The sequence below is a fragment of the Schistocerca americana genome, chromosome X (genome assembly GCF_021461395.2).
Source record: "Schistocerca americana isolate TAMUIC-IGC-003095 chromosome X, iqSchAmer2.1, whole genome shotgun sequence".
Lineage (NCBI taxonomy): Eukaryota > Metazoa > Arthropoda > Insecta > Orthoptera > Acrididae > Schistocerca > Schistocerca americana.
Window position 1 is genome coordinate 392,379,781 of NC_060130.1, and position 288,358 is coordinate 392,668,138.

Consider the following 288,358-nt stretch of genomic DNA (forward strand, 5'->3'; position numbering starts at 1 on the left):
TATATATATATATATATATATATATATATAACAATGTATATTAAAAGTGACGGAATATGTAAGGGTCTATGAAACCATCTGTGTGTATGGATGTAGAGTTTCCAGGAACATGCAGTGTCAGGTTAAATGTGGATATATTCAGTTTGAGGGTTTGTTGTGACTCATATCAAGAGTAGGTCCAATTAGTTACTTTCAGTCTGCCTATATGCAGTTAACACGTATTCTTCTGCAGTTAGAAGCCTGATCATGTTTGTTTTAAGTGAATGAAGTACTTGGCCTTAAATGTCAACTGTTATTAGATGTTGACATCTAGCATTGGGGTACATGCTTTAGTTTGGCGAATACGTGCATATGTGGAAATTATCTCACACTTTCTTTTACAGTGCAGGCATATTTTTGCATTATAGTGACATCATATTAATTTATTTATGTCCCACAGAGCTTTTTCGTGTATTAACCTCAACTTGCAATGTAGACATCGCACTTTTCCCGCTGCCGACGTATTTTGCATATATTTTCGAGTTATTTCAACATCTTAGATGTGGAAGATAATTAATTACGACTCTGTTGTGTTTTTTCAGTGCTGTAGGTGACATTAAGGAATAATGGTACGAAGATCAAACATCCCTCGATTTTACTGACAGTGCAGTCATCTGTGGGTATCCGTATGGATTTGCTTTAATTCGCGTTTCAATGTTTTGTGGGATAGTATTGAAGGTAAAGCTCATTTTGAATTAATGCGAATTCATCGTTTGTTATTTACATTTCATAAGCAAATGTTGACTTTTAATTATTCGTAGAGAAATGTGCTATCAACTCATTCGAGTATTCCATGGGGAATGATATGTCACTTCAAATGAAATTTATCAAAGTGACTGGTGAGCCAGTCGTTACACGAGTTTTTTGAGGTCAGTAATGCAAACATAGTTGACAAAATTTTCAGCAATTCAGAAACTTCATCATATTTGGCTGCAGAGTAGGGGTACTTGGGTTGGGTGTGCTTAACGCAAATTGCAGTGGCATGGGGGCCATCCCCTCTTCCCCCATCTTCTTCCCTCCTTGGCCTTAGCATGCAGTTCCCGGAGATATGGAGATGCTGATGCTGATGTCAGCGAGACGTAAAATGGACGATTGTCGCAGCTGTTATACGACATGGGAAAAACTGTTGACAGATGGTGTATCAGCGGTTTTGACCAGAATGCCCCCCAGCCATTCTACTTACAGAGGCATAGAAGCAGTATTTTCCCTCGCTCTCTTTGTGAATGCAAGAGGAAAGGAAATGACTGGTAGTGGTAGAAGCTACCTGCTCAGCAATACACCATACAGTGGCTTGCAGAGTATGTATGTAGATGTAGGTGAATGGAGTCTTTGTTTTCAGTTATAGTTGATGATTCCTCAGTACTGTTATGTGACTTCTCTGGAGTGAAAACATCCATCAGGGAACATATTTTATTGAAATGTGGCCATGTTCTTGTTGCTTGTCTTTCTTAATCACTTTTCTCTTTGTAGCATCCTTTAAACCAAGTCCTTACAGAGCCCCTCAGACTTTTCCTTGCGGTTTTGACTTCCTCAAAGTTGGAGATCATAAAAGATTAATTTACAAATCAATTTCATTTATTGTAACTTAATATTGTTTTCAGTGTCTCAGATTTTATTTATTTTGATTTAAATTAGACTGTTCATATAACAGCAATACCTAATTATTATTTTACAGGCATTTTCAAACAGGTTTGCCTTTCAAGTCGTTAGGTTACACATTTCACTGGTTTTATGTAGCAGGCCATAGAATCGTTTACAAAATGAGGTTGTGTGATATAGGAACAACTGGTCAATAATAACATGCCTTTTCCATTAGCAGTAAGTATAGGCTGAATTACTTCCAAATATTAGAAGAAATGGAAACTTCTGAACTGTGCTGCTGTTTCAGTGGAAAACAGACTGCTCTGTGAAAAATCAAGAACTATGTATTTGTAATATATAAGTGAGCACAAAAGGTTTCCATCTGAGGGCGTTGCAACAGCGTGTACGCAATGTAGCGCGACCCTGATGTGAATAAAATATAAGCTCCAACTTCTTGGTAAGGGATTATCGTGACATTCATGTCTTTCCAACGTGCGGTAAATGCATGTTTGTCGAAAAGCAACGTTGTGGACTGGTACGACAAGGGATGCTGCTACTTCATGATACTGCATGGTCCCATATCACAAATGTCGTTACTCAGAAGTTAACTCCAATTCAAGTGGAAGACACAAGAGCACCCGCCCTATAGTTGTGATCTCTCTCTATGTCATTTTCGTGCCTTCAGTCCCCTAAAAACGGCCTTGAAGGGTCGACGATTTACGTCGGACGAGGATGTACATCAAGCAGTTATGGATTTCTTCAAGCAGCAGGAAATGGTGTTTTACCAAATGGGTGTGTTCAACACGGTGCGTCGGTGGGATGACCGCCTCAATTCCCATAGCGATTTTGCCTGTTTGGCATACCCATTCAGGACTGCATGGCCTTTGAACAGAAACTTTTTGATTGCTGCTCATAAAAATATTTTCGACTGTGGGAATCAATTACAGCTTGATATGCAACACTGTTAGAGCGTATGACAAACAAAATGACAGCGGCCTTTTGAAAAATTACAGCTATTCAGAAATCTAGAGATTAACAAATTAGGAGACGTTTTTGAGTGCTGATATTACTGTGACTCACATTTTAGTAGGAGATGAAATATTCCCCAGGAAAAACTGCTTGGAACCGTCTAAGCTCCACACAGAGGCCAATGTTGGCCCATTGGTACTCACCAACCACCGTTTCATGCTCTGCCAACGGTGTCATAGGATGCAATGTGGGGTTGTGGGGTCAGCACACAGCTCTCTGGGCCGTTCTTAGATTTTGTGATCTGGAGCTGATACGAATCAGTCAAATAGCTCCTCAGGTGACACTAAGGAATTTCATATATAAATGCCTAATATCATGTAGGGCCCCCATGAGGACGCAGAAGTGCCGCAACACGACGTGGCACAGACTCGATTAATGTCTGAAGTCGTGCTGGAGGGAACTGACACTATGAATCCCGCAGGGCTGTCCATAAATCCGTGAGAGTGCGAGGGGGTTGAGAACTCTTCTGAGTAGCACGTTGCAAGCCATCCCAGATATGCTCAATAATGTCCATGTCTGGGGAGTTTGGTGGCGAGTGGAAGTGTTTAAACACAGAAGAGTGTTCTTGGAGCCAATCTATAGGAATTCTGGACGTGTGGGGTGTCGCATTGTCCTGCTGGAATTGCCCAAGTCCTTCGGAATGGACAAAGAACATGAATGGGTGCAGGTGATCAAATAGGATGCACACGCCCCACACCATTACAGAGCCTCCACTACATAGAACAGTCCCATGCTGACAAGCAGGTTCCATGGATTAATGAGGCTGTCTCCATACTCGTACACATCAATCCGCTCGATACAGTTTGAAACGAGACTCGTTCGACCAGACAACGTGTTTCCAGTCATCAACATTCCAATGTCGGTGTTTAGGGGCCCAGGCGAGGTGTAATGCTTTGCGTCATGCAGTCATCAAGGGTACACGAGGGGGCCTTCGGCTCCGATAGCCCATATCGACGATGTTTTGTTGAATGGTTCGCACATTGACACTTGTTGATGGACCAGCACTGAAATCTGCAGCGATTTGCGGAACAGTTGCACTTCTGTCACGTTGAACGACTGTCTGCAGTCGTCGTTGGCCCCGTTCTTGCAGGATCTTCTTCCGGCCAGAGCTATGTGAGAGGTTTGATGTTTTAGCGGATTCCTGATGTTCACGGTACACTCTTGAAGTGTTCGTACATGAATATCCCCACTTCATCGCTACCTCAGAGATGTGTCCCATCGCTCATGCTCCGACTATAACACCACGTTCAAACTCAATTAAATCTTGATAACCTGCTATTGTAACAGCAGTAACCAATTTAACAACTGCGTCAGACACTTGTCTTATATAGGCGTTGTCAATCGCAGTGTCATATTCTGCCTGTTTACATGTCTCTAAATTTGAATATACATGCCTATACCAGTTTATTTGGCGCTCGTCCTACCTAAACGTTTCACCGCCAATATCTCTGGAATCACAATAAATATTGAGAAACGGCGTTCACTGGTATGAACGTACGGCAGGGGTTCACGAAAGAAAATTCTATGAGACATTATAAACCATGTGATCTGGAGCTGATACGACTCAGTCAAGTAGCTCCTTAGGTGACCATAAAGAATTTGGCTAAAACACAAACTCATGTTTATTTTATGGATACCTCATATTATTCCGTACGCTATCAATACCATAAGAAATCACAATAATCATGGCGTTGGTTGCATCACAATACGCCAACTACATCCCGAGAAATTTTAACGCGAAATTGATGCGTGAAATCAACGAAACGCGCCGCTATTGCACTTCCCGCGATGCAAACTTGACCGACACGTTGCCCGTAATCGCGATGTGATTGACGTACTACGGTGCGACAAACGCTGTACTTACGTATTGTTATGTACACTGTTAGTGCCTTGTCTGGGAAACATATGGTGTTCAGTTGCCCACAATGAAAATAAGGACATGGTTTCCTCATACGTGCTTTATTGAATTTTTTGACAGTAGTACAATGGACATAACAGTAACGAAATACCGGTCAGAGTAAACAAAATTAATGGCTGTCAAGGGTTGTACATAGTTGTATATCAATTACACAACGCTAGATTCCACATACATAACATGTCACTGAACATTTTTAATGACTGCGACGCAATTGAACTGTTGCAGGTGGTGCAACGCACACGTAAATGTACAGTAGTACTAACAAAACAAACATACGTCTTCTCTGTAATACACAAAATGTACGCTGGTATGCAATCATATGTATCACAGCCAAAAAGTGAGCCGTCCGAAGTGGCCGTGCGGTTAAAGGCGCTGCAGTCTGGAACCGCAAGACCGCTACGGTCGCAGGTTCGAATCCTGCCTCGGGCATGGATGTTTGTGATGTCCTTAGGTTAGTTAGGTTTAACTAGTTCTAAGTTCTAGGGGACTAATGACCTCAGCAGTTGAGTCCCATAGTGCTCAGAGCCATTTACAGCCAAAAAGCTACAACATATGTTCATAGAGAAGACCATTTGCTTGGCAACACTGCTGTGCACTCTCCATCAGAAATCCATTCACGGCTGTCAGTGTTTCTGATGTAATTACAGTACATGCAGTGATAATAAGAGTTTTCTTGTTGGCTATTGTTGTTGGGACCTGCTGATACACATCTTTCACATGCCCCAAAGAAAAAAGTCCATGTGGGTGAGGTCCGGCAACCGTGCTGGAAATCTCTGAAAGGGACCGCTCCGTTCAATCCATCGATTTGGTAATTGTTGGTTTAGCGCCTGTCATGCCACCATGGCATTATGTACAGGGTATTCATCATGTTGATACCACATTATTTGACGCAGATGAAGCGGCAGGTTTTTCAACAGTCCAGGTAAGATACACCTCAGGAACCGTTCGTACTGTCACCTGCTAAGAATGCCATCAATGAAATGCAGGCCAATGATATGGTGTCCTACAATAGCATTCCATACATTGACACTCCACGGACGTTGAAGTTCGACCCGGCGAACCCAGTAAGGGTTTTCTAGTGGATATTAGTGCATATTGCGTAAGGTGACGTTTCCATGGTTTGTAAATGTGGCCTCATCTGTAAACAGTATCCTATGCATAAAGTCATGGCCTTACCACAGAACCCACTGACCGCTGACAGTATTCCAGGCGATTGTGAACATCGTTGCCATGGAGGCCTTGATGTAGCACCAAGTGATAATGGGTAGTACCTATACCTGTGCAGAATATGCATCAGGCTTGTTCAAGGGATTCCCATCTGTCTCTACATTTCACAATTACTTGCATGAGGGTTCATTGCAATGGCCGCCAGAACAAGTACTTCTGCTGCTTCATGTCTTACACCTCTGCTCTAGATTCGCATTGATGGAGACAACTGCCCTGTCGTGCGAAGCCTTCTAACAGTATTCATGAAGGTAGGCAGGATGGATGACGTCTGTTAGGGTACCGTTGGGCATACACCTGTACTGCACGTGTTTGGTGACGTTCTCCCTGCAGTAATATCATGTCAGTCATGTCCTCATGTGTAAACACTATGTCGAAAGCCTAGAACGGATGGACAGGTAAATTAATATCACGATTACAATAATGATACTAATTACAGTGTAAAGTACATTGGTGCCATGTACCTGTACATACTTCCACACAGAATAGCGTGCTTCATAATGAACCATTCCCACACACAACGCCGATTGCAGCCTGTTCATGTCCACAACTGCAGAGGTGAAGGGTTAACCTGGGCAACGTAATGGAGCGGCATACACTGGCCACTGTTGTTCTGTAGTCTATACGTTGATAAATACAATGGGCAGGAGGGACACCGTTACGTACATATCAATGTTTGTAGAAGGAATCCCTATTACTACTTTCAGCCCTCGTGATAACAGTGAAAGTAAGCATACGTACGTCAATCACATCGCAGTTATGAGCAACGTGTGGGTCATGTTTGCATCGCTGGAAGCGCAATAGCGGCGCTTTTTGGTCTTTTCTAACGTCGACTTCGTGTTTCAGTTCCTTGGGATGTAACTGATTTATTGTGACTGCTCATGGTATTGATTGCGTATGGAATAAAGTGGGCTGTCCATTTAACAAAAACATAAGTTTGTGTTAGTATTGGAGTAAATCCTATTCTGGCACACTCTGCACTGTTACCAGATGTACCCAAGATGGTGGCGATTACGTCATCCAACATGGCGGCATGTAGACTTGATAACAGCGCATGACATCATCCAAGACGGCGGCCATGACATCAGCTGATGATGCAAGTACCATTATCCAAGATGGCCACTTTTGGTGGGAAAGTGCCACGCCCCCCTCCCTTCCCCCAGTAAAATGGAGGGAAGTTCAAATTCAAACAGGATAATGCATCACAACTAATAAAATCAAGAGAATATAGGTCAATTGGGCTACCTCCACTAACCTAAGTCATCCGAGCGCCACTTCTTCCCAGGAACCAGCGCCAAGTTTGAGTTTTGGCGCTAAAGGAAGGTCAATTCGCGTATCTCTACTAAGCTAAGAAAATGGCGCGAAAGAAAGGTTACCTTCACTAATCTCAGTCACCCAACCGCTTCCTCCTAAGGATTTGTGGGAAAAGGACCAGTGCTGGACATAAGTCTTTATTTAAAGAATTCGAATGTGTATCTGCCACACGTTATATCTGGAGCAATGTAGAGATGTGGATCCACAATATGCCACACATGGGATAGGCTTTGAAGGTGGATCCACTATGCACAATGTATGAAGTGGTGTTATGGGTGCAGATCCACAATATACCACATCCGAATTAGTGTTCGAGTGTGGATCTGCCGTGGACTATATATGCGGACCAATGTTCGCAGGCAGATCCACCACACGTCACATCTGCGATAGGGTTCGCTGATAGACCAACTATGCGTTACGCCAGACACGTATTCTGTGCTTGAAGTTTGGTCCAACAGTGGAGGGAACTGGGTCCCAGGTGCCATCCGCGAGGTATGCATATACACAGACATACAGAAAACAGAGCAAATGCTCTCCGAATTTGGGGGTGACTGGATACAGTCGAGCACAGTGCTATATTACACGTTCTGATCAGTGCATTTGGGCTAGGTGTTGGCAGCTGTGCTATAATTTTAGAACACAGAACGAGAGGTTATGTCAGGATTGCATGGATAGATCTGACATAAAATCGATAGAATTCCGAGAAATGGTGAGAGAATAGGTATAAATTGACCGCGTATGCAGGGAAATTGAGGAAGTACTTGTGTCTCTTCTGGTTCGTTCCGAACAATTTGTACATGGGAACAAGTATGTGGCAACAAGATGAATCCGAGAAAATGTCGACATCGAAACGAAGAGAATCAGGGAGGCAGTCAATTTTCTTCCGTCGAGGCACCATTATACTGTACGTCTATTGAGGTACGAGTGATACGCACGAGTTGACTACTGTATTTGATGCTTTTCAGGTGGACAGAGAACCATTCACCTCTATACTTACTTGCATCTGGGCTAAAGGATAACAGAGAGTGGATCGATTGAGATGGAGCTGTAACGAGGTACGATTTAATGATTGACTGATGCATTCTAGAGAAGGAGAAGTTATTGCAGGTAAATTTTTCCAGTGTTTTGTACGGATGCATCAGTTGCGTGACATACCCTGTATTCTACTCGTATACAGCCACATGTTCTGTATGTGGTTAAGCACTGTCTACTTGCGATCATTAACGGTAAACCTGTCGGTCATCAGAGGACTTCCATCTCATGTGTGATGAAACTTGACACATTCCTATAAATGAACTTTGACTTATGCAATGTACTCCATCCCCCTGTTGCATCTTGAGTGTAAAATGGAGACTTCAGCGTCATAATTAAGTTAGCGATAGGTGCTTGTGAGGTGCTGTAATCCCCATGTACACATTTTCCTGGTGGATGTGCTGTTTACAGAGAGAGTGACGGAATGACTTGTAATTTTCACATGTCGGACACTGCTGCTATGCATTTATCTGTTTCCTTGTAGGAGGTATCCCCCGCTACTAATGATCATGTTATATAGGCCTGATGCAGGCATCGTCTAATTTCTGAACCGTGATCGGATGTGAACAGTGGGCACTATATGTCTCCAGAAAGCTATATTGTGCTTGTATCACGCAGAGCAAGTGTTTTACGGAAGTAGTTTTTTTTCGTTTTACGGTTCGATAACATAGTTTATCGTAGAGAAACCCGGAAGAAGGATGTATGTCATACACTTGAAATATATTTCTCACAATGAAATATTAACAAAGCTACATTGCATATGGCTGATAGATCGGAAACACAGGCGATCTAACATGATAGCCCGTTTTAAGCGCAGAACGTTGTAGCCTTGGGAGTGCGTGTGTTTATGTTCTCTCTTACCAGTATCTTCCAGGTACCGATCCTAGACTCTAGAACAATACGTTAGAGATGATAGCTTGGCTGATTTACGTCAAAATGCGTCGAACTCCATCCATCTGGAGCTCCATCGCGCATAAAAATCATTCGTTTCTTGTTCTTCTTAACTGTCTGCTATTACATCACGGCACTTTGAAATCTGTTACTATACATCGATAAGGAGTGCTAAGCTCCTCGACATAGGCGCGTCTCGAGATGGGTGAGGACTCGGAAAGTTCCATTCATTCACGAGACGTGGAGTGTAGCGGTCTTCTTCTGGTTGGTTGCAGATTAATTCGCTAACGGTGCTGCAGGGTGGGTTGGTCAATGACAGTGTGAGGAGGGTCTTTCACTCTCTAATTTTACCCTAAGACAGCGAGAATGCTCTGTGACTCCCATACTCAGAGAGATAGATCGTAAATTAAACACCATGCTGGAGTTGATAGAAATATGTGCAGCGCTGTCTGGTATACTTTGATGATTTATGTGTTCGAGAATTAACACTAAATGTATGTACTGCACAGTTATCTATCCATGTTTGCGATGATACCCGCAAAGTGGAGGAGGGGTGGTTTAGCCATTGTACTGAAATTGGGGAAACATGCTATCACATCACTGGCCTGTGTTCAACTTACTGTAAAGTTGCTAAAATTGTTCGCGCTATCAAATGTGATGCTTATTATTAGAGTACATCGATGGTGCCTTTCCATCCCATCCGTGCACTGGCACGCTGTTGGTTACCACATAATGATTGACTGATATCGCTTGTTTGAGTTGAGAAAAGAGTTTTGTCGGATGGACATCACCTTCTAGGGTGGATAGCACCGAAACACTGATCGCGTACATCAGTGCAATATGAGGAATCAGTCGAACAGGAATGCAGTGCCATCAGCTATTCCCAAAGTGTGAGAGACAAGTCTAAATGTAGAGCTCGTGAATCACCTTCGGACTGTACTTGGAAACCTACGCCAACGCTGTAACTCTTTCGGTTTCCTTATGTTGAAACTGTCTTTTATTTAACATCAGCCGATGTGTAGTGTGTTGTGTTATCTGCCGTAAGAACATGATATACACCGTGAAACATTTAGTTCCCTGCGAAATGCCGTGGATCAGAACTGCTTAATTTCAGTTTAGAACCTGGCACAGGCCTCGAAGTCGTGACAGAAAAACGAAATGTTTGGCATTACACAAAAGCGTGTTAGAAAATAGTGTTTCAAACAACTAAGCAGGACCATAGAGAGCGTCTCATGGGATTTTGTATAGTCTGTGGGATACGATCATTCTTAAAACTTTAAAATGGCCTCTACAGTGCCTGTATATTTAATAGGATCGTACCACATAGGCGGTAGTAGCAGCAACAGTTTGAGGTATAAATTTGGTGAGGGTCGGGGTATACCATTAGGAATGCTTGGAGGGCTGCTCGCTGTGCTAGTTTGGGGAGCATTGCGTAATCTCTTTCTCCGCACTGGACCGCACCGGAGCTATGCGTCATTGCGCCAGCATCGGTGCCTAGGTGACTTCTATATCGGATGAAGTTAGTGGGGCTTTTATAGTTCGTAATTTTTCACTATTGGGGGGTAGAGAATAACGATGACAGTATGTTGGGCGGATATATTTGAATGGACTTGGATCTTCTTCAGACTGTAGTACCTGTATCTGGTTTGGATATGTGCCACATTGCGCGCATTTCCGCCGAATGCCAAAAACACAATCCTGTTGCACTAACTCAGGTCATTCTGCTTCTACGCGGGTTGCAGAGGATGGGGGTTATGTCTTTCTCCGACTTCTGCTCAGTTCCAACTTAAATTGGAACGATCACATGCGGAAAGCTATAGAAATGGGATCAGTTGCAGGATGCGTAGGGACTGACTAAAACCAGGTTGTAATTCTACTGTAGCAGGTAGCTTCGAGGAAGGTGACTCATTGTGAGATATGAGAGTGTCAGAAATATGACTGAGTAGTGGGTGTGATACGATGCAGGTATGTGCTTGAATGGAAAGACCTGTTCCCAAATCATGGACATCATTTCTAGCTAATAGCGTAACACTAGAGATCTGAGAAGCTAGTGTACATTTTCTTATGACTTAATTCGGCACATCATCTATTGCTACTGTTTGTGTTCCTTCTCAGTCAGTCATTGCCTATAACTCAGTGGATATACTGCAGAACCTCTGATATGGTATTGAGACAGAACGAGCTACAAATACTATAGAATTATCTAGCTGGGGCGGTGTGAGGGAGTCGCAAATAGAGCTTACATACCACGTTCCTTAGCCGAATCACTTTCAAAATGCGGTAATTTTATCACGAGGTTGCATCGTGGGCAACGTGTTGGTCTGATAGTACACATTCCTACAATCACCGTCACGGTATTTGTCCAGAAAAAATCATCTCATTCAGAGGTAATGTCGTAAGTCGATTCGTAAAGCGGGTATAGCTTTTAACATGGATACTTGTGTGCATCTGTAGAACCAAGATAGCTTGTGACAGTAACATGCAGTAGTTGTTGCGATCGGGTTTTTTTAACATCTGGCCGACTACATCTCTCTTTCTAAGGCAAAGTGGTAGTACTCGCAAGAAAAACCTAAGAGACGTGCCCACCCATCGTTGATTTTCGGTTAGTATTATTTTGCATCGTGTGGAATCATTTATTGATCAATTATTATACTTAGTAGTAGTGGGGGGTGCTTGATGTGTTTGCATTTGAGCATTAGGCTTATAATGTATGTGTCTGTGTTCCGACATGTGTAAAGGAAATGACTATGTCCAGTCATAACAGATATTTCCATTTCCAGAGCTACAGCCTTCAGCAGGGTGTATTTCCGATACTTCGCTCATTGTCGAATGCCTTCAATTGAGACAGCGATCGTAACATTTAATTGTAACTATAATGATAAAACATATACGTGACTGATTTTCTGGAATGATTCCGTGTATGCATGGCCTGTGATGGTAATGATTCACGGCGGCAGCAGTCCGAATGCAGAGGCCTGTTTGAGTATAGGAATGTATCTGAGTTAACTTTGAGGTCGTCTAGACTACTGAAAAGCGAACTAATAAAAACTCACTGTGTGTTGGGTGGCTTTCGTGATTATGTGGAAATCTGAGAAGATTGTGTATGGAGGGGCGTTTGCACTGGAGCGTTGTTGCCTCCCATGTAAATTGTTCGGTTGACTGCTTCTGCACATTTCGCGCCTTTATTTAGTTTAGAGAAGATCGATTGTGGTGTGTGCATCTAGCATGTGGAAGACATGTTTACCTGTTCTCTAGACATGTGAAAGACCTTAGTTGGCTTGTAAATTATAGGGATGATTTGGAATTTGTTACACCACCGACATCGGTATTCGAGAGTGGAAATATCAGTTTCCTCTACTTGTTTCTAAGGTTTAGTTGACGGTGCAATATGGTGATCAGTGTAAAATAGTTTATTGCCGCTGATATCACATCTGTAGAAAGAAAAAAAAGGCTGATGGTGCTTCCCTAGGGCTGAGGAGCATTGTGACATATAGCCGGTGTGAGTGTGGGCATACCATAATTTTTTGGGTGCTGTGCAGATATAAAAGATAACTGCACTGTTTGTGTAAAATGTGTATATATTGTATTGCAAATTTTGTGTGGCTTACGTTGTAGCATGACTAGAGAAGATGAGTGTGTGTCCTATTGTGAGGGACGTATAGATTCAGCACATAGATAACCGTGAGGTTATGAGAGAGACTTTTTTCATGGAAAATTATGCGCGCTATAGATATGAATATTCGTTCTTGAACCACAACCATCAAGAGCAGAAATTACGTGTACGTTGCTCAGTGTCAGACTGTTGCGGCATTCATAATAATATTTAATTGTAGTTAGACTGGTAAATATGTTCCTGGCTTCCGATATTCTTGTGAATATAGTGTGTATGTATTTGGTGATCAGTGGACAAATTTTGTAGGTTTAACTGTGAGTGAAATTTAGCGATCTGTGGAAAATAATTTTAGCGCTGAAAGTCTCCTCTGCAGAAAACAATGGTGAACAGTTCCCACTGGAGCCGTACTGCAGCTATAGCATGACCGTGCCAGCAACATTAAAAACCACACGAGCACATGGTCTGGACCAGGCCTGAGCGCACTCTGAAAAAATAGGTCTTCACTCTCATGCGGTCGCGTCAGCAACTGTGCCCAAGTGAAGACGTATTTTGAGAGGAATTTCTGAGGTATAGTGTATGAATGGGTCGTCGCTGCCTCATGATTGCGGGCAGCTTTGCGTGACTTGGCAGCTGAGGGTCGCATCACTTCGCTGGTAGCCTCCAGTGCGGTGCAGTGGACAGGGGGCTGCAGGCAGTTCTTGCGTGTGTCTGTTGGATTATTTTGTGAGCTGGACTGTAGGCCATGCTATGCATTACTTGGACAGTTTACGAGTTTATTTCATGTCTGCACCGCAGTGTATTGAATTATTTAGAAGCGGTGGAACAATTTTTGTATAGCACGATTTGGGAAGTCTGTATGCAGCTCACACACACAAACATCATGAGTTGTGGAACAGCACAATCTGTAACGTCAGTATGGGCGTCACACACACCTCACAAGTGGTTGAAAAACACGATCTGTGACGTTGGTATCCGCGTGTCAGAGGTGTCCTGCTACAATGGCGATAGAGAGAAAGCAGATGAACAGATGAGAGGGATGATAGCTCACACTAGTGATGGTGCTGTGCACTAGGTCAATTGGGTTCTGGACCTCGTGCCGAACACACCAGATGGCGTGGCTCACATTGTTGCATAATTTCGACAGTTGTCGATTAGAGTCTTTTAGTGTTTTGCATGTCTGTAGCCTGTGTGATGTGACCCCAAAAATGTCAGAGTGTGTGTTTTTTATAAGTTTAATAAAAATACTCCACCCCTAAATAAATTGTTTCAAAACAAATAAAGTACACTCCTTCGTCTCTCCACTAGACCAGTGCTGGTTGAGTCCCTCTCCCACGAATCCCTAGGAGGATGTGGCGGTCAGGTGACTTAGGTTAGTGGAGGTAGACCAAGTGTCCTTTCTTTTGTGTCATTTTCTGAAGGTTTCAGAGGTAGCCCAATTGACCTATCTTCCCGCCAAAATTCAAACTTGGCGCCAGTTCCTAGGATGAGGTGGTGGTCAGATGACTTAGTTTAGTGGAGATAGTCCAAGTGTCCTTTCTGTCGCATCATTTCCTTAAGGTTGCAGAGGTAGCCCAATTGACCTATCTTCCTGCCAAAATTCAAACTTAGTACCAGTTCGTAGGATTAGGTGGCGGTCAGATGACTTAGTTTATTGGAGGTAGTCCAAGTGTCCTTTCTTTCACACCATTTTCTTAGCTTAATAGTGATACGCAAATTGACCATTCTTTACTACCAAATTTCAAACTTCCCACCAGGGGGGTGTGGCACTTGTGTCATCAACTGACGTCACGGCCGCCATCTCGGATGATGTCATACACTGTGCACATTATTGCATGTTAGTACACATTAGCCCACCAACATGTGTTGTAATGGGATGTGGTGGTCTGTTGAGGATCATGGTGGAAACGTTAAGTATTTTCTTCCAAGTCCAGGTGCGCGTGGCACTCGCGAAAATCTGACAATATTAGAATTTCCCACCTGGGTACGGGGCGTGGCACTTTTTGAATTTCCCGCCGCCGCCATCTTAGATTTGGGGTGGGAACCCTATCAGTGTGTCTGTGACATCACATATCTAATGGTACTTGTGTCATCACCTGATGTCATGGCCGCCATCTTGGTTGACAGTGCTATCTGGTCGTGGCCCTGCGTACTAGGTCAGTTCGAGTCTGGACCTCATGGCGAACACACTCCTTCCCGCCATCTTGCATTACATCACCGATGAGCATGCCCTCTGCTGGTGGTACTGTGTACTAAGTCAACTCGAGTCTGGACCTGATCGTGAACACACTGGATGGCTGTACTGCATGAAATTGTTTAAATAAAGACTTATGTCCAGCATTGGTCGAGTCCTTTTCCCACAAATCCTTAGGAAGAGGTGGCGGTCGGGCGACTGAGGTTAGTGAAGGTAACCTTTCTTTCGCGCCATTTTCTTAGCTTAGTATAGATACATGAATAGACCTTTCTTTAGCGCCAAAACTCAAACTTGGCGCCGGTTCCTAGGAAGAAGTGGTAGTCAGATGACTTAGATTAGTGGAGGTAACCCAACTGACCTATCTTCCCGTCACTTTCTTAGGTGTAATGCATTATCCTGTTGGAATTTGAACTTCCCGCCATTTTTCTGGGGAGGGAAGGGGAGGGTGGTGTGGCACTTTCTCGCCAAAAGCCGTACTCTTGGATAACGGTACTTGTGTCATCAGCTGACATCATGACCGCCATCTTGGATGACGTCATGCACTGTTGCCAAGTCTACACGCCGCCATGTTGTATGACGTCATCACCGACATCTTGGACACATCTGGAAACAATGCAGAGTGTGCCAGAAAAGGCTTTGCTCCAATACTTGTGTTGAAACCAATATTTCCACATGGCTTACAATGTCTCATAGTACTTAATTTCGTGAGACCTTGTCCTACATTCATACCTGTGAAAGCCATTTATCTATATCTATTGTGGTTCAAGAGATATTGGTGGTGAAAAGTCTAGATGGTACACCCTGTGTGTATACATACATTTTAGTTCTGGTCTTGAGTGAATCATCTGATATCTTTGACTGTGAATCACTCTTTATGTCGTTCAACATAAGCACTTATAAAGAGAGTGATATGAGGAAAATAATTAAAGCATTCTTTGTTAATAATAGCATGATAGAAACTTAGTGACTACGAATATTTGTTATTTAATTTATATTTAACATATAGAGAATCACTGTCTGACAAAAAAGTCAAGCTCCACAAGGGAATGAAGTAACAAAATGAAACTTCACGGGTTCAGAAGCTATATGATTTTACTGCAGCTATTAATAACTGAGTCAAATTTACAAATAACTTGACAGTGCGAACCTTCTTATCAGTAAGACATTGCACACCCTCTGGCCTGGATACTTGGTGCTGATTTGGTTGGATAGGGTGTCATAAAGCTGTTGTATCATATCCTGAGACAAAATGGACCACAACTGCTGCAAATGGTCCTTGATATCCTGGATACTGGCATTGGGATGCAGCTAAGATTCGAACTAGTCCCACACATGATTTGCTGGGGCCAGATCTGGCGATCATGCTGGTCGCAGGAATACCTCAGCATCACAAAGGCAGCACATAGACACATGTGGTATGTATGAACAAGCATTGTGCTCTTGAAAAATGACGCCACGATACCGGTACTACCAGTGATCAATGGGAAATGAAGAGGATAAGTTTGCTCACGAAGCTACCAGGAATATTCCATGTCAACATCTTGGCAGCCTGCATTGATAATGTGACAGTATCATATGCATTGCTTATGTCAGAAAAACAGTGATGAGATATCCATTGCAATGGGGACTTATCTGGCTATAGGTTATTAATTTTAACAGAGTGTCGTTCATGCCATGTGCTCTCTGAAAACCAAAATCTCTTGTTGGAAACAAGATGTGGTGCTCAAACCACCACTCAAGTTATCCTTCCCAGCACTTTTTGTACTCAGCTCAGGAGCGTTATTGTCATATATAAGGTTGTTTCATTAAGTGGTTTATGGTGTTTTGCCATCGGCACTATTCGTGATGTCTTGCATTCAGGGATATCAATTCTTTTGTTTTAAATATTATTAACTATACTATAAAGATGTTTCGTCCCTTTCTGAGATAAGTGAGAGAGTGAGAACATGTGCTAATGTATAAGGGGTTTCAAATAAAAATGGGATGGATGGAAAAAAGTAAATAAACTGTTTATTATTTCAGAAGTATTCGTCATAACTATTAATACAGTTATCCCACAGTGAGACAAGAGGGCGAATACATTGATGGAAAAAAGTTTGCGATTGCCTACAGGATCGTTATCGTGTCTTTATGTGCTTGCTGCTTGTTGTAAAGCTCCCTCAGGATCATCTGGCACATGTGGACGTTTGTCAGCCTCGTTGAGCAGCTGTGAGTCCTCCGAAGGTTGCTATTTCATAGATGCATTGATGGGAAGCATCTCTTGGTTGTCGGCCAAGGTGACTTCACTGATGAATTCGTCCATATGGCCTTTGTCAGCGTCCAGGAGCTGAAGAGCATATAAATGGTGTTGGAATCCTCGCGTGGTGCTACTGATAGGTGATTACTATTGTTTGGCTGTTCCCCCCTTCACCATACTACCCACTGTCCATTCCACACCCGTGACAAGATGCACACGCGAAAAAGAGCTAACACTCTGTTAAGTTTGTCACCAGAAAACCGAAATAATATCTCAAAATCGGATAAATCCTGAAGGGCGAATTTTGAGCGTGAATCATCCCATATCATCTGTGATACAAAATACCAGAGTATAGTATCGAAAGTAAGGCACTAATAACGAGAATGTTTATTAAAGGCCAAAGCAAACTTCATAATGGATGAACTCTATCAGTTTTATATGGTAAACTGCTGAAGTGAAACATTTCAAAATATTGACATTTGGTTGCTAGCAAAAATGTATACATACAGACCCATCAAACAATATTTGTAAGAGAATAAATAGAGCCTGTTTACCTGATCCATTTTTTACTTATGTAACTAAAAACGTTACAAAGAACTGTATTTTTCCCATTCATTAGAGCTGAACAGAGAGTATAAATAAAAACATACACCATTGAAGCCATTTCCATTAAGTAACCTTTTACTAATTGAAACATCAGCTCTACTGCGGGAGAAAAATACAGTTGTTTATGACTTTATTAGCTATGTAGGGAAAAAACCTAAAGGATAAGATAAATAAGCTCAATGTATTCCCTTTTAAACATTATTTCATGTGTTTGTATGAACATATTTTCCCTATCACATGAATGTTGATATTTTGGAATGTTTGACTTCTACAGTTTACCATAGAAAATTGATAAAGATGATTAATAATGCAGTTTTCTTTGGCCATTAATAAACATTCTCAGTGTTAGTTCCTTACTTTCCATAGTATGCTCATTTTGTATTGCAGATGATACGGGCTGATTCACAGTAGACAATGGAACATAACAGACAGTTCTATGCCATCATCATCAAATGATGTGGGGTTCACACTAGACAGAACATCAACATGATGTCAATTGTCTTAGTCCAGCACGGAATAGTAAATGTGAGCTATTGAGATACCATCTGTGATACAAAATGTAGAAGTATAATATTGAAATTGAGGAACTAACAATGGTAAAGTTAATTAAGAGCCAAAACATGCACATTACAGGTACTCTTGATCAGTTCTGTATGGCAGATTGCTAGGAACTGAAACAACATTTCAACAAATCGACATTTATTTGATAGCGAAAATAGGTACACACAAACACATCGATTAATATTTATAAGAGAATACATAGAGCCTATTTACCCTAAGCATTAAGGCAAATTCACACTGTCCATCACATCAAAGAACCCCAGAACATTTCACAATGTATTTCAGAATTGTGGTATACACCCTGCACCTCACATCACATCACATCATGGCAACAACAAGGTTTATAAGGAACGTAGTTTGATGGCGTATGGCATCGCCCATTGTTGATCATGTGACCCATAAGGCCATTTACTTCCAATAAATAGCCCTCATCCTCCCATACTTTTGTCCATCAGGCTTTCGTTATGTCATGGTTTTTGTGATTGATGTCAGTTGTTACTCTACATATTTGTTATTCATTCTATATTATACGTTCTTTGTTATTTTTTCTTATTTGCTAGACTGAAAATGTTGAGTACAGGCATGAAAGTTGAGATCAGATGATTTGGATTGATTTGATGTGACGTGATGTGACACTGTGAATACATCCTGACATGATGGTGCTGTAACATGATGGTACAGTGATGGTCATTGTGAAGTGACCTCTATGGTTCTTTCCCTATGACTCATGTAACACCATAAACAACTGTATTTTTATCCTTCAATATATCTGATTTTTCACTTTTACTTTATCATTGTTTGTTCTTATTTATTCACAGTGTAGGCGCCACCTCTGTTCTGTTATTGTAAAGCCTAAATCATTTTTCTATTTCAAATATCTAGACTCACTTGTGGAAGAACGCTCAACTGCAAAAATATCCAAGTCATTGTGGAACATTTGCAATTTGTCATGAAAACAAAGCAAAATAATAAAATAAAGCCATGCTCTCATCCTTCATACTTCATGCCAGTGCCTTTTCATTAGGTGTTGTTTTCGTGGAAGATATTAGTTGTTGCTGTACATCTTTGTTATTTATTCATTATTATTCGTTCTTTGTCATGGTTTGTTGTTTGTTAGATTGTAAACAGATGAGATCACATGACTTGAATTAACTTGATGTTGTACGACAGACATGTGTATTGGCCTTAAGAACCTTTTTTCTATCTAGCAAAGACTGCCATAAGCAACTGTATTTTTATCCTTTAATAGAGTTGATTTTTCACGTAATAAAAGGTTATTTAATGAAACTTACTTCATCAGATTATGTTCTTATTTATGCACAGTGTGGGAGCCATCTCTGTACTGTAATTGTAAGATGATGATGATGAGGTCCCATACTCCAAGGAGCATCGGGGGATGATGCGGAAGACCCGCACCGTTGACGAGGCAAGGTCCTAGTGGAGGTGGTTTGCCATTGCCTTCCTCGACCGTAATGGGGATAAATGATGATGATGAAGACGACACAACAACACCCAGTCATTTCGAGGCAGGGAAAATTCCTGACCCTGACGGGACCCCATGTGTGGGAAGTGAGACACTAACGCAAGATCACGAGCTGCGGACTGTAATTGTAAAACCTATATCATTTTACACTTTCAGATATCTGGCCTTGATTAAGGAAGAACACTCAACAGAAAATATATCCAAATTCGTCATGGAAAATTTGCAGTTTTCATGAAAACAAAGCAAAATAATAAAATAAAAGTTAAGGAAAAATAATAGCATGAAATCAACCCTGTTAGCAGACGATGACACAGAATCACCCCCCTAAAAACCATCAACTTCAAAATTTTCTTCTATAGAAACCTTGACCACCCCCCCCCCCCCCAAAAAAACCATCAACTTCAAAACTTTCTTCCAGAGAAAGCTTGACAGTGATGTATGTAGCGTTCCATCCAACTGACAGTCTGTGTGAATGCTGCTGTTCAAAATGAATTATGGAATGTTTTGAGCCGGCCGGAGTGGCCATGCGGTTCTAGGCGCTACAGTCTGGAACCGAGCGACCGCTATGGTCGCAGGTTCGAATCCTGCCTCAGGCATGGATGTGTGTGATGTCCTTAGGTTAGTTAGGTTTAATTAGTTCTAAGTTCTAGGCGACTGATGACCTCAGAAGTTAAGTCACATAGTGCTTAGAGCCATTGGAATCATTTGGAATGTTTTGAGGTGATGTGACATGATGTTCTGTTCCATCGATTGTGAATCTACCTGATCTCATAACATCACTTTCACCGTTCAGTAATGGGATACGGATGGTGACATTGCCTAATGGTCCATTCAGTTGACGTTTAGTGCGTGACTCAGCCTCTAGCTATTTCACTTATACCTAATATTTCTAGTTTGTTTAGTAATATTTTTGGTGAATAATGCCAAAAGCCTTGGTAAGGTCTGCAAATATGTCTGCAGCATACTTTATGACGAGCTTTAAGTACAACTTCTTTAAACACTGTTATGAATTATACGATATTTCTGCTGCCTCGGAAGCCAAACTGAACCATGTTATTAATATTTTTATTTATTTGCTTATTTCAACTTCTATAGATCCGTATGTGAGCTGTTCACAAGATACAGAAGGAGTGAATTTATCAAAGTGTTGTTTAGTACATAATTGCATTGAATTTATTATATGAAAGACATAAATAATATATGAGTAACAGGTACTTATGAGAAGTTGAGCATATGGCTAACATACATTTTTCACTAAAAATGCAGATATTCATAAATCTGAGTTAGAAGTACGCTGTACATAACTAGGAATCATATTATGCATTATGACTAAGAAATTCATCTATACGACAAGGTGTACAACGTTGCTTCCGCCGTTTTTTCCCCAACATTTGAGGCCTTAATGAAACAAATTGATTACACATGTATCATTCAAAGTATTTTCCAGCGCTGGCCACTACTTTCTCCCATCTTTCGGGCAGTGTACGAATTCGGCGTCGAAAAAATTGTTCATCTTTTGAAGTGATCCACGAATCGATCCAATTTGTGACTTCTTCATGAGATCAGAAGTGTTGGTCAGCCAGGTCATTCGCCTTCGATCTAAATAGGTGATAGTCAAAGGGAGCAAAGTGTGGAGAATACGGCGGGTGGGATAGGACTTCCCATTTTAACGTTTCCAAGTACGTTTTGACCTCTTTTGCAGCGTGGGGTCGAGCATTGTCGTGCTGCAAAATCATTTTATCGTGCCTCTCGCTGTATTGCAGCCTCTTGTCATTTAATCCTCTGCTCAAACGCATTAATTGCGTTCGATAACGAGCTCGTGTGATTGTTTCACTTGTTTTTAACACCTCATAGTACACGACGCCAAGCTGATCCCACCAAATGCAGAGCATGATCTTGGAGCCGTAAATATTCGGTTTGGCCGTCGACGTGGAAACATGGCCGGAGTATCCCCATGTTTTTTTGCGTTTAGGGTTGTCATAATAAACCCATTTTTCGTCCCCGGTCACAATGCGATGCAGGAATCCCTTCCGTTTTTGCCGCTGAAGCAACTGTTCACAAACACGCAAACGCCGTTCACCGTCTCTTGGTTTCAGCTCACATGGGACCCAAGTTCTTTCTTTCTGAATCATGCCTGTAGCCTTGAGACGTTTTGAAATGGCTTCCTGTGTCACTCCCACTAATCGTGCCCATTCTTCTTGAGTTTGACGCCAGTCTTCACTCAGCAATGTGTCCAATTCTGCATCTTCGAAAACACTCTCTCTGCCACCACTATGCCGGTCTACGACGTTAAAATCACCGTTCTTGAAGTGTTGAAACAACTCACGACACGTTCTTTCACTAATAGCGTCCTTACCATACGTACTTGAGAGTATTCTGTGAGACTCAGCCGCTGTCTTCTTCATATTGAAACAAAACAGTAACACTTTCCGCAAATGACGAGAATGAGGCTCGTACACTGACACTGTCAATCAAGAACAACTTTATGATGTATACCCAAATCAATTAATGTTTGAATGAGATATTACTGAGGTCCAAGCTAACTGTCTGACGTCTGCGATCTGTTTCTTTCGACCGCTACGTACCGTTGTCGCCACCTATCGGCAAACGGTGGAAGCAAAGTTGTACACCTTGTATAATAACATCCATCTAGAAGTAACTGCCTTAGTTTTTCTTCAAATTTGCGTAGGCTTCCAACAATATCTTTAATTTTTGATGGTAGGAGATTAAAAATATTGGTTCCACTGTACATAACCCCTTACCCACCTTTCTGTTTTTTATGTAGATCATAGTGGATATCAAATTTCCTCCAGGTGTTATAGTTATGGAATGAACTATTGGTTTTGAGTGAGTTACTGTTTTTAATAACAAATCTTACCAGGGAAAAAATATATTGCGTGGTTGTTGTAAAATTTTGGAGATTTCTAAACAGGTCTCTGCGTGGGTGCCAAGGAAGGACTCCACACACAATTTTTGTAGCTCGCCTCTGTGCATAGAGCATTTTTTTGCTAGTAGTTGATACCCCAGAATATTATACAATAGGCCATAAATGGATGAAAATAACTGAAGTATGCTGTTTTTATTGTGCGCATTCCCATACTGCCAGAGATAATTCTAAATGAAATTGTTGCTGTGCTTAATCTTTTGCGCTGGTCTTGAGTATGTAAGTGCCACTTGAGTTTTATGTACATATGCAGATCAAAAAGCCTAGAGGACTCAACCTTTGGGATCCCGTGATCATCCATTTTTAGATTTCTTTCATCTGCAACATTAGTATTAGAGGAGAGATGAACGCAGTTTGTCTTTTTTAGGTTGACTGAAAGACCGTTAATTTCAAACCAGTTTACCATATCTGCAAATGCCTTATTTACTACCTCACTTAAGGGTATACAGAATGAGTTTTTCGATGAAAAAGCGATTTTTGGGTAAATGCATTTTCGAAAATTTTAGACTCTCCCGTTTCATACCATGTATAAAATATTTGGATGACGTGAATAGAACTATTTTAAATAATTTTTTAAAATAATTTCGACACACGATGTTCCGCACCTTGTATATGAGACGCAAAATATACCTGATATAGACAGCCTTGCCAGAGATATAATTGAGCACAAGAGAGTTAGCTTTTCTGTTGGCTACACTGCTAGACAGTTGACAATAGATTCTGCTCCATTCGTATTGTTTCCTTTGTGAGTACTAGTGATGGGCTAAACTGAGATTTTCCGTTGTTGGTTGTTTTTGGGGAAGGAGACCAGACAGCGTGGTCATCGGTCTCATCGGATTAGGGAAGGATGGGGAAGGAAGTCAGCCGTGCCCTTTCAGAGGAACCATCCCAGCATTTGCCTGGAGTGATTTAGGGAAATCACGGAAAACCTAAATCAGGATGGCCGGACGCGGGATTGAACCGTCGTCCTCCCGAATGCGAGTCCAGTGTCTAACCACTGCGCCACCTCGCTCGGTACGATTTTCCGATATCAGTGATTTCTGTGAATGCTACTTTTCAGTATCTGTTATGCTTAACTGTGATTTGTCGCAGTTAAGAGTCGCAGTTAAGGAACATAGGTCGTGTATCCCTCCGCCACTGCTATTTCTGCGATTTCTGCTACTTCCGCGATTTCTGCTACTTCTGCGATTTCTGTGACTTCTGCTACTTCTGCGATTTCTGTGACTCCTGCGATTTCTGCGACTTATCACCGTATGAAAAAGTTACATCTGTCCACACAGAAAATTGCATCTCAACAAACCTGTCATTGGCAAGTATTTTTTACGTTTTTTCTTCCGTTGGCTTTAATTTTGTATTAAAGAAACAACTGTGAAAACATTTATAGTGTAATTAATATGTAAGTAGCCGTACAGTACCGTAATAGTTCGTGTTTAGAAAATGAATTCTAACATATTGTTATGTTCACAGGTACCTGAACTACATTTCAGTCAATCAGTAAAGTGATAACTCAAAATATCATTGTCAACAGATCTGAAGAAATTGCCGCTGCGTCTTTAGACCGTTTTCGTCAGATGAGAGGTTAGTTTCTAAGCGTTTCGATGGACTTAATTACTTCAGTGAGATCGTTCTTGCAAATGTGATATTCACTATAGCAAATATTAGCAATCTACTCTGTCAATTATATTGCTAGTAATTAGTGACAGCAAAAATTGTTTAATAATCCTTGTGTTTTTGCAGACACAGTTCTGACTCTGATTACTGGTTGCTGTACGTATCTATTCACATCAAGGCAGTTGAGAGAGAGACTCGTGAAGATTCAAGACAGCTCTTAGAGGATTTGCAGTTTAAACGCTAAATAGTTGTGAAATAAGTGTGTGAATGATTAAACTGTGTTTTATTGAAGTTGTTGGGCAATTTTAAAGGAATAATAAATGTTAAATACAGTGAGTGAATAATAAAAATCTCATTTTCCACATGTTAAGCCGTCCAATACCCATGATTTTCCCCCACTTGCTTATTGGTAAATATGCATTTTGAGGCTGTTGATATGAAAGTGGGAAGTACAGATCTTCCAGTTAAATCAGGAATAGCTTAAGTGCATTACTTGAAAGTAACACAGGAAAAGCGTACTTATGTAGGTGGTAGTAGTGTCGGCAAAAAGTTCTTGTGTGTAAAGTTGCCATGTAGAATACCAGGTGTAAAACTTTTCTCCCTTGTCTTGAACTGTGTTGGAACAAAAGTGAGGCATTCATATGACTGTTTTCATTTCACTACACTTATACAGATGTCTGAGTTCTGCTGTGTTAACATTGCAAAGTCCTGTAGGCATGTGGAGTATTAACCAAAACTGTCATATTGGAAGCAGAATCAAACACATTTGTTACGTTACTTGATATTTTCAGGAGAAAAAGGCAATGTTGCTTCTTATTAATATAATACATTCAGAGTCACAGCAGTATTTGACCAATCATAACTGATGCTGAATGTGCATGTCGTCATATAATATGAAGGGCTTATTTCAATAGTGGTACAAATCCATTACCTCCACTTTCCTGTCTATAATGCTTCTGAAATTAATGATCCAAACAAACATAAATAAAGGTTCATCTCTGGCAAGAAGCCATATGTTTGAATATTTCTGGTATCTCAACTGCAGATTTTTCAGCGTTCATTTAACTTTACGACTCTGTATCTCAAAACGAACAAAAATGGACTTGTACCAATATTGAAATAAGCCCTTCATATGCACACATAGCACATTGATCTCGTGAGGCACAAGGCTCTCATAACGAAGTACGTACGTCGGTCAACAGATGGCACTAGGAAAAGTATGTTAACTGCGCTTTTTAGTTGCTACTTGCGACTCTTAGTTGCGACTTGTCACGGAAATCGCAGTTTGACTCGATAGCGTGTCGCAGAGATGAGCGTAGTACGAACTTTGGCCAACAGATGGCACTGTTAACAGCGCTTTTTAGTTGCTACTTGCGACTTCTAGCCGCGACTTGTCACTGAAATCACAGAAAGGAGTATGGAATTCGGCCCACAGATGGCTCACGGCGTTGAATGTGAAATGCTACTTCCGACTGCTAACTGTGACTGAAATCGCAGTTAGATTTTGTAAAGTTGTTATTGTGATATCTGTGACTTCGCAATCACTGTGATTTCTAACAGATACGCGATTTCCTGCCCACCACTAGTGACTACATCCATGTCATTGTTGTGAAAGTCGTATGTGGAGAAGTCATTGAGTTTTCTTTCCTTCAACATGCCAAGACCTAGTCTGAACGTATTTAGAAAGCGTGCACATTGGCGCAAGAAAGTAAAGTGTACTAAAAATTCGTCTGATTCATCTTCATCAGTATCTGATGTTCCAGTAGCGACTAACCTCAACACTGGTAGTGATACATTGAGTGATGCTGCTGCCACTACACCGGAAAGTGCTTCAAGAAGAAACCTAGCTGGAATTGAATAAGAATACAAGAAACTAAATGCTGGGACTACAAAATATGAGGTACTTAACGTCTCTTTATTACCAGACGTTTTGGAGAACAATGTGTGCTGCAAACAATGTGGGAAATGTGGTGTTCCATTGAAAACAAACTTACATGTAGGACTTGCTTGTGAATTAGAGTTGATGAGCAGTTATTGCAAACACAGTGTTACTTTCTTCAATTCCTCACACGTTACTGCAGATACAGGTAAACTATACGATATAAACATTAGACTGGTTTATGGATTACAGTGTATAGGAAAGGGCAGGGCTGCAGGTGCCATGTTGTGTGGTGTGATGAACCTCCCTCCTCCACCTTCAAAATTTAACAAACACATAATTGCAATAGGCTCGGCTGTAGAAGATGTGGCACGGGAAAACATGAAAGATGCTGTTGAGGAAGCAGTTGTTGAAAATAATAATAGCAGAGACTTGTCCATAGCTTTTGATGGAAGCTGGCAGAAGAGAGGCCACACATCTCTGAATGGTGTAGTAACAGCTACAAGTGTGGACACTGGTAAGGTAGTTGATGTGGCAATACTTTCCAAGCATTGTAGATGCAAGGAGAAAATGAAAAATAAACATGAAGAGGAGTGAATGGCAAATTATTATGGGTCAAGTGGTGGTATGGAAGTTGCTGGTGTAAGAAGTATTTATCAGCGCTCAGTAAAATGGTACAATGTTAGATACATAAATTGTCTTGGAGATGGTGACTCAAAGGCTTTCAAAGAAATTGAGGAACTGAGACTCTATGTGATGTGAAAATTTCCAAACTGGAGTGTGTTGGCCATGTTCAGAAAAGGATGGGATCAAGACTTCGACGGCTCAAGGCTAGCATGAAAGGCAAGAAATTGAGCAATGGAAAAACTTTAGATCGGAAAAATAGACTGACGAATGCTACAATAGATCATATTAAGAAGTGCTATGGTCCAGCAATAAGACAGAATACAGCAGATGCAGAATTAATGAGAAGAGCAGTCTGGGCTCTGTTTTTTCATACAGCTTCAAACAATGAGAATCCCCAACATGGGCTATGTCCAAAAGGAGACGATAGTTGGTGCAAGTACAACAGAGGCAAAGTAACTAAGAAACAATACAATCACCCTCATCACCTGCCACCTGCCATAATGGATGAAATAAAACCAATATTCCGAGACCTTGCAGATATTAGTCTACTAAAGAAATGTCTTCATGGCCGGACTCAAAATCCAAATGAGTGTGTGAACTATGTGATATGGAATAGACTACCTAAAACTGTGTTTGTGGGTGTAAACACACTTCACTTTGGCGTTTATGATGCTGTTTCATCATTCAATCAGGGCAATATAACAAAGTGCAAAGTTCTGCAGAAGTTGGGGCTCTGTGTAGGACTACAAACTGCCGCAGCTATGCTTTGTTTGGACAAGGAATGGCTCAGGTCTTCAGATAATGCCATAAAAGTATATTCAAAGATGGCTAGATAGCATAGCAGAACCATCAAGAGGAAGCTGTTGGACAATTCTGATGATACAAGCTATGGAGCAGGCTTGTACTGAAGTAAAAACTTTGAAGCTAATTTCCCATAACTTTAGTTTTTTTGTGTATAAGGTACATTTTCTCAGGGCCTATTTATAGTAGAAAGATGAAATTTTCTGTAGTTGTTCCTTAAGACCTTCTATATATCTGAATTAAAAGATATGTGAAATTATTTTGTATTAGTGGATGTAAATTTTACAATACTTGTTAAAACATATAACTTTTTTCAACATTTACAATAAATAAAATATCTGAAAAACTATACATTATTTTTTCAAAATTAATAATTCAGCATAAAAGCAGAACATATCTCTGCGTTCTGTGAAAAAATCAAGAGTATCGTCCAAATAACAAATGAGAAAATGTTCCTAACTTTTAGCTCAATTTAACATTGTAAGCATAGGGCGTTCTGTACACCCATAATATACTTCCTGAAGAATTACTAGGTGAGTAAATATTTTGACCTTTCCACGTCCTGAACATAGTGCCAAGTCATTTATAAACATAAAAAACGCAGTGGATATAATACTGAACCTTGGGGCTCTCCAATGCCAGTGGAGCCCCAATCTGAAGATACATTGCCACGGTGCATTCCTTAAATGATTACCTTCTGCCTTCTACCACTCACGTAATATTCGAGCCACTTGTCTACTATTCCACTCATTCCTAAAGTTTTGGCTTTATTCAGGAGGTTATTGTGGCAAACACTGTCAAAAGCTATTGACATGTCACAAACTATTTTTAACTGTCATCATGTTGCCATTTATGTATTCTACAACATTCTCAACAAATGCACATGTAGCATCCTCTGTTGATAACCGTTACTGAAAACCAAACTGGCAATTTCTGAGGATGTTGTATTTGCTAATATGTTCAACCATACTGCTGTGCATCAATTTTTCCAGTACCTTAGGAAAAACCGAGAGTAATGAAATTGGTCGACAGTTTCTAGCATCTTTTTTTTCTCCCTTTTTATAAATTGGCAGTATAAATCCATATTTTAATCTGCAGGGGACTATTCCTTCCTCAAGTGACATATTAAAAATATGGCAGAAGATTTGCTTATTTCTCTAAGCATTATTTCAATAACTTACTGAAAGTATTATCAACTCCAGCAGAATTTTTACGTTTTAAAGACAGAGCTATTTTTCTTATTTCCTTCACTGCTATTGTCATCTAATTTGTTAGTTTAAACTAATCATTTCTTTTGTTGTTGAACTATTCTCAGTCTCATTTTTCACATATTTCCATATGGTCTTCATTTTGTTACTAGATTTCTCAGTTTCCTCTTTTAAGGACATATTTTTCGATTTTTGTATCACCTTCCTTAATATCTTATAGTACACTTTGTTTTGTCTCATCATTTCGAAATTTTCAGACATTCTGTCTGATGCATACATCTCCCTGTTTATTTTACTTGAGAGTTTTAGCTGGGTAATCCATGGCTTAAATGTAGTGTTGCGCTGGTTTTCTGCCATTCTTTTTTTAAACACTTCCTCAGGAAGACTTGTAGATGATTAATAAATTCATTTAATTTTTTAATCTGCTGCATTGTATACTTCCGACCAGTCACCTAGCCGTACTGTAGTTTCTATCTGTATGTCTCCATTGTTTATTTATTACTCTCAATGTTTTCCAGACAGGTTTTGGCTATACCTTAAGACTGAAATGAGGGATAGTAACAAATATAGCATTGTGGGCTGACAGCTGATTTAAAACTTTTACTGACTGCCAAACTGCTGTAGACGTATCAACAAAAACATTATCAACTGAATTACTCGAGTGGTCAGTTACCCTAATTGTAAAATCTATTAGTTGCACTAAATCGTAAGGGCTTATCAATTGCTCCAGTTCTACTGTGTTACTACTTTCAGCCAACAAATTTTCTTTAAGATCTCCCAGCAATAGGATTCAGATGGATTTTTTGTACAATTTTGACAAGAATACTTCACACTATTTCAGAAAGTTTCTGAGCTTCTACAGGTGACCTGTAAATTGATAATACGACAACTTATGTACTGTCTGCTGACAGTTCAATGCCACACACTTCAAAGTGTTGCTGAACACAAAAATTTCTAAGTCTAGCACTCAAAATACTACATTATTTGTAGCATAAATCACTACCCTGTCTTTGTCAATGGTTAATCTACAAAAATGACATGCTTAGCAGGCTCTGTCAATGCACAACATGTCAATTCCATTAGTGATGTGATGTTTGGTGAAACATCATATCTCAGGTTGCTTTTCATATTCAGTATCATTTAAATTCATTACTAACTGGTCTATTTTATTTGTAAGTCCTTTTATGCTTTGGTAGAAAATTGTTAGAAATTTAAACTTGTTTAAATTTGCACTGTTTTTAGAATTATCAAATGTCAGGGTAATTCCACTGTGCACACATATTTATGGTTTGAACTTACGATCCTCTGCTGTACCCTCTTCCTCTGCAGTGAAGAACAACAAAAATCATCCTGGAATGTGGGAGTCTTCTTATTTCTTAGTTTTGTTACACTGTTCACCTTAGAATTCCTATGCAGCCCATGTCTTGTAAAGTGTTCTCTAAGTGAACTGCCAGTTTCAATAAATTTAACATGCTTGAAAATGTTACGTACTTCACTTAGTTTTTAATTCACTACATTTATTCCCTGGTTTACACATTAGCTTTCTACAGAGCCGTACCTTTGAGGAATGCTCACTATAAAATCATTTCACGTGAGGAATTATTCATAACACTTCCCTTAGCGTTATTGATTCTAGGTGGTTCTCATTTCTATAAACAGGGTTCCCTCCCCCAATTATCACACAGCTACAATTATTCTCTAATACATTTTGGCAGTTTTTCAGTACCTCAGAGAGACGTGCTCCAGGTTTAATAATGCCAGTTATTTATTATTCTGCATGCATGTTAGACATAAATCCAACAAGGCCTTTTCAGTGGCTGTCAGATAATACACATACATCATACATCTTCTTGCCTCTGTTTATGTTATCATTAGGTTTTTTTTTACATTATGAAGTTTTTCATAGATTACAATTTGTGGCTTTTCAGTGTTCACATGTTGTTGGCTTTGTCATGGAACTGAACACGAAGTTTGGCATCATTGATGTAATACTGGTTGTACCGTATATCTCCTGTTTCTAAGTTTTGCAGGGCAGTTCATACTGGCTGTCGTGTCATGGCAAAACATTCCACAATGCATTTCAAATGGGATCATTCACACTAGCTGTCATGTCATGACGCATCACGTCAGGGGGATCCATGAGAAGCCTTACATCACAGCACCACCAAGGTTTCTCCGAGACGAAGTTTTGATGGCTGGTATCATCATCCATTGTTGATTACTACCCTCTTGGTAGTGACATGTGGTAGTCTGCACCACAGTCTTCTTGCGACCATACATTTTCGTGACCACCACTGTCAGCAATCATATACAATGGCTACTTTCCTGCCAAGTCTTTCTCCAGTATTGCTGAAGTAACATCCAGCTTCTCAAAGCCCTATTACCTAGCCCCATTCAAACTCAGTGAGGTGTTGATAATGGTGTCTTCGTCGCTTTAAAGACATTCTTGACTAACATCAACTCACCATGTCCAATCTCAAAGGTAACAAACGCTCTCATTTTTTTTCCTTTGTTATCATATCATCTTCCTCGCCCCATGTGGGTGGGGTGGGAGGGGTTGGCAGCGGACAACCAAACCTGCTCTTCAGCCTGTGGACGTTATTTTCTGACTTAGTCGCTAAACACAGAACAAGGAGACATAGTTACCATGAATTGAAGGGCTTATTTCAATAGTGGTACAAGTCCATTTTTGTTCATTCTGAGATACAGAGTCCTAAAGTTAAAAGAGCGCTGCAGATTTTTCAGTGCTCTTTTAACTTTAGGACTCTTTATCTCAGAATGAACAAAAATGGACTTGTACCACTATTGAAATAAGCCCTTCAGTTTAAAGTTAATTCCAAAGGCGATGTTAATGGGAGAATGTGAGAAATAGTAATGTTCCTATGAACAGTTGAAAAACAGCGATAAAAATGTGGACATGCAGGACAGTTAAAAACACTTAAAGAACACTACATCTACATGGATACTCTGCAAAACACATGTAAGTGCCTGGCAGATGGTTCATCGAACTACCTTCACAATTCTCTATTATTCCCATATCGTATAGTGCGAGGAAAGAACGAACACCTATATCTTTCTGTACGAGCTCCGATTTTCGTTATTTTATCGTGGTAGGTCAGTGTCAAAAAAAACTTTCGCATTCGGAGCAGAAAGTTAGTGATTGGAATTTCGTGAGAAGGTGGGGTGTGGGTTGAAGGTTTAGAGAGGGTAGGATATGGCTCTGGGCTGGTCTCTCCAGTGGGCTGCAATCAGTGCAGCTGCTGTTTGATAGTGTTGTGGCGTCTGGTGTAGCAGTGGTGGTGCAGTGAGATATAACTTGTGCAGGTGTTGCAGGGGCAATGGCGAGTGCAGGAAAGGGTGAAGTGGAGGATAGGCAAATGAAAATGGCGGAAGGTGGTAGAGGAGGTGTCGCAGGGAGGGGTGGGTATGCAGCTGATGTGGCTATGGATGAGGAAGATACTGTGGGGAGCGGGGGTAGGCATACGGTGGTCGGCTGGACAAAGCACTCCATGTAGTGATGGTGGGAGTAGGGAAGGTGGTGGTGTTAATGGATGTGGTTGGGGTGTTTATAGTGGGTTGAGGAGTTGGGTATAAGGTTGATGCATCCCAGCGACAGAATGCCTCTGAGATGGTATAGGCTGGGCTCAACGATGTCTGAGATGATGTCATGATGGTAGATGAGGAGTGGCAGTGATGGAGACAAAGACGAGTAGATGGAGGCGGCGGTGAGGCTGTGGCTGTGACGACAAAGTCTAGGAGGAAACGCATGCGAGAAGATGGTGACGGTGCTGCTGGCAGCGACAACGGTTGGCAGCTACGACAGCGACGGCAGTTGTGCAGCAAGACTAAGGTGACGACAGGAAAACAACGATACGCGAGGAGATGATGAAGAACACATACACAGAAGACTGTCTGGACGACACAAGCAAAACTATACAGATGCATAGCATAGGGGAGTGGCTGCTACTGGTCTACGTAAAACCAAACAGTAGCAATAAACGAACTAGTGCTAGTCAGTTGATGCAGCTCCGCTCACGGCTGTTAAAGCGTGTATTTAAAGCAAACTTGATTTGCATCCTCATAGTGGTGCTACCATGCGACTGGCGCGAAATTTGAATAAACTTTGTCTTTCAAGTGTAGAAAAACGCCAACCAACCTTCGTTTTTGTCGCACAGCTCCTTGTTTGTGTTGCGATTTTTTTTCCATCAGTGTATTTATGTATTCGGGTAACTCGTTAGCCTGTCTTTCATCATTTATTACATATTTTTGACACTGATGAGGGTAGGGAAACTGACCGGTAGTTCTAAATATTTTCCTAATTATTGTTTTTTACAGAGGACACAAGTACGTGCCGTAATGCTCTGGGAAAATATCTGTACTTAAACACCCGTTTATTAAGCCTGTGACTGGAGTTTGTAGGCCGTCAGTGCACGCTATCGGAACAGAGAACTACTACCAAAACATATAATGCAATATGTAAATTTCCATGTATTCTTTTTAATCGACACGCCACTATCGAAACATGAACTATCGTGAATCCACCTGTTTCGACTGTCACGCTCGAATCTGAATACACTTTGTGGCATAGCGATAGGGACAACCGCAATATCCTGTTTGTTTTGTTGTTTGTGCGTGTGGGGTGTGCAAGTTTTGTAATATATGGGCAAAACCAATGGCACTGAGTGGTTTCGTGGAATTCTTCCAGAAAGGAAGGGTATGGTGATATTTGCATAAAATTATCGACAGAGTGCTGTATCATCTCGTATATTTTTAGAAAATTAGACTCGCTCCAGCGGGTCGGCATCGGTTATTTACGTTTAGTTTTTTGCTGTTCGGCACATAATTTCAGCTGTTTCGGTGACTTTCTGTTTTTAACTTTATATGGTCATCTGCACTGATGTAACAAGGACAAGAAATGTCACGAGAGAAGTGTAGATGTGTATGATTGCATTTTTCTCCACAATGAAGCTAGTTCTATTAACTAAGCGGATTAAGTGATTTTAATTAATGTCCGAAGAGCCAAAGATTTGGCCAAGGTGTGTCTCAAATTCTGTTGTTTTACTGTATAGATTTGGATAAAATGGAAATAGACACCCGGAATCTAATTTGCCATGGTACACACGTTATACTGGCCGTACACAGTAAATCATAGATTCATACAGCAATTTAGATAGATTGTCTTGTACAGCAGTATCACTGTATCGGTTCCCGTAACAACAATGCAGTTTACTTTTCATTTATTGTTGTTGCAATTGTCCACAAAGGAGGCAGGCTGTCACCGGATAGAAACCCCAGTTCATCCAAAGGTTCCATAAACTGTATTGAAAAGATGGTCAAAAGATACAAAAGATGATTTTGTAAGAAAACTTGAGTGAACGATATTTATGACTTTTACGTAAAAACAAGTGACAATAAACAAGGGTTTTGTAAAATACACATAGATGGAAAATGTTGATGGTTTTTAAAACTCGTTTTTATGATTTTATTTTATAGTTAATATATTGTCACTTATGAATGCGAATTATGTCATGATGTAATGGTGATACTAGATGATACATGAAGAATTGTCATGATGGTGCAATGATGGGAATGACTATGGGGCACTGTAGAACCACAGGTAGCAACCAGAAGTCAGCTGGAATTTTAACCAATTTTCACTCCCCCAACTATGAAACCCGTCTCAAGATGTACCCCTCTTCCGAGCCCTAATCACACTGCTCCACCTCACACCATCCTTCCATTTTCTCCTTCATCCATCTTGTTGACGTCTAGTTGCCACCTGTGGTTCTAGATGGAGAGATGGAAATCTGGAAGACAGAAACACCAAGTGGTGCGAACAAAGATGGTGGGTTTGCTTTTCTCTAGATTTACTTGAAGTTTCCTGTATTACACCATTTGACTAGGAGATTCAGGTGGCATTGGAGGGAGGCATGGGAGAGATGAAGGGTGTGGTGAGTGGCTTGGTAGGTGGTGGTGTCAGCATATTGCAGGAGGTGTGTTGGGGTGATGGTTTGGGATTGTCTGCAGTGTACAGGATGTAACGGAAGGTTGAAAGGACAGAACCTTGAGGCACACCTGCAGTGGCGTGAAAGATACGGGAGCAGGAGTGATTGATTGTGACGTCTAGTATGGTGTTGAAGCAAGGATGCAGACATAGTTAACTGAGAGTGCATAGGTTTGTAGCTTGAAGAGCAGTTCAGAATGCCAAATCTGTCAAAGGCTTTTTGGATATCAAGGGAGACAGATATGGCAGACTTACATTTATGCAGTTGATGGGAGATTAGGTAGGTAAGGTAAAGAAGGTGGTTGTCAATGGAATCGGTGGGACAATAGCAAACTGGGTATCGGGAATGGGTAGGTCGGTTGCAATTTGGTGATGGAGTCATTGAGAAATAATGATTTAGAAGATCTTACTGAAGACTGCTGTGAGGCTGATAAGTTGACGAGGGTGGTTTATACAATGCAATTGTGTACTTTTGCATATATGTGTTATAGATATTCTGGGTTCCATCTCACGATATAGTGTTTCTCACCTCTTCTTGATGCAGTTGGTAAGGTAATGTTGGTAAGAATGTGAAATAGACCAGCTGTTGTCCCATGACAGCTTGTATGTGCTCTATGGGGGACAGTTCTGGTGACGGAGCTGGTCAGAACAGGTGACAATCAACTTCAAGAGCAGAAACATTAATGTGAGAAGTGTTTGCACTGTTCAATGCCCAGCAAGTACAGCAAGTGTAAGGTTATTGTAAGCTCTTACCTAAAATGGTCTTGTATGTGATTTCAGTTGTGGCTGTTCTCATCAGTCCCACACTTGCGAAAATCCATTGCTTACGGCATGGCACAGTCTACTGTTGTCACCAAAGACAACTTTGCACCATCTGCCTCTCTAGTTGCCTTTTGCTGCAGAGATGGATTCCATGGTGATAAGGTGTAGATGACACCTAATGAGTGGCACTCGTCATCTTAGTCTTAAGCAAACTTTTCCAGTTGGTTAGAGATGATGCACTGATTGCAAAATTGTTTTTCATTTACCCTACAGTCATTACACTTTTAGCATTGGCTTTTCATCTGATACAGTGGTCCAGCCATTAATCTCTGTGCTGCTGCCATCCAAAACTGGTACAAGAAGCATACGCACCTTCCTCAGGCCACTGGCATCAACATTGATACGAATGTGATGCCTCATTGGCAAAATTATTTATTTATTATTTATCATATTCAGTGTGACCATGTGAGCCAAAGCCATTTGTTCATAGAATGAGCCAGTACATAGATCACATTACACTGATTAGAAACCTTATGAACAAAAGAATTAATAAAACATTATGACCATGTGAACAAATTATGAGAAAAATTCTGAACTACTGTAAGGTTCTCCTATACAGAATAGTAGTAGTGTGCCTCAGAGAAATATTTCAACTTAGATTGGGATACTTGGGATGTGTCATTGTTTCAGCTCTACTGGGATCTTATTGAAAATGAAACCTGCTGAATAATGCACATCTGCTCGTACTTAAGGTGGTGTAATGGGTCTCTTGAACCACCCATACTGGATGTCATCTTTGTGAGGAAGAGAATAGCATGCAGACTACATTTTTTGTGTCTATATTATTGTTTGGACTGTAGCCTGTGGTAACAGACTGATCTGTAGTGTAGCCCAAGGTCTGTCAGGTTGAAAAGTGACAATTTGGTTGAGTGTTGATGAAGCTAACAAGTGTAAACACAAAATCATAGTCATGGTGACATAATGATCTGTAGCACAGTCATAGCTCTAAGTCAGGTGGTAACATTACAGTTTGGTTGTGTGTCGGCAAAGCCAAAGTTAAGGTTTCAGTTAAATTACTATGTGTCTCAGAGGATCATAGAGTTTATCAAATTGCATCTCACTACCAGCAGCTAACCCATAATTTGGCTTTTGTACTTTACATGACACTACAGTACTTTCAGTACATGTGTGGAAGGATCCATTGTTTAATAGTATAGAGAAAACTGGTGTGGGTATTTCACCAGAAGCTTTCATAATATCCGCTGCACTTAATTCAGGAAGTTACAGGAAAGGGATAGAATGACCATATCGTAGTGGTTGTCGCCAGTGATATGCAACACTCTTCAAAGTTGGTGTTGATGACTTTACTAGAAATCATTGCTGGTATCTTGCATTGTGGTATCATTCTGCTTTCTATCTATGATGGTACGTCCGGACATAGGATTACTACATTGTTGCCCAGGAGCATGCAGCCACTTACTTACCTCATATTTTAGATCTCCATGAACAGATCATGCATAGCTATTTAATGTTGTATAGCAGTTTGTCTTAATATATGCAGCAACAGTTTAAAAATTATATTACTCCCTAATTCTCGGAAATAGGGAAGCGTCCGATCCCACCCGTCTGCTTTGACCCATGACGTCACAGATATGGTGGAAATGACCATAAAGCACGATTCCAATATGGCACATATAAAGTTGTTATGTACACATTATGAGGACGAAAATAGGGCCTACATCGAAAAACAAACACACACACTTTCCACAAAAAGCCTAATGACACTAACTGTACAAGTGTGGGAAATGGGGTGTTTTTGGGTGGGGGCAAACAAAATATAAACAAATTTAGACGTCACCTCCATACAAAACCTCACAAAATGACCAAAAAAACAGACATCACAAAACTCCCCAAATACCACTAAACACAATATCATCTGGAATTGGACACTTCCCTTGACCTATATAGCTCAGTAGCAGCTCCGATCCCATAAATTAGGATCAAACACTTCCCTTGGCCTATATAGCTCAAAAACATCTCCCAATATCAATACCAACATACACAGCCACTTATTGGGATCGAACACTTCCCTTGACCTGCACACTGTTAATTTTATCCATCATATCCATTCCTGAACAAAAACAACAACCGATTAATTTTACTAAAATTACCACACGATGTACAGCGAACAACACTAAATTAACCTTAACGCAAAATCGTTAACTCACTGAAACGAATTCCACTACAAACACAGCCGACACTCGAACAATTCTGGAAAATGAGCAAAACCAAACTGAGCCCATTACACCACACAAACGAAAACCCTGAACATACCACCAGAGAGCACAACAAACCACAACACGACGACATCTACAAACACACCACACACACAAACCAAACTCCGCGCCGTCATGGCGTCACACACGACAACACCCTTATGTCACGGGTCAAAGCCGACATGTGGGATCGGACGCTTCTGTTGATCCCTAATTCTCCACTGGAGTTTACAATTTTCAGAAATGTCACATTCACAGAATTGTCTGTGTGTATGAATCAAACATTATGCTTGACCAGAATGGGCAAGGAAAGTGCCATGGTAGTGTCGATGGTGGAACGACTGAAAGTCTGGGACGACAGGGAACAGATGTAATAAACTGGACCAGTTTGAGGTGCACTTCAGTCTTTTACATGTCACAGGAAGATACTTAGTCCATAAATTTTATATATTCATGCATACATCCATGGATTCTCTGACAATGATATAGCATTTGTCATCATAATACATTGAACATAAATTGCTCAAATATACACATACAGAGTACACAAGGGCGTTTTTATGAAGATAGGATAGGACAGGTGCTTGGCTGTGGCCTTGCTGGAGGAACCAGCCCGGCATTTTCCTGAAATGATTTAGGAAAACCTAATTAAGGTGACCAGACAGAGGAAAACTCTGTTGTGCTGAATATGAGGTCATTGTTTTAACAACTGCACTACTTCAGTTGTTTGGTCCTTATTGTACCATGTTGTTTTGACTACACATAATTTGCACAACATAATTTATAGTACCAAAATAGTTTTGCACTGTTTGTGCACATCTCATTATACTGTCACTGCGCACACTGTGGACATAGTTATGACTCAAGGCACAAAACATGCTGCTATATTCTTTGCATTCCCTTCAGTCTGTCCAGAAAAGTGACTGCTGGCCCATAAACATGCAGCTATGCCCCATGACCTCTCTTTAGTCTGTATGGAAAACAGTCAGCATGCTCCCCATCATGAGGGTGGTATGAAGCTCAGTACAGTAACACGACATTAGTACCAGACACTACAGATACTGATCTGCAATTTTCTTGAAAAAACATTGCGTTGAGAAATAACTCATTTTGTACAACTATATTCGCAAACAGTAATACCTGTTGCTCATCCTGGATCATATAGTAGATATCTTTTACAAGAGCTGGGCTTTGAAGCTATATATTGTCTCATAGTGGATAAATGCTGTATTGGAATATTTCAATGGCAGTTATAGGTCACAGGGTAGTGATGCACAGAATTATAATTCTAGGGGAAAAAAAAGAGATGTTAATTACTTGTATGTTAAGTTCTATTTGGTTCAAAATGAAATCAATAATGATGCGACTAAATTTTCGGGCTAAACCAAAAATTTTGGTACCACCTGTCAGCTTTGACCTGTGATGTCATCAAAGTGGTGGGCACAACTATTTCAACGTTGTGCAATATGGTGACTATGACGTTGGTTATTAAACCTGTGAATAAACATACATAACACTCAAAACATTTAACTCCAGCAATAACATGAAACTGATTGAACACCTGCTTGATTAGGTGTTTTGGGCAGGAACAGACTAAATACACAACAAGGATAATGTTACCATTCCAAAACAAGTATTATACCACAAATCAAGGACACAAAATTCTCAACTTTCAAGGCAATCATGCAAAAATGAAATACTATTGGTATTGTAAACTGCTCTTGACCTGCATAGCTCATATGAAGACCATGATACCAAGAATCCCACATGTTGTTGTTGTTGTTCTGGTCTTCAGTCCTGAGACTGGTTTGATGCAGCTCTCCATGCTACTCTATCCTGTGCAAGCTTCTTCATCTCCCAGTACTTACTGCACCCTACATCCTTCTGAATCTGCTTAGTGTATTCATCTCTTGGTCTCCCTCTACGGTTTTTACCCTCCATGCTGCCCTCCAGTGCTAAATTTGTGATCCCTTGATGCCTGAGAATATGCCCTACCAACCGATCCCTTCTTCTTGTCAAGTTGTGCCACAAACTTCTCTTCTCCTCAATCCTATTCAATGCTTCCTCATTAGTTGTGTGTTCTACCCATCTAATTTCAGCATTCTTCTGTAGCACCACATTTCGAAAGCTTCTATTCTCTTCTTGTCCAAACTATTTATTGTCCATGTTTCACTTCCATACATGGCTACACTCCATACAAATACTTTCAGAAACAACTTCCTGACACTTAAATCTATACTCGATGTTAACAAATTTCTCTTTTTCAGAAACGCTTTCCTTGCCATTGCGTCTCCATTTTATATCCCCTCTACTTCGACCATCATCAGTTATTTTGCTCCCCAAATAGCAAAACTCCTTTACTACTTTAAGTGTCTCATTTTCTAATCTAATTCCCTCAGCATCACCCAATTTATTCGACTACATTCCATTATCCTCGTTTTGCTTTTGTTGATGTTCATCTTATATCCTCCTTTCAAGACACAGTCCATTCCATTTAACTGCTCTTCAAAGTCCTTTGCTGTCTCTGACAGAATTACAATGTCATCGGCGAACCTCAAAGTTTTTAATATTTCTCCATGGATTTTAATACCTACTCCAGATTTTTCTTTTGTTTCCTTTACTGCTTGCTCAATATACAGATTGAATAACATTGGGGAGAGGCTACAACCCTGTCTCACTCCCATCCCTGCCACCGCTTCCCTTTCGTGCCCCTCGACTGTTATAACTGCCATCTGGTTTCTGTACAAATTGTAAACAGCCTTTCACTCCCTGTACAACTCAAATTTCACTAGACCTCTACTGCTCAAACAAAACTCTCAATACAAGAACTCACACACACCACCTCAGCTGACACGAATGGTTTGGTGGTTGTATTTAGTGTTGAATACCTAATCCAAAAAGACTGATCAAAAACATTCTGCTGACTGCCTGGTGGAAGTACGGTGAGCAGATGTGTCATGTTGCATTTGGTAAACTGAAGATGCTCATTACTGATTGAAATTAATAACCTGATTACAAGTAAACATTGTGATTCAACATTAGAATCATAATAAAGCAAATATGGCAAACTAACAGAAGTGGGGTATATGCATGATTAATATAACACTTTTGGCACTGTGTATCTGTTGACAGCACAGTGTTTGTACTAGTTTGTGAAATGAGCCTTTTTTTATTTCTTTCTTTCTTTTGTTTCCCTGTGTCATTAGTAGCTTTTTGGAGACTGAAAGTAGGCTCTAAGAACAAGTACGAACAGTGAAAAACCATTGTTATCCATGAGTTGCAAGGTTCCAAATCCTATCTTTCACCAGCACTGTCACTATTACTAACATGCTTGTACTGTGTGATAGTTCTTTATTTTTTACACTGTCTGTCATTGGGTTGGTTATTTTGTAGATACGAGAGTGTGATACTTGCCTGTGTTATGGAATGTCAACAAATAACAACTTGCTACAGGGTGAACATTTGTATTAATAACTTGAATTTATATTTACATTGCTCTTGATTTAGGTGATGTGAATAGTGATTGTATTAAGATTTCGAGAAATGTACTTCATTATTAATTTATCTGCTTGCAGACTTTCCGTCCCAAAAAGAGCTTTGAACCAGGAACCTTAAGGTATTCCCTTCATAAACAAGCCCAAGCGTCATTGAGCTCTGGAATTAATTTACGAGCTGTTGTACAGCTGCCAAATGGTGAAGATACAAATGACTGGATTGCAGTTCACGGTAAGAATATTTACTGTCATGAATTCAGATATGATTGCCATTTTGTGTCTGGTTTTTATACTATACATTGGATGTTACTGTTTTTTAATTTGTTTATATAAACATAATATTTTGTCTAGATATCATTGTATTAATTATTTTGGGGGAGTTGTGGTGGTAACCCATTGCTTCACAGAAAGTGAAGAATATTTTAAAAATTATTTCATTTTCAGTTAATCTCCCATGCTTTCTCCAATATTGTATTAGTATCACTGCACTATTCCTGAGTTCTGTGTATTTGAATCCCTAATATAATCCATGTGTTGTTGCTTCTATACCCTCATATAATGGTAAAAGTTTGTATCCTCAGGTAATTTCTCTTGTCACTCTCATGGTGATTTTTTTGAAGCAAACAAAAATTAAAACAGGCAACATGTAGTAATTTTGGCTGATGGGGCAGGAACGTAAATTTCAGTTTATTTTCTTTAAATGTAAGGATTGTGGTTCTTGGAGTTCATTTATCAGATAAATTCAGAAATTATCTCCATCATCAAGCAGATTTTGGGCATTGAGACAGCAAACATTATTGTTTTTATGGTTTCCTTTCTTTCCCACATTAGATACCTTACTTTTTAAGTACATTTTTGTTTAGTTAGGGAAAATATTATTTCAAAGTGGTGGTGATTTACAAAATCTTAATATTTTTCAAAAGAACGTGAACTGGAACAAGAGCTGAACAACAGACCATCCCCAGGCATCTATATGTACAAAAAATGAACGGTGTGCTCAGTGATCACCAATCAAGAGTAATTGGCACACATGGCCTATAATTTGTGTCATTCATTCATTTAGTTAATATATTTTGTGGTTATATGAGGATCACGTTTGGTTTGAAATTGTTGACCCCATTGTTTCTAATTATAGGCTGTTTCATTACCTGTAGAAATATTAGGATGGTTTGTTTGATCAAAACTCTACTATTCCAGTAAGAAAGAGACATACAGTTATGTCAAATTATGATTTTTAAAAAGAATGGAAATGCATTTGGGGTTTCTGCTTTGACCAAAACAAAGTTCTTTTTTATCTGTTAATTTCTATTAACTGGTGTCACCAAATTTAATCCATCCAAAAATAGTGAATCTCCCCGAAACACTTACCCTTTAGTGCCACCATGTAGCTAAGGACTGCCACTGCAGTGTTCAGCATTTAGGTTCATTCAGGGGCACATGTAGCTTGTGAAGTAATATGGATTTTGTAGCGCCCCTCTAGTTTCAGGGTCCCAGATTAAACTCTCTGTCGCCACTTTGAAATTTTCTGTGTTAAAAAGGCCCAGATTCCCATGCTCTGATGTAAACTTAGAAACTGTATGAATAAAAAAGCAGTGGTGTTTATACAAAAGCTGCCAAATTGACATAAAGTCAAAATGTTTATTCCCAAGGTGAAAGAGACAAAATTTTTCTCATCATTCCATTCTCTTATCTTAAAACAGACATACCTACATGTCATAATGTATCATAAACAATCAACCAAGTTTGTTAGGTATTAAAGGAATACAGTACTGCTATAAAAATATGTTTAAAGATGCTGCTTCGTGCATAGCACAGTTTCTGTTTGTTCACTATTTCTTGTCTAGATATCAAATTTTTAAGCAACAGACCTGGATTACTAACCACATATTCATTTTTAATTGGCAGAAGGGCAGCTCTGAAAACTTATCCACATTGTATAATTGGAAAGGCTTAAAAAAAAAAATTGCTGAATTCCCAAGCCTGTCATATTCTTTCCAAAACAAAAATTTATGGTGGACACATTAACATCCCATCAAACATCTGCTATGCTGAACTAAAAGCATCGTGAAAGCACTCTGTAGGAACAGAACTGCGTAGTTCACTTGTTTTTAGCAATACTTTTATAGCATGCAGTGACAAAATGCCAAAGGTTACGGAGTTGAAAAATATAAATACAAGAATTGGTGTTGAACTGTGGAAGTCTTCAACATTTAATCTTACCTACAGTTCACCCAGTTCGCCCAATAATACGAGGCGTGTTTTTAAGTAAGTAGCATTTCGAAATTAAAAAAAAAGATGTGCTAAGATATCTCAATTATTTTATTTTTACATGAAAGCCTGTAACTTAATCTACTTTTCTACGTAATTTCCATCAATATTCAGGCACTTGTCATAACGTTGTACCAGTTTTTGAATACCCTCCTCATAGAAGTCTGCCGCCTGACTCCTTAACCACTGCATCACCACTGTTTTGACTTCATCATTGTCTTGAAGACACTGACCGCTCAGGTGTTTCTTCAACATTAGGAAAGTCATTCCGCAAGGAGGAAATCATAAAGTGTCAGTTTTCTCTCACCTTATTGTCCACTTCCTGCACCAAACTGTCATTAACGACCGAAGGACACACACTCTGTTGTTCATCATGCATATTTGTGCGGCCATCTGTAAATGCTCTCACCCACTTTCTTACCATTCCATCACTCATAATGTTTTCTCTGTAAACTGCACAGATCTCATGATGAATATCGATTGCTTTTAGGCCTTTAGCACTAAGAAATCTTATAACAGCCCGTACTTTACAGTCAGCGGGACTCACGATTATCGGAGGCATCTTAAACACTCAATGTACACAACATAAACAAGGAAGAATCAGTCTGTAATGGCGTCAGTGTGTACTCAACAGATGTAGGTACCCAGTGCGCATGCGCAGAACGCCGACAGCAGTGCTGTGGCCGCGGTGTGGCAAAATGTTACTTACTTAAAAAACATGCTTCGTATTAAGGCTACCTTCATCTCTGCCAGGTCATATTATACACCCTAACTACAGTGTGATGGTTCAGTTAATATAAATTTGACCACGTTAACTTATGATTCAATCGGTGAGTGCAACATGTAGAAAAATTTCGTTCTGATCAGCACAATTTAGAAACTGAATGTTTGGGGTGACTAGTGGGTGAAAATTGTGTGAACATTCATGGACTTTGGAGCTCTATAGATATCCCCATCATCACAGTAAAAAATCTAATACAAGGGTTGGAGGTAATTAGGCATTAGAGGTGGGTCATTTGCGGCGTAACTGATTCGATGGAATGGTTCGTTAAACTGAACGGTAGGACCAAGGAATGACTTCTAAGGAGGAGTCATTCACCATTCCTTTCATGTCAGTTTCATACATGCCTGCCTCTCTCCTTCAGTACAGTTGAAGAGAGAAAATCGCCGACAGTTGAAATTGGCTTGGCACAGGTGCTTTGCACGTCTACCATAACCAGTCGTGTAATAGGATATTGCATAAAACAGGTTTATAGATGACTGTTTTCACTTGCAGCCATTTGCTCTTAGTAGACAAAAGCTGGCTACTGTGCTGCCAGCTGTCAGAGACACTACTGTAGTTCCAATTACACCATTCCTATTTTCTACTGCAGACTCATTCTTAAGCTATGCTCAGTAGTGTGAAAGTACTCCAATCATACAGTATTAGTTGGAGGTGACTTTAACCTACAGGGTATAGACTGAGGCGTATGTGAATTTATTACAGGTGGTGTAGGCACATGCAATGGAAATATTGTTGACATTGTCGTTACAGGGAGGCGTAACCTTGCTGACAGTGTCAGATGTCATCATAGCGATAATGGGTACTTAGGGAACTAAACCAGTCAAAGAGGATAGGAGAGCTTTTATGCTTGAAAGAGCAGAGAGACATTTGTTGGCATCCTTCTTTGACAGTGAATGGATATTCTATTTAATTTCAATATGGTGAAAAGAGAGGAATTATGCGCCATGTTGAAACTGATTATAAAATGCACTTTAGAGAAGTAATGTGCTGAATAAGTGGATTAAGGATGGAAAAGACCCACCATAGTTTAATAATAAAATTCAGAAAATGCATTGGAAACAAATTCTTGCACACTCTGTTCAAAAAAATGTAGAAATGTTGACTGGCAAATGTTAGTAGAAATTTGTGCATCTATGTAAAGATCTGTGCATGAAGCATACAACAACTTACACTGTCAGATGACAGTGGAACTTGTTGTATGCTTCATGCTCAGATCTTTACATAGATGCTCATGACAGTGAAAGCTGTTGCCAACAACCTGTATTAAGTCACTTGACAACCAGTCTGTTGTGGCAATAGAAGACAGAAAAAGAAAATTGTCAATTTTAAATGTTGTGTTTAAAATAACATACATGCAGGAAGTGTGTGTAGATATACCATCATTTGACCGTCTTGTCGACTCTATACAGGACATAGGGATAGGCATCTCTGCCATTGAGAAGCAACTGAAAGAGTTGAAAGCAAAAAAGGTGCCAGGTTCGAATGGAATAACAATTTGGTTGTGCAGAGAGTATACATTGGCATTAGCCTGTTACTTAACTAGCACTTAGTGCAAATCTCAAGTGCAAAGTCCCAAGTGACTAGAAAACAGCACATGTGACTCCAATGTATAAGAAGGGTAGAACAACACACTCAATATTACATACCAATATCCTTAACATCAGTATGCTGCAGGAGTCTTGAGCATACTACCACTTTGAATATAATAAATTTTCGTGCGACAGAAAAGCTTTTATCCATGTGTCGGTACAAATTTAGGAAAAAATCGCTTGTGTGAAACTCCGCTTGCCATTTTCTTGCATGATATCCTGCAAACTGTTGGTGAAGGGTAACAGGCCATTTCTGTGTTCCTAATTCCTAGATTTATGGAAAGCAGTTTGACACAGTTATAAATGAAGGTGTGAGCACACAGAATAGATTCTCAGATCTGCAGGTGGCTCGAAGACTTCTTAAGTAATTGACTCTGGTATGTTGTCCTGCACGGCGATTGTTCATTGGAGACAAGGGTACCGTCAAGAGTGCTCAAGAGAAGTGTGATAGACCCACTCTTGTTCTCTATATACATAAACACTCTGACAGATAGTGTGAATAGCAATGTGTGACTGTTTGCTGATGATGTAGTGTATGGGGAAAGTGTTGTCATTGGGTTACTGTGGCAGGATACAGAATTTATATTTGATGTTGATGAATGGCAGCATGCTCTAAATGTAGAAAAATGTAAGTTAATGCATGTAAATAGAAAATACAATCATATAGTGTTCAAATGTGCCATTAGTGGTGTGCTGCGTGACTCGGTCACATTAATTAAATAACCAGACATAATGTTGCAGAGTGATACGAAATGGAACAGTCATGTAAGTGCGGTGATAAGGAAAGCGAATGGAAGGTGTCAGTGTATCAGGAGGATTTTAGGGAAGCGTAGCTCATCTGTAAGAGACTGCTTCAGAACACTTCTGTGACCCATTCTTGTTGTACTGGTCCAAGTATTCGGGACCCTCACCAGGTTGGGCTATAGGTAGGGATTGAAACAATTCAGTTGCATGCTACTAGATTTGTCACTGGTAGGTTCAGCCAACACAAAACTGGTACAGATGCTATGTGAGCTGAAATGGGAATGAATCCCTGGTGAAAAGTCAACATTCTTTTCGCGAAACTCTATTAAGAAAGTAGAAAACTGGCATTTGTGGCTGACTGCAGAATGATTCTAATGTTGCCACTAATTTGTGCTCCATGTAATAACTGTAAACTCAAGGTAAGGGATGGCTTTTACAGGGGCATACAGACCGTAATTTTTCCCTCGCATATCTTGCCAATCGAAGATGAGAACTAAACTTTGGCACTTCCTCTTCCTCACCCCCCCCACCACCCCCCCCCCCCCTTTCCCCGAAAATCACAACAATGATGATAGGTTCAGAATAAATAGTACATTTTACGAAGTAAAGCAGGTACTAAAAAAAAAAACAATGTAACACCTTTTATAGTTTCATGTTTGTTTCAGGGTTTTGGAATTGGATGAAATGCCACTTGCTGCATCACAGGTCTTAGGTAGTCTGTAGTTAAATTTGTCCCCTTTTCGACATGTGAACCACGTTCTTAATTTATTAAGCTAATAATTCTTGTAGCTCTAACAAATACTAATTTATCACAATGTTTTAGATAAAACAATGTCAATCCTATTGAGATCCATTTTACTATGCATGTTGTTACATTGGTGTTCAGTGTTGGATAGGCACTAAGGGCTCACCTCTTGCCAGTGGCACTAGCCCCAGGGGCATCCAGCTGGAGCCACTTCCATACTGTCCCCCTCCCCACTCCCACAGTATTTTTCTTTTTTTAGCTCCTCCCCCTAAAAATTGCCATGTTAGAAAGTACCAAAGGTTCCTCTCTTTAAACTGCCTCATTTAAATAATACAACAGAGTTTAGCCACAAGTACAGGGTCAGAGACTGTGAAACAGACCATTACGTTTTCTGATTTCAATTACAATTTTTACTGCATTTGTTTGAAAAGGAGGAACTGTAATGACACTGTTTAGTCCTACTGAAATAGCAAACATCATCACTGCTTATGAGACCTTGTGTGGTATTAATCGTGACTGGATACATAAAATCGTACATGCTGGACTAGATTTTGTTTTCACTTACTGGAATTTTAAAAGAACATTGTTATTGTAATGAATGACAGTATTGTGCTTTACAATATTTCTTCATTGTTATTAAAACTAAAGTGCCATAAAAATTCACTATACGTGGTGTAGAGTTACAATCTTTCCATAGTCATCCAATTTTCTTGGAACTCGGTAATAAATAGAGGAAGGTTCCAGCAGACTGAACGATTCAGAAAGTAAAAGATGCACTATAGTATCTGTCGATTTGAGGAAAGATTTTGTTCTTTTATCTATTGCATCACCTTGCCAAAGAGAGAAAAGGTCTAAGAAATGGAGTGGCAGATGGTGTTTGTATTCTGGACTGCCTGGTGCGAATTCATATTCTCCTACATGATGTTATCCAACATCACAAGGCTGCAATGAAAAATGTCACGTGGCTGGGAAAATGAGTGACTGGGAGTACAGACAATACACTAATGTTAGTAAACCCAACAACCAGTAGCCTCAGTGAAAATAGTCGTGTTAATCAGTGTTTATCCAAAACACAATGAAATATTGTTGTCTGTTCTGGTTGTTTCAAATTCAGTAGTGTTTGTGTTATAGTGTGCCATTTTTATTAATGCAAAAAAAGTGATCAGTATCTTATATACAGGCATCAGTGGGCAGAAGTAAAGCCTCACATCGTGCACATACGGCATCAACATGAAATGCAGCGTTAATATCTGGATCTGGTGTGGAGTATTTGTCATCTCAACACTGTATGTCATTTGAACAACTTCTTTTCTTCAAAACATATTAATTATTGATACTTTGTTCCATGACAAGCTAGATCACCAGACCATACTCTATTTTTTATGAGGCAATGTTGAAATGTATAATATATGTGGAAGAGATTTCTAGCATGAAAGGAAATAAAAAATGCCAGTGGTATTACACAAAGGGGGCACAGACACGATGGATTATGTTCACTAATCCTTTCTTTGAAGTGTCAAAGTTGACCCCCCTCCCCCCCTCACACACACACACACACACACACACACACACACACACACACACACACACACACACAGTTAGACAGTACTTCGCTGCGGGTCCGGGAGTCAGAATAGGCCCGAGGTACTCCTGCCTGTTGTAAGAGGCAACTAAAAGGAGTCCCACAAGTTTCGGCCTTTGTGATGGTCCCCTGTAGGGTTTGATCTCCATTTTTCAAAATTTTCCCGAAGAGCGAGCCAATTGGGGAAGGGCACCTTACATGGTGCATCGTGTCCATCATGCGCTGAGACCTATCACATAATTTGTTGACGTGGATCTGCACTTCTGCTCATTCTTCAACTGTTGGGCAAGGTCACCCTCCCGGGTGCGTATTTTTCCATCAATTGTGCACTATCGTTTTATGCGCTGACGATGACAATCAACTTGTTTGCTTGGGTGCACCTGATACTCAGCACGGTAGCCAGTCCGTTGTAGTGGGGCTGCCATGTACCCTGTTGGTTGTAGCCACCTGACCACACAGAGATCACTCTGCTGATGCCTGTACTGTTAACTCCCCACGTATGCCAAGGAGTAGATGCCTGTCTCCCTTGGGCATCAAGACTCCTGGCAATGGCCATCGTGCCAGGTGGCCCTTTCTGAGGCTGGGTGGCACCTGTGAGGAGGGCGCCTGGTCGGAGTGGGTGGCATCAGGGTGGATGACACGCGATGAAGCATAGTACATAATCTCTTGCTGGTGGTCAAACACCAGCAGTCTCTAAGCGTTCATGGGCTCAATTCAATGCACAGAAGTACGACCCCAAATCGCTCCCCTCTTTGCTACACCATGGGAGGAACATCAGGCTAAGGATGGCAGCAGCTTTTATTCGCCCCGGTACCTTGTATGTTAGAGAGCTGATGGGGCATCTTTCAAGACGATGAAGCCTCAGTTTTTTGTTGAGCATTTAGAGGACAAGTTTGAATAGGTGGAGGGCTTGTGCAAAATAAGATATGGGTCAGTCTTGATCAAAACAGCATCCTCTGCCAAGTCACAGGCTTTACTCCCTTGTGACAAGCTGAGGGATATTTCTGTAACCATCATGCCCCAGAAGAGCTTAAATAAGGTCCAGGGTATCATATTTCACAGGGACCTTCATTTGCAGTTCAACAATGAGGTGTGCGCCAATTTAGAATGACGAGGTGTACATTTCGTTCGGCATGTCCACCAGGGTTGGAGGGATAATCACATTTCCACAGGTGCCTTCATCTTGGCCTTTGAGGGTGATACATTACCCGAGAAGGTCAAGGTGATGGTCTACCGCTGTGATGTAAAACCCTATATCTCTCCTCCAATGTGGTGCTTTAAATGTTGGAAGTTTGGTCATATGTCTTCCCACATGTCGAGATTGCGGACGCCCATCACATCCCAATACTCCATGTGCCCAGCCTCCCATCTGTGTCAACTGTGGAGAGCACCATTCTCCTTTCTTGCCAGACTGCAGGATTCTCCAGAAAGAAAGGAAAATCATGGAGTACAATACCCTGGACCAACTGACCTACACTGACGCTAAGAGGAAATTTGAACGCCTACATCCTGTATGCATGACATCGTCTTATGCCGCCTCTACAACTGTTCTAGCCCCATCAGCCCCGCCAACCCCAGTCACCTCCCAGAGCCAGAAGACTACACCTGCCCCCTTGATGGTTGGGGACACTTCCCACCCTGTTGCTCCTGCACCACCTGCTTCAGGAGCAACACCCTCCCAACCATCGGGGACATCCGTCCCCCATTCTAAGCCGGAGAAGCGTACAACTTCTTCGGCTGCTCTTGCTGGGAAGGGGTCCCTTGGGTCACTCCCTTCCCAGATTTCTACTAATGGGAAAGATGACACCTGCCAGTGGCTGAAGAGCCCAAAAGCAGCTGGTTGCAGGGCTTCACGCTCATCCTCAGTCCTGGAGACAGAATCAGTGAATTCCTCCCAGCCAGGGAAACCCAAGGAACAGTGAGAGAAATCCAAAAAGAAGGTCCCTAACACCAAGGGAATTGCGGTGGCACCCACACCACCGCTACCTCCAAGCTCTGTGTCTGTGGATGAGGTGGAGATTCTGGTGTCCGCTGAGGCCCTAGATCTCGCCGGACCCTCAGACAAAATGGATATAGACTGCTCAGTCAAAAAGTCGGTGCCAGCAGGTGACCCAGAGGCGTAAACTGCCTCATTGAATGTTCCATGCCTTCCCAGTCTCACGATGACATCATCCTCCAGTGGAATAGCGGCGGTGTTTTCCAGCACCTGGCTGAGCTACAGCAACTGTTACGCTTTACACCTGCTGTCTGCATTGCCCTCCAGGAAACCTGGTTCCCAGCAATGCGTACCCCTGCCCGGCTATAAGGGATATTACAGGAACCGTAGCGACTATAATTGAGTGTCAGGTGGCATTTGCGTTTATGTCCTAAATTCAGTCTGTAGTGAAAATTTGCCCCTTCAAACCCCACTTGAAGCTGTGGCTGTCGGAATAAGGACGGCACAGGAAATAACTGTCTGCAGTGTAAATCTTTCTCCATATGGTGTAGTATCCCTGAATGTATTAGCTGCACTGATTGATCAGCTCCCTAAACTTTTCCTACTTTTGGTAGATTTTAACACCCATAACCCCTTGTGGGGTAGCACTGTGCTTACTGGCCGAGGCAGAGATGTCGAAACTTTACTGTCTCAGTTCAACCTCTGCCTCTTAAATACTGGGGCTGCCACACATTTCAGTGTGGCTCATGATAGTTACTCGGCCAGTGATTTATCAATATGCACCCCAGGACTTCTCCCATCTGTACACTGGAGAGCACATGACGATCTGTGTTGTCATAACCACTTCCCCATCTTCCTGTCACTGCCCTGGCATCAATTCCACGGACGCCTGCCCACATGGGCTTTAAACAAGGTGGACTGGGAAACTTTCACCTCTGCTTGTCACCATTGAATCTCACCGACATGGGAACACATATGTGATGGTTGAGCAGCTGAAAACAACAATCTTTTCTGTGGCAGAAAACGCGATCCCTCGTTCTTTAGGGTGGCCCCGGTGAAAGACAGTCCCTTGGTTGTCACCGGAAGGTACTGAAGCAATTAAGGAGCACCAGCGAGCTCTACAGTGGCATAGGTGGCACCCTTGCCTGGAGCACATCATAGCCTTTAAACAGCTCCGTGCTCGCGTTCAGCAACTTATCAAACGACGGAAGTAGGAGTGTTGGGAGAGATATGTCTCAACCACTGGGTGCCATATGTCACCTTCCCAAGTCTAGGCAGAGATGAAACATGTTTTCGGGTGCCAGACCCCAACAGGTGTTCCTGGTGTTAACATAAATGGCGTGTTATCTACCAATGCAAACGTGATTGCTGAGCACTATTCTCGAGTCTGTGCGTCAGAGAATTATCCCCAGCCTTTCGCACTCTCAAACGGCAGCTGGAAGGGAAATTCCTCTCATTTACTACATGCCAAAGTGAATCCTATAATGCCCCATTTACAGAGTGCGAGCTCCTGAGTGCCCTTGCACATTGCCCCAACTCAGCTCCTGAACCAGATCGAATCCACAATCAGATGATTAAACATGTCTCATCTGACTACAAGGGACATCTCTTCATCTTCAACTGGATTTGGTGCGATGGCATTTTTCCATAGCAATGGCGGGAGAGCACCATCATTCCGGTGCTCGAACCCTGTAAAAGCCAAGCTATCAGCCCATCAACTTCACCAACATTCTTTGTATGCTGCTGGAATGTGTGGTGTGTCGGCGGTTGGGTTGGGTCCTAGAGTCACGTGGCCTATTGGCTCCATGTCAGGGCGGCTTCCGCCAGGGTTGCTCTACCACTGGTAATCTTGTCCCCCTCAAGTCTGCCATTCAGTCATCCTTTTCCAGACGCCAATACCTGTTGCCGTCTTTTTTGACTTACGTAAAGCATGTGACATGACATGCTGACATCAAATCCTTTTCACATTATACAAATGGGGCCTCAGAGGCTCACTCCCGATTTTCATCTAGAATTTCCTGTCGCTTCACACTTCCCATGTCCAAGTTGGTGTCCCCCATAGTACATCCATCCCCCATAGCACATCCGTACATGCCCCGAGGAATCGTTTGTTGTGTGTACTGATTCCTTGAGCAGCCTACAAGCTATTGACCAGTGCTACCCTTGCCATCCTTTGGTGGCGTCCATCCAGGAGTGCGTCTATGCCCTGGACCAGTCGCGTCATTCAGTGGTGTTTGTATAGACCCCAGGACACGTCGGCATCCCAGGCAACGAACTTGCTGCCAGTCTGGCCAAACAGGCTACGTGGAAACCGCTTTTGGAGATGGGCATCTCTGAACCTGACCTGCGTTTTGACATTCGCTGCAGGGTTTTTCGCCTTTGGGAGACGGAATGGCATAACAATATGCACAACAAAGTGTGTGTCATTAAGGAGTCTATGAATGTGTGGAAGTCTTATATGTGGGCCTCTCGCAGGGAATCAGTTATCCTCTGCTGGCTCTGCATTGGCCATGCTTGGGTGACCCACGGTTACCTCTTGCGCCATGAAGACCCGCCTCAGTGTCGGTGTGGTGCCCGGTTGACAGTGGCCCATATTCTGGTGCACTTTCTCACTTTGACTGCCCAGTGACGAAATCTTGGGTTACCGGACTCATTGCCGCTAATTTTATCTGACAGCGCCTCATTGGCTGATTTAGTTTTACGTTTTATTCATGAGGGTGGGTTTTATCATTTGACCTAAGTTTTAGCGCATGTCCTTTGTCCCTTTGTGTCCTCCACCCTAGTTCTTTTAGGGTGGAGGTTTTAATGTATTGCAGAGTGGCTGGCTTTTCCTTTTTATTCTTGTGGTCAGCCAGCCACTGTAGTCTGCTTTCTTGTTTTACTCTCTTCCGTTTCTAGCATCTCTGTTTTCTTGTCCTCTTTTGTTCCTTTTGGGGTTCCTTGCCTTTCCTTCGTTCTTGTGGTTTTTCCTTTCTTTCTGTTTTTTTATATGTCTCATCTGTTTTATTGTAACACTTGTGGCATTGTTTTATTAGGAACAAGGGACCGACAACCTCGCAGTTTGGTCCCTTCCCCCCTCTCTTTTAAGCCAGCCAACCAACCAACCAATCAGACAGTACTTATGAAATGTATATACAACAAAAGGTTTTGTGTTTCTGTGTAATTTCAGTGCTCACACTTTCATATTACATCTATTTTGTGTAACTGAGACATAAATCAGTTTCCACATTTTGGTTTGTGATTCTTTTTACCAGTTTATTTGAACACATTGACTGCCATGGTATAGTTGGGTTACCGACCCCTTGGGCCATTTACTTTTTTTCAATATCGTGTTTTAGTTTGCTCCAAGTAAACTTGTTAAGTGCAAATGAAGTGAAAATATGGCATTTTAGTAACTTTTTAAAATTTTTGTGAGAGTTGCATATGATTCACATGGCCCCAGTGTAAAGGTACCAGGTGTGTCATTTGCTATGTCGCTAATAATTTTAGGTTTGTACTCCTGTCAGTTTTTCATTCCACAGCATTATTTGTATACAGTTTCTTTATTGTTGCTACAGTCTTTATTCAGTGTTGTTTGCTCCATAACAATGTGATACTGTGGCAGAAGAAAATTTCTCATAGAAGTTATGAAGATGAACAAAGGCATGTACAGCAGCTTTTAGATGAAGTTATGGACATAAGTGATGAAGATCTGTGTCTTTATTTGGTGATAGCTCAGACAAATTTTTACCAGAGGAGACCGGAAGCGAAACCGGAAGGTCTGATGATGGACTCACATCAGTGAAGATAGGAAGAAGAGTTTTAAGTCCACATTCAGTCAAAGAACCAGACTTCACAGCTGTAAAAGCCAGGCAACAAAGCACATCTAACCATGTTGGTGCCATAACTACTGCAGTTGATTCAGGGTCAATTGAAGTAAGTGTAATATCAGAAAGTGATGAAGATGAAGATGACACACTTAGAACAAATTCTAATGAGGTTATCTGGGGGCGACTTATGGGTAAAAATATGAATAACTTTACATTTATTAATTCCAGTTCTGGTGTAAATGCTTCTGTTGCACTAACTCTCAAAGGCAAGACGCCATACGATTTCTTCAAATATTTTGTAACTGATGTAATTTTAGAATATGTGACTCAACAAACTAGTTTGTACGCAAAACAAGTCTTAGAAAGCCATTCAGTAACTGTTAATTCATGACTGAAAGCGTGGACTGATGTCAGCAAAACTGAAATTGAGCAATTTTTAGGATTTTTGTTAAGGATGTCACTAAATGTAAAGCTAAGGATTCCAAATTATTGGTCAAGAAATATGCTCTATCATAACAACGTAAAAAATGTTATGACACAAAATTGTTTTGAACTGCTTTTACGTATATGGCATTTTCCCGATAACAACCAGTGCCAATTGGGAAACCCTTTATTCAAAGTTCAACCTCTTATTGATAAATTACTGCAGAGATTTCAAAGTGTAGTTGTGCCAGAGAAAGACGTTTACATTGATGAAACACTTCCGCCATTTCGAGGAAGACTGAGTTTCATTCAGTATATAAAGAATAAGCACCATAAATTCAGAATTAAATTGTTTAAACTTTATCTAAAGGGTGGCTACACCTGGAATATGAAAGTTTACTGTGGGAAGCATGCAAATCCTGGTGTTTCTCTTGCACTTCTGTTGTTATGAGCCGTATGAGAGGATTACTAATGGGAGGAGAATCTTATATAAAGACCATTTTTACACAAGTGTTCATCTAGCACACCAGCTTCTTGAACAATCAACACATTTAGTTGGTACTGTAAGATCAAACAGAAAACTTAATCCTCAAGATGTTGTGCAGGCAGAACTGAAGAAGGGGGAACACAAAGCAGAGGGAAGTACCACAGATGTAGTAGTACTGAAATGGAAAGATAATAGGGATGTTCTGATGCTGAGCACTGTTCATGGAGGAGGAGGAGAAGAAGAAGAAGAAGTTCAAACCAGGAAGGGGAAAAATAAGAAGCTAACAATGATAATTGACTATAGTCCATCAAAGTCTTTTATAGATCTTTCTGACCAAATGTAGTCGTACTCACATTGTCTAAGGTGGGGTGTGAAATGATACAGGAAGCTTGCAATTGAATTGCTGACAGGGTCAGCACTAGTAAATGCTCATGTGATTTACCGATACATCATCATCAACAACAACACCACCTCTCACCAAAGCCACAGTGTTACCTGCAGATTGTGCACTTGTGAACAGGGGAGCAGCCAGATGTAGCTGTACAGTGTGCTACGAAAAAATGAAAAATGGATTTGCATGAAAGCAAGCTGTCAAGAAATGCAAACAAACTGCATGGAAATGTAAGAATTGTGACTCATATTTTTGCAAAGTGTTTTTTCATAAAGTACAGTGCATAAAGGTGTTAGAGAAACAAAGTGGAATGACCCAAATTTTTCAGTTTTATTGTTGCCGCAATTAGAGTTGAAGAATGTAAATAAAATTGTATGTAATTTGCAATCTGCTGTGTAAGTAATATGTCAAACTAAATAACGAATAAATAATAAAAAGAAGAAAAGTCCAGTACGACTTAGCCACGTGAGTTATATACGACTCACAAATTCAAATGTCAATAACTACTCTTGAGCTCTAGAAAACCGTAGGCCATGAACTTGATTTGTTACTGGGGCCATAACCTACTATAACACCAAGTCACAGCATGCTCCTGTGAGTTCCAACTGCACCACGGAGCTTTAAATGGAAAAATGTCCGCGAGTTGTATTTACTTCACGTGGCCCAAAGAGAACACTTCCTGTGAGTTATATTTAATTCACGTGGCAGTCAATGTGTTAAAAAAAAAAAAAAAAACTAAAAAGTATACAAATCAACACATTTATTTCTTAATTTTCTTTTAGCTTGCTATCTCGCCATGATGAATGATACAAATACTGAAAGAGGGGGTTGAGAGGTAAAAGCTGTTACTGATCACATTTGGTTGTATAGGCTATCCCATAATGTCATCTCCCTTGCAAGAGAATCTGTGGCATAGAGAACAACAACATGCTCCAGTTATTATGCCATTTTGTTGTTATTTCTTCCTTGGTTCTAAAGGTGTGCTAAAACACTGAGAATCTGATGCCACTTTTCTCCAATATATGAAGTTCAGTTGTTGCACTCTCTTGGCCTAGTAATTTTTTTTTTTTTTTGGGGGGGGGGGGGGGGGGGAGAGAGAAACAGTTTTGCATTTGTAGTTCAATATGTGACAATGTGCATGATTTTTGCTCGTCCTCCTTATATTGTTGGAGTCATTCGAGACTGTCTGGAATGCTTCTGTTTATAAGGTTTAGAGATTTGACATTGTGAAATGATGGAAGAAATTGCTTGATGATTTGTGTGGAGGAAAAGGCTACAGCCTTTTTTTAAATTTTTTTCCCAGTTTTGTCCTTGCTTCAGACCTGGTAGTTGACAAAACTGAGATGAGAAATTAAAATACCAAATTAGGATTACCCAGTGCAACAAAAGGGTAGGACGACGAACAAATTTTAGTCATGAAAAAGTCTTTGCGCCAAGTTCAAAGGATGGACAGAATACACAAATGATAAGTATGATACTGAGATTATGACCTTTACATATAAGGAGAGCAGAGAGATATCTGGCACAGTGTGTGGCAGAAACCAATAAAAATAGAAAACAGAACAGATATTGATTTTTCTATTCAGAAGTTACTATGTGAAGAAAAAGCAATGTGACTGAACTTCATATAATGAATAAAGTGAAGTGAGATTTTGAGTTGCTATTTGTTTCTTTCCATTTTTCTAAATCAAGACTATTAAAGAAAACACTGCATAAGAATATAAATGTGTATATAGAGGAGAAAAGTATTACATACAGCTTTGATCAAGGATACAAACGTTGCTAATGTATTTAGATATTTTTCAAGAGTTCCAGTGCTTCCGGCAACAGAATTTTTCAGTATAGGTACGTATGTTATGGTTAAGGATGCCCAAGCTTTGTGCTATTTAATATCCTGAAATGTCCTCAGCCATTAGGTTTGCGGAATAGATGAAATGTGTGTCCCATTTCTGCCATGTTGTGGCAACTAACACACAACTTACTTGTAGGGAAATGTTGGTTAAAACAAACAACTGGCTACATACAGGACAAGAAATTCCAATGTAAGCCACTGATCCACCTAAAGATAAGAGTGTAAGCCCTCTGTGGTGTCCTGCCCACTCGTCTCTTATAGGGTGCCTAAAGGATGCTGCTTTCTTGGTTAGCTATACAATAATTCGAGCAAATCACATTAATGGTTTTTGTTATAATAAGGTAGATTGACAAAACTTAACTTTGGGTCACAAGCAATTGGCAACATGCACGTAATCAATGTCCTTCGCTGTATACAATGTCCATACAAGTAATTCGCACAAGTTCATAGGGATCACAAGTTACGGCTGTTCTAGTGCCTCTTTTACTAATGCATGGTTCCTAGTCCAGGTCTGCTAGTGCCTGTCTTCTACTGTCTGGTAGATGCTGGCAGGAGCAGCACTTATATTCTAGTCAGATAGAGGCCGCTGCTGTCGTGGTGTGTTCCTAGTCAGTATACTACTGGCTGACACCATCTCTCGGCCTTCTCTGCTCTTGCATTCTTCATCTTCGTGCCGGCGCTTGTCATTACACTGGAACATCCTCAAAATGTGCTACAAAAGAAAATAAGTAGCTAACACAAATAACTTTTTTAATTTGTCTTTTATTCCGTAAACAATCATTGTTTCCAAATCACAGTCTAATGTAGACAATATAAAGGGAATGTTTTCTGTCATGGTTAGAAGGCATCAAACGTTGTAGCAGTTGATATAATCTCTATTTTAGCTGAAGAGGTGAATCTGGTATGTATTTTAAGATTTTGTGCTGCCTGACCGTCCAAAATTGTTAGCTAGGGTACTTGAATGTGACTAATAGATTTATTTTGAAAGGGATCAGTTAGCCACATTTTTGTGGCGTATTGTCCATCTTAGTAATGACACTAATAACTACTCTGTTGAATGCCATTGACTCCCACTCACAACCAGCACCACCATCACATCTGTTGTCAGGGACATGTACCATTAGGCACTCAGGAGGAGGAAATGCAGTGGAACCACACTGTGACTTCAGAGTAATACTTGCTAGTTACAGGTTATGGAACTTTTACTGATGTGTGTCATGAGAGTTCCTTTATGTGCCTCAATAGTGTTTACCATTATATAATGATTTGTTATGCTTCTACGAAGTGTGTTCAAAAAGTATCAAACCTTCGATTGTCAGAAATACATTTATTGACTTGGTACAGAATTGTAATCACCTTCAAAGTATTCTCCTGGGTAATGCGCAGAGTTCTCCCAGTGCTCTTGCCATTGTTTGAAGTACTTATGGATCTTGCCTTAAGGAATGTTGGTCAGCTGGGTCATCACATTCTGCATGTTGACGTAAATTGCTTTCCTTTCAGGCAAATTTTCTGCTTGAGAAATAGTGAAAAGTCTTATAGGGACATGTTGGAAGTGTAGAAAGCCCGACTAACTACTGAAATGTTGTGTTTGCTGAGAAAAGTCTGAATGAGATGTGCTCAGTGTATGGGTCCTTTACCATGACAGAGCTGCTGAGTCATTCATGCTGCATGGCATCACAAAAGTGAGGAAGGACCTCCTGGTAGTGTTGGCCTTTTGATTCATAATTGTGATGCACCATCCCATAAAAATTGAAGAAAACAATCAATGTGACTGGACCTGGCATGCTTGTTTTGGCCTTGATTATGTTATATGTTGTCACTGTGATGACTTCATTTTGGTTTCTGAGTCGTATCCATAAACCTATGTCTCATCCATGCAGTCTTATTGTTCAGAAAGTTGGGGATACTGTGTATATTTTCCAGAATGTCCTGTGCAAGTTCCAAATGGTGTTCCTTCTGCCCCATTGGCAGCAATTTTTGGTACAAATTTCACTGACACACTTCTCGTGCACAAATCTCCAGTCAAAATTGAAAGTTCTTATCCAATGCTTACCCCTATCTTGCTCAAAAGCTTTTATACTGTGATACTATTGTCTTCCATGACTAAAGTCAGCCCTTGCTAAATGACATTGTCATTTTGGCTTGTTGAAGGTCTTCCTGAATGTGGTTTGCTGTTCACTGATGTGTCACCATATTTGAAGTGGTGATTGTACCACTCCTTTATCTGTGAGTTGCTCATAGTGTCATCCTCGAAAGCCTTTTGAATATTGTGAATATTTTCCGCTTGAGTGTTGTCCAAGCTTTTGGGAAAACTTGATGCAGTATCACTGCTTAGTTTTTCTCTGTCAACGTACTGGGATCAAAGGACTGCTCACTGTATGTTCTCATTCTCAGTTGGACTGGTAGCAATTGACACTTTCTCCTGGAGGGGAAAAAATTCACAACTGTACATGAATGTTCCCACACCATATCTCCATTGGATAAAGTTTTCAGGGCTTCATAGTTTTACACGGGAAAGGTAGTGGTTTAATACTTTTGGAGCACACATTGTATTTTGGAGAGAACATTATTATACATATATTGGTGTGTGTGTGTGTGTGTGTGTGTGTGTGTGTGTGTGTGTGTGTGTGTGTGTGTGTGTGTGTGTGTGTGCGTGTGCGCGCGCGCGCTCTGTCTCAATTATTCTGTTTGTTTCAGTTGTTGATTTTTTCAATCGTATCAACTTAATTTATGGTACGGTGTCTGAGTATTGCACTCCAGAAAGCTGTCCAACTATGTCAGGAGGACCAAAATTTGAATATTTATGGGCAGATGGTGTAAAGTACAAGAAACCAACTCCTCTTCCTGCACCACAATATGTTAGCCTCCTTATGGACTGGGTAGAGTCACAGATAAACAATGAAACTTTATTTCCTGTTTCAACAGGTAATTATTGACATTCTCTAAATAACCTCAAATTAAAACAAAGTTGCTGTATTTGTAGGGAAATTAGTCATAGTGACTGAAGTGTAAATATGAATTATTGATTAACAGTTGCACTAAGTACTTAGATTGTCAGAGTATTTAAATGTGTTACAAATTATAAAAGACAACATGCCACTGAATTGGGAATGGACTAGATAAATTACCTATGCGGTTAAGTTAAATATTTGTATATGTCCATGTATTGTATTGTGTTGTGTTGTAAAGAATTACAGAACAGAATAAGTGCAGATGTATATTTTTTATTTCAGATGTACCTTTTCCAAAGACATTTATCCCCTTGTGCCGAAAAATTCTGACCCGTCTTTTCAGAGTCTTTGTACATGTTTATATTCACCATTTTGATAGAATTGTGGCTATTGGAGCGGTAGGTATATTTCATATTTATATGTAAATTCTGATCTGAACAAAATGTTTAACTTAAGTCTGATAAATTCTGAATTTTATTTTCCAGGAACCTCATGTCAATACCTGCTACAAGCATTTTTACTATTTTGTGAAAGAATTTGATCTTGTCAGTAGCAAAGAGCTTGAACCTCTGAAAGAAATGACTGCTCATATTTGCCGGGATCATGTGGAATCTCAGACTACCTCTAGCTGACCAGTTAGTTTCTTCAAATGTTATTTCTTCTTTTACTATGAGTGTAGCAAGTTTTTGTTTTTATTATCTTTAACATGGCTGTGTACAATACATGTTCGGTGTATTAAGAGGATGTCAGAAATATGTTGGCAAAAGGGGTAAGTGTACAATTAAGACATGGATTAGGTATTGGATCTTCTTTGGATGAAAATATGTTGTAAAACCTTTTTTTTTTTTTAATGACTCACTTATTTCTAAAAAATTATATTTGAAATATGAGAGAGAAGTGAAAAGTAAATATAATGTTCTTGCTAAATGCTGCACATGTTTAGGATGAATATCTTCTTTCACTTGTCTTTATAGTTCCTGTGTACTGATTTTTCTTCTGTGTGTGAATCCCAGATGAAAAGAAAATCCTAAGACTGAACATGTAGCCAGAACATGTAGCCAGTTAATCAACATCTGTTTTATAATTGATTATGTCAAACTTATCCATCATCATCATTTGTATCTTGAGTGCAGCAAAGCATGATACTCAAGGTTAGAGGTGTAGAAATGGAGGAGACCACTGTTCCAGCCACTGTGAAACTGGCCATGATCTAGGTTTAGCTACACTCCAAAATAGAGGTGAATATGTCATTTTGATATGAACATAGGATAAGATTGGTCCTGAAGTAAATCCAAATACAGTTTCCTACTGATAATTAGTGCACTGAGCATGCAATAACAAAGCATATGAAATTTAGTAGTTTGTGAACCAAAATGAGTTTTCCATAACTTTGTGGTTTTAACGAGGAAGAATGTTTCCATCTGATATTGAGGCCCTAGTCTGTAAACAACAGTGGAAGCAGATTTATCATATTTAAATCAGTAATAAAGTTATTCATCTCTTTTATTGTTGTAGCATAATATAAATTTAACGTAAAACAAATGTTGCCTTGACCAAAGCCATAATTTACATTGCAGTTTGTTTTCTAATCAGTCATCAGATGCTTTATGATAGACTAAAGCTGGAATAAAATAACTTTGTGACTGACGGATTGCAGTGGCGGGGATGGGGGGGGGGGGGGGGGGGTCAGTAACATATTGCAGTATGCAGCCAGCCACACTTGACATGGTGCTGCATGTACCTACAAGACACACAACACATCAAGCCTTGTGGCACTCGTGAAAGACCTAAAACTATCTTGTGGCTGAGTTCTACAACTTGTCTCACCGAAACAAGCCACCATTATTTTAATTGAAGTAAAAAATTGGCTGTTGATGTAAGACCCAAACTTAAGTTTTTCTCATGAGCATTTCTCTTCTATCTAAGTAGCATATCATACTGAAACAAAGCTTCAGCCAGCAAGTACCTTGTTTCCATCTCAAGCCACAAGCTGATGTAGAATGAAAGATTAATTTTGGAATTCCATCAGTCATTATAGCTAAATTTGTGCAAAAAATCACCTAGATTGTTTGGTGTTGTGAAATTACTTTGTCTTTCTCTTGTGCGCTGATTTTAAGATTTAGTGTTGTCGAGTTTGACATGCTCTGTAACTTCCAATTATCTCTCAATCGGTAAGGAGAGTGAACTCATGCTTTTGCTATCCATCACTGTATGATGCATAATGCTATAAGATTTAAGGATTTAGAAAAGAAATTATTTCCTTTCCCCAATTTTGAAACTGATAAACTTCAAGTGTGAGACAGCTTTTCTGTAAACTTTGGATGAAACTGACTGAGATATTACTGAGCAATCCCCTACACAGCAGACTACCATTTATCGGTTTAGGTGGACTCCCAATGAATGTGTTGAAATTTTGTGAATATGTTGCCTAAACTGGGAGCACTTAGAGTTCTCATATCCATTATTGGAATTTGTATATGCTGTTTCTGGCATCCTCCGAAAATGTGCTGTAAAACCCAAATTGTGTGTGTGTGTGTGTGTGTGTGTGTGTGTGTGTGTGTGTGTGTGTGTGTGTGTGTGTGTTTTGGGCATTAAATGTGACATGTGATGTAGAAAAATTTAAAAAGAAAGCTGTGAAACTGTATAAGCAGGAGCCAAATCACGAGTCGTATTAATCAAATACCTCATTCTATAGATATATTGCAGATATTCAGATGGTGAGGTGAGATTCACATTAATTCAGGGGTCCATTAGAAATACAAACTTTATCACTAAAAAAACTCTTTTGTTCCTGTGACCAGGGTTACCTGCCCAATGAGTCAAAATAGAATGTAATGTTTGCTGTTAATGGTGGGGTGTCACATGTTAGACTCCTGAATGGTCTCTCACCCTCCAGTTAGTAGATCTGGCAAGATAAACTTGGAATTTTGTTGTGTGTTATGCATTTAATTTTTGTGTATCTACTAACATAAGTAGTGTGACTATTTTTCAAACAGGGCATATGTTCTAAGGTGATGACATTGAGAATCTTGTGTTTAGAAATGTAAAATACAGCTGAATTTTGTACAGAACACTTACTCCTTTTCTCCACTTTAGTATGTCATTCTGTAACAAATTTTAGATTATTGAATTTTGCAGTGATAATAATGTTCAAATATTCCCTATAAAGCTCTTCTTTCTTATTCATTGTATCATTTTTTAAGTCCATGTTGGCACATACTTGCTCACAATCTGCAACGAAAATAATGTACTATACTGTTTGGTCCTCCATAGGAGAAGCTACTGACAAACCAAAGAATAGTGCATGAGAGAAAACTTATAAAACTTGTGTTGGTGAACATTGGAAAGTACTTTCCTACTGAATCCATTTGTTGTAACAGTCAAACCTAATTATTTTCAAGTTCTTTGAATATTTCTTTAATCTTGTGGGCATTTAAACTGGAAATGCTTCTTTAATCAAAATTCAATTTTGTGAGCATTTCATAAAATCAAATACATAAACAAAGTTATGTGCTATATATTTTACATTTGCTTCTGAGACCCACAGAATCTCTCTCTTTAGCAATAGGGCAACGTAGTGTTGTGTTACGCAGTGTAAATGGGGAGGGGGAAAATGAAAGCTATGGCAAAGTTTGTAAAGGATTCCAAAATCCCCTTTGAATAAGAGTCAAAATTTTTAATCCATACTTTACATGTCTCATCTGGAGCTCTCGTAAGTCATTTCCTGGGAGTCTCTCTCTCTCTCTCTCTCTCTCTCTCTCTCTCTCTCTCTCTCTCTCTCTCTCTGTGTGTGTGTGTGTGTGTGTGTGTGTGTGTGTGTGTGTGTGTGTGCAGACTATTCTGCATTTTGATAAAGATCCTGAAAGGAGAGGTTAGAAAATGTCATAGTACTTTTGTGAGCTGTGGGGTATCACCTCCACAAAATATATTGGGAAAGGTTAGAGTTTCACCATTATTTACTCCAGTATTGTGCAGCCTATTTATTGTTCTTATTACATGATTTGTGACATGATTCTCAGTTATTTAGAATTTCTTCCCAGTATTCTTCCTTTCCTTCAGTATTTGCCTCACCTGTAGCAGGTTCTGCTACTGGTTGGCAATTAACCATTCAGAATTTGGCAATAATCTTTGTCTTAAGTCAGTAATGAGATTGACTTTATCACTGCACACATTACGTGCACAAAAGGAGGGAAATCGCGTGTGGCATCTGTCTGTGACTTGTGTAAAATTTTACTATATGTATTCATATTTCATCTGTTGGCATGTTGTGTTTCTGGGATTTATATGGGGGAATGTCTCTTGCATTTGTCGAGATAAATCGGGAAAGACTACCTAAAAATCACAGTCAGACAGACCTGGTATATCAGACAAACTGACTTTAACCGAGCACACACACTAATTCCATGTTTGGCTCACTTTCTAGTCTCGCAAGTTAGGATGCTGTTCATTAATCTTTATCAGCAAGTCATTGCTTACCAAATGTGTGTTTCCATTTTTCTTTTTACTAAGTGTATATGGCAGTTGTCAGTTTGTGTTGATCTGTGCTTATACATTTTTGTTGTTGTTGACAACTTAGCTCATTGCAGTATCTTATTTAACATACCCCTCTCTTTTATTATGGTTTGCTGTTAGAGGTGCAGTTCTACATCTACATATATACTCTGCTAGCCACCAAGTGGTGTGTGGGGAGGGCACAATTCACACCAAAGTCATATCCCCCCCCCATTCCACTCGTGGATTGAGTGAGGGAAAAAGTACTGTCTGAATGCCTCAGTACAAGCTCTAATTTCTCTTATTTTTTGAATGATGATCATTACACGATTTGAAAATTGGTGGTAATAACACATACTCTACATCCTCGGTGAAGATCGTATTTCGGAATTTAGTGAGCAGCCCCTTTCGTTTCACGTGCCGTCCATCTGCAGTCACTTGAAAGTACAACAAGCAGTTGTGGAATATTTAGCTAGTCATGCTCAACTGTGTAACTTAAGATACATTTTGTCATGTAGAGAGTGGCTCAAGGAAACACAAAAAAATGGAAGTAGTTTTTGAAAATAAGGTCCATATGATATGGCCAATCAGATGTATGCATTCCTGGAAGGAGATTTTGCATTGCACTTTGAAACACCAGAGATTTTTTCACTAATCCCTGTCTTCAGCTCTGTGTTAGTCGTATAGCATGTGGTGTATACTTTGCGTTTGAGGCAGCTACTGACAAATCTGATGTTCTTGGGGACCAGTGAATGTTGTCAGTCTGTTAAATTATGAGGTTACCAAAGCGCTGCCAACCAGCTGGCATTGACACTCTGGCAGTATGGGACGTGACTATATCTTGCTGAAACCAAGAACCAAGTATTATGAAAATAGGGTAAGTTTGGAGAGTATTCTGCTACAAATGTGTCAAGCATATACACCAATTGTTCAGATGTTACTGTTGTTGCATTCCGTGTGTCATCCCCAAAGCAGTAAGGCCCCATCAACACCTCACATTGATATGACAAAAAAACTTTCCTGGGAGTGTCTCTCTCTCTCTCTCTCTCTCTCTCTCTCTCTCTCTCTCTCTCTCTCTCTCTGTGTGTGTGTGTGTGTGTGTGTGTGTGTGTGTGTTTCTGGTTTTTATTGACAATGGTTTTCTGGAGCTTAGTAGCTGAACCTCTGCTTGTTTACTTCTGCTGATACAGACCTAAGCCTCACCAAATATGGAAAGATTGTCGAGAAAATTGGAGTTATCATTAATCAATCCCATCATTTTTCACAGAATATGTGCTCTGATTGTGTCAGTTCCTGAAAACTTGAATTTTGTAAGAGTGAAACTTCAAATCACTGTGGAGTATTGGATGGATGGTAGTTGGACATAGGTTTAATGCTACCATATGTTTACATACCGATGCTTCTGACGTGGCACTCAGGGTGCTTAAATGTTTTATGGAGCATGTTGAATATGTTGACCTCTGGGTAGATTCTGTTTTATAACTGAACCAGTCTCCTCGAAATTCTCAACCTATGCCTTGATAGTGTGGCAAGATGTAACATGGCCACAGTGTCCTAACTTTTAGTATCTGAATTTTTGTTGAGCAGAAGTTAGACTGTCACCATTCTTATAAAATGCCTTCACAGCAAATGCACATTGTGTACTGACCCACTGCTCCTTGTTTACTAAATGCCAAGAAATTGTGCACAGAGAGATTGTACTTGCCACTATTACTTTCCTGAATCCTTCAGACACCCTGTACAGTGCTCGTGTAGTTTTCTGATTATGTGATGAAATCTCTATGAGTGGAAGTGAGAAGGAAGTTTTATTTGTAAGAATCAAACCTCATGCTTCTTTGCTCTACTTTCTTTAAACATTTAGCTGTTTGCTGTGATTTTTCATGACTTTTCTTTAACAGTTAGTCATTTTTTTCCAAACAGTATCACTCGTGTGTTTGATTTCTGAATGTGTTATGCTTTTCCTACATGTATCTCACACAGTTCCCACAATAATCTAACTTGTGAAAGTATGCATGTATGCAAAAATGTAGGTACTCAGTTTTGCTGCATTTGATCAGTAGATACTATGAATGAGAGTAAATGGCTATGCAACAGCCATGTTACACTGCATCATATGGCGAGCTTTCAGACTGTGATTGAAAACCTGTATGTCAAGGTTTAGTTAGTTAGATTTTTCTAATATCAGTGCTGTTTTGCACCAAATGCCATTTGCTGTTGTATTAAAAGTGGTGATACCATACATTTTACATGTGGATTTTGATAAGCATACTCTGAACATCAAGTAAAAAGGGCAAATGTTGCCAGAGCGATGTGCAAATAGTGATTTGCATGTTTCCTGGTCCAAAAGTATACAGCAGCATTGTGCGTAATGTACTATTGGGCGACCATAAGAATTTATATATTAAAATACTAAAATCTGATACCTATAAAAACAGGAAAGGGCAAGAATTTGGCATTGCAAGGAGTTCTCTTGCTCATGTGCCATAGCTCTCTTGCCTGGCTGCACACTTCTCCCACCACCACACTGTGCTGTCAGAGCATGAGGAACGAAAAGAGGGGAAAACTGCGAAAGCTCCGCATGTAAACAGCAATACAGCCATATTGCATGTAACACGATTTGATGTTTCTCAACATCATAGATCGCAAACAAAACAAATTTTCAGCATGATTTAATTTTTTTTTGCCTTAGTGAATACATAATTTTCCATCTGGTACAAAATGTCAACATACAGTCAGATGCAGACTATGTCACAGATTTTTGCACTCAGGTTGCCATGTAGTGGTGACTTATGTAGTTCTATAATTGAAAAAGTCTTTAACACTTTATTATGTTTCCAACCTCATAATGGAGATGTGGAACTTCTTCAGAGGAAAACTATGTAGGCCCTCTGGACAGTTTAAACAAAAAATAATTTATTTTTAAAATGGGAATTACATTGTAATTAGCACATGCACAGGGCCACTTCTATCTGAAATGGCAAACTGTCTCGGGAAAAAGCCTAAGCTTGGCAGTGTCCCCAAAATGTTTAGAAAACTGTCCTTTTAATTCTTTCAAGTCCCCAATGTACCGTATTTACTCGAATCTAAGCCGCACTCGAATCTAAGCCGCACCTGAAAAATGAGATTCGAAATAAAGGAAAAAAAATTTCCCGACTCTAAGCCGCATCTGAAATTTGAGACTCGAAATTCAAGGAGAGAGAAAAGTTTTAGGCCGCACATCCAGATCAAAACAAAGTTGGTCCATTGTAATATGAGACACAATTTAGGTCGAATGAATGACGATACAGCTACAGTAGTTTGGTTCGAGTCGTAAGCTTAGCAGTTAAGTTTTACCAGGTAGCCATTGCTATGCGTCAGGCGCTCCGTCCATATTTATACGGGTACCCTTCCTTTTTCACGTGCTTCGTCTGGTTTGAATCGATTGCTTATTTTGCTTTGATCTGATAAGTGCAGTTTTCTTTGTTATAGATTTTTACGTCACTCTAAGCTGAAAATGCATTACTGTACTGTCATGCATTGTTTGTCGCATTCTGAAAGTGCGTGTTTACGGTCTCTCGCGGCATGCCTTGCTTTTGTGCGCGCTACCAATTAAAAAAAGAAATAGGAATCGTCTTATTAGCGAAACAATGGCAAGAGACTGCTATTTGTTGTTACTTACACTGCTGCTTTCTTTGATAATGATCAACAAGAACCAAATAATAGACTGCAAATGATAGAACATGTTCTGAACGAGAGTTAGGCGAAAATTTTTCTCCGTTTAAAATCTTTGCAGACGCCTCTTTAGTACATTACATTCTGCACAGAAATGAGAGTCATCTTAGAGTTAAAAATCTAGTCAGTTGTCGTGCTTCATTTCTGACTGTATCACTATTCGGCATAAGAATACTATGAATATAAACATGGCATGATATGTATATTCTTCCGCGTTTGCTGTTGTCTCACTCTATTTTCGTAGTTTATTAGGCAGTCAGGATTTAAATGAGATAGCAGCAAACACGAAAGAATACATGGCAAAATGTTTATATTCGTATTATTCTTATGGTGAAGAGAATACTCCATGTGATTCACATTTCATCAGGTTCCTATTAGCAACAATCTCTTCTCACAGGCAGAAAAAATTCAGAACGTAGAGTTGGCCATGTTGACAAACATCCCAAACAGTCTTGCCAGTCGGATTTTCGTAGTATATTGAAATTCTGCTACATTCGAAGATGAACAATACGGGATTTGTATTTACTTCGTTGGATAATGTATGAAAATGCAGTGGTCGAAACTCGGGGCGGAGAAAAAAAGCTCGTCTTCCATCTTTTTTTAAAAATTTATTTACTGACGCAGAGGTTTCGGCGCCATTATTTAACTTTGTGCCTACAAAGCATGCCTGAGTAGCGCTACATATATTCGACGGCAGAAGTTAGTTGTGGCGTCACCTACCAACATTTTTCAGAACTTCCGCTTGCTTTGCACTCTATTCTAAGCCGCAGGCTGTTTTTTGGATTACAAATACCGGAAAAAAAGTGCGGCTTAGATTCGAGTAAATACGGTATTCTTCAAACCTTGCATTTTCTTTAACATGAGTTGGTTTAGGGAAATGGATGGCGTTTCTTTTTCGTCTCAAATTATTCCTTGCGCAGTGCGAGATCTGCAGTCCATACCAGATGTTCTAATTTTCGTTTCTGCTCTTCCTTTTTCCTTCATAAATTCAACAACAATGTTGGGTTTTAAACTGATAAATAATTGCAGGCATACCCCTTGACTTAACCAATGTACTTTGCAGTAATATGTAGTGTCTCCATACTTTCCGTTTATTTCCATTGAAAACTGTTACAGTTCACAGTGGAATAATGTGTGAGGCTTCAGAAAACTTGCTATTCACACACCAGTTTGATCACATGTTCCATGCCTACAAATTTAGCACAAAGTGCCGCTTGATGAATCCCATGTGTCAATAATAATTTTTTGCTCTTTTTGTCAGCTAAATCTTTAAATTCTTTCTGATGGTGTTGCAGTGTTGTTCCATAGCAGATTTGTGGTACGCTTTGACTATATGATGGGTGTTGTTCCCATTCATTTTTAAAAGCTTGTGACGGTAGATAACTAGATTGCCTCATTTTGTGCAGTAGATAGTGCAAACAGTCACTGAACCTGTCAAGTTTTTTTTTTATACCATGAACGAATAACAAAGATTAAACATTGCCGACACAACAATTCCACTAAACTGAAGAAAGTAGTGCTCACTGAAGAAGGCTGCACCTCATTGTTAAATAAAATGTTGCACTGTGCTGAATACTTCTGGGAAGTACCAAGCAATGTTGAGACAGACCGAGCCTTGGCCTGCACATTGTACTCACATGCTTTTTGCCACATAGTGGCGTACCATGTATAAAAGCAACCAGAAAATAGATTTGTAATCATCATCATCATCATCATCATCATCATCATCATCCATCATCAGAATATCAGGTTCCTATTGCTAGGGATCAAAGGATTCTTAGAAGCTGTTTCATAAATCTTGTGCTAGGATGAGCAGTAGTATTAGAAACATAAAAGCATATACAGGAAAAATACAGTAAAATCTCCTTTTCACATTTTTCAGTGGACCGATCCAAAAAAGTGTAGAATGCAGCAAAGTTAAAATAAAGGAATGCATAGGAAATAAAACAAACAAAAATCAATACATTACTCTGTCATTCTCTTTAAATTGTTCAAAATATGAAATTAAAATAATTTAAATTTTGCCTATTTAAAAAAATCTGAAATAATTGATTGTTTTTGTTTCTTTCTAACAGCACTTTGCTCTACGTGTCTCTGCACAGTATATACAGCATCAAACGCATTACCACCACCTGATGCACTACCAATGTACTGCCTAAAAATTTTTAATAGCTTCCATAGCATCTGTACTGCTTGGTACAAGTGGTTCTTGGTCATCATCTTCGTTGACCTCTTCACCAGTTACCTCTATCTTCCCTTCTTCAAAAAGTTTGGTAATTTGATGCTGTGAAGTTGGTGATTCCCATTTTTGCAGCAGACTGCAATGCCTTTTCCCCCAGTATGTTGCTGTTAAGTGGAATTTCTGATGCTCTCGTGCTAACAAACCACTCTCCAACAAGTTTATCCAAACAGTCATATGCTGGTGGCCAAGTGTATTTACACTTTCTTTCCATGGAACCATACTGTCTTACATTGGCTTCGATGTTGGGCTGATTTCTCACAGTAACGTTCAAGGTGGAAGAGGAAAATCCTAGTCCCTTCACTAACTGAGCTTGCGATCCAACATGTGAATCTACACATTGTAGAATTGTCGTAAGTGATGATCACAAAGTAAGTGGCTGAGAACTGACACACAATTGCGCGTGCGGGTTTCTCTCTTCATTCTGATCAAAAGTCTCTTGTGAAACCATGTTAAGAAGATGTTCATGTTCTTATGTGAGACTTATTGTTGATAATCATTACAAAATTATGGTGAATTTTCAAACAGAGAGCAATAGGCTCAAAATCTTCAGCTTGTTGACAGCTAGGAAGTAAATTGGTTCAGGGATATACTGGGTGAGAAAGAGGGCAGAAATTGTCATAATGTTATGGAGCATCTTGAGTAGTAATGTTTGTCGGACATCAGGTTGTTCCAATCTAAGACTGCGTGCTTAGTGTGGATTAGTGTACTTGACGCGGAAGTAACAATGATTCATGAAAGCCCATTATGGAGACAGGTGTCTTCAAACGTGGAGTTTGTTTGTTTGTGAAATTAAATTAAAGCTGTTGTAACACAGTGCAATGAGCAGAAGGAAGGTTGCTACTAGCCACTACCATCAGATCGTGATTATCATTAAGGCAGTGGTTCAGCATACTTTCCCAACCTTTCAAACACTGTGAACGTATCATACAGGTGGCTGGGACCCAACACACTGACAGTGGAAATCTTTCTTACTGCTTTAATGCTATGTTACATGATCAATAACGGTGCATATAGTCTGCATATTCTGCTTTGTTCCAAGGCTGACTGAGCAGGAATATGATGCACTTTTTGATGATAACATCAAAGAAAACTTAAAATGCAGGAAATGTTGTAGCATTGGATTGTTCGTGATGGGAAAGCATTATCAAGAGAATAGGACTAACAAAAACGAACGTAAAAAGCAGGAAATCATAAAATGCAGAAACTTTGAAATGGGGTTTTACTGTAGATGCTTGAATCCTGTGAATATACATCTTCCACCATAAAATAATTATTTCTCAAAAAACACAAATTTAGGTTTAGTAATGTAACTGCTTCTTGCCTTTTTTATAAAATTATATTATGGTTGAAAGCGGTCTTCTTACAAGAAAAGAAATATTTCTTCCAATAAGGAAATGGAACAAAGTACATGTTGCCATGTAATTAGGTTGTGGTTGTTGTGGTCAAAGGAGCAGTTTGCATCTTCAGTATATTTAAGGCAAATGATGATTGCTTAACAAGAACAAAAATTTATATTATATAACACAGCAGAAGATAAAGATTGAAAGTTTTAGATATCATCATGTGAATTGTAACATTTTGTGTCTGCTTTGAGTTAAACAGTTGGAACTGCAGTTCACATTTGTGGAATAAATTAATCTATTGGAATATGAATGTTGTGAGGTAGGTAGGTTAGAGTGTAATTCTTCAGTGACATTGAGATAGTTACGCATAAAGCTGTAGTTCAGTGGAAAAATGAAAGAAGGCATCAACAGTGGTTTTGTTCTGACAGTACCATCCTGGTATTTGACTAAAATGATTTATGTGAAGTCCCAAAAGTTAGTCAAGATGACTGGATGAAGAATGGACCCTTCCTTCTCCTGAATATGATTCCAGTGTCTTAACCATTTTGCTAGAGTCCCCTCTTGGTCAGCAATTTTCAGTAACATTCAGTTGGTTGTTGATGTATTAATTCTTGTCCCCCACCTCCAAAGGCTATCTCTCTCTCTCCCCCCCCCCCCCCCCCCCCCCCCCTCTCTCTCTCTCTCTCTCTCTCTCTCTCTCTCTCTCTCTCTCTCTCTCTCTCTCTCTCACACACACACACACGCACACACACACACACACACACACAAACAAGGGGAATGATAATGATGAAATGAAAAAGTTTGAACATTTTTATCACATTGTTTATGATTTAATCTCCATAGAGATTGGTGTTACTGTTTACATGATTGTGATGAATGTCTAAAATTTTCTAGAAGCACAGCATTTATGTATGAATAAGACTTTAATGCATTGTATGTGGTTTTTGATACAGCAACAGAAGTTTAACTTTTTTGATTTTCCTAGTAACTTGAAGAAAAAAGTTACCCAACTATCATGTGTTTGTCCCCCTTATCCCCCAGACTTTTATTAATAGAGACTGAATCAAGTGTTTCATTATTGTCATTGTTAACACTGTGATAACAATAAGATCTTAGTTTAATCCTCAGGGTATATTTGTGGGTAAATGTAAACATCACTCACTTATGTAGCTGTTTGTTGATAGTTATTCCTGAGACAGTTTCTACTATGGGCATACTTTGTCAATATCTTGCAGTATTTTAGATGAAATTGTATGTGTTATGAATTTTTAGTTCACTGCAATTTTAAAGAAATAAGTGTCATGTTTCAAGTATTGCATTATTTACACATATATTTGTGAACCGTGTGGATGTAAACCTAGTCATTGTAATTGGAATTATCATGTTTTAAAAATGCATTTATCTGTTCTGGTATCTGTTTTAAAGTTCACTGTTACAAATTTGGAGAAAGAAATAACTGGTTCCATAGTCAGCATGATCAGTATTTTTTTCTTTTACTGACAGTTGAGTGGTGTAACAGGTGAAGAGTATACTGTGGATCATGTACAGAATACAAAGAAATACATTTTTAAAGGCCCTGGAACATTTCTCCCCCAGTTTCATTTACTTGTGTGTCTCAGAAAAAAGTGGTGTGCTAAACATCCAGAACTTTGTTCAATTTAATTTTTGTGTACAAATTTTTAAATGGTGGCTAAGATGAACATTTGTCACTTTTTGTTTTAAATTAGCATTAATTTGTAGTTAAACTTTATGAAAAGGAAACTTTTCAAGATCTGAAGTTTTGTGCCATTGGTTGTACTATTTTAATTATTAAATTATTGGATTGCTGTGCATAATTTGCTTTGCAGTAATGCTATTGTTCTTGTGTGATGTACTCACTAGTCAGAAATGTCAAGAATTCTAATGCCTCCTAGTAATGTGAAAATAAATTAATGTGGATGCATTTGTAAACATATTATATTCTTTTGTAAGCCACCTTCACCATGTTTTATTTCATAATAGTCAAGACATACTTGGTATGAAGGAGACAGAAAGCAAATCAGTACTTGCAAGTCTTAAAAGTGCTCTGTGGCATTCGTGTAAGTTGAAAAACAAAGAAGAAAAATTGAAGTGGGCTTTCTTCATTACATTAAAAATTTTGATATGTAACACACACTTCAGGTGGGTATCATTTGTGCCAATATAACGTTAAACCTAGCCATGCGTACACTGTCCGACGGAACATGTGAAAAGCGAAGCACCCATAAGGGGAGATGGAAATGAAAGTTCACCATTTGAAAGAGTATGTGATGTTATCTCATTGATTACAAAATCAGGTAAAATTTTCAAAGAACAGGGCAGTATTAGTCTAACACACACACACACACACACACACACACACACACACACACACACACCTGGATGCAGGGATTGACTGGGTCAGGAAGGGTGTCATAAAGCCATTATATCTTCTCCTGAGGCAAGCTGTCCCATAACTGTTGTAACTGGTTCTTGATATCCTGGATACTGGCACTGCATCAGAGCTGATAGTACACATGTTCTGTTGAGGACATACCTGGGGATCTTCCTAGCCACAGGAGTACCTCAATATCACAAACAGTTCATAGAAATGTGTCAAGTATGGATGAGTAGTGTTGAAAAATTGCACCATGATAGTGTCACATGAAAGGTAACACATGGAAATGCAGGATGTTCATGGCAATTTGTTGTGCTGCCAGAGTTCTCTCAATCACTACCAGCCATGATCTGAAGTCATACATGATGGCTCCCATACCATGATGTCAGGAGTAACAACTCTGTGCCTCTCCCAAACATTAGAAGAATGGGACCTCTTCCCAGGTCATTGACGATGGTCATCGGGGGTTAATGCAGAACTAAGGTTCATTGCTGAACACAATGTGGTGCCATTCATCAGCAGTCCATGCCTCAGTCATGACATCATCCAAGCACAGCTGTTTGTGCTGTTATTAACGGCAACCTAAGCATTGACAGTAATTGCGTAGTCTGGCTGCTGCTAGTCTCTGAGCAATGGTGTGGGATGACACAGAATTTTGTCAGGAGTCCATTAATCGTTCTCGAATGGCATGTGGAGATGTGAAGGTGTTACAAGGTGCTTGGTGCACAATGCGGCTATCCTCCCATGTGGTGGTCAGACATGGTCAACTGGGACCTCGATAATAAATATACCTGCCCCACATTCCCATGCAGTCCAATATTGGGCCTCTGTCACTAGTAAATGCCCCACAAATCTGGATATTGCATAATATAACCAGCGGAACAAGGGGACCCCCACAATGAGGTCACTTCCAAGTAATGTGAGGTGCTGATAACAATGCTAAAACATGAGGAACACCATTTTAATTGGTGGCCATTCTATGTGCTGGAGAGAATTGCAACTCTGGTCATTTACACAGTCACAGATGGTGTGTACATCTACAAAGTTAAATTGACATCTGATTGTTTCTTCGGAATGCTTCACTGTGTCAGTCAATGTACTATCAGTATAACCTTTTCCATTATAACAGTACAAAACAATATCACATGTTATGAACGTGAGGGGTCAAAGGACTTTTGCAAATATGTGGTCACTTACAGGTTAACTGGATTTCAGCAGCATTATAATGATATCCAAGATGTTGCTCCTCCTGCTGGAAGTCCAACTATCCTTAATAGTCTAGTTTATTTCCGTGTACACAACTGTTGTGTTGGTTATATATTGGAGGAGATTCCATTTGAATATGCTCAACATTATTGTCACAGTCTACTTACTCTACTACACAATGGCACATGCTCTTGGACAACACTTATTCTGCAAAGTCAGTTCAATGATTTTGCAGAAGTCACCAATATTTGGTGTTTCACATTCTAATATTCACGGATGGCTTCTACATGCTTGTTCATTTAAATCTCTTCATTTATAATTTGTTTGACATAACCTCATTTACCCATTTACTTGCCAAAGTTCACACAAAAGCTTCGCAAAGAACTGCTGTCACCATGAATCAATTTTGCAAGCAGTATACACTTACTGTCGCAGAATAAACCTATGTACTTTCTTGTCATACCATGGGCACACACATGCTGAATATGTACACTAATATACACAAACAACAAACATATGTGTCCTCAGCTTACTGGTGAAAACAAATGTTGCCAGTAGAGACAATTCAGCTGGAAGTAATATGGCTGGCTGGAAACCAATTCGTAACCACTGTTCTTCAGGTATAACATTACCAATATTTTATTGCTTGTAGAATGTATATGTTATTTTTAATCATTGTTCTTGTTATTACATAAGTTTATTTATCCACATTGCTCAAAGTACACAATGCTTACTAGTAACATAAATTAAATTAAATCTTCCGATCATTTGTATAGAAAAAACTTTTACAGGGCCAGTCCATTTTTGTTCACATTAATTAAACACAACTGTCATGTATGTAAAGTTACAAATATGGAAAATTGTAATGTCAAACCAACATAAAATACATACAAACTCAAAGTAAACATACCTTGTAGGGACAACAATCCATAGTACTGTCTCTTGTCATACTGTAAGAAAATAGCTGTGCGAATAGTGCACTGTAGTTACAAATAAAATACATAAGACATGTATAAGCTGTTTTCATGTTGTGTCCTTGACATGTCATAGGAAACTGTTATGAGGCAAACAATGGAATATATTACGTTTAGAGGTGCTGCCAAATGGCAGCAGTTTTTTACAACATAAGATAATATCTTCGAAATACAGTGTAAAGAATATATCCATAGAAGTAAAAGGATTATATACCTGGTTTTCCAAATATATATATCAAAAAATTCTGTATTAGTGTTATGATCATTATTACCAGGCACATAAAGCGATAAACTATTAATGTTACAATAATAAATTTATGCGATATAGAGATTAAAAGTATGAAAACGGTGTTCTGTGACTTCACTACATAAGAGTGTAGAGCCTCGTATAATAATGTCTTCAATGATGAGCTGATGTGTGCTGAGTAGCTCGAGGTGTAGATTATGGTTCAATGTATTAAGTCTTATCTGTGTCATGGTCTATGTTACGATAAGTGTTACGTATTGACACATTAAACAAAAGTTTCAGAGCAGACGGCATCTTTAAGCATAAAAAAAGACAGAAAACAGCTGCAAGGTGGAACCATAAAAACAACAGACGTGGCGTGTAGTTATTATCTATAAAACAAGCTGGTGAGCTCTATTTTAATCTATTGCAGCACCTTCTAGCATAATACCATGTATAATTATATAACAGATGGAAATCTATAGGTTTGTTTGATGACTCAGTTAAGCGGCAGGTAACTGACTTAAAAATGAGGGATATGATTTCTGGTACGTCCAAGGATTTCTTCTGGCATTTAGTACAACTGTTCCCTCATATTGACTTATTAAATAAATTCACGAAACTTCACCGTAGATGGTAAGTTCCATCATAACTGATAAGGTGAGCTAGTGGAAAGGCTGCAGAGACTCAATAGTTTACCACCTCCAACAGAGATGTGCTGCTGAAATTGCAATTGCAATTGCACTTGCACTGAAATTGCTGTTGTGCTGAAATCATCTTGCAGGTTAATACTGATTTCTTTTCTTTGTGAAATGTTTGACTCTACTACAAGTGGGACACAGCACTTGCTGCCTGGTATATGCTGTAAATCTGTCACAACCTTTCAGCCTACAAGTCATTAAACCAAAATGAATGTGAATGGATGAAAACATTTTTTTTGTGCATGATAGTTTCACAGGCACAAAAATGTGTGGTTAAAAGCAATTAGTCATTCAGTAACACAAGAACAGTGGATCTGGTGGGATCCTGTTGATAACAAAACTGTCTTGTCTACTCACTGAAGCTTGTGGAAGCAACAGGGAATCCTCTGTGACTGTGAATAGATTCAATTTGTTCCAATTTTCAGAACAGATTGCTGCACAAATGAGACGTAAACTACAGACCTGTAATGTTGTTACTGGTTTGTTGTAGACTCATAGAACATGAGTTGATGCACAATAACATTTTTGCAGACCAAAATTCACATCTATTGATCCAGCACAGATTCCACCACCTGAAACTGATACTCAGCAGTCCCCCTCCCCATTTCCCACTCTTTCATAGATTCAGAAGGTAATGACCACATGTGTTTTGACTGTTTTCCAAACTGTCACTTTGTGAACAGAATTTGTACATCTGAATTTTAGGTCAGATGTCTTACTGGACAAAATATTAGAAACTGTCAGGTGCAATTAAAGAAAATTTGATAGCACTGTCAATAACGATATTTTAAAAAGACTTACAAAGTGTATCTATGGTTCTGAAACTGTCGATGGGCAATATTATATACTTGAAGATGACACTAATAGAACATTGTTGAAAAAGACAAGACTTGTGGATGATCAGTGCTTGGTGCAAAGATTCACAGAATACCCTCAGTGTTTGTAAGAGCCATAAACAGCAAAAAATATCTTAGAGTATGCCATATGTAAAGTTGATCTAGAGATGTATGGGCATTCATTCTTGGTTGTACTGTGCAGGAAAATAATAGTAATATGGAGAAACTGTGCAACCACTGCAATGTATACTCTCTACCATACACAATTAAAGGAGCAGAAGATCTGGGATCAAAGATGACCAGTTAAGCCATGGAAGGATGCTGATATTGTGATGAAAGCCGTAGATGAAAATTTGTGAATAATCAGGAGAGGGGCATTTTGTCCATTTTAGTAATAATGAATAAACAAGTATGCTGTGAATATACTGTGGATGCAGCTAGTAATTGCACAGACACATTCCTACTCAGTCTCTTCCAACATACGGCTTCTGTAATTCTTGCTGAGAGAAACTTTAAATTTATGTCCACATTTTTGTAAAGCGATTGGTGGTGCGAATAAAAAAAACCATAACTCAATTTCTGACATCCAACTCTTCATTGAATGGGCCTGCACTATTGTGTATTTGAGCATCTACAGCAGCTCAAGCAGTAGACTAATTGTATTGTTTCAATTAAGAATTGCTCTTCAAGTAATGAAAAGATGTCTGTATGGGAACCCAAAGACTCACATATCCTGACAGTTGTAACAGTGGAGTTAGTATACCTGCAATGAGCTGCCAGAACAGGTTTTTATAACGTAGTGCAGAGCACAATGTGATGTTACGTTGTGAGTTACGACCTACTGGTGGAGCAGCATTGTCCAGTTACATTTTTCTGGTTAAAATACTATGCGGTATTGTGGCTGATGGAGTTAGCCTTTAGTGTGCTTAAAAAGAAGAGTCCATTTTTTTTGGGGGGGGGGGGGGGGGGGAGGAGGAGAGAGGAGGACAACAACAGTCCAGTTGTCCATAAGGATATTTGATGCTAAAGTCCCTTGAAACGTAGACCATCAGATATTTGTTTGAAAGAGCTTTCAGCCCCCCATTTCTCTTGCGCATATTCAATCAAGTATCACAGTTTTGCATTTTCCTTATACAAACAACAGTAGGGCTACATCGCCGACATCACTTGAACTCGTTTAACACTTTCGCTGTGGCATTGCTGCAGGCGCGCAACTCTCCAGTGCGGCCCGGCAACGTGCGAGTGTGGGCCGGTAACACTCGAATGCGGGCCGGTAACACTCCGAAACAGCAGGTACTCCTCGTAGCCGATGCTCCTAAGCACACCTGAGCTACAGGCTGACGTCAAGACCTCGTAAGATCTGTAGGATCATGTTCTGTACTGACTTAATGATGACACCTTAGATGCATTACTTCAAATAAGCTTTGACTGTATCGTGGTCATGTTTTAAATTCTGTTTGCTGTCTGACACCTATAGGGGTCACAGGCGTCATTCAAATGTTCGTGATTTGTTGATAATGTAACAAAAAATACAATTCAAACAAACAACAAATCCCCTGCCTTCAGGAAAAATTTGGATTCCATATATACCTTAATGCCATATTTATTACATTTGCTTTTTATGTATTGTCTAAATGACAATCTTCCCCTCCAAAGAATCATTGATTCATCTATTGATAAACCTCTTCCTGGGTAATACATTTGAGACATTCTCGTGTTAAAATAATCCAATACAGGTCGTATCTTATATAGACGGTCGTCTGGTTTTGGGTTTCCTGGAAGTGGATTTTTTACAAAATGCAGAGATCGTAATATTAAATACCGGTCTCTGCTTATACTCACTGCTATTCCTCTATTCTCAAACAGCGGTTCTTTCTTCAAGTAGTCTTGTAATCACGGATATTTAACGTTACCCATATGTAACGAAACACCCAGGAAAACTAGTAATTCGCCTATACTTAGAGGTTTCCATTTACAGATCCTAGATCCCTCTTTTGTATTTTAGATCAGCAGTATGTCGACTGCTTTATCGTTCATTTCGTCAACTACGAGTTGCAACACTTCGTCTGTTAACCAATAATCTGAAGAAATCCATAGAAGATTTGCCAGCAGGATGAATTTGCAAAACTTCTTCCTTCGTAAATGAGCGATACTGCATATTATGTGGTTCTTTATGTCAGGACTCGCCTGGATTATCTCTGTGTGACAGGTCGGGCTCTTTTTCTTCTTCGACTTCCACACAATCATCGTGATCCGTATCGTCAAATTCGGAACTGTCACGAAACAGATTTGAAAGCCGTGCTTCCACGCTATCATCCCTCTGCAATTCTTCTGCAGGCTCTAAATGACAATCTCCATGGTATGCCTCGTCCTCACTACACAGAAAAATCACTGTCGTCTAGTACACTAAGTAACTGTTCCTCTGTCAATTTAACACTTTTCCTGCTCCTTTTCACATTGGAAGGTCCAGGTGTCGGTTCATTAGCTGCCATTACGAACTATATACATTCAATAACTGACCACACAAAACAAAAGTTTACACGCTATGATGCTAGCTTAGACACTGCAACTACACTGAGTAATCCGATAGTGAGCGCGGACGCTTATAAGCGTCAGCCGCACTGGCTCATGGCTTGTTGTGAGGCTTATAAGCGCCAGCCGCAGCGAAAGTGTTAATGTTCGAATAATATGACCTGCCTGGTGACAAAAAAATCTCTGTAGGAATCAACAAGATTTCTGCAAATAATGATCTTGAGAAATCCAGCTTGTTCTCTTCATAAGACACACAATGCAATAGATGCCAGCAACAATGTTGATACCATTTTTCTTGACTTCTGGAAGTAGTTTGATACCATTCTCTACTGCCAAATATGAGCACGCACAATGTCAGACCAACTTCGTGATTTGATAGAAGACCTCCAAACAAATAGAACACAGCATGTCAATCTTAGTGGGGAAAAATCTGCAGACATGAAATTAGCTTCAGACATATTCCAAGGGGGCCTTATAGGGCTACTTCTGTTTGTAATTTATATTAATGATGTAGTAGATAATGCTGGAAGTCCACAAGATTGTTCACAGGTAACACTGTTACATTTAGAGAAGTCACAGTGTTAGAATATTGTATTGAATATAAGAAAGATAGAAGACAGGACCTGCAAAATTACAGACCAATATCCTTAACATCAGTATGCTGCAGAATCCTTGAGCATATTCCAAGTTTGAATATAATAAATTTCCTTGAGACAGAAATCCACAAATCAGCATAGATATGGAAAGCATTGCTCATTTGAAACTTATCTTGACCTTTTTTCACATGATATCCTGCAAACTGCAGATGGAGGGTGTAACAGGCAGATTCCATATTTCTAAAATTCCATTAAGTGTTTGACATGGTGCCACACTACAGACTATTAACAAAGGTCTGAGCGTACAGAAGTGGTTCCCAGATATGTGAGTGGTTTGAAGACTTCTTAAGTAATGGACTTGAATGGGCCTGCACTATTGGGTATTTGAGCATCAGCAGCAGCTCAGTGCATTGCCCTGAATGGTGAGTGTTCATTTGAGTCAGGAGAGCTGCTGGGAAGAGTGATAGGACCACTCTTGTTCTCTATATACATAAATGATCTGACATACAGGGTGAGAAGAAATCTGTGACAATTTGCTGATGACACTTTAGTGTACTAGAAAGTATCGTCACTGAGTGACCATAGGAGGGTACAGGATGACTTAAAGACAGAATTTCAATTTGGTGTGATGAATGGCAGCATGCTCTAAATGTAGAAATGTTTGAATACATTACTAATGGTGTGCTGTTTGACACAGTCAGGTCATTTAAATAGCTAGGTGTAATGTTGCAAAGCAATATGAAATGGAATGAGAATGTAAAGGTGGTACTAGGAAAGTCAAATGGTCAACTTTGGTTTATTGGGAGAATTTTCTGAAGTACAGCTCATCTATAAAGGACATCTCATACAGAACACTTGTATCACCCATACTTGAGCACTGGTCAAGTGTTTTCGATCCCCCTCAAGTTGGATTGAATGAAGACACCAAGGCAATTCAGAGGCGTATTGTTAGATGTGTTACCGAGGAAACATGAAACGTAGGAAGGGGAAGGAAAGGGAAAGGAGGGGTGACAAATTGTGATTGCTAACCATTTGGGGCATTGTGGTAATGCAGTGGCAATAGCTCAACAACTTGTACTGGACTGGAACTAGAATCCAGATTTACCATTTTACGTGCATGGTTACTTTAGTTGTCTTAACCACTTCGGCCATAACGACACAGTTTCTGACTGACTCAAATTTCCAACTTATTGCACACTGCAATGCAGCATCTGTCATCCATTATACTCACTACATGCAAATTCTGATTCCCGTAGGAGTTCAGACAATATTTGAGAGTTCATACTGAAACAAACATTGAGGAGCAGTTACCCTCTTTATCAGAAATGTATGTGTCCGAGTGGTGTCTGTTCTGTTGACCATGCCCAACAGAACAGGCATCACTCAGATACCCTGATGAGCTAGGAGTAGGTTTGATCAACACGTGAGTATTATGGAGATGCTTCATCAACTCAAACCGAAATCCCTGGAGGGAAGAAGACATTCTTTTCACAAAACACTATTGAGAAAAATTGGAGACCAGCATTTGCATCCGACGGCAGAACAGTTCTAGTGCTGCCAATGTATATTTTGCGTAAAGGCAGTGAGGACAGAGTAAAAGAAATTAGGGTTTGTACGGAGACGTATTGACAGTTATGTTCCCCTTGCCCAATTTGGAACAGGAATGGGAACAACTAGTAATGGTACAAGGTACCCTCCACCATGACCAATATGGTGGCTTTAGGAATTTGTATGTAGATGTAGAATATCTACAGAGGACTGACACTTGACGCAAAAATTGACGGTTGACTCTCAACGTAAATAAATTTAACTTGTTCCACATAAATAACTGGAAAGACCTTTTACTTTCTAACTAGCTGAGTACCCCATGTTGCCCAGGTATTTATTTATTCCAAGATTCTATTAATCTATTTCCTTCTTCCTTCACCTCTGTCCATCCCCCCTGCAGGTCAGGGGGTAAGGATAGGCCCGAGGTATTCCTGCCTGTTATGAGAGGCGACTAAAGGAGTCTTACATGTTTCGGCCTTTACATGTTGGTCCCCTGTGGTGCTTGACCTCCCTTCTTCAAAATTTTTCTGAATAGCGAGCCAGTTGGGGAAGGGTGCCTTACATGGTGCATTGTGCATTGAGATCTTTATAGCCATTTTCTTGTCATTGCATTGCAGTTCCGCTCATTCTCCATCTTTTGGGCGAGGACACCTTCTTGGGTGCGTTTTCCACCATGCACTAAACAGTGTCGCTTTCTGTGCCGATGATGACCATGGACTTCTTTGCACCTGATATCCAGTATGGTAGCATGGTACCTCGTCTGTACAGGTTGATGGGAAATCATTCGTGTCAACGAAGCATCAGTTTTTTGTGGAGCATTTAGAGGACAAGTTTGGGGAGGTGGAGGGCTTGTCCAAAATGCGCTCTGGATCAGTTTTAAGAAAACAGAATCCTCTGCAGAGTCATGTGCATTACTTGCCTGTGACAAGCTGGGGGATGTTTCTGTTTCCATCACCCCCCATAAGAGCTTAAATATGGTGCAGGGTATTATATTACATAGGGACCTTCTTTTACAGTCTGATGACGAGCTGTGCACCAATTTAGAGCAGCGAGGTGTTCACTTCGTCTGGTGCATCCATCGGGGTCTGAGGGACAATCAGGTTGCCACCGGTGCCTTCATCTTGCCATTCGAGGTTGACACATTACCCGAGAAGGTCAAGGTGATGGTCTACCACTGTGATGTCGAGCCATATATCCCTCCCCCAATGCGGTGCTTTATGTGCTGGAAGTTCAGTCATATGTTTTCCTGCTATACTTCCAGCCCCACCTGTCGAGATTGTGGACGTCCTTCGCACCCCAATACTACATGTGCCCCACTTCCCATCTGTGTCAACTGTGGAGAGCACCATTCCCCCTGCTCGCCAGACTGTAGGATTCTACAGAAAGACCAGAAAATAATGGAATACAAGACCCTGGACCCCCTGACCTACACTGAGGCTCCATCCTGTACCTATGACATTAACATTAACCTGCACCGCCGCTACGACAACAGTTCTACCATCTCCAGTTTCGCCATGTACAGTTAGCTCTCAGAGCCATCAACACACACACCCCGCCCCTCCCCCAACCATCAGGGACTTCTCATCCAGAGAAGCGTAAGTCCTCTTTGGCTCCTCTCTCCAGGAAGGGGTCCCTTGGGTCGTTCCCTTTCCAGGTTCCGACCAGTGGATAAGCAGATACCCGCCAGTGGCTGAAGCAACCACAGGTAGCTGGTTGTAGGACTCCATTGTCCTTCTCAGTCCCTGGGACTGACCCAGTCAAGCCCTCCGAGCCAGAAACACCGAAGGAACCAAAAAAACAGAAGGCACTCAAGAATCGAGACCTTGCGGTGGCACCCATACCACCGCACCCTACAAGCTCTGAATCTGAGGATGTGGTGGAGATTCTGGCGTCCACTGAGGACCTAGATCTCACTGGACTCTCAGACACAATGGATGTCGATCGCACAGGCACTGAATCGGTGGCACCAGGTGACCCTGAGGTGTAACTTGCCTCCTTGAGCTCTTCATCCCTTCCCAGCCTAACAATGATGTCATCCTCCAGTGGAATTGCGGTGGTTTTTTCCACCACCTGGCTGAGTTACGGGAATTGTTAGGCTTTACACCTCCTTTCTGCATTGCCCCCCAGGAAACCTGGTTCTGGCAATGTGAACCTGTGCCCTCCGTGGCTATAGGGGATATTACAAGGACCATAGCGAATGTAATAGCGTGTCACATGGTATTTGCGTCAGTGTCCTGAACTCGGTATGTAGTGAAGTGAACCTGTACCCCTTAAAACTCCTCTTGATGCTGTGGCTGTCAGGATAAGGACGACATAGGAAATAACTGTCTGCGGTGTAAATCTTCCTCCAGATGGTGTGGTACCCCTGCCCTGATTGATCAACTCCCTAAACCTTTCCTACTTATGGGAGATTTTAACGCCCATAACCCCTTGTGGGGAGTACCATGCTTACTGGCCGAGGCAGAGGAGTCGAAAATTTACTGTCCCAACTCGACCTCTGCCTCTTAAATACTGGGGCCGCTACACATTTCAGTGAGGCTCTTGGTAGTTACTTGGCCATCGATTTATCAATTTGCAGCCCAGGACTCCTCCCATCTACCCACTGGAGAGCACATGACGGCCTGTAGGGTAGTGACCACTTCCCCATTTTCCTGTCACTCCCCTGGCATCATGCCCATGGACGCCTACACAGGTGGGCTGTAGACAAGGCAGACTGGGAAGCCTTCACCTCTGCTGTCACTGTTGAATCTCCCCCACATGGTGCCATCCATGTGGTTGACCAGGTCACCACAACGGTCGATTCTGTGGCGGAAAATGCGATCCCTCTTTCTCTAGGGTGCCCCTGGCAAAAGACAGTCCTGTGGTGGTCGCCGGAAGTCGCTGAAGCCATTTAAGAGTGTCGACGAGCTCTAGAACGACATAAGCAGCACCCTTCCCTTGAGCACCTCGTATCCTTTAAACGGCTCCGTGCTCGCGTTCGCCATCTTATACAAAGACTGAAACAGGAGTGTTGGGAGAGGTATGTGTCGACAACTGGGTGCCATATGTCACCTTCCCAAGTCTGGACCAAGATCAAATGTCTTTTCAGGTAGCAGACCCCTACGGGTGTCTCTGGTGTTCACATCAATGGCGTTGTTGTCTACATACCACTCTGAACCCTATAATGCCCCGTTTATGGAGTGTCGAGCTCCTCAGTGCCCTTGCATGTTGCCCCGACACAGCTCCTGGGCCAGATCGGATCCACAGTTAATGATTAAACATATCTCGCCTGACTACAAGTGGCATCTCTTCATAGTCTTCAACCGAATCTGGTGCGATGGTGTCTTTCCATTGCAATGGCATGAAAGCACTGTCATTCCAGTGCTCAGACCCAGTAAGAACCCGCTTGACGTGGGTAGCTATTGGCCCATTAGCCTCACCAACATTCTTTGTAAGCTGCTAGAACGTATGGTGTGTCGACAGTAGGGTTGGGTGCTGGAGTCATGTGCCCTACTGGCTCCATGTCAGGGTGGCTTCCGCCAGGGTTGCTCTACCACTGGTTATCTTGTCCCCCCTTGAGTCTGCCATCCGAACAGCCTTTTCCAGACGCAAACACCTGGTTGCCATCTTTTTTTGACTTATGTAAGGCATATGACATGATGTAAGGCATACGACGTCATATCTTTGCCACATTTGTATGATGGGGTCTCCGGGGCTCGCTCCCAATTTTTATCCAAAACTTCCTGTCGCTGTGTACTTTCCGTGTCCAAGTTAGTGCCTCCCATAGTTACCCCCATATCCAGGAGAATGGCATCCCGCAGGGCTCTGTATTGAGTGTCTATCTCTTTTTAGTGGCCATTAATGGTCTAGCAGCATCTGTTGGGCCTTCAATTCCACAATCTTTGTATGCAGACGATTCCTTCATTTTGTACTGCTGCTCCAGTACTGGTGTTGCTCAGCAGTGCCTACATGGAGCCATCCACAAGGCGGTCATGGGATCTAGCCCACGGCTTCCAGTTTTCAGCCGCAAAGTCATGTGTCATGCACTTCTGTCGGCGTCGTACCGTTCATCCGGACCCAGGACTTTATCTTAATGATGATCCACTCACTGTAGTGGAAACATATCGATTCTTAGGACTGGTTTTCGATGTTCCATTGACTTGGCTTCCTCATCTTCGTCAGCTTAAGCGGAAGTGCTGGTAGCACCTCACTGTCCTCCGTTGCCTGAGTAACACCAGTTGGGGTGCAGATCGCTTTATGCTGCCGCAGCTCTACAGAACTGTAGTCCAATCCCGAATGGACTATGGGAGTGAGGTTTATGGTTTGTCAGTGCCCTCAGCATTGCATGTACTCGACCCTGTGCACCAGTTTGTGTGGGGTTCGACTTAGTGACACAAGCTTTTAGGACGAGTCCGGTGACCAGTGTACTGGTGGAGGCTGGGGTCCGTCCACTGCAGATCAGACGTGCACAACTGCTCGCCAGTTACACTGCACACATTCGTCGTTCTCTGGAGCATCCGAATTACTGTCTACTTTTCTCACTTGTGGCAGTCCATCTCCTGCATCGGGGGCCCACGTTGGGGCTAATGATTGTGGTTCACGTGTGGTCCCTTCTATCTGAACTAGAGTCCTATCCTTTACCACCTCTACTTGCGGTCCTTTCACGTATGCCTCCATGGTGTATGCCTCAGCCGCAGTATCGTCTGGATCTTTTGCATGGCCCTAAGGACTCCATTAACCCTGCCCCTCTCCCCTGTCACTTCCTCTTGCTTCTTGACGTATTCCAGGGCTCTGACGTGGTTTGCACTGACGGCTCAATGGCTGATGGTCATGTAGGCTTTGTGTATGTTCATGGAGGACATATTGAACAGCACTCCTTGCCAGGTGGCTGCAGTGTTTTCACTGCAGAGCTGGCGGCCATATCTCGTGCTCTTGAGCACATCTGCTCTTGCCCTGGCATGTCCTTTCTCCTGACTCATTGAGCAGCCTACAAGCTACCGACCACCATCCTCTGGTAGTGTCTATCCAGGAGTCCACCTATGCCCTGGAATGGTCCTGTCGTCCAGTGCTGTTTGTATGAACCCCAGGACATGTCAGAATCCCAGGCAATGAACTTGCCGACAGGCTGGCCAGACAGGCGACGCGGAAAACCCTTCTGGAGATGAGCATCTTCGAAGCTGACCTGCGTTGTGTCCCAAGCCGCAGGGTTTTCTGGCTTTGGGAGATGGAATGGCGTAACAGTATGCACAACAAATTGCGTGTCATTAAGGAGACTACGAATGAGTGGAAGTCTTCCATTCAGTCCTCTCGCAGGAAATCACTTGTACTCTGCCGGCTCTGCATTGGCCATACATGGCTAATGCATGGTTACCTACTCTGTCACGAGGACCCACCTCTGCGTCTACCAAATGACAGTCGTCCACCTCTTGCTGGACTGCCCACTTTTAGCCGCTATCCGTGAGAGTGGGATTTATACTTCTATGTAGGTTTTAGCACATGTCCTTTGTCCCTCTGTGTTTTCCACCCTAGTGCTTTTAGGGTGGAGGCTTTAATGTGTTGCAGAATGGCTGGCTTTTTCCTTTTTATTCTCGTGGTTGGCCAGCCACTGTAATCTGCTTTCTTGTTTTACTGTCTTCTGTTTCTAGTGTCTCTCTGTTGTTTTCTTGTCCTTTTTTCTTCCTTTTTGTGTTTGTTGCCTTTCCTTCATTCTTGTGGTTTTTCCTTCCTTTCCATTTTGTGTTATATGTCTCGTCCGTTTTATTCTCACACTTGTGGCATTGTTTTATTAGGAACGAGGGACCGATGACCTTGTAGTTTGGTCCCTTCCCCCCCCCCCTCTTTTAAACTAACTAATCTCCGTCCATCTCTTCACACCCCCCCCCCCTCTCCGCGCCCCCTTCCATCTGCTATTTCCCCTGTCATCTCCTCCTCCCCGTTTCTCTCTTCAGTTGTCACCCCAACCCCAATTGGAGGCTTGATGTTTCTTACCCCCACAGTATTTCTTTCTAGATCGTAATTATTAAAGTGTGTACTAAATTTGCTTGAAATCGTTCCATGGGTTTAGGATGAACTTTTTACCCATGGACTTGCCACGTACTCACAACTCAAATGTATTTCACCCATATTTCACCTGTATCTTCCGCAGATCCCGAGTTTTGTCCTGCAGTCCCATTTTCATGCAGCTCATTGTTTGTGATGATGTATATCCTGAACTATGTCGTACAGTGATATAATTTTGCTGGTATGTTACCCATGAATTCCACGTACTCACAAGTCAAATGTGTTTCACACATATTTCACCTGTATCTTCTGCAGATCCTGAATTTTGCCGTGCAGTTCCATTTTTGTACAGCTCATTGTTTGTGATTATGTGTATCCTGAACTATGTCATACAGTGGTATAATTTTGTTGGTATGATCAGTGGTAATGTGAATATTGCCTGCAAAATATGTCATGAATACAGTTAGTAGTAAAGAAGTAATAAATTAAAATTTCATGCATGATGTGGCAGTTTTAATATTTTCCTTTTATCATTTCGTAAGTGACAAAAAGTTCCATAAAGGTTTGAAATCAAACATTTTTTTTGCACATCACTAAGTGCTCTCATTCTCAAATACTGAATGAATAAAGTATGGGTATTCACACACCTTGGGCTACACTGTATTTTCACACCCACCCCCTTGATAGGATGGTGGTTCATATCCACACAGAAGTCGTTTGCAGACAGTAAGTGATGTGTGTACCAAACATGGTCGAAATCAAGTCCAATGGTTGAGGAGGTGATGTGGTACATACATATATACAACTGTTTTTATTATGTATACAGATTATTCAATTTCTAAATAATTACATTCATTAAGAATCTGGTAGGTGGGTATGGAGTGAGCTAAATTGGAACAACCACATAAAACTAATTGTAGGAATGGCAGATGCCAGACTGAAATTTATTGTATGAATTCACGGCAAGTGTAGTCAACCCAAAAAGGAGTAACTTACAAAAACCCCTACTCTACCGATATTTGAGGGTTTGCTGCTCAGTTTGGGACCCTAACCAACTATTACTGACACAAGAAATAGAGAAAATCCAAAAAAGAGGAGCACATTTTGTGACAGATTCATTTAGTGAGTGCAAAAGCATAAGGGAGATACTTATCCAGCTACATTGACTGGTGCTACAAGAGAGGCACGCATCACATTGTGCTTTGTTGTTAAAATTCCGAGAGCATGTGTTCCTATAAGAGTCAGCCAACATATTGCTTCCTCCTATTTGTATCTTGTAAAAAGACCCTAAGGTAAAATTAGAGAGATTTGATCTAGTATGGAGAACTGTAAATTAAAACTGAAGAAACTGCAGAAAGGTGAGAATTTAAGGAGATGGGACCTGGATAAACTGACTAAAGCAGAGATTGTACAGAGTTACAGGGAGAGCATAAGGGAACAACTGACAGGAATGGGGGAAAGAAATACAGTAGAAGAAGAATGGGTAGCTCTGAGGGATGAAGTAGTGAAGGCAGCAGAGGATCAAGTAGGTAAAAAGACGAGGGCTAGTAGAAATCCTTGGGTAACAGAAGAACTATTGAATTTAATTGATGAAAGGAGAAAATATAAAAATGCAGTAAATGAAACAGATAAAAATGAATACAAACGTCTCAAAAATGAGATTGACAGGAAGTGCAAAATGGCAAAGCAGGTATGGCTAGAGGACAAATGTAAGGATGTAGAGGCATATAGAGGGTAAGATAGATACTGCCTACAGGAAAATTAGAGACTTTTGGAGAAAAGAGAACCACTTGTATGAATATCAAGAGCTCAGATGGAAACCCAGCTCTAAGCCAAGAGGAGGCAGCAGAAAGTTGGAAGGAGTATATAGAGGATCTGTACAAGCGTGATGTACTTGAAGACAATATTATGGAAATGGAAGAGGATGTAGATGAAATGGGAGATATGATACTGTGTGAAGAGTTTGACAGAGCACTGAAAGACCTAAGCCGAAACAAGGCCCCGGGAGTAGACAACATTCCATTAGAACTACTGACGGCCTTGGGAGAGTCAGTCCTGACAAAACTCTACCATCTGGCGAGCAAGATGTATGAGACAGGCGAAATACCCTCAGATTTCAAGAAGAATATAATAATTCCAATCCCGAAGAAAGCAGGTGTTGACAGATGTGAGAATTACCGAACTGTCAGTTTAAAAGTCACGGCTGCAAAATACTAACGCGAATTCTTTACAGACGAATGGAAAAATTGGTAGAAGCCGACCTGGGGAAGATCAGTTTAGATTCTGTAGAAATATTGGAACACGTGAGGCAATACTGACCTTATGACTTATCTTAGAAGAAAGATTAAGGAAAGGCAAACCTACGTTTCTAGCATTTGTAGACTTAGAGAAAGCTTTTGACAATGTTGACTGGAATACTCTCAAATTCTAAAGGTGGCTGGGGTAAAATACAGGGAGCAAAAGGCTATTTACAATTTTTACATAAACCAGATGGCAGTTATAAGAGTAGAGGGACATGAAAGGGAAGCAGTGGTTGGGAAGGGAGTGAGACAGGGTTGTAGCCTCTCCCTGGTGTTATTCAATCTGTATATTGAGCAAGCAGTAAAGGAAACAAAAGAAAAATGTTGGAGTAGGAATTAAAATCCATGGAGAAGAAATAAAAACTTTGAGGTTCACCGATGACATTGTAATTCTGTCAGGGACAGCAAAGGACTTGGAAGAGCAGTTGAATGGAATGGACAGTGTCTTGAAAGGAGGATATAAGATGAACATCAACAAAAGCAAAACTAGGATAATGGAATGTAGTCGAATTAAGTCGGGTGATGCTGAGGGAATTAGGTTAGGAAATGAGACACTTAAAGTAGTAAAGGAGTTTTGCTATTTGGGGAGCAAGATAACTGATGATGGTCGAAGTAGAGACGATATAAAATGAAGACGGGAAAAGGCAAGGAAAGGGTTTCTGAAGAAGAGAAATTTGTTAACACCAAATATAGATTTAAGTGTCAGGAAGTCGTTTCTGAAAGTATTTGTATGGAGTGTAGCCATGTATGGAAGTGAAACATGGATGATAAATTGTTTGGACAAGAAGAGAATAGAAGCTTTCGAAATGTGGTGCTACAGAAGAATGCTGAAGATTAGATGGGTAGATCACATAACTAATGAGGAGGTATTGAATAGAATTGGGGAGAAGAGGAGTTTGTGGCACAACTTGACAAGAAGAAGGGACCGGTTGGTAGGACATGTTCTGAGGCATCAAGGGATCACAAATTTAGCATTGGAGGGCAGCGTGGAGGGTAAAAATCGTAGAGGGAGACCAAGAGATGAATACACTAAGCAGATTCAGAAGGATGTAGGTTGCAGTAAGTACTGGGAGATGAAGAAGGTTGCACAGGATAGAGTAGCATGGAGAGCTGCATCAAACCAGTCTCAGGACTGCGGACCACAACATGGAGATCTGAAACAGTTGTAACTCTAGTGCACTGTTTGCGACTGGAGAAGGAAAAGGGGTTAAGTTACAGTGGGAAACAGAGTATCCTATGAAATGAAATGCACCATACGGCAGGGGGGAAGAGGAATTAATCCCGAAGTTATCTTGAAGCTGAAAGGGTATAGTTTCTTACTTGGGATTTAATTGTTTTTGATAAGCTCTATAGAAATTGGTAATATGTGATGTAAATATTCCATCTTGTCTATAAATGTATTTGTATGTACATTCAACCCAGTACCCAACAATGTTTTTGTTTTTCACTGTAAATTACACTAAAGGATGTAGATCTGTTCCACTCAGTGTGTTTACTTTATATACATAATTATTACATTTAACTTCTTGATTTCCCCGCATGTTGACCAGCCCATTAAATTTTGGGCATGTGGTCCAAGAAACTCCATTTTGTTTACTAATATTTAGGTCATATATCATCCACCTATCTTCCATGCAAGATGGCTGGCTGAAGCTACAGCACATGTCTGTGCTCATATAAACCACAGGGCTGTGCCATTGCACACATAGATGCAAATACAAATTTCTTCAGAGATGTTTATTTGCTGAGCATCAAAGATATTCCTATGAACTTACTGTAACACGTTAAGGAATGGAAACTGTGGTCAGACCTTCAAAACATGCTGAAATACTCATGGAAATGCCACTGTGGTGACATCTGTGAGACCACTGTATGTCGAGGTTGAAACCATTATTATAATTGATTAAACCCATCACCAACCAAATTTTTACTGCTTCTTTCATAAGAGAGTCCTGAAAGGATGAAGTAGACATTAGAATTTTAACACTGTTATACACAGACCATAGTAAATGCTGTGTGTGCCACAGTAGATTTATCTGGCTGTAAAACGCCACATGTATCACTGATGTTCTGTGCATCTCCTAAGAATGAAAATTAGTCCTTCTTTATGAAACACATGGTAAACTGAATATTTATAAGGGTGGCAAGTGTGGCCTTTCATACATCAAGCAGACAAAGTCAATAATACAAGAGAGATACGAGGGTGGTTTGAAAAGTTCTCAGAACAGAATAGAAAAAAAGTACTTCAATAACTGAAACTTTTTAAATTTTTCTCATAAGTGTCCTTGTAGATTAATGCACTTGGTCCAACGATGTTCCAGTGCCTTGATCCCATCCCGAAAATGAGTTTCCTCCAGGCGTGCAAAATAGTTGTCAACTCCAGCTATAAATTCTTTGTTTGAAGTGAATCTTCGTTCACCAAGAAAAATTTTCAGTTTTGGGAAGAGATGGAAGTTTGATGGAGCCATATCAGTTGAATAAGGTGGGTGTGGTAACAATTCATACCATAGTTCATGTAATTTTGCCATGGTGACGGCACATGTGCGGGTGTGTTTTTGATCCTGCCTCAAGAGTCGCGGCACTCATCTTGCAGATAATTTTTTCATTTCTAATTATTCATTTAAAATGTGATATACCCTTTCAGATGACATCTAACAAGCGTGAGAAATTTCACGCACTTTCAATCGGCAATCACCCATGACCATTTTGTGCACTTTTGCAGTGATTTTTGGAGTGGTGCCACATCTCTGCTGACCACTGTGCGGATCATCATCTAAGTTCTCCTGATTAAATTTAAATTCATTTTTCCACTTGGCAACAGTTGAATATAAATGAGCAGAGTTCCCCAGTGTATTCTGGAAATCAGCATGAATGTCCTTTGCTTTCATACCTTTCTTTACGAAGTCAATCACTGCTCGAGTCTTGATTTTTTCCATCTTCGCAAATCCCTATGTGGGAACAACAACAGAGCCATGTCACCGCCACAGCTCTCTTCCAAGAGCACTGACGTGGTGTGTGTTTACAGGCAACAGTCCAATGAATATTACGTGAACAACTCGTTGCGCTAGTGCTGACTTCTTGTTGTGATTCCGAGAACTTTTCAAACCACCCTTGTACAAGGAACATTTATGATATGAATAACTCTTGAAGCCCAATAAATCATGAACATCTTCCCTGACGATTAATACCATAGTGTTAACATTGATTACTATACAGGTGGGGCCATAAGCAAGAAAAAATATATGCATAGGATCACATATTGAATTAAAAACAGAATATTATTTTTCCCAGCATTCCATGTCGAGGAATGGAAATAAAAATGGATCTCGTGAAACAGAACAATGTGAAGGAGATCTTTTCGTTTATTCTGTGCATAAGCAGAAGCAAGGGCAGCAAAGAATGCACAACAGGTACACTAATTGTTGTCTATACTGCATAATTGTACAAGAAATGTGGAACAGACATTTCTTCCTAACTTTCTCCATTTTCCTTCAAATGTTATTATGTGCCAGGACTATTTCTATGCAGAGAGGAACCTGAGAACTAACTGTATTTAGCAATAATTAACTGTATTTAGCAAAATACATTTTATTCTATATCTTCATTCTGTAAACCACTGTGAAGTGCATGTCAAAGGGTACTTCCATTGTATATGTTAGGGTCTCATCTACTTCCAATTGCGTATGGAATACGGGAAGAATGACTGCTTAAATGCTTCTATGCATGCTGTACTTAGTTTAATCTTGTCTTTGTGTTCGTACAGCTGTTCGTGTTGTATTCCATATCAACCAGTATTCTGGATGTCATCAATGTTTGGAGTTATCGATTGGGTCCAAATACAACCACTGTAGTATTTGCTTCAACTGATTGTTCACTCATGGCTTCAACATCGTTATCTGAAGGGTTCTGAGGGGCTCTGCAACTGCTTGGCATTTGAACTGTCACTGAGTTCTCACTGTACCTTGATTGTAAAGAAGCATCCCACATACCACCTGACATCAGAATTTTGGATGGATGTATCACTGGAATTGTAGATTAGCACATTTAAAGTGATCCATTCTGTTCTAAATAGGTGATTGTGGTGGCCATTTGCAATGGTAAGTATCCATCTCTCTTAGCTGACAGCTCACAAATGGGAATTTATCACTCGAAGAGAGGTTTTACATTGAATAGATGAAGGGCAGGGAAGGAAACTAAGACACTAGTGGTTAAGTAATGACACAATACCAGGGCAGAAATGTGTCCAGTGCTCCGTACTTAGGAAGTAAAATTCATTTGACAAGATGAGATTTTTCATTATTTGATCAATGAGGAGGGTAAGTTTGTGTTTTTGTTTTAGGGCGCAGAAACAACTAGTGTCATATGCGCCCAAGAGAGTAAGTTATCAAAGTCAATCAAACCTGCTTATAGTCCAATTAGCATTGTGGTTATACTTCCTGTGAAGAGCTTCTGTGTTGAAAACAGGTGTATTGTGGGGAGTCTAAAATTTGTGAAGGGTAAGAACAAAACTTTATGCTAAAACTTTCAGATTCACTTTCATTTGCATTTAAGTTTCATGTGGATACTTTAACCAAATAGGTGAGGTTACTCCCTTTCATTTTCTTTCCACTGAAGTCTTTGAAAAGTATGGAAATAAACTTCGTGGCTAACACTTTCTCTTCTGACAAATCTCAACTATTACAAAAATCATCCACATAGATGGTGGAGATTTGAGATGGGGTGACCCACAGAGCCATCAAGTAAGCTTTCTTTTTTAAATTTTGTCTGCATATTTTCCCATCAGAGTAGTTACAGCTTGAGGCATGAAGACCACAGGATAGTACAAACAAGCAGTTGCAATGTGTCATACAATGTTTTCTCTGGTTCCCAGACAAAGTTTTGGCAACTTGGTGGAATGAGTATTTAAGATTTAATTTAAATGTCCCAATAGACATGGTAGCGACTATGAACATTTTCTCTGTGATGTATGAATTGCTGTACTGCATTTCCTGAAGTTTTGAAGATCTTGAATTAGACTGTAAAATGACTCATTGCATGTGTAACATACAACAGACTTCAGTGCATAAAAATGTTGTTTTTCATTAATTACTTTTCTCAGTACAGTACTTTAAGGTATTCAAGCAACAGACTCACTTCATGTGTGCTATTCCCTCTCTGTATTATATTTTTTGCTTCATTTGGGCCATATAGTTGCTCTCTTTCTAATATTTCTTGAGAATTCTCACCAGTTTTGACACTCTTTCAGACATTGGTTCAAATGGCTCTGAGCACTATCGGACTTAACATCTGAGGTCATCAGTCCCCTAGAACTTAGAACTACTTAAACCTAACTAACCTAAGGACATCACACACATCCATGCCCGAGACAGGATTCGAACCTGCAACCAGAGCGGCCACGTGGTTCCAGACTGAAGTGCCTAGAACCACACGGCCACTAGTTTCAGACATTCATAAAGTTTTTAAATGTTGGAAGTTTTCAGATTTGATAGTACGACAAAAACTTTTATTAGAAGGATACAGCCTCTTAAAATGCTTGACTGCTTTAAATGCCGAAGTTCTTTCTGTAAGTGTGATATTGTTGCTTTTCCTTTCTTTACTCCTGCGACCAAATTATGTCACTGTGTGCCATTTTACTAACATTTATTTTTAACAATATTTGTGGTATGTTGCAGGTAACTCACATCCCATACTCTAGTTTGTGAGTTTTGTCACAGCCCACTCAACTCTGCAACTGTGGGTGCTTTGTTTCATCACAAACTATGAATACCTCAGTCACCTATGAACTCAGCTCCTGTTTTAATGTGGAAGAAACTGTTACAAAATATATTAAAGTTCTACTAATGTCTCAGTTATTCATAACACACACACTTTAGGAAATATTTTTCTGTCTCTTCACATTTGCATGCTAGAACTCTTGACACACAATATTTTTTACAATTGTTATATGGATGCCATTGAGATAATTCTATGTCTATGAGGTATGGAGGGCATAAGCACTATTTTCACAGCTAATATGTATTTGCCATTCTCACATGTTGTTTCATTTATGGTGGAAGGTCAGTAGGCCTGCTCAGCTGATTATGTTGTGTCAAAGGGGTGCACATCCATGCCATGGAATTTCATTCCTTCCCACAAATTAAGTAGTGCCTAGAAGTTACAAATGTGATCCTAGGCAGAAATTGCAGACTTTGGACTTGTGCCTCTTTACTTCTTTGGTATACAATTATAAGTAATAGATCTGTTTTAAAACAAAACTGAGATCACTTTGACAGTTCAACTGTGAAGTGTACAGAGAAATATTTTCATCTTAACAATTTCTCTTCATACTGCAAAGAAATAGATGCTGCACTACTAGAGTGTGTAAGTATAATGGAGTTAGTCAACATCATGATGTTGTTGCCTTTAGTCTAAAGATTGGTCTGATGCAACTAGTCTATTCTATATAAATATCAGTGGCATAGCTACTGCAACTTCCACTGAAGCCTGATTATTGTAACAGAGCCTTGATGTCCTATTTTTAACAACCTCCCCTCCCCAATTACCAAATCAACATTTCCTTGATGCCTCAGAATGTGTCCTATCAAGCAATACATTCATTTAATCAATTTACAGCATAAATTTTTCTCCCAATTTGATTCAGTACCTATTCATTTGTTATCCAATAATTTTTAGCACACCACTGCAGTATCACATTTCAGAAATTTCTATTCTCTTCTTGTCTGAGCTGTTTGTAGTCCACAAGTACTTCTGTACAAGGTTATACTCCAGACTAATATCTTCAATAAAGACTTCTAACATTTGAATTGTATTCAATGTTAACAAATTTTCTCTTACTCAGCAATGCTTTCCTTGCTATTGCTAGTCTGCATTTTATATCATCTGTACTTTGGTTATCATCAATAATTTTTTGCATAAACACCAGAACTCATCAACCATGTTTGGTGTCTCCTTTCATAATCTAATTCCCTCAAAATCATCTGCTTTAATTGGACTTCATTCCATTACCTTTGTTTTACTTTTATTGATATTCATTGTATAACCTCTTTTCAGGATACTATGCACTCTGCTCAGCTGCTCTCACAATTACAATGTCACTGGCAAAGCAGTTACATTCAATATCTTCTGTGTTATTCAAGGATTTTCACTGGGCCTTGTCTTTTTGTCTTTTGATCCTCTACTGTCTTCACTATTTCATCTGTCAAAGCTATCCTTTCATCTTCTGTTGTACTGCTTTCATTTGTTTCAGTCAATCGCCTAATACTGCATTCAAAACTCTCAATAACCGATGATTCTTTCTATTTATCCAGTTCCTATCTCCTTAATTTCCTACTGCAATTTCTTCAGTTCACAATTACTAAATTATGGCCATAGTCCACATTTGGGCCTGCAAATGTTTTGGAGTTTCAAACCTAGTTTTAAAATTTCTGTCTTCAATCACATAATCTATCTGAAACAGTTCACTGTCTCCAGGCCTCTTTCATGTACACAACCTTCTTTCAGGAATCCTTGATTCTTAAGCCAAGAGTGAGAATTTCAGACTGCACACAACTAACAATTGCTATCAGGCTGCTTCCCCTATCTGTTTTCCCAGTCCATTTTTGCCAACTATTTTTTTCTTCTCTCCTTTTTTCCTACTACTCAGTTCCAGTCTCTATCACAATTAAATTTTTGTATACTTTCATGGACTGAATAATTTCTTTTATTTCATCATCCATTCTTTCAAGCCCTTCATCTGTGGTGTTAGTAGGAATATGCACTGATACTACTGGGGTGGATGTTGGCTATGTGTTTATCATAGCTACAATAACGCCTTTACTAAACTGTTCAGAATAGCTCGCATGCATTCCTCTTTTGTTATTCATTATTAGACCTAATCCTGCGTTACCCCTATTTGACATTGAGTTGATAATCCTGTACTCAACTGAACAGAAGTTTGTTTTTCCAACCACCACACTCCAATAATTTCCTTGAATGATACAATACAATTATCACATGGGTATTTGTTTTCTAACTTAGCCTTCCCTGAATGCAACAAGTGTAATAAGGCAGCTACCTTCCATTCAACAAAATCATCATGAAAAATTTAAATAGAAATACACAAATCAGGTATTGGAAATAGTAAAAAACCTTTTGAATCTTATTACAATAATCACAAATAATGAGCTTTCACTAAGCATGCAGAAAAAAGTACAGAGGAATAACCATATCATTGTTAAACAATACAAGAATACATTCCTTAATTAATATTTAAGTAGCTGAAAAATAATGAACACCTTCGGATGAAATATTTATTTCACAGACTATTTAGTCCACTGCTAGTAGCTGTTCAGCTAAAATGTGATCAGAACACATTTACATTTACTGCAGATGAAAGCTTATTACATATAGCATACATCCTTGCAGAGTCTCAAAAAACACTATTATTATTATTATTATTTAGTTTCTAGGAAAATATAATGGAGTGACAGTATTTTATCATGATATATGATACAGCTAAAGTAAGTGTGATATTTAAAGAAAAATACCAAGGCTATATTGTTACAATAAAAATTTAAGTGCAGTTACATTACATACTATCTCATTTATGAATACAAATTAAAAATATAGCTTACTATTTGTCTCCTCAAATTATTACTGACTTAGTGCACCTTCAGACAAAACAATCATTTTGCATGTCTGTGTTTTATTTATCTATTTGTTTCTCTAACACAAAACTACTCAATTCAGTAATCAGCAATACATTGAGGAGAACAAATTCTGTACAATTCTTGGAGCTATACATACAAAAATATTTGTTCTTCAGTCCAATACACAATCTGACATTTTCTAATCTGAATACACGAAACAAAATTTCAATCATGTTTCTAGATTCATACATCAACTGTTTACAGTCCATACATTATCAAAACTCCCACAACAGTCTCCAAAGATAAAATAATAATGCCCATTATTTTCTGACAGGAAAATTTATGTTAATCTTTTGTATACATAAAATATTGAAATATCAACACTGAATTATAATAATTCAGAATGTCCAAATATTTTTAGAATATGTAACCATCTTTCCAAAAACTGCACAAACTATACAGCTAAATGAAAACATTAAAACAACCTATCCTTGGAAAGCAGTCTCTTTAAAAGTGCCACAACATAGTATGTCATAAGTTAAAATGCAAATCAATCTGATTCTACATAAAATATGAGCAGAGGGGAAAAAAAAAAAAAAAAAAAACACCAACCCAGTTCTTCAAATGAATGTAAGCTTTGGACAGTTTTCAATGACATACTTTAGGCAAAAATAACATAGTGTTTAACTTCTTAGTGCTGTCAATTATTGAGACTATGCTGCAAAATCTTCTATACATATTTTATGAGGTAACCTCACAATTCTGAGGCAGTATGGCAGTGTCCATGTTAAATAATACAGACAGGCAGAATAACACAAGAAAACATCAACAGATACAGTACTACCACACATACAATTAAAAGCTAAAATTGCACATGAACACAACTTTTCCACTCGCACCTGCAATATTCACAACCCACTGTTATTTATTCACCAAAGAATTAATTTACAAAAAGAAACTGTATATGAATGATTAAGCAAAATTTAGCTGTGAGAGAGATTTGTTCCTCACATTTATGAATTTCTTTTCTTCTGAGTTTGTGATTTCAAATTGAGATTTGTCACTTAAAGATGTACACAGTCATTTCCTTTTACACACTTACTTGTAATCCATATGAACATGTGAAACAGATTAATCCATCCAATTCATTTTGAGTGGAGCATACTCGACAAAAACTACAATCATGTAGAGTTTACATGATTTTATTTTGCCTCTGCATACAAACTAAGAACCAATCTACAGATTCAAGAATCAATCACTTATTTGTATGCTACCTGGGCACTATCATTAATGAAATGACATGAATCTCAGAATCACCTGATCATTAAATTTTTTATCTGATGTAATGGATTCAAGACAATAAAGCACAGAATTTAGTGCAACATCCTAACTGTTGTATGAATTTTATTATAGAAACATAAGGTAAACTCCCATTTCACAATGGACAAACAGAGAAAGAACTGCATTGCTCCATTTATCTTTTTGTAGATAAAATATGATTGGAAGATGTGTAGTGTTTTATATAAAATTTTCTTACTTTAAGGCCTACAAAATGGTTTCAAAAACATTTTAGAATTCAGTTTTATTTCCTCCATTTTTCTTGAGTTTTTGTAGGAGTAATTACACCTTCACAAATACAACAACAACAAGGTGAAATGTTAGTGAAGTGTTTTTTAATTGGAACACAGAAGGTAGTGGGATCTCAGTTGATATGAAAATTTATCCAAAACATGTTAGTGAGATTTTGACAGTAAAAACTGATTGAACTGGTGTTAACTTGCAGCACCATTAAATAACCTTTTAAACACACACACACACACACACACACACACACACACACACACACACAGAGAGAGAGAGAGAGAGAGAGAGAGAGAGAGAGAGAGAGAGAGAGAGAGAGAGAGGGCGGGGAGGTAGGGGGGAGGAGGGGGGGGGGTTTACATGCGTGAACAGATTTTACATAATATTATGATCTAACCCATTCATAACAAATTAGAAACAACCTTTAAAGATGAGAAACAAGACTGATCAGTAAGGTGATGTGTGATAAATATGAGCCTGCCAATGTGTGTCAACAAATCAAATCATTCAATTGACTTAACCATTTCATAAACTATTTCTGATGAACCTACATCATCATGGCACGTCAGCATGATATTTATCAAAGGTAACATTTGATTAATAATAGAAAATAGTTTCTAAAAATATATTAATGATATGGAAGAAACTGCGCATTCATGACGGATAAAGTATATCTTAATGTACCTTCAAAGAATTTTGCACTTGCATTCAACGTTCTTCGTAAAATATACAAATGTGTCCCAAATGAAATGGAAAAATGATCAGTTTCTGAAATATATAAAGCTAACATAGAAGGGATATATTAAGAATGGACCCATGTTGAGCATTTTGAAACTCAGCGAATAATTATTTAATGATACAGACATAGCCACCAGTTTTAAAAATAAAAAAAATGAACTGAATTACTCCAGATGAATGAGTGAGAAGGATCAATTAAAGAATTAATCAACTAAGGAAATGAATCTCTTCTATAGTCTGATATGATTTTCCTTTAAAAGCACAAATATTTTATATCTTTATAATTGAATAAGAGACTTGCATTCTTCTCATTGCAGCTATATTTTGTTACCTTCATGAAAACATCCAGTGTAAACATTTTTTTTCTTTTTCCCTCCTCTCAAGTTACCCAAGTTGGGGAGATATAAACATAAACACGTTCAGAGCACACAGGGACAGGTACAAAGGCGTGCGCGTTAACACGTCCAGAGCAGTTAAAGGGTTAAATAATGCTGCATACTTTTAAAAATCTTTCATATTTGTATGGAAAAATAGCGTATTTTAAATATTCCATGAGAAAAAAGTAAAAGGATATGAGTATTTAAACTGATTTGTTTTCTTTGAAATAAATGCTAACTTCTTTACAAAGAAATTCATCAGATTTTGAAATAAATCCATTGTGATTTAATGTCTATATTTCCTATCTAGTCAATAGGGAATTCCCCAGTGTGTGGCTGATGTAGTGCAGGATTACAGGTTTAAATTCTGGATAATTCAATAGCTCAAAAATATGCAAATCATAAAGTCAATGATATTTTAAAATCAATATGAAAATGGTGTAAACAAATAATGTTAACACATACTATGGCAAATGCCCAACAACTTAAGTGTGTGTGTGTGTGTGTGTGTGTGTGTGTGTGTGAGAGAGAGAGAGAGAGAGAGAGAGAGAGAGAGAGAGAGAGAGAGAGAGAGCGAGCGAGCGAGCGAGCATATGAAATCCCGAATTGGATCCTTCATCAAAACAAGCGAGACAGAACACTGCTGCAATACTGGCCAGGTTGGAAATACAACTGGTTATCACAATGATTTCCTTATTCTTTTACTTCTTTGTGCTCCTAAAAATTATAACTGGATAATAAATGGAACATAAAAGTTTCATTACTTGCGATATTGCAGAGCATGTTATTAGTTTTGACATCAACTTAATGATCTTTAGCTATTTAACATGGATAGCTACTACCATTGAGTGCTTACAAAAGCTTCTTCAACCAATATATAGAAATGACTTTTCCCTCCAAAACTACAGCAATTACTTCGTACAAAAACTTTGGCGTTTGTTCTGTGGTGACATGTTTTATCCAAAACACAATTGCTACCATATGAATGATTATTAAACAACTTCATTTTGTACCATTTTAGCACTAATTACAATACATTGTTGATATTGCATATTTGAAGTTTAACTACATCACACAATGTGATACTGTTTTTCACACACAATCCCTACATTTAATTTCTTTGGAAAGAGAGGCCCTCATATAAAGAAATAAGATAATTGATAAGGATCGAATATAGTAACAGCGAAACTCCTTCAATTTGGAAGTAGTATGAGAACAGCATTATAATTTCTGACATAAAACACAGTGATCTGTGGTCCCATTGAGGAAGCAATCAAGCTGATTAATATCTTTACAGTTTGGTAGTGACAAGGACAAGGGGGTGGGGGTGGGGGGTAGGATAGGTGTGGAAATTTGAATTTTAAATTGTAGCATCATTTGACTAGTGTGATCATAATAAGCTTTTATTTAATACCTTTAGTAACACTTGAAATGTAATGAGTACCATATTAGGAATTAATGTAACTGTCCAGATTTTATTGACAACTCAAAACATTGTCTTTTCTGGCACTATAAGCAGAAATTCACTCTTCATAATGTTGCTCAGTGAAACCTTTTCACTTACATAACACATTTATGCATACACAGATGCCAAATGTCTCATTGATTAAACATTCATTAATAATATGAATTTAAAATTTATTGCTGAATCACTGAAATGATATAAGAGTACAAACATAACAATCACAAGCCAAGGTGCACCACCAGTTTGATTACTGAACAAAATAAATTTAGAATAGTAAAATTTCATTCTGCAATATTCATATAGACAGTGACTTCACTAAATGGGGTATACATAATACTGTTGAAGTTTGCTGAAACACTTCTGCTTACTGTTTCTACAAGTACAATTCTTATTTGCAGACAACTTAATTTCATTATATCTCGAAAAGGCTGAAAAATGATTCTATCAAACCTGGTTCTACGTTTACACAGACAAAAATATAAAGCAATTTCCTTTGGTTACTGAACATGTTCACATGTGCTTTTGGGAAATGACGGAAGCTAAAAAGTTTGTTTATGTTCTACTAAACTATAATATCTGACAAAATTTTTATTGGGCACATCTTCACTGGTTTTAAAGAAAGTAAGTCCAAACATACCACAGAAAGGTAGTGTTAACTCGCAGACATGTTTCCAGTGCTATATTGAAATTAGGGATCATTGTACACACCTCGGAGCATGCTCTGATAACAGGACAAAAGAAATGATGTTGGCGTGTTTTTACATTTCACTGTGTCCACTGACAAACCAAAAAACTATCTGACATGTTAATATTAAGTGCTGGTCATTACAACAGCATTACGTAATTATAGTCAACAATCATCTCAATAAATTGACAACCTGAACATGTGGAGAAATAACTGGACCATTGGCTGCTGTCTGCATTTCATTGTACTTAGGCCTATTTTATTTTCTCCTGTGTCTGGACTTCATGTTAAACAACTTACATGTACAGTATTAGGAGGAGGAGGAGATTAGTGTTTAACGTCCCGTCGACAACGAGGTCATTAGAGACGGAGCGCAAGCTCGGGTGAGGGAAGGATGGGGAAGGAAATCGGCCGTGCCCTTTCAAAGGAACCATCCCGGCATTTGCCTGAAGCGATTTAGGGAAATCACGGAAAACCTAAATCAGGATGGCCGGAGACGGGATTGAACCGTCGTCCTCCCGAATGTGAGTCCAGTGTGCTAACCACTGCGCCACCTCGCTCGGTGCGTACAGTATTAAAGTGATGGGATATGGAAATATCCATTACACAAAATATTGCTTTATGAGTCAACATTTAAAACCACACTGAACTACGTTGTTAGAACAAGTACAAAAATCAATATTTATGACCTCATCTCTCTAGCTGTCATGACCTTAAAGTCCAAAATAAAAATTTATCATTCACATGTTCCACATGTACAGTGTATGCTGATGGATTATCAGAATATGATAACTGAGATGCCTGGATTGTTTTAATATGCAAATACGTACTTGTAGTGTAGCTCTGTGTTCCACAATAATTCTCTAGGTCAGTGGTCATCAAACTTTGTTTGCTTAAGTGCCAATACTGACATTGTAGGGCAATACCTCAGGCTGCATCAGAAATGTGTGTGTGATTTAAACATTTTGTATTATAAGGTATCACATCAAATATTTTAAGTGGAAAAGTAAATGTACTGGAACTGCATGCAGTTTCCTGAAGGCTTAAACAATGACCAATTTTTTGTACCTAAGCAGGTACTTTGGCCAGTGCAATCGCAACAGGATCCCATGTTTGTCTTTCTGATTTCTGGGCACATTTTCTAGGCATCTTCTTCACACCCTAATATCTGCAAGAATACCTGGCACCTGTAGCACACCATTTTGAATCGGGCTTTTGTATTAGGTCAAATATAATAGAATGGAGACGGTTTTAAGAAATATAACTTCATTCATTCAAAATTGTCACAAAGGGACAAACTGGCAGATGATAGTTTTACATATATTAAATGATGGAAAATCAGTATGATCTGTAATATTTTGCTTGATATACCAAAGTAACAAAATCTTCGATAAGGATAGAAGCCGAAGCAATGAATTAACATGTGTGCCACAGCTGGGACTTGAAGCTGGGTCTACTGCTAACTGAGCAGATGTACTAGCCATTTTTTTTTAAATTTATTTATTTCGGGCCTTTCCTCACCCCTTATAGCCTGTCCTTGCACTCTTCATAATTCGCCTTCTTCAGCAACCTTCAAAGCTATAGCCAAATGAAATGCTCCTCTGCAGATAAAGAAATCTGAACTAGTCTTCATAATGGAAAGCAAATTAGCAATTATATCATAAACTGAGGGATTATTTGTTCAAACATAGTTCATAACACTGTGCAAGTCTCCGTTCACACAAATTCCAAACACCACTTCATCCTGTGCCTTCCTTTTAAAATACTATTTCTAACTTATTTCCAAAGTTCTTCTTGTGGTTCTTTTTTGTTAGCTGCTTGTAATATTCCTTCATGATATAGCATTTGTAGTCCTCAATGCTGTTGGAGTTCTGCTTTGTGGATGATGGTGTGAACAAAATTGCTGTGTAGCCACATTATGGTGTTAGTTTTTTGTCATGGAAAGTACATCCGATCTGGAGCAGCTAGTTCATTTACAGTGATGAATCTACCATCATTTCTCCTGAGGAATGCCACCCGCTCCTTTATTTGGGTCCATATGGCATTATACCCTGAGCAAGTAAACCTGTGAACTGTCATGTCAACAAATCCACATCAGTGACACAAATGGCAGTCAGTGAGTTCTACAGTATGTAGTCTCTTGTTTGCTGCTAAAATGTCATTAACCACCTGGTACCATGTTGATCATACTGCCATAGTTAAAACTTTGTTACTAATGTTCTGCCACATGGTATTCCAATCTTTAATAGGATATTTTTTCTCTATTTTATTCCTGTCTGTACTCCTCTGTTACACTACCATAGCGTTGTGGCTACCACATCTGAACGGACTACCTAAGTCCAATGCCCTCCCTAATACAAACACCATTTCAAACCTTCAGCCCCATTTTCCCCTTCTCACATCATCACTATTGCCAAGGCTCTCCAACATTGGAACAACACCCTAGCTTTATATGTAATAGGGAAATCATGGCTGTACCTCAGGCATATGTGAACCATTGACCTGATGGTTGGTTGGTTGGTTGGTTTTGGGGAAGGAGACCAGACAGCGTGGTCATCGGTCTCATCGGATTAGGGAAGGATGGGGAAGGAAGTCGGCCGTGCCCTTTCAGAGGAACCATCCCGGCATTTGCCTGGAGTGATTTAGGGAAATCACGGAAAACCTAAATCAGGATGGCCGGACGTGGGATTGAACCGTCATCCTCCCGAATGCGAGTCCAGTGTCGAACCACTGCGCCAGCACGCTCGGTGACCTGATGGAATTACATTTTTCTGGAGACATATGAGGGACGCGTTTGACATAGGTAGTCTGTGCAGCTGTGGTAGCCACAACACTATGGTGGTCTAGTGGCTAGCACGTCTGCCTAATAAGCAAGAGACCTAGGTTCAAGTCCCGGCAGTGACACAAATGTTAATTCATTGCTTCAGCTTCTATCCTTATCAAAGATAAAGTTGAGACTCATTGTGTATCCAGAAAAATGTAATTCCATTAACTAACTCTTATTGGGATGGACACCTTGGGCACTTTTCCTGATTGGATACCATGTCGGCATTAGTGATTCAAAGAAGAAACTTCCAGACTGAAATAAATAAAAGTGAACTACATTTGTAGGTCAAAAGATGTTTAAATCTTGATATTACACAAATTATTATTCTTCACACAAGTAAGGTCACAAGAATAATATAAATGACTTATTTTATGTCAGAAAAAAAAAAAAGGTTTACATAAATAATTGCAGGTGGAGGAGGACAGGTGGGGGGAGAAATGAAAGGAAAGCGAAGGGATTACTGATGTCAGCTGCAATCGGACATTATGTGGAATCAGTAGCGATGAGTGAAAATGTGTACGGGACCGGGATTAGGAACTGGAATCTTCAGCTTACTAGGTAGGTGCGTTAACTACTTTGCCATCCAGGACATAGTGTTATCACAACTGGTAGAACCACCTTGGCACAACTTACGGCCAACTCACAATCCCACTGAGTGCCACCTATTCCGAGTCCAGTTCCTCCATGCTCACTACTCTGAGATTCCTGCAGCTGCACAGAAGAAGGTGGATCCATTGCCTATCTAGGCGATTCAGTTATATGAATGTATGGTGTCTGTTCTTTCGGACATGGTATACAAAAAAGATTTTACTACACACATGTATCATATCTGTATAATGCACTTTCATGAGCACGTGTACTTCTGTTTAGCATTTATACCATAGCAGCTGATTGGATCTATTTGTGCACACTCATGAGTTGTCAGCATTGGAAGGCAAACAATAAAATATTCCCTCATTTCTATTAACATGCAGCGAGCATGCTACTTCCCCTATGCCCCTGAGGTAAGCGGCCGAATTCACCAACGTCGATTAAAATAAAGCAATCTTAAAATATTACTCTATCTGTACATATTTTTGTTTGTTACTGAACAAGAAAAATACACTCTTAAGAAGCCCTTAATGTTGGTTGACTTTTTAGATTCTGCTTTTAGGTGCCAGAAGCACGTTATAAAATATGGCTGAGAATGACAGGCCACATGAACTCTTGATTCCGACCACATGAGGCCCGCAGGCTGTAGTCTGATGACCATGGCTGTAGATGATGCCAACAACTGCCTCGGGTCCCATTCTAACACTGAATGGATATTTTTAAAGTACTATCAATCTATACTCACTGAAGGCAATGTCAATTTATTAACTGTGAAACATATTTTAGTTTCACTCAGTTATCAAAAATGTCTCTGAAGGGATCTGATCTGACGAATGAAAATGTGTCCAAGCTAAACTTAAACCCATTATATGTTTAGATACTGCACTGAATCTTTCAATAATTAGTAGTAAACTGTTTAATGGTTTCATTCATTTTAATGGTGTTCCTCAGGGTCCACAGCTGAAATAATTCAGGAAGACACTGAATGATCCTTCCATAGCCACAGTCCATATTTAATATTTTTAATGTCCTAGCTGTGGTTCTAGTAATATCATCTATAATTTTTCTGAAAACTCTTTGTTAGACTGGGATTGGAATGCAATTTTTTTCCTTTTCAGATGCAATGATGTACTGACTAAGCCATCTGAGCATGTCTTATGGCCCAGTTCATAATTTCAATGTGCCACTGGCACATATTTTCAAATAATTTGAAGCTCTAATCATTGTTGACCACAACTAAGAGTTCAAGTTGAAAATTTATTTTGCAATGTACAGCTTTTGATGAACCTGCTCATACAGTGTAATCCATTAGCTTGTGAAACAGGAATATGACTTAAGACACGGATCGAATCAATGTGGTGGATTAATGACCATGGCTGGTGCACCAGCCAGCCCGAGTGTTGTTTTTAGGCAGTTTCCCATGCTCATTTAGGCAAATATAGGCTGGTCCTCAATTTCTGCCACAGAAAATGTGACACATTAACAGTTGAAATACGATCACACACATAACAAAGTTCACACAATTCACAGACAGGCGGCACACACAAACTCCCTCCCTTAAGCGACTAATGACTGTGACGACAGTCTGGGCAACCAGCTACGAAGTTAAATAAAAAAAATAAATATGCCTAATTTTGAGTACAGCAGATCACATACTAGTTGGGTAAATGCAAAGAAGTAGAAGTAGAAGAAGAAGATACAGCTTTTAAATGCTTATGGATATTGAATTTAACATGTTATGTTGTTGAATAAAGCACATCGATACATTCTTGCAATTGTCCTACATTTATCACAACTTCCTAAAGAAGGTGTTTCGTCAAATTAATATCATTTTAGATTGGAAAACTACACTTATCAGCCTGGAGCTCCATTAAGCATTAAGCATTTTCTGAAGTGTTCCACAATGCATATATCGAGATGGTGCACGGAGCCTAAAGACACAACGCTTGGCTTATGACTGAAAGGTTGCACAAATCATCATCTAATCACACACTTTCTAAATTAAAATACAGCCAATATTTATTTAAATTATAGATTTACAAAAATAAATAATTGTAGAAACTTGTTTCTACATACACATTTAAAAATATGTATAAATTGCATTTTCAATACTATGTGGGCTGCTGATACAAAAAGCCTTGTAGACATATGTATCAAAACTGTTTATGAAATTACAATCTGCTAAATATTTAGTGGTGTTAATATGATATATATGCCACACTTTAATAGAAAAATCTGCAACCCCCTCCCTCCCCACACATTAAAGATACTGAACTACATGCTGTATGATTTTGGTACAAAGGGTAGTTATTAAAATAATAATAACTTTAATATGAGCTTCAATAAAATTAGTTAATTAAAATTTGTACTTACCTTAGCCAAATAAATTGATGAGTTGCAGTTCTTTATTGTACTTTTACATGTTAAAAATTTTGAAAGACGGAACTCACATTTTTCCTGAAGGAAGTCTATAAAAGAATCCTATGTGGAGTCACTATAGGTTAACACAGTTCATTAATTAATACGTGGATCACGTTGAATGCATTCGTCGGTAAGATTCCAGGAGTTCATTAGTTGCAACTGTTCCTGGAGTACAGAGGTAGGCTGCAGCAGATGAGGACACTTGAATCATTGCAGCACTCGCAGCATTGCTCTGCGAAGCGGCTCCACTTACTGGTGTGTTGACATGATGTAAAATGTTTGGAGCCAACAATGCTGAATTGTTGATAGTTGTAAGTGGGGCAGCATTGTGAGATAAGGCAACAGTGTGTGGTTCACCAACACTACTTTCTAACTGCACAGGAGTCTGCTGCTGAGAAACATTATGAAGTGTCGGATTTGCACTGACTGGTGGTGTCTTGTTTCGATGACGCAACTTGTGTGCTAGTAAATTTTGTTTTGTTCCAAAACTTTTAGAACACATATCACACTTGTACATTAGTGAGTTTTCAGTGTTAACTGCATTTTGTTCCTCACCTGAGACAGCTGAAGAACAAGACGAATGACTACCTTTATGTAATAAATAATAATGTTTCACCACAAACGATTTGCCACAAGTTTCACAGATGTAAGGGCCTGATATTCCGTGTGTTTTCCTATGTTTATGAAGGTTATCTTTCCTGCTAAAGGATTTACCACACATATCACAAGAATGCATTTTTTGTCCAGTATGTGATACTGCGTGCCGCACCAAATGTTCTTTACGACTAAATGCCTTTCCACACACACTACAGATATACGGGCGTTCACCGGTATGCAATTTACGATGCTGAAATAAATGTTCTTTTCTTTTAAATGGTTTTCCACATACTTCACATGAATAATTGCAACCAGGTCCTCCATTTTTGTCACTTGCATCACTATTTTCTTGACAAGGAGAATGAGTTTGCAGCTCTTCAATCGATGAGAAGATTTTTCCACAGCGGTTGCAGGGTCTACTAACATTTCCAGCGATCTCAACCAATGAGGACTGTGCAGTGCCATCCACAATATTTGCTGTTTTCATGCGAAGAAATTCTCCTATCTGTGCAATTGAAGATCTGGAAAAAAACATATTGTTCAATCATATACTACTATAAAATAGTAGTTTTTAACTGTAACATGGAGTTTATCAACTATCTGCACATCTAGACACCAATATTGTGTGGCAAATTGTGAGAGTTGCCTTTTAAAGATTTTACAAATGACCATTGGATGGGACAATTGAGATATGAAATTACTCTTGCTTTAAAATTAGTCTTTCCTGATTTTTAAAACAAAGGTAGCTCAGAAAATGACGCTCGATTACACAGAGTATTGACATAAACAGTATTATTAAAAAAACATAAATTTCACATTAAAGTTTTCAATGGAGGAATTTTTCCAATTTTTAATGAAGGCCTCGAATAACACTGTTCAGCTTTTGTTAACAAATCGCCTTCTGAAAAGTCTGTTTATATATTGGTTTGCAGAGTTTTGTTATGGTCACACGTAAAGTATAAATGAATTTCTGAAGGTCTGGCAAGATCGACTGTTGTGCCCAAAAATACTGATGCTGAATGCAGCATAACTGAACAGGAACAGTATGTGATTAACTGTGAGGTAGGGTCTTCCTAAGCCATATCCAAAACTGCAGTAATTTAGCTGTGAATAAAACTGTTGTTAACGTAGTCTTTACAATTTGACTGAAGCTTAAAAACAGATTTGTGTCAACCGGTGCAAGGAAATGCTAAAAAGTTTGACTGTGGAAATGCAAAATCTGGTACAACATTGTATCAGGAGACAAAATTTGAACACACACTTACAGGCCAGAAATGAAGCAGCAGTCAAATGTTTGGGAGTTCCTAATGGAATGGAAGCATAAAAAGTTTATGATGGAGTTTTGAGGAAATTATCGTTTGTTTCTTTGGTTACCCTGGACATGTTGCAATCACTGGTACAGAGGATTAAAGAACAGTTACTGAAGAATCGTATACAACATTTTGTTTGTCAGAAATCACTGATTAAATTTCCCTACAACCAAATCACACATAATGCTTCATTGTAACAAAACCAACTGTCACACAGTACATCCAATGATTGTTTATTTGACACAAAAAAATCTACAATGCATCCCAAGTTTGAAATGTGGCTCAAAGGCCTAGAACCTTCCTCTGTAATGGTGCCAAAGCATGGCCCCCTGTGACATCACCCTCAGGCTCAGCGACACTTCAAACATGAAGGTGTTGGAGGGGGGGGGGGGGGGGGGAGGTGGGGGGAGGGGAAGGAGAGAAAAAAAAGGGGCCACAGCATGACAGTTCCTGTGAATGTGGGTTAATGATGTGACATTGGCACCAAATTTCACCACAATTGTGCCCAACATCACTGCAAATGTTTTAAACGATGGGAAGGTTGTCACACCCCCTTTTACCCACATGGCTGAATCAGTGACGAAGTTTATGACAGATACATTTTCAACATGCCCAACAAAGAGGAATGGTTCTCACCTATGGTGTTGCTGAACTGGGGGCTTAGAGGGACCCTTTGTCATTTTATTCATACACATGTTAATGTAGTACCCCCACCGCACCTCCCCTCAACAGGTGGTCATGAAACACAAGTGCTGAAAAAGCATTAAACCTTTTTGCAGCTTCAGATCACATTCAAATTTCGTTGAATGGTTTTGAACCATCCATAGTGGGCCTACCCTGTATACCAGAGCAAAAAATTGTGGTCGCACCACTCTCCAAAGTGTTCAGTGGGGTTGCAGCTTCATGATGTGCTTAGAGTAGGATTGAAATGCTCAGGGAGCGGAAGCAGTGTGGAAGGATTTTATGAACACTGTCGTGTTGCTCATCGCACTGCTAACTGTCATTTTTAACAGTGAAATGTGTGGGAATCAATGTCCCGACGGAAGGGGTGGTTTCACTGACGCCCTTTATGCCACACCCTAAGGACTTTTCATGTAGATTCTGAGAAGTGGCGTGTCTGAAATGTTTCCCTTGGCCACTCGTAAGAAAACCACACAATTTCAGTTGGGTGTCACAGCTCCGACTTTCATCACACACGAGGAAAAAGAAGGGGTAAAATGTAGGTAGTAAGGGACATGTTGACCTTTCTATTGCGTGACACATCCATGGTGGAATTGGGCAGTATTGTGGTGAAATTTGGTGCCGATGTGACATCGTTAACCCACCTCAATGCTCACAAGAACTTCTGAGCTGTGGCCTTTTTTTTCCGCATTTGTTGACACCTTGCTGTTTGAAGCATCACTGAGCCTGGGGGTGACATCACATGGCACCATGCTTCCACTCCATTACAGAAGAAGATTGTAGGCACCTTAGAGCCAAATTTCGAACTTATTCATCAGAGTGGGAGATTATTACAGGGTTTCGAAAAAGTGAGCCTTTAATTTTACTGCAGAGTGTAGTTAATATCTCACTGTCTGTATTCATCTGATTTATCATGTAAAGACCTCTTTTGTTCCTTTATGCCATACTAAAAGTGTTCATGGGTCATAAAAATGTTTTCAGAACTGGTATTAACACATGAAAATTACAAGTATAAAGGCAAATGTTTTGAGAAACAATAAAATGATTTATATGAGAAAAGCTTATCTTTAATTGTTTCTGTAGAAACTTAAAAGATGGCTATCATGTTTGCCAATCTACATGCTGAAAGATGCACGAGTAAAAATTTTAAAATGCCTTCTATACAAGGTGTTAGAAATCCATTAAAGTCTTTGACAGAACAAATACATATACCACAAGTCACAACTGATAGGGGGTACAAAAGTGTAGAAAATACAACCTGTACTATGTAACAGTACAAAAACTCAAATTAATATAACATTTAGCTATGGATTTAAACTTATTAACTCTGTGTGTGAGCACACAGCCACTGTGAACATATGTAGTAATCATGTAGTATAAAAGACAGGTGAAAATTTAATGTAACAGTGCACAGAATTTAACCAAATTACAGTCCAAAGTGTTCGGTTTACCCAAACCGTGTAATGGGTAGTTTATTAATTTTGTTTCCTGGATGGGGCATACTGTCCCTAGAGCTTGTCAAAATAGCAATAGTATGTTAGCTAATATAATAGATGAAATCAATAAGAAGAGAGCTCTTCAAAGCTGCAAAAAGAAACTAGGGAATTTATTATTAATAATATTTGTAAAAGGTCATAATAAAAATTGAAACATGTGCTCATTTGATTCTTATCAGCCAAGAATATAAACATTTGAGTTGGTTTTTGTAGTATAGATATGTATGGATGACTGTAACTCTTTCAGAGCATGAAGCTACTGCAGAAGTATCAGTGGCATTCTCTCATAAGCTTTCTAGCTACTGGTAAAAATATATATTACTAATAATACGTCATAATTATAAGTTTTTGACATTATATTAATCCTACAGCGAAGTTTTCAGAATTAAATTACTGAATAAACTGATACGATTGAGATGCAGGACAACTGAAACCATTTACAGAGTAAATGTTGGAAATGATGTTGTTGGTAAAGAAAGTTTTATAGTTTTTGTTGGTCTTACTGCAAGTGTTGCAGCTATACACAGGGTGCGGCAGAACAGACTAAGCAGTTTCTATCGATTACTGCTGGGGCTGTAGGTGGGGGCGGGGTTAGGCAGATGCACGTGGTCTGCCTTTGTTCAGTCGTTTTGACCGCATTTCAGCAGGCAATATGGTCTGGACCGGTGCACATCGTCGTTTTGCTGTTCGCGCTTATTATGAAAACAACAGATCTGCGATCGCTACACAAGGAGATTTTCGGTGACAGTTCAACATTCCACGCAAAAATGTCACTACTGGGCTGACAATAACCCCTGAATTATTCACGAAAGACCACAACATTCTCCTAAAGGGACAGTGTGGTGTGCCATATCACAGTTTGGTGTGGTAGGCCCTTACTTTTTTGAGGAGGAAGGAGTGACCGTGACAGTGAATTCCACACTTTATGTTTCAATGTTGCAAAATTTTATGCAACCCAGAATGGACGAGATTGTTGAAGAACATGGACTGGGGGACTTGTAGTTCCAACAGGATGGAGCTACTGCTCACACACCTAAAATTTCACTTGATGTTTTGAGACAAATGTTTCCGGGATGCCTCGTATCTTTGAGGGGTGACGTCGGATGGCCTGCGTGGTCACCAATTTGAGCATGTGTGACTGCTTTCTTTGGGGATATCTGAAGGAAAAGGTTTTCAGAAGCCAGAAGCTGCCCTCACACCCTACTAGAGTTAAAAGAGCAGATTATTGATGAAGTGAATGCCATACCTCGCTATATGTTTGCAAGAGCTGCTGAAACTTCAGGGCACTACGACAATGTATTGATGCCAACGGCCGCCATCTTGATGACATTATTTTCAAAGCTAAATGAATGTAAAATGGTATATTGAACTAATTTAGAAAATAAAATCATTTTTTTCTCTATACATCCAGGTTTACTTTTTATTGCTCCTTAAAACTGCTTAGGCGGTTCTGCTGCACCCTGTACCTGTTATGGCTAAGCATTTCAGGCAAATAACAGAGCAAAAATATGTAAGAATGTTGATATCACTCTAAGAACTAATAAATCTGCTAAAAAGTAACTCACTGATTTACGAGATAGTTAAATAAACCTTCAAGGTGTTACAATAACGTTACTGTCAAGTGCTATTTGTGTAACTTTTAAAACAACTAAAATAGCATTAATAACTTGTATTACATTCAGAGCACTTTCAGTAATGCCATCTAATGAGAAAAACGCAATACTTGAGCACACATAACTCTGTTTACAACAACCAAATTTCCCCTATACAAATTATCTGAGACAGACTAGTTACGAATTTGCATCACAGATTCCATACTCAAATGATGTAGTGGTTTTCAAACTACAAGAAAGTAGTGCCATCAACAGAAAAACAATGATTTCAAAATGCCATACTACAATAAAAAATCTGGCTAAGTGTGAGTAGGATTCTTGCATTAAAGGTTCTGTGCAGGAACTATTGTAGAAATCTTGATACAGTTTTTGAATTCCCAGGACTATTACCATGCCAGCAACTATATTGATAACAGCATGCAAAAAGCATTGAGATACTCGATTCCCACGATGGATGAGCTACAAAGCTGGGAATTGAGAATTTCGGGGTTTTTTGCCCACTGTTATCAATATTGATACTGGCATGATATTGGTCCCTGGAATTCAAAATCCCTACCAAAATTTCTACAGTAGTTTCTCAGACTAGCCCGGACATACAAAAAGAAGTGAGTAAGAAATTTCCATTTATAATGTAGTGAGAGAAGATTTCATAAAACATTTTATTTACTTACTAAAACATGACTACTACTTACATTTTATATTTGCATGCAATAATGATTACAATTTAACAAGTTTCAGATTTTTTGCTTTGCTTGTACTGTGAAACCTTGAAGTATCCTATAGGTTTTGATGAGTGATTTTGGGAGTATCAAAATATGTGGTATAAATGATCGAATGTTTTGATTGCATTGACTTAGAAGCTTAAATTTTTTCCACTGCCAACAGACCATAAACTCTAGCACATGACATAAATTTGAACTGGATACGCCAACCTGTTCCAGAGAAAAAGGGGTCCATACCTCTTCTGTTCGTCTGTCTGAAAGACAGGTTTGATGAATGTGTTTTCAGTATCAGAATATGCAATATCAATGGGAAATTCTTTTGATTGAAGTGACTTGGAAGCTTAAAATTTTTACATATCCAAAGAACTATAGACCTCAATATGTAGAATAAATTTGAACTCGATACATCAAGCCGTTCCTGAGAAAAACGGTTCTCAACAGTCAGACAGACACAGACAGACAGATGACAAAGTGATCCTATAAGGGTTCCGTTTTTACAGACTGGGGCACAGAACCCTATAAATTCAGCCAACTTTACCGAAACTCATAAACTTTCTAAAATGCCCAGTTCAACAAATGTACTGTTGATGTACAATTTCATACAACCATTAGATCTCCAACACTGAGACAACAAATATAGGCTATAAATAGGAATGTTTAATAGAATACATTAGAAAGATCAGAAGCAGTAGTTCTTGTAGCCCACTGAAGCACCTGAATTTTATATAATATTTATTACAGCAAGTCAGAGGTTTGCATATGTTTGGTTCTTCAATCACCTTTGCAGATGGCACCAACTGAATGTGATATGCAAAAATGAAAGCAACACGGTGATTGGTCAAAATACTCTTTATTCCAAAATAGCTATCAAGATTCTCTCCATGAGATATGGATTCACGAAATGAAGTTCAGTTCTGTACAAGTGCTTCTGGAAACAATATTTTGGGTGAAACTGTAAATAACTAATATAATATATATGCAGGAAATGACAAAAAGCAGTCTAAAATTTCTTTTGCCTTCTGGTTTCACAATCTGCAATAGGAACATGTAAAAATCATGATTATGCTGAAAATTTTTTGTATATTTAGAACAGCAATTAACTGGGTAAGAGTTATCAGAATAGTATATAATATTTTATTTGAATTATGAATTTTTTTACACACAAGGTTCTTAGAAATTATATACACTGTGAGCTTTTTTCTTAAAGATCTATACAGTCAATAATTTACCTGAATTTATGATTTATATGACTTAATTATTGAAGCCATGCAAGAGGTAAAATTTTATCCTTCTCGCCATTTCCTCATTAACCATAGTTAATGGTTTAATACCAGAGGGTTGTAATGTTTTACAATTATTTCCTTGCTATAATCATGTCTTCCTGTTTTGCATATTTCGTTCATTTTGGAATTTTATGAAGGGTTAATATGCATCCTGCTTAAGTGTCCAGCATCACAACACACACATTCCACCTAATACTGGCTTTTTAAGGGCAGTGATGACTAATATGTATGCACAAGTGCTGGAAGGAATATCACAACACACATTCCACCTAATGTCGGCTTGTTAAGGCCAGTGATGACTAATAGATATGCACAAGTGCTTGAAGGAATATCACAACACATGGCTTAGATCCTTGAGGAATCCATAGTTTCACAGATAAAAAGAAAAGGAAGTAGTCGTATATTAGCATATATGCAGCATCACTGACAGAGATCAGTATGGAACTGATGGTGAGTGGTCTTGTGGTATCTCTCCTGCAACACAGACAAAGCACTACATGCTGCAACATTGCACAACTATTGAAAAGTTGTAGGATGACATTTTTGTTTGTCATGTGACACAATTCACTTATTAATAAAGAGAGAAAATTGTGTCCAAGATGAACATTCCTGACTATTACCACTTTGTACTCGACTGAGAATTGAATATGGATCAGCAGTTTCAAATCCAAGTCTGGTACAAAATCTTATTGTTGTTTCAATGTACACTATACTGTGATTTTCACCTGGGATAGCCAAATATAACACATGGACAAATTAAAAGCTTGAATCTTCCGACAACTCCCCCCTATATTTTCAAGCTTTCTTACATTTCTAGCTGGATCTTTGGCAGAAAGGATATGGTGAAGAAAGTGTTAGCCGCATTCAAAGAGTTGGTTGCATTCTACAGCAGGCCACACATCAAATCGAATCTTTGTGATAGATTAAAACTGTTTTATAATGGAATTCAAACCCACATACATCTCTGTCATAGGCAACTCTCCTGTTTAAGCTCTCCAAGCATGACCCATGTATCACCTCAAAGTTCATTCTGCCAGAACCTTTCTCTTCCTACTAAACTGGAAATTTGAGATGGTCCATGAAGCTGATCAGACAGCAGAGTGCTACCTGCGATTTGCAAACAAGTGCAAGTCTGGTAAAAAATTTTAATGTTGGTTTAATGTATAATCTTTATGACTAAAGTTTCTTTCCTTTGTCTATCTACATGTACGACACAGAGTCATGAGTACTTGGAGACGCATAATATTGGAAGAATCGAGTGACTCCTCCACTCCTAAACTATGCTCATCCCATCAATCATCTGTGGAATGCTCTTGATTGAGGAACGGCATTATGCCCCTTTGTTAAACCTATGACAGTTAAAAAGCACTGATGAATTCTTCTTGGGTTATCAGCCGAGTGGTGGCATCATCTTGTCGCAACGTTTCAATGAGTTTCGTACCCATCATCTTCTGGTAAAGTCACTTTTTTCAGGGAAATTTAATCAAATACCAAAACTAACTGATGCAGAATTTGATGCTCTACAATCTTAGCTTTTTCAATTAAACAATTAGTTTCAGAGGAATTAAAAAATTCTGAGATTTTGGTGGATTTCTTCTCATTATGGCTGAAGCTCCACTCAGTAATCAGGGAAAGCTCAAATTATTCATACCCGACACCCACTTGAGTGATTAAAACAGTTTCCAGAAATCCACAAATTTTTGGAAAGCAGAACGCTTAATTTTCTTGGCCTGTTTACTTTGAGAGTATCATATAACCATTCAATTCATAATGTTGATCTGGAATCAATACTAATAAATCATTAACTTCAGTTCAACACAGAAAGTTCAAGGCACACTTGTATCTAGTTAAAATGGCTCAAATCCTGTATTTTGTTGAAGGTATTTTAAATAGAGTAGCCCAGAGAGCAGACAACCACAGCCATTGATCATTAGAGTGTACTACTTCCGTCATCCAATGAAAAGATATGTAACTTTGTAGCAGATCTGGTAACTCTATGTTAACACTCCGCCTGTAGCATAGCGCTGTGCGGTAAGCTAGGAAGAGTTATATTCGATGCCAATATGCATGGATGGTATGCGGATGATATCAACTGTGTGCATCTTATCAATCGTGTGTTTTTTTTATCAAGATATGTAAAAGTGTGGAGTGCCTTTTGTGCTTTGTCTTCTTGTAATGTAACATGGCACTTCTATAACAAATTCCATAAGGTAAGTGCAATTTTGTATTTTAGGAGGGCAGGTCAAATATAAACAGGATTTTATTTTTTATTTAAATTCATTTATTGAAAAAATCAAGTCAATTATAATTTATATTTCCACAGTCTCCTGATTTGGCAATGCATTTGTCCCAGCTTATGGGCAGCTTTTTGATGCCTTCATCGTAAAAAAAAAAAAAACTGGGTCGTGTCACCACCAGTCAGTTGCGCATGAAGTCTTCCACACTCTTGTCATCTTCAAATCGTCGTCCTCCTAGAGCTTCTTTAAGCGGTGTGAATAAATGGAAATCACAGGGCGATAAGTCTGGGCTATAAGGAGGATGACCAAGTGTAGTCTAGTGCTGCTTGGAGAAAGTTAGAGCAGCAGTATGGGTTCATGCATTGTCATGGAGGAGGATGACCTGTCGAATTGATTGGTCTTGTCTTTTGCAGTGATATGCAATTCTCGCCTTGTTCAACAGTTTGCAGTAGTAAGCAGCATTGATTGTGCATCGCTCATGCAAAAAATAAATCAGCAAAATACCTTGCTGATGGGGGAAGGGGGGGGGGGAGGGGGGGGGGCAGAGTCTTGGCTTTCACTGGTGCTGTCTCCCCTTTCCTCTGCCACTCTTTAATGGCTTGTTTGGATTCTGGAGTGTGTGGTGAATCCATGTTTCGTTGTAGGTGACTATCTCACTCAAAAATACATAACTGTCTTCCACAAACCTTGCTGTAAGCCTCCGACAGACTTCCTAACGTCTCAACTTCAGATTTTCAGTCAAAAGTTTATGGACCCACCTGGAACACACTTTACAGAACTGTAGGCCGTTTGTGATGTTTGCTTGACAGTTCCCATAACGGATTCCAACTTTTCGTGCAATTTCTGATACTCTTGCCCATCGAACATCATCAATAATGTCTTTAACCACACAAATGTTTTTGTCTGTAATGCTGGTCCGAGGATGGCATTCATATTTCTGATTTGCCACGTGTTCTTGTCCTTTTATGCCAGGAAAACACATGCGCCCTCGATAATGTTTCAACCCCGAACTGTGCAGTTAATCTCTGGCAAAGTTCCACCACTGTAACTCCTTCACGACCAAGAAATTTGATAACTATGCGCTGCGCAATGGAGAGGTGTACCTGTTGCTCAGATGTCGTGAGCATTACTGACAAAATGGTGGAAATATCTGACAGCACACTCTCCTCACTTCTAACGGTCCTGCCTAAGCATAGCAGAAGCGTGGGGCTAGTCCTACCAACTATTGATGTTCAGGAACAAAAATACCGTTTATATTTGATCCCCCCTTGTATATAATATGTGAAATGAATAGCAGTCCTCCCCCCCCCCTCCCTCCCGTTTCCTTTTATCTTCCATGTTTTTCCCTTAAATCAAATGGTGGCAGCATAAGACTGTTGACAGTGGCGATACTGGAACAACTAAAGTTTCTATATTGCGATTGTGGTGTATGAAGCGTGCGATTCATTTTCTAGAGATTAGAGATGATTATACTAAGTTTTAAAATTAACTGTGATGTCTCTTGTTGCCGTAGCTTGTGGAATATCTTTCAATACTCTAGGGCTATCGATCTTGCGAGGTGGATGACATAAGCTATTTACTGCTTGAAACTGTTTGTGTCCAACAATGGCTTTGAATTGCCACTACAAGTGAATGAAATTTATGATAATTGTTTTTCATTATCACTGTGTATGTGTAATGTGTAATCATAATTACATGCCCCTTGTGACGTTAAAACAACAGCCTTCAAAATTAAAAAAAAACATTCATGGTACTTGTTTCCAGCTCTATTGCCTTGGCCAATTATGGTCGTAATTAGTCTCCTGTATCAAAAATAAAGATTATCAATGCACTGAATTATGAGGTGGAACAATCGGACAAATGTAATGAAAGAATTCAAGTATGAATCGAATAAATCCCAGAAATTATCAACAATGGGATTGAACAGTTTGTATTGAGCAAAAAATGAGGTTTTTTTTGTTCCTTACGGCAGAACTTTTGTAGTGACATAGAGATGAAAATTTTACAATATTCTATAACCAGTTATGAAACTGTCAGTGCTAAATGTTTGCTATAGAGAGGGGTGTCAAGATAAAAAAAATAAGGCAGTACATGCTTCAGGTTGTACTTAATTTTCGTCTTAAGCTGTCTGGGCATAAAATGAGACTTTATCAAGGAATAAGAACTTTCAAAAGAAAATGTTATTTCTCATCGTATTTGCCTGACAAATGTTGTACATGGTAGCTTTACAGACTGTATTTTTAAAAATAATAAGCAATAGTACTAATTAAAAGTTGAAAGTAAAAAGTTATAAGCTAATCACCTACATGTGAACTAATTTTTTAAAATAAATAAGATTCTTGTGCATTTTTTCCTATTGTAGAAGTTGAGGAGCACACTTTTCCCTTTCCTGTTAAGTCCAAATTATATACAACACATGTTTATGTGTAATGGAACCAAACTGGGGATAGTAGAATGAGAACTACTTCTTCTTCTGAATTTACTTTTGGGTCATTGGTGCCATTCACTTACTTCACTCTTTTGCACAACTGCTTTATGGTATATAATAGATTTTCCGCTACCCCAATAGGTATGACACTGAACTGTATGCAGGGTATAACAATATAATGACTTCACTTACAAACTCAGACATCTCCTAATATTACACAAAAAATTAAAATTTATTGCCATCCTGTCATCTCTAGCAATATGGCATTTACAATAGTTGAAGGATACAAGAGCAAATAAGAGGTTTTCTTATCAAATGAAAAATGTCCCACTGACATAGAGTTCATGAGAGATGGAGCACAAGCTTGGAATGTTTCATGGATGGGGAACGAAATTGGCCATGTCCTTTCAAAGGAGCGATTTAGTGAAATCCCAGAAAGCTGAAATCGCGATAGCTGCAGGTGGATTTGAACTAACATCCTCCCGAATTAGAGTTCAGTGTGCTAATTGCCATGCCCCTTCACTCAGTCCCCTTGATGAGGAGACATACAGAATATGTACAGTGAGCTCTTCAGGAAAATCATGCCACTGCAACTGACACCCCAAATCCTTCATATGAGAAGCTGACAGATGTTTCCTCACCATACGATCCTAAACATATTCAACAGGTAACAGGACAAAAGAATCAGCAGCCAAAGCAGCAAACAGACATTTCAAATTTCTGCAGACTTACTGGATGTACATTCCATGAATGTCAATTATAAGAGATTGAAAATCATGGTTAATAGAAGTTCCAAAATACTGTGCCATCTTTCTGGCAATGTGAGGTTTCGCACCAAATCTTTGTTTCTGTGTTGCCTTGGATACATGGTTCAATGGTCATGATGTCCAGACAACACCCCAGTTCTGTTGCTAATTATTACGTGATGTAGCTTCGTTGGTACCAGATGTGCTCGCAAACCTGTTCGTGTAATAAAATTAATGGGAGGTGTCGGAGAGAACATCTAGAAGGTATATTTAGTTCAATACTATTAGCTGAAATTTTATTGCTCATGTAGCTGTCTGAAATGCACCTGAATGACTTATTCTCATTAAAACCAATATTCCATATGTCATTGACAAATGATGAGCAATAGAGTGCAAGGCTAGAAAAAAATTATATCTTCCAGAATCTGTCTGGCATTTACACAGTGCACAGCATTCCCACCGTTCTCAGTCACATTAGACAGTACAGGTAGAACAGTCCACATAAAAACCAAGCCTATCTAGCTGGTGATGAAGCCCCTTTCTTACTTTTCTAAATGTCCAAAATATATACACGTGCTTTAATGAGCGCTCCATAGCACTTTGACATTCATCTGCGAGTAGTCAGGACAGTAGTGATCTACCTTCATCTTTCTTCACATCTTTAGTTTCTGAAGTAGTTTTAGTTATTTCTTTCTTGTAGTTTCTCTGGTCACCTGATGCACTTCTTCCCATATTTTACCTTAGATGTAAGCTTCAGAGCATCAAAACAAACCTCACACCAATCATATTTTATATTCCAGTAATACACATTTTCTTGATTTGGCCTTCTATATTTCATCTTGTACTACTGTTATTGTAGTATATACATGCAAATGAAAACTCAATTTACTAAAAAAATGTTGGCCAACAGTGTATTTTGAGAAGTATGTTTGACTATTTCATGTTCTGATTTTTAAAACAATAAGCATGTTTCAGTTATATGAGATTTCATTGAGTTTTAGAATGCTGTTTCTTCTTTCATTACTTTTTCTTCCTAGTCCAGACTCCATATTACCTTTTACTTCTTACTCTCTAGTACTGTCCTAATATAGTTTCCCAGAACTATTGTAATTTAACTTTCATTTAGATAGATGAAATTATTTCTCTGCTTATTTATATTTCTTTCCTGTGCCCACAGCTTCTGGTTTTTAAACAGATGAATAAGCCCATAATGGATAATTGACATGTTTCTTCGAGCTCTGATGACACTGCACTGCTCAGAGTAGAATTTTAAACCACATTTTTTCACGTCTACTGTTCTGACCCCAATGTCTGTTTCCCAAACAGGTTATTACCATTCTTTGGATTTTTTTGTCAACACACTGTTGATTTCATTAACTTTCTACTTTTGTAATTTACATTAACAACATGAAACCCCAATGTTTCCTCCTCCAGCAACATGTTTTGCCTGTTTCCAGAATGAGATTTTCACTCTCCAGCAGAGTGTGCGCTGATATGAAACTTCCTGGCAGATTAAAACTGTGTGCCAGACCGAGACTCGAACTCGGGACCTTTGCCTTTTGTGGGCAAGTGCTCTACCAACCGAGCTACCCAAGCACAAGTCACGCCCCGTCTTCACAACTTTACTTCTGCCCGCGAAAGGCAAAGGTCCTGAGTTCGAGTCTCGGCGCGGCACACAGTTTTAATCTGCCAGGAAGTTTCATGTTTTCCCTGTGTCCCTCAAACAAGTGAAGTTCACATATTTACCTGCTTCTTAATGTCACAAAATATCTGTTGTATGTGTTGTCCGTTCCATATTTTTTCTGATCAATTCCTAAATGGACAGCCAGCAGAGTGGGAGCTTATGTACAGCTTTATTTAAAAAGCAAGGCTCAACCAAAAACTTAAAAGACCTTTCACCAGGCTATGTGCAGCTGGAGTGCTCCTGGCACTCTGATATAAAAAGTGTTCATTACTACTGATGCAAGTACTTTTGGGACCACTTCTCTACCCTCTGTTTCTTCTTATCTTTATTGCCTGTAGAAATAACTTTTAATAGTTCTGTTACAGTTTCTGGTTCTTCCAAGTGCAGTTTTCATTTATCACAAAGATGACCATGAATAGTACAACAAGTTAAAGTATATCTTTGTTTCAAATTAACTGATGAACTGAACATATGAATATTGATTTAAATGCAACTGTCTGAAGAAGCACTTGCCTGGTCTCTTTGCAAGCTTACAATAAAGGACATGGATATGTTAGACTCAACAATGCTCAGAGGACTGAAAGCAAACTGAAGGTAATAAATGTTTAAAAGAAGAAGAAATAATGTTTAGCACAAAGTGACCACATCCTGTAACCAACAGACAAGCATGCAATTGTGAAAGAAGTGCACATGCAGCATTACAGCCCAGTTGAACAGTATGACAAACTCCCTGCAGATGAAGCTGTAGAAGCACGACAAGCTTTTTATCTAGCTTCGGTACAGACATCCTAGCGCTGGAGGATCTATTTACATGCATGTGGGAGCCTTTAGTACAAATATTATACCTCTGCAAGGCAGCTTGATCTTCTGATCTCAGAAACCCATCTCGTTCTTTATTGAAATTGAAGTGTAGAAGCATTTCCTGGCCAGGACCAGCAGTTGCAAATGCTACAGTTGCTGCCTGCTGATGCTGATGGGCTGTCACTTCACCCTCATCACTGTTTTCTGGTGACTGAAACAAAGTGAAGAAAGTTAATAAACAGGGAACAATCTGAGTGTCAATCTCCAGGAATGTAGCAATGGTGCTACAACGAGGCCCTCTTGAGAACTCTGTTTTGTGCATGCAGACTGCTGCTAAGCGACATTTTGCTGATGGTTTGTAGGTGACGGATTGTATATTTTTCAATTACTGTTTAACGTACACTTTCCACTTGTCTACATTGTTTTAACTGCTTGTTCATGAAAAATTTTTAGATTTCATATAATCTGGGCTTATAAAGATTCAGTTTTTACACAACAATACTTTTGTTACAATCACTTTTCCAACAAAATGCCATAAAAATATAAATAAAATTAACTCTTTCTTAACATCTTAACAACTCTAGCATTGCAAGTTACAGGAATTTTAGTGCATGATTCACGATTTCTAATTCTAAGTTTACTGACAACCCCACAATGTAATATGTTTGTGGCATACGATAATCTTGAACTCCAATAGATGATGCCCTCAATTCCCAAGAAGAGTTCAACATTTTGTAGAAGTTTGTGCAGCACAATGAATTTTATATGAGGCTCTTGCTCCCAACCCAATCAAATAAGTTGGAGATGCCAGATGAGAAAACAAAAAACAGATTCTCATTATCTACAGATATTGTATGATCTTTGCAAAGAGGTTTGGCATCCTCTGTCACATAACAACAATGTGCTAAATTCATTCCACAATTAACTGCAGTAGTTCTGTGTATTGAATTTGGAGGAACAAGTTATTATATGGCTGGTCATAAAGTTTTTGCTAATGATTATTTTCACTGGTCCTCCGGTATGCCCAGTAATTTTTGAAGTGTAAATATTCAAAGTGTTATATTTTTTGTGGCATTACAAAACCTAACATGATATCTCACAATCAGTATTTTTAAAATATGCCTCCTAATAAAAAAAAAATAATAATAATAATTGGCCAGGTGTGAGTAGGACTTGCACTTCGATGGTTCCATACAAAACTTAACTATGTATATAGACAGTTCAGTCATTCCAGAAATTGAGAATCTCAACAATTTTTGCCTGTTAACATTGATAATGACAAGATATCAATCCCAGGGATCTCAAGGCTTTTGAGAATGTTTTAATTTAAAGTTGGATACCAAATGACAAAAGAAAATTTTTTTCATGTGATATAATTAAACATTAACAATTTCCTAATTCTTGTCTTTGCTTTTACTGTGAATACTGGCTTCCTGCAAAGTTTCATGATTCTAGACCAACCGGAAGTACTCTATAGGTTTTAATGAATGAATTTGTGAGTACCAAAGTATATGACATAAATGGCCAAATCTCTCGATTAGATCAACTTAGAAGCTAATATTTACTACACTGCTAAGAGACCATAGACCTTAAGGTACGACAAATTTCGACTTGTTATATTTACTTGTTCCTGAGAAAAAGGGTTTTCAACAGTCTGACAGACAGATGGATAACAAAGTGAGCCTATAAGGGCTCCACTTTTACTGATTAAGGTAACAGAACCCTAAAAATGAAATGGTATATAAAGCAATATAACAGTATGTAAGTAATATAAATGAGTATAAGAAGTATATGATGGAATACCACATGAAAACTGGAAATGAAGTCCCATGCTTCTTGTCAGAGCGTAGGGTAAGATGTGGGAGACCCGCTCCGCCGTACTAGGCAAGGTCCGAATGGAGGTGGTTTGCCGTTGCCTTCCTCCAACCGTAATGAGGATGAATGATGATGATGATGAAGACACAACAACACTCAGTCATCTCGGGGCAGGTGAAACACCTTGACCCCGCCGGGAATCGAACCCAAGACCCCGTGCTCGGGAAGCGAGAACGCTACTGCGAGACCACGAGCAGCGGACACATGCAAACTAGTGAAAAGTAATTCATGAAATAAAGGAATAACTATGCCTGGTTTCATACATATTGTCATTGGGAAAAGATGTTAGCAGATAGTATACATGGTTACATTCTTACTCTACCCCTCAGCTGGAAACAACTCTTGGGGCTTCTGATATGAACTCGCTTCCATAACTCATTCAAGCATTTCTGTATCATGTACCGGTGTGTCCAAGAATAGTTTATTCTTTTGATTCCTTGTGTTAACATTGACTACTACAGGTCACATAATGACCTGGGACAACTGGGAATAACCAGGGAATTTTTTAGCACTCTGGAAATTATTTATTGTTTTAGTTTTCAGTTACATTTTTAAAATTTTGCCTGGTAAGAACTGATACAGTAACAAAGAATTCCACTTTAGTCAGCTACTGCAGAAAAATACAGCAGCAATAACAAATGAGAGGATAACATGAAAATAAAACTTTAGTTGCAAAGAAAATGTGCCATTTACAACAACAAAACACAGTGCACACACAACTGTCTGCCGACAGCAAAATTTAGAATGAAGATTATGTAATACTTCGTAACAACAAACTGCTTTCAATGAGTGTCATGTCACAACTACTTACATTTCTAACAGGTTGTAGGAATATATTGGGAATGGTGGTTTGGGAAGCATTACTCCACACAAAATTTCCTTTTACGCAAGACAAATTATGTTTCGTGTGAGACTGTCTGATGACTTTCTTAAATCACGGAGCATTTGACTCTCTTTCAAAACTTAACACTCTGAAGACTAGCTACTTAGAAAAATTTTGGGACTGGAAAACCAGCCAGCCATTTATGCCATTATTTAAATTTTTACTGGCACATTTGTGTTTGATATATCTTGAAGGGTAACACAAGCTAAACGAGACCAAGCTTCATGGCTACTTTTCCATATTTATTTTCGTTCTTTGACAGATTATAGACTATACAAGAACGACGGCAAAAATTATAATTATACTTCAAAAAAAGTTCGAAGTGATTTCTTGAGTAATTTAACACTTAACTGGGTTTTCTATGGAGAAAACTGAAGTGGTTGATGTTACTTGTTTTCTGCCAGGTAACAAACAAAATGTTCAGTGCATAACAGTGAAAATTATTAACATACTTGTTAGTAATATTCAGCTGCTGCAATTTAAGATGTGCTCTAAGGATCTTGACTAACCACACCCTTGAAGAGAGAGGGGTAGAGGTCTGTGCGGATGCGGATATCCGCGGATATATCCACGGTATTTGTTACTTGGCGGATAAAATCGTGACCGGTGTGGATATCCGCGGGCCATCTGCAGATAATGAGCAAGGCATCTGCCCAGTACGTATGTTGCAATGTTAGTTGAAAACTTCAAGTCTGTTGACATTCTTGGAATCTTACAGGACCCGGGTAGAGCGGATGTCTGTTGTCCTCAGCCCCTGGCTACGACCGACGTAGCTGTACCCAAGAGACCTGCACCTAATCCGTTTCCATGACCGTGTCTTTTGTGTGCCCTGGGAAGTGCTCTCTGGGTGGCAAACCTGCCCACTGTCTACCAGACAGGTGCCCATTGCTATTTTCCGCTGCCTTCAGTTAGCACTTGGTAGTGATCGAGTGACAACATGCATCGTAGCAAATATCAGTGAGAGTTCTTTCTTCAAATGAACACCATATCGATGGATAAAATTTCGTGTAAGGTGAAAAAAGGTGATTTTACATTAGTGAAGGAAAACAAATTGAAATTGCCTATTTGGAAAAAATTCGGATACGTATTTGATGGTAACGAAAAGATAAAAGATATAGTGCCTTGTTTTGCATGTAAAAATGTATATTCCTACACTGGACACAAAAATGGAACATCAAATTTGCTAAAACATTCGTGTGAGGCTAGACAAGGTAGCATAATTACTTATTTAAATACCAAGAGAGACGTGAAAGTTCCTGAAGTTCCGCCAAATTTGAAGACAGCCGCAACAGAAAAACTTATCAATCTTGTCAGCAAAGACATTTTACCATTCGAAGCTGCGTGTGGATCTGGATTTCTCGAGACGGCACAGTTTCTTATTGATGTGGGGGCCAAGTACGGTGCAGTGAGTGCTAAGGAACAGTTACCTCCTCCAACCACCTTCACTTCTGTCTCCGCAGAAGTGAAGAATATATTCAGAGCAGAGATATAGTGGGAGCACTAACTGTCGATTTATGGACTGATTCGTACCGTAAAATAAACTATATGGGAGTGACTGCATATCATGTTAATTATGAAGAAGTGAAACTTGAGGATCGAGTGTTGTGCACCAGAAATTTTGAGAGTGAGATTAAAAAAACAGAAGAAAACATTAAACTTGAATTAATTAAGATACTACGGTCGTTCGATTTATTCAGTGCTGTGAATAACATCGTGTTCATTACGGATAGAGGTCCAAATATTGTGGCAGCACTTCGCCAATACAAGAGGCTCTCGTGCTCAGCACACATTCTTAATACTGTGCTGGAGCACACGACTCGAGGAGACGCGAATGATGAGAAGAGACGTGCAGCGACTAATAAATTCCTGTCGAGCTATCACAACTTTCTTTAAAAGATCTGGTCTTCAGAATCGCCTTCAGAAGTCATTGAAAGGAGATATAGACACACGATGGAACAGTAAATTGGATATGTTTGAGTCTATTAATTCACAATGGTTTGCAGTTCTGTCAATTTTGTCAGAGAAAAATCAAGATAATTTGATTGATTCTATAGACAAGAGGATGTTGGAAGATATAATAACCTTTCTGACACCATTTAAAATAGCTTCTTGTGATCTCGAAACCTCCAAAACCCCTACGCTTTATTTATTCCTTGAAAAAAATGATGGAGACAGCCAATTTCTGATAGATTTAAAGAGTACAGCCAAATCTATTTTAATCAGCAAATGGGACATAACAGTAACCCATAAACTTGCAACGTTTTTGAATCCAAAATATAAAAACCTAAAATTTCTTAGCAGTGCCGAAAAAGATGAAGTTGTAAAGGAAGCGAAAAACTATGTTGCGAGAAATTGTCTACAGTTAAAAGATAAGGAGGAAACAACATCTGGAATTCCTGCAAAGAAACAGAAGTCTGACGTACTTTTTAATCAATTTGAAGATTCCTCAGAAGATCTTGACTTTGCGTCATACGAATGATAAAGTCCATTTTTCGCAAGGCATCGACCCGATAGCTTGGTGGCATGGACGTGAAAACGTCTATCCGCGTCTTTCCAAACTTGCATACTTTGTGCACTGCATTCCAGCATCCCGTGCGCCATCTGAGAGAAGCTTCTCTACTGCGGGACAAATAATGCAGGACCGACGCACATCTTTGAAGCCACAGACGATTGATGACATCATGTTCCTGAATAGTAATCTTCCAAATTAAAAAGGTACTTGTACAGCTTCTCTTACTTCACTGTATTTTTTGGGTTTATCTGAATTAGTTACATTTTTTTTCATCTGATTCTTTCTTTTACAGAATTTGAATCAGAAGCAAGCAGAAGATGAAAATATTTAATCTGAAGCCTGTGAGTTTTTATTGTAATATTTATAGTAAAGAATTTCCTCGACATATTGTTAGTATTTTTACTATTCCCAACAAGAACATTTAAGTAGCATTAGGTAAAAGAAGGAAATATTTAACAAGCAATTTGTTTTGTTGTAATTTTCATATTAAAGAGCTCAATTTTAAGTTTTTACTCTTTGCAACAAGAACATTCAACAGCTAACACGTCAATATAAATAAACTAGGCAATGATGATCTCATAAGTGCCTACCTAAATTTTAGCGTGCACTACAGTAACATTTGCAGCCACCGAGCATTGTCGCTCTTTGTGAACAGTGAAACAGCCCAGCCGGAGCGGTGGCATGGCGGGCCTTGTAATTAATTACAAGTGGGACTTCAAACTACGGCTCACAACCACCAACAAGCTGTGACTGCGATAGCCCATGAAAGATTACTCTGATCACATTGAAAACTTACAAAATATTCAAATCATCCAAAATAATAATGGGTCTTTTAATTTACCAGCCAATTAGTAAAGATAAGGGCCGAAATTCGTAACAAAATTGAACATTTTAACTGTAACAGGGAACAGTGCCTAACATTTGAAGTTATGGGACAGTGGTTTTTATATAGACATCTTGAAATCGTTTGCAGTTCCATTAAACTCTGAAAAAAAATTATTTTTTAACATTGAAAGTATTAACTGCGAAATCTACTGCAAATTTTGTCTTAGTAATTTAGACCAATGTTGAGGATGTTTTAAAGTGTGAAAAACTTTGTTTAGTTGAGAATGAAACAGACATTTCATTTATCACTAGGTCTTAATTCAATAAATCAGCCAAAAGGTGAGGTTCGAGATTTGAATCGTATTTTTAGCTAAAGCTAAATGGACTCCTAATTTCTATAACCACTGATTTTGTTGTCACTCTTCGGAAGACGAGTTATTTCTTCCAGACAACGTCAATTATTGCTGGCAGTTTAACTTTTTCACAGGTGCGCCAGCGTTTTGCAGTGTAGGCCTAATACTGTAAATATTTTCACCTGGAAATGACAAGGACTGAATGTGTAAGCTATAATATAATCATCAGGTGACATGAATGGCTTCAAAATTTGACACATCCAAGCAGTGAGTACACACACCAAAAAAAAAAAAAAACTGTCGATGATAAATGATGCAATGTGCTAGTAACCGTTTAAAACCATCGTCATTTTCAGCTGCCAAGAGCAGCGAAATATAATTGTTTCTGTACACGTATTTTCACCATTTAATACTACACTCCTGGAAATTGAAATAAGAACACCGTGAATTCATTGTCCCAGGAAGGGTAAACTATATTGACACATTCCTGGGGTCAGATACATCACATGATCACACTGACAGAACCACAGGCACATAGACACGGGCAACAGAGCATGCACAATGTCGGCACTAGTACAGTGTATATCCACCTTTCGCAGCAATGCAGGCTGCTATTCTCCCATGGAGACGATCGTAGAGATGCTGGATGTAGTCCTGTGGAACGGCTTGCCATGCCATTTACACCTGGCGCCTCAGTTGGACCAGCGTTCGTGCTGGACGTGCAGACCGCGTGAGACGACGCTTCATCCAGTCACAAACATGCTCAATGGGGGACAGATCCGGAGATCTTGCTGGCCAGGGTAGTTGACTTACACCTTCTAGAGCACGTTGGGTGGCACGGGATACATGCGGACGTGCATTGTCCTGTTGGAACAGCAAGTTCCCTTGCCGGTCTAGGAATGGTAGAACGATGGGTTCGATGACGGTTTGGATGTACCGTGCACTATTCAGTGTCCCCTCGACGATCACCAGTGGTGTACGGCCAGTGTAGGAGATCGCTCCCCACACCATCATGCCGGGTGTTGGCCCTGTGTGCCTCGGTCATATGCAGTCCTGATTGTGGCGCTCACCTGCACGGCGCCAAACACGCATACGACCATCATTGGCACCAAGGCAGAAGCGACTCTCATCGCTGAAGACGACACGTCTCCATTCGTCCCTCCATTCACGCCTGTCGCGACACCACTGGAGGCGGGCTGCACATTGTTGGGGCGTGAGAGGAAGACGGCCTAACGGTGTGCGGGACCGTAGCCCAGCTTCATGGAGACGGTTGCGAATGGTCCTCGCCGATACCCCAGGAGCAACAGTGTCCCTAATTTGCTGGGAAGTGGCGGTGCGGTCCCCTACGGCACTGCGTAGGATCCTACGGTCTTGGCGTGCATCCGTGCGTCGCTGCGGTCCGGTCCCAGGTCGACGGGCACGTGCACCTTCCGCCGACCACTGACGACAACATCGATGCACTGTGGAGACCTCACGCCCCACGTGTTGAGCAATTCGGTGGTACGTCCACCCGGCCTCCCGCATGCCCACTATACGCCCTCGCTCAAAGTCCGTCAACTGCACATACGGTTCACGTCCACGCTGTCGCGGCATGCTACCAGTGTTAAAGACTGCGATGGAGCTCCGTATGCCACGGCAAACTGACTGACACTGACGGCGGCGGTGCACAAATGCTGCGCAGCTAGCGCCATTCGACGGCCAACACCGCGGTTCCTGGTGTGTCCGCTGTGCCGTGCGTGTGATCATTGCTTGTACAGCCCTCTCGCAGTGTCCGGAGCAAGTATGGTGGGTCTGACACACCGGTGTCAATGTGTTCTTTTTTCCATTTCCAGGAGTGTATTACACTGAATTTTATTTTTTTAAATAGCATTTCCAATCTCACGAGATCTGAGCCGCTTGTGTGTGTGCTCCGGAGCGCCAATGCTTTCCTGTTTGGAATGGTCTGCTTTAGATTAGGTATAGAGCATTTCCTGTGATTTAAGAAGTCAAGAGTAGTTAAGTTGTCGCAGAAATGGCACCCTAACAATAACTATGTCATTACATACCATAATTCCAATAACTACTGTCTATTACTATTAATTACTCATTCAAAACTTAAATATATGCGGATGCGGATAAGGAACTTGCGGATGCAGATTAATTGCTGCGGATGCGGATGTGGTTGCGGATTAGGACCATGCGGATGTGGTTGCGGATTAGGACCTTGCGGATGCAATGCGGATGCGGATTGCACTTTTCTTATCCGCGCAGACCTCTAGAGAGGGGAAAAAAAACAGCAATAATTTTTTGATGACCTATGGTACATGTAAAATTTTAGCTTTTCTTCTAACTATACCATATGTATATTAATTTAGACCATTAACTATTCGAATTTGTGAGATTTTGCTACTGGCTGATTACATCACCCATCCTATGTTCTGAATATCTGCTGTCAATTGCTGGTGAGACTACCCGCAATGAGCTATGACTGGTTGGTGAAAATGCATTGTGCAACACAATCTCCATTTCAGAGCTTTGGAAGCTACCATGCTGTATTTGGTGGAATTCGTATTTATACTTTCGTAATATGAAAATCTGGGATGTATATGTTGTCGTGCATCACAGATCTTCCCAAAACATGCTGATTTTTGCTAGGTTTCATCTCCTAAAATGCCAGGAAGTTCTACACATGTGTATAAAACCTTTACTATTCAAACAGTAGTTTTATAGGTCTGATGGAAAGTACAGCGCCACTTCACACAAAAAAAAATTATTTTCACCACCAAAAGTGTATTTTTAACAGGGAAAAACCTGAACCCACCCCCCTCCCTGGAGGCGCCTCCATTGCAATATGTCATAAAACTGAGAAAGAGAAAAACAGTGACTTAATTTGAATTTCCTTTCCACTCATTCTTCAATTAATTTCTATCAGCTTCCATGCCTATGAGCTTCATTTTCAACACACTCAGCTTCAGACACTCTTTCTTCCTTTATACTCAACCTTGTACTCTCATCCTGTCCAGAAGTCTTCCCTGACCTGGGGTTCTGGGCAACTTTTCCAAACTCTCCCAATTTCCTAAACCTCACCAGTCCTTTTCTTTCATCCCTCTTCCTTCCCCTCTAACCCTTCTGCATGAAGGAGCCACTGGCTTCAAAAGCTTCCAGACTTCCTTTATCTTTAATTGTGGGTGCTCTCCTCCACTTTGTGAGTATTTTTTTTAATACAGTAACTTTATACTCAATAAGATGTTCAAAGTCTCTCTCATCTTGTAATAGTGTCATAATAATGCAAAATTATTTATATGATTTTATCCAATTTTCAAATTTATGTCTGTCTCATCAATCACCGCTCATAACCCTTTCTTTAAAATATATAAGGGTGTGTTGAAAAATAATGCCTCCAAATTTTTATGTGAAAACTCTTTTAAAAATAAAACAAATGTCAGTAACGTTGTACATCTTTATTCTTCATGTCTGCATACTTACAGCCCTCTGCCACTAGAGGGCACCAGATTGTAGCTTGTAACTATGTCAGAATGTGAGAAACAGCATGCTGTGATCGAGTTTCAAATTCAAAGAATTCATCCACATGTAGTGCACAGTCTCCTTCAGCTTGACAATGCTAGACTACACATGAGCACTGTGAGATCTGCAACAATGCGATGTATCAGGTCACTGTCACTGATCACCCTCCATCTCCATACATCATGTCTTCACTCTGTCAGATTTTCATCTGTTTCCAAAACTTAAAGAACACCTTTCAGGGCTTCACTTTGATAGTGATGACATGGTGCAAGCAGAGGTTAGGTTATGGCTCCCATCAACAAAGTCAAACATTCTACAGCGATGGTATCAGCAAACTGGTCTCTTGTTGGGAGAAATGCGTTCATCAGTAGGGTGGTGACAATGCTGAGAAATAAACCCATAAAAAAAAAAAAAAAGCAACACCATGAAGGAGTTATCAAAATGGAATTGAAATTGGTAGATTGCTGTACATGTATAGACAAACAAATGATTACAATTTCAGAAAAATTGGATGATTTACTTCTCAAATTGAGCACGTCAGTAACACATTGTTCCACCTCTGGTCCTTACGCAAGCAGTTGTTTAGCTTGGCATTGACTGATAGAGTTGTGGATGTCCTCCTGAGGGATGTTGTGTCAAATTCTGTCTAACTGGTGTGTTAGGCTGTCAAAATCCTGAGCTGATTGGAGGTCTCTTGAAACAACGCTTCAAATGTTTTCAACTGAGGAAATATTCGACAACCTTGGTGGCCAAGATGGTGTTTGGTGAGCACGAAGATAAGCAGGAGAGACTCTTGCTGTGTGCGGGCAGGCATTATCTTGCTGGAATGTAAGCCCAGGATGGCTTGCCATGAAGGGCAACAAAAGGGGCCATAGAATATTGTTGACACACCACTGTGCTGTAAGGATGCCAGAGTGCCATGGATAACAACCAAAGGGGTCCTCTTATGACATGCAATGGTACCCCACACCATCACTCCTGGCTGTTAGGTCATACGACGGGTGAGCCAGATTGGTATCGCACCACTGTCCAAGGGAGGAGTGGGCGGGGAGGGGGGGGGGGCAGGGAGAGCAGGGTCTCCAGACACATCTCCCAAGAATCTGATTGCCTGGAGTCTCTAGAGACGTCCGGGACAGCAGTGGGATACCAACCTGACTGTTGCCCACCATATGCCCCGACAACCAGGAGTGACGGTAAGGGGTACCATTGCGCAGCGGGACTCTCTTCATTGTCGTCCATGGCACCCTTACAGTACAGTGGCATGTCAACAATATTCTATGCCTCATTTTGTTGCCCTTGATGGCAAGCCACCCTGAACTTACATTTCAGCATGATAATGCCCACTCGCAGACAGCGAGAATTTCTACTGCCTGTCTTCATACTTGTCAAAACCCTTGCATCTCTTCCCAATTGAGAACTTTTGGAGCATTACGGGAAGTGCCTTCCCTGAACATCAGTTCCACCTACACAGGGTGTCAGGTTGAAGACTGTTGTAGCTTTCCAGCTTCAGTGGATATTGGAGTACGTACTTGGGTAATTACCATATTTACCCCATGATAAGACGAGGTCTTTTCCAAAATTTGTCATCTGAAAAATATAGAGTTGTTTTATATTTGCAGTTTAAACTATTGCTGCTGAGGACAACTTTTTATGTTGTTTAACTGATTAATACAGAGGTTGTCTTAAATTTGTAACTGAAGCTTTGGCTACTGAGGTATGAGGATATGAGGTATGAGGGAATGATAGAAGATGTGTCAGCTGCTAGTTCTGCATAGCCAATGACAGTGCGCTGGGCAGACAACATGTTTGACAGCAAGAGATATTGTACCATTCTCACACCGAACAGAAGTAAAAATATTATGTGCTGAGAAAAAAGTGGTGGTTTTTTGGTCCCACTGTAACCACAATCTCAGAAATCACAACACATTCAGAAGAAATAGCCAAATATTTGTGATAATGAAGTTATAAGATTCACCAATTTCCTGTTAGGATGATGACAATGATGGTTAAAAATGATGATACCAAAGACAATAGCAAACAAAGAGAATGCAGCTATGATAAAAATTACTGTAAACCATTTCTTTTTGTTTATTTTACTTCTCCTTGTACTATCAAAAAGTAGACATTGAATAAATGCCACAAGTTTATGTTAGATGCATTGTTAACTTATTAGGCAGATACCTTAAATCAATAAAAGTTTGTAGTTTTGATTAGTCAGAATATGTTAAAAAAATAAATTTTTCTCAATGAGCTTCTTAAAAAATGGAAAAAAGGGGGGGGGGAGGAGAGGAGGAGAGAGGGTGTCATCTTATATTCAGTGTTTTCTTATACTCGGGTAAATACAGTACATGGCTTCCCTTCAACGCAAATAGCCATTAAGGAATCCCTGGCACTGTGGCAGTTTTTTAGTGTAAATTATTTCTCCCAAAATTGCAAAGCCTACTCTTGTGAGCTGACAGCTTCATTGCTTAAATAGTGAAGAGAGTAATCAGCAGAGTTAAGATGTCCACTGGCTCTCCAATAAAGTAAAATAAATTTGTATGGGATGTTTGGCTAGGAGTTCCACATTCCCACATCACTGAGAAGTGAAGGCTGGTGTAAGGCCAGACTGAAAAACTTTAGCACTAGACCACCAAGCCCGACTGCCCTTCCAATGATCTTCACTTGTGCTAAGTGCATCAATAGCTAAACTTTAAATTTCATACTTAATAGTAGTTTCCTTTCCAATATCAGACCATTCAACAGTCCTCTCACATATATTTTAATTTAGCAAGAACACATCGATGTCACTAACATAGTTCTTCCATATCCTTGTACTATTAATGAATAAAGGTGAGTTGCTACACACAACAACAATCACGGAACAACAGAAAAAAACAGTCACAAGTAAATGATGAAAAGCTTAATAATATTATGAATAAAACTGTGTTCTGGACAAAAGAAAACTATTTCAATGACAATCAATGAAGATATTAGCTAGGTTTAGTTAAGAGGTCTCAAAATAAAAGACTGTTTTGTTATTTAGGATAAAGAGGAAAATGCAACTCTTGACGTAATAATTACACAGAGAGACCTTTGCATTCTTTACTGTATGCTCTTCCATTTTTTTCTTGAAAATGTAGTAAATATGTACAATGGTTTCATATCAGATAAAGAAGTTGACCTTTTTTCAAAATAATATGATGGTAAAAAATTGTGTGTGTCCCATTTGCTCACCGCACGGTAAAGGAAACACGATGCTTCATACTACAGGTTGTTCCATATGACAAATGTCATGTTGATACAAAAAAGTACCATATGGTTTTCATTATTGACTTTAGTATTGCCACCAGCGAACATCAATATGGATGCAGATAAGCTGCAGGGGTCTCATGACAAAGTAGTGCGGCAAGTTATCACGAGCAGTATGCATGGAGCATAGTAAGGGCAGAACTGCTGACTCACTTGTTTACTTACCTGCGGCAAAAGGCCAGGCTCATCAGTTATTGTGCTAACATTGACCATTTTGCATTCTGCTTTCGCACTGTGCCATGTTCTTTGTTCTGCGTGCTAGGTGTTCAGTCATTCACACTGTTCGCATTTTGTACTTTTCTCCACGTCTGTCTCTACACGACGTCTGGACTATCTGCTACCCACAGACTGACCCACGTGTAGAGTTTGCTTTCCCCTTCTAGGGTCCAGCTCCCTGGCTTCTGGAGTCAAGCCACTGCTGGATAGAGAAGTTACATTTCTGCCATCTGGGTGGTTTTGTGGCAATGTGACACTGGGCAGATAAAAATATATGACATCTGTACAATGTTTAGTTCTTGTGTAATAAGTAATTGAAAGTGTTCCTGGACTTTATGTACACCCTCTATTATATGCGTGGTGCACAGCTGCCAGTGCCCCACAGAGTTAGCCAGACATGTTTGTCTTTCCCTGAGCCACTTTATGTTGATGACATTGATGATTAAAGTGCAGTGACATCACACTACTGCATACCTTTCCTCACATGGAGCTCAGCGAATACAAATAAGTTGAAGCATTTTGACCGCTGAAAATAATTTTTTTGGGTTCTCAGTAAGGTCATCCTTGCCCACCAGGTTGGCCGTGCGGTCTAATGCACGGCTTTCCGAGTGGGAAGGAGCACCGGTCCCCGGCACGAATCCGCCTGGCGGATTTGTGTCGAGGTCTGGTGAGTCGGCCAGTTTGTGGATGGTTTTTAGGCGGTTTTCCATCTGCCTCGGCGAATGTGGGCTGGTTCCCCTTATTCCACCTCAGCTACACTATGTCAATGATTGCTGCGCAAACAAGTTCTCCACATACGCGTACACCACCATTGCTCTACCACGCAAACATAGGGGTTACACTCGTCTGGTGTGTGACATTCCCTGGGGGGTCCACAGGGGGCCGAACCACACAATAACCCTGGGTTCGGTGTGGCACAGGGGCAATGGTTGGTCTAATTAACTTAATACATGTATAGGCTCTTGGGCTGCCTTGTGTTACAATGGCTGCTATGTCAAGTTTTTTTCTTATAGCAAACAGTAAATTCCAAAGTGGAGGCAATTCTCCATCTCAACACATTATAAGAATGTGAGATGGCAACTTACACTGTTAGTGGTTAATTCACTGTTGGTGCAGAATATTTTTGGGTTAGATGCCTTTTCTGTTTTTGAATTGCAAATCATTGACAGACTCCATTTGGTGCCCCAATTGGCCACCTGTCAAGATATGGGCTCTTTACAATGGTCATAAAACCAGCTTTTTGAGAATACCTTGCATCTAGCAAAAAATTTCAAGGCCCTTATCTCCTTTAAGTTGTCAGCAGTACCTAAATTTTGTCACTCCCACCCCATTCCCTTCACCGTGTGTGAGAAGTTCAAGATCTAGTTGCATTATAGGCAGGAACTCAAGAGTTATCTCCCCTATTTCATCTAGTCAGTGAGCCACCCTTTTGGTTATGATCCAAAAGCCAAATGGTGCCATGTGGCTTTGCAACAATTTTAAATAGTCAACCCACGATTTATCAATTATTCATATCCCATTTTGTGACCGAAGGAACTATTAGCAATGCTGATATGGAGCCAGTATTTTTCCCACATCGACATACACAACTACCTGCAGTTACTCTTGGATGTTGCTTCTCAGCATTTCTTTGTGCTCTAAACCCCTCTTGGGCTTTATCAGTTTAATCGCTTGCCATCTGGAATTTTGTCTGCCCCAGGAATTTATCAAAAATATTTTCAGCATTTGATTAAGAACATTCTCTGTTGTGTCAACTACCTTGATGACATCTGGGTCATGGGATCAACACGAGAGGAGCATTTCCGAAATCTGCAGGTGGTTTTCCATTGCATCCTGCAGAATGACCTTCATTGCAAATTGCAAATATGTAATTCTTTTTCCCCAAAGGTGCATTATTTGGGACATGTGATTGGCAAAGGTGGCCTCATTCTACGGGCGAGCACATGAAGGCCACCATCACACTGCCAGCTCCCAAGAACCTGAAGGAGCTTCAGTCCTTTTTGGGCAAAATTTCCTATTATGTTAAGTTCATTCCCAACCTCTTAGCTGGCTTCCCCAAAAGGTCATCAAATTCACATGGCTGTGGACTGTCAACAGGCTTTTCAGTCCTTCAAGCAGTGTTTGTGCTCTGCTCCCTGTCCAGTTTCTTTTATACGAGGTAAACTATGAACTCTGTGTTCCAGTATGGCATAGGTGTGGTCTAGTCAAATTGGAACCCAGATGGCACCGAATAGCCCATCACTTAGGGATCAAAGACACTTTCAACGACACATCATAACTATTCAAAGGTGGAAAAGAGGGCACTGGCTATCATTTATGGCATTAAAAAGTATAATTGTTTTTCTGCAAGGAGCGCAGTTCCTACTCATCATTGACTACAAGCCACTGATTGCATTATTTGGCGCTCCTTATAAGCCACCAGATATGATTCCCTACCGACTGCATAGGTCGGCACTCTTTCTCAGTACTTATTGCTATGACATTTGTTACTGGTCCACCGCGATCAAGCTAATGCAGGTGCACTACCATGGCGACCAGTGGGACCCAATCTGGAGTTCTATTGAAAGGAGGCTCTCATTTTTGCATTGGACGATACCTTGCAGCAGACACTGCTGGATTTTCCTTTGACGGTGCAGGAGGCCATGGCTGCCACAGACGCCGACCCACATTTATGGAATGTCGTTTCAGCAGTCCAGACAAGGTGGCCTCGCTGTGCACCTTGAGGAGCGGGTTCAGTGTGGCATACGTTTTTCCTGCTATATGGCCAACTCAATATTGTTGAGAGAGAGGCCAAGTTGTCAAGTGGTTGTCCCCCTGGTGTTGTGTCCTTGCATACTCCAGCTACTGCATGTGTTGCAATGTGGTATACCTTGAATAAAGGTTTTGCCACTACACCACATCTACTGGGGCACATCAACTTTGTAGGACCTTTTTTGGGAAGCACGTTGTTGTTGGTAGCGGATGGGCTGCCCAAAATCAAGTGTTTTGCCAAATTGCCTTCCGTGACATTGACAGCAACTATGTGTGTGTTGTCACTAACTTTTCCTATTGAGGGTTCCCCCTGTACCCTCGTAACTAATAACAGTCAGCGACTTGTATCCCAGTTGCTGAATCTCACCCCAACTTCTAACTCAGAGGTGGGGCATTTTGTGTGCACATTCAAGATCCAAATGGAGAAGTCTGTACTGCCTTGTAGCGCGGCGATACACTGTCTAGTTTTCAACTGGGTGTCACCAGTTAATGGGTGCAGTTTGCTGCAATGTTGACAAGTGCCAGCCATGGGGCTTTTTTCATTTGTTGCACCACAAGCTGAGTGCCCCAGACTATCACAAACTGCTGCATTAACGTCAGAGGACTGCCATTTGGGCCTAGTCTTTTGGCCGGCAGCCAACTCTGATGGGCCACAAAAGTCAGCATTTGTTAGCTGTGAATGTCGGTTAGGAGCAGTTGATCTGTCATTCTGATAGTTGTGTTTGGGATCTGTTTGATACACGAGACCATTGTCTCCACACCAGCTGACACATAACTGCAGAATTCATGTTCTTTTGTCCAAATTAGCAAATGGGCTAGTGTATTCTGTTGAGTGTCTTAGGAGGGAACATCAGCTGTCTACCATTTTCTTAATTTTTAAGTTAAACATGTTTTTGAAATCAGTTGAGACTGAGTGCTTCAGTTGCTCTCTGGAATGTAGACCAGGACATCCTTAAGCCTATCAAACAGTTCAAGTTACAGATTTTATTGAAGGAATATTTACTACAAAAAAAGTATACATGGTAATAAAACTTAAAAAAAAAAAAAAATGTTGAGGCATACCACTAGGAAACATTTCAGTACTGCTTGTTGTGCCATATAAAGCATACACTGACATTTTCCAGTTTCAGCACGCTTACAAATAAACAGAATATTCATTAATCAACAGGTACCCTAGTTGTATGTACACAAATGAAACGATTCACAGATAAAAGATGATGATGATGATGATAATGATAATGATAATAATAATAATGATAATAATAATAATAATAATAATGGATGCCAAACAACGTAAATATGCCTAATGAGCTAAATTTGTGCGGAAAGTCATGTCACTGAACTTATTAGTGTATGTTCACACTAACAAATGTATAAGTCACCGATCAGCACGAGACAGGGACGGTACAGATGCATAGTGCGTAGGATACTGTTTCTCATTAAAGCATGTCAACAGTAAGAAATGATATTAGAAAGGCCCATATCTGTGCACTGTTTTAACAAAATATTTCTTCAATATCACCCTCTGTCAGATCATGAATGAAGCGTGTATCTATGTAATCTTCAGTTTAGAATATGGCACTGGATAGGCTACACTGGACCTGTCACACAACCATTTTACAGATTCGGACATGGGATGGTCGCAACACAAGAGTGCACACACCTCGCTAGGTAGATTCCAAACCTTGACACAGCAGTACTAAAAGTCACACTAAGAAGCATAACATTATTCTTCAACATGATAGTGCCAGCTGTTACACTGCACATCAAAAACTGATTATTTGATTAAGAAAAACACCAAATTAATGCTTCACCACTCATATTCACGTGATTTTTGAGTTTACAACTTCGTCGTATCTTCCATGATTGAAACTTACTGTACATGTTACAATCAATAATTTTTGTTTTAGTGACCCATATCCATGGTTTGTTCATATAAACATTTTTCACATAAGGAATTTTGTTTCACCTTTGATCACTTTTCAAAATTCAAAATGATAATGATACACAGGCAAATGCTAGTTTGGCTAACAGTAGTACATAATCTTTTGCTCCTCAGCTGATGTATATACTACAATATTACCCTCCATACTATTGAATAATCTTCCACATGAAAAAAGAACGGAATGGCAGTTCTTAAACAACAAACATTATCTTTATTTAAGAAAAATCTGATAGCAATGAAGAAACACATGTAACGGTGCCATCATGCCGAGTGTATCACTCACTGCCTAGCACCTTCTTTTGTCAGTCTCTCAGTGACAATGTCACTGGATGTCAGTATAAAGGGACATGCACTTAGCACACTACTCTCCTGATCATTAATGTACACATTTCCCAAACCAGAGCCACTATTTCCTCATCAAAGGCATTCTCAACTGCTCTCACTAAGCAGAGCACACACTATTCCATCCCCACTATCAAAAACTGATCCTTTGTACAAGTGTCACATTTTAAGATTTTTACAAAAAATTGTTAGGAGACACTATTACGATGTGACTTTATTATTGTTCTAAAATTTGGTATTTATTACTGTTAACATAATGAACCTGAGAAACTGGCCAAGAAATTCATTTACAGTGAGTGTTTAAAGAAACAGGGCCATCAAAAAATGCAATATTCTACATGGATTTGTTTTTGTGATTTTTTGTAAGGATATAACCCAACAACAATGCATCAAATAGCTTTCTTAAACATTAGGCATCAATCACTTTCAGAAAAGACTGTTTACAATTTGTTTCTAGAATTCTGTCACAGCCACAATTCCATTATTAATATATCTTGGGGACTGTTCATAAAAAATGAAACACAATATTGTGCAGAACATGATTAAAGAGGACAAGCATATAACTTACTGCTAGATAAAAGCATACTGAATGCTGCATTAACTATGAAAATGGTGTGTTCTCAATGAATTCCACACAATTTGACTGGAGCTCAAAAACAAGCTTGTATCAATTGGAGCGAGGAGATGTTAGAAAAATTCAGCTTAAGTAATGTGTAATCAAGAAGCGTCACCATAATGGTAGGCAAAATTTGGATAAATTCGTGTGATCTAGAAACTAAGCTGCACTCAACTGTTTGGGTGTTCCAATGTGAACCAAAACCAACAAAAGTGGTTACTTACAAAACACTTCCAAGAAAATCATTGCTTGTTTCTTTTATTATGCTGGACACCCTTTAGAGAACTGAAGAACAGTTAATGCCAATGGCATACAACAATTTGTTTACCAGAACTTGTTGACAAAATCAGGAAAACAATGGTGAAAAGTCACACTGGTCTTCACCATGATAATGCCAGCTATTACGCAACACTCAAAAATTATCTGACGAAGAATACCATTGAATTAAAGTTTCATTGTCCACGTTCATCTATTTATCACTTAGCAACTTGTCATCATCCACTAGGTCATGATGTGGCTGAAAGTGTGTATTGGGTAATCATGACAGATGATCACTGAAGACAATTGTGACAAAAAATAAAGAGAACAGCTGCAGAAGTCCCTGCAGAACTGAATGTCATACTCCTGAACACTGTTAGCACCAAAACAACATGTGGGGAGCTCCAGAAGCAGGGAACTGCAGGGTGAGCTGGAACTTCAAAACTACTCATCAGTGATGCAAATACCCTCAACAGGAAAATGTGGTGGTGAAACCATAAAAACTTTGACTATGGAAGAATGCCATTTGGTCTGATGAGCCTTGTTTCAAACTTCTGGGTGAGTTTACATCCCAAGAGTGAAACTTTTTTTTTGAAGGGGGGGGGGGGGGGGGGGGGGGGAGGGCAGCGGGTTGGTGGTGATTTGAGAGGCATATCATAGTATTCCATGTTCATTCTCCAATGGTTATGCTGCATTATAAGGTGACAGGGGCCTTCTTCAGGCAGCTCGCATTTTCCAGGACTGGTTTTATGACCACTGGAATGTACTGCTGCATCTCTCCCAGCCACCATTGTCACCATATCTCGCTGTTTTTGAGCCTTGGTGGTTTACTTTGGAGAGAGGGGTGCCCGATCACTATCTACATCCATAACTGTTAACCCAACTTTCCAGTATTCTACAGAAAGAATGTTACAAGAGTCCCTTGAAAACCTTACAGGACCTGTGTTTATCCATTCTGAGACGACTGGAAGCTGTTTTAAATACCAACATTTATATATAATGCTCTGCTTAAAAAATGACAATTCTGTGAAACACAGGAGGAAATAACATTAAATTATATCAACTTACAAACTTTTGTTGTATTTTAATGGGATTGCAATAAATGTTTTTATACATTTACGGATTCTGTATACATACATTTATGCTGCTTTTTAAGTAAAGGTAACATTCGAAGAAGAAAATCTTGTCCTTAAAAAATGATACTTGATTATGAGCCCTGGTCAATATTTTATTTGGTGATGAGAAATTAATGATTTACCAAGTGAGTTGCAAATGAGAAAGTCAGTCATTGTACACATTAGAATACTGAAGAAAATTGTTATCAGCTTTTAATTAGCTTTAGAACAAGATGAGGACATTCAGTTAAAAAGAGAGGAAAAAAAAAAGATCCAGTACGAAATGTCTAACAAATGAAATAAATCATATTAAACTGACTGTAACTGCTGTCATGAGAATAAATTACAGCAGAAAGACCTGTTGTGGAGATGTCACTACATCGAGGGACAAGCAAAATATCGATAATCAGACTGAATAGTGATTTCGATCTTTTATTTGTGTATTAGTTGCTGTTTGCATGTATGACCTGCACCCCAGAAGACATTGCTGTGCAGATTTCAGTGTTGCTCAGAAAGTTAGAGGTGGGACAGTGAACCAGCTTGGCTTAGAACTATGAGTGCAGGGAGTGGAGTGCTGAGCAGCCAGAAATTTTGTTGTGCAGCCAATCGTGGGAATGTATACTACATACATTGTATTTTCACGAACATCTAACATGTTTAAACTGCAGTTTGGCTGAATCCATTTGCAACTGGAACTAAACTGACATTAAAATTGGACGAATACTCAACAACAGCATACATGTCTGCAGGAGACACTAAAAGTGTAGATGGGGGCCAGAGGCATATTTGCACATTTTGTACAGCAACACTGTCAACGCTCACTGTGAGATATGATGGGAATGATTACGGGTGTGTCAGCAGATGGTTCTACAGAGCCAATGAGAGAACAGTGGGCAGATAATATGTTTGGAAGCAAGAGACATAGTAACATTCTCACGTCACTATGGAGGTGAAATCAGCTGTGTTAAAAAAAATAAAAAGGACAGCTCTGTCTCAGATCCGACAGTAACCATTTTTGTTTATTTTATTTTTCCTTGTATTATCAAAACATAGACAATTAATAAATGGTATACATTTAGAATACGTGTAATGTTAACTTCCTGGGGAGATCCCTTACATCAATAGAAGTTTGTAATCTTGATTAATCTGAATATGTTAAAAAATAAATCAAACAGGAAAATGAAACAGCAATGAATGATAAAAGTAAGTAAAAACTATAAACAAATGGACCAAATCTTATGTCTGAGAAAGGTAGTTAAGTATGAAAAACAGCCAATGAGGCAGTGAGGTAGTCATATTTCTTGTGGGGAATTCTTTCTCGCTACTATTTGAATTATTTTTCACACAACTTTACCTCTTTCCTGGACAAATAAGCATAGCACACAATTCTATAAATTCTGTAGACTATAGTGTATTGCAACTCAATGAGAAGATTAAAGTAAATATTACTACTAGTTGCCAATGAAAAGAATTTTTATGATCACATTTGGTTTCAAGCAGTTTTTGTCACTGGCTAGTAATCATTTAATGTCACGATATACACATAATGTCGGTCAAATACATCATCTCACATTTATCAACTTTGTACTTACTCTTTTCAAGAAAATCAGGTTAAGGCGAAAGCTGTTTTCAGTATAAAATCTCTGCCCACAGACCACACAAAATTTGTTCATTAACACTGTATGTAAAAGACTGTTATATGAATATATGCAATTAATTAACAGATCACTTTTCACAAAATCTTTAACAAAAGGACTTTTTCTCAGAGCTCTACTGGTAATCAGTCTTTTTCAAAACACTTGTCTGTTGCTCAATGCTCGCTCTATTCAGTAAGCAGTTATGTACCCTTACATAGCCATACTTTCAGTATACCATGGTGAATTGGTGATGATTGATTGGCTGTAACTGTACACGACTTAGCTATGATAATTTTTACCCTTATAGAGATATTAAGATTCTAGCTATGATTTACTTTCATTATCAAAACTTTGCTTAGGCTTTTGTTTTGAATCAACTGCTGATGAAAAGATAGCTCTCAAAACAAAATTCCTCATTGGTTGCATTATTTTGCAGCAAATGTAAAAAACATCCTCAAAAGCATATACGGAATAGCCCAATAAAATGCAGGAAGTTAGTAAAATTGTAAATGCAGTGTTATTTATTAGATACCTTGTTGTTGAAGTCTGTTTCGCTGCATTGAGTACTGCCATCTTCGACTTTTGAAACTTGTTGAGAAACACCTACTTCTGAATTAGGCGCAGGATTCTCATTATTTCGGGGACTGTTTGTGCATGTTTCATATGAGTAACGAGCTTCAGTTGCTGCAGCTTCCACAACAGTTGCCACTGGATTACCTGGTTGCATCTGTTAACAGAATGTCCAATTTCATTCAGTACACCATTCATACGCTTATAAGGTTCATACACACAAATCAAGAATACATTAAATAAAAAATTCCGTTGTAAAAATAACAACCTTGTGAAGATATGATGCAGACAGCTTGTTGTTAAACAATTATCAACTCCCAAAACAATTTAAGATATAAAAGTGTGTTCATAGGCTTTGTTGTTTTTCCTTTATTTAATCTTAGAGGGTACCTCCTAAACAACAATTTCACAATCTAACAACTGACCTACGGAAAATTCCCTCTGGAACTAGCATTACAGAACAGGCAGATGGGCATGAACACTTCGACGAATCACCAAGAAGCAGAAAAACCTGTGTGGAAAGAAAAGATGGAATCAATCCACCAATTCTTATTTAGATGTTAGAAGAAAGTTGCTTCCCAAAATCTAATGAATCTGCTATCACATGCAGGATGGGTAGCATCTGTTACCATCCCAGCATATTTCACACTTTTGCAGTTCATATTTCTCTGAACAAGTATTCAGCAGGATCAACTTTTAGGTACACTACTGGAATGACAAACACTGAGCAACAATGAAAATAGCCCATTCCTATCAATTCTAATGTGCTGATAGTGAATATCACAAAGCCAATTCAAAATTAGCTCTAGTTTCCATTTTACACTGTTTTATTATGGTGAGATAATTATATACAGATTTTTATGTTAAGTTTAAAATCAAATATTACAATGGTTTGTGAAAGTCATAATAACTAGTAACAATGGATTATATTATTGTCCCTGGTCTTACTTGTGTGCAACATTTTGTAGGCTCACAGATTCGAGAGCTTTTTAGAGACCATACTTTTGATGGAATCGTACAAGGTGATGAGAAGCATGCCTGGGAATGTTTTAAGACAGCCTGTTTACAGTCCTTAGGGAACAAACAAGCAATCAATTACAAGGAGATTGTAGATAACATGTTGTCATCTTACAAAAAACTCGGTAGCAGCATGTCACTGAAAATGCCTTTCTTACATAGTCATCCTGACTTCTTCTCCACAGATTGTGGTGCAGTAAGTGATGAACATGGGGTGCGATTTCATCACGATATTGCCACATTTGACAAGAGGTATGCCGGAAAGTGGAGCCCTACTACTACTACTACTACTACTACTACTGCTGCTGCTGCTGGACTGTCATAAGGGAAGTTCCCGAGTATGTGGATAAACGTCAAGCCAAGCGAAAACGGTCATCTTCTGAATTTATCTCTGAATAAAATATGCAATTGTATGTACTGTAAATATGGACATTTAACATTTGTAATCCATTATCTATATTTGCGACCAGTTAATTTGTATATTTTCTTTTGTGCTTTACATAGTACTGGTACAAAGTAGACTTACAAAGTATTTTCATTCATGTAACATTACCTTCATTTTTTCTTAATATTTTACTTTTATACTACCAGAATGTCACTGAAATTTATCAATGCATAACACTTAACATAAGTCAAGTAATTATTCACTTAAAATTTCTTACGCCGAATCTTGAAACATGAATGCATATTTAGAGAGTGAGTTATTTATACAAAAATGCAGATTACTTAAAAAAAAAAAAAAAAAAACTAGAGCTAAATATTTATGAAGATGATGATTTTGTATCATTTTCTACTGAAATAAACATAACTAACTCAAAACCATGCAATTTACACACTTTCACTTCAAATTTGTTGTCCAGTGTAATTATGATCATTTACTAATTTTACATCCTAGTACAGGATTAACATTTCAAGAGACTTATCACTGTTCAGCTGCAGCTGGAAATAAAATAACACCACTCAAAAATTTCTCATTTCAGTATTTAATTTATTAATAAAGAAAAATGAATACAGATCTGTCCTGTAGAAACAGTTCTGCTTCAGATTTTACGTACATTGAGCTGACAAAAGTAATGGGATACCACCTAATATCATGTCAGACCTCCTTTTGCCCAGCATAATGCAGTAACTCTGTATGGTAAGGACTCAACAAGTCGTTGGAAGCCCCTGCTGAAATATTGAGCCATGCTGCTTCTATAGCCGTCTATGACTGCAGAAATGTTGCTGGTGCAGGATTTTGTGCATGAACTGACCTCTTGATTATGTCCCATAAATGTTCAAAGGAATTGATGTCGGGCAATTAGGGTGGCCAAATCAGTTGCTCGAATTCAAACTCGGTCTCCAAACCCATCATCAACAACTGTGGCCCAGTCACATGGCACATTGCCATCCATAAACTTCCATCATTGTTTAGGAACATGAAGTTCAAGAATGGCTGCAAATAGTCTCCAAGTAGCTGACCATAACCATTTCCAGCCAATGATCGATTCAGTTGGACCAGAGATCCCAGTCCATTCTATGCAAACACAGTCCACACCATTATGGAACCCCCACCAATTTGCACAGTGTCTTGTTGACAACTTGGGCTCATGGCTTCTTGGGATCTGTGACACACTCAAACCCTACCATCAGCTCTTACCAACTGAAATTGGAACTCATCTGACCAGGCCACAGTTTTACAGTTATCTAGGGTCAAACCGATATGGTCATGACTTCAAAAAAGTGACTGGAGGCAATTTCATACTGTTAGCAAAGGCACTCGTGTTGGTCATCTGCCGCCATATTCTATTAATGCCAAATCTTACAGCACTGTTCTAGTGGTAGTTTTCCTCACATGTCCCACACTGATTTATGTGGTTATTTCATGCACTGTTGTTTATCTATTAACACTGACAACTCTACACACACACACACACACACACACACACACACACACACACTGCTGCTCTCCGTTGTTAAGTGAAGGCCGTCAGCCACTGGATTGTCCACAGTGAGAGGTAATGCCTGAAATTTGGTATTCTCAGCATATTCTTGACACTGTGAATCTCAGAATATTGAATTTCCTAACGATTTCTGAAATGGAATGTCTCATGCATCTAGCTCGAACTACCACTCCGCATTCAAAGTCTGCTAAATCCCACTTTGCGACCATAATCACATCGAAAACCTTTTCACATCAGTCACCAGAGTGCAAATGACAGCTCTGCCAATGCACTGCCCTTTTGTACCTTGTGTATGAAATACTACTGCCATCTGTATATGTGCATATCACTATCCCATGACTTTTGTCATCTCAGTGTAATGTAAAAATGGAAACAATACCATAAATTATGAATTTGCGCTAAAGATACTCTAAAAGTTTTAGAGTGAGAGTAAGACATTTAAAGGTGTAGTAAAATATCCTACAAAATTTGTCCAGTAATACAGCAGAAATTCTCAAATTAACAAGTTGTAATTTGAGAGAGAGAACTACTTTGAGAACCATTAAAAGTTCAATGAGTTAGCAGATATGAGTGTTTCCAACCAGCAAATCAACAGTTATTATGTGAAGTAAAAATACAGAAGAAGTAGTAAGTTACTACAAAAGCTGCCATTTGAATTGTGCCATGTAGATTAGTATGATATTTTACTTTAGCACACTGTATGAGCATCTTGCTATAGCTGAACTCGGGAGATAAGGGTAGAACACACAAAACCTTGCAGATTATCACCATTTGGTGCAATGATTGGCTGCTAACATTCCAAAAATCAAATGCAGTAATACATTTAGGATTCACTTGGAAAATACTTAGAAAAATTCAATCATATTTGGAGAGCACTGCTTAAAATATTCGCATTGCCACATATTGTTACCACTTTGTTTATCTGACACTAAAATGTCACAGATATACTCAAGAGACTTCTGAGGCAGATGCTAAATCAAAGATGTTGTGGTTCAGAAGAAGACTTGCTCTTAACTTTTTGTTAACGCACCACCTGAGAAAACACAAAGAACAATTCAATTGCCGGCCGAAGTGGCCGTGCGGTTAAAGGCGCTGCAGTCTGGAACCGCAAGACCGCTACGGTCGCAGGTTCGAATCCTGCCTCGGGCATGGATGTTTGTGATGTCCTTAGGTTAGTTCGGTTTAACTAGTTCTAAGTTCTAGGGGACTAATGACCTCAGCAGTTGAGTCCCATAGTGCTCAGAGCCATTTACCTTTTAACAATTCAATTTTCTAAATACACATTACCAAGGCAGCAAAATTAAAGAAATTCAGACTCATATGGAGAAACCTGTGCAGCTGTTATTTCTGAACACCTATTGAGTATGGAATAAAACTAGTGGCTAATAATACTTGCACATTATCTGCCCTTTGTAACAATTCCTACAGTTGCTCCCTGAGGACAAGTGTATCTTAAGACAGACAAACATTGAAATTAGGTCAACAGCACAACTAAGACAATGCACCATGCAGTAAAACCTGTATGTATGCAAGATTTATGTATCTGATATGATTTTATTTGAAACATCTTTGTTCTTGCAGTATTTACTTTGTTAGTACTAGCGCAACTGCTTACAGTATGTTTAAAAATTTGGCTATTGTGATATCATTACAAAGTAAACAAAACATCAGTCTATGAAGTAGTACCACAGAAACTTTCCAAAGAAAACAATTTAAAACCCAACCATTAGATGGAAAAATTACATCATCAATCCTGCCCAATGCAGATTTTGTTATCATTATTGATTTTATGGAAAAAGGGTGACCAATAAATTTGACTTCTTACAGACACACACTTAAAGTTTTCAAATGGTACTCATGGAGATTTCAAAGTCACACATTTTCGCAACAAGACAATGTTAGAGCACACACTTAAAGTGCAGGCAAAAATGAATGAAGGAAGTTGTATCTCTGTACAGTACTATATTCACTATGCACATCAGACTTGTCATCCTCCAATTTCAATCTCTTTCCTAAATTAAACGAAGTTTCACACTATATAAACTTCAATGTTGTTCACGTAAGGACATTTGGAAGTTCGTGACTGGTAGAGTTTAAAACACCTTACACTACAATAGCTGCAATACAACAGCTCAACAATAAACTCCAATATCATCTTGACTACAGTCTTAGAAAGGATTAGCCATCAGTTGGAGGTGTGCATGGAGAGATGATAGACTATATCAGCAATGGCATACTGTTGATGGAGAAATGGACTAGACTGACGAGTTGCTCAACTGCTTCAAAAAAGCAGTTCCTACAGTGTCAAAAAAGGACAGTGGTATGCACAAGAATGGATACTAACACTTAAGTATAAATTTTGAATAGTATACAGCAATAACAAGGATAAGAACTGAGAAAACGCGTACAACACAGGCATGTTATTTAAGCTGCCTTACTGACCTTGGGCTATGACACTCTTCATAACACTCACTTCATATTCTGCAATAACTGGATATAAGAAGATGTGCTGTGAATCTCTCTTTACCAGGTTAACTAGCTGTCTTAATTGGATGTTTGATGCTGTTAGATAGATGCTAGCAGAGGTTGTTAACATTGTGGGAATTTGCCCAACTTCATTGCATTGCTTCTCACCAAATCGGAACTAATTTAGTGACAAGACCATAAGAAACAAGATTGCTAGTTGCCTATAGAACCCTTAAAGATCATGCATAATTTTTTAAGCTACTGACCATTGGAGGGCTGGAACTGACAAGGCAAGGGAATGAGTTGATGACTGGGCAACATTTGAGCCTCCAAAGTCACAAGAAAATGTGATGACAAAACATATGCAATAAACTGGGGGAAAAAAAAGCAAGCATGTTTCTAATACTCTTTTAAGAATACAGGAATAGAATTTGTTGGCAACCTACAGAAATTCTGTCTCAGTTATCAAATCATTTACTTCTGCTTCACTCTGGAGTAAAGGAGGCATATGCTCTCACTTTAGTTGTTTCTCTGGATGATTGTTTAATCCCCCCCCCCCCCCCCCCCCCACACACACACACACACACATACACGCGCACATTGTGGCACGATCCTACAGATATGACCAACACCAGTTAATTGATATTTTAGCAACATACAAACATGGACATCTTTTCTTGCCATATGACTTTCTCTTCAGGATCATGCAATTCAGTGTTCCGTGCTGCATCTGCTATTAGTTATCAACCTATGCATTTAATCTTCAAAATTCTCCTTCAGTACTACATTTAAAAACTTCTATTCTCTTGTTGTGTGAAGTGTATATTGGCCACCTCTTACTTCTATACAAGGCTACACTTCAGACAACCACCTTAGATAATACCTGTAATGTGTGACTTCTATAAAATAGGATCACAAAAGGTGATACACATATCTAAAAATTGTAATAAAATTATTATGGTGGAAATGGAGAGCAAATGTTTGCCAGTGTAGATATGGTCACAGCTATGAGATAAGCGGGGGTGGCACTACTAGCACCAATGCTGAGAAGTACATCATCCCACACTCTCCCCATCAACATCACACACAAAGTTAAAACATGGTGTATATACACTGTGTAAGATACTACATATACAGATTTGTAGGGCTATTAAAGCAGGTAGAAAGAAACACTTTTGTTATGTGACACAACTGTCACAGGTACACCGTTTCCCTACTAGGCATCAATGAAGGGTTTGATGCTGGCCTTTCCTTAGGCCAACATTCACAGCTGTTTAGGCCAATTCATATGCAACACACTGACCCTGGAATGTGATTTGCAACACAGTTACATCTTACTGCTAGGAAGGGTTAGCTTCTATTATTGTTACTAGTGTCCACTTCCCTGGATAAACAATTAGACTAACACTGTTTATGTTAAATTGCATCTACATGAAAGTTTATACTGCTGTTTATATGTTTTTGATGGCTGACTGCACATTAACTGAGTCAGCTGACCTGCATTTCATTCATGGGGAGGCACGATGTTGCAGTCGTGCAGCAAAGCGCCTGTATGTAGAACAATTTCCAGAAAGGATGTTACCAAATCGTGTCATTTCAGAGACCTGATAATCATCTTTGTAAGACAGGGTCCCTTAGACTACACCAAAAGGGTAACTGATAGACTTCATAGTGTGGGAACTGTTCAGCTTGAGGACAATGTCAGCACTTGCACATCAAGGAACTAAACACCTTTAACATCAATGTGTGGAATGCCCCCATGAGATACGAATATAGCCATTCAGGATCAGAAGGTACAATACCTATCAGCTGACAACTTTCAACAATGTATGGAATTATGCCAATCATTAGCATGCAGATGCCAGTTGTTTATTAACATAAACATCCCTGACTTCCAAACGTGTGTTTTGTTTACTGACAAGGCTGCCTTCAAGATGGGAGGAATACTCGACAGCCACAATAGTCATACCTGAGTGTTGGAAAATCATATAGTAACTTTTATGTTCCACCACGACCACAGATTTACCATAAATGTGTGGCTAGTACTGTTCACGACCACTTCATTGGACCGTATCTTCTGCCTAACACGCTTGGTAGAAGAAATTACGATATCTTTCTCCATGAAGTAATACCGGAAACGTCTGGCTAGCACTCTAGCAGCAATTAAGAGTTCCAGAATGATGAGGACCCACCAAACTTTGCTGTTGATGTCAGAGAACATTTAAACAATGTTTTCTCCAATTTTTCGTGCTATACCATCAATCTTCCCAAAAGTGATCAGCAACCCTTGAGGCACCTTGGGTATGCGTGCAGCCTACATGCTTCCTACAGGCCTCAGCATCACAGACTTGCCCTGCCGCAGTAATGGACGGACACCAGGTGGCAGTATCAGGGCTAGCAGAGGCCACCATATTCAAGGGATCTATTTGTGCCCACCACACAGATGACCAGAAAATAGTGCCACGAGTATTCTGCTGCCGGCCTCTGTAAAGGTTGGTGCCAGAGCTACACAGTCACTTCTTCCAGCTTCGAGAGATTCTCCTAGCCTCCTGGTGGGCGCTATTCACCCCATCACATTTAGGACACTCTCAAAGTCCATCATAGAGACCAACGCAACTATATTCAGCATTTATCATTATTTCCCTTGGTGCAATTGGATTGTATCCAGGACAGACTTTTCTGTTCCTAGGCTGATGTTATTCAGGACAGCTTCATCGGACTTGTCTATGAAGATCCCAATTGTGTTACTTTGTCAGACTGTGGAATCACCATACAGTAAATTCTTCATACCTGTGAGACACTGTAATTGTGATTTTGTTATTACCATCTAAGCAGACGTTTTCTTTCCATGGTCAATAAACTTTTGTAAACTCTGATCACTCTTTTCCCTGTGTCGACTTGAGCAACACATCAGTTTAACTCTGAGGGGTGAGCCAGCATGGTGGCCACCACATTCTCCCCACCTTAATCATGTCAACTTCGTTTTGTTTGGGAGAGATGAAATGTTTGGTTTACAAGACACTGATAAGACGCTATAGGAGAACTGATTGTCTGTTCTGCCACTATCACAAAACACCTGGTTGTTTAAGCATGTTAGAAAATCGTTAGCACACAAATGTCAGATGTGCAGCTGTATATTAACGCAAACAGATGTAATTTTCAATATCTCTAAAAGAATATTCATCACATGACAGTTTGGACACCATTCTGAACATCAGTAGCATCAAACACTTTATGGATTCCTACTGAGGAAACAAGAGCATTTGTGACTTTTTTGTCATATAAAACCAGTGTTTCCTTTTATCACCTCTAAACACACTAAAATTTGGTACAAGATTATTCTTTTATGCCCTGAAGTTGTCATATATGTTGTTTCATGAGAGTACCATAGCCGGAGGCCCCCTGAAGAGAGAATTGTAGTAAAAGGCACTCCCTGCATGCCCGCCTCCTGCATCAACATGGAATGGGATGGCACTGCATTTTGTTATAGTGCCTATTTCCCATAAAAAATGTAACATGCAGATGGCAGCTGCCACATTGTTGCCCAGTGTCTGAGGCAACGATGTATCAAGCTTCAACCCATGTCACAGATCAGCTAGAGAAACACACTTCACACAGGCATAGGACACCATCAGGGATGTTACACAGGTACACTGGAGAGGGTCCACTTGTCGCAGGATAAATTCTTGTGCAAGTCAGGTGTGATTAATGTGCAAGCCACATAAGACAATGGCTTCTTTTCTAGAGGCTTGGAGTGAAACTTGTCATACCTTAGCAGTCTCTCTGATTGCTCACAATTTGTTGGGGCATATGATAGTTTGCTATTCCATTTCCCAGACATTCATCATACAATGTCACTGATGTGTCCTTACACAGGGCCTGGCATTTCCAGTTTTAATGTAGCCATTTTGGTTGCCTCCTCAGTCTGCCTACCTGTGTATTCATTGTTTGCTTTGTCCATGTGGATATAATTTCCAGCTTTGGGTACATTGTATAGTAGGTCATGGATACTGGAGACAACTATGTTGTGTGTGTAGTATTGTTCTGTTGCCTGCAGTTCACTCACGGAAGCACTGTGCATGAGATAGTTTTGGGTACAAAAAATTCTAAATGTGTTGTAGAGCTAATGATGTACCTGTCAGTTTTCCACTGAATATGCACTATACATTTGGTAATGTGTGTTGCTCATGGTGGTTGCCTGTGTAGACATAAAAAACACAATCACTGACTTTTGGGCCAAGCACACGACTCCATAATGTGGATAATCATGAAGCAGAAGTAAAATACATATTGATAAATGGTGGAATAGTGTTTTCTTTGGGATTGTGGAGCACGTCCACATGTGTTACTTGGTGGGGGACATATCATAGGGGAATCTGAGAAGTTGTTTTGTTTGTACAGCCAAGTGGGGGAACTAGGTTTCCCTGTACAGGTCCACAAGTTGCACATCGACACTCTGCCTACTTGGAGCTGATTCATGAGCAGCTGGATCCTTTGGTTTTGGAACAGAGTGGGATAACAAGGGAACAAGGGATTGCTGATGTTCGTCCCTCAAAGGTGGGACAGCTACTTCTGCAAGAAGACTGTCAAATAGACTTGCATGAGAGCTCCAGTTGAAAGCTCATACTTATAGCAGCCTTTTTGTTGTGCCTGTCTGCAATTCACTATCTCCTCTATATGATGAGCTGCACTCTATCTTTCACATACGTGTGTTGGACCGCTGCTGAAGTTGCCCGTCATTATTTTATGAAGTTTTAGTCTTCAGTTACTTATTTTAAAGTTTATTTGTGTTAGTATTTGCCGTAAAAGTAACTTATTAGTGGATTTTCATTATCTCAGTCTTTCTTCCAGTGTTATTGACTTGAATGGTCTGTTATTCATGAGTGTGCTTATGTCATTTGTCCGAGACTCACGCCTCGGTAGTGTGTTTACATTTTGCAGCGTGCAGTAGCAGCTGTAGTGGGTATAAATGTAAGTTATTTGTGCACTGTTATACAGTTATTAAATTTGATAGTTTTCAGCGGTGTTTCGTGCTGTTTGTGGCAAAATAACAATTTAATAAACTTTTGGAAATGTTCACTCGCTGTGTTTTTAGAGTTTTCTGTGCATTGAAGTCATTTAGTAAATCTCGTGCTTTAGTTTTCAGCTGATGTTTCTTATTGTTTCTAGTGAAATATTTCAGTAAAATTTTCATGTAGTGTTTCAACTTCGTTGAGGCCAGCCGGTGTGGCCGAGCGGTTCTAGGCGCTACAGTCTGGAACCGCGAGACCGCTACGGTCGCAGGTTCGAATCCTGCCTCGAGCATGGATGTGTGTGATGTCCTTAGGTTAGTTAGGTTTAAGTAGTTCTAAGTTCTAGGGGACTGATGACCTCAGAAGTTGAGTCCCATAGTGCTCAGAGCCATTTGAACCATTTTTTTAACTTCGTTGAATGTTCGAGTGGCCGCTTGAATTTTTGGTTTTAGCTAATAATTTTGTGAAGTTTTGTTGGTATTGGTAGCTGTGGTGTAGTAGTAGTATTAATACAAGTAGTTGCTTTCTTAGTAGACTTGCCAGGTTAGCCAAGAACACTAATGTGCTGCTTCCTGGACTTGGGTAGGCATGCAGGCTCCGGATCGAATCTGCCTGGCAGATTAACGATGAGGGCCGGTATGACGGCCAGCCTGGATGTGGTTTTTAGGCTGTTTTCCACATCCTGCTACGTGAATACTGGAATGGTCCCCACATTCCGCCTCAGTTATATGAATCGGAGACATCTGAACATGTTCACACTATTCCATAGACTACACTAGACGCAGACAGCTGAGGTACACAAATTCCGTCTTGGGGGATACAGGGTGGCAACAGGAAGAGCATCCGGCCACCCCTTAATATTAACATTGCCATTGCCAAATCTGAATCTAACAATGCAGACCCTACGAAACTGCAGGATAAAGGCGCAAGCAAAAGAAGAACAGATGCTCTCTTAGCAGACAGACATTTTCGAGACCACTATTGTTAATTCTTTAAATAGTTATACTGGTGTAACTGAGCTTAGGTAATGTAGACGTATAGTTTTTTCAGGAAATGAAAAATTTTACCATGGGTGAGAAGTGTGGGCTCTGTTGCAGGTTTGTGAGTATTGGATTACGGTGTGGGATTTGTTCAAAGTATTTTCATTGGGGGGAATGCAGTGGTGCAGTCAGTGGGCATTCTAGCGATATCCTCTCCTGGGAATGTAGAATCTATGGTAGAAATAAGTTGATAGAGGACCACGAGCATAAGATCTGTGCCCTGCAGGTGCAGTTACAATGCGCAAAGGAGGAACTAGATATGGTGAGGAGGCTGAAGGGTGGTGGGGAATGGGAACTGGCAGTTGGCAAGATGGCAGCTAGGAGGAGGGGGTATTCAGACAGTTATAATTTGCATATATGCAATAGATTTGACCAACTGCCAGAGTTGTAGCTGTAGATGTAGGGAACATGCAGCAGTCCTCAGCAGTTAGGAGGCTTAATTTAGTTGCAAAGTCAAACATAAAGAAGAAGGTTCTGCAGCTAGGTAGTTCGCACGGTAGAGGTGTGGGCCAGCAGTTGCAGGAAGTGTTGAGGAGTAGGTACCAGGTCACCAGCATTGTGAAGCATAGTGCAGGGTTGGCTCAGGTGACTGACAGCATGGGAAGGGAGTCATATAGAAATTTGACAAAGGAGGATCAGATAGTGATAGTAGGTGGAGCAGGGAACAGTCCTGATAGGGACGATGAATATGATGTAGGTGGTGACCTGGTAAAGATAACAACTCCAACTAGTGGCACTAATGTGCATTTTGTGCAACTGTTTCAGCATCTTTTTATGATCAGCCTCATCTTAATGTGGCTGTTAGGCACATTAACATGTGGCTGGAGAGGGCGCTGATGGCAGAGGGCATGGGTCACATTGTAGCGGTGCCAGTTGAGTCTATCAGTAGATCGGGTTTCACTAGACATGGTCTGCACCTCAATAGGTATGGGAAGGGGAGGCTGGCAAAGCTTATACATGACAGCATAGGGATCACTGATGGTAAAATTCCTGTAGTACTTGGCGTTAGAGCTGTACCTTTTTTAGATTGAAGTCAGCTGATAGGTACACCTGCATAAATGAAGTTCCCCTAATTAATGGCTCACGTTCAGAGGATGTCCTGTTTTCAAGCAGAGAAGGAATTAGCATATTTCATCAAAATATAAGAGGTATTAGAGATAAAGTTAGTGGACTGCTTACACATGTTGACTCTGAAATTATTGGTATGTCAGAGCACCACTTAAATAATTTGACAATTCAGAGACTTCCTTTACCAGGATACAGATTAGCAGGCTGTTTTTCAAGGAGTTCCTTGTGGGGGGGAGTGGCTATGTACGTAAAAAACAGTATTCCATTTGAGTCCATAGACCTATCCCGGCACTGCACTGAACAGATATTTGAATGTTGTGCAGCGGCAGTTGAATTTAATGAAATTAAACTTCTAATTGTTGTTGTTTATAGGTCCCTTAACTCTGACTTCAGAGCATTTCTGCTCAAGCTAGAGAGGGCTCTTGATTCACTTTGTAGGAAGTACCAGAAATTAGTTATATGTGGTGACTTCAACATAAATTTTGTGCATGATGGTGTAAGAAAAAGGATGTTGGTAGATCTCCTAAATTCATATGATCTGATGCAGACTGTGTTTTTTCCAACTAGGGTGCAGGGGAACAGTAGCACAGCCATAGACAATATTTTTATTCATTCTTCATTACTAAATGGGCATTCTCTTAGCAAAAGTGTGAATGGCCTTTCAGACCATGATGCACAAATTACAATATTAAAAGGCTTTTGTACTCAAACAAATGTCACATGTAATTACAAACTATGTACGAAAGTTAATCCAACAGCCACATAGAGTTTTTTAAACCTTGACAAGGAACAAGAGTGGTAGGATGTTTATAGTGCCAATAACATGGATGATAAATATAATGCTTCCCTTAACACATTTCTCATGCTCTTTGAGAGCTGCTTTCCATTAGAACGTTCTAAACGGGGTACTAGCAGCCTGGGTGGCAGACTAATAGGATAAGGATATCACGCAGAACAAAGTGGGAACTATGTCAAAATGTTAGAAGTAGTCACAATGAAGCTGCAATAGCCCATTACAAACAGTATTGTAAGGTGCTTAAAAATGTTATTAGGAAAGCAAGGAGTATGCGGAATGCAAATAGAATAGCTAATACACAGGATAAAATTAAAACTATATGGTCAGTTGTGAAGGAAGTATCTGGTCAGCAGCACAAGGTCGACGATACAAAGTCAGTTCACAGTAAAAATATTTCTGTTACTGATAAATCAGATATATGTACAGTATTTAACAATCATTTCCTGAGTATTGGTGCTGAATTAAATAAAAATTTAGCTTCTACAGGGAATCATATAACTCTCTTGGCAAATGCCTTTCAGAGACAGATGTCTGAAATAGTCCTCTATGATACAGACAAGGGGGAGATTGAGTCAATAATTAAATCACTGAAGACTAAGGACTCTCACGGTTATGATGGGGTGCCTAGCAGAATATTAAAGTAGTGCTGCACACGTTAGCCCTGTATTTAGCCATATTTGTAATTTTTCCTTTAGGAATGGTCAATTTCCTGAATGATTGAAGTACTCAGCAGTAAAACTGCTTTATAAAAAGGGAGAATGTAGACAATTTTAGACCTATTTCTATGCCATCAGTGTTTGCTAAAGTTATTGAAAAGGCATTATATGTAAGGATAATTGATCATTTTATATCACACAGTTTGCTATCAAATGTACAGTTTGGCTTTAGAATTCGTTTAACAACTGAAAATGCTATAGTCTCTTTTCTCTGTGAGGTACTGGATGGGTTAAACAAAAGGTTTTGAACGCTTGGCATATTTATTGATTTAACTAAGGCATTTGATTGTGCTGATCACAAAATATTGCTCCAGAAGTTGGATCATTACTGAATACGGGGAGTAGCTCACAACTGGTTCACCTCTTACTTTAGCAACAGACAGCAAAAGGTCATTATTCACAATATTGACAACGGCTGTGATGTGGGGTCTGAGTGGGGTACTGTCAAGTAGGGGGTGCTCCAGGGATCAGTGTTGGGGCCACTCCTGTTCCTTATTTATATAAATGATATGCCCTCTAGTATTAAGGATAACTGTAAGGTATTTCTGTTTTCTGATGACACTAGCTTGGTAGTAAAGGATGTTGTGTGCAACACTGGTTTGGTTTCAAATAGTGCAGTACATGACCCTTGGCTTGTAGAAAATAAACCAACGGTAAATCACAGTAAGACTCAGTTTTTACAGTTTCTAACACACAATTTAAAAAAAAAAAACTGACATTTTAATTTCACAGAATGGGCATATGATTAGTGAAACTGGACAGTTCAGATTTCTAGGTGTCCAGACAGATAGTAAACTGTCGTGGAAAGCCCACACTCAGGATCTTGTTCAAAGACTTAATGCTGCCATTTTTACTGTTCGAACGGTATCTGAAGTGAGTGATTGTTCGACACAAAAATTGGTCTACTTTGCTTATTTTCACCTGCTTATGTCATATGGTATTATATCCTGGGGTAACTCTTCCCATTCCAAAAGGATATTTTTTGCTCAGAAACAGGTGGTTCGGGTAATAAGTGGCGTAAGTCCATGAACCTCTGGTTGACCCCTGTTCGCGAGTAGACTTCCTTAACTCTTGTGCAGATAGGTGTGTAGTATACTGCTGCATCCATTTTCAGTAAGCTGCCACTCGAATTCAAAATGCTTAGCAGTAATACAAGGGCTTTCAAATTAAAACTGAAGAGTTTCCTAATGAGTCACTCCTCCTATTCTGGCAAGGAGTTCCTTGAAAAAGTAAGCCAATTCTTGCTGTATTGTTGATTGCATTTACTTAAACGTGTGGATTGACGTTTTTAAGGTTCATAAACATCTCATTTTTAACTGTTATTAGTTTTATGGTGTATTTCATGTACTGACATATTCCATGACCTTGGAGATTTGCTCCTCAATTTAGTCTTACGGAACTTGATGTGTAAATAAATAAATAAATAAATAAATTAGCTATCCAGGATTAAAATTTCGTGCCACAATTTTTCTCCACCCTGTATATATAGTAGTTACATATTAATAATAAATTTGACAGTAGCAAATACATACCTAAAATATGAAGTGGCAGCTCAAAATTGCCACATAGTAAGACAACTGGAAATCCTAAGGATTTATCAATGTTTAAATTTCTACATGAAAGAAATAGACAGGAAATCACATACTTGTTACCGCAGTTGATGAGACGTATTCGTAATGACAAGGACTCCCTAGTTTTCATTAACACTGTTGAATGACACCATCAAATTCTGGATGAAATTTTAGTCATGCTTGACAATGCACACGAGCTCCTTTCAAAGGCTGTGAGCATTGTCTGCTGCATGTCACTAAAAGCAATGATGATCTTTTCTGACTATCTCCAGATCTAGTTCACATTCACTATATTCGAGATATACAACAGTAAAAAGGTTTTCCCAGTGGAACTCAAGTTCTGAAAAGCCACTTTGGGCCAGTGACCACCAACCTATTTTTGAATACTATAATGTCAAGACTCAAGACATGCTGCTGACTACTCCATCAATCATTATAATTAAAGTTATAGTTATTTGTCCGGTTTTTAGATGATACTATTCTTGAAGTCGGGCATTAATGTGAAATGCAAACATTCACTCATTTTACATGGTACTACATGAAACTCCATTAATAAGTCAAAGATGTCTCAAGCAACATAGAAAATCTTCAACTCCTTCCTTTTTACCAAAGTTAAGCTAACCGTCAATCTCAGATACAATGTGAGTATTATATGGATTGCTTCTTTTGGTTATACTGTAACTTGGTCACATTTCTTATCTCTAGGGCAATGTGACTTTTTGCACATGGTTAAATCTGCAGTACCTTGCACACTGAGGTCCTTCTCTAGAATTTTTCTTCTTCAAATAATCTTTGCTACATGTATGGAAACAATAAAAATTATTTATACATCTATCACATATCTACCACTATTTCCTGGAGAAGCAGGGTGTCTGATGATAATTTCAAAGGTAACACTCGAGGCTGGAATGTTGAATGATACATGGGCAACAGGCACACATATACATTTAATCTCAAACGCTTTGTTATAAAACTCCAGGCTATGAGGTCTCCTCATATTCCATAACTGATAACCATTTACCCTCTTTATTATTCTTTCTAGCTGCATTAAGTAACCTAACAATTATCAATTTTAACAATGGCATTTCATTTGTTAACTATACAATAACTTCCAGTACAAATTCTATTGAAACATGCCTTCATCCAGATTTAAAACTGTTTTGAAGAGAATAAAAGTGAAAAAGAGCTATGGAATTCATAATAGGATTACTTGGTTATAGACAAGGTGTAACGCTGCGAGAAATTTGTGACAATCAAGGAAATAAATTCCACATATGAGTCTTCAATCAATTTTGTATTCTTAGTCCCAAATTTCCATTTACGTTGCACCTTAACAATTTCTAATTAGTGGTGTATTTTTTTGATTCTCATTTTACAGTTAAATATTCCATCAACTGTTTCTTCCCCCCCCCCCCCCCCCCCCCCATTTCATTTACAGTATCTGATGGTGGCTGTGTGCTGAAACATGTGATGTACTGTTTTCATTAACACATGAAGGGCTTTTTTTTAAGAGACCAAGATTCTCTCTCCACAAAGGATTCTAAGAACATATTACTTACCCTGGAATATTTATTGTACTTGGATCTCAGGGACAAAATCAGAGAGGTTATGTCACATAAAGGAGGAGGGAAGGGTTACATGTTGTTTCTACCATAAGCTCACTTGAGGGGATCATCACATGCTTGGTTTTGGGCAGAATGAGGAGGAAAATCAGCTGTGTCCTTGTAATTAACTATTAGCAATTATATGAATTTGTTGGCCTGTAAGTTCTCACCTAAAGTGCTGGTAACCTCACCATTTAGTGCCCACAAACTGCTCTCTTAACGCATAACACATCGAAAGGATCTATCTTACATTTCCCCAACATTGCTAATTGTCTTCTGTGGCAAGATAGTGTGGTGCCAGATACACTCTGATAAAAAATATATTTTCTTCCAACACCTCAATCACAGTTCATTCGAGGTACATTAATTTCTAGTCACTTTCTCTACGTGTTAAAGGTAATCCTGCCTTTGTTATTGTGGTCTTCAGCCTGAGGAGTGGTTTGATGCATCTCTACATGCTACTATATTCTTTGCAAGCCTCTTCATCTCCGAGTAACTACCACAACTACATCGTTTTGAATCTACTTACTGTATTCATCTCTTGGTCTCCCTTTATGATTTAACACCCCCCCCCCCACTCCAAGCTTCCCTCCAATATTATGTTAGTGATCCCTTGATGTCTCAGAATGTGTCCTATAAACCAGTCTATTCTTTTACTCAAGTTGTGCCACAAATTTCTTTTCTTCCCAAAATCTATTTAGTACATTCTCATTAGTTACATTACCTACTCACCTAACCTTCCATGTTCTTCTGTGCCATCACATTTTGAAAGCTTCTATTCTCTTCTTGTTGAAACAGTTTATTTCCCATGTTTCATTTTTCACTTCCATACATAGCTACACTCAAGGCAAAATACCTTCAGTAAATGCTTCCTAACACTACTTTTAGTGTATTTTTTTTCCTAGTGTAATTCTCTCAATAACACTTAATTTAATTTACCTACAATCCATTATCCTTGCTTTGCTTTTTTTGCGTTCGTCTTATAATCCTCCTTTCAAGACACTGTCCATTCTGTTCAACTGCTCTTCAAGTCCTTTGCTGTTTCTGACAGAATTACACCACCACTGGCAAACTTCACACTTTTTATTTGTTCTTCCTGAACTTTAATTCCTTCTCCAAACTTTTCTTTGGTTTCCTTCACTGCTCGCTCAATGTCAGATTACATAACATTGGGGATAGGCTACAACCATGCCTCCCTCCCTTCTCTATCACTGCCTCCCTTTTATGCCCCAACTCTTGTAATGGCTGTCTGATTTCTGTACAATTTGTAAATCGCCTTTCGTTCTGTGCATCATATCTTCACTACCTTCAGAACTCCAAAGAGAGTATTCCAGTCAACACCGTCAAAAGCTCTCTCTACGTCTATGAATGCTATAAACATAGGTTTGTCTTTTCTTAACCTATCTTCTAAAAAAAGGCATTGGATGAGTATTGCCTCACATGTTCCATTTTCCAGAATACAAACTGATCTTCCTGAGGTCCGTCTCTACCAGTTTTTCCATTCTTCTGTAAAGAAATTGCGTTAGTATTTTCCAACCATGACTTATTAAACTGATAGTTTGGTGCTTTCACAATTGACAGCACCTGCTTTCTTTGGAATTTCAATAATTATATCCTTCTCAAAGTATAAAGGTATTTCACCTGTCCCATACATATTGCACACCAGGTGGAATAGTTTTGTTATGGGTGGCCGTCCCATGGACATCAGTAGTTCTTTCAATGCTCTGTCAAATTCTTCTCACAGTATCAGATCTCCTATTTCATGTACATCCTCTTCACTTTCTATAATACTGCCTTCAAATTTATCTCCCTTCTGCAGCCCCTCTACATACTCCCTCCACCTTTCCCTTCTTTGCTTACCACTGGATGTTCGTCAGAGCTCTTGATATTCACATGACTGCTTCTCTTTTCTCCAAAGGCCTCTTTAATTTTCCTAGTGATATATGCTTCTATATGATTACATTAGTATTTGTATGGAGTGTAGCCATGTATGGAAGTGAAACATGGACAATAAATAGTTTGGACAAGAAGAGAATAGAAGCTTTCGAAATGTGGTGCTACAGAAGAATGTTGAAGATTAGGTGGGTAGATCATGTAACTAATGAGGAGGTATTGAATAGGATTGGGGAGAAGAGAAGTTTGTGGCAAAACTTGACTAGAAGAAGGGATCAGTTGGTAGGACATGTCCTGAGGCATCAAGGGATCACAAATTTAGCATTGGAGGGCAGTGTGGAGGGTAAAAATCATAGAGGGAGACCAAGAGATGAATACACTAAGCAGATTCAGAAGAATGTAGGTTGTAGTAGGTACTGGGGGATGAAGGAGCTTGCACAGGATAGAGTAGCATGGAGAGCTGCATCAAACCAGTCTCAGGACTGAAGACCACAACAACAACAACAACAATGATTACATTCATCCTCTAGCTGAACCTGCTTAGCAGTTTTGCACTTCCTGTCAATCTCATTTTTTAGACATTTGCATTTCCTTTCGCCTGCTTCATTTGCTGCATTTGTATATTTTCTCCTTTTAAGAGGATTTCTACTAGGCCTTGTCTTTTTAACTATTTGATCCACTGGTGTACTCACTCTCACTCAAGGCTACCTACTTGTCTTCTGCTGTATTTCTTTCCCTTCTTTCAGTCAATTGTTGCCTAATGTTCCCCTTGAAATTAACTTCTGGTTCTTTCAGCTCATCCAGGTCCTATCTTGTTAATTTTCTGCCTTATCGCTAGTTCTTCAGTTTCAATCTATAGTCATAATCAATCAGTCATGCCGTGGAAATGTCTTACAGTTTAAAATCTGATTCCCAAGTCTTTGTGTTACCATTATATAATCAGTCTGAAACCTTCTGGAGTCTCCAGGCCACTTCCATGTATACAACCTTCTCTCACAAGTCTTAAACAAATTTTAAGAGATGATTAAATTATACTTTGTGCAAAAATCTACCAGCCAGTATCCTCTTTCGCTGCTTTCCCCCCAGCCCATATTCACCTACTACTTTTCCTTGTCTTCCTTTTTCTACTATCTAATTCCAGCCCCCCAATTACAATTAAATTTTTGTCTCCCATACCTATTTGAATAACTTTTTTTATCTCGTCATATATGTCCTCAATCTCTTCATCCCCTGTGGAGCTAGTTGGGATACAAACCTGTACTATGATGTGTAATTATGCTGTTCATCGTAGCTTACCTGCAGCCCTATTTTCTTATTCATTATTAGACCTACTCCTGCCTTACCCCTATTTGATTTCATATTTATAACCCTGGACTCATCTGACTGGAAGTCCTGCTCATCCCTGCTACAGAGCTTCACTAATCTGCACTACATCTTACTTCAATATATCCATTTCCCTTTCTAAATTTTCTAACCTACCTGCCCGATAAGGGATGTCACATTCCGCACCCCAAGCCCTAGAATGCCAGTTCTGCTTCTACTCATAATGATATACTCATGAGTAGCCCCCACCCAGAGATCTGAAAGGAAAACTGTTTTACCCAAGAGGATGCAATCATCATTTAACCATACAGTAGCTGAGCTGCACGCAGTTGGAAAAAATTATGGCTATTGTTTCACCCTTGCTTTCAGTTCTTTGCAGTACCAGCAGAGCAAGGCCATGTTGGCTGATATTACAAGGCTAAATCAGTCAATCATCCATACTGTTGCCCCTGCAACTACTGAAAAGGCTGCTGCCCCTCTTCAGGAACCACATGTCTGTCTGGCCTTCCAACAGATGTGGTTGCACCTACACTATGACTATCTGTATTACTGAGGCACGCATGTTACCCCACCAGGGCATGGTCCATGGTTCATGGGAGGATCTTGCCCTTATAATAGCAATAATTTTACTTCTCCTACCAATTTTCACAGAGTTTAAGGTCACAGCTGAAGTGAACATTACATTTTTACCTTACAATATTAAAACTTTGCACAGAGGTATTAGAAGCTGCAGTTTCCTTCCTCCCGGTTTCCACTTTCAGAAAATCAATTATCTACAACCTTCGTTATTACTCTGAAGAATGGAAGGTATGTTAGAGTTTAAGACATCATTTATGAAGAGACTGTTAGATATGGAGCACAAGCTCAGATGGCAAAGAGTGAGGAAGGAAACACACTAAATCCTTTTCAAAGCAAACATCCATCCTCCTAAAAGTTAGTCCAGGACTTTGATGCTGTTCACAAGTCTACATTTCTGAATACTATTATAAGCAGTGCATGACCAGAGTTTTGTGTAACTTTTCCTGGGTGAAGATTCACGCAATTATAGCTTTCGGCCATAAAGGCCTTTGTCAGCAGTAGACACACACACACACACACACACACACACACACACACACACACACACACACGCAAATGCAACTTGCACACACATCTGCAGTCTCAGAGAACTGAACCACTCTGAGACTACAGACGTGTGTGCTAGTTGCATTCGCGTGAGTGGAGAGAGGGAGGGAGAGAGAGAGAGAGAGAGAGAGAGAGAGAGAGAGAGAGAGAGAGAGAGAGTGTGTGTGTGTGTGTGTCTACTGCTGACAAAGGCCTTTATGGCTGAAAGCTATAATTGTGTGAATCTTTTTGTTGTGCCTATCGCGACTCAGAATCTCCACTATATGGTGAGTAGCAACTTTCCTTCTCTGGTATTGTTACATTCCATCCTGGATTTTCCATTGTTTGATTTTTGTGGGTGAATATTTATTTGAAGCAGCAACACTTTATACCACACTAAGAATGAAAATGGTTATTACTGAGTAAATTTAGCTAAACATGGGGACCGGTGACCGTAGCAGTCTGGTCCCTTTAATCCCCACAAACCAACCAACCTAAACATGATTAACCTACACATACACAGTAGTGAATTACAGTTCAAATAGATGACAATATTTCCAACAAAGACAAAATGGCCACATAATAATGACCCTGACAACACTGTCAAATTTTGCACATCAACAGAAGCACAACAATTATGAAAAACAACAATATGATACAAGTAATGAAAAATTATTATCACAATTTTCCTGAACTACATTGGCATATTCCATTTTACATTTTCATAGACAAAGATCGTTAAGCACATGTCTTTTCAAACAAATTTTAAAGCACATATTTCTTGATTAATCACTTTGCTCAACAGTGTACAAGTGCTCCAAGTAAATTTCACACTTCCATAGAAAAGATAAGTAAAATCCTCATGCATAGGAAATTTTGCAGTAAAAGTGAATTAAAAATAACAGCAAATGTGTACTTTATGCAAAAGATAAAATATGAACTTGCACTATAAATGTATTTTTTTGCTAACATTAGAAATGAATTATGAAGTGGTTGATGGAAGGGATGAGAGGGCTCTGAAAATTACGAGTCCCTGAACTAGTACCCAGAGTCAAGATTGGCAATGACCTCATCTGAATGTCACGTTCTCGGCCAGTCTCCAAGCCTTATTTACTGGTGGTCATGTAAAGTATGCCCCCCATAACATTTAAGGACACGCAAATTTATTGAGCAGTACTTTCCATATCTTGCACTGTATATCTGATATTTCTGTGTGACACATGCAGCAGTAGATGGACTGTACTGGATAGTTCCACTGGATGCCCTGGCAGTTCCCTTGTTTTCAATATGGTGGATTTATTTTCTTCCTCAGTGCTACACAGTGCCTGTCACAGTATTATTTGTCCTCTTTTTCCCAATCCATTTATGGATGTTGTATTGGAAAATTGCTGCAAGCACACTTTTGCACTCAGCCTCACATTTCATTTTACCGATATTTGTGTATGTAGTGGGGGCATAAATGTTCTTAGTATGAAATACGAAGACAGACTCCTCACATTTTTAAAGCATAAAATCTGTCTGGATGCCCTTCAAGAATGTACGATACTTCATTACATCACTGGTTCAATGGTCATCTCTCTAACTCTATGGTACCGACCAAATAAAGTTGTCACAAGCTGTACATCTTGTCTTTAAACTGTGTCTTTTCTCACTGCATCCACCCTAACATGAAACCTGAAAAAGTGGAATGCTATGATTTATTGCATCCAGTGGTTTCATCACATGGAAGATCAACAGACTATTCCGAATGTTTCCCTAGGGGTTTGCAACAACCCATATTGGAACATGTTCACTGATCTTCTCATAGCATTGCCAAGCTTGCATTGTGGAAGGTGCCGTATATGAGAAGCAGTTTGTGAAAACCAATATAGTATTTTGTATCTGCTCAATAACTATAGTCAAAAGTAATTTCTGCACAATTGAGCAGATAGTTAACAACAATTAAACTAAAATGTCATTGATATTTCCTGACAGACCAAAACAGTGTGCCAGACTGGACTTCAATCATTGTCTTTTGTGAGCAATACTTTCATCATTTGACGCATCATGACAAGCCTCATCACCCACTTAAAGGGTTTACTTTGGCAGTACTCATCTACCAGTTTCCAATCACAAGGGGGAGAGTCTCAGAGAAAATTGGAAAGTAAGGCAGATAGATACTGGCAGACTGAGGATGTTAAGTGGGTTGGATGGTTTGCCAAGGTAGCCCACAAAATACAAGAATATGGGGAATTAATGCCCATCTGGCACAGCTATAATTTGTCTGGGAATTTCATAAAAGCACACACACACACTGCTGCAGAGTGGCAGAGTGAAATATCCATTTGATGCTGCTGTTATTGCATACTGTGAATCTTGTACTGTGCAAAATTATCTTTTGGCAACATCAAAATATTATTCTTTCAGTGTTTCTCTTTACACCATACAGTAGTTTAAAAAAATTATCTCCTATGCATCATGATGCTCAATTTATTCATTATTTGCCAGTTCATATAACATAACCTGAAAAATATTGATGATTTTGTAACTGAAAGATTCATTAAGTTAATATATAATATAAAAAAGTCACAAATTTCAGATCCAGAGCAACCAACAAACTAAGTCTATGAAGCTTGTGAGCTTTTCATTATGTGTTTATCCAAAGTTCATAGAAAATGTACATCATCACATGGATCAACAATCCAAACATTGTAGAAGGTCTTTAGAAAAAGAATCATCTGATATGACATGACTTTATCTTCTACATGAATAAAGGTGAAAATAAGGGTGCCACAAGTTGGTGGTTCAAACAATTGCTGGCCGAGGTCTCCCTGGTGCAGCTAACTTGCTTATTCACGAGAGTCACACCGAGATAGTATCAAAAGCCATTGTGTGTTATCTATTTCAACACGTGCAATTCAGATTCATCTATACAGCACGATTTTCATTGAGAGTATGACACTGCACCTCCAACAACTCAATGAATCTGACGATGGTATAAGCCCTTCCAAGATACTGGCTGTTTATGTAAGGTGAAATTTACAGATTGCTCTTTTGTGGCAGTTTGAGGCGTAGTGAGCATGCAACAGTTTTGCACATAGTCCATAGAAGTCTTCCCATTGTGAAATCTGAGTCAGGCATTCCTCACACGTCTGTCTGGCATGTTTATGTTTAAAACTGTACAGGATGCAATTGCCACAGACCCTTTATCGTGGTGATAAACAACATAAAGTGGAATTTTGTAGATTCATCAAGAGTGTGGTGGTAGAAGACGATAACTTCCTTTCACGTTTAGTGTTCAGGGATGAGGCTACGTTCCATTTTAGTAGAAAAGAAAAGCACCAGAACATGAGACTATAGGAAACACAGCAGCTCCATGCCACATTCAAGCACAACTTAGTCTCTTCCAAGCTTCATGCATTTGTGCATTTCCCAAAGGGAGAATTTAATGCTGTTCTTCTCTGTGAAAAATATGATTATGGCAATCACTCCCTGGATATGTTGGATATCTGGCTTTTTCCACAATTATGAGAACATTCTGAAAAATTTCATTTGTTAACAGAATGGAGTTCTATGGCACTAGCACCTGCACGTAAGAGCATTCATTCACAATGAGCTACCACCATGATGAATCAGCCATTCACACTAAACCACTGGCCTCCACGGTCACTTGATCTCATGGTATGTGATTCTGTTTGTGAGGGTTTGCGAAAGACTCTGTCTATGGGCCTCCACTTCCAACAACTTTGTGTGCACTGGGAGCTTGAATAGAAACAGCAGTGAATGCAATAAATCCATATATGACAAACTGCCTATTGGTTTCTGCCTCAGGTTCTTCACCCAATGTTTGTTTGGTGATTTTTTTTGAAATTTCACCCGCAAGCAGTGGCTGGCATCGTTAAAGCTTTACTCTCTTCTACTGGTGGGTACTCAAATCGAGTTTGCTGCCATGCAGATTGTGCGTCCCTAGAGCACAAAAGTCTCACGGCTTCTCTGTTGTCATTACCACTGCGATTCTCCCTTCAATGGTCGTTCACTGTGAATCCAGGATCCTTTCACATTGAGGCTTTCCTCTTTCTTGTTGAAGCTACTGTCATTTTTATGGATTTCTACAGTTTCCCTGAACAACTGGCTGTGGTAGCTTCCTTCCACCACAAGAACTTTTCTGTAAGTGAATTTTATTTTGTGGTCAGACTCACACAGCAGGTACTCCGTCACAGCCAACTTCTCCACCTGTCTCAACCTAAAATGCCACTTATGTTCAGTGATTTTGGTGTTGACTGATCATCCAGACATTCCAACAGACTTTTTCTCATCTACAAGGTATGTGATATATTCCCAACATTGCAAGTGGGTCCCTTTTCTCTTTTGCGTATCTGAGATGTTTTTTAGTCTTCTTTGCCAGTTTTGTAGTCTTTCAGCCATGTTTGCACAGTGCAAGGTCACTTCATTCAGTAACTCTGGCAATGTAAGGCAGTATGGCTGTACCCAATATTTCTCTTTCCGATGTGATACTTTGCCAAATGTTTGATTCCATGACACTACACCACTTCTGTAACATGTGGACTACACAAAGTTCCTCAGAATGCTTTCTAAGTATTGCATCTCTTGTCTAAGCTACTGCAGCTCACATATTCAGCTTCTGCACATCAAGACTGTATTAATCATGCTTCTCTTCTGACTCGGGTGGTGATTTGACAGTTTTTAGAGGTATTGGTCCATAAGTGTTGGTATTCAATAAAACCTGTGTCCTAGGTTTACACCATCCCTCATAACCAGCATGTCTAGAAATGAAGTTTCATATCAGCACACACTCCGCTGCAGAGTGAAAATCCCATTCTGGAAACATCCCCCAGGCTGTGGCTAAGCCATGTCTCCACAGTATACTTTCTTTTGGGAGTGCTAGTTCTGGAAGGTTCGCAGGAGAGCTTCTGTAAAATCTGGAAGGTAGGAGACGAGATACTGGCAGAAGTGAAGCTGTGAGACCGGGCGTGAATCGTGCTTCGGTAGCTCAGATGGTAGAGCACTTGCCCGCGAAAGGCAAAGGTCCCGAGTTCAAGTCTCGGTCGGGCACACAGTTTTAACCTGCCAGGAAGTTTCATATCAGCGCACACTCCGCTGCAGAGTGAAAATCTCATTCTGGACGTCTAGAAATATCAGCGGTGTTCTTTTAATCTACTCCAAAACTGAATGAAAATAATCAAAGTGTATTTGCCGTCATCTAATACACAACAAAACACATCCTGAAACATTTTCAACAAATTTGAAATCCTTCATCAAACAGAGAAAGGGAGGAAAAAATAGATATTATGGAAGAGATTTCAATTTTTTTAATTTTAAAAATGAACCCCAAAAACTTACCAATGAACAAACTGAAATAGAGAAAAGATAATTCAACACATTTGGTAATATTCTGCTTGCAACTAACCATGAGAAAAATACCACAGTGTTTCCATAAAGTTATTCACATTGCCTACATACTAAGTGAAATTTAAATTTTCGAACTCTCCATTTTGAAACACCTTTTAATAATTTTATCTTATTTCATGTTATTAGTACTTCTTTTTACATATACACTAAGATTAGTATAGCAAAATATTAAGGGTAGTGAAGATAAATAAATAACAGCTCAAGTGAAGAAAACATGCTTCATCCATAAATATTTGGCTTTGGTACCTTCCATGAAGACGAAGTTGGAGTATCATCTGGATGTTTGTTGTGTGTCCAGTAAAGGGACAATGAGCATTTGCGAGAAGTAAATGAAAACTTTGATCCTAAATGTAACAGTAAAAAGTACTCCAAGGTTGTATGTACATGCATGTAAAAGGTATACCTTTGTAAAATCAGATGGATCTTTTGAAAAGAATAGATTTGTAGTACTGTGAATAACTTAAATTTTACCACACACTTCTATCATTATTCACGCAGAAGATACAATTTACACACACACACACAAACTCACTCACTCACACTCTCTCTCTGTCTCTCTCTGCTCATATCTTCATACTGTATTAGTACTCATCATTTAAGTTGCACCTCAAATTGATTGCACTACACAGTACTTTTTCCTATGATGGAAATATATAATTTACATGATGCAGTCTGAAGTCTTTTAGCACACAACTTATAATTTTGTGGACAACAATGTCGCTTAAAATCTTGAAGACAAAACTATTAGATTTCAGTAACTATCATTAGAGTGTAACAATCAGAAGACCTTTTGATTAATCTGTTGCAAATTGGTACCTTTCAATGAACCACTGAAATTTCTTAGATTACTTGTCAACAGAAGTTTCTTCTTATTTTTCTTATGTCTTTTTCCTGCATCGGCATAGGTTTGGCATGGTTACTAATGGATTTGGCATGAAGGGGTGACCAAAAGCCCTTCCTTTCGCCTGACTTGTCAACAAAGTGAAAAACATTAAAGCCAATTAGAGAAATAATTTATAGTTCCACACAGATAAGCAGTAACATGAGCATAAGACATATTGCATATGAACATTCTGACTGAATGCAACAATGAGTGGTTATATGCCTACATACTGTGATCACTCAGTCAAGAATTAGATTGTTTTAGATGAGAAAGCCAAGTTATAAGGCACAAATTCCACATCAAATTGACCAAAAGTAGTACACAGTTTACTTGACTGAACTCCTCAGCATGTTGTACCACATTACATTGTAAAATGAAGTAAAATTAGGCATTTTGGCCAACTTGTGAGGGTCTTCCTTCAGGCATCACAACTGTTGGTTCCTGAGAGTGAGCTTTTCTACATATATATTGCCATACTTTTGCTGACATACTACAATTAACATCACTGTTCTAAGATGGTACAGAACTGCCCGCAGTCAAAATATAGGTCATGGGTATATGGAAGGTGATTACTCTGCTGTACATGTATATGAAAAGGCAGCCAACAATTAATTGCCTCTCTGCATCCAAGGATAGTGTTTTCCTTCTGACAATCATTGGTATGGGGAATGTTCTCTTGAAGTTGTTTGTTTAAGCAATTACATCCATATCTTGTGGAGCTGCTCCCGGGTGAACACTGACAGCCCACTGTAGGTCAATCAAAACGTTGGTTTTTACCTTACTTCATTTGATTTTATGGTATCACACAACATTAAAGCCACAAATTTTATTTCACACCAGCTGCAGAAATTCTACACATTTAGATCAGTATAAGGTTTGTTACTGATGGCACTAACAAACATTTTCGTTAAAGATTACAAATTTACATTAAAATAATGAAGCAAAAATGTGACAAAACATAAGGAGAGTTCCTATTTTTGTCTGTGATTCATCATCCACTACAATAGAACTGGATAATGCAAAAGTACTTTAAACATTTGTCACATATACAGTGTATGGTGCAGAGAGTTGAAGCAGACAGAACTGTGAAGAAAACGGAGTCACTATTGATTCAAAGCCTAAATATCAAAGAAATAAAGCAAACATCAAAACCCATGCTACAATTATGGGTCTGTGCAATAACAGCATCTATGACATCCACTGATAAAAGCAGTCAAGCATCAATAAATACTGTCTTGGAAAAAGATCCATTAAGATTGGCAGAAGACTTTCATTCACGAAAAAAGGCTACCGCAAAGAAACATCTGAAAAGATTCAAGCAAAAAGAACTGCTAGCATGCTTTCACACAAATTACTGGAACATAACAGATCTGAGAAATAAATGAAATATCAAGCTTCGAATACATGTACACATTAATCAGTGTCAAAATTCTATGGCATAAGAAATCTAATTAGCAACAGGGGGAAAAAGCTACGTATTTGAATAGCTGTATATTAATTAAGTAGGATGACCTATGGAAAACATAGCTGGCCTGTTAGGAGTGATAATGTATGAGCCACAAAGTATCTCACAAACTCATCAGGAGAGGCAGAACGAAATAACTGCAAGCTTCCTGAAAACCAAAATGCCTGGGTTTTGTCCAGAAACACTTACTGAAATGATGCAAAACTTGATTAGGGTGACTGGGCCAGAAGCTCACGCAGAGGTCCATTACAAGTACTCTTTCTTTGCTTCAATCACTACTTTTTAGTTGCTTATGAACTGATACACTCAATCAACTCAACAATGCTACCTAATGTAAAATTATTTATGCATTAAAAATGCTAAGGACTTTAACGATATTGTACATTATTTCCAGTCACATCAAGTACCTAAGGTCTGATCACACAACAGTTTGTAACAAAGTGGGTACCTCTGTGGTCTAATGGGTGTGTTTCCCAGTGACTACTTCAGATTTTTCTGTTTGAGGACCTGTCCCTGGATGAAGTTTTAAACGTTGCTCAGTCTTTTAAAGTTTCCAACACAGCACGCCACCAAATTAAAGTGAGGGGGGCCATTGCTGTTGTCGATAGTGAACCACAATGGCGCATAACAACAGGTTCACTGAACGAAGAGGAAGTTGATCCCGTGCATACCAGGAAACCTGGCTGCAATGGACAACCCTGATAGACACAGCAGCAGCAACAGCAACAAAAGGTGTTGAGCATCATCCCACAAGAAATGCTATATTGCATCTGTTTGTCATTCTCAGCCTACCTCAGAAGAAATGGATGTTGACATTTATTATATTTCATCATTGTCCACAGGTCAGAATAAGCTCTTTCTCAAATAAACAATTGTCACTGCAAGTGGACACCTGAGTGACTGTTTTGCTCCTAAACTTTCAAAGATACACATGACTGGGCTCCTTATCATTGGTCCCCATCAAACACCGCCTGGGAACCTACAATAAACAATATATTCCTGTTTTTGGTTAATTTACTGCCACCACACTAATAAATCTATAGTCCAGCCTCTCATGATCTATTTGGTTATTAATGATACTGATACTGAGAATTTGTTTGTGTCAGACACTTCTGTTGCTTTTGAATTTTCTATTACTGACACTGGCCCTCTTGTATTGGATTAGATTCCTTATCAAGACCTAGATTCATTGTGTTCTGAACTTGTGGATTTGTTTTCTGAGCGTTTAGGTTATGTAAAACTACTTCTCAAGACATATCACACATAAACTTTCTGCTCGGCAAGTTTTTTTTGTGTGTGTGTGTGTGTGTGTGTGTGTGTGTGTGTGTGTGTGTGTGTGTGTGTGTGTGTGTGTGTGTGCGTGCGCGGTTATACCTCTCTCCCCTTATGCGAACAAGTTAAATCCAAACTGGATTGACCAACGGATTTTAACTAGTGAGCAGACTACATCATTAGTGACTGTCAAAAATCCGTCAGGTCAGCTCCGATTTTGTGGCAACTTTAAAGTTACCATAAAAGCACAGTCTGTTACTGACACATACCCCCTGCCTCACACTGATGAATTACTTCGAAAATTGGCCGGGTGCCAGTTCTTTTATAGAACCGACTCAGCTGAGGCCTCCCTGCAGGTTCCATTAGATGATGATTCAAAACAATTGCTTGTCATGAAGACACCTTCTGGTCTTTATCAATATCAATGTTTAATGTTTGGGGTGGTTAATGACCCGGCTTTTCCCCAAAGTTTTTTGGACTAACTCGCAGTTCCTAGTTCCATCAGCTATCTTGATGATAATGTGGTAATAGGTGCTATGACAGAACACCACTTACGTAACCTCCATTCTTTCTTTACAACTTTGTGAACTGCAAGCATTAAATGTAATCTTATGAAGTTACAATTTTTTATTGTGTATCTCGCTCATAACTTTCCAGGCAGGGTGTTCAACCTGGAACAGCATGTTGCTGCTATTTTTGCTCTACTTCATCTGACCAATTTGCGGGAACTACAGTTATTCCTTGGTAAAACTGCATACTATCAGAAGTTTCTTCTGGGTGCAGCCACTCTGGTTCACTCTCTGCACCAGTTACTTCGTAAAAACGTTCCTTTCAAGTGGTCGCCAGCCCGCTAAATCATGTTTGTGCATCATAAAAACAAATTACGCTCTCTTGCGGCCTTCCAACTTGGTAAACATTTAGTATTGGCCACAGATGCATCCCAGTATGGGGTAGGGTTGGTTCTGGTCCATCATCATGTGGATGGCTCTGAGCAGCCTAACGCTTTTGCATCCAAAACGCTCAATGCAGCTCAGCAGCATTATTCTGTCCTGGCTGCCCATGGGGGCAAAATTTGTGGTATGATCAGCTTGAACTGTTGTGCCTTTTTCAAGTTTCCTTTTATTGTTCATTGTCCATCTTTCATAGCAGATGCGACTGTCACGGTGCTGTCAGCCATGTTTCCTATCGAAGGCCTACCTTGTACAGTTGTTTCTTCCTTCCAAGATTTGTGCTCACACAATGACATCCAGCGGTGAGACAGAACATCTTGTGTGGACTTACAAACCACAAATGTGCAAATATGTCACAGACTTTCCAATGGAAGAGGCCCTTATGTCCTTGTCACTTCTTACAGAATGACTTCAATTAGGGACAAGAGCACAACTGAACTCATGCACTGCCAGCAGCCACGCGCACTGCTACATTTCCTGGTACCAGACAGGCATTTTGAGGTGGTACAGACATCTTCAGCATCTTGCACCCAGAACTTGGGTCTGGGCCCTGAGGGTTTGGATGACACTCGCATTGGAAGCCAGGTGTCACCCACAGCCAGCACGAGTGCTGTGTGTTCATAGTGCATACCTGTGACCTCAGGTGAGTGCTAAAATCTTTCTGTGCACTCCTACGCTGGCACCTCTTCCACTGGCATGGGCACTTGCTATGGGCAGCACACCACCTGGCCATGCCAGCCCACCCTCCCAGCACAGTCTCCGGCTGCTCTCCCAGTGGTCTGGTCCCACAAGGGCGATGCCTCTTGGCCTCTCAACACACTTACAGTGCCTTCTTTCATGGGGGAGGAGGGACTGGGGGAGAATGCCAGGCCCCTCCTACCTGAGGCCAGTGCCTCTTACATTAGTGCAGGCATACCCTACACTGATGCTGGCACCTGCCACCATTACCTTTAGACACTGCGGTTCCCCAGCCCATGGCACCTACAGGTAACATACCCTACACTGATGCTGGCACCTGCCACCATTACCTTTAGACACTGTGGTTCCCCGGCCCATGGCACCTACAGGTAACATAGCTACTGGTAAACCTTTCAGGATGTGAGGTTGTGGTCCAAGAAACTCTTCCATTCCTGATGTTTCGTCCAGGACTGTGCTGCACATCTTCAGAGACGCTCTTCCTCTGAGTCTTGCCGACTGACTGGTTGGACATCTGACAGCAACGTATATACTGAAGTAACACGTGATGAGCAGAGAGAATCCTTGTCAAAGATAAAACATAACTATGAATTGTCATTTTGACAAAGATAAAACTGTCTAGCGATTCTGCAGAGCTACTGTCCAGATGCCGCCAGCACATTTGTTTAAGCTGCTGAATATGAGGCAGCCAAGTAAACCAGGTATCGAAAACCAATCCCAAAAACCGATGTGTCTCCACCACAGCAAGAGGTTCGCCGTCAAGATAAAGCCGTGGTTCAGGGTGAACTGTGCGACACTGGCAGAAATGCATAACGCAGGTCTTGGCAGCCGAAAACTGGAAGCCATGTATTACAGCCCTAGACTGCACCTTGTGGATAGCGCCCTGCAGCTGCCGTTCTGCAGCTGCAATGTCTGTGGAGCTATAGTATAGGCAGAAATAATCAGCATACAAGGAAGTTGATCACGACGTTCCCACGGCTGCAGCGAGCCTATTAATTGCAACTAAAAAGAGGCAGACACTCAAAACAGATCCTTGAGGGACCCCATTCTCCTGAACTCGGGAGGAACTATGGGAGGCTGCAACTTGCACGTGGAATGAACGAAGCGACAGAAAATTTTGTATGAAAATTCGGAGCAGGCCCTGAAGACCCCACCCATGAAGCGTGGTGAGGATGTGATGTCACCAAGTCGCGTACGCCTTCCGCATGTCAAAAAAGATGGCAACCAGATGCTGACGGCTGGCAAAGGCCGTACGGATGGCAGACTCCAGGAAGACCAGATTATCGGTGGCAGAGCGTCCCTTACGAAACCCACCCTGAGACGGAGCCAGAAGGCCCTGAGAATCAAGTAGCCAACTCAGCCTCCGGCTCACCATACGTTCGAGCAACTTGCAAAGAATGTTGGGAAGGCTAATGGGGCGGTACCTGTCCACCTCCAGTGGGTTCTTGCCAAGTTTCAACATGGGGATTACAATGCTTTGCCGCCATTGCGATGGGAACTCACTCTCAACCCAAATATAGTTGAAAAGGTCTAGGAGGTGTCACTGGCAGTCCACCGAGAGGTGTTTGAGCATCTGACAGTGGATGCGATCTGGCCCAGGAGCCATATCAGGGCAAGCGGCTAGGGCACTTTCGAATTCCCACTTACTGTGCGGAGCATTGTACAATTCAGGGTGGCACATGTGAAATGAAAGGCTCCGACGTTCCCACCACTCTTTCAGGGAGCGGAAGGCCAGTGGGTAATTCGCAGGAGCGGCACTCTGAGCAAACTGCTCCCCTAAGCAGTCGGAGGTCAGTACAGACTGCTCCATTCAGTGAAAGCACAGGTACACTGACGGGGGTCCGATAGCCATAGAGTTGCCTAATCTTGGCCCAAACCTGTGATGGAGAGGTATGGAAGCCAATGGTGGAGACGATACCTTTCCCAGCACTTCTGCTAGCATCGACGAATGAGGCGGCGGGCTCGTGCGCAGAGCCGTTTAAAGGCAATGAGGTGTTCCAATGAGGGATGCCACTTGTGATGCTGGAGGGCCCGCCTGTGATCTCTAATCGCCTCAGCAATCTCGGGTGAACACTAAGGCACAGTCCTCTGCCAAGGGGACCCAGAAGAACAGGGAATTGCAGATTCTGCGGCAGTAACGATGCCGGTGGTGACCGAGTGAACCACAGCACCAATGGCGTCATTGGAAAGAGGCTCAATAGTGGCAATGGAGGTGAACAAGTTCCAGTCAGCCTTATTCATAGCCCATCTGTGGGGGCGCCCAGAAGAGTGACACTGTGGCAGTGACAGAAAGATTGGAAAGTGGTCACTACCACACAAGTCATTATGCACACTCCATTGGACAGATGGTAATAGGCTAGGGCTGCAGATCAAAAGGTCGTTGGCTGAGTATGTGCCAGGGGCCACACTGAAATGTGTGAAGGCACCATTATTTAAAAGAGAAAGGTCGAGCTGTGCCAACACTTGCTCAACGGTGCTGCCTCGACCTGTTGCCACTGATCCACCCCACAGAGGGTTATGGGCGCTGAAGTCACCCAGTAACAGAAAAGGTGGTGGCAATTGGGCTATCAGCGCAGCCAGGACATGCTGCGGGACATCACCATCCGGTGGAAGATAAAGACTGCAGACGGTAACAGACTGAGGCGTCCACACCTGAACAGCGACAGCCTCTAAAGGTGTTGTAGAGGGACACACTCGCTGTAAAGAGAGTGAAGGACGTAGATGCAGACGCCACCAGATACCCTCTCATAAGCTGCCCGGTTCTTACAATAACCCTGATAGCCATGGAGGGCAGGGGTTCGCATTGCTGGAAACCAAGTTTCCTGAAGAGCAATGCAGAAGAAAGGGTGAAGGCTGAGAAGTTGTCGGAGCTCAGCAAGATGATGGAAAAAAACCCTGTAGTTCCACTGGCGGATGACATTGTCCATGGTCGAGAGAGGCGTGAAGGGACAGAGGAGCAGCTTACGCCGCTGGGTCACCTGCTGCCACCAGATCTATGTCCTCAGCAGACGCCAGAATCTCCACCTCATCCCCAGACGCGGAGCTTGTCGGTAGCGGTGGAGTGCGTGCCACCACAATTTCCTTGGTCTTAGGGGTCTTCGATTGCGATTTCTCGCACTGTTCCTTTGGTTGCCCTAGCTGGGAGGGCTTCTTTGATTTAGTCTCCGCGACTGAAGGGGATCACGAAGTACTATGATCAGCGACCTGTGGCTTCTTCAGCCACTGGCAGGTGTCTGTCGTGCTGCTGGTTGGAACCTGGGAAGGGAGTGACCCAAGGGACCCCTTCCTAGTGAGAGAAGCCGAAGAAGACTTACGCCTCTCTGGCTTAGAAGTGGGGACTGGTGTCCCCTATGGTGATGGTCGTGGTGGTGGTGGTGGTGGGGGGGGGGGGGGGGGGTGGAGATGCTCCCGAAGTAGGTGGTGTGGGAGCAACAGGGAGGGAAGTGCCCCCCACGATCAACCAACAGGGTACATGGTGGCCCCACCACAACGGACTAGCTACCATGCTGGATATTAGGTGCAAGGAAGTCCATGGCCGTCATCTCCGCAGATAGCAACAGTGCACAGAGCATGGTGGAAATCGCACCCAGGAATGTATCCTCGCCCAAGAGATGGAGAACGAGTGGGACTGCAATGCGACGACGAGAAAGCCGGCTAAAGGTCTCAATGCACGACGGACACAATGCACCATGTAAGGCGCCCCCTTCCCCAATTGGCTTGTTCTTCAGAATAATTTTGAAATATGGAGGTCAAACCCTACAGGGGACCATCACATAAAGGAGAAAAAGTGAGAGACCCCTTTTAGTCGCCTCTTACGACAGGCAGGAATACCGCGGGCCTATTCTCACCCCCAAACCTGCAGGGGAGCCCTACAAAGGAAGGAGGAGTGTTGTAACCTGCACATTACTACACCTCCATCACTACTACCACAGTGCGGTCACACATTTGAGTATTGCACTATTTGGTTGCTCCAGACCCTAACCAGAGCCATCAACTGGGTATGGCGCCTCAACCACCTGCAGCCCCTGGTGGGCAAATGCTCTTTATATTGCCACACACTGGCTCCGGTCAGCAGTCTTGTATATGTCGCTAATTTGTACTGTTCTATTTAAGTTCATGCTGTCACACTGTAACCTAATGAATAGTTACTGTTTCTCAGAGCCATATCTTTTATTGTGTTGGGAGATGATGTCCATCCTGCATTGTGTGTAATTTCATCCCTTTCTGTTTCTATTACTTTTGTTAATGTCTCTCATGGACCTCTTTCTTCTAACTAAAGAGCTACATAAAAAGATTTTCTTTGATATGAGTGACTGGCAGGTCTAGTTTGATGGTATGCATTTCAAAGCTGAAAAAACAGGCACACCTCTTCGGCATTCACTTTAATTTACTGTCTGCCCCTCCTCCTCCATATTTTTTCATTTTTTTCACAGACGAGCGCAATGAGAAAATTGTCAGTATGGTAAAAAAAGTCTGAATTTTTAGGTGAAAAATGCACCACTTACTCAGTGTAATCCTCTTATTGTTAAACAGACTTTGCACAATATTTTTCCATTGAGCTGAACAGCAATTCTGGACACACTGTAAAATACTCCTCTTTTATAGGTTGCGTAACTTCTTCAATGGACTGAAAATAATATCCAGCTACAAATTTCTTCAGGTGTCAGTGTAGGTGGAAGTGCCAAATCTCAAACTGAGAGTATGTCTCAACAGTTCCTAATACAAACACCTACTTTGCGTTGTCAAAGCACCTGTCTGAGCAAATGTATTTTCCTTCTCCCCCTTCCACTATTTTTCAATTCAGGTATTTCTTTACATATATTTTTTCTTTCATATTGTTAATTCAAAATACTTCAATAGTATTTACTAGTTATTGTTTTACTCACTGCAGTAAGAAGAAAGGCCTTTGTATCCAAGAAACATTAGCTTTTTTGGTGCAGGGCCAATCAGCTTCCACCCACAGCTCTGATTTTCATTTCATTTCTGGTGTAAAATGGTAGACCTGTGTCTCACCCATAGCACTGATCAGTGTACTGCATCAGCTGGATCCTTCTTCAAGAAAGCCAAGCATTACTGAGAAATTCATTTCCATACTTGCATTTGTTCAGCGAAGTCACTTCCCTCTTGCACTGAGCTTTCAACTAAAATGTATTACTCTTTCTTCTTCTGACTGCCTGTGATTCAGCTATTTTAACACCTTTAATCACCAAATGGTCACTCCCATACTGAATACTTCACCAGTACCTTCGTTTTTGGTTAGCGTTTTGGAAATTCCTTCACAAGGATCAAGAATAGAAAGTATTTCTTAAATAGTGAAAATGATGGAGCAGGCTCCTTACAAACCATTATCAAATTCAATAGGTGGTGATTATCCAAAGCAAAGCATTTCTGAGGGCACAGTTTTCAGGTTTATCCATTTGAATGAAACATACAAAATACAACTACTTTATAAAGCAACATAAGCAAAAATATTCCTGCTAATCCGGTTGAGGTTTCACTTACATTACTGTGCCTCATGAATCCCAATACCTTCTTCATCACACCGATAGGAGGGCGCAAATCTGTCATCATCCAGCGGAACATTTCATTGTCACCTGTGCTATGGGATGGGGCCAAGTGAGCGGCGACTCCATTATGCTCTGGGGAACATTCACAGGATCATCCATAGGTCTAGTGGAGCTTGTGCAAGGCACCATGACGGCCAGGGAGTTTCACACACTGGCTGCAGACCATGTACACCCCTTCATGACAATCATGTTTCCTGATGGTAGTGGCACTTTTCAATGCTTCAAGTCACAAGGACAGGAGTGTGATGGAGTGGTTTGAGGAACAAAGTGGCGAGTTCCAATTGATATACAGGACCCCCAACTCGCGAGATCTGAACCTGATCTAATACATTTGGGGATGTGATTGAATACGACATCAAAGCTCATCAACACGCCTCCCCAGAATTTACAGTAATTAGGTGACTTGTATCTACAGATGTGGTGCCAACACCCTCCAACGATCTACCAACGTCTCACCACTTCTGTGTCATAATGCGTCGCCACTGTTGTCTGTACCAAAGGTGGACATACTGTCCATTAGGTGCTTGCTGATCAGTGCACAATGAAGTGACCAAACAAATGGGATACTGATGTGCTAATATAAAGATGGTGGTAGTATTATGTACAAGAAGGTATAAAAGGGCAGTGCATTGGCAGAGCTAGCATTTGTATTCAGGTGATCCATGTGAAAAGGTTTCTGACATGATTATGATTGCACAATGGGAAAAGGCTTTGAACGCGGAATGGTAGTTGGAGCTAGACACATGGGGCATACCATTTTGAAAATCATTAAGGAAGACAATATTCTGAGGTCCACAATATCAGGAGCGTGCCGAGAACACCAAATTTCAGGCACTACCTCTCACCACAGACAATGTAGTGGCTAATGGGTTTAACTTAATGACCAAGAGCTGCGGAGCTTGCATAGAAATTGTCAGTGCTAAGACACAAGAAACACTGCATGAAATAACTGCAGAAATCAATATCATAAAAATGTATCCATTACGGCAGTGTGGCGAAATCTGGCATCAACGGGCTATGGCAGCAGACAACTGGCACGAGTGCCCTTGCTAACAGTATGACATTGCTTACAGCAACTCTCCTGGGCTCGTGGCCTACTCAGATGAGTCCCTATTTCAGTTGGTAAGAGCTGATGGTAGGATGGATTCGAGTGTGGCGCAAACCTCATGAAGTCATGGACCCAAGTTGTCAACCAGGCACTGAGCCAAGCTGTTGGTGGTTCCATAATGGTGTGAGCTGTGTTTACATGGAATGGACTGGGTCCTGTGATATCACTGAATCAAGTATTGACTGGTAATGGTTGACTGGAAATCACTATGTTTGGCTGCTTGGAGAGCATTTACAGCCAAACAACAATGGAATCTTGATGAAACACTATGTGCCATATCACTGGGACACAATTGTGCGTAACGGTTTGAACAACATTCTGGACAATTTGGGTGAATGATTTTGCCACCCTGATCACCCAACATGAATCCCTTGAACATTTATGGGACATAATCAAGAGGTCAGTTCATGCACAAAATCCTGCACCAACAACACTTCTGCAGTTACAGACGGCTATAGAAGCAGCATGGATCAGTATTTCTGCTGGGTCTTCCCACGACTTTTTGAGTCCTTGCCACATCGAATTGCTGCACTATGCCAGGCAAAAGGAATCTGACACGATATGAGGAGGTATCCCATGACTTTTCACACATCAGCATTTAAGCTTATAGAATCTCCAATATCTGCACACTGACTCTCCTTCCACTCAGCATGTTTGCCATTGCTTGGTGTCCATTCCCTACTGTGCTGATGTGCTACTATTGATTTGAATGTATTACCACAATGAAATTTTGAGGCAATTTCTTCACTTCCAATGCAGTGTATGCCATGATACAGCAAAACTAAAGTAAAGTTTAAAAATATGGTGTTTTGAACACAAGTCTGAAGTATAATAACCACAATGCTACACTTTTCATTACCCATGAGTTTATACAGTATTTAGTATTCATTACTAATCTTTTTCTTGCCAATCAAGTGCCAGAAAATACGTAAATGAAAACCAGAAGTAGCACAATGCAGTAAAGAATGCAGCAAATGTTGCACTGCATCCCAGATTTCATAGGAAACAGAAAATGTTTAGTAAAATTGTGATGTCAGTGTAAGAGGGGATAACATTAGTGTAAGAGGATAGAAAAATCATGGTCAAATTTAAAATTGTTCATCAGCTGAAAGAAACCATAAATCTGCAGTAAACTACAACTACATAATTTTTCTCTGTAACTGAACACAAAACAATCTTTACCTGCTAAACGTTAGTTGCCACGGGAAGAGCCAAGCATACCATGTAATTAAAGTGACATCTAATTAAGATTCAAATTTGGGAAAGGAGCTCAACACTTGTCTTGTGTAGCATGTAAATTTGACATATGTGATGGCATTCACATTTAAGAGCACACTACAATAATTATTGAAAAATAATGCCAAGCCATGCTAAATACTTGCCCATGTGGTTGCTTAATTCTGGAGATCAAAACATGACAGCATACATCCCACATCACAAACCAACCAAAATTACTGCTACAGGCTTGTGCACTGCTGTGCCATTAAAGTGTTGTACATCACAAGTGCAGCCTGTGGTGTGATGTGAGATATAAATAACTAAAACAGGAACTCTACATAAGCTCTTGGCAACGATTAAAGACACTTTGTACAAAATAAACTGAAAATCTACAATCTTCAATAAATAAATTACTGTTCATATTATACAACATGATACGAATACCCGGTACAGAAAACAAAGGGTCATAACATAATTTTAACTTCCAAATTACAGCTCCTTCTCAAACCCAAAGGCTGTAACAGGACGGCACAGTGTCTTGTTTTCGAAATTTTAAGGTGAAGTAACATATCTATTACAGTCAACTTGCTTCGCCTCCTATTTTAAGATGAATTTTAAGACGAAGTAACATATCTATTACAGTCAACTTGCAGCACCTCCCTTTCACTACCATACAGCTCTCACCCTGTTACACAATGTATTCCTGGACACCTGATTTATCTCTACTAAACATCACATGATAACTGTATGAAAACGGTGGTCATTAGTTACATTAGGTGCTCGTTCTGTTCAGTTTCTCACTGACCAATGGAGCTGTCAGAAGAGTGACGCATTACTGATTGATTTCAGTATTTATGAGCAGTTAGTATAGAGAGAAAATTTCGTACATTTCACAAAGGGATGTAATGACCAATGACAGTGGGTTCCTCGAAATGAAGCACTTTTTTTGCTTTTGACAGACAAGCCTACAAAAATAATTATATGTGGTTTTATTACAGAGTTCAGAATATATTTGTCTGGAGTGGTTATGCAAAAGTATGGCTAAAATTAGGAGAATGACAGGGTTGGAAACTGAAATGCAGATTTAATTGAGTATGTGATCTGTACTATATTATTCTGACATTTTCTGGGATTTTATACATCACAAAATATTCTCAGCATGCAGCTTATTAAATCTGGAGTTGTGTATGATTAAGTCAGCAGCTGAATAGTCACATGTTGAAAGAATTTACCTATAGTCCGTAACACACAATAGGGATATGGAAAATGTTTACTATCAGGCATAGCTTTAATCTAAGAGATTGTATCCCTTCAGTTCCCCTCTTTGCTGTAGTTTTCTCAGTATTCTAACTGTTCCACTTTCATTCCATGAACTATGACAGTCAATCCATTATCTGGTCACTCTGAATGTTAACATAAGCCACTCTTGAAGGTGTCATAAATCTCCTGGCAGTGAATCACAAACTGGCAGCCTCCTCCCCTTTAAACAGCAAATTTTTATCTCATAAAACAGTCTATGTTGAAGCTTTTTTCCTCCACCAACCCAGTGCAAATCCTACTAGAGATTATATGCTGCCACTGCTCTCCGACATGAATTACACTAACTAGTTTCACTACAATATTGATTTAGTCATACAAAGATCACGCATGAAGCCTTATCCAGATTTTTTAAAATGAAAACCACATAGACTTCCCCATAACTGATTTTATTTGAAATATGTGATTATAATAGTATATGTAACTGGATGTAACTGGCAAGAAAGGAAGTGCTGAGAATGTCTTAGTTTTGCTATTTTATTTTACTTACAATTTTTGATTCAGTTGTATCAGTTTTCAGAGAGAGCCCTGCAAAACACACATAATGTTCTGTGTTGACATTTCCTTTTGAGTCTGTATGTTTCACTGCTTTCACTAAAGAGTTCATAGCTGGATATATCTTAAATACAAACTGCTACAAACAAGAGTGAGGTTGGAAACATGCACTGCCGAAATAGAAGCAACTATCTCCAGTCACTGATATCTACACATTCAGAACTTTAATGACCAGGAACATCATTCTTGATACCATGTACAGGAAACGTGTACTAATAAGGATCTTCCCTTTAAACATGAACAATGAAGTTGACTTCAGGACATCAAAAGTCTGTATTCATGCATAGAAGCTTACTCACAGAATCACAATTTCCACAACACTATTTTCATCACACAGCATTATTAGTTTCCAGTCACGTCTTCTTAAACATATATGTTCCTATAAATTACTGAAACTGCTTGTGTATGTTTTCTGTTACATTAAATTAATAAAGAATTTTTAGCTTGATATGGCAGACAAATGTATGGTAAAAGTACCTGCATCTGGCATTTGTACTGTTGAACTCGTGTCCCATCAGCATCACTAACAATCTGAATACTTGCAGCCTGGACTAAGCTGTTAAGGCCATCTGTGGATGCAGTCACACTGGATTTGTGGTGATGTTTTGCTAGACTATCATTGTCAGCTGTCTTTTTTTTGGTTGAGCTTTCATCTTTGACATACACCTACAGTAAAATACATTGAGAGGTTGGTAATTTAAGAGCTTTTATATACATATACAAAAAGAAGTGCACAGGTCAGCACAGGCATGACATATGCTGATGAATTGTTGTATAATGTGTCCCTGACAATAGCAATCATACCTTTCCTTCTCTTGTAAAATCATCAGAGTAACGAAGTGAGGTAAAGTAACTTTCCAGCATTGCTTCTGCATTAACACAAGATTCACGGAAATCATAAAAACTTTCAAGCTTCTCCACACAGTGGTTGCATATTATTTTAGGCAGCGAATCATCTTCACACACCTGCAGAAAAAAATTAATTATTATTATTATCAAAAGATAACAAGTACAGAAAAAAAGCTCATTGGAGATTTACAGTCATCATAGATACATGCTCTGTAGTGGCGATGGACTTTCTTCACTGTATTCGACTTCCAGACTTTCACACACAACAAATCTCTCTCCAGACAGCACCATAGTATAAAGTGAGTGTGTTATAAGTCAGAGGTGAATGTTAACAGTATCCCAAAGGGAATATAAAAATACAAAATGGGCACAAATGTTTGTTATTGTGTTTGCAATTTCTTATAAAACTTGTCACTTCTTTGCAACAAATAGGTTTAACAGATTATGAAAATCACCAGTGTATATATTTGTTCAGTTAAGTGCATTACATGTTGCAATGTAACCAAAACTAAACTTTATTTCATACTATTTTACAGCAAAACAAAGCACTGATGGCCCATTAGATGCAACACCACCACCCGAAACAAATGTTACAAAATATGATTTATAAGTATGTAAACATACAACATATTTTTGAAATGCAGAATAATTTTTGCACAGTGTATAAAAGATGACTACTTCATAACAACAATTTCCTGTAAGGTTATGTGTTTCATTACGAATGTTTTCTTGGTAGAACACGAAACACTACAGCCTATTTATTTGCTATCATTAATGGCACCAAGTCCACCGTTTGAGATGAAACGAAATGATTGTATTGATCATATGGCTTTACTGGCCGGGAGACCCCATCTGGGGTTGTTCAGCTACCTAGTGCAAGTGTATTTATATGTTGACACTTTGGTGACTTGCCTGTCGGTGATGATGAAATGACAGTTAGGACAGGAAAACACCCTGTCCCCAAGTGCATAAAATCCTTGACCCGGCCAGGTATAGAACTACGGCCCCGTGCATGGCAGTCAGCTGCACTGACCATTCAGCTATGGTGGTGGACTGTTTCATTATAAAATCTATAATTTTTTACAGGATACAAAGGACTCTACTCGCATGTCATACAGCCTTACTAATTAACACTACGTTAAAAACACTGATTTCAATAAGACAGAAAAGCATTACACTTTTGTTGTCTTCGGGAGTTCAGAAAGTTCCAAACAGCTTTGGAACACGAGCACTACATAAAATTTCACATATACAGATACTCTCGTTCAGTTCAACAACCAGCTCTAACAGCTCTGTGCTGAAGTCTGTAACTACTTTGGTCAGTAAATAATCCATCTATCTTTAGGTAGGGGCCTACAAGCTTTGTACATGTGGAACACCACCAAAATCTTTAAAATGGCAAATTTAACAAAACATAATGAAAGCCACCATGACCACAAAATAAGATACAGAAAAACACTAATCTGTAACACGCACTAAGTTGAGAGTTATTCATGGTTGTCAAGAGGAGGGGACGTGTTGAGTGTTGTTCATTGTTTGCCCTACAAAGTATTTCATTTTTACTGTGTGATGTTGTGAGAATGAAACAGAATAATACAGTTGTAACAATAGAGAATTGCGTAATGCAAACATACATATAATTGAAAATCTAGGATGGAGCAATGACAATATTATGAAAAGGATAGCTGCTACACACCATATAGTGGACAGAGGCACAACAAAAAGACTGTCATTTTTTTTGACAAATGTAATTTAAAGTAAATGCTACAATTTTCTGTATGAAGAAATCAGAACATAATTAAGAAAAGCTAGTTAATACATGATAAACCTTTTTTATTTACAGCAATGTGAAAGATATACACTCAGACAGATAATCAGAGAAATTAGAAAGACAGATAATCAAAAATAGGGTTGCTCAATTTTAGTCTCTGAAACCTATAAATCATTCGAGGTTATTAAAGTGTTTCATAGAGTATTCACAGCAAATAACAGAAGATTCAGCATTAAGCACAAATAATGCAGAAACACTCTTAAGTACTATTATCTGTAATATGTAACACTTGCTTGTGTAAATGCACTGACAGTGATATTTCACCTATAAAATGTTTGTCATTTGGCCACTGTGCATCATAACTAAAGATGCAATTAACACTGAAACAATAACACAAATTGCCTGTTTACATGCTGATATCAACAACATTTAAATGACTATTTACATCTTTAATGACACACATGACAAGCAGTTATTTCTTACATTCCAGCAAAATTAAATTGTCAATTAAATTTAATGGACACTTCCTACTACAGCTTTGCAGCACTGATGGAACATTTATTTATGAATTGCCATGATGTTTCTTTTGAAAACTGTAGATTATTTATAATTTCCGACAGTTTTTATATCTTGTAAATCACTACACATGTGACCACTAGCAAGGAAAGACTGAGATACTGAAGTGCTTCTACATGTCAACATTACAATAAATGCATGCACTTGATCTGTTTTCTAAAGAGTCAGAATCAACTATCTATCGATCTAGTGAGTTATTTCGAAAACTTAGACGATGAATATCAATTCTGGCAGTGGTCGTCACACATGTTTGCTACAGAATCTGTCTCACTGATGTGCAGTATTTTTCCTAATGACAGTAAGTAGTCTCCAATCGGTTCACCAATATTCATATACCATGAAGCCTTTTGACGTTCAATGCAGAAGTCACACAGTGACAAACATCAATGAAATTCGACAGCCAGTAATTTTTACCATCACTCACCTGAACGGGTAAGCAAATCTGAATTTTTGTGGGGAGTTGTCTCCTGCGTCCTTCTTCTCGGAAAATATGCATTTTTGTTCCCTCACTTGACGTACATAGCCGACACAGTTCGTAATAGTTTACCCTCCTATACCCTGCCATGACAACAACAAATTTATTTCGTTTTGTTTCTTATACACGTCAACTATTATTCAAACGAACGACAACACAAACTACTATCAAAATAAATGCACACTGCTGCTCCCAGTTTCTTACTCTAATAGTTGTTACTTTATCGACCTTGTGAATCGATATATCGCATGAAATGTGGCGAACGCGACCAAGCGTCGATGTTGTTTTCGCGGCATAAATGAATGCCACGGGAATGCAGAGTCTGTTGCGCTTTTAGTAAAATTGCTGCGCAAGTCCATACTGTTGTACAAACTTCATGAGTGCAAGATTGTTTTTAACGTGTTCGCTTTAGGGTATGCGACTACAAAGCTAACTCTTCTATATTTAACACTGTCATGTCTCAGTGGCCGACTAAGTCCGGCGGAGGCCCGGAGCGGTATAACTAAATTAACCCCTGGCCTGCTTAGAAACTGATGTATTTGTGGTGCACATCTTGTAAATGATAAATATTATAGGTGTAATACCCAACAAAAAATCCACTATTTATAGTGTGTGTACACTAGGCTCTAGTAACTGTAATACGCAAACTTAAATATATAGGTGGGAAACTTAGAATACGAACCATCATTTAGCACAGCAACCATCACGAAAAGTGTTAAGAACTAATAAGGAACAGAAAAAAAATTACCTTTAATTATAAATATCTAGAAACAAACTTCTACAATTACAATACCAGTTAGTTTCGTAACTTAAGTACATGATAGTTGTACGTGCTTTATTTTGTTGGACTTCTTAATAACGTCGTTAAATCTATTTCATTTGAAAGTTTTATTTTTCAATTGTTAAAATGGAGAGTTTGGCTGGTTGTCCTTGTTCATATGCCTTAGACAAGTATTTTCCGAGCAACGTCCTAAGGGATGGGAAAGACCCACAGTGGTTTAATAGCCGTGTCAGAAAACCTGCTACGTAAACAAAGAGAGCTTCATCACAGGTTCAAGAGAAGTCAGAAACTAGCTGACGAACGAATGCTGAACGAAGCGAAAATGAGTGTATGGAGAGCTATGAGACAAGCATTCAAGGAATCTGAAAGTAAAATTTTGTCAACCGCTGTGACTATAAACCCGAAGAGGCTTTTGGTCTTACGTAAAATCAGCAAGCGGTTCGAAATCATGTATTCAGTCACTCACCGATCATACTGGCATCGAAACAGAAGACAACAAAGAGAAGGACTAAATACTGAATTTGGGCTTCCGAAATTGTTCCACCATGGAAGATCGTAATACGTTCTCTCCTTTAAAGCATCGTACGAACATCGAAATGGCAGATATTGAGATAAACGACCGTACAATAGAAAAGCAAATACAATCGCTCGGTACTGGTAACGCATCAATTTTAGATGAGATACTGTAAGGTTCTACAAAGATTGTGCGAAAAAAGTTGCTTCTCTTGTAGCAGCAGTTTATCGTAGATAGCTGGAGCAAAGAAGGTTGCCTAGCGAGTGCGAAAAAGCACCGCCCATTCCCGTTTTCAAGAAGGATCGTAGGACAGATGCACGAAATTAGAAGCCTATTCGGTAGACGGCAATTTGTTTTAGAATTGTGGAGCATGTTTTATACTCAAGAATTATGATGTTTTTGGAGAACGGGAACCTCTTCTATAAAAATCAACATAGATTCCACAAATAGAGATCCTGCGAATCTCAGCTCTCTCTGTTCCTCCACGAGATCTACAGCGCTGTAGACAACGGTTCTCAGATTGATGCCGTGTCCCTTGACTTCAAGAAGGCATTTGACAACGTCCCACATTGCCATCTAGTGAAAAAAAAAGAGCCTACCGAGTATCAGACAAAATTTGCGACTGGATTCAAGACATTCTTGCAGATAGAACTCAACACGTCGTTCTTAACGGTATAAGTTCGACAGATGTAAAGATAATTTCCGGAGTACGCCAAGGACATGTGATAAGACCGTTACCGTTTGCAGTGTATATAAACGATCTAGTAGAAAACGTCGGTGGCTCTTTAACGCTGTTAGCAGATGATGTAGTTGCCTACAAGAAAGAAGCAACGCCAGAAGACAGTATCGATTTGCAGAATGATCTACAGTGTATTGATGAATGGTGCAGGATCTGGCAGTTGTCCATGCACATCAATAAATGTCACATACCGCGCATACACAGGAAAAGAAATCCGCTACTGTACAACTACACTATCGATAACAAATTGCTGGAATCAGTATCTACCGTATTTAGAAGTAACTATACAAAACGACACGTAAGACAAATATTAGGAAATCAAATGCCAGACTGAGATTCATAGGAAGCATCTTAAAGAAATGTAACTTATCCACTAAAAAAGTGGCTTACAAGGCGTTTGTTCGATCGATTCTTGAGTATTGGTCATCAATCTGAGACCCTTAACAGGTAGTGCTGATAAAATAAGTAGAGAAATTCCAATGAAGAGCGGCGAGTTTCGTCATGGGATCGTTTGGTCAGCACGAGAGAGTTACAGAGATGGCCAATGAACTCCAGTCCCAGATACTACAAGAGAGGCGTTGTGCATCACGGAGAGGTTTACTATTAAAATTTCGAGACCACTTCCCGCGAAGAGTCGGAACATATATTACTTCCTTCCACATACGTCTAGCGAAATGATCACGACGGGAAAATTCGATAAATTTGAGCTAATGTAGAGGTTTACCAACAATAATTCTTCCCACGCGCCATTCGCAAGCAGAATAAAGAAGGGGGATCAGGTGGTGGTACCGTAAGTACCCACCGCCACGCACTGTCAAGTGGCTTGCTGAGTGCTGATGTAGATATCGAACGAAGACAGATTTGTATTAGCTTCAGTTTAGAAAAACTTCTACAGGGCAATGATTCACTGAAGTCCCATTCACATGAAAATTGAAGGATATCCACATTCGTATCGGATTCAAGTTGATGTTTTTATTCAAGTTGATGTTTTTATTTTTTGCTGCACCCGCTCCATATTAAACGAATTATAAATTTCCACAAGATTCTCCAGTGCTACAGCCAGATCGTCAGCGGAAGCTTCAAGCATAAATTTTGTTTCAGCGATTTGGAAAATTTTGGTGATTTGTTTCATGGCTGTATATCGTTATGACAGTTCTTGTATAAATCGCTTTATGGGTTCCAACAGTGATCGAAGAAGTTCTTGAATCGATAATCCGGTGTCATGAGCTAGTTCACACGATGCTGTTTTATGTACGCTTTTTCTTCCTCGTCGGACAATGTCACTGTTCATATCACTGAGATTTTTTTTTTTTAGTGACAAAAGTAACAGCATTGTCTATAAATGTAGTTCATTCCATCCTAAAAACTTATTCAGTGTTTTTAATTAGGCTCGTACTTTATCCTAAGGCATTTTTGGAGGCTGTAAATATTGTTGGACTAAATTTGCTTTCTCGAGTATCGTTTGCCAAAAGTTGATGTAGGTCAAGAAGATAAAATCACATATAGCGGGAAGGAGCAAGCTTGTTCCAGATGTAGTATTAAGGATTGCCTTAGATAAATCCTGCATATCTTTCAAAGTGCCCAAAATTGTTTTCAAGTTCTCTTTTATGACTTTAACTGAATTAACAAGCACTCCAACCAGTATCAGACAACCGTTTCCAACTTTTTCTATTTTTGGCGACAAGAAATATCCATCTATGCATTTGTAAAATATGAGAACAATGAGCATAAACACTAGAGGGAACAGATCAGGATGCATAAACTCCACAAAGATTTATGGAGTGTTTAGCACAGCAACTGAACGAGCTTTTGTATTGACTTCTCGAAATTTTCGTTGTACTCCCCCATGTACACCTACATTGATGTGGCATTGACACAACCTAGAGCCCCGCACATCGCAACATCCAGCCCAGCTGTTGTTGAACATCTTTTGACATATACGATGCAGTCTTTCTCGACATCAAACAGTTGCAAAACTTTTTTTTTTTCTTTTTTTTTTTTTTACTGATCAGTTCCGCGTATTCTAGATGACCATAGTTTTGATGCTGAGGTCTACAATTAGTAAAAACAGTTGCTTAAATCTAGATTGCTCTACTCTAGTTCATCCAGTTGGATTTTCGTATACATAAAATAAATTATACAATGATTATGGTATGGTACAACCTTTGAAAAAGTAATTTTCAGAATGTAGTACGTACTTTAGTTAAAAAAATTGATCAATCACTGCACTTATACGCGTATTTTTAAACTTCTAGTGCACTTGTATAAATGGCACAGGTATCAGAAAACGTTACATCTACGTCTACATCTACATGATTACTCTGCTATTCACAATAAAGTGTCTGGCAGAGGGTTCAATGAAACACCTTCATGCTGTCTCTCTCCCGTTCCATTCTCGAACGGCACGCGGGAAAAACGAGCACTTAAATTTTTCCGTGCGAGCCCCGAATAGAACAATTAAGTCTAGCAAACAACTGGTTATCATTATACAGTTTGTAAGTTGTCTTCGGTCTTTAGAGTCTTCGTCTATCTCATAATTCAGAGCGAAAAGGAGAACCCGCCTAATATTCGTGACATTGACTTGGGCGAATCTATACGAGTATCAAACACGACAGCCGTATAAACTTTCGCTAGATAATTAATCTAAACTAATTAAATTCAACCATATCTAGCTCATCAACCGTCTGTCAGCTGAATACGTGGGATAATCTACCTCCTCCCCTATCTCTTTTCCACTTGTCTTACCAAGCGTTTTTCTTTATTCTTCAGCAGTTTGTTACGTTTTACAAAAATTCTAAAAACTCTGAACACATCCTCGGATAACTGCCATGGCGTGATAATGTTGTTGTTGTTGTGGTCTTCAGTCCTGAGACTGGTTTGATGCAGCTCTCCATGCTACTCTATCCTGTGCAAGCTCCTTCATCTCCCAGTACCTACTGCAACCTACATCCTTCTGAATCTGCTTAGTGTATTCATCTCTTGGTCTCCCTCTACGATTTTTACCCTACACGCTGCCCTCCAATGCTAAATTTGTGATCCCTTGATGCCTCAGGACATGTCCTACCAACCGATCCCTTCTTCTAGTCAAGTTGTACCACAAACTTCTCTTCTCCCCAATCCTGTTCAATACCTCCTCATTAGTTACGTGATCTACCCACCTACTCTTCAACATTCTTCTGTAGCACCACATTTCGAAAGCTTCTATTCTCTTCTTGTCCAAACTATTAATAGGTAAGTTAATACCTGTGTCTATATTTTGCATACGTGTGTGGCCTAGAACTCCCAAGTTCCCTCTTGTTTACTGAACATCAAATATCGAGGTTTGGAGACCCCCCAGGACCAGATGCATTGGGGGAGGGGAGGGGGGGGGGGGGGGGGACCGCCCCTTCCGCTCCCTTACTAGTCCGCCGTTGTTCTGTCTGAAGTGTATTCATCGCAATTGCAACCACTAATTTCTGTCTTCTTTTCTTTAAACGATATAGAACCACGCACTGCCACACGGTAACCACACTTAAAAATCCCATGTCCGAGGCGTGAACCCGCGATTTCAGTTTTTCGGGCAGCGGCGCTACCGGAAGGTTGGCTTACGTGCGTCACCCATTTGGCTAAAGGAGCCATTTAACGCGTAGACTATTATTATACATCTTTCTGAAAATTATCATCCTTTATTTTTCACTACCACGGTAAATCAATTAATATTATGACTGAACAACACTATGCAGCCAATGAGACAGCCAGAGAATTGAGATATGACGGAAGATTAATATTATGCTATAATTATCGCCGCTATACTCAACAGTTACACATTTTGAAGACCAAAGATACACAAGTGGCTCTAAGAGACTCTTTGATAGCCATGAGATCCATTGCCAAACGATATGTACCATTTATTCCTGCTGCCACTTAATTTATCTATCCCAGATGCGTTTCGCCTTTTTCTTGTTCTAAGGCATGATCAGTGGGATCTATAACGATACAGTTTTGTTAGTTTTAGATTATTAAACAGTTCACGTCGTGATTTTTTATGTAAAAAAGTAATTACTTACGATTTGCTGATCTGCGCGTCCCCTCATCTGCCCTGGAGGTCGCACTACCACTTTATTACTGACATATAAGCACAATTTTGTGCGGGCCAGAGTGGCCGAGCGGTTCAGCCGGCACGGTAGCTCAGCGTGTGCGGTCAGAGCGCTGGTTGGCCTCTGTAATTAAAAAAACTGAGTGGAAGGATCAACAAACGAACGTTAACGATCAACAACGAACAAAATGAAAAAAAGAAAGAAAAAAGCGGTTCTAGGCGCTACAGTCTGGAACCGCGCGACCGCTACGGTCGCAGGTTCGAATTCTGCCTCGGGCATGGATGTGTGTGATGTCCTTAGGTTAGTTAGGTTTAAGAAGTTCTAAGTTCTGGGGGACTGATGACCTCAGAAGTTAAGTTCCATAATGCTCAGAACCATTTGAACCAATTTTGCGTTCTGACCTTCTTTAAAGTGATAGTGCGACCTTCAGACCAGATGAGAGGAAATGGAGATCAGCCAATCGTAAGTAATTACTTTTTTACGTAAAAACTGTTTAATAATCTAAAATTAACAAAACTGTATCGTTATAGATCTCACTGATGATATCTTAGAACAAGAAAATGGCGAAACGCGTCTGGGATAAATAAAATAAGTGGCAGCAAGAAAAGGTGGTTTTATTTACAAAACAAATATTTCCATGCTTGCTGCGGAGGATGGCCACGCAAATAAACTTGATATGTACCATATAATTTCAAACACCTGAGCCATTTCTTAACGGTGAAAGAATTAGTGAAGCAGCTATGAACAATGCCTGTAAGAAAAGAGCCAAGCGAAATAGATAACAAGTTTCCTTCGCAATGAATTAGTGTCATGTAAGTCAACAAAAAACTCCGATATTTCATGTAGATTAATAAACTGTGAAGGAAAAAGAAAACAATAACCGCTTGGTAAGACAAATGGAAATTTATCACAAGATAGGGGAGGAAGTACACTGATGCTCATAAATTAAGGATAATGCTGATACATGGTGAAACAACGCTCTGGTGGGCAGTTTGCGTGTTTAAATCACCTCGGGGTATCACCATGCAGTGCATTTGACCTGCGTTTTTTTTTTTTTAAATCTCATTTTGTTCGCTTTTGTTCGTTGCATCTGCTCGGGGCGGACGTCGTAAGACATCCGTTTAAGTTCGTTGTTGATCGATTAACTCAGTTTCTTTTTTGTTTATTACAGAGGGCAGCTAACCCTCCGACCGAACACGCTGACCTATCGTGCCGGTAGCGGTCGTCGCACGGTGGCGCTGGCAGCAGTCACATATGCAGAGGGATGTTGGTGTGCATGTCACAGTACAGTGCAGCGAGTAAGTGTGCAGACGTTTTCAGACGTGCTAATGGTGACTGTGTGTTGAAAATGGCTCAAATAACACATATTGATGACGTTATGAGGGGTAGAATAGTAGGGCGACTGGAGGCTGGTCAAAGACAGTAGGTCGTGTAGCACGGGCCCTCTGTGTGCCACAAAGTGTGATCTCAAGATTATGGCAATGATTTCAGTAGACAGGAAACGTGTCCAGGCGCTACACTATGGGACGTCCACAGTGAACAATACCACAAGCAGGCCGATATCTCACCATCAGTGCCCGCAGACAGCCACGGTGTACTGCAGGTAGCCTTGCTCGGGACCTTACTGCAGTCACTGGAACAGTTGTCTCCAGACACACAGTCTACAGACGACTGAACAGACATGGTTTATTCGCCCAGAGACCTGCAAGGTGCAGTCCACTGACCCCTGGTCACAGGAGAGCCCGTAAAGCCTGGTGTCAAGAACACAGTACATGGTCATTGGAACGGTGGTCCCAGGTTATGTTCACAGACGAGTCCAAGTATAGTCTGAACAGTGATTCTCGTTGGGTTTTCATCTGGCGTGAACCAGGAACCAGATACCAACCGCTTAATGTCCTTGAAAGGGACCTGTATGGAGGTCCTGGTTTGATGGTGTGGGGTGGGATTATGATTGGTGCACGTACACTCTTGCATATCTTTGACAGAGGAACTGTAACAGGTCAGGTGTATCGGGAAGTCATTTTGAACAAGTATGTCTGCCTTTTCAGGGGTGGAGTGGGTTCCACCTTCCTCCTGATGGATGATAACGCACGACCCCACCGAGCTGCTATCGTGAAAGAGTACCTTGAAACAGAAGATATCAGGCGAAATGAGTGGGCTGCCTGTTCTGTAGACCTAAACCCCATCGAGCACGTCTGGGATGCTCTCGGTCGACGTATCGCTGCACGTTTTCAAACCCCTACGACACTTCAGGAGCTCCGACAGGCACTGGTGCTAGAATGGGAGGCTATACCCCAGCAGCTGCTCGACCACCTGATCCAGGGTATGCCAACCCGTTGTATGGCCTTTGTATGTGTGCACGGTGATCATAGCCCATACTGATGTCGGGGTACATGCGCAGGATACAGTGGCGTTTTGCAGCACGTGTGTTTCCGGACGGTTTTCTCAACTTATTACCAATACCCTGGACTTACAGATCTGTGTCGTATGTGTTCCCTATGGGGCTATGCTATTAGCGCGAGTTTTGTTTAGTGCCACGTTGTGTGGCACCACATTCTGCAATTAACCTTAATTTATGAGCATGAGTGAAGATTATCTCACCGCATTCAGCTGATAGACGGACAATGAGCTAGATACGGTTAAATTTACATAGTTTAGATTAATTATCTAGTGAAAGTTTATACGGCTGCCGTGTTTGATGTTAACTTGCTTAGATTCCCCCTAGTTAATGTCACAAATATTAGGCAGGTTCTCTGTTTCTCTCTGAATTACGAGATACACGAAGTATCTAAAGACAAAAGACACAGGACAAATATTATGTGATGGAAAAATATTATTGCGGTCTTCAATCCGAAGCCGGGTTTGATTTAGTTCTCACGCAAGTCTATTCCGTGCAAGCCTCTTTATCTTTGCGTAAATACATTCAGGTGACAAAAGCCATGGAATAGAGAGATGCACATAAACAAGTTGCGGTAGTTTCGCGTACACAAGGCACAAAAGGGCATTGAATTGGAGGAGCTGTCATTCATTTGTACTCAGGTGATTCATGTGAAAAGGTTTGCGACGTGATTATGGCCGCACGAGGGGAACAGGCTTTAAATGCCGTATGGTAGTTGGAGCTAGACGCATGGGACATACCGTTTCGAAAATCATTAGGAAACAAATATTCCGAGATCCACAATATTAGGAGTGTGCCGAGAACACCAAATTTCAGGCATTACCTCTTACCACGGACAACGGACTGGCCGGTGGGATTAACTTAACCACCGAGAGCTGCCGAGTTTGCTTATAATTGTCAGTGCTAACAGACAAGCAACACTGCGTGAGATAACTGCAGAAATCAATGTGAGACATATGACAAATACACTCCTGGAAATGGAAAAAAGAACACATTGACACCGGTGTGTCAGACCCACCATACTTGCTCCGGACACTGCGAGAGGGCTGTACAAGCAATGATCACACGCGCGGCACAGCGGACACACCAGGAACCGCGGTGTTGGCCGTCGAATGGCGCTAGCTGCGCAGCATTTGTGCACCGCCGCCGTCAGTGTCAGCCAGTTTGCCGTGGCATACGGAGCTCCATCGCAGTCTTTAACACTGGTAGCATGCCGCGATAGCGTGGACGTGAACCGTATGTGCAGTTGACGGACTTTGAGCGAGGGCGTATAGTGGGCATGCAGGAGGCCGGGTGGACGTACCGCCGAATTGCTCAACACGTGGGGCGTGAGGTCTCCACAGTACATCGATGTTGTCGCCAGTGGTCGGCGGAAGGTGCACGTGCCCGTCGACCTGGGACCGGACCGCAGCGACGCACGGATGCACGCCAAGACCGTAGGATCCTACGCAGTGCCGTAGGGGACCGCACCGCCACTTCCCAGCAAATTAGGGACACTGTTGCTCCTGGGGTATCGGCGAGGACCATTCGCAACCGTCTCCATGAAGCTGGGCTACGGTCCCGCACACCGTTAGGCCGTCTTCCGCTCACGCCCCAACATCGTGCAGCCCGCCTCCAGTGGTGTCGCGACAGGCGTGAATGGAGGGACGAATGGAGACGTGTCGTCTTCAGCGATGAGAGTCGCTTCTGCCTTGGTGCCAATGATGGTCGTATGCGTGTTTGGCGCCGTGCAGGTGAGCGCCACAATCAGGACTGCATACGACCGAGGCACACAGGGCCAACACCCAGCATCATGGTGTGGGGAGCGATCTCCTACACTGGCCGTACACCACTGGTGATCGTCGAGGGGACACTGAATAGTGCACGGTACATCCAAACCGTCATCGAACCCATCGTTCTACCATTCCTAGACCGGCAAGGGAACTTGCTGTTCCAACAGGACAATGCACGTCCGCATGTATCCCGTGCCACCCAACGTGCTCTAGAAGGTGTAAGTCAACTACCCTGGCCAGCAAGATCTCCGGATCTGTCCCCCATTGAGCATGTTTGGGACTGGATGAAGTGTCGTCTCACGCGGTCTGCACGTCCAGCACGAACGCTGGAAATGGCATGGCAAGCCGTTCCACAGGACTACATCCAGCATCTCTACGATCGTCTCCATGGGAGAATAGCAGGCTGCATTGCTGCGAAAGGTGGATATACACTGTACTAGTGCCGACATTGTGCATGCTCTGTTGCCTGTGTCTATGTGCCTGTGGTTCTGTCAGTGTGATCATGTGATGTATCTGACCCCAGGAATGTGTCAATAAAGTTTCCCCTTCCTGGGACAATGAATTCACGGTGTTCTTATTTCAATTTCCAGGAGTGTACATACGTTACTACAGTGAGGCTAATCTGTCATCAGTGGGCTATAGCAGCAGACGACGGGTGTGTGTGCCCTTGCCAACAGTACGACATCGACTACACCTCTCCCGGGCTCGTGACCATATCAGTTGGACTCTACACTGTAAATCCGTGGCCTGCTCGGATGAGTCCTTATTTCAGTTGGTAAGAGCTGGTGGCCCCATAATGGCGTGAGCTGTGTTTTCATGGAATGGGCTGGATCCTCTCGTCCCACTCAACCAAACATTCACTGGAAATGGTCATGTTCGGCTACTTGGAGAGCATTTACAGCCAAACAACAACAGAATATTTATGGAAGGCAATGCGCCATGTTATCAGGCCACATGTGTTCGCGATTGGTTTAAAGAACATTCTGGGTAATTGGAGAGAATGATTTGTCCACTCAGATCTCCGAACATGAATCCGATCGAACATTTATGGGACGTAATCGAGAGGTCAATTCGTGCACAAAATCCTGCGCTGGCAACACTTTTGAAAATATGGACAGCTACAGAGACAGCGTGGCTTAATATTTGTATAGCAGGTTTCCAACTTGTCGAGTCCTTGCCACGTCGCGTTGCTGCACGAGGCCAGGTAAAAGGAGGTCCGACACATATTAGGAGATATCCAACGACTTCTGTTACCTCAGTGTACTTCAACCTACGTCCATTTCAAGCGCTGATTTCCGTCTACGGTTTTTATCCCTACACGTCCCTTCACTGCCAACCCGACGATTCTTTGATGCCTCAGGATGTGTCTTTGTAGCCGACCCAAAGTTTCTGCATCTACATCTACATCTACATCTACATCCACACTCCGCAAGCCACCAGACGGTGTGTGGCGGAGGGTACCCTGAGTAGCTGTATCGGTTCTCCCTTCTATTCAAGTCTCGTATCGTTCGTGGAAAGGATTGTCGGTATGCTTCTGTGTGGGCTCTAATCTCTCTGATTTTATCCTCATGGTCTCTTCGCGATATATGCGTAGGAGGGAGCAATATACTGCTTGACTCTTCGGTGAAGGTATGTTCTCGAAACTTTAACAAAAGCCCGTACCGAGCTACTGAGCGTCTCTCCCGCAGAGTCTTCCACTGGAGTTTATCTATCATCTCCGTAACGCTCTCGCGATTACCAAACGATCCTGCAACGAAGCTCGCCGCCCTCCGTTGGATCTTCTCTATCTCCTCTATCAACCCTATCTGGTACGGATCCCACACTGCTGAGCAGTATTCAAGCAGTGGGCGAACAACCGTGCTGTAACCTACTTCCTTTGTTTTCGGATTGCATTTCCTTAGGATTCTTCCAATGAATCTCAGTCTGGCATCTGCTCTACCGACGATCAACTTTATATGATCATTCCATTTTAAATCACCCCTAATGCGTACTCCCAGATAATTTATGGAATTAACTGCTTCCAGTTGCTGACCTGCTATTTTGTAGCTAAATGATAAGGGATCTATCTGTCTATGTATTCGCAGCACATTACACTTGCCTACATTGAGATTCAATTGCCATTCCCTGCACCATGCGTGAATTCGCTGCAGATCCTCCTGTTTAGACAAGTTATGGCACAATTTTCTTAACCCTCCCGTTCAGTTCACTACTTCCTTATTAACTATCCCACTTACCAATGTAATCTTCTGCGGCACCACATTCAAAAGCTGCTATTCTCTTCTTGTCCAGATTGTTTAACGTTCACATTCCACTTCCGCACTCTAGGCTCTAGACGACCATCGTCAGAAAGTAGTTCCTAACAAATTCATAATCTACTAGTGGCCCGCCCCGTCTCCGCATGGGTAGCATTGAGTATCTACTGCCGGATGAATTTTCTGGAGTGGCGATAGTAAATTATTTAGACAAATCTTTCTCGTGAATCAGTCCATCTATTATTGAAAACTGTTTCAAAAGCCCTACAGTAGCTCCTAATATTAGCCTTCACATATATACAGAAAAACACGGCGGAGAACTTTGATTTATAATATGTAAAGATGTTAACAAATTGGTCTTTTTCATAAATACTTTGTCTTGCTACTGCTTGTGTGTATTTTGCATCCAATATACTTCCAACATCGAAGTTTATTTTGCTGCCTAAAAAGCAAAACTCATCTACTACTTTTAGCGCCCCACTTCCCAATGTAATTCCTCCAACATCATGTGATTTAATTCGACTACATTCCTTTATCCTTGTTGATCTTCTTCTTATAATGTCTCTTCGAAGCACTATCTATTCCAATCAACTGTCCTTTGCTGTGTCCGATAGAATAACAATGTCACCGGAAAACCGCAAAGTTTTTCTTTCTTCTCCCTTAAATTTTAATTCCGTCTCCCGATTTCTCCTTGGTTTCCTTTACTACTTGCTCACAGATTGAATAACAACGGGGTATGTTACAATACTGTTTTACTCCATTCTCAACCACTGTTCCCTTTAATGTTCTTCGACTTTGGCCGTGCGGTTCTAGGCGCTTCAGTCTGGAACCGCGTGACCGCTACTGTCGCAGGTTCGAATCCTACCTCGGGCATGGATGTGTGTGATGTCCTTAGGTTAGTGAGGTTTAAGTAGTTCTAAGTTCTAGGGGACTGATGACCACAGATGTTAAGTCCCATAGTGCTCAGAGCCATTTGAATCATTTCTTCGACTCTGGTTTTAGTGCAAGTTGTAGATAATCTGTCACCCCTGTATTTTGTCTTTGTTACTTTTAGAAAAACGAAGAGTTTATTCCAGACGAAGTTGAAAACGCTTTCTATTAATTTACAAATGTTGTTGTTGTTGCGGTCCTCAGTCCTGAGACTGGTTTGATGCAGCTCTCCATGTTATCTATCCTGTGTAAGCTTCTTCAACTCCCAGTACCTGCTGCAGCCTACATCCTTCTGAATCTGCTTAGTGTATTCATCTCTTGGTCTCCCTCTACGATTTTTATCCTCCACGCTGCCCTCCGATACTGAATTGGTGATCCCTCCATGTCTCAAAACATGTCCTACCAACCGATCCCTTCTTCTAGACAAGTTGTGCCACAAGCTCCTCTTCTCCCCAGTTCTATTCAATACCTCCTCATTAATTATGTGATGTACCCATCTAATCTTCAGCATTCTTCTGTAGCACCACATTTCGAAAGCTTCTATTCTCTTTTTGTCTAAACTGTTTATCGTCCACGTTTCACTTCCATACATGGCTACACTCCATAAAAATACTTTCAGAAATGACTTCCTGACATTTAAATCTATACTCGATGTTAACAAATTTTTCTTCTTCAGTAACGCTTTCCTTGCCATTGCCAGTCTACATTTTATATCCTCTCTACTTCGACCATCATCAGTTATTTTGCTCCCCAAATAGCAAAACTCCTTTACTACTTTAAGTGTCTCATTTCCTAATCTAATTCCCTCAGCATCACTCGACTTAATTCGACTACACTCCATTATTCTCGTTTTGCTTTTGTTGATGTTCACCTTATACCCTCCTTTCAAGACACTGTCCATTCCATTCAACTGCTCTTCCAATAAAAATTTACAAATGCTGTAAATAATTACCGCACGCACAGAGTCATTCAAACTGTCATTCTTCCCGCGCTCCATACGTGAATGGAAACGGCAAGAAACTCCAATAACTGGTACAATGGGACGTACCCTCTGCCACAAATTTAACAGTCGTTTGCAGAGTATAAACGTAGGCGTAGGTCTAAATGGAAATGTAGGTTTACTTTTCTTCAACATACGTGCCAAGAAAATTCGCAGGGCCAATATTGCTCGCATGTTCCTACACTTCTGCGAAATTCAAACTGTTCTTCTCCGAGGTCGGCTTCTACCAGTGTTTCTATACTTCTGTAAGTAATTCGTTTCAGTGTTTTGCACCTGTGACTATTAATCTGATGATTCTGTAATACGCGTATTCACACCTGTCAGTACCTGCCTTATTTGGAATTGAACTATTACATTCTCCTTGAAGTCTGAGGGTAATTCACCTGCCTAATATATTTGGTTGTTGCACAAGTTCGTAGCGTTTTTGTTTTGCATGTTGGTCTTCAGTTGCTATGGGTTTATTTATAGATTGTCATTTTTTATTTCTAGTTCACTGTTGCTATCTGAGTTTACATATTGTCATTTTGTTATTTGGAGATAATGAGTGGAGCTGTGGACGCTACAAAATGGAGTGCCAAGTGGAGAAATCTATACGTTCCTGACATATTCTTCTGTTTGAGTCCAACAGAGGGGTGACAGAAGCAGAGGCAACCAGAAACATTTGCGCCGTGTGTGGTGATAATGCCACTAGATAGATCACGGCAAGAAAATGGTTTTCTCGTTTTAAGGAGGATTGTTCTGACATTAGTAACTCTCCACGTTCAGGAAGATCGGGGTTTGGTGAAGACCTTTTAAACACATTGATCCACAATTATCCTCTCCATTGTACTCGAGAACTGATAAAAGTGATGAACTGTAATCATTCCACCATCGTGCGACATTTGCAGGCAATGGGGAAGGGTCAAAAATCGGGTGCATGGGTACCGTATATTCTAAACCAACTACGTATTGCTTCCCCGAGACGCAACCATCGCTGCTGACATTTACTGTCAACAACGGAGACGTCTTGCAGACGCCATCCAAGAAGAACGACCAGAAATGGATCAAATGGCTCTGAGCACTATGGGACTTAACATCTGAGGTCATCAGACCCCTAGAACTTAGAACTACTTAAACCTAACTAACCTAAGGACATCACACACATCCATGCCCGAGGCAGGATTCGAACCTGCGACCGTAGCGGTCCTGCGGTTCCAGACTGAAGCGCCTAGAACCGCTCGGCCACACCGGCCGATACGACCGGAAAGATCGCGTGACGTGATGCTACTCCTCGATAACACTCGCCCGCATTTAGTTAGACTGACAAAAAACACTATGCAGGAACTGAGTTTGGAAATCATTCCGGACCCATATTATTCACCTGATCTTGTGCCCTCAGATTTTCACCTTTTCCGCTCTCTATCGAACAACCTTCAAGGAACTGCCTTTCCAGGCCGGCCGGTGTGACCGAGCGGTTCTAGGCGCTTCAGTCTGGAACCGCGCGAACGCTACAGTCACAGGTTCGAATCCTGCCTCGGTCATGGATGTGTGTGATGTTCTTAGGTTAGTTAGGTTTAAGTAGTTCTAAGTTCTAGGGGACTGATGACCTCAGATGTTAAGTCCCATAGTACTAAGAGCCATTTGAACTGTTTGAACTTCCTTTCCGGATGAAAATGCACTCCGAACACTGCTCGACGAGTTCTTCGCCTCAAAACCACATGATTTCTACAGTCGCGGTATCGAGAAATTACCCCAGCGTTGGCAGACTGTTGTAAATAGTGAAGCAGAATATATTATTGATGACTAAAGTCTCTGTTATGTGTATCTGTTGTATTATTAAACGTATGGACAAACGCAACGAACGTATATACCAAGCCAATATCTTACAAAACAGAGGCTCCAGAGCCTGGAAAGCCGACAAGGGCCGAGAGAGCGGCTAGCTGACCTCAGGCCACTCCATGCCCCTTCCGAATGACGCCCTATGGCAGAGAACACGGCGGCCAGTCGGCATCGCGCGGTTCTCTGGACCTGATCGCGGAGTTTCGGTTTTTATGGTCTCCTAAAGATCTCAATAATTCTGAGGGGGTCGTCCGACCGAGGTGCCTTGTTTCGTTTGAGGTCTTTAAGTGCACTCTCAAATTCTTCTCGCCCTGTCATATCTCATCTACTTGCTTTTTCTCTCTTCTCCCTGAAGTTAGTTTGCTGTGGAAAGCCTTTCAATATAATCCTTCCGCCTTTCATCCTTCCCTTTCTTGCTTAGTAATGGAGTGCCGTTTGAGCAACTGATATTTACACTGGTGCTTTTCTGCTCTCTACAGATTTCTTTCATGTCTTCATAGGCGGCAGGCCGGCAGCCACCTTTCTCGTAGCGATACGTGCTACTGAAACTTTGTGTTTCTCTTCTAGCCATTCCTGCTTTGGCATTTTCCACTTTCTGTCATCAATTTTTTTGACGTCTGTATTCCCTTTTGCCTGCTTTGTTTGCTACATGTTAAGGCTTTTGCCTTTCGTCGGTTCCATTCAGTATCTCGGTCGTTGTCCAAGGTTTTTTACTGAGTCTTGTGTTTTTACCTTTTGCCTGCTGCCATCGCTATTTCATGTCGCAAAGTTATCCATTCATGTTATATTCCAGTCATTTCTCCTCTTGTCTAGTGCTCCCTTTGAAATTCTCATCTGCCTCTGGTTCTTTCAATTTATCCAGTTCCCATTTCTTTAAAATGGTTCAAATGGCTCTGAGCACTATAAGGCTTAACATCTGAGGTCATCAGCCCCTAGAACTTAGAACTACTTAAACCTAACTTAGCTAAGGACTTCAAACACATCCATGCTCGAGGCAGGATTCGAACCTGCGACCGTAGCGGTCGCGCGGTTCCAGTCTGAAAAGCCTAGAACCGCTCGACCACAGCGGCCGGCCCATTTCTTTAATTTCCTACCTTTTTGCAATTTCTTAGATATAATGAAAAATTCATGGCCTATGGTCAAAGTCTACATCTGCCGTAGGAGATGTTTTGCAGTTAATATCTAGTTTCGAAATCTCTATCTTACCTTTATATAATCTGTCTGAAACCTTCAGGTGTCTTTCTGCCCCTTCCATGTATGCATACATTTTTCATTGTTTATTAAATCAAGTGTTAGCAACCATTAAATTATGCTACCAGGCGACTTCCACTCCCATTCCTTTGCCCCAGTCCATACTCTTCTACTGTTTTCTTTCCCTTCCTTTGCCTGCAACCGAATTCTACTCTCCCATCACAATGGAATTTTCGTCTCTTTTAACACAGTGGATATTTTCTTCAGAATCTCGTCATACATTGTTTCAATCTTTTCATCTTCTGCAGAGCTAGTAGGCATAGAAACTTACGCCAGTGGGGTGTGTGTTGGCTTTGTCTCTAACTTGCTTTGATATTGCACTTACTATGCTGTTCATAGTTGGTTACCCACTTTCCTATTTCGTCTATTTTATTACACTTTGTTAGATCTACTTGTGTACTACTCCTTTTAGTGTGTAAGTACAAATAACTGCAACCACTCTCTTATGAAGAATTTGTTTATTTCCACAAACTAGTTTTGGAGCCTTTTCAGGCCCATCTTCATTATGTCAGTAGCGTGATGCCAGCCATAGTATGGACAGTACTGTTTTTAGTTTCCTCTTGGCAGCAGTAGTGGAACTAAGAGAGAACGGGAACCAAATTCGAGGTCATGATGTAAAGTGACATTCTGCCCTCCCAACCCAGGCCTCTATGGACAATTGCCTGTGGTATTTTCTGGGACCAGATTCTAGGTCACAATATAACCTAATAACCTACCCACACTTCACTGGCAACTGTATGTGGTAAATTCAAGGTCACTATGTAACCTGATACCTTTAACGTGTCAAGATAAGCCCCCCCCCCCCCCCACCTTACATTGCCCACGTCTCTAGCCAATTATATGAAATAAAATGGTAGGAAAATGAAGTTCACCCATGCAATATGCCGATTCTGGCACAAAAATCAATGTCACCCTCCTCCCCCCAACTGATAAAGGTCAATTGGATGAATTGTAGATTATAGGAAAAGTGAGTCCTCTGTTCTCTTCCCCTTCTCCCTCTAGGCCATGAATGACAAAGCAGCAGCATCCGTGTGATTAGTGGCATGTGACGAAATAATTTGGGCAAGGCGTAAATGAGGAATTCATGTAGCCTACCCAATCGAAATAATTCATTTGTTCATCTGCTTTTGAAATCGTAGTACCAAACTTCATCACAAACAGGCTATCAGTGCCGAGGCCTCATAGAAATTATGGGTGACAAACCTTCGCTCATGCTCACTCACTGTGAGTCACAGTGCACTCAAAAGCACTGTCATCCACTGTTAGATCCCATAGGTTGGTATCTGTTAGAACACTGATGACTTCTGTTCTCTGCTGACAAGTACTGTGCGGTGTACTGTGCTTCCAAATTGTTGAGGCGAAACAATGTCCACCTTTGTTTTTGTTTGTTGTGCACTTACATTGTGTGCTGCAATTACACACAGTTAGCATCATTTTTAAATTTGTGAGTATTATTCAACATGACTAGTTCGACAAAGAAACAAAAACCGCAAGATCAATGTAATAGAGAATTTCAAACTTGGTGGACTGAGAAATATGGAGTGATTAGTAAAGGCAGTAAGATGGTGTGAGGTATGTAGAACAGGAGGTGTAAAACGGTACTGTGAACCACATCACAAATCTCTTTGTCCAAAAAGATGATGATGATTGGTTTGTGGGTCGCTCAACTGTGCGGTTATCAGCGCTCATACAAATTCTGAACCTTTGATCAGCCCAATCTCGCCACTTTTATGAATGATGATGAAATGATGAGGACAACACAAACACCCAGTCATCTCGCTGCAGGTGAAAATCCCTGACCCTGCTGGGAATCGAACCCGGGACCCCGTGCATCCAAAAAAAGAACCAGATCAAAAGTAATTTCTTGCATGTGCTATTAAAGACAGGAATAGACAATCGACATCTATGATGAAACATGTAATTGTCATACCAGTGACACAAGTTTCTTGGCTGCAAATATTATTGCCTGGTACCAGGCCTGTATCTAGGGGTGAAGATGGGGGAGGGAGGACGGGGGGGCGCAAATTGGGGAATCTGCCCTGAGCGGCAATTTCGGGGCGCCAAATTAATATTCTTTTAGAAAAAACCTTGTTCCACAAAGCGCTTTAGCATCCAGCGTAGGTTGGTCTATCGGTTATTCATATGATTTTGAAACGAATCCCAGTTAGTTTTTGAACATTTTTAACACATTCTAAGTTGATTTCCGAACGAATCATAAGTTGATTTTTGAATGTGTGCATAGTGTGCATGATGTCTCTGCAAGGGAAATCCCCATCGCATCTAGAAATAAAAAAAAAATTCCGCAGACTGAAGGGGACGGGGCTATAAGAGCTGAGCCGAATAAACCGGAACAGGTGAATGCCAACTGCTGTTTGTTTATGTGGTTGATTGGGTGTGCGAATGACCAGCATTGTTATAATTATTAGCGAAATCCATAGATTCAGACCACCAGAGCGGAAATAAACGACTAACAGAAATAACAAGTAAAAAAATTACATATTACGAGGACTATTCGTAAAGTAAGGTCCGATCGGTCACGAAATGGAAACCACTGTGAAAATCAAAAATGTTTTACTTGCAACAGTTAACTACACCCTCCAGTTACTTCTCTACATAATCGCCTCACCGACTTAAGACATCTGTCGTAGCGTAAAAGACTTTCCAATACTGTCGCCATAGAAGGCAGCCGCCTGTGCTTATCGCCAGTTCTCTAGCTAGTCTGCTGTTCGTTGTCTGTTCCAAAATGTGGTCTTCATAGCCAGCTGTTCATGTGAGCCGAGATGAAACTCAGGAGGAGCCAATTACGGGCTGTATTGTTGGTCATCAAACACTTCCAATCGAAAACCCTGCAGGAGCATTTTCATTGCCCCTGCAGAGTGCGACCGAGAATCATCATCAAGAAGGAAACTAATTACGGTTATGTTATGCGGGCTGCCTGACATCAGGTGAAATCTCTAACCAGGGCCTCATACTTGGCGGGAGACACTACTTTCTACACATGTTTACGCGCTCACTGTGTGCTCAGAACTGAAAAGAACGACGTGACGTGATCGACGGGTATACTAGAGACAGTATCCAACATATCTTGCAAAGATTCACCAGATTTTCACTTTTCAGAAAATTTTTGCCAGATCGCTACGTTACCAGTTGTACACTCCCCGCTTAGCAACCGCTTTAAGCTATATTCCCGGAATAGTGCTGAAAACGCATTTTACGAACATGTAATAACGCCTAACCGGCGTATAAAGGCGGGATAACTGAACCTGAGATTCTGGCAGGGTTACTGAAGTTAACCGGAGAATAAGTTTTGGCAATGGCAGGAATAGTTGCAGTATTAGTGATGTCAAGATTGTTTGTTAGAACTAGGAAAGGGAAGAAATGGGGACGTCGCACAAATTACATGGTAGAATATGACGATTACAAAATTATATAAAAATTTCGTACTACTACTTTTCGATCTTATGCTGGAGAAAATATTGTGTGAATGAAATGTAAAAATGTTTCCTAACATAAAACTTATTGCTTGTAGTAGATCTAATTAGCGTTTGATATTGGTACTTCATGAATTATGTTCTGTAGTGTTATTTATGTAAATGAAGTACATCAAAATCACCATTTGTGCCAAAACAGTCTCGCTTATTTGGCGTGTGTTACAGTTGTCGCTATTCGTACGCATTAACAGCTTTTTCAGTATTAGACAACGACACTTTGATTTTCCATGTAGCAAAACATTTGACGAACTTTGATGAGATTAAAGATTCCTGCGCAGAAAGGAAAGCACGCCGTGTAATGCTGTAGCAAGATTAGAGAGAAAAAAATGCTGGGGCATAGTTGCTTGTCTCTTTTCTTTATTGACTTTATGTTTGGTTCAAATGGCTCTGAGCACTATGGGACTTAACATCTTAGGTCATCAGTCCCCTAGAACTGAGAACTAATTAAACCTAACTAACCTAAGGACTTTACACACATCCATGCCCGAGGCAGGATTCGAACCTGCGACCGTAGCAGTCCCGAGGTTCCCGACTGCAGCGCCTAGAACCGCACGGCCACCGCGGCCGGCGACTTTATGTTTCCTATATTTAATTTTATATCACATGAAAGAGAAAGCTATTAGTTAATAGGCAATAAAGAGTGCAGATTTTCTGAAGAGTTCTTATTCTCCCGGTCACAAATAATCCCACCCAGTATTACCATTTTTTCCTTTTTTTAAAGGAGGGTAGGAAGTCAAACCGTCCGACTGGGAGCAGGAGAGGCACCGCAGGACATTTTAATTTCCAGTTTCCTAAACATAGGTTTGATGTCTTCAATTACGAAATATACACGTTTGAGTTCCACACAGCGAAATAAAATGACGTGCAATGGAAGAATGCTGTGTGAAAAGACGTGGCTCTGCACTTTGGCTCACTTAAGAGCGAATAACATGTGTTACATTTCCTCGAGCATATATGCTGAGAAATATGTGCGCTATAAAATGAACATATTTTTCAAAAACCGATTTTTAAAAAAAATTATTTCTCAAATGCTCGAGGACCCGCCAGGTTAGCTGAGAGCGTTAATCCACTGCTTCCTGGACTCGGTCTCTGCCTGGCGGACTAACGATGTGGGCCGGTGTGCCAGCCAGCCTGAATGTGGTTATTAAGCGGTTTTCCACATCCCACTAGGTGAATACCAGGCTGGTCCCCACGTCCCACCTCAGTTACATGACTCACAGACATTTGAAACACGTTCGCACTATTTCATGAATTACTTTGGACGCAGAGGGCTGAGGTACACTGATTTCGTCCCCACAGGGGGGGGGGGGGGGGCGGTATGGGGTGGCGGCAGGAAGGGCATTCGGCCACCACTTCCCATTAACCATGCCAAATCCGATTGTAACCACGGCGACCCTGCGAAAACTGCGGGAAAAAGCGAAAGCAAAAGAAGAAGGAGATCTCAAATGCTCGAGGGGGGGGGGGGGGGAGGAAGGAGGGCGCCACTATCAAGTTTTTGCTTTCGGTTCGGAAATATCGAGATCCAGGGCTGCCTGATACGGTAAACCTTTTGGCGATGGAGAATTTTTGAAAGGATCCTGTTTATCACGCGCCTCATCTCTTTTTGAAGATTTTGGAAATTTTATGTACAATGCAATACAAAATATAATAATAGACAGAATTCTAATACTGGCGGAAAATGCAAGAGAACAACAAAAAGAATGACATCAAGTCCTCTCCTTATATTTCACTGTGTCTTGACGAAAGTACCGATGCATCTAAATCTGCCCATTAAGCTGTGTGTGATCCATATTGTGTTGCAAGTGACCTCAAAGAAGAAATGATTGTGATAATATCGTTGCCAATTCCTGCCAAGGGCGTAGATTTTTGTGCAGCTGGTACAAATTCGCTTACTGAAAAAGAAATAGATTTAAGCAAAATTGTTGCTACAAGACTGACGTTGCTCCCTGTATGGTGGGCAAAAAAAAAAAAAAAAAAATAATAATAAAAGGTTGTATCAGTTTATTCCTAGCACCCATTGGACGTTCTCTTCTTGACTTCTATTGCATCATATGTCAACAAGCCTTGTGCGCAAAGGTTGGTTTCGCTTCCATTGATAATATAATGGCTGAAATCCCAAAAATAGTGTGAGGTAACAGGAACAGGGTGAAATATTCTTGGCGGCCACTGCTTGGGCTGCGCGGCAGGTCCGAGCTCGTTAGCATCTGCGTGGTGCCTCACAACTGCTGGAGCACGTGGTCCATCGAGCACATGGCTGGGAATTCCTTGGTGATGCAGTGCGCCGGGATGGCCAAAGATGGCGGGCTTCGTGAAACCTTAATGGCAGACATTTCATAGTTCGTACAGAAATTAATAGTCGCCAGATGAATCATGATACCTCAAAAAGAAACATGTACATTACTATTATTTGCATGACGATTCTGGTGGTGTAATCAGATTTTCAATATCATTATTAGTTTAAAGTTTAGTATCTGACTGTAATTTATACAAGTAACGCCAAGCAACGAATTTCCAAAATCTAAACGCTTCATCCGATTTCGTCGATAGACGTGTCTTTAGAAAGCTGTTAGTGTAAACTTAAATTGGTGTGAATTACAGGCATGTAACTTAAATGGTACATGAGTTACTGGAGGTCAAAGTGGCCGATTACTATCGATCGCGTAAGGCCGTAAGTACTCCACAGTTACGCGAAAAAACGGTAGCAGCACGCTCATAAATATATTTATTGGTCTATGTCTTTGTTTATATCCGATATATACTATTCATGTAGAAAATGGTCAAATATTTACTCTGTTTTAGAAAGCACAGAGACATTAGGCTAGTGGCCTACCTTTTGTTCTAGTCCTTTGACATATGTTTATTTAATTTATGTATTTAATAATGTGTGTTATAGCCTGTGTATGGTCCAGCCGTAGGAATATTTATTTAATTTCAAGTTATGTCGAAAGTGTTTCACTATGTTAGTGAGTGTACGTTGGCTTGGAGACATGGAGGGAGCGCTCTAGCCAATCACAGCGCTCGTTACTAGGAGACGTATGGAGGTTGGGGAGTTGAGGGGAGTGCGACACGGGAGTGAGTGCTGGACGCGGACAGTGCTGCGCGAAGGGCGCACAGCCGGCGGAAAGACTTGGTCAGTGGAGCAGTTTGCGCGTGGTCGCGGAGGATAGAAATATTTCGGATTTGTGTGATTTCCGTGCAGTGAAGACGTAGTGTGCGTTTAGAAGCGAATATCTCGCGAGCTATGTTGTTGTTCATAACTAATTACGTGCAGTAGGAATCTATTGTTTCCCTGTTATTCAACTTATATTTTATTTAATTGCTGGACCATCGACACCAATAATTGTTTTGCAGAAATATACCACATTCTCGAAAGTACTTCTACTATTGTACTCATCATTTAAAGTCGTTAAGATAGTACTTGTAGATTTTATTTAATTGCAATCTTTCATTTATAAATTTATATGTTATATTCATAATTCGCAGTTGCCGAGTGATAGAAACCTTCGACCATTCGTTTCATGCGTGTATTCTTATCGTATACTGTAGACTCAACAGTATTTGGCCTGTAATTCGGCAACTACGTATCCTGGCCCCTAGACCACGAAACCAGCCAAAACTTTAATATTGCAACTCTGAGTCGGAGGGTGCGTAGTTAACTGAAAGCCCTCAAATAGCGAACCTCCTATAGCTGCAAGCTTCTAATAAAAATAGTTTGAAGCGTTATTAGATGAAGTCAGATCGGTGTACAAAGGCTTAATGATGTATAACAATATTCGCTGCTTCAGCCGTGGCAACGTACTTCAAAGCTTTGTAGATTGTGTCGAAGAAATCAGGTTGTTTTTTTACAAAATGAGGGAAAATGCGCAATATTCGCAGTTGATGGATGTTACGCGGCTTATAAAATGTATGTTTCTTGCTGAAATGTGCCAGGATTTCAGTGGTTTGAACGTACAGCTTCAAAGCACAAACAAGACAGTTATTTTTATTATAGATCTTATTCTCGTTTTTTATGCTAAACTGCAGGTTTTTAACAACGATGGTGTTTCAAAAAACTAGAAGTATTTCCCAAATTTGAAAAGAATTACCAGCGATTTGGATTTACATGGATAGCCAGACCAAGAAAAAGTCACTGAGTTATTTTCCTTTGTAAAACATTCTTCAGTCGAAGTCTTTTCCTCGGAATTTTCTCAGTTCAAAGAGTTGTTGGAAACACTAAAATTTATTATGTATCCAGATGTAACTTCACTGGGTTGAGGTTGTCTAAATTTGATTGGTTGGATATTGAAGAAACTGAAATGCAACTGACTGATTTCCAGTCTTGTTTAATATGGACTCGAAAATTTATCGAAACAAGAAAAGAATTGGAAGTAAACGAATTAGAAGGACTGTCAGGCAATATGAAGAAAAATGCTGACACTAAAATTATATAAACGTGGAATTCAATTCGAGACACATATAGCTGCCTAAAGAAGCTGGTGTTTGCTATCGTTGCAATATTTTGATCTACCTATGCCTGCGAGTCGTTATTTTCTGAAATGAATGAATAATAAAGGCTCGTTTGTTCAAATGTTCAAATGTCTGTGAAATCTTATGGAACTTGACTGCTAAGGTCATCAGTCCCTAAGCTTACACACTACTTAACCTAAAATACCCTAAGGACAAACACACACACCCATGCCCGAGGGAGGACTGGAACCTCCGCCGGGACCAGCCGCACAGTCCATGACTGCAGCGCCTAGGACCGCTCGGCTAATCCCGCGCGGCGATCGCTTTTCATGCGCTCAAGTATAGCTTGCAGTATACTAGAAGGTACAAAGTATGCACCTAATGCTAATTATTTGACATCGAATTTTCAACAGAAGAAGTCACATTAATTTTTCTTTCATTTAGATAAACAGAAAATGTTTATTTTAAAAGTTCCGTATGAAAGGTCTATTTCTGGTTGCAGATAAAGAGTGTCAATATGGAAGTATCCAGTTTTTCTCATTAATCAGTAGAACCGAAATTTCTAAGCACTGTCAAATCTTAAAATAGGCATACATTCAAGCGCTATCATGTGTCTAAACAGACACAAAATAAAAGAAAAAAAAGATATCAAAATGAAGTTCTACTATTAGTTTGTGGCATGCCATAGCCATATTAAATATTTCTTTGGGAAAAATGGCATACAGGTGTATGAAGTTTGGTCATTTCTGCTCTAGGCTAATTGTGTGAGCCTCATCTTTCGAGGTATGTGCACCGTAGTGGAAGGATCATCATGTAGTGCCAGAGAATGAGTTATCCTACTTAAAGAAGTCTATAAATTGTGTCTTATTTTAGAATACAAAATTGCTTAAAACCCTTTGACATTACTGTGTGCTACTGGGAAATTGAAGGGCATGGCTGAAATCCTACAATTTAATTATATTGTCACATTTTCTGTTAGCACTCCAATGAATGACACCTCCCATTGCCATTTACAATTTTAAGGTGATTTGTTACATTTTTTGGCTAATCTCCCCCCCCCCCCCCCCCCCGTCCCCCCACGCACACACTACTCCAAATACTCACTTTTCAAGATCTTAATCCAAAGATGCATGTAAATACGGGGTTCATAATGTTAAATAATGCACTCCGTCTTCAGGCCACGAATGGCCTACGGAGACCATCCGACCGCCGTGTCATCCTCAGTGGAGGATGCGGATAGGAAGGACGTGGGGTCAGCACACCACTCTCCCGGTCGTTATGATGGTATTCTACGAATCGGTCAAGTAGCTCCTCAATTGGCATCACGAGGCTGAGTGCACCCCGAAAAATGGCAACAACGCATGGCGGCTGGATGGTCACCCATTCAAGTGCCAGCCACGCCCAACAGTGCTTAACTTCGGTGATCTCACGGGAACCGGTGTATCCACTGCGGCAAGGCCGTTGCCCATAGTGTTTAATAAAACCGCAGCAAATTATTTTAAGTAATGAACTATTGCTAAGTATTGAGTCTACATTGTAAAGTAAGGAACTTATCACTGTATTATTAATGTGTGGTGTCACAGTGCGTTTGAAAACAGTGACATATTCTGTAAACACTCCTACGTATGACCACTTCCCATTGCTACTTTGCTGTTTACCATCTTGGGATAATTTGCTGAAATGTCACTGATTTTCTTCCACTTTTCAAGATTTTCATCCTAAGAACCACATAAGTACGAAACTTACATGACTATAAAGATTGTCAATAGATGGTATGTTTTTGGATAATCTATATAGTTGCGTTAGAGATCCCGTGATGGATTTAGCTAAATAGGCGCCAAACATGAACATTCCACATTGAGATAGATAATGTCTAGTAGATCAATTCTTAATATGTTTGCATTGTGATCTTAACACTTGCTTCGGAAAAAAACTGGTCAACATTAAGGAATCATGCCTTTGGAGCTAAAATGTAGAATTGAGTCTTCTTCAGTGATAAAAAGACGCCATTTGATTCCTCTATAGCGCCCCCAGCGCGGGGAGGGGTGGCTACGAGCCAGGATGGTGCGAGTGGGAGTGGGTGGTGGAGGTGAGGTGGTAGCCCTGGAGGCTCCAGTGAAAGGCAGCTACAAATATAACAAGTTCTTCATTGAAACATCTGGGCTGTGTAATACATCAGGTCAGTGATTTGCTGGCCGCTGATTTCTGATGGGCTGGCTGCATGCAAACCCCATGATACTGACGCGGAGTCTCCACCGCGTGCTGCCGGCCTAGTTACGTAAGCCGGCCACATGATTTCCGTGCTAGTGGCATGTATCCTCGACAATGCCATATCTGCTATGGCATCAGGTGATACCTCGGCTGGGTCATCGTGGGGGCTGCCCACTGCAATGAGGTGGCCATCTTGCGATGGCGGAAGACGGCTGATGTGCTTGGAGAGTGACCTGCTACCCTCTGGGCACGAGTTGGCTGTGCTGCTAAAGTAGACCTGGGCTGGCTTGCTGCATCATGTTACTAACTCCTGTGTAGAGCTGTTGCCCTGCTATGGCCTCCATTGTTGACATCTGCTGACAGGTCCATGCGGCGACTTCGTCCGGCACAGCCTCGTCGCCCTGATAGAGCTGCGAGACAGAGAATAATTTCGTTACAAAATGTCCAGTACTTATAGTAGGTAGCTGCACGCTTGTTGTGCATATGGGCCACTACCAGTCACATTTCTGAAAACACCACTGCCGCTTTCAGTGCGGAAATTTGCCCTGCCCTTGCTTCACGAATCTGTGCAGTACTGCTGAGTTCTCTGCTTCAGCAATCTATCTTGCCATGCAACAATGCATCGGCCTTGTTGAATTATTACAGTGGCAACATCCTTCGCTCGTCTGTTGTCAATATTGTTGCAGTACACAGCTCAGGCTCACACTGTTGTAGGGATACTGCAGTGCTTGTGTTGTCCAGAAATGCGATGCAATGTTCCTCCGGACATTCGTGTCCGAAGGAACACTGCATCGTATTTCTGAACGACAAAGGCACTACAGTATCATATTTATCCGCCGACACCAGGCAAGCGACTTTCAATCAAAATGTGTCCCCTGAATGGGAATACAGATAATGAAATACGAGTTCAGGTTTTAGACATATGTTGGACGACATATGGAAGTTTGAATCTGGCCGTGAGTTGTGCGGGGATAGCCTAATTGTAAGGTGACTGCTCGCGATAAATAGGAAATCCGGGTTCGATTCCGAGTCCGGCACAAATTTTCATAGTCAACATTCCATAATACAGCTGACGGTTGTCCGTATTCGCAACTGCGAATGCATTTCATGTATCACACTATTATGCCCGTATATGGTCGGTCCACTACATTATCCCCCTTCATGAACAAGATCCAGTCCTTTGGGTTGAAGTCAACGCCAGTTTCAAATGATACTTCATGGGTGTACAAATCTACATCTACATCTTCATTTACATGGCTACTCTGCAAATCACACTTAAGAGCCTGGCAGAGGGTTCATCGATCAACTTTCAAAATAATTCCCTGTTGTTCCACTCTTGAACAGCGTGCAGAAAAAATACCTAACATTTAAATCTTTCTGTGGGAGCTCTGATTTTACTTATTTTATTATGATGAGCGTTTATTCCTATGTAGGTCGGGGTCAACAAAATATTTTCGCATTCGGAGGAGAAAGTTGGTGACTGAAATTTCATGAGAAGACGCAGCAGTAACGACAAACACCTTTGTTTTAATGATGTCGGTGACACTTTCTCCGTATTTCTCGATTATACAAACGTGCTGCTCTTCTTTGGACTTCATCGATGTACTCCGTTAACCCTATTTGATCAGGGTACCTCACCGCGCAGCAGTACTCCATAAGAGGACGGACAACCGTAGTGTAGGCAGTCTGTTTAGTAGGTCTATTGCATCTTCTACGTGTTCTGCCAACAAAAAGCAGTATTTGGTTCGCCTTCCCCACAATATTTTCTGTGTCTTCTTTCCAATTTAAGTTTTTCGTAATTGTATCTCCTAGGTATTTAGTTGAATTTACGGCCTTTAGATTTGATTGATTTATCATGTAACCGAAGTTTAACGGATTCCTTTTAGAACTCATGGAGATGGCCTCAGACTTATCATTATTTAGGGTCAACTGCCAATTTTCGCACCATATATGTATCTTATCTAAATCGTTTTGCAATTGTTTTGATCTTCCGATGACTTTACCAGACGATAAACGACAGCAACATCTGCAAACAAGCTAAGACGGCTGCTCAGATAGTCTCCTAAATCGTTTCTATAGATAAGAACAACAGAGGACCTATAACACTACCTTGGGGAACGCCAGAAATCACTTCCGTTTTACTCGATGACTTTCCGTCAGTTACCGCGGACTGTGACCTCTCTGATAGGAGATCAAGAATCCAGTCGTATATCTGAAATGGTTCAAATGGCTCTGAGCACTATGGGACTCAACTGCTGTGGTCATAAGTCCCCTAGAACTTAGAACTACTTAAACCTAACTAACCTAAGGACAGCACACAACACCCAGCCATCACGAGGTAGAGAAAATCCCTGACCCCGCCGGGAATCGAACCCGGGAACCCGGGCGTGGGCGTATATCTGAGACGATATTCCTTAAGCACGCAATTTGTTTACAAGCCGATTGTGAAGTACGGTGTCAAAAGCCTTCCGGAAATAAAAAAAAATACGGAATTGATTTCAAATCCTTTGTCGATAGCACTCAACACAGAGCTTGTTGTGTTTCACAAGAACGATATTCTCTAAATCGGTGTTGACTATGTGTCAATAGACCGTTCTCTTCGCGCCAATTCATAATGTTCGAACACAATATACGTTCCAAAATCCTGCTGCATATCTACGTTAATGACATGGGCCTGCAATTTAGTGGATTGCACCTATTGCCTTTCTTGAATATTGATACGACCAGTGCAACTTTCCAGACTTTGGGTTCGGTTCTTTTGTCGAGCGAGCAGTTGTGTGGTATACGATCGTTAAGTATGGGGCTATTGCATCAGCATACTCTGAAAGGAGACTAAATGGTATACGATCTGGACCGGGAGACTTGCTTTTATTATGTGATTAAGTTGCTCCACTACTCCTAGGATATCCACTTGTAAATTACTCATGTTGGCAGCTATTCTTTATTCTAATTCTGGAATATTTATTTCGTCCTCTTTGGCGAAGGAATTTTACTCTGCCTTAGCAGCACCGTCATCGAAAGTATCTCCAATGCTATCGCGCAGAGAAGGCATTTATCGTGTCTTGCCGCTAGCATTCCTTACATACGACCAGAGTCTCTTCGGATTTGTTGCCAGATTTCGAGACAAAGTTTCGTTTCGTATTATAAGCATCTCGCATGGCAGTCCGCGCTAAAGTTTGAACTTCTGCAAAAATTGCTAGTTTTCAGGATTTTGCGTTCGTCTAAATTTGGCATGCTTTTTTTCGTCGTTTCTGCAACGGTGTTCTGACCTGGTTTGTGTATCACGGAGGACCAGCTCCGTCATCTGTTAATTTATTTTGTATAAATATCTCTAGTGATGTCGATATTCTTTCTTTGAATTCAAGCCACATTTCTTCTACTCATACATTGTTAATTTGGAAGGAGTACAAAATGTCTCTCAGGAAAATGTCAAGCGAACTTTGTCTGCTTTTTTGACTACATATATTTTTCGTTTACTTTTGTAGGATTTAGGAGTTACGGTATTAAGTCTCGCTACGACAACCCTGTGTTCACTAATCCCTGTATCCATTTTGATGCTCGTTATTAGCTCAGAGAAAATTTATAACTAAAATAACTGGGCAACTTGCCCACATGGGTTAGATACTGCATACAATCTTGCGTAATATGCTGCTTATTACTGCTTGCTTATGAGTGTATACATCACACTTATTTTGCGCTTCTGGCAATAATTTTAATCTTCATACTTTGTCCCGTCGCCTCTTTTTATCCTATCCCTAAATTACATCTTTTCAGCATTCACTCTACAGTGTTATACCCTCAGTCTCACCAGCCTACTGGAATCTGGAGTATTGGTGCTTTATGCTGACGGTCGGCTCTCCGCCTTAGAAGAATAAGAGCTACACACAACAGAGTTAGAGCCGCTGTGGCACTTGGTATCGCAGCACTCAAAATCACTGTCATGTGTTGTTGCCCTCCTCTGAACTTCTCTAAATGCTGCATTTACTGCTCGGCTGAAATGCGTCTTTCCTGTGCGGCAATGCGTCGATCCAGGGAACCGTGGCTGGTAGATGGGAGGTTATGTGTGCAGGACATTGTTCTCCACAATACCACAACATTTTTTGTAGAAACCATTCATATATATACACTCCTGGAAATGGAAAAAAGAACACATTGTCAGACCCACCACACTTGCTCCGGACACTGCGAGAGGGCTGTACAAGCAATGATCACACGCACGGCACAGCGGACACACCAGGAACCGCGGTGTTGGCCGTCGAATGGCGCTAGCTGCGCAGCATTTGTGCACCGCCGCCGTCAGTGTCAGCCAGTTTGCCGTGGCATACGGAGCTCCATCGCAGTCTTTAACACTGGTAGCATGCCGCGACAGCGTGGACGTGAACCGTTATGTGCAGTTGACGGACTTTGAGCGAGGGCGTATAGTGGGCATGCGGGAGGCCGGGTGGACGTACCGCCGAATTGCTCAACACGTGGGGCGTGAGGTCTCCACAATACATCGATGTTGTCGCCAGTGGTCGGCGGAAGGTGCACGTGCCCGTCGACCTGGGACCGGACCGCAGCGACGCACGGATGCACGCCAAGACCGTAGGATCCTACGCAGTGCCGTAGGGGACCGCACCGCCACTTCCCAGCAAATTAGGGACACTGTTGCTCCTGGGGTATCGGCGAGGACCATTCGCAACCGTCTCCATGAAGCTGGGCTACGGTCCCGCACACCGTTAGGCCGTCTTCTGCTCACGCCCCAACATCGTGCAGCCCGCCTCCAGTGGTGTCGCGACAGGCGTGAATGGAGGGACGAATGGAGACGTGTCGTCTTCAGCGATGAGAGTCGCTTCTGCCTTGGTGCCAATGATGGTCGTATGCGTGTTTGGCGCCGTGCAGGTGAGCGCCACAATCAGGACTGCATACGACCGAGGCACACAGGGCCAACACCCGGCATCATGGTGTGGGGAGCGATCTCCTACACTGGCCGTACACCACTGGTGATCGTCGAGGGGACACTGAATAGTGCACGGTACATCCAAACCGTCATCGAACCCATCGTTCTACCATTCGTAGACCGGCAAGGGAACTTGCTGTTCCAACAGGACAATGCACGTCCGCATGTATCCCGTGCCACCCAACGTGCTCTAGAAGGTGTAAGTCAACTACCCTGGCCAGCAAGATCTCCGGATCTGTCCCCCATTGAGCATGTTTGGGACTGGATGAAGTGTCGTCTCACGCGGTCTGCACGTCCAGCACGAACGCTGGTCCAACTGAGGCGCCAGGTGGAAATGGCATGGCAAGCCGTTCCACAGGACTACATCCAACATCTCTACGATCGTCTCCATGGGAGAATAGCAGCCTGCATTGCTGCGAAAGGTGGATATACACTGTACTAGTGCCGACATTGTGCATGCTCTGTTGCCTGTGCCTATGTGCCTGTGGTTCTGTCAGTGTGATCATGTGATGTATCTGACCCCAGGAATGTGTCAATAAAGTTTCCCCTTCCTGGGACAATGAATTCGCTGTGTTCTTATTTGAATTTCCAGGAGTGTATATATATATATGACACATGTTTTATACGTGTCACATTGTTCACTGTGCAGGACATTATTCTCCACAATACCATAATATATATATATATATATATATATATATATATATATATATATATATATATGTGTGTGTGTGTGTGTCATCTTTGTTGAAGCCCATTACAGCAGCACATGGTACAGAGTATCGCTTGTCAGAATTTAACACATTTAGACAGATTTCTACAGCGTCCAACGCACAGTTCATTCCATAATTAGAAATATAACCAAATACACCAAGTATATGTATTTTGCAATATGTATTTGGTATATTTGGTTTTATAAACATTAGGAGTGGTTCCTACAAACAATGTTATTTCACAGGTCTTAAGAAATATAGCCAACTTAAACTAATGCGTATTAAACGGTATGGGTATATAAAATGTAGCATCACTGTCGATCTGAAATTTGCATATTTGTATAATAAGAACACATAAGGGCTGAACTCTGTAGAAGTACACCTTCCAGACCACCAGAACCAAGAAAATGATATAAACTATGACCTGGCTACTTACAGTTTTAATTATTTAACGTGGAAATCGATAACACACACTCATACAGGTGGTGTATCCATATAAAATAATGTATTATGGGACGTTTACTACAGAGGAAGCATGAGGTGAGGATGTGGGTGTAAATTGTCTGTGCCCTTCTCTAAGAAACCTATTAGGTAAGCATCCCATAATGCACAGCAATACCCTACACAAGGACAGACATATTAGTGGTTTGATACATTTCCCAAGCATTTTGCAGCTTTTGATTTACTCTTCCACATGATCTAGACTCTGTTGCAAAGGAGATGATACATCTTGCAGCATATGGCTGATTTTATACACTTAAAAAAAAAAAAGGACCCACCACAAAGTAATTATCCGAATGGGACGGAAATCAGCAGATGTGATGTACATTTATAGACAAACACATGTTTACAATTTCAGAAAAAATGGATGATTTATTCGAGAGAGGGAGCTTCATGCAATTGAACGAGTTAATAACGCGTTGGTCCACCGCTGCTCCTTACGGAAGCGGTTATTCGGCTTTACATTGACTGATACAGTTGTTGGATGCCCTTCTGTGGGATTTGTGCCAAATACTGTCCAAATAGCGCATTATGTCGTCAAAATGCCGAGTTGTTTGGAGGGCCCTGTCCATAATGCTCCAGATGTCCTCAATTGGGAAGAGATCCAGCAACCTTGTGGCCAAGGTAGGGTTTGGCAAGTACAAAGAAGGGCAGTAGAAACTCTGGCCATATGCAGGTGGGCATTATCTTGGTGAAATATAAGTCCAGGATGGCTTACCATGAAGGTCAACAAAACGGAGCGTAGAATATCGTCGACGTACCGCTGAGCTGTAAGGGTGCCACAAATGACAACCAAAGGGGTCCTGCTATGAGAAGAGATGGCATCTCAAATCATCGCTGTTGGTTGTTGGGTTATATGTCGGGTGACAGTCAAGATAGTGTCCCACCACTGTCCAGGTCGTCTCCAGACACTTCGGCCTGGAATCTCATTGCCTGGAGTAGAATTTTATTCAGTGACGAGTCTCGCTTCGAACTGAGCACCTATGACCATCAAAGACGTGTCTGGAGACGCCCCAGACAGTGGTGAGATACCAGCCTGACTGTCACCTGCCATGTGGCCTGACAGCCATTTCATTTCATAGTAGGTCTCCTTTGGTTGTCATCTGCGGCACCCTTACAGCACAGCACTATGTCAACGACATTCTACGCACCTCTTTGTTGCCCTTCATGGCAAGCCATCCTTGACTTACATTTCAGCAAGATAATGCCCGCTCGCTCACAGCAAGAGTTTCTACTGCTTGTCGTCGTACTTGCCAAACCTTACCTTGTCACGACGATGCCGAATCTGTCCCCAGTTGAGAACATTTGTAGCATTATGAGCAGGAACCTCTAACCAGCTCGGGATCTTGACGGTCTAACATGCCAGCTGGACAGAATTTAGTACGATATTGGAAGTGCAACAACCCTATCAATCAATGCCAAACCGAATAACTGCTTGCGTAAGATTCAGCGGTGGATCATCGTGTTGTTGACTTGCTCAATTTGTGAAGCTCTTTTGTTTGTCTGTACATTTACATCACATCACCGATTTCCGTTCCAATCGGATAATTACTTCTTGGTGCGTAGTTTTTTGCTTTTACTTAGAGTGTACGTACACACATAAGTGTGTTCCTTATGCTTTTGTTGGGGATACCATGTGACAAGGCGAACCGCGATCAAAAACAACTTTGCAGATACATGGAGCTTTGCTGTAGATATCGTTATTTACTGCTCAAGAATATAAGTGTCACTTTTACGCACGAGTATGTAAGAGAAAAAGCTCGGAAAAAAGACTTCTTCTCGCGTAACACTATTCAGAGAAAATGCGTTCAACGAAGACTGCGATTCCATTGCGTTACCACCACTTTATATCCAGCGTGGCGAGTCTAAGAGGGATTAGGGCATATACAGAGACATATAGACTATAATTTTTTAATCTGTCATTATGTGATAGTGAGATAGGAAAGAAATGCGAAGTACTGCTACAACGTACTCTACGCCATGCACTGCTTTGCGGTTTTAAGAGTATGTATTTAGATGTAAATATAGACGAAGGTTCAAATGGCTCTAAGCACTATGGGATTTAACATCTGAGGTCATCAATCCTCTAGACTTTGAACTACTTAAACCCAACTAACCTAAGGACATCACACACATCCACGCCCGAGGCAGGATTCGAACCTGCGACCGTTGCAGCAGCGCGGTTCCGGACTGAAGCGCCTAGAACCGCTCGGCCACAGCGGCCGGGATAGACGAAGGTGTAGGAGTTTTACAACACCAGTAGATTGTAGCGAATAGCGTCAACAAGAACTGCATAGGACTGACGATTGATGTAGGGAATTGCTGTAAATAAATGTAACATGTTGTCTATATAAAGAGGCGAAAAGTTCCATTGCTGTTGGATTGCACTATTTGTAGTAAACCATTGGAACCAGTAACAAGAATATGATACCTAAATGTAGAATGTTTACATAATACAGTTTGTAGGAGAATCAGATGCCATGCTGCATGCTGAGGTCCGTTGGCAGAATCTTGAGAAAATGTGATTCTTCATCCACGAAATAAGCGGCTTACAAAATATCTTTTCGACTCATTACATCCTCCCACACACGTCTCGAGACATTACAGTTAATATGAAGGCTCAGCCTAAGGATCTGAAATACGGTCCTGCATACACGTGGCTTACGAATGCAGTAATCTCATTGTTCTGCGTAATATTTTCATGTGATGGAAACCTTGTTGTACTGAATCCATTTTTCCGCTTATCTACATCTACAAGTATGTCGTATCAGCATGTAGGTGGATTGGTCATTGTTATCATTAGAGAAGTCTTAAGAAAAAAGTACGTTAAGTTGCTACTGTCCCCACAAATATTATTATTCCGCAGGTCTTAAGAAAATGATGCACTATATCGAGTAAACTTAGGTAGGTCCCTATTATCTGCAACGAAAGAGTTTCTCTATGGTCCCTCCACTCCATCTGCATGGGATATTAGTGATGGGAATGAGTTAAACAAGGAATCAACGCGAAGGTCCGTCTTGCGCACAGCTATTAGTCGTCCTCAGGCGGTCACCATGAAACAATTCATTGTATAATTATCATTGCCAATGTCCTGGAACATTTTTTATTACAAGTGATATAAAAAATTGTTATTGAACAGGAGAACTTCGCTAGTATGTGGAATGTTAACAACATGTCATTGCTGGAAATATTCTCAGGGAATTAGAGGGACATGAAATAAAAATATATGAGATCGTTTTTAGACAGGCTGCATGTTGTGTCCTCAAGCTGCAGTTCTTATCGCGGCTGGTCCCATAATATCCAATGTGGGTGGCAGCACGTGATCATCGCAGTTATGAGGTTACAGACTGCTGGCTTTTATCTATCACGTGTGGGCGATTTTGGATTGTTGGTGGCAGATGTAACAGAGAACACTGGAGAGGCCATTTCGGTTGATACCTCCAGTAGGGTTATGTATCAGGTGTATGGGGCGCTTATGACCATTGCCTGTATCACGACAAAGAGACCATTCTCTACCTCTCTCGCCCTCCAGTAGCATTACCTGTCAGTTGTGTGGTATGCTTCTGTCTGTACAACAGAGAAGGCAACCATTCTCCAACTCCAGCAGTGAGAGGTCTGTGACCCTGACAGTATGGTGCAGACGGACAGTGCAGAGGCCACATACACTTATGAAGCAGATAATGGAAGATTTTATTGTTTGTTTTAGATAAAGTGCGTACCTGTATCGTTTCTATGCAATGCCAGTCGCTGTGGTAACAGCAAAAGTGGGGAAATTGTTTACAGAGCACTTCAGCGATGTCTTGTGTGTGTGTGTGTGTGTGTGTGTGTGTGTGTGTGTGTGTGTGTTTTAACGTAAAATACTTGTCTGTAGAAATGCTCCTACTCGGATTTCCCCAGTGTTATTTATAAGTCTACTATAATCTTACAGTTTCCGGTGCTTCTAAGGAATCCTGTTAGTGACTTCATTGTTCTTAACCCCCTATAAAGTCATTTTTACGCTGATGGTGGTGGTTAACAGCACAGATGGATTGGCGATAATTGTTTCCAATGAAAATGCAGCAATCCCGTGTGTAAGTGTGTGTGTGTGTGTGTGTGTGTGTGTGTGTGTGTGTGTGTGTGTGTGTACATACTTGTAGTTTCGTCATTATTTATAAATCTACTATAATCTTTTAGTGTCACACTTCTCTAAGGCAGTCTTATAGTGATATCAATTTATTTTTAACACACTGATAATGCGGGGATAAGTTTCTTATAGTGAAACGTAGACTTTGTATGTGGCAAGAGTGTATTGTTTAGCGTGATACATCGGTGTATTCATTAAAATATCCCACTGCATTAATAGTTTAACATGGGATATTAGTGTATTTGTTTACTGTATCGCATTGTGGAAATTTTTAACAGTAAAAGTCTTATATTTACGTGTGTCTTAGAATGATCATTTTGAAAAGAGGAAGATAACTTGTGAAATTGCAACAGATTGTCCCAAAATTTACAATCACAGTGTTCTACAATACCCATAATCGTAAGCTTAAGTTACCGCTATTTGATTTTGTGTTGCAAACCGTGTACTCACCTAATCGGAAGCATTTCACTAATTCCCACACTATTTAACTTCAATTTAGCCATTCATATTTTTATCCTCAGGGACGAATTTGTAATGAGAGAACGTTTTCGCATGAGAAGTATGCTTGTGGTCGTATGGACAGCTATAGCCAATTTGTTGTTCGCCGCCGCAGTTGCATCTCACCGAGAACATCAGTCGTCTTTCTAAGTCTCGTCATGGAGCCCGCTGACACAGCTGCTAGGACGTCATCCGCGTACGGAAAAACTCCTCCTACAGCATGAGTGCTGTCTTAACAGATGTAAGAGGGATTCAATACTATGATCCCATAACAATCGAAAACTTATGGAGCCTTTGGGGGCAGCCCTTGGCAATCTTTCTTATTACCTCACTCTATCCCATGAGCCACTGGATAGTAGTCCAGTCCAATACGGGACAAAACGTTTGTACGGACATCTGGGGACCCAGAGATCTCGGAGGCGTACTAACATCCCAGGCCATCAAAAATTGTCGAATGCACCTACGATGTGCATCATGAGTGCAATTAAACATTCCGGATTCGATGTACATTCTGATGAGCTCTATAGTCACGTCATCTGTACAGTTCCCTTTTCTGAATCTATATTGGTGCTGTTTAAACCTCCAGCGTACTGCTAAAAAAGTGAAAAATTTCAGTCGGGGTGGTCGGATGGCGATCTGAATCACAGTCGTCTCGAATACGATTCCACCGTCTCAATCATTGCGCCACCACACTCTTTCTGCCTACAGAACGAAGAAAGGAGACTAGGGTTTAACGTCCCGCCGACGTCGAGGTCGTTAGAGCAGAGCACAAACTCGGACTGGGGAAGGAAAGAGAAAGAAATCGCCAGTGCCCTTTCAACGGACCATTCGCCTTATGCAATTTAGGGAAATAACGGAAAACGTAAATCTGGATGCCTGGAAACGGATTTGAACCGCCATCTTAATGACACAGAGCGGAACGAAATCTATCTGCACTGACGGAAAAAATAGCAACACCAAAAAATAATTAATGTAGAGGAATAAAATTTCAGAAATATATTTGTCTATGTAACATATTTCAGTGATTAACATTGCAATGTCACAGGTTGATGTGAGCGCAAGATAAGCCATGCAAATGTGAAATGCTGGTACATTAAAAACAGGTGTAACGAGCCAGAATGTTGAATGAAAGCATACAAACGTGCATGCATTGTGCTGTACATGTGCCGGATGTCAGTTTGTGGTATGGAGTTCCATGCCTGTTGTTGTTAGTCGGTCAATGGGGGTTAAAGACGTTTTTGGATGAAGCTGGAGTTGTCGCTTGATGATGTGCCATATGTGGTCGATTGGAGACAGATCTGGTGGTCGAGCAGGCCAAGGCAACATGCAGACACTGTAGGACATTTTGGGTTACCACAGCAGTATCTGGACTGGCGCTATTAGAAAACACACCCCGGAATGCTGTTTATTCATGGCAGCACAACAGGTCGAATCACCAGACTGACGTCCAAATTTGCAGTCAGGGTGCATGGGATAAACACGAGAGTGCTCCTGCTGTCATACGAAATCAAATCACAAGCCATAACTCCGAATATAGGTCCAGTGTGTCTAACACGCAGATGGGTTGGCTGCAGGTCCTCAGCTGGCCTCCTTCTAACCAACACAAGGCCATCACTGGCACCGAGGCAACACCAAGTTTCATCATAAAACACAACAGACCACCACCTACAATGAGCTCTCTTGACATCACTGAAGTCTCAAATGGCGGTGGTTTGGGGTCAGTGGAATCCACACTAGGGGGGGGAGGGGGTCTGCGTCGGAGCTGTCTTTGAAGTAAGAGATTTGTAACAGTTCGTTGTGTTACTGTGGTGACAATTGCTGATCAAACTCAGTGAGGTGTTGATAATGGCGTCTCTGTCGCCTTAAAGGCATTCTTAACTACCATCAACTCAGCATGTCTAGTCTCAAAGATAAATGACGCTCACGACTGTTAACAGCGTGTATTTGAAGCAAACCTGATTTGCATCCTCATAGTGGTACTACCAGCACCATTCTTATGTGAATGGCGCGAAATCTGAATAGACATCATCTTTCAGATGTGGAAACACGTCTATCTATTTTAGTTTATGTCGCATGACTCCTTCCTGGTGTTGCGATTTTTCCCGTGAGCATTTATATATAGTAGTTAATGTGAGAGTTCTGAGGCAGATGTGAACTCCGCATGTTCCAATAAAGTGATTGATGGTTTCCAGAAACCGTATAAGATGAATCTAGCGTTTTCTAAACAGCTGGTAAAAATGGCACTTCGGTTTCCGCCTGAATCTTAATGGAGGAAGTTATGACTATAACTGATAATTAGACCCACTCTGGAAAAACCTGTCTTGAACATTAGGAGAGAGGAGTGGAATCACTGGCTTCACTTAGCCCTTATACCAAAGAAACCTACCGAATGTGCAGTGGAAATTGGACTTGTATTTGGAAGGGCAAATATTCAAGTCCACATTAGACCATCTGGAATTAGGTTTTCCCTGGTTTTCTTAACTGGCTCAAGGGAAATACCAGGATGGTTCCTTTTAAAAGGCCATCGTCACTTTGCTTCCCTCCTTTCCAAATTTAGCTTGTACATCAAATCTAGTGAACTGGTGGTCAACAGGGCGTTAGATCCTAATCTTCCTTCCATCCGTATAAATCTGGATGATGTACAGCAGCCAGGAACCCTGTATTATCTGTCAATCAAGCATATCCGCTAATGAAACCTGATGTAAAGGCTATAATTTGACGTCCTTTCGAAATAGAGGTTAGAAAAGGCGAAACACCGGCCATTTTGGGAAACGAAGGAGGAGGGAATAGGCTGCAGTCATGTAGAAGGGATCAGGCTATACTTGTCATAACCATCTCCCTCTAGAAATTCAGGCTGGCTTCACCATACGCCTCCACCTGTTACTTGTCGATGAAATATTGCACAAATGCCAGTGGCCTCGGCTCGCTGGATACACCGGTTCCCGTCTGATTGCCAACATCGGGTGTGACCAATACCTGGATGAGTAAAGATCCGGATACGCCACGAACTGTTGGGAACTTTGACTTTACGGAAAAGGGGAGGATGGCTGGTGGCATTAAGTCCCTGATCACCAGTCTTTGCATTAATACCCTTGATTAAATTCCAAGATTGACCGCAATGTGTCATGAAGGGTGGGCATATGACGCTGTTGATGGTGATCAATCTACCGGATGGGGACGTTAACCTCGGCGATCCCTTGGTGCTATTCGAGATGAGGAGATAATGTGTCGGCATCGAGTTTCACCTGCTCCCTTCGCTCATTATCATCCAACATAAACATGACATTACACTACACTCATACATCCATTAGTCACCTATTCTTTCCAGTTACACTTAAACATACAGCTCCAGTACTTCTGGAAGGGAAGACGCCATTGAGCAAGAAGGACAGGAAAAACCTATCCAAGTTGCTGGCTGAACCTACCTCTCGGGGGTCTAACAACCAATCATGCCACATGAAATTATTATACCAATACTAGTAAATAAACAAGAATAATAAGGAAACATCACTAACTCGATCTCATATTTTAAAGAGAAAAAAGCACACATGCAAGAGATAAGCCCAAGCTATTGATCCTGTGGGAAAATTTGATTCATAATTCTGACGGTACAGATTTTTAACTTTCGCGCGCTAACCGTTTGTTTGTTACTCGCTCCATCCGACTTCAGCCGCCTAATGCCTGAGCGCGAAGTACTGTACATTGGATGGATATTGAGGGCTTGGGAAGAGGAGACGAAAGGTGGACACACTGCTCAACCAGTTTTGAAATCTTGTTCGAGAACACACGCTATTTTACGCGAAATATAGTAAGTAAATATAAGTAAATAATATGTCAATCTCATGCACATATACGTTCAATGTATTTTGTCAGCATTCTCGTATTGACATTTTGAAGCTATATGATTCAAAATCAAAACGAACAAAGCTAAGCAACTGAAGAATTATTATGAAATGAAGTTAATGATTTTCGATGAGCAATTTAGTCATGCCTATCACGTTGAAGAATAGAGGCATCTTCTGCAAATGTAATTCACTTTAACAGTGCCAGCTTTAAAATCCAAAGCAAATAACGTACAAGAGTGATGTTAACAATTAAATGGCGCTACGCTGCTTCTTTAATGACACACTCATTCGTTTTATTTATTTACAATGTATTTGTGAATCACTACGCAAAAAAGTTCAAAGTACAGAACTCTCTGGCACCAACTACAGGTTAGGAACCGCGGACTTTAACGCAATGAAGAAAGCACGTTACCAATATCACAGTAGTATTTCATATGCCTCTTACTCACTCCCCTGTACTACAGTACTTCAGGCTCGGGTATTAGGATACTGGAATGTGGCTGTGGCGGAGCGAGTGACAGAAAAACGATGTGCGCGAAAAGTGTGTAAACTGAACTTTCAGAAGGTCAGGCCAGTCGGAGGGCCGTGCGGTTCTAGGCGCTACAGTCTGGAACCGAGCGACCGCTACGGTCACAGGTTCGAATCCTGCCTCGGGCATGAATGTGTGTGATGTCCTTACGTTGGTTAGGTTTAAGTAGTTCTAAGATCTAGGCGAAAGATGACCTCAGAAGTTAAGTCGCATAGTGCTCAGAGCCGTTTGAACCATTTTTTTTTCAGAAAGTCATATCTGTGTACTACCATAATAATGGCGAAATTCTCAAGTGGGATTGGTTTCTGGGGCTGATACCTTGATTGTGTGCTTATTTCTCCTTAAAGTATGAGTCAAGTTGATGATTTTTCTTTGTCAGGATACACACGACTAAAATGCTATAGTATGCATGTACACACAAACGGAAAAGAGTAAAGATAAGTACATGTTTCCAGAATGAATCACCACTCTACAGGAGAGTGTGTGCTGTTTTGGAACCTCCTGGCAGATTATAGTTGTGTGGTGGATCGTTAACTCGAACCAGGAACCTTTTTTTTGGGGGGGGGGGGGGCACCCTCCATATCCGGATCCAGTGACGCCTGTGGGTTGAGAATGACACGGCGGCCGGTCGGTACCGTTGGGCCTCCATGGCCTGTTCGGGCGAGTTTAGTTTTTAATGCTTCTACCGACTAAGCTATCCAGGCACGACTGACTAGTTTCCCTTACAGCTTCACTTCTGCCAGTACCTCTCTTCTATCTTCCAAACGTCACGCAAGCTCTCCTGCCTACAATGCTCGACTGAGACACATCGAAGAAAGGATATTGCAGAGAAATGGATTAGTCACAGACTGGGGTATTGTATCCAGGAGGAATCATTCACTCTGGAGGGGATTATGCGCAGTTTTGAAACCTTCCGGCAGATTAAAACAGTACGCCGGACTACGATTCGATCCAGGAGACTTGGCAGTCGGTGGCACTGCTGTTAGTGATTAAGCTATTCAGGCACGACTCACTTACTTCTCAAAGCTCATCCAGTGCCTGTGGTGACAGACAAAGTTTAGAATTCGAATCCTGGTCCAGTACATAATTTTAACCTGCCACAACTGGAACCTGTACATCATCTTTGATTTTGGGAATTCAGTATGTGTTGTAATCACAGGTTTTAAATGTTGTGGTATTAAACTAGAGAGCAGCTGGATAGGTTTAAGCCCATGGTGGTCTAATGTTTAGATCACTAGACCCTCGCCCTGTGGATCCCAGGTTCCAACCCGAGTTGGGACAAGGATGGTTCCTCAAATGGTTCAAATGTCTCTGAGTACTATGGGACTTAACTTCTGAGGTCATCCGTCCCCTAGAACTTAGAACTACTTAAACCTAACTAACCTAAGGACATCACACACATCCATGCCCGAGGCAGGATTCGAACCTGCGACCGTAGCGGATGCGCGATTCCAGACTGTAGCGCCTAGAACCGCTCGGCCACCCCGGCTGGCGATGGTTCCTCATTCCATTCCCTCGTGGATGGCCGCAGACCCACTCAGCTTGCTGTCAAAATGAATATTGGGAATGTTTCCTGAAGGTAATGAGGCAGTCAGAGAGAGCGACTCGCTACCACTTCTCCTCCTGCTGTCACGGTGTATGGAAGGGCTGTGCCCTACCGTAACGCTGGCCGATACTCTGGTCACGGACTTGTATCAGAGACGGAGATGTACCTCATTCCATTTCCTCCAGGACGATCCCAGGCCCAGTCAGCTTGATATGCTTACTGCCGCAGTGGATAGAGGGGCTGCAACCTGCTGTCATGATCCAGTCATGAACTTGGGCCACAGACTTCAGCTTTAGCTTTGAATATGTTTAATTGAAATCAACCTTCCTGATGTACTGGTGTCTATTTCAGTCAACAAAGCATCATCCGTGGTGGAGGTGAACCGTGGCGAATAAATTACCGACCAGCGTAATCAAAGAAGCTTGGGGAATGCTGCTGTCTTTCGACTCTGAAGATGGCTAGATGTTTCGCAACCAAAAATCTTTAGAGGAGTTCAACTGTTTTAAGTCTGCATTATCAGGATTTCATTGGTCGGTCATTACATTGGGAAAACGTGAGCATGCATACGACACAAACATTTTCTGTGGGCTATATCTCTGTCAACGTGCAGGTCAGGGAGGCAAATGCCAGTTATTTTTTAGCGAAGACTTCCACAGTCCTAACTACATGTGGATGGGCGTTTTATATGTGATAACCTCGATGTGGAGTTAATGGAGGACGGGCAGCACCTCAAGCTCTAAAAGGTCCATGATATAGTGTTTGCTATCATTAACACATGGGATTCGGTATCGAACGTTGTAACCACCAGCAGCCAATATAAATGAATTTGGCGTTTGCCTACTATCACACTGAACAGTGCAGGATGCTAGATGGCGGTTATCATGGTAGCATCTAATACAGTGGTTTGCAATCTGTGAGTAAAATAAAAACAAGAAGGATTCGTTTGTGGTTCTCTCACAACTCTAAGTTATTAAAGAAATCTCTATGGGAAAACGATAAAGACGTCGTCCCAAAGGGTGATTTGAACATCACAGTGTTTTACTACGTATGATTCTGTCATTGTTCGTAAGCCGATGTCTACCTCTACTTTTCAACTAATTTACCCAGGCTGTTTTAAGGGAACATACAGTTTAAAGTGGACTCCAAACCACAGTGAAACTCATTATTTTTTATACTAACAAAAGTTTCCAAGTTTTTTACAACAACGATAAACTTTATTGATAACTAATAAAAAAGTACACAGATACAGAACTTGAGCATCAAGTAGAGGGTCACTGCAGGTTCTGTCTCAAACGTTGCTGACACCAGCATCAGCATTCCTGGAATCGATGACATCGGCATCAGCAGTCTCATAATTCCGTCTTGCTACTGCATTATGCTTCTCACCTTTGAGTCGTGATGTGTGACAGTAAGGTTACATGTTCCAGAGCTAAATTAGCCCCAAATTCAAATCTCTGGGTAGAAGCTACTTTAGTGTCACAAAATCATATGTCTTCAAGGCGAGAGATGTCATGCTTTCAAATATGCACATGTTATTGTCATTTGCTAGTGGGAGACGACAAATTGACAGAAACAGAAGAGGAATTAGAAAAAAATTAACTGGAGTACTGCTGGCTTAGGTGAAGTACATTGTAAAGGTGAGAACTGCGTTCAACTGAATTTGGGAAATCTCTTCTATTACTGTGATGAATGAAATGGAGAAGTAAATAGAGTTGGGTTTTCAGTAAACAGAACCATAATAGACAAGACAGCAGTAGTGGAAGGAACTTCAAGCAAAATTTCACATTTGGTATTCAAAATACAAGAAAGGTATAAAATCCAAATAGTTAAAGCATGTAAACCTACTTCTAGTCTCTTGGATGAGGAGACAGAATCCTTCTATGAGTGCCTAAAAGAAACCTGTGGAAAGGAAACGTTTGCTTTTATAAATTTATAATTGGTGACTTTAATGCCAAAGTTGTAACATACAAGGAAGATGATTTAGTAATTGGCAAACATGGAACAGATGAAAGAAATGACAGAGGTAAGAGAGTAGTTTCATTTGCAAAATGCATGAAAACACCTATTATGAATATATTCCTCAAGAAGCTACAGAGGGTCCTAGCAGATGACGCCTGTGCACGATGTCAGGAATCGTCTGGAAGCGCTCGCGGGGCTAAGAAACCACGATTATTCAGTGAACAGTTTATTGTGACAACTTTACAAAGGGTGGTGAACTGCTGGCCATAGTTGCTTCCTGCCTTGGTCACCGACAGACCCTCGGTGTTGGATGCTGTACCAGTCCTTGCACCTGCATCCTAGCGAGACGTCATTCTTCTTGCGTCGATAATGATGGTTAGTCCAGCCTGGTACAGCATGGATAGCTGCTACCGGCTTAGCGAGTGTACTCGATCCCACTCCATGACTCTTCTTCCCTGGACCACCCCATCTACGGTGTGATGTAGGTGGCAGGTGTTGAACCTAGGTGCTGCAGTCAAGAACTGTGCGGCTACTCCCGGCAGAGGTTCGAGTCCTCCCTCGGGCATGGGTGTGTGTGTTTGTCTTTAGGATAATTTAGGATAAGTAGTGTGTAAGCTTAGGGACTGATGACCTTAGCAGTTAAGTCCCATAAGATTTCACACACATTTTATTTTTTGAACCTAGTACTGCCAGCCTGGTAGGCCCCCCGCCCTGAGGCGCTCAGGCATATCGGACGGTGGTCCACCAGGAACCCTGGTCGTCGTCGTCTGTCCCACACTCAGAGAGTACAGCACCTGGTATTGCACTGCTGCTGGTAGTTCATCAGCTCTACCATCAGTAGTGGTTCGTGTGACACAGCATGAAGTTCGTCAGTGGAGTTCAGCTCTGCGGCACTCCATGACTGGGTGGGACTGCGCTGGTTGATCTGAGACAAGACTTACCAAAACAACATGGTCATGGAACAGAATGTCGTCGACACGGACTCCATCGTTCCTATTGACCTGAACCATTCTCCTCTACTTGGAGCTGAAGCTCCGGTGTTTAATGAGCTCTCCGTAGTTCTGTGAAGTGCGGTGTACTAGCGATGACCGCATGTGTCCTCGTTATTCTGGTACCCTTGCTATAATTCTCTCTTGGCACCTAGTTAAATTGGTCTATGAGTGTTTTCCCCAGCCTCGTATATTGTTTCGTGCGGCATCGCGCCGCGCGAACGAGCGTGCGCGTTATGTTTCTTAGCCACCGTCCTTTTCTGTTTTCCCTCTGCGTGTGCTCTCTCTTGCTCAGCTACTGCAGAGTTGCAGACTGTGCTGTCCGTCTGTCTTCCATCGCCATGCTTCCTGGTCCGCCGCCAATCATGGCGTAACCGGCCTATCTCACGTCAAGGTGGTTGAACTCCGTTAAAAATTTTATAACTTGGAACCCATATTACTCTGTGCTGTAACACATCTCTCCCCTTTGTTAAAATTCGTCTCGAATTTTCAGCTTCACTTGCTCTTAGTTAGCCCATACATTTTTGAACATTAATTTACATTTCTCCTTGTGCTAAGTTACTATGGGGTATTGAACATTCGTTGATTCTGCTATGCTTATCTAATTGCAGTGTTGTGTTTTCTGCTTCCATCTTATGACTAAGTTGTATGCATTTTACTGGTATTTGGTGGTTGCTATTTCACCTGAGTGTACCATCTTACGTTTCAGACAGAAGTATGCACAAATAGTTATCATAACCAAGAGTACGCTCATGGTTGACAACATGTAAATAACTGCCAGCCGCTGTGGTCGAGCGGTTCTAGGCACTTCAGTCCGGAACCGCACTGCTGCTACGGTCGCAGGGACGAATCCTGCCTCGGGCATGGATGTATGTGCTGTCCTTAGGTTAGTTAGGCTTAATTAGTTCTAAGTCTAGGGGACTGATGACCTCAGATGTTAAGTCCCATAGTGCTTAGAGCCATTTGAACCATTTTGAAATAATTGTCTCCTAAGTACGCTTTTCATGATACCGTTTCACATGCTGCAATATATGGTTTACTGAAATTTGTTGGTTTTCGGAATTTATCAAGTTGTCTATCGACTGTAATAAAGTTGAATCCAACGAATTGTTGATAAAAATTAGGTTTCGGTGGGATAGAATGTGTGGGGGTTTCTCTGTCCAATACAACATTGGTCTGGACACATTAATTAGTGTTGCACTCGTAATGGTAGCTGGAAGGTGAAACTGTCTTCCTGATATCTCGCATCTAGTTCCAATTATTAGCAATCTGTGACCTTGTAATTCTAATCGCTTAATTCCTGTAGGTTTTCAATTTTTGTAACAAGTAATGAGTACTGTTTCTGACGTGAACGTAGAGTAAAGCCAGTGTTCTCTGATTCTTTGGAATTCCGTTTGAGGCGCTAAAGCTTTTTTTTCTCACACTCTGCCGCTTCTATCTTGCCTAAAAAACAATTGAATTTCACATGAGTTTTGGTTGGTTTGTATCGCCCTTGCTGGGCAAACAATAATTCTTTCCTGAACGCAGTCGCTGAAATTCGCTGCGGACATAACAACATGAGCATCTCTTTTCTTAGAAACTAATAATATTTCTCGTGTTTGTAACTGTACCCATTTCTGAATTGTACTCCACTTAATTGGATATGAATGTACCGTGTAACACTGGTATTCTGCATTCATTCCTACTACTGGAAACTTAATTTAGCATGTATCTTAGCTTGAAGAGAGGGAAAAGAGAGTGGACTGGAAAACCAAAAAACTTGTAAACTCATTATATCTTAATCAAAAAGCTTCAGTTAAAGTGAGAGGAGAAAGTACAAACTGGATCGGACTAGGAAAAGGAGTAAGACAAGGATGCTGTCTATCACCTACTCTTTTCAACCTCTGCTTGGAAAATATGATTGACCGATGCTCGTTAGATGACAAAGGTGTAGAAATTGGAGGAAAAAGAGGCGGGAGTTTGAGATTTGCTGATGACATGCTCCTTCTAGCCACAGAGGAAAAAATTACAGGATTTGGTGGACACCATTGAAGCTAACGGAAAAAATTATGGAATGATAATTAACACACAGAAAACAAAAGTATTGGCACTAGGAGGAAATAAAGAAATAAAAATTATTCTGAATGGAGAAATACTAGAACAAGTGCAAAATTTTAAGTACCTTGGAAGCAGGATAGACACCGACTGGAAGTGCAGCACAGAAATTAAAACAAGGATAGTAATGGCAAAGAGGCATTTTATAAGAAAAGGATAATTTTCTGCAGCAGTCTGGACAGAGAACTGAGGAAAAGACTCATAAAATGTTTTGTCTGGAGCCTTATCCTGTATGGCGCTGAAACATGGACTTTGAGGAAGAAAGACAGAGAAAGGCTGGAGGCTTTTGAGGTGTGGACATGGCGGAGGAAAGAAAGAAGAAGTTGGACGGACAGAGTAAAAAATGAAGAGGTTCTGAGAAGAGTGGGAGGGAAAAGACTGTTACTAGATGTAATAGAGAAAAGATGAAAAAGAAATTGGATTGGCCTTATATTAAGAAAGAATGACGGACTGATAGAAACAGTTTTAGAAGGTTATGTAGAAGGGAAAAAGGAAGCGAGGAAAGAAGAGATTTCAGATACTGGATGACGTGATGGACGGTACAGCATACAGCAGCCTTAAGAAGGAAGCAATGGATCGCAGAAAATGGAGACGCAAAGGACCTGCTAATATAGCAGAAAACTGATGATGATGATCTTAGCTTGATCAGTGATTACTTCTACAATAAATATACGATAAAATAAAGCTATATTCCCACTTGTTATTGGTATAATATGCTGCAACCCCTTGGGAAAGTCTCTTTTTGCTTGTTGTAATGCTACGAGAATTTGCTGTGGACTTCGTTAAACCGAACTGCCCATGAGTAGCATGGTGTATTGCCTCATGTAATGTCTCTACCTCTACTCTTGCATCGTCTAATGTGTTCACTAAAGTGCGTAGTGATGCTGCTACTAGCATTTTATCATCTAAACTACTCAAATGAGTTATAATCTTCTCTAAATCACTATTCAAAACATTTCTAGTTCCATGTGCGTACTGGTCTAATTCAGCTGTTAAATTTCTTACTGTCCTAGTCACATTGAGTATTCCTTGCTCCATATTCCCTATTTGTGTCATGTGCCATTCCACTTTTGTTCTCGTATCCTCCTCTAATTCTTGTACACTCTGAATCTTACGGTGGATGTTCTCAATATCCTCATTATCTGCTGTCCCAAATACCGTTTTAATAGCTTTCCTCTGGTATCTAACCAACCTCGCTTCCTTCGTACTGATGCTAACGATACAATTTCGGTTACCTGTTGCAACTGAGTTCTCAGTTTTTCATACGAGAGTTTCAACTCCTGGTACTCACTTTTCTTATCCTCCAACAGTCCTCCTCTAACCACCTCTTTCTGTAATGCTACAAACCTGTCCTGCAGTCTTCTTACTTCATTTCTTACTTACCAAACATCAAATGCAAACTCAGTTATCCAATTGTGGCTCGTTAGTAGGACATCTACTTTTCTAACGAACAGGATAGCATTGTGCAGTGGTTGATCCTGCATTATACCTCCTTTGCAACAATATAACAGTGCCAGGGACGCAAAAAAATTTCTGGCCAGCATCCCGGCACGTAAGATGACAGAAAGATAAACATTACCACTCCCTTCTCTCGTTTAAAAAACTATTAAGGACAAAACAGTATAATAGAAGAAAAATTATACTAATGTAATAACAATAATCATGATACTTAGATTACACTGGAGAATCCTACTTTACTTACTCCTAGATGTAAGTGAATAAGGTATATCCTTCTTAGGTAGTTGCTTCTTTCGTCCTTCTGATCCTTCGGGATTTGTTGAAGAGATTTGTGGCAATGCGTCAACTACGCTCTTAAATGGATTGACTCGACTGACATGCGCTACCGAAATCCTTGTTGGTAACTGCAATTTTATGTTGACCAGTGAAGTCATTTCAACAACTTGGTACGGTCCTTGATACTTAGTCAAAAATTTCTTAGTTTTGCCTATCGGAGTATAACGATTAGTTAACAATACCCATTGTCGTATTCTATACTGTGGTAGTTTACTTTCTCTTTGCCCAATACGCTCTTTGTATTGGCGCGTTTCACCGTTTTCCAAATTTATTTTAACTTGTTTTACAAATTCTTTCACTGGTTCACCTTGTGGATCTAGTTTATGTTGGTGCACATCGAAAGGTGATGGCATCTTCCTACCATGTACAACTTCGTATGGCGAGAGACCCGTTCCAGAATGAACTTTTGCATTATAGGCACACACTACTAGGTTCAAATAGACATGCCAATATAAATGCTGTGAGTCAACATAGTGGCTCAATATCTTAGATAACGTACGGTGAACTCGTTCGCCCGTTTACTTGAGGATGAAATGGACTGGTACGTAACTTCTTACTTTGTAATAACCGACATAGTTGTTTCAGTAGTTCAGATAGAAAATTTTTCCGTGGTCTGTAATAATAGTTTCAGGTATACCGTACTTCAGTAGCCAATTGTTCACCATTGCTTATGCTACTATACTAGCCTTCTGATCAGGAATAGCTACCGTAACCAAATAATATGAAAAATGGACCAAAATTGTTAAAACAAATTTGTTCCCAGCAGGCGTTTTGTTACAAGGTCCCTGAATGTCTAATCCTAAAAAAGAAAATAGTCTATCTGCTTCAGGTAGTCGCTGTAACTCAATCTTTTGATGACTTAAATCCGATCGTTGCGCGCACGGAACACAGTTTTTTACATATTGCGCTACATCATTGCGACGTGTCTTCCACCATAATTTTTCAGCTACTCGTCAATCTGTTGTGCATTTACCTCCGTGACCTGATAAAACATGGTCATGAGCCTGACGTAACACTTCCTGTCTCAGCGCTACAGGAACGACAACGCGTGGTCCGCACTTTGTAGTTCTGCGTAGCAAGCCTTCTTGGATTTCAAACTGTGGCTGCGTGTGACAGCTAGTTGTGCCTCCATCCAGTCCGGCCGATCAAAACCTATTACTTGCGCAGCTGCAACCTTTCTGCTTAACACGTCAGCATTTTTATTTAAAGCTCCAAATTTATGAATCACTTCATAATCGAATTCACTTAATTTCAATGGCCTTCTCGCCAATCGTCTTGATCGATCCTTTAACCCTGGTAACCATCTGCGAGAAGCATGGTCCGTAACGACTTTGAATTTCCGACCATACAAATAACAACGAAAGTATGAAATAACATATATAACAGCTAGCATTTCCTTCTCTGTTGTGGAATAATTTGTTTCTGCTTTATTTAGCTGCCTGGAGGCATACGCCACTAAATGTTCATTTCCATCTATATTTTGACTTAACACACGACCCAACGCGATATTAGATGCGTCACACGCCAATATGAATTCACGTAAGATATAGGTGTTTGTTTTTTCCACGTGCTGTTCGAGACTGGAATAATTGACCATTATTGTGAACATGATTCGATATACCCCCTGCCAGGTATTTATGTGTGATTTGCAGAGTATCCATGCAGATGTAGATGTAGATTATGAAACACTGGCAGCTGCAGCGATTATCTGCAAGGATAAGACTGTCAGTAAGTGTAAGAGGCTATCAAATAGTTTCCGTTTGAAGGCCGTGCAGCCCGGAATCGGAATACTAATCAGGGAAATTGCTATGGCATTGAGGCAGTCGTACCGCCGACGCACGGGACCGAAGATGCCATTTGGTAAAACATTGTGTCCTGCTGTGTGAAGAAGTCCATAACGGCCGGCTGCCCGTCCTCTCCCTATAGGAATTGTCGACCCTTCAAGGTCTTTTTAAGGGACTGAAGGAGTGGTACTCGCATGTGGAAAGATCAGGACTTTAGGGTGAGTGCTAAAGTGTATCCCACTTGAGATTCCCAAATCGACCGGTCTCCTGGGTCGAATGTTGCCCCATACACATGCCCCATGCACATTCTTCATTCTCCGTTATATCCGTACCGAGGTTTGTTACTCTGCAGCCAAGGAAAAAACTGCACGTTGATCCTGTTGGGGAGCATTTGGAAATAACTTCGCCATAGTTCACGTGTCTGTATCTACTACACACACTTCGGAAAGGTACGAATGCCACACTAATCTCTTACCTACATGTCGGTTCTTGTATACCCACAGTGCAGTAGCGCTACATTGCATATACACTGCAGCAACTCCCTCAAATGGAAAGTTTTTGATTGTTTCTTATATACGTATTTTATCGATATATCTCTTGTTATAGTTATTATTATTATTATTACTATATCGGTATGTCATCATACCTAGGACTTTGTTATTATTATTACAGATGAGGACATGCAGATGTTCCTGCCTGAACCACCACAGCAGCAGCAGCAGCAGCAGTCATCTCCGCAGGATTTCTTCCCAGTCTATCAAGACCTGCTATGGTTCGGCTATGTCGTAGCCGGAAGTTTAGACTCAGCTAAGTGCTAGCAGAACACTGATATTCATCAATACATGCATTCTGACTGCAAGTGGACCTATACATGTGAATGTAGAACTAGCACTACTGTGACTTAGATGTGGTCATTGAAATGGAGCAAAATTCAACGTCTTGGTAGTAGAGCGCAGTACACACGGTACAAATGGGACTGTCTGTGCAGCATGATAAAGTTCATAGAGACGAAGTTGACGACTGAAAACAACTCATCATATCCTCCTATTAAAATCCAGTGTTATGTGTGGGCATCAATTGTCAGTACGTACAGAGAGGCAGTGCTTGAGTTAAAATCTGAGGGTGCAGTTGTAATATTAAACATCCAAGTGTAGTGAATGAGAACGACTGATACAATACTTTACTGACTGAGGAAGACAGACTGAGCTACTGGCATTCTTATATTATAGATGCATACTGTGATTTTATTGGCTATTTGTGTGAGCACAGTGTGAATGTAAATCAGTTAGAACAATGTATAAAGGCTTGTATAGATCCAACAGCAAAATAAGCATCTGGAAACCTTACAAGCAGGAAATCTGTGTAGGTCGAATTTACTGAAGACCTGCCCGTGCACTGCATATAATTACACCTATAGGTCTGAATACAACTCAGGCTGAATTCAAGGCATATAGAAGAATATTATTTGGACAATACTCTAAAACTGAATGATTGTGTATATACATGTAAATAAAAAGATGTTCAAAAAGTCGTTCTAATTTGTTTTCCACCCTACAAAAATTTTCATGGTGAAAGAATGTTTTATATTTAATAACACTGGTATAATACACACATAAAGAAAGTTTTGCATCACCCCAGTTCCCAGAACTCCTGAAGACAGACGATGAGTCTGGATATTGTATCACAGAGACAGTCCCTTTGACTGTTCAGAGATGTCACTAAATCCGTCCAAAGATGTAAACAACCACGCATGAGCAGCTTCTATTAGACGGAGGGGTTACGACGGCCGAAGAGTTCCATTCATTCCACCAGGAAGGTGGTACACGGCTCGAGTTGTCTGTAGTTCAACCATACCTAGACGACCAATACCACGGTTCGATCGCGTCCGCATTGTTACTTTGTGCCAAGAAGGGCCCTCAACAAGGGAAGTGCCCGGGCGTCTCTGAGTGAACCAAAGCGATGTTGTTCGGACATTGAGGAGATACAGGGAGACAGGAACTGTGGATGACATGCCTCACTCAGGCCGCCAAAGGGCTACTACTGTAGTGTATGACCGCTACGTACGGATTATGGCTCGGAGGAACCCTGACAGCAACGCCACCATGTTGAATAATGCTTTTCGTGCAGCCACAGGACGTCGTGTTACGACCCAAACTGTGCGAAATAGGCTGCATGATGCGCAACTTCACTCACGACGTCTATGGCGAGGTCCAACTTTGCAACTACGACATCATGCAGCGCGGTACAGATGGGCCCAACAACATGCCGAATGGACCGCTCAGGACTGGCATCACGTTCTCTTCACCGTTGAGTGTCGCATATGCCTTCAACCAGACAATCGTCGGAGACGTGTTTGGAGGCAATCCGGTTCCCTGCTGTTTTGGGGTGGCGTTATGTGGGGCCGTCGTACGCCGCTGGTGGTCATGGAAGGCGCCATACGGTTGCACGATACGTGAATGCCATCCTCCGACCGATAGTGCAACCATAACCGCAGCATATTGGCGAGGTATTCGTCTTCATGGACGACAATTCGCGGGTATCTACGCCGAATCGCTGTTGAGGAGTGGGACAATCTGGACCAACAGTGCTTGTTGAACTTGTGGGTAGTATGCCACGACGAATCCAGGCATGCATCAATGCAAGAGGACGTGCTACTGGGTATTAGAGGTACTGTGTATCGAAGTGTACAGCAGTCTGGACCACCACCTCTGAAGTTCTCGCCGTATGGTGGTACAACATGTAATGTGTGGTTTTCATGAGCAATAAAAAGGGGAGAAAAGATGTTTATGTTGATCTCTATTCCAATTTTCTGTACAGGTTCCGGAACTCTCGGAACCGAGATGATGCAAAACTTTTTTCGATGTGTGTAAATTAACTTGTGTTTTATCAATATTAAATATATATTTTTTCAAAGTTATTTTCAATAATTTTAATAATTATTCATTATTTCATAAAGAGACTGCGTGAATGTAGCGATACATCACATTACTACAGTTCATTGTTTTATACGTGACTAGCAGCATCTGATTGCTAATATGCAGAGATACGTAATACTGATACTAAGAGGGGAGGAGAAGAATGGTATCCACACATATTATAAACATGGATGTTCATATATATGTATATATGTATATTTGTACGTATGTGTGTATGTTCCACATCTCCTCCTAAGCGACTGGTCCAATTTTAACCAAACATGGTACACACATCACTTACTGTCTGGAAAGAATCGGTACAGGAATAACAACCATGTACCTAGCAAAGGGGTGTCAACGTGGGTGAAGAAGTAATGTGGTTCATGACACATGAATTCCCAGACTTTATTTATGCTGTATTTCAGAATGAGAGCACTTAGTGACTTGCAACAAATTTTACACATATTTTCAAACCTTCATGAATTTTTTTCTCGCTGACAGCCCCCACAAAATGATGAAGGGGAAAAGTTTATAGCTTACTAGCTTGTCGCTCTTCATGTAGTAAAACTGCCACATTAGGAATGACTTTTTAATTCATTACTTCTGACTTACTAACTATATTTGTGACACATTTTGCAGACAGATTTCACATATACCAACAAAACTGTATCACTGTGTGACACATAGGTCTTGAGATATGATGTCATAAACACTGTGATGGTTGAAAAACTAGCACATCGCACATGATACTTTGATTTATTATGTCTTTACAACTAACTCTATCCGCAATACATTTAATAGACCGTATCTGATTATACCACAGAATGTACCTGCTTTTCATTGTACAACACATTGTTCAGGAGATATGACATAATAAATAATGAGTTGTGTGAAAATGAGACTGCAGGGCGAAATTCGCTACAGATACAGGTGAAATACATGTACAAATATGTGTGAAATGTGTATTAAATATATGTGAAATACATGTGGGATGTGTGTACTCTGGTAAAGCTACAGGTGAAAAGCTTGTCTGCTATTGGTGTGGGGGTGATAACTTGGTGATACTGAGAGAAGATGGGGTGGAGGAGATGGACTGATATTTGGGTGATGAGGAGATGGACAGACAGAGAAGGAGAAGGAGATGAACAGAGAGATAGAGGGAGTAGGAGATGGATGGAGAGAGGGTAAGAGGAGACTGTCTTGGAGGGGGAGATGAACTTAGAGGGTGGAGGAGATGATGAACTTAGAGAAGAAAAGAGGAAATGGATTTAGAGGAGGGAAGGAGGTAATGGATAGGGAAAGGAGGAGTAGCAATGGGCACAGAGAAGGGGTGGGGGGGGGAGAGCAGATGGACGCAGCGGAGGGCAGGAGGAGATGGATAGAGTGAGGGGGAAGAGGAGATGGACAGAGTGAGAAGAAGGAGATGGACTAAAAGAAGAATGGAATAAATACATAACTGAGCAACGCTGGGTACCCAGCTAGTACACAATATAAACATGACCAACAGTAGCCGACTGCTTGTATATGCTGATATACATGACACTAACACTGCTTCCATGCATTTTTGCGGCATATGCACTACATACTCAACCGTTTTGAATGAAAATTCCGCCGTTAAACTACAAATTACTATTAATTTATTTCACACAATCATGATTTCGGCTTTATAGCCATTCTCAGGTGAAAGTTGAAATGTCACAAAATATCTGATCTGCCTAAATAAGAGAAGCAAGTTATATACCAATACTGGTATACCAAGAGCAGCGAATATTGTTCTGTTTATACATACGTTTGTATAGATAAAACTTTTTCGAAGATTTCTGTAAACTTATTATAATATTTAATTTATTTTCAGTGACTGTCTAACAATAACGTTGACATACTCACTTTCGAGGATTTACCGAGTCTGTGATGACAGTACCAGAAAACATGACATGAGGAAGAAACGGTGATTAATTAGTAAAATAAATTACAAAAATGAATGATAAGCTACACAAAGCTATTAGCCAATAAACGCAAGTTGTCGTGACCAAATGAATAGAGAAATAGCTCGCTTTTTTGTCTCAAGGATATAACACTGACGTTGCTCTGTCCCTAGTTTTAGTCTGATGCAGCACATATGTTTTCTAGCAGTGGAGGTGGAGTGAACAAGAATACAACCATTTTGTTTGCATTGGGCGAAATTTGTATGCTTTTGGTCTGAAGCGTGGAAACACATTTGTAGTTGTGTACTTGGCATTCATTAATTTTTCCCTTACGCCCTCCACATTTTCACAAAACACATCTTCGTTAAGTACCGTCTGATCCTGTAAACCGGTCATTCCGCCTTGTTAGTGCTACTCTACAGCTGCAAAAAAGTGTAATCTTCTTTCACGCTAACAATAAGTCATGACGAGCCTTACACTCCTGCATGTTTCAGTAACAGAGAACGGGTCGACGAGTTTGGAACTACCGCAGTGACACAGTTCTCAGACGCGTCATACTCGTGGAACTACAGCGGGAACGAATGAAGCCAGTTAGCAGTAATGTAAGCGGCGCCTTGATTTGTGGAGAATGCAACCCTAACATTAGACTCGTACTGCTCCATTTCTGACCTCTACTCTTCAGCGCATTTTCACTGCACAGCTGGCATGGAAAGTAAACAGGAGACATGTCGATACCAGGGCATAAGGCCTTTGCGAATTTCACTCCGCGTACTCAGCTGGACAGTAACTGTGCCTCGCAGCCAAATGCGTGTATAATATACGCAGATGTCAGCATTTGGGAGAGGACGTGTAGCTGGGCTCAGAGAAGCCGGTTGGAGTAATCTGCAAATCGCTCGACACTTGAATCGGAGCGAAGCCACTACTCGACGATGTTGGCAGGAGTGGGTGAACGATGGCCGAACATAATGTTAAGAACGAAGTTGTCGACCGAGAGAGGCGACAGAACGTGAGTACCCGAGTCCATCATTATCATCGATTCGACGTGTAACTGGTGCTTCAATGAACACAAGGACCATTAATAAGCGGCTCACAGAAAGAGGGCCGAGCTCACAGCGCTCCTTGACCATTGAGCTCTGTGCACCAACAACCTCGTCTACAGTGGTGCCGGGCACACTCCACCTAGAATCTCATTAACGGGGGTAGAACTGTCTCCAGCGATGAGTCCCGTTTCGAACTGAGCCCCGACGACCAGCGGAGACATGCCTGAAGACGCCCTGGACAGCGGTGGGACACCACTCTGAATGCCAACCGACATACGGCTCAACAATCAAGAGTGATGGCCAGGGGTGCCATTTCGTTTCGTAGCAGGACCCCTTTGGTTGTCGTCTGAGACATCCTTACGGCACAGCGGTACGTCGACGATATTCTACGTACCGTTTTGTTGCCCTTCGTGGAAAGTCACCCTGGGATTATATTTCAGCAAGATAATTCCCGCCGGCACACACCGAGGGTTTCTAGTGCCTGTCTTCACGCCTACAAAACCCTACCTGGACCGAATTGAGAACGCTTGGAGAATTATGCGCAGGGCCCTCCATCCATCTCGGGATTTTGAAAATCTAACGCGCCAGTCGGACAGAATTTGGCACGATATCCCTCGGGAGGAAGTATAACACCTCTATCAATCACTGCAAGCGGAATAACTGCTTGCTTAAGACCTAGAGGTGGACCAACGCGATATTGACTTGCTCAGCTTGTGAAGATTTTTCCCTTGAATAAATCGTCCAATTTTTATGAAATTGTAATCATTTGTAGGTCTGTACATGTACCTCACGTCTACTGATTTCAGTCCCATTCGGATAATTCCTTTGTGGTGCGTCGTTTTTGTCTTAGAGTGTATTTGAAAGAGTAAAATTTAAATATCTGGATGCTTTCTTCAATTCAGAAACTAATGTAACAGATGACATTAAACTTAGAATTCTAATTCTAAATACAAAAAATGTCTTATGTACTGTAAAATTTCTATATTCCTTTTTGCCTGCTCCACTTTGTTGCTATATTTTCTCCTTTCATCAATTAAATTCAATACATCATGTGTTATTCAAGGATTTCTACGGGACTCTGTAATTTGGCCTATTTTATCAACTACTGATTTCACTATTTCATGTCTCAGAACTACCCATTCGTTTCTTTGTTTCTTGTTGTATTCCTTTTCCTTGTTTCAGTCAATCATTGCCTAACACTCCTTTTCAGTCCACACCTTTCGCTGAGTGGTTAGCGCGTCTGACTGCCATTCCAAGCCGGGGCGAGGATTTCTTCCACGGCGGGATTGGGTGTTGAGTTGTCCTCATCATTTCATCATCATCGGCACGCAAGTCGCTGAATGTGGCGTTAATTGAAAAGACTTGCTACTCGGCGGCCGAACATCCCCAGGTGGGAACTCACGGTCATCAGTGCCATACGATGGTTCAGATGACCCCCTTTCGAATCCTCAACAGGCAATCTCTTAATCTTACAATTTACACAATTCCCATTTCCTTTCTCAGGTTTCTTCAGCTTCAGTCTTTGGTTTATGATCAATAAGTTGTAGGCAGGAATGGCACATATCCCCCTGGAAAACTTTTGCAGTTTAAATCTGGTTTCAAAACCTGTCTGAAATCTTCCGGTACCTCCAGGCCTCTTCCACGTATATAGCCTTCCTTTAAGGTCCTTAAAGCAAGTTTTACCAACGACTAAATTGTTCTCTATACAAAATTCCAGCAGGCGACTTCCCCTTTCATTTCCTTCCAACAACACATGTTCTACTATTTTTCCTTCTCTTCTTTTTCTAGTGTCAATGAAACTCTATTCCCCGTTGACTATCTAAATAATTTCTTTTATATCATAATACAAAATAAGTTCAATCTCTGCGTCGTCTGTGGAGTTAGTAAGCATATAAACGCGTTCTACTATACCTATGATAATGCAATTAATATGCTGTTCTTAGTAGCTATTTTCTTACTGATTATTGGTTCAAATGGCTCTGAGCACTATGGGACTTAACTTCTAAGGTCATCAGTCCCCTAGAACTTAGAACTACTTAAACCTAACTAACCTAAGGACATCACACACATCCATGCCCGAGGCAGGATTCGAACCTGCGACCGTAGCGGCCACGCGGTTCCAGACTGTAGCGCCTTTAACCGCTTGGCCACACCGGCCGGCTACTGATTATTAAACCTACTGCTGCCTTATCTCTATTTGATTTTGTCTTGATAAGCCTGTGCACACCTGACGACGAGTACTGTTCTTTCTGCCACCTAATTTCACTAATTTCCACTATATCCAATTTCAACCTGTCTATTTCTCTTTCTAAATTCTTTAATATACCTACCCAACTAAGGGATCTAACATTCGACACACTGGCGCCATAAAACATCAGTTTTGTTTTTCGTAATGACAGTAATATGCTGGTAAGCCCCTCCAGGAGATCCGATTTGGGAAAATTTAGTTCCCCAATATTTCTCCCAAGAGGATGTCATTATCAATTTTTCTGTGCCTGGCCACTTACCCCGGCCACTCTTTTCATAACGGCTATAATCACATCTTCCACTACAGTCTTTTTCGTTTTTCAACTATTCTTGTAATTCCAAAAATGCATCTCAGTACTTGAATTTTTCTATATTAAAAGCACCTGTGTAAATAACATGATTACAAACTAGTGATACACACTGAATGTGAACTTTCCTTTTCCGACGCATCGAAAATTTAGGAAACCCTGTTTGGTTTACCAGAAGGCCTCCAGGGCATTTTTCTCATCTATTTATTTTTTTTGTTGGCCATATTATCGTCATCTAAAACTGCTCCAAATACAAAAGACGTCAACGGGTTCTATGATCTCGCAGATAAATTTCCTCCTCAGTGTATTAACTGTACCCTACTTTAGTTTTTCTGCAATTGATTTTCAGGCCTAAATTCAAAATCTCTCTGGTAAGTTCTACCAGCTGTTGTTGATAGTAGGCTGCAGTAGAGATAGCACAATACCATGTCAACAGCAAAATCAAAATGGCTTGTATACAGGGTGAACCACCTAAAACTTGCACAGCAAATATTGCGGAAATTGAAAGTGCTGTTGATAGGCGGTTTTCACAGAATGTATTGTCAGTCAGAGGCTCGCTCTCTAAGCCAATCAACAGAGTGTAATAATACTTCGAAAGTGTATCTTTTCTGCAAACATACAGTATTTTTAAATATAACAATGGCGATTGACATTAACAAACTAAAACAAGAGTGAATTAGAATGTCAGTGGCGTTTGTTGCAGGATTGTAGTGCGACGCGTTTACGAGACATCATATTTTGAAAAGTTCCCACACCGACGCTATTACAATACCTGAGGCAGCACACAGTACAGAATAACACAAGTGCATACACCACTTATATGGATTCTAACCAGCAACGAGACAGCTAACCATCACAGGTTGTGTTCAAAATTACCACCGGTAGCGGCAATACATGCTTCCAGTCTGTATGGAACGACTGCCGCACACGTACTAGCATTTCAGTGGAGATGTCCGAGCAGTCTGCAGTAATACGTCGTTGCATATCATAGGGTGTAGTTAGTATGTCCTTGTAGACAGCGTCTTTCAGCTTTCCCCACAGAAAAAAGTCTACAGGCCTCAATTCCGAGGAACAGGCTGGCCAAGGTACAGGTCCTCTGTGTCCAATCCAACGATTTAGAAACAATTCGTGAAGACATGATGTAGTACTTCGTGCACCATGGGCTAGACTGCCGTCATGGTGGTACCACAGGTTCCTCCTAGACTACAGAGGAACTTCTTCTAGCACCCGTGGAAGATGGTCTGTTAGGAGGCTGCGATACTTGTGGGCGTTCAGTGATCCATCTATGAAAAACGGGTCTATAAGCTGATGGTCCTCTATCCCACACCACACTTTTACACTCCATGGACGCTGATGTTCCACCTGACGAAGCCAACGGGGATTGTCAACAGACTAATAGCGCGTGTTTCAGCGGTTTACTGGACTTTACTGGTAAATGTGGCTTCATCACTAAACAAGATACAATATACAACAAGAGTACATTTTCTTAATACTCATTTACAGAAGTTAATATGATTCTCAAAAATCAAATGTTCAAATGTGTGTGAATTCCTAAGGGACCAAACTGCTGAGGTCATTGGTCCCTAGACTTCACACTACTTAAACTAACTTAAACTACCTTATGCTAAGAACAACACACACATCAATGCCCGAGGGAGGACTCGAACCTCCGGCGGGAGGGGCCGCGCAATCCGTGACATGCCTCGCAGCGCACGGCCACTGCGTGCGGCAATATGATTCTCATAATCGTTTACATGCAGCTCTTGATGGTGGGAGACGCGACAGTGGTCGAACCTATGTCGATGGAGAATGTGCAGGACACTTGCCTGATTCATGACACTTCCTTGTGCGATTGCGTGGGGCCTAACATGCGGATCGACTGCAACAGCAGCAAGAACTTTATTTTCCCATCTTCTGTCGTCACTTGTTTCTTTCTGTTACGCTGTAGAGGTGTTATTTCACGGAGCTGGTTGAAGAGGGTTATAAATAATTGCCGAGATGGTTGACGTCTATTGGGGAATCGTGCCGTATAGACTGTATAAGAACGAACTGCATCCTTCCTACACTATCCATACACCATGAGCATGTCGGATTTTCCTGCAGTGGTAAATCCCATCCTCCACTCACGATCTACTGCTTGGACTATCACGCACTAACTGGCTAGAGCGGTCTGAGGCGCCCTGCCACGGTTCGCGCGGCTCCCCCCCCCCCCCCCCCCCCCCCCCCCCCCCCGTCGGAGGTTCGAGTCCTCCTTTGGGCATGGGTGTGTGTGTAAGTTAGTTTAAGTTAGAATTAGTAGTGTGTAATCCTAGGGACCGATGACCTCAGCAGTTTGGTCCCATAGAACTTACCACAAATTTCCAACTGGCTAGCAAGTCAAAATGAACTTAATGATCGTACAAGCGCACTGTAAGCAAACATAACGACGTCGTATCTAGCAACTACGCAGATTAAATAGCACAAACAAGTGTCGGTGTCGAAACTTTTCAAAATAAGGTATCTTGTAAACGACTCGCACCAAAATCCGGCAATAAACGCCACTGACATTCTAATTTACCTTACTTGTAGTTTGTTAGTGTCAATAGGCATATCTGCACAAAAATGTAATTTTAAGTGTTATTACAGTCTGTTGATTGGCCAACAATACGAGCCCCTGACTAACAATCCATTCTGTGAAAACCGCCCATCGACAGTAGTTTCCAGCCCAGCAATATTTGCGGTACAAGTTTTATGTGATTCACCCTGTATGTGTACCATTAACATGTACTCATTCTTCGGTTGACCAGTTCAATAATTTGATAAATAACTCTAGAATTGGTGAGACTAGCTTTGGTGCCATGGAGTCTCCTCGCCTGACTTCACTTTCAGTTCAGAATCTCCACTTTCCTGATGAAGTGTAGTGGAAGTTGCTGCATTGATGTATTGGGTTTGTTCCGTATATTAACATATGTGGATTTTTTTTTAAGATGTGGAGCCCCTCCACGCCCACATCGGCATGATGGCCAGTTCAAAAGGTCTACTGCCATCTCTGCATAAGGGTTAGTTTTACCTAAAGTGAGGTATCGCAGGATGTGGGTACTGCGATGTTTGCGTATGTCTGGTAAAGGTTAACCATTAATACGCGCGCATCTGGAGATAGATTGGGTCGAAAGTCGAACGAAGGGTAGCGGTTTGAAGGGCAGAGGAAAAAAAGTGCCAAGGCAAGAGCCAAGGGGGAAAAAAAAAACCCTGCGATAGTTAGGTAGTGGATGTCTTGCTGCCTGCGACAGGTCATGCAAGGGTAGTCTTTGTTAGTAGTGGGTATCATGCATGTCGATACCTTTGACGTTGTGCGGTACTGTTATTCGGCAGCCGCCGCTGGATGCCGGTGTTGATCTCTCGGTCGGCGCAGCATACCTGTAACAGTTAGGTTCATCATCGTTTTGTGTCTGATAGGTCATATATCAGAGTCACAGTGTAGGGTGATGTTGGTGATTTGTTTGTGCGTTAGTGGGCGAGCTCGTCGGTTTCCCTGCTGTAGCCTGTTGGGCGACTTTAATAGCAGCTTGCTCATCCAGTCAACGTTGCTGATATGCAGGGGCTTGCCAAAGTTTGTTGCTTGTTGGTGTATGTTAGCTTACCATAGATGGTTATGCCCTGGCTAGTAGTGTCTTTGGCCGCTTCTGCTTCCACCTATGGTTTTAATTACAGTTTCCGAGAGTAAGGATGAAAGGATTTTCGAGTGTCTCGAGTTCATGTATAGTCATGTTGCGTGCATTTTGAATACTTCCATGAGGGTTTCAAGGCGGTATTAATTGTGAAGATAGACGGTGCGTGTGTAGCGTGGAGCGTTGCTAATGATGCGTAGCACTTTGTTCTGTATGATTTACAGGCGGCGCAGGCGTGTAGGAGTTGCATATCCCCAGACGGGAGCTGCGTACGTCATCAGAGGTCTAATCAGTGTCATGTATATGGACCTCGACACCCTCCTATTCAGTGTACTTTCCCTGTTGAGCATTGGGTAGAGTTGTTGGAGCCTCACGTGCGCTCTGTTGGCAACGTATTCGAACTGTTCCTTGCATGTAAGTTTCCGGTCCAACCAGACACCGAGATATCTGACTTTCTCTCGGAGACGTATTGGGCGCCTATGTAGTGTTATCTGTCTACAGTGTTAATGTTTGCACAGTAGTCTCGGTCTGCGTGTGAACATAACTGCCGCTTTCCTTCTCAAGGGCTGTTAGCAGAGATTTGGTTAAAATAAAATTAAAAGCTTTTTTTTTTTTAAAAAAAAAAGTCAGATTACCTCAAGCAAAGTAGTAACTCATACTCATGGCTCCGTTCTGTAATAATTTTGTTTACGACTCGAAAATGATCCATCGTGCTGTATTGACGTCTGAAGGCTTGTTCCCTCACCCAATAGAAATCTAATTTTTTTTCGATGCAGATTGTGATATTTTAGTGAATATTTTGTATATGATGGAGAGGAAGTTGATGGCTTTGTAGTTTTTCATTTCATACCAGTCTCATTTGTTTTGAAGTAAAATAACTATGGCATTTTTCCAGTTTTGAGGAATTAATTTTTTTTTTGCCCTCGGCTTTCACCATTTATGTCAAAACACAATCACTTCCTGGCTCTCTTCACTTCTTCATACTTCGTACGGCTTTAAGTACGCCATCTGCCATTTGCCCCCCGGATGTCATTATTTTCAGTATTATGTCGACTGTGTTCCTGATTCGTCTCTTTATCTTTTCAAACGCTTCAAGAATTATTGGAATACTTGTGCAATTTCCTTCGTTTTCTTTTTCGTAGGAAGCATAATACCTTTCTTGGGAATATCTCTTGGTCACCTACTTCTCAAAAATTCAGATGTGTGTGAAATCTTATGGGACTTAACTGCTATGGTCATCAGTCCCTAAGCTTACACGCTACTTAACCTAAATTATCCTAAGGATAAGCACACACACCCATGCCTGAGGGAGGACTCGAACCTCCGCCGGGACCAGCCGCACAGTCCATGACTGCAGCGCCTGAGACCGCTCGGCTAATCCCGCGCGGCACCTACTTCTCGCGAATTCGTCACCCCTGATTCCTTTTATAGCACTACTCGAAGGGACATATTTTCTTTGGTAGATTTCGCAAATAGCGGCAACTTAAAATTACACATCGAGATTAAGATGAGAATTTTGAGCAGCCATGTTTGGAAACGGTAATCGGTAACTTCCAAACACGACTGTAGCAATGCTTTGGACTGGACGGTGGACATTAGTTCTCGCTAACAACAGGCACTACACATTCGAAATATTGTGTTGTGAAATGCAAGGTTCACTCAGATAAGTCTTCTGTTGTAATATCCTTTTATATTTAGATATATTAACTGATTATCGACAGTACATTACTCTGTATGTCATTTTGGAATAAGGAGCGCATCACGAAACATTTTCATAACAAATTGAATTAAAGAAATTTAATTTTCTTTTTTACGCCTCAATGTATTTAAACCAACAGTCAGCACTTGTACATCTTGTTACACAGTACGCAATTTGACGAGGTATCATCTCTATATCATTTCTCTCTTCCAGGAACGTTTTGCGTCTTGGTGCAATGATAAAGTATGATGCATTTCTTAAATAGGTCTAAAAACAGTTTTAAGATTTTAATTTCTTTTTTGTTTTATTACGATAACAGACTCATCTTGCAGTCTGCAGAAACATGTTCTAACTATATACATGATTATAATGTAAACACGAGCGACAACCGTGTCCACACACTCTAAGCTCACGGAATTTCTAGCATTATGTTTCCGGAGGAAGTAAATAAACACGCATCGATGATGCCACAGCTGTGGTGAAACTTTTTTGCGTAAAGACGAACATAAATGTGTTCTTGCTAGACGGCTGATCCAGAAGCACATTTTATGCACGCTCGGGCACAAAGTTTAGAATCTAGGAAGACTGTAAATACTAGGCTTTGCAAATTATGATGTCCGAGTGTTAGAGGCAACTTTGTTTACTTGTTCAGATACTCGAAAGCAGCCTGACTATGTAGGATTTCCGAGAAGGGCTGGCAACAGGCAGCTAGTTAGCTTTCAGCTCTCCAGGAAGAGGTAATGGGCACCTAATGACTCATCGGCCGCTGCCGGGTAACTGACACCGGTACACGGCTGTCGGGAGGTACACTGTACGAGACATTTCACACTGGCCGCACCGGCTAAGCGGCGCACGGCTGCGGACCTGCTGGTGTGGGAAGCCAGCAGCCCCCCACTGCCACAGCCGGCTGCCAGTGACGGCAAACCAAGCCGACCACTGGAGCGGCGGCTGTGGACGTTCACATCTGGCAGCATTTGACGTTTGCCCGTCTAGTGTTCTCTGTTTGCGTGTTATTTCGTGTGAAATTATATTTTTTCAAACAGTCCTTGCCTTGCTTTATCATGGTGAAAGTAGACTTTGAAGCACTAATTTCATTAGTAGGTGATCGGCCAATTTTGTGGGACAAAACTCAGTATTGTTGTAAGGACAGAATACTCACAAGAAATGTCTGGCTAGAGGTAGCCAAAGAATAAAGTGATTGGTTTGAAGAGCTGGGTGGAAACGATAGAAACGATTATGGTGATTGCAGTACTGTATTTATTACACTACTGTCCATTAAAATTGCTACACCACGAGGATGACAAGTTACAGACGCGAAATTTAACCGACAGGAAGATGCTGTGATATGCAAATGATTAGCTTTTCAGACCATTCACACAAGGTTGGCGCCGGTGGCGACACCTACAACGTGCTGACGTGAGGAAAGTTTCCAACCGATTTCTCATACACAAACAGCAGTTGACCGGCGTTGCCTGGTGAAACGTTGTTGTGATGCCTCGTGTAAGGAGGAGAAATGCGTACCATCAAGTTTCCGATTTTGATAAAGGTCGGATTGTAGCCTATATCGCGATTGCGGTTTATCGTATCGCGACATTGCTGCTCGCGTTGGTCGAGATCCAATGACTGTTATCAGAATATGGAATCGGTGGGTTCAGGAGGGTAATACGGAACGCCGTGCTGGATTCCAACGGCCTCGTATCACTAGCAGTCGAGATGACGGACATCTTATCCGTATGGCTGTAACGGATCGTGCAGCCACGTCTCGATCCCTGAGTCAACAGATGGGGACGTTTGCAAGACAACAACCATCTGCACGAACTGTTCGACGACGTTTGCAGCAGTATGGACTATCAGCTCGGAGACCATGACTGCTGTTACCCTTGACGCTGCATCACAGACAGGAGCGCCTGCGATGGTGTACTCAACGACGAACCTGGGTGCACGAATGGCAAAACGTTATTTTTTCGGATGAATCCAGGTTCTGTTTACAGCATCATGATGGTCGCATCCGTGTTTGGGGACATCACAGTGAACGCACATTGGAAGCGTGTATTCGTCATCGCCGTACTGGCGTATCACCCGGCGTGATGGTATGGGGTGCCATTGGTTACACGTCTCGGTCACCTCTTGTTCGCATTGACGGCACTTTGAACAGTGGACGTTACATTTCAGATGTGTTACGACCCGTGGCTCTACCCTTCATTCGATCCCTGCGAAACCCTACATTTCAGCAGGATAATGCACGACCGCATGTTGCAGGTCCTTTACTGCCCTTTCTGGATACGGAAAATGTTCGAGTGCTGCCCTGGCCAGCACATTCTCCAGATCTCTCACCAACTGAAAACGTCTGGTCAATGGTGGCCGAGCAACTGGCTCGTCACAATACACCAGTCTCTTGATGAACTGTGGTATCGTGCTGAAGCTGCATGGGCAGCTGTACCTGTACACGCCATCCAAGCTCTGTTTGACCCAATGCCCAGGCGTATCCAGGCCGTTATTACGGCCAGAGGTGGTTGTTCTGGGTACTGATTTCTCAGGATCTATGCACCCAAATTGCGTGAAAATGTAATCACATGTCAGTTCTAGAATAATATATTTGTCCAATGAATACCCGTTTATCATCTGCATTTATTCTTGGTGTGGTAATTTTGATGGCCAGTAGTGTATATTTCACAGGCACGACTGTCTGAGAAGCTTAAAAGCCTTCTTTCAAAAATTGGAAATGGTCGGCCCAGAAATATCAAATCTCTCCATAAATGAGGGCCTGTGCTCCCATCTAGGTAGATGTTTTTTGCCAAAATATGGCCATGCTTACCATGAGAACGACGCCTCCCTAGTCTAAAATTTTCTTTTTGCAGTCAAGAGAGATTTCGAGTAGCTGATTGGCTCCTCTCAGGATATGCAAAGTGGAGGGTTGCTCCCCCAGAGCTCTGATAGGGAAGTTCCCGCTTGCTGATAATAGAAACGCCAGACCGGGTAGTTTGCAAATTTTCGTGGACGCGTCAGAAGATTACAGCTGCCGCAGCACCGCTCCTCACCCACAGCGCGCCGTTTTCCACTACCGCCTGAATCAAGAGGAAAGCAACAGCGTAGGGTTGTTAAAGGATATTTACAGCACCTGTTCTCAGGTGAACCATAGTTTGTGGTATACTTCGTCGTAGTTGATTCTATTTAAGTAGAGTTGGACCTCACAGTGGATTCATGTAAACAAAGTCAGATAGCGTTGCAAAAGGGATTAATTCAGGGGAGAATTTTGTATAGCTTCCATCCCAAAGTATGCTTTGCCTATCAAACACTATTGCTTTTCTGATTTGTGTTTGACACTTTTGATCAGTTAGTTGTAGTTAGAAAAGGATTAATAAAAAACTTGTCATTATTTTGTAAACTTAAATACGCCATTGTTCTCATTCACACTTCCTCAACTGTTCACTGTTTCTATTTTATTGTGGTGGTACAGGGAAACGCCAGAAATTTAAGGTTCAATCTTGTTAAATTAATTAATTTGGGTTTGAAAGTTACCACAGACAAAGGCAACAAAAGTGCCGTGAGGAAATTCACTAATTCATATAAAAAAAACTAAGGGTATAGCTCGCGATTTGAAGGTTATTGAGAAGATAATACTTTGCTTTTTGTAAAAGTAATAACATTTAGCATCAGTCATGTATAAATTTATGATTGAAGCAAGTGACGGCTTGTACTACAAGCAAAAAATCTTACACGTCTCATGAGTCCACTGTTACAGCCAGTAAACCACAGAAAGCTGAGTAACGCAAACAGAAATACAAAGATATTCCTCTGATAAAAAAAAGACAGAAACGTTTCCGAATGTGGAAAGAAACGACTGAATGAAAGACTGTTTTGCCAGTATGTTACCAATGAACCCAAGTCTGCTACCTGCGCGCTCCAGTCTGGAACCGCGCGACCGCTACGGTCGCAGGTTCGAATCCTGCCTCGGGCATGGATGTGTGTGATGTCCTTAGGTTAGTTAGGTTTAAGTAGTTCTAAGTTCTAGGGGACTAATGACCTCAGATGTTAAGTCCCGTAGTGCTCAGAGCCATTTGAACCATTTTTTTGCTACCTGCGTTACCTATGACAGAGCGTATGTGATCGTTTCATTTTATAAACATACATATTGTTACACCCATTGTATTGTATTAGTTGACTGATGGTAACTGATTCATTGATATTACAGTCATAGAATATTACGATTTTCATTTTGTGAAGTATATTTCTGAACGTTTACAGCAAGTTGCCGATCTCTGCCCCATTTTGAAATCTTATCAAGATCTAATAGAATATTTGCGCAGATTTTTTCAAACAGTACTTTATTACACATACCTACATCTTCTGAGAAAAGTCTGATTTTACTAGTAATATGGTCTGACAGGTCATTAACATACAACTTGAGCGGCAATGGTCCCGGTACAGTTCCCTGCCGACAAATTTGAAGTTACTTCTGCATAATTATGTCGATGACTTCCCATCCAGGATAAGATCTGCGTCCTCCCTACCAATAAATGGTGAATTCAATCACAAATTTCGCTTGATACCACATAGATCGTACTTTCGAAGATAAACGTAGGTGTGGTAATGAGAGAAATGCTTTTCTTTACCTACCTGACTGCCCTTGGCCATGGCTTTTAGAATCACATAGAAGCAAAGAACAATTTGTTTCCGCTTGACAGATCTTTCCGGAATCCGTACTTGTTGATATGGAGGAGGTAATTTGTTCGAGATAAATCGTCATACCTGTGTTTGAGCTCAGAATTTGTCCTAAAATTCTAAAACAGATGGATGTGAGAAATACTGGACGGTTGTTTTGTTGACTATTTCCGCCACCCTTCTTACAGACGAGTGCTATCTGTGCTATCTTCTAACTACTGGGTACAATTAATGTGGTGGAGGAATCTACAGTAAATTATACACTGACGGGATCCGATGGCAAGCTGTGGGTATGGCGAATGCCCTGTGAACGTCATCTGCCAGTGTGTGTAGTGCCAACAGTAAAATTAGGATGCGGTGGTGTTATGGTGTGGTCGTGTTTTTGATGGCGGGGGCCTACACCGTTTGCTGTTTTGCGTGGCACTATCGCAGCACAGGCCTACATTGATGTTTTAAGTACCTTCTTGCTTCCCACTGTTGAAGAGCAATTCGGGGATGGCGATTGCATCTTTCAACACGATCGAGCACCTATTCATAATGCATGGCCTGTGGCTGAGTGATTACATGACAATAACATCCGTGTAATGCACTGGCCTGCCTTGAACCCTATAGAACACGTTTGGGATGTTTTGGAACGCCGACTTCGTGCCAGGCCTCACCGACCGACATCGATACCGATGGAGGACGCCACGAACTTGTGAGTCAGTTTCAGCTAGGTGTCCGAATACTTTTGATCACATAGTGTGTATTATGCATCAGTGGCAGTCTCATTAGAAATTTCTTTACAGAAGCTGTATACAAATCACGAACTGTTGTAATAGGTACAGCTCTTCAGAGCTTGATTAACTGTTCTTCTAAACTTCAGCCACAGTGCCTCTACATGCTCTGAATGTTTCAAATTGCCTACGGAAATTGTGACACTACGGTCTCTCTATCTATTTTGGTTGACATATAAATATTCCTACTTACGAGGGCGGGCTGAAAAGTAATGCCTCTGAATTTTTTATTCTGTTCTTAATATGGCTTGAGATATGACGTGTCATACATATTACTCGATACACTTTCCCACTTCACTGACGCAAGTTGCAACCCTGTACCGCTAGGGGCTCCGAACTGTAGCGTGTAACGTGGCGATGTGTAAGGTAACTATGTCAGTGCGTGAGAATCAGTGTGCTGTAATCGAGTTTCTAACCGCAGAAAACGTGCCTCCAATTGAAATCCATAGAAGAACAACGGAAATGTATGGTGACGATTATGTCGAGATCAGTAATGTGCGACGTTAGGCTGTTCGTGCTTGTAATGAAGGAAATGGTGGTCCTAGCTCAACATGTGTGATAGAGCTCGGAGTGGACGACAGTGTACAGCAACAGGCGAGACTCATCGGAATCGGGCTGGTGAATTCATCAGAGAAAGTAGAGACACTCACCAAGCACAGAGTTTTCTGTGCCGCAGTTCTGAAATGACGATCTGCACACTCTCTCATGATGTGTCACATTTACTGAGAGATGTGTCTCTGCTATCCGGTGACTTTCTCTGAAGAGTTCATCAGTCCGATTCCAATGAGCATCACTGACTGCCGTACGCGGTCATCCGCTCCGAACTCTGGCACACAGGTTGTTAGCACCACCATTTTCCTTCATTAAGAGCACGAACAACTCAGCGCCGCACATTACTGATGTCGACACAATCATCACCGTACACAGATTTCATTCCTTTACGGATATCAATTGGAGGCACATTTTCTGCGGTTAGAAACTCGATTGCACCACACTGTTTCTCACGCACTGACGTAGTTACCTTACACATTGCCGTGTTAAACGCTACAATTCGGAGCCCCTAACGGCATAGGGTTGCAACTTGCGTCAGTGAAGTGAGAAAGTCGATCGAGTAATATGCATATGTCATATCTCAAACGATATTAAGAACAGAATAAAAAATTTTGAGGGATTACTTTTCAGCATGGCATCGTACTGTAATATCTCTTTGTACTTTGGTAACCATCATTGATACAACCACCTCACGGTCTCTGAAAACAGTTTCAACGTGCACATCCTCAGAGAGTTTAAATATGTTTGTTGCCATTAGACCTAATATACACTCCTGGAAATGGAAATAAGAACACCGTGAATTCATTGTCCCAGGAAGGGGAAACTTTATTGACACATTCCTGGGGTCAGATACATCACATGATCACACTGACAGAACCACAGGCACATAGACACAGGCAACAGAGCATGCACAATGTCGGCACTAGTACAGTGTATATCCACCTTTCGCAGCAATGGAGGCTGCTATTCTCCCATGGAGACGATCGTAGAGATGCTGGATGTAGTCCTGTGGAACGGCTTGCCATGCCATTTCCACCTGGCGCCTCAGTTGGACCAGTGTTCGTGCTGGACGTGCAGACCGCGTGAGACGACGCTTCATCCAGTCCCAAACATGCTCAATGGGGGACAGATCCGGAGATCTTGCTGGCCAGGGTAGTTGACTTACACCTTCTAGAGCACGTTGGGTGGCACGGGATACATGCGGACGTGCATTGTCCTGTTGGAACAGCAAGTTCCCTTGCCGGTCTAGGAATGGTAGAACGATGGGTTCGATGACGGTTTGGATGTACCGTGCACTATTCAGTGTCCCCTCGACGATCACCAGTGGTGTACGGCCAGTGTAGGAGATCGCTCCCCACACCATGATGCTGGGTGTTGGCCCTGTGTGCCTCGGTCGTATGCAGTCCTGATTGTGGCGCTCACCTGCACGGCGCCAAACACGCATACGACCATCATTGGCACCAAGGCAGAAGCGACTCTCATCGCTGAAGACGACACGTCTCCATTCGTCCCTCCATTCACGCCTGTCGCGACACCACTGGAGGTGGGCTGCACGATGTTGGGGCGTGAGCGGAAGACGGCCTAACGGTGTGCGGGACCGTAGCCCAGCTTCATGGAGACGGTTGCGAATGGTCCTCGCCGATACCCCAGAAGCAACAGTGTCCCTAATTTGCTGGGAAGTGGCGGTGCGGTCCCCTACGGCACTGCGTAGGATCCTACGGTCTTGGCGTGCATCCGTGCGTCGCTGCGGTCCGGTCCCAGGTGGACGGGCACGTGCACCTTCCGCCGACCACTGGCGACAACATCGATGTACTGTGGAGACCTCACGCCCCACGTGTTGAGCAATTCGGCGGTACGTCCACCCGGCCTCCCGCATGCCCACTATACGCCCTCGCTCAAAGTCCGTCAACTGCACATACGGTTCACGTCCACGCTGTCGCGGCATGCTACCAGTGTTAAAGACTGCGATGGAGCTCCGTATGCCACGGCAAACTGGCTGACACTGACGGCGGCGGTGCACAAATGCTGCGCAGCCAGCGCCATTCGACGGCCAACACCGCGGTTCCTGGTGTGTTCGCTGTGCCGTGCGTGTGATCATTGCTTGTACAGCCCTCTCGCAGTGTCCGGAGCAAGTATGGTGGGTCTGACACACCGGTGTCAATGTGTTCTTTTTTCCATTTCCGGGAGTGTAGTTTCATAATGCCTAGGCTTCCGAACTGCCTGTTCTAGGTTGTTTTCAGAGAAGGCACTTAACATTGTTCCGCAGGCTGTCTCATCACGCCTGCAACTTAAACAGCTGCAATTATCGCAGTTCATTGTTGGATTGATATTCTGATAATGACAATATCATTGGGTAATATACATACTACCGAACTGACGTTTTCCTTAAAGCTTGGGACTTCATCTGGGCAGAGTCTGATGGCTCACAGAAACAGCTACACGTTTATGCCCATTCTTGGTACTGAGTCTTGCCCATACAATCTCGTATGCAGCTTCAATTTAAATCTCGGTGGATTTTAGTTTCCTGTCTACTGCAACAAATACACCACCAACCTTTCCCACTTAGCATACCCTTTCGATGTACTTAGATTACGCACAAAAGTCTCACTGATATCAATTCGAGTTTTAACCAGCTTACTGTATCTGGAATTATGCGATACCCACTGCTTTTTAGGAGCACTTAAAACTCTAGCGCTTTGTTGTGAATGCTTCGGCAGTGGATCACCAAGGTTTTAATACTCTAGTCTGCTGAGGACATTTCTTTGCATACTTAGGATTTTCCTACAGCTGTCACCATCTAGTTCGAATGAGGAGTCACCTAAACTAAAAAAACCTTTGTGTACACCCAACGTACAGTCAGCTACTTGTATAGTAGCATATGACATTGTGTGCGCACCTGATCATTTTACAGGGACCGTACAGTTCTCAACCCTAGGGCGCAAATCTACGAAGTTTCAGCCTAGTTTGTTACAGAACCTTCAAAGCCTCCAATATTCAGAGAAACAGGGTATCGCAAACAGTTCAGGGGCCAATGCTGAATATTGTGAGATCCGTTGAAATTTCGTGAGTAAGGTTGGTTTTCTGTTCTCGCTGACAATCACTGAAATGATCCAAGTATGACCTTGAAACCCAGATAACAGTCATTGTTTATTCTAACGTGCACCACAATCTTCAGTTTTTTGCACCCTGTTTTCTCAACGGCTTTGGGAACACCCTCTTGAACATATAGTACGAGGTGTCCAGGCACGTATACAGAGTACGAAGTGAACCTTCTCATCCTCTGATGGCCGGCCGGAGTGGCCGAACGGTTCTAGGCGCTACAGTCTGGAACCGCGCAACCGCTACGGTCGCAGGTTCGAATCCTGCCTCAGGTATGAATGTGTGTGATGTCTTTACGTTAGTTAGGTTTAAGTAGTTCTAAGTTCTAGGGGACTGATGACCTGAGAAGTTAAGTCCCATAGTGCTCAGAGCCATTTGAACCATTTGAACCATCCTCTGATGACATTCACTTAAGAGGTGCTATTATTCGCTATACGTCAAAACCGCCGATGAATAAGAGATCCCTACCCTTTTGTTTTTGTCGCTCCTTGAAGCAGAACACAGCAGGTTTCGCAACAAGTGAGGGGCGTCTCACTGGCTCAGTTATAGTTTCAGTGGAAGATAGCATGTCTACTTGTTGGTTGGGGGAGGGGGGAGGGCGGAGGAGTATAATATCTCTTCTGCTTGGTCCCAGCCTCCCCTGTACAGGGCTCCTAGACATCCCACTGATAAGCCACTCACAGTCAAGTGTACGAGTGATGGCAGATCTTGTACGTCCTGCGGAGGACACAGCATCCATAGCACTTGAAGTCCCTTTAATATTTCTGGTACATGACTCTCAATGGCACTCCCAACACAGCCACTCACAGCAGCTTTTGATCGTGTGACAACTGTCAGGGGAATGTCCAGCTGCTTACGAATATCTCACACCGTGCTCAACAACTTCGTTCACAATGGGGCAACATCGTGGCTGGTGCATTGTTTTACAGAACAGCAAACAAATAACTGTCAACTAAACTTTCTGGTTGCTTTTTTGTTTCTGGCTCTATTAAGCAGTGATGCACACAAATTATTACAGTAGGATGCTTTATATATTTTATTATTTTTATCAAAAGCATTTATGACACATTAAAAGTGAGGGTTACAGGCAGTTATATCTTTTTCGCGGGTGAGGGGTGGTGTTTCAGAGACTGTGTGGCCTCCCCTTGCCCAAGAACCGATCCTAGGATCCACGCCCGTGCCTACCTGCCTTCACTAACTTCCAGTGCATCAACATACGATTCGTATGTATAAACGCCACGAATCCTAGCGAACGTATGTCCGAACTATTTGGAAATTGACGGGATTGGTTGATAAAAATGGAGTTGCTGTTGTAAGAGCATGGCAGTATGTATGCACGGATTTCTAAATACGGTTATCTGTAAACTGACTTCATAACATCGTTTCTGGTTAGTCATGTAAACACTCCAATAAAGATTCTGCTCCATGTAAACACTCTTCTAAACGGTCGACTGACACTGCGTCTTCATTATGTTGACAGATTTCTACTAGCTTTATGGCTCTGAGCACTATGGGACTTAACATCTGAGGTCATCAGTCCCCTAGAACTTAGAACTACTTAAACCTACCTAACCTAAGGACATCACACATATCCATGCCCGAGGCAGGATTCGAACCTGCGACCATAGCGGTCTCACGGTTCCAGACTGAAGCGCCTAGAACCGCATGGCCACACTGGCCGGCTAGCTTTCTAAATTGTTGGTTAATGCGTACGAAGTGATTTCGTGTGAGGTAAAGAGAAAGAAGTACAATTGGACAAACAATGAAATTAAACGTATACTTTATTTAATTGAAGCTGCCCATGTTTTCCGTTTATTAGATGCAAAAAGATCCATTAGTGCTGTTATATTTGCTGTATAAACAAAATCTAATTGCTTTGCTACAATGCTATATCCTAAGTAGCTGCCTAATTTGTAAACTGATATATCCACTCCATCTTGTAGTGGCAAAGGCTATCGTACATAATCAATGGCTTGTGACCAAAGATTCAAAGGGAGGAAGGAAGAAAGAAAGAAAGATGTTTAATGTGCCGTCGACAACGGGTCATTAGAGACTGATCACATGCTCGGACTGATTCAAGGATGGGGAAGGAAATCGACCGAGCCATGTCAAAGGAACCATCCTGGCGTTTGCCTAGAGAGATTTGCGAAAATCACGGGAAACCTAAATCAGGATGGCCGGAAGCCGGTTTGAACCGTCGTCCTCGGTATTGTGAATCCAGAACCAAAGATTCGTTCATTCTGTGCACATGAGTAGGTAATTATACACTCCTGGAAAATGAAAAACGAAGACGCTGACGGAAGTGAATAAGACCCGCCATGCTTGAACTGGACACTACGAGAGGGCGGTGCAGGAACCGCGTTATCGGCTGTGGAATGTTGGTAGCTGCGCAGCGGTTGGTCACTGCCAGAGCCAGCGGCAGCCAATTTACCGTGACATACGGAGTTCCGCCTGTCTCTGCCACATTGTTAGCATGCCACGACAGCGTGTACGTGAACCGTTGGTGCAACTGACGGAGTTTGAGCGAGGGCGGATAGAGGGCCTGCTGAAGGTCGGGTGGACGTACCGCAGAATTGCGTAACACGTGGGACGTGAGGTCTCCACAGTGCATCGATGTTGTCGCCAGTACTCAGCAGAAGGTGCACATGCCCCTCGACCTGTGTCCGGAAAGCAGTGACGCACAGATGCACGCCAACCTACGAAGTGCCTTACTGGACCACACCGTCACTTCACAACAACTTAGGGACACCCTTGCTCCACTGGTATCAACGAGAACCATTCGCAACCGTCTGCATGAAGCAGGATTACGGTCCCGCGTACCGCTAGGGCGTCTTTCGCTCACGCCGCAACATCGTTCAGATCGCCTCCAGTGGTGTAGTGATAGGCGTTTATGGAAGGACGAATGGAGACGTGTGTCTTCAGTGATGAGAATCGCTTCTGCCTTGGTGCCAATGATGATCATCGCAGGTGAGCGCCAAAATCAGGAATGTATACCACAGAAGCACAAAGGGCCAACACCAGGCATCATGGTGTGGGGAGGAATATCCTACACTAGCCGCACTCCTCTGGTGATCGTCGAGGGAACATTGAACAATACACGGTACATTCAAACCATCATCCAACCCATCATGCTACAGTTCATGGACTGGCAAGGTGATGTGCTTTTCCAACAGGACAATGCACGTCCACATGTATCCCGTGCCACCCAACGTGCTCTTGAAGGTGTACTCAACTACCCTGGCCAGCACGATCCCCGGGTCTGTCCCCCACTGAGCATGTTTGGGAGCAGATGAAACGTCATCCAGCGCGGTCTGCAAGTCCGGCACGAACTATGACCCAACTGGGACACCAGATGGAAATTGCATGGCAGGCCATTCCCCAAGACTACAATCAGCACCTCTACGATCGTCTCCATGGGAGAATTGCAGCCTGCATTGCTGCAAAAGGAGGCCATGCGCGGAACTAGCACTAACATTGTGCATGCTCTGTTGACTGTACTCACGTGCGTATGGCTCTGTCTGTGAGATCGTGTGTTGTATACGTCCTCAAGAATGTGTCAATAAAATTTCCCCATGCTGGGGCCACGAATTCATGGTGTTCATTCTTCATTTTCCGGGAGTGTATGTTCTTCTTCCTTTGGAATTTTTCCAGGTGTTATAAGTCTCCAAACTGTTGGAGACAGTATTTTTGCATCTGTAATAACTTCTCATTTTGCTCCACAACGTGGATAATCGCAAGAATTAACTGACACGAGTAAGATTTTTAAATAATTCGTTTCCTAAAAATAGCCTCCTCCTCCTTTTGAGGTCCCTCACATCCCTCATAGTCTTTCTCTCTCCCCCCCCCCCCCCCCGTTTCCCTCCCCTCACTCTGTCTTTATTAAAAATACCGGGGTTCAAAAAGATTCATCTGATTTTACAAGACTGAGTCTTCTACATAAACGAAGACAGTACCATGGGGTAAATTTTAACTTCAGCGTCGAAACTAAGGTTGATGCAAGTTGTCAAGACCGATTGATGCGGATGCCAGCAGGAATCTCCCTAGTACATGCAGCTACAGTAGCGAAAATAAGGAGCCGGCCAGAGTGGCCGAGTGGTTCTAGGCGCTTCAGTCTGGAACCGCGCGACCGCTACAGTCGCAGGTTCGAATCCTGCCTCAGGCACGCATGTGTGTGATGTCCTTAGGTTAGTTAGGTTTAAGTAGGTCTTATAAGTTCTAGGGGACTGATGGGACCGTAGCATCAGCGCGGTTCCAGACTGAAGCTCCTAGAACCGCTCGTCATATGTTAAGTCCTATAGTGCTTAGAGCCATTTTTTGCGAAAATAAGGATACATTTTCAATGTTCAGGTGTGCGTCGTGAGCTTCGATGACTAGCCCGTTTTGACTGACTGTGCAGCGGCACGTGTCCATGTCATCACACGAATCAGGATTCGGCGCAGTGGTGGTAAGTACAATCCTGACAACGTTGTTGTGTTTGGTTCAAAAGTATTTTGGCACTGTGGTTTACTGGCGGAAAATAAATGCCTACCCCAGTATTACGTCGAATATCTTTGGATTACATTAGCTTTTGTTTTGTTTTTGTGCAGTTCGCAACATGCCGAAGGTGAAAGAGTATTCAACAGACCTCAAAAATGCGGTAATCGCTGCCCAAAAGCGAGGCAAGTCTCAGGCTCTGGGTTTTAGTTTGTTTTAGTTTGTCCATACAAACTGTGAGTGTTTAAATAAGAAGAAACGCTTGGACAGGGACCAAAGATAACAAGCAAAGAACGAGTAGGTCCAGCAAAGTCACACTCCGAACGAAGAATGTAGTAAGGAGGACAATTAGCGATCCAAAGAGGACTGCTGTTATCATCAACAGAGAGGTTAGTGACTTTCACAACGTTAAAATATTGAACAGTACCTTAAAACGGATCTTCGGAAAGTCTAATCTTCATGGCCGGCGACCAAGCAAAAAGTCATTAATATCGGCAAGGTCACTTGTAATCTGGAGCGATGAAAGTAAGTTTAATTTGTTTTTTTTTTTCGATAGGATTCAATATGTTCAGAGACCGGTCATTGCAAGAAACGATGTCCGGTACAAAGCACCCACTATTAAGCATGGTGGTGTGAACGTCGGCGTGTGGTGCTGCTTCTCCCGTCCAGGTGACGGCCCTCTGGTTCGTATTGAAGGCGTTACGAATTTTTAGAGATATTGTGGAGTCTTGAAAACGCACTTGTTGTCGCATGCAAAAGATAAAATGGGACGACACCCGGAATTTCAGCACGACAATGATCCTAAGCACACCTCTGCTCATGTCACAGACTTTTTGAGAAGAATGCGAGTAATGATGCTTAAATGGCCTAGCCAAAGCCCGGATGGTTCAAATGGCTCTGAGCACTATGGAACTTAACGACTGAGGTCATCAGTCCCCTAGACTTAGAACTACTGAAACCCAACTAACCTAAGGATATCAAACACATCCATGCCCGAGGCAGGATTCGAACCTGGGACCGTAGCATCAGCGCGGTACCAGACTGAAGCTCCTAGAACCGCTCGACCACAACGGCCGGCCAAAGCCCAGATCTCAATCCGATTGAACACCTGTGGAAGGAACTCCATCGAAGGCTAAGGCGACGAAAAGTCTCCAGCCGTTACCACTTATTGCAGTTTTTGGTTAACGAATGGCAGAAAATGCCCCTGCATCGTTTGGCTGCCCTCGTTGTCTCCATGCCATCACGATGTTCGGCTGCAATTAAGGGGAAAGGTTATGCGACCAAGTAATAGTGGATATGTACACTGATTCGAGTTCCACAGATCTTTTAAGCTATAACATGACTTTTGTTAAACTACGGTAATTTTGTAAAATTATCTGTGATATTGCTAGTTACGGAACACGATGTTCCTTCTTTTGTGATATTAGCGCAGTTAGCGCTGTTAATGGAGTGACATAACAGTTATAAGGATTTTCCTTTGAATAATTTGTTTTTCTTATGGAAATGTGTTTGTCAAAATAGTTATTGTCGCTACTGTAGGTGGCTCGCTTACTTCCTTAACGCCGCAGCCTTAGAATATAGGGAACAGAGCAGCCATATACAATATTCGAGCACTACGGAGACTCTCCAAAGCTTTATGTGTTTTGTGAAGTTTCCCGAGAAAAAGTTTAAGGCCAGTTCTTTATTCTGGGAAACACAGTTATAATCACTGCGTACATAAATATACAGAGAGTGAAGAAAAATTTAGAAACACCAAAAACACAACACTTTACCATGCCTAACATGGTGCAGGGACACCGTTGGCATTAAAAGCAGCTTCCAGTCGCCTCGAAATGGATATATACAGGTCCTGTATGGTTTCCAACGAAACCTTATATCATTCGTCCTGCAAAATAGTGCCACGTTCACGTAATGATGGTAGATATGAACATCGATCTCACACACTTTTCTCCAAAGTACGCTACAATGGCTCAGTGATACTGACATATGGTGTATGTGATGGCCATGGAATGTGCGACAATTCATCCGCGCGCTCACAAAACCAGTCCAGGACCATGCGAGTCGTGTGAACAGAGGCCCTGTCATCTTGGAACCCAGCACCACCATCGGGAAACAAAAACTGTACCATGGGATAGATATCATCAGCTAAAATGGTCACATAATCCATCGTAGCAATGTAGACTTGCAGAGTAACCATACCGTCCATGTAATACCACGATATGTGTGCTCCAATCATCACCGAACCCTCTTCATATCTCACTCTTGCGACGCAAACTTGGCCAGAATTTGGAAAAGTGTGAAATAAGACTCATCTGGGCAAATGACTTACTCCTGTTGCTCCACAGTCCTGGTTTTACGGCTTCGACAACACATTTTCCTGTTACGGGCATTAGGTTCACTGAATTGTGGATTTGGAATTCCAACTCGCCCTGCAGTTCCCAGCTTATGGAGCTCCTTTTGTGTTGGCTTGGTGCTAACAGGGTTCGCGAGGGCAACTTTCAATTCTGCAGTGACTTTTGTAGCTGTCGTGCTCTTATTTTTCGTCGCAACCCTCTTCAGTGACCGTCTGTCACGATCTCTGAACACACAGTTTCGTTCGCGTGGTGACTCAGCGAATGATGTTTTTCTGTTTTCTCCGCATGCGTTGTAAATCTTTGATGAGGTGCCTCTTGAAACACCGAACACTGAGGCTACCTTGGATACGGAAACACCTACTATACAGCACCAACAATTTGCTCACGTTCGAGCTCCGTCATAATGTACTCATACCTAGACAGAACACTGTTCCGACTACGGCTGTGACTTACAACGTATTGAAGACTTTGTACAAATGTCAGTATCGACAGAAATCTCCAACAGCCGTGTAAGTGAGAAGCTATTTTATTTTGTTCCGAAGGCCGCCAGTTTCGGCATTCCACTATGCCATCTTCAGGCCCCATATGCATCTCTACAAATATCGAATTCACGACATTCAGGGTTTTATGGCTCTATTTGATATTATCGTTTATTTGGAGAGATGCATATGGGGCCTGAAGATGGCACAGTGGAATCCCGAAACTGGCAGCCTGCGGAATAAAATAAAATAACGTCTCAGTTACACGGCTGTTGGAGATTTTCATTGATATTGACAATTATTTAACCAGCCGATGTCCCCTATCCACGATGGATCAACAGAGGATGTACAAGTGTCGTTCGTGGTCAAATACGACACCGTAACCTGAAGTCGGATGAATCTCTTTGAAACATTTTGTATTATGAACTTCTGATAACCTGAAAGGCACCATGCTGACTAGATGGGAACAGCGGATTTACAGTCACTATTCGCATAAAAAAACTGATTTTCGGTAAACTGGTATTTGATACTTCTTGCAAAGTCGATGCAGGCCTAACATTAAACATGACAGGAAAATCCGATTTCTGAAATTCGATTTTCGTCTTGCACCTACATTTAGTGTGTATCGACTTGAACACACTGGTCTTCTAGTATAAGTTCATAAAAATACATAGTAGAGTAAATCGCCGAGAAAGACAATGGAGAGGGAATATGACAAGAATTATGTAGCAGTATTTACAATTGACGGAGAGACACACTACATCAGCGAAATCCTGTAGAGATGCAGACTCCGTTTCACAGGGGAAGTATGAGTGGGAGGAAACCAGACATCAATAGGGTTTGCATCTGGGGAAACGGAAGACACGAAATTTTAAGTGGCTGTATTGCAAGAAGACCTGCATTCTGGGCCAGGTCCACAACATTTTTGCAAACATGCATATATAATTAGGTGCTCCCTCCACTCTCCCTTAGATATTACGTGGCTTTCTTTGGGGTTTTTGTAAGATCTAAATAAGTTCTAAACCTAGAGATGGTAGGAATATGTTATTTTTTATTTTAAAATTAGTAGTACAGAGACATTTCTTCGTAACAGACATAAATTTCTAAATCTTACTTCACAGCTAATTATGACTAAGTGTTCAAATGGCTCTGAGCACTATGCGACTTAACTTCTGAGGCCATTAGTCGCCTAGAACTTAGAACTAATTAAACCTAACTAACCTACGGACATCACACACATCCATGGTCGAGGCAGGATTCGAACCTGCGACTGTAGCGCCTAGAACCGCACGGCCACTCCGGCCGGCATGACTAAGTGTAAACAGTTTATTCGCGTATTGGTTGTTTCTGGTTATTTAAAGGTATCATTTGAAAGCAGGAGCCCTATTACATTGATCTTGCTTCAATAAAAATGTGATATCCATTATATTTCATTTTTTTAAGTTTAATATTGAGACTTTTCAGTGATATAATTTCCAAATTATTTCATTTTGAATCACAAATAGAGGGCCGGAAATACAAGATTTCGTATTATATTGACGTATTAAAGACAGACACTGTTTAACCACGTGATTTGTATGGGACAAGCGACAAAAACTCACTAGTGTGCAGTTAAATTTTAGTAAATTTGTCATGAAAGTAGGTTAAAATTTGCTAAACATAGTCAAAACTTTTATCTATGCAACTGAAAAAGAAAACACGAAGTTTTGTATGATACGAAAGGGAAATATTGTGTTAGTAAAGTCGGGTGTAGTTCCTACAGTTGTTCAGTGTAGACTTATATGCTTACAACTTTTCCTTGGATGATACCATTATATCAGTATATATCTAACCTTCAATTTAGCAAAATCTTTCAAAATAGAACTTGAATCTGTTGACTTCAAAGTATCGCTTTCAATGTCAAAATCTGACAGACCACACAATCGTTCTCGGGAAAGTTCTAAGGTATGTCTTTATCAACTTGACTTTTGACAAACTTCTTTCACCACTATCTACAAGCATAGATAAAGGCAGGAGGATTGATAAACATACAAAAGTATTGGGGAAAGTCAATCAAATTTATTTTTGATATGTAAGGTAATTAGCTTTCTGGAGAACTTACAGAGTAGAAGATTGGCGCTAAGATCAAAAGTTCGTCGTTCAGTTCTTTCCCATTGATCTCAGTTCCTCACTATCACTTAACACGGTCTCAAGAGCTATGTATCCTGCTTTAAGTTTTCCACTATCCCACGTCTACAGACCATGAATATCGCATAGACAGTCCATAACCTTACATCTATTTTTTAGTGAGTGAACAGTTGTATCGACAGAGCAGTAGAACAAAATGTACCTTAAAGGAGCGTTCTGTTTGTTCTTAATTAATAAGTTCGTCGTTAGACTCGTATGTAAACTACTTTTTCAGTCTCCTGGGCCGGACATCAAAGTTTGTCAGCAAACACTTTTTCAACCATTATCACACCATTAAAGCCCTATTTCTATTATACTTCTTCAAAAAACTACCGAAACTTTCAACTAGATCCACAAACCCCATAACTTTACCGTAACGTTTCGGATAGCAACGAGCAAAGTGGTTGCAGTGGTTAGCACACTGGACTCGCGCTCGAGAGGACGACTGTTCAAATCCTCGTCCAGGCATACCGATTCAGCTTTTCCGTGATTTGCCTAGATAGCTCCAGGCAAATGCTGGATTTCCATCCCCATCCTTGAAACACTTCGTCTTTAATGACCTCGATGTCGATGGGACGTTAAATCCCAATTTTCCTTCCTTCCTCCTTGGGAGAGCTTTGCTGAACTTGTTGATCCTAAGCACAATTTCAGACCAGACCACTGTACAACAATGAAATCAGAAATCTTGTAGTTTCTCACTGCTTCTTCCAAAAGCATCTACTATAGAATCTTCAGTAGTTTCATAAATGGTATTTACCGTATGGACGGTGTCTTGGTCGACCACACGCAACGCACCAGGCACGGCCGATTTCCTTCCCCATCCTTGACATTATCCGATCTTGTGCTCCGTCTCTAATCTCTTCGAATAACTGCAAGCAAATGTAACCCTCCGCGCGTCTGTTTATATCACCAAACACCGAACTCCGCCCCAGATCTCGGAAGACTCGTAGCGAGAGTATATGGACCTTGCACGATGTGACTGATCTGATAATAGCCAGTAAGTAACTGATACTGTACTAATAGCCAGTACAATGGAACTGTCAGAGTGTGAACAGTGACATTTAAGAATAACAAAGTTACGTATTTGCCTTATTCGTATGTACACATTGTAAATAGTGTAATAAACATGCTCATGTTGTAACCATTTAACGCTCCAATAGTCGCTCCATTTTTCCTCTTATTCGTAGTCGCGCTACACCTGGCAGGTGATTTATCAGTTGAAGAGATCAACGGGAGAAAGTGCCAACTCACAAAAGCGTATTTTGGATTACTGCACGTTTGGTTAAATTCAGAAACAAGAACATATATACAACGAGACAAAGCAATGTATAACCTACGGGAGCGAAATGTTGCGCTAACGTGGTCACGTCTAATCCCCATAGTTGTTCAATATAGGCCTATTTACTTATAGTGTTTCCCTTGGTTGACGCCATTATATTGAAATATCTCGAGCCTTCTGTTTAGCGAAATCTTTCAAAACAGATTTTGAATCTTTTGACTTCAAGGTATCTCTTTCAATAGCTAAAACTGACAGTCTATACAAGCGTTCTTGAGAAAGACCTAAGGTATGGCTTTATCAACTTGAATTTTGAAAAACTTCTTAATCTGTTAATTTCCGTATTGTATACAGCAGTTTCTAGCGGTACATATGGAACTACTTGTTAGCAGCATGTGGTGCTTTCGAAAAATCATCAGATAATCGGATCAGACTACTACTTACTAAACTGAGAGTTAAAACTTTCTCCCGCCGAGCACTTCAATTTTTACCAGTAAAAATAATTACCATTCGTCTGGGCACTTTGTAAGCCCAAGAGTAAAGCAGGAAATAACAAATTTTAAATTTTATATAAATACCAAACTTCATAGCATTTGAAAATGAACACTCACAGTACCTGATTGAGTCTGCTACGGCTCTGAAGTGACACCCGCGGCCTTTTGTGCAGATTCATGCACCTGCGAGTGCGCACGGCTAACGGAAGATTAATAAATGTTCAAGTTCCTGTGACACCTAGTTCGCCTATGGACACAACAATTTACAACAACAACAGTGTCATACACTCGTTCAGTGTAGTAACTACTCAGCTTCCCATCGGGTAGTGCTAATGGTTTTATAGTCAAATTACCCGTCCAGCTAGCCGTGCGTGTAAATGCGACCGCTTCCGCGACGTGGCAGTATGCCAGCCACCGATCCACGGATTAAAGACGAGTGCCCTGTGAGCCGGGCAGCCTGGATGTGTTTTCTAGGGGCTTCCCACATCCAGGTAGCTGTACACCGGGCTGGCTCCCATGTTCCACCTCAGATACACAGCACGCAACATTTAAAACACTTTCTCGCACATGCACGCAGAATTTACTCTATACGCAGACACAATGGAGACACTGGTTTTGTCATGGGGGTGAATATGGGACAGATGACGTAGGTGTTTGGTCTACTTAAACACTTACTCAGCATTAGAGCATTCAAGTTAGGTATAAAATACTCCATCGATTGCTATGTGCGGAAAAGGATTCGAAAACTTCTTAAACCATACTGAAAAAAAGCTGACCGCAACAACACGTGGAAACGCTGTATCGTTCACAAAAAGTAGCCACATATGGAACAGAAAATAGTGAAGGTTAAGATCGTTATTCTTTTTTGACTTCCTGTATTTCTGTCTTCCATTCACAAATGGTTCAAATGGCTCTGAGCACTATGGGACTTAACTTCTGAGGTCATCAGTCCCCTAGAAATTAGAACTACTTAAACCTAACTAACCTAAGGACATCACACACATCCATGCCCGTGGCAGGATTCGAATCTGTGATCGTAGCGGTCGCAGGGTTCCAGACTGTAGCGCCTAGAACAGCTCGGCCACCCCGACCGGCTCTGTCTTCCATATTCGAACCGTTATCCTATTCGTGGCCTCGCATATTTTTCAAAGGAATCTGCAGCTTACCAACTGTGTTACGTAGGGCAAACTTTTTAACATCTCGTATCAAAGTTCACTCTCAGCCTGAATGAGTCTCCAATTTTCTTCCCCAACCATTTTGCCTAGACGCAAACGCAACTGTAATTCTCGCCATGACTGGTATGCATGCATATGGTTTGGACATTTCTCGTGTTGGCATATAAACCCGAACATAAATTTACAGTTTGAAAACTCTAACGCACCTGCAAACGAAAAACATGCAACGCAAAGAGAAATAGAGTTCTTCTGAAAAGAAATAAACGAGCTACTCTACGGATTTCTTCACCGTTAAAAAATTTGCTATTGTAGTTTGCCGAAGAAAATCTTTTGCACCTCTTATCAGAAGGGAAGTTATCATTTACTTGAAGAGGGGCTCTTTCTACAAGAGTTTGTCGTATGTCATCAATAATTTTATCTGACCATTGACCGAAGTCAGCTAGCAAGTTAAGATATGTAAGGCTAGTGTTCCTGCAGTAGAAAATCCAGATTTTAAAATGTTAGATAAACCTATAAACAGTATATATCTCTATCAAGCATCTGAAAAATTAATATTCTACGCACAATTTAAAAGTGTGACAAAAAGAAAATCAAAAAGCCATTACTTTCTGATCCTTCTACAGATACTTTTTTGTTCACTAAAAATTTTTCAGATACAAAGTATGAAAAGTTTGTTTGTCCAATCACAGAACGTCAATATACCGGCAGTCATAAGTCTCTGTGCATAATTTTTCATTCAGCAGATTTTCACAGCTATATAAATCTCTTAAATTTAACTGTTACTTGGACCTAGACCAATAAACACAGGCGTCTACAGAACCCTGTTTGTCACAAAATTCTCCACATAATTACACTGTAGGCTTAAGTTCAACATGCAGGAGACTTCGAGTTTTGTAAAGGGAAAAAAGAAGAAAGAAGACATCAATAATTTTATCTTAATTTTATATGACGTATAACGGTCTTTTAATTCCACTCTCAGTTTTTGTTAATTATTTACTAAGTTACTCTAGTTCTTTCTTCCTCAATGCACACTGATGACATTTTGTCTCTCCTCGTAAGTGATCAAAATCGGTGCACCAATGATAGTTACTGGCCTTGCTGACACTTCAAACAAAAAACCGGTAATAGGGTGTTGTGTTGTCTAGCCTGACGCCAATCGAGTCTCCACAGCGCTGTATAATCAACTGCCCACTAACACAATGCTAGCAAGTCAGTTCTGTCGGAATAATATGACTCTGTTTTTTCGTGTACAGTGGATATAACCTCCTAAAATACTCCACCATACAGAGATAATTGCTTATCAAGACCGAAGATAGATTTCAATGCTTTCCCACTGACTTCCATCCTAAATCTTACCTGCCCCACTGCGTGATATACTGACATAGCTCTCGGTCCTTATGCCTGTACACAGCTGAGCCAAACAGTTCCCTGGAAAAGCGTGCTGACGAGCTCCCCAGGCCATGGAGGCCCAAGGGGTGTCTACTGCCCACCGTGTCGCCCTGTCGCCCTCTGCCTTACGGTGTCATGCGGATGCCGTTTTGCAGGCTTTCCAGTCTGTAGAGCCGTTACTCGTCGATCAAATAGCTCCTCAGATGGCATCACGAGGCTGAGTGCGCCCCGTACCAGTCCTCCCACCAATGAAAAATCCTTCACAGTACCGGGAATCGAACCTAGGTCCTCCGCATGGCAGCTATCTACACTGACCACTAGGCGTCAGTGGCGGGTCGGATAAGCATATTCCATGTTTGACGGCAGATCACAGAGCGGTCAGGTAACAAAAATTATTTAACTTTGCGGCAGGTTTTTTACGTGAAACTGATCTGTCTTAAAGTATTCTTTAGTAACAATAAGTACAATACATCAAAAAATAGATTTATTGTCCACAAACTAACTTTCTGTAGCTAGTTCAGGAGCTATAATAAATGGCTGTCCCCAGAAATATTAAAGAAAAAAGGGGGCAGGGTTCGGTGTGACAGCGAATACGTCTCTTGGGCATCATGGGACCATGGAATCTTGGAATCTTTCTTCAGTCTACAGTGGACTCCGGACGATCTGGAATCATGTCGCAAAAGGACAGGCTGGATGACAAGGAATCTGGATAGGCTGAACTTCTGCAGTTTGTCTCTTCCTATTCAATCTGTGTCATTAAAAACACACCTTACCTATATAAAACCACTCAGGATTTTGCCAGCATCTTTAGAGATTTACCAGCACGTTGATTCCTGAGACACACTCTATGGTCAGGAGTGCCAAAAGTGTCAAGGGAAACATTGTGGAAAACGTTGGCGCTGTCAAATGTGTAAAGGGAAGTACACTGACGGAAAAAAATCGCAACACCAAAAAATAATTAATGTAGAGTAATGAAATTTCAGGAATACAATTGTCTAGGTAAGATATGTAAGAGATTAACACTGCAAGATCACAGGTTAATGTAATAGCAAGGTAAGCCATTGCAAAAGAGAAATGCTGGCTCATTAAGGACGAGTGTAATCACAGAATATCGGATGCAAGCATGCAACGTGCATGTATTGAGTTGTACAGTGCCGGTTGTTGATTTGTGGGATGGAGTTCCACGCCTGTTGCACTTGGTCAGTCAATACAGAGACGTTGTAATGTGGCAGAATAAATGAACGTCAATTTCACACCTTATATAAGAGTTTTATACATCGTGACAGGAAGGTGAATATGACACTTAACTTAGTTCGGGAGTAATGAGCAGATTTTGCTATAAGTATGTAATGCAAAAGCGACGACACTCAATCGATAGTATTAACACACCACTCCTATATAATGCATGTCAATGAGCAGAAGGTGAAACAAGCAGTGAGAGGAAACGTTTTGTGTGGAAGCAGGCGCGGGCAAGAAGCAGAGGCCTCACCACGGGAGGCACCACTAAAACCTCTTAGGGGGCATCCCGCGGTGGGAGTCAGCGACCAGACAGGTGACGCATACTGGAGAGCATGTAACAGGCCACCAGAAGTAGGACAGAAAGAAGCTTTAGAAAACTGCGTTTCGGAATTCCAAATGGATACGAACAAAACCAGTGATGCAGTTGATCCTGTGAGTAGCAAGTGGCACACACGTGATGTACGCATGTAATTTTTAGGGGTCTGGAGAGGGCACAAAACGTCCGATTGGCGGAAACGAACTAGGAAGGAGTAAAGTGCCGAGATTTCAATGCAGTTTAATGGTAGGGCCCTTGCGATTGGCAGAGAGAGTTCCCTCAAAAATACTAGGAACGCTCCTATTGGTCGAAAAAATCTGTGACGTGGAGGACGAAAGAGCTCAGGCGGGGAGACAGTTTGGCAACGAGAAAGACAAGAGCGAAGTTTTTGGGGACTCTTCTCTGAACTGACATCGAGTGCAGAACAGGGCGCATAACGCTCTGTACGCCACAGAGGAGAAATTTGTGTGAACACTGCTTTCACTGTGGCTGACATTCAGCTAGATATTAGCTGTAGTGTCGTTGAGCTCCAACTGTGGAGAAACGAAGCAGCCAGTTAGTTAATCGTTCTTGCAAGGACTGATAGGGCATTTTAATATGCACACTGCTCCAGCCATGCGTGTGCATATCGCCACATTCCAAGACTAGGGCTGAGACATGTATTCTCTCATAACGAGAAACATATTCCAAGACTAGGGATGAGACATGTATTCTCTCATAACGAGAAACACAGGGAGAGTTTTTGCTGGAAAAATCAGCAAAGGCTTAGTTAGTTTTTATAGGAATTTCAGAGGATGAGAGCAGCCATGCAGACGACAGCTCATCGCAACTAAGGTAAATACTGCGAGCAGAAGCATAAACCTGTTGGTTCACCAGCTTGCATCCACTGTAAACTCGAGTAACCTTGCGTAATCTTTTTCTCAACTTGTCACAAAACTAACCATCCTCAGTAGACTTGATTGTCAGCCTAAATAGTACTAAACTTTGACCCAGAATCGGATGATTTATTGTAGTACTGGCCAACATCATGCTGTAGCTGTAAGGATAATTTTGTAAAGAAACTTCTAGTTAAAATTTACCATTGTTGTGTTTAGGATTATTTCACTCTCTGGGGATGAGACACGTTTGTTTGACAACTGTCGTAACATTGTCACATTGTAAACTGTGTAAATGCGTGTATTTCTGTTATAAGATTGCGACATTAAACCAAAAATATTTACAGCTTACACAGTTGTTGTTCTGTCCTCAAAACTTACAACGTTAAAGCTGTTTATGGATGATGCTGCAGTTGTTGTCCGATGACGTCCCATATGCTCTCGACTGGAGACAGATCTTGTGATCGAGCAGGCCTAGGCAACATGTTGGCACTATTAGAGCATGTTGAGTTACAACAGTGGTATGTACGAGAGCGTTATCCTGTTGGGAAACACCGCCTGTAATGCTGTGCACAAATGGCAGTACAACACGTCGAATAACTGACGTACAAATTTGGAGTCAGAGTGCGTTGGATAACCACGAGAGTGCTCCTGCTGTCATACGAAATCGCACCCTAGACCAGGTGTAGATCCAGTGTGTCTAGCACGCACTCAGGTTAAATGCAGACCATCAGTTTGACTCCTAACCAACACACGGCCACCACTGGCACCGAAGCAGAACCAGCTTTCATCATAAAACACAACAGACCTCCACCCTGTCCTCTGACGAGCTCTCGCTTTACACCATTGAAATCGCAAATAGCTATAGTTTTGGATCTGTTGAATACTCACTACAAGATGTCTGGCTCGGAGCTGTCAATGAAGTAACCGATTTCTAAGAGAACGTTGTGTCATTGTGGTGCCAACTGCTGCTCAAATTGCTACTGCAGACGTGCGCATTCCATACGATGCGCCAGAGCCATACGCC

The 288,358-nt window shown here is 40.8% G+C and overlaps 2 protein-coding genes and 1 pseudogene across 3 annotated transcripts; 1 reads left to right on the forward strand and 2 right to left on the reverse strand.

Annotated features, from left to right (window-relative positions):
- The first annotated feature begins 33,353 nt into the window (after nucleotides 1–33,353).
- Nucleotides 33,354–97,786, forward strand: LOC124554680 (MOB kinase activator-like 3). 2 transcript variants are annotated; one of them, XM_047128299.1, is made up of 6 exons: nucleotides 33,354–33,502; nucleotides 41,406–41,556; nucleotides 60,632–60,859; nucleotides 61,168–61,283; nucleotides 61,371–61,520; nucleotides 97,638–97,786. In XM_047128299.1, the coding sequence occupies exons 1-5, from the start codon at nucleotides 33,461–33,463 to the stop codon at nucleotides 61,515–61,517; spliced, it is 684 nt and encodes a 227-aa protein (XP_046984255.1). In that variant the 5' UTR covers nucleotides 33,354–33,460; the 3' UTR covers nucleotides 61,518–61,520; nucleotides 97,638–97,786. The 2 variants fall into 2 exon arrangements, with proteins under 2 accessions (XP_046984255.1, XP_046984254.1); XM_047128298.1 differs by lacking the exon at nucleotides 97,638–97,786 and having other exon boundaries at nucleotides 61,371–62,427.
- Nucleotides 97,787–110,857: 13,071 nt separating this feature from the next.
- Nucleotides 110,858–195,426, reverse strand: LOC124555607 (zinc finger protein 85-like). Its single transcript, XM_047129577.1, has 6 exons — nucleotides 195,182–195,426; nucleotides 192,366–192,527; nucleotides 192,039–192,227; nucleotides 149,531–149,725; nucleotides 126,920–127,086; nucleotides 110,858–112,395 (listed from the first exon to the last, which is right to left on the reverse strand). Exons 1-6 carry the CDS (start codon nucleotides 195,320–195,322, stop codon nucleotides 111,387–111,389), a joined length of 1,863 nt encoding a protein of 620 aa, XP_046985533.1. The 5' UTR covers nucleotides 195,323–195,426; the 3' UTR covers nucleotides 110,858–111,386.
- Nucleotides 195,427–222,049: 26,623 nt separating this feature from the next.
- Nucleotides 222,050–222,166, reverse strand: LOC124557397 (annotated as a pseudogene).
- Nucleotides 222,167–288,358: the final 66,192 nt, after the last annotated feature.

Coding starts and splice junctions, on each gene's coding strand:
- LOC124554680 (XM_047128299.1), top strand. CDS start 33,461: ATGGCACTGAGTGGTTTCGTGGAATTCTTCCAGAAAGGAAGG. Junction 33,503..41,405: donor AATTCTTCCAGAAAGGAAGG/GTATGGTGATAT, acceptor ATCTGCTTGCAG/ACTTTCCGTCCCAAAAAGAG. Junction 60,860..61,167: donor TTTATTTCCTGTTTCAACAG/GTAATTATTGAC, acceptor TTTTTATTTCAG/ATGTACCTTTTCCAAAGACA.
- LOC124555607 (XM_047129577.1), bottom strand. CDS start 195,322: ATGGCAGGGTATAGGAGGGTAAACTATTACGAACTGTGTCGGCTATGT. Junction 192,228..192,365: donor ATTTTACAAGAGAAGGAAAG/GTATGATTGCTA, acceptor ATTTTACTGTAG/GTGTATGTCAAAGATGAAAG. Junction 112,396..126,919: donor GATCAAGCTGCCTTGCAGAG/GTATAATATTTG, acceptor GTTTTTTTCCAG/ATCTTCAATTGCACAGATAG.